The 288358-nt window shown below is 38.1% G+C and overlaps 6 protein-coding genes and 3 long non-coding RNA genes across 24 annotated transcripts in view; 4 read left to right on the top strand and 5 right to left on the bottom strand.

Annotated features, from left to right (window-relative positions):
* Positions 1-9406: 9406 nt before the first annotated feature.
* On the top strand, positions 9407-104599 carry ctnnbl1 (catenin, beta like 1). The gene is made up of 16 exons (XM_044120359.1): positions 9407-9586; positions 13244-13474; positions 43002-43108; positions 43248-43387; positions 45792-45889; positions 50956-51049; positions 56978-57069; positions 58668-58740; positions 59653-59711; positions 60422-60570; positions 65290-65471; positions 76946-77043; positions 78857-78937; positions 90518-90655; positions 92383-92455; positions 104106-104599. The coding sequence occupies exons 1-16, from the start codon at positions 9557-9559 to the stop codon at positions 104192-104194; spliced, it is 1734 nt and encodes a 577-aa protein (XP_043976294.1). The 5' UTR covers positions 9407-9556; the 3' UTR covers positions 104195-104599.
* Positions 104600-111608: 7009 nt separating this feature from the next.
* Positions 111609-173980, top strand: LOC122838092 (V-set and transmembrane domain-containing protein 2-like protein). 2 transcript variants are annotated; one of them, XM_044128481.1, is made up of 4 exons: positions 111609-112350; positions 169141-169307; positions 170208-170252; positions 171227-173980. In XM_044128481.1, the coding sequence occupies exons 1-4, from the start codon at positions 112233-112235 to the stop codon at positions 171656-171658; spliced, it is 762 nt and encodes a 253-aa protein (XP_043984416.1). In that variant the 5' UTR covers positions 111609-112232; the 3' UTR covers positions 171659-173980. The 2 variants fall into 2 exon arrangements, with proteins under 2 accessions (XP_043984416.1, XP_043984424.1); XM_044128489.1 differs by lacking the exon at positions 111609-112350 and adding an exon at positions 162727-165720.
* Positions 115426-117006, top strand: LOC122838108. The gene is made up of 3 exons (XR_006371825.1): positions 115426-115624; positions 115706-115786; positions 116262-117006. It is a non-coding gene; the product is annotated as an uncharacterized LOC122838108 (long non-coding RNA).
* On the bottom strand, positions 116279-123190 carry LOC122838123. The gene is made up of 2 exons (XR_006371829.1): positions 123148-123190; positions 116279-116318 (listed from the first exon to the last, which is right to left on the bottom strand). It is a non-coding gene; the product is annotated as an uncharacterized LOC122838123 (long non-coding RNA).
* On the bottom strand, positions 126227-132817 carry LOC122838115. 3 transcript variants are annotated; one of them, XR_006371827.1, is made up of 4 exons: positions 132783-132817; positions 130921-132459; positions 130812-130844; positions 126227-126505 (listed from the first exon to the last, which is right to left on the bottom strand). It is a non-coding gene; the product is annotated as an uncharacterized LOC122838115 (long non-coding RNA). The 3 variants fall into 3 exon arrangements; XR_006371826.1 differs by having other exon boundaries at positions 130812-132459; XR_006371828.1 differs by lacking the exon at positions 126227-126505 and having other exon boundaries at positions 130368-131222; positions 131655-132459.
* Positions 173981-175734: 1754 nt separating the features above from the next.
* On the bottom strand, positions 175735-193786 carry tti1 (TELO2 interacting protein 1). 3 transcript variants are annotated; one of them, XM_044128519.1, is made up of 15 exons: positions 193225-193351; positions 192850-192898; positions 190930-191672; positions 189650-189987; positions 189319-189574; positions 187028-187205; positions 186128-186423; positions 185439-185858; positions 185194-185353; positions 184211-184375; positions 183892-184037; positions 183157-183297; positions 182550-182754; positions 177418-177505; positions 175735-176206 (listed from the first exon to the last, which is right to left on the bottom strand). In XM_044128519.1, the coding sequence occupies exons 3-15, from the start codon at positions 191653-191655 to the stop codon at positions 176002-176004; spliced, it is 3324 nt and encodes a 1107-aa protein (XP_043984454.1). In that variant the 5' UTR covers positions 191656-191672; positions 192850-192898; positions 193225-193351; the 3' UTR covers positions 175735-176001. The 3 variants fall into 3 exon arrangements, with proteins under 3 accessions (XP_043984454.1, XP_043984473.1, XP_043984463.1); XM_044128538.1 differs by lacking the exons at positions 192850-192898; positions 193225-193351 and adding an exon at positions 193680-193786; XM_044128528.1 differs by lacking the exon at positions 192850-192898 and having other exon boundaries at positions 193225-193319.
* Positions 193520-199658, top strand: zgpat (zinc finger, CCCH-type with G patch domain). Its single transcript, XM_044128573.1, has 7 exons — positions 193520-193683; positions 195005-195660; positions 196246-196379; positions 196657-196821; positions 196919-197041; positions 198271-198673; positions 199278-199658. Exons 2-7 carry the CDS (start codon positions 195059-195061, stop codon positions 199414-199416), a joined length of 1566 nt encoding a protein of 521 aa, XP_043984508.1. The 5' UTR covers positions 193520-193683; positions 195005-195058; the 3' UTR covers positions 199417-199658.
* A 5095-nt stretch (positions 199659-204753) lies between these two features.
* On the bottom strand, positions 204754-231549 carry chrna4b (cholinergic receptor, nicotinic, alpha 4b). Of its 3 annotated transcripts, none has more exons than XR_006371845.1 (7): positions 227204-227455; positions 223307-223458; positions 220775-220819; positions 220588-220697; positions 217107-218535; positions 211803-211978; positions 204754-204793 (listed from the first exon to the last, which is right to left on the bottom strand). XR_006371845.1 is itself a non-coding variant. In XM_044128549.1 (7 exons), exons 2-7 carry the CDS (start codon positions 227253-227255, stop codon positions 211853-211855), a joined length of 1914 nt encoding a protein of 637 aa, XP_043984484.1. In that variant the 5' UTR covers positions 227256-227383; positions 231462-231549; the 3' UTR covers positions 208770-211852. The 3 variants fall into 3 exon arrangements, 2 of the variants coding, with proteins under 2 accessions (XP_043984484.1, XP_043984496.1); XM_044128549.1 differs by lacking the exon at positions 204754-204793 and adding an exon at positions 231462-231549 and having other exon boundaries at positions 208770-211978; positions 227204-227383; XM_044128561.1 differs by lacking the exons at positions 204754-204793; positions 223307-223458 and having other exon boundaries at positions 208770-211978.
* A 30569-nt stretch (positions 231550-262118) lies between these two features.
* The window catches only part of LOC122833513 (potassium voltage-gated channel subfamily KQT member 2-like), a 29715-nt gene continuing 3475 nt past the window's right edge, over positions 262119-288358 (bottom strand). The window contains exons 2-18 of one of the 9 annotated variants that reach the window (XM_044121144.1): positions 282795-282885; positions 281683-281809; positions 281330-281505; positions 279200-279325; positions 278847-278957; positions 278259-278354; positions 278067-278161; positions 277486-277545; positions 276918-276947; positions 273999-274168; positions 271158-271205; positions 270878-270895; positions 270005-270110; positions 266965-267096; positions 266413-266481; positions 265637-265730; positions 262119-264820 (exon numbers count right to left, since the gene is read on the bottom strand). In XM_044121144.1, coding sequence (XP_043977079.1) covers positions 263957-264820; positions 265637-265730; positions 266413-266481; positions 266965-267096; positions 270005-270110; positions 270878-270895; positions 271158-271205; positions 273999-274168; positions 276918-276947; positions 277486-277545; positions 278067-278161; positions 278259-278354; positions 278847-278957; positions 279200-279325; positions 281330-281505; positions 281683-281809; positions 282795-282885 — 2413 coding nt within the window. In that variant the 3' untranslated portion in view covers positions 262119-263956. Of the gene's footprint in view, positions 264821-265636; positions 265731-266412; positions 266482-266964; positions 267097-270004; positions 270111-270877; positions 270896-271157; positions 271206-273998; positions 274169-274270; positions 274475-274982; positions 275037-276917; positions 276948-277485; positions 277546-278066; positions 278162-278258; positions 278355-278846; positions 278958-279199; positions 279326-281329; positions 281506-281682; positions 281810-282794; positions 282886-288358 lie in introns of those variants that run through there. The other 8 variants (XM_044121161.1, XM_044121152.1, XM_044121180.1 and 5 more) reach the window with 8 other exon arrangements.

Genomic DNA, 288358 nt, shown 5'->3' on the forward strand with positions numbered 1-288358 from the left:
ACTCCCATTACACACCAGGAGCTGGTTGCCTTTAACCTTATTTGATTTGGGCGATCAGCTACAAACTGCAGGTGAAACTGCTGTGCAAGATATGCAGCCCGACCTGCTGTTGCCCATGGCGACAGTCGTCTTACAAACAAGTTGATATAGTCACAGAACTGATTATTGAGCTCGTTAATTACAGGATCCGTCTTTGTCTCGGCCCTGAAGATGTAACCCAGCCACTTTGTGTTGTGAAGGGGATAATAATCGCTCCTGGAGGCTCCTTAGCATTCATCTCGCATCCAGTTGGCTTCTTCATGTGATTCAGCAGCAGTACATTTACAGCTGATATTAAAATGCGACCGCAGTATACGCAATGAAATTGGATTTCTCTTCCCTTCACCTTAAATGCAGATTCTGTCCTTGGTGTCCTACAGGAACCTACAGTAAGCATTTAATTTCATTGGCTCATCCAGATACATCCTTTCTTATATGGCTGTTATAGTTTGGACAGTCGGTTGTCTAATCTTGATCAGAGATGGATGCTGCTTCTTAGGCAAAAGGATGTTGTCCATCTAAAACATACTAACCAACAGGACAGAAGTTCTTACACCTTTCAACTTCCAATTCTTTCTGCTGCTTCGTCTGAACTCTTTCCTTATCGGCAGGCGTTTTCAAAACGCTTACAGGAAATTTACAGATTTGAGGTTGTACAGCTCTGATCTTAAATTAGAAAAAAAAAAAAACATTCAGCAGAGCTAATCCCTCTATCGGATGTCTGATTAGTGTGGATGTGATTATGTGTGTGGAAACATGTGTTGTGGAAAGATAAAGAGAATCTCCCTGGGAGAGAGTGAATGCTGTTTTCTTCTGCAACATCTCTGAGAGAAAAACTTCAAGGACTGGATGGAGTGTAGTAGGAATAGAGGGTGGATTCATAAAGCAAATAATTGATTGAAATGTGTGATATGTTGTAATTCAAACATAAGTTTTAAGGCTCAAAGTTTGAGTACCTTTAAATGCAATAAATTAAAATGAAACTGAATGAAAACCTGTTAATAAAGCTTCTTTATTAACAGGTTAATAAATCCTTAAAGAAGCTGTTAATAAAGCTTCTTTATTAACAGGTTAATAAATCCTTAAATGTTAAATTTAAGGATTTATGTAACAATCCTGACCAGGAGCTGCTAATTTGAAATGTTAAATCACTCTGATTATGCATCAGAAAAGTGCAAAGATGCGATATTCTCACAGCATTTGGTTTGTCTCACTGTACTTAATGCTATTCTTCTCAGTTTCTGCTGTGACACTGATATAATCCCTGCTTTCCTCAGAAGGCCTTGCTGAAACCCAGGTTTTTCCTCATGCTGACAGAAACAGAGCTGCTAATCTGTTCATTATCTCATGGTAGAAACCACCTGCTGTCATGGTGAAAACCCCCACTATTTTTGTATCAGTTTCATGTTTTTTACTCATACATTTTCAATGCTTGCGTTAAGCTGCAGGGTGTTGCGGAGATGTGTTTGAATGCAACAACATGTACATGTTCAGTTGAGAATTAACCTAAAAAAACAGAAAATCACAAAACTTGGCCAAGGAATGAAAATTCAGCAATTCCTCATTATTGGGTAAGTTGAATTTCCTCCTCTTTGAAGGACAAATATTCTGAAAAAGTATTTGCCCCCTTTTAGATTTCTTTTGTTTTTGTGTTTTGTTTTGTTTTTGTTTTTTTTGTCAGATGTACGAGTCTAAAAGGGCAATTTTGTGTATTTTCCAGCCACATAGAATCATGTTTTATCATAATCAAGAAACTATTTTATCTTCAGTTTATAACAGTTTATGAAATGTTGTTTATAACAAATATGACTTCAAAGAAATTTGACTTTGTAATTTGATGCCAGAAATTGGGCCTCTGTCTCTTTAAGGAACTCCCGCTCTTTCAGAAGCTCTGCCTTCAGGAAGTCATCACAACATGTTTCCTCTACTAAACCTTTGACAATATTTCTAACATTGTTGCTCTGAGCAGCAGTTCCTATAATGAGCTCAGCAATTCCACCAGGTGTTTGTTAATTGCTGCTGGCTAGTCTGAAGGAGCTGAGTGGGGGAGGGCTGCTCAGTGAGGCGGAGCTCATAAAATTGAAACTGCAGCTTCGTAGAGGAGCTTCATCCTCAAAGGCGGAGCTAGATCCAACCAAGCATTTTGCTGTGATGAGTGGTTGCCATGGAGATTAAAGGATTTCTCAAACATACATGAAAGAATCAAAGCAACATGGAGTTCTAGAGAACAAAATATCACGTGTCGTATCTTTTTCAAACTGAACATATTCTTATTGTTCATCACTGCAATCTTAAATGAGCCTCAAAATGTCCCAGAAAAAAAAAAAGCAAAAACTAAATATTTACTTGCACAGAAAACAGAATGACAGATTTATGTTTTGCTAACTGGACTAGAAATAAAACCATAGATTTACATCAGATAGATTCTATAGGATCAAAACAGTAAGAGTAAAAACATAAGTTTTAATTCAACAATACAGAGTCTGCCTGGGATTTGTGTTCCTTTGGTATAAATCGGGCATCCTACTTCCAATACACAGGAAGCTGGACAGTGCAGATGAATTAATTTAATTCATTTTCATGCCTCTGAGGAGCTCCTAATCAGAGCAACACACTTTTGACAGCATTGACAGTTTTTGGGAGAGTTTTGTACCACATCTTGTCCTAAATGTTCTTTTCTATGCCTTTGTAGCAGAGAGTGATGCTGTGGTAGTGTGGGTGGGTTTAGTGTCTGATTTAACATGCATAGGACCCTCTGATTAGTTTCCCCTGGTTTGCTGTCACCCAGAGGCGTAGGCCACCACCGCAGCGCCCACAACCATCATATTCATGATGGAGATAAAATTAACATGTTTTCCCATCCTTTATCTCTGATTACCACTCCGCACCTCTTACCTTTCTGTTTTCCCTCCTTTCTCCTACCTCCTACCTCTACTCTATCCATAAACATTTTAACATATATTTTCAGTTTTCCCCTTTTTTCTTTGTTTGTTATGTATCCTTTCTATAAACACTCAAATATCTACCAGATATTGTTTGTTTTACCCATGCAAACAATCAAAACTAGAATTCTGAATAAGCAGTGTAGCAATATTTAATATTAATATAATAGTTCTAGTCCTTAAAAAAGCTGGAATAAACTTAGCATTGCTTTTGACTTGTCTAAGCCTTTGCTCTTCTAATATTTCAGTAATAGGGACAGACTCTGTGAGGTCACATAGGAATCGCCCTAAGAAATAGATTCTCACATTTGAAATTCGTTTGCTCTAATCTATTCTTTTCCCCTGGAGATAAGTAAGCCCACTTATCAAAGCTAACCAGGTAATGAAAATTTGAAATGTTTCAAAAAATGTTAGATTTTTTTTTCTCCATTAATATCTACCTGAAACCTGATATTTACATTCACTGTGTGAAAAGACAATACGTTTTTTCTCCCCATTGTCTGACTAATCTTTTTTTTAAAGTCAATTAAAATTACAGTTATTCCTCTTCACAAAGAGAAATAATAATTCAGGAGAGTTTTGTTTTCAGATATTTTGGGTATCCTTTCCCAAGGAAAGAATGGATTTCTGGAAATGTGGCCCATTTCTCTCCACAGAACTGGAGTAGCTGGATCAGGGTTGTAGCCCAGATCTTTTCACTTCTACAAACAAATTTTCCAAGGGGCTGAGTCCAAATCTTTGTGTTGGCCATTCCAAAACAATGCTTTAAAACCTTAACATTAATGGTTCTACCTCTCTTTCAGCTGATGCCGGTTCACTCTGACTATCATTAGCCAGCGTCTTCAAAGGTTTTTCACTTTTGTTATCCAAACATCATCCAAGAACCAGAAAATAATTTGCTTAGGCCTCTTGTCTTAAAGAGTAAGAAAATGACAATTGTTTCACATCATCTCCCACCATTTCTGTCAGTTTTCATAAAAAAATACAAAACAGCAACATTGCCATCCTGAATTTTAGGGGACAAGGGCTGTTCTCTTCTGAATGATCACAATCACACTTACCTTATGATTTAATGTAATCTGCACTCTCAGCTTCTGTGAAATTGAGCCATTTCAAAGCAAATGGTTTGTCATTTAGTGGGAATAGATCCTACAGTGTCAATCCTGTTTTATTCTTTTGGGAAATATTGTTGTGATTTCATTAGGCAGACATTTGCTTTTGAAAAAACTTTTGCTTCTTTAAGGAACTTGTTCAGCAATCTGTCAAATCAAAGCAGATTTGTGATAAATAGACATCCAGGCTTCAGCTGCTGGGTATTTATACGTATTGATCAAACAGGGCTTTATTTATGCTTGGATGTTAGCATAAAAAAATGATTCAGGAGATAATTAGCACTGGCACTTGGGGGCGGTGAATGTTGTAGATGTTGGCGTGTGTGTGTCAGCCGACATGTAGTCAACACACACGAGCAATCACTTATGTGACTTCAACAGCAGCTTTTAAAACAATAATAACTTAAATCGCAATAATAACTGATGATGTTTCCACATATTCATAGTGAACCAACTGAATTAAAATAAACAAGTTAAAGGCTTTTTTTTTCAAGCAGTTGATCTTTGGAGTTTTAAATTGTTACTTTTTAAACTTTCTGTGGTGGTTAGCTGCGCTGCAATGCTAGATAGTTTATAAATAAGAACAACATGTTTCAACACCCATGCAATCTATGGACCACCCAACAAAACACTGAAAAAATGATGCTTCATAGGCAACATTACTCGCACTTGACGGAGTTTGATGTATTTGGATGTACATGAAGACTGGTGGTTTAATTGCAACAAAATTATTTAAATTTACTAGTGAAAATGAACTTTGGAGTGACACTGAGTGAATTTTTTACAAAAAATCTTTGAATATGTTCTTCCACGGAAATGGCTGACTAAAGTTGACATTTTGTTGTTACATAGTTTACCTTCAAGTCATTATCTATTTCTTATAAACACATATGAAAACCGAAAAAAATACTTCAAATACTGATGATGCAAAAAACATAAAAGTATGAAAATAAAGTGAAGGCTTTAAAGCACAGTGGGACATCTCCCTTGCTCAAATGGGCCCCTGCTGACAGGCACAACACATTATTATTTCAAATTTTGTTCACTGAGAAACAAGAAAGTGTCACAGTAGAGGAAATATTTTGAAAAAAATAATAATAAAAAAATAGCCAAAAGTTGACAGGTGAATATCATCACTACTCCTCTTCAGAAGGAGAGAGATAAGACTAAAAACACCACATTACCACTTCCCAGTGGCTGACTAGACGGACGCTCAGTAAATCTACATTGGATTTAATGGAAATGACAGAGGGGAGTTTGGAAGTACTCAAACATGAGAGCAAAAGCAATCATGACAACATGCTGTAGTAACCCAGAAAATATATGGCTATTTTCAAAGGATAATACTGCAGCGCATTTTAAACCCAGCAACACTCTCAGGCAGAGAATGGCTCATCCAAAGGATAAAACACCCAAACAGGAGCTCAGCAGTGTGGCAATGTTTATCTCTACATTGGAGAAGCTGACCAGCAGCTACACAAACTGCTGGTCCAACACAGAAGAGCAAACTAAAATCGAGTCAAGAATCACCAGTTCATTTACATCTAAATGACAAATTAAGCTCATTTGATGGCAGCAATGTGCACATTTTGGAAAGTGAAGCTAAGTGGTGTGTGAGAGAAATAAAAGAATGCATTTACATTAAACATAAAAAAAAACAGCAATAAGGCAATGACATGGTCTCATGATTTCATCTTTCTAACACCTACTCACATTTTTTCACCTTTTATGTTACAGCCTTACTCCAAATTATAATAAATTAATCTTCCCCCTAAAACTTCCACATGAATAGCCCATTATGGAAATGTGAGGAAATAAAATTCTGCCTGTTTTGCAATTTTTAAAAATTGGAATACCAAAAAAAAACAAACTTATCTTCGCACTTTGTTGATGAAACACATCTTTGGATGACATCTTCTGAGAAACAAGCTGATAGGCCAGTCACTTATTCTGTATGGCATTAAATTGGAATGCTGTTAAAAAAGCAAAGAACATTGGAACTATATTTGTCCAGATATGTCATTTATTAAGCACATTTCTAGGGGTTTCATCTGTTTTCCCCAAAATATATTAAGTTTAGTTGTATCCGGTCCCATAGTGAAGTAAAAAAACTTTTCCAAGCATCTGTTGCATTCCAAAGTCTGTCATACTTCACTATCAGGAAGTCCACAAAGGTATAAACCAGGGGTTCCTAAAGTCGGTCCTCGAGGGCCGGCACCCTGCATGTTTTAGTTCTCTCCTTGGTTTAATGCACCTGGATCAAGTGATGGCTCATTAGAGCCCTAAGAAGAACACTGACATGCTGAAAAAGTTGTTGGTACTACCAGGGAAAGAACTAAAATGTGCAGGATGCCGGCCCTCAAGGGCCGACTTTGGGCACCTCTGGATAAACTGCTATGAAAAATATTATTCAGTGGGTTGAGAAGTTTTAAGTAGTAGGTTTTCAGTTTACATATAAGTTCTACTTAAATGTTTCATCTGCTCTTGTGCAAATTGAACTTTGCAAAAAGCTAAAATATTCCCCAAAAAAATCACTGTCAGTTTTAGGTGCAACCATAGTTCTGCTGCTTTCAGGATGCTTACTCCACACACATTTTCTCTTTTCGTTGCTCATCTTTTGCGCTTGTCTGCTTTCACATTCTGTTTCCCATAATGGAGTGCTTTTCCCTTTATGTGGTCAGACGTCAAGCTTCACTGCTTGCCAACGGCCTTCCTTTTGAATGTTGTTTCTATTGCTGTACCGTCACAGATCACTGGCCAAAGACTAGAATGGCACCAGAGGATTCTCCACTCATACATTTCCTGATGATGCTCATGAAAGGGTGATTTTCTGCTTGTCTGGAACAGTAAGACATCGGCATATATAAATTTCTACCGTCATGAACAGAGCAAAATTGAACCCATTGGACCAGGATTTAATGCTGGATGTATGTCATGTTTCTTTGGATAATTGACAAATTTTGTGATGACATTTAAAAAAAAACACTTTAATGCTAATTTTGAATTTCTACCCTTTGCAAATTTTCCAACTTCATAACCTGAAACTTTGTAGGTTTGACTTTGCACTCCATGTTATCAGGCTTGAATCAATGCTTAGTTCTTCTTTATAACGTGACAAAGCATTTTCCTACACTTAGATGGTAGCTTCACAACTCTTTGTATCTGAGAAGGTCAAAAAACCTTGGCTCATCCAAAGAAGATGCGGGTTTCAACAGCCTGCAATACCTCATGGTCCTTAGAAGAAATATTATCATTACTTTTGTTAATACTGTGTGAATTTTGAAATTAATTTATTTTATATGCATTATGACACTTAGAAAAATGATCATTTCAGCATGTACAAGGCGCTGTGGCATAGTTGGTCAAAGTGTAAACAGGAGATCTTTGGTTTAAATCCCAGTAGTGCCTTTGCTCCTTAACATGTATGGATAAAATCTTTAGAAAAGGGGCAGATCAGTAGAGGACATGAATCCTGGTCACTGTGCTGTTGGTTTTGTATTTCTAACCACCTACAATTTCATAACCTATTAGCCAGAAACGTTTTTGGTTTGAATTTGCAATACATCTTACCATGTTTGAGCCAGTACTGTAGGTTTCATCAAAATCACATCACAAGGCAATTTATAACAGAAAACCGGCAGCTAGACAAGAATCTGTCTCTGAGAGGGTCAAAACACCTGGCTTGTACCCAGAAGATCCTGGATTCTACAACCTGAAGTGTTTTAGAAGAAAGTTTACCATTGCTGCTTATATTCAATGACTGTTTGTTTTCCACTGGGAAACCCTCTCCCACAAAGCCCTAATGAGCTCCAAGAGGGAGTCATGCTAGTTTAGCTGGTAACTAACCCAAAACATACATTTCCAAACTGTTTCTAACCACAAAATGTCAGAATTGTACATGTTATATACTCAAATAAACAACTTCAGTCGCATAAATGAAGTATGGAACTTAATTTTATTACGTGTGAATCTAACAGAGGATTTAATCATGTTACTTTTTTTTATTACACAATTGATTGCTATTTATACAGAACAAACATACCAGATCAAAATCAAATACAAGAACATTATTTTCCCTGCCTATGTCACCCTTGATTTTAACTATGGTCAACTTTCTGTTTGAGTTGTGATGCTTTTGATTTGAAGGAACAATTTCCTGTTTAACTGTTAATGTAAATCCAGCTCTATAACAATCAAAATACAGGCCATAAGCAGTAAAACAGATAAGTCAAAGGCCCTGCTGAGACATGAACTCAGGATCTCCTGTTTGACCAACCAAGCCACAGTGCCTTACAGCATCCTTATCACGCTACATCCACAAACCTATGTATTTTATTTGGAAATAAACGCAAAGTTGTGCATCATTATAAAGTGAAGAAATCCATGGACTTGCATTTACCTGAATTACGTAAGCATGGCTTGACATATAGTCACACCTCCTTTTTCTTCTTTTTCTGAAGTTATTGGCAGCTTACAATCTTGGTGTGTTACTGCCATCAAGCAGACTGAGAGAAATCCACAAGTTTAACTCATCCTATCTCATAAATACCAATATATGATAATAAAAATAAAATTTAATTCTCTCAGCTAACTTTGTGTCCTTTAAATACTTCATGAGTGCTATAATTACACAATGTGACTGAGACTTTTCTAATATATTATGGTTACTGAAATGCCCATTACCCACTCCATTACATTATATAAAAGCATGTTCAACTCCTTCTATTTCTCCACAATGTGGACAAGCCCCTTATCGATGTGTCCCTATAACATTTAAACCACTATTTAGACTTGTGTGCCCATTCCTCAGCCTACTTCTCTTTACTTCCTCTTGCCTTCTTCATTATATTGTTAGGATATAATGATATAATACAATATATATATATATATGTGTGTCATTATATCATTATATAATGATATAATGATATATACTTCTTACAATTGCCTCTTTTTGTATTTATACCTTTGTCTCCCCTCTATGTTCCAGCTTTAACAATTGTTTTTATTTCTGTTCTCCTTGATGGGACCATAAGTTTAATTTCATCTGCCTTTACTGCTCCTCCAGTCAAGGCAAATGACTGGAGAAGACATGATAATTTCTGCTTCTTCATTACACTTGATTCATATGCCAGTTGAACTTATTTTTCTTTGTTGTTGTTTTAAATAAAATAACTAACTTCATCTAAAAGATCTTGACAACTTTCTGATTTTCCACTTTGAAAACTAGCTAAGCAAGACTTTGATTTTGAGATAGATCTTGCCTACCCTGGAACAACAAAAATGAAGCTTATTCGCAGCGTTTTACGGCATACAAAGCAGTTTACGACAAAATGTGAAGACGCAGTATCGCTTTACGGCAGGCATGTTTCAGTTGGTAGCTTGTTATTAGCTGGAAAGCTAGTGGTGTAGAATTTTAAATTTAAACGCGGTTATATTACGGTACAGGGACGCAATCAGGGAACAATGGATGTTGGAGAGCTTCTGAACTATCAGGTATTCACTCTTGTCTTTATAGCGGATAAATTTTTGTTTAGTGCCCATATCCACTTGAACTGTTTGCAGGTAACAGCTTTGCAGTAACAAACCAGAGAGCAGTCTACGGTTTAGAATCGTTATTTACGTCCTTTTTTTATATGTCATCTGTAAATGTCTATTATTAAAAGCCAAATCGGCCATGCATTAGTTTGATTGTTCCTAATCAAAATGAACGTTACCGTCAGCGTTTTAGCTTGGAAGATTTTGCTTTAATAAAGAGGTTCAAAAAAGTAGAAGTTTTCGCTCATTGTAACTTCAGACAACTTAGTTAGATCCACCTGACTATTTATCACCTCATGTTTTGTTCTGTAATGTCGACAAATATATATAATTGTATAAAGTGTTGACCCACTCCTAATATTTTATACTCTTTCTTCCAACTCTTTGGACTAATCTACACAGACTACTATTTGTATTAGTCTATACAGTAGTAGTAGTATACACTGCTACTTTGGAGTAGTCTATACGAACTTTGCGAACTTTAGTCTATACAGACTACTCCAAAGTAGTAGTCTGAGTGAGTTTCAAAGCAAACCTAGGCTGTTTCACGGTGTTTCTTTCTTCGCTTTGAGTTTGTATATGTGACCGATAAATAGATCAGAACACGAAGCCGAAATTGGTTTCCGATTGGGGAAATGACTATAGGGCGATTCGACTTAATTTTCACTACCTTCTGCTTCTTTAATCTACTCGAGTTAAAAAACTACAACACCTAGAGTCTTCAAACCTGGACTGGATTATTCTGCTCTAATAGCAGAATGTTTAAAACCAGGTTTGGGATTGTGGAACTTTTTTCTGATTTGTAAAGTGTCAATAAAGGACCATTTTTGCCCTTTTTAAATCTCGGTTACACTAGAATTGCTCTAATTTCATAACTACAAGAAGTAGAATATCCCTGTTAATTCATATCTCATTTGACATCATATTTATTGTTATGTTCTATAGTGTTGCAGTGTAACCAAGATTGAAAAAGACATTGGTTATTAATATAGGCCCAGTCTTACTTCTGGTGTCAATATGTAGAATAACCAACATTGGCCGGTAACATGTTACTTGCAGATATATTGTGGATCCCTAATGAAAATACTTTAGTAGCAAGAGAAACTGTGTTACAAAATGTTTGGCTTACAGGTACAAGATGGAAGTAAACTGAGGGAAAAAGTCAATGTGTTTTATAAATAAAACTGGAGGTTTCTCTCATAGTACTATTTTGTGACAAGCTGCTATTTCCTGCAGTTGTTCATAATAGTGTCTAATTAGTTGTCCACATATGGTTCAGTTTTTATGCTGAATGGGTTTTATTAGGTATTATTTATTATGGAAAAATTGGAGACAATATGCCAAACACTAGAATATGACTGAGAATCTGTGGGGGGAAATAAACATTAGGCCAGGGGTCACCAACCTTTTAGAGACTGGGAGCTACTTTACGGGTCCAGAGTAAGACGAAGGGCTACTTGTTTGATACAGGCATGAATATTCTTGGCTCAGCCTTTATAACAATAATACATATATGTATATATGATTACATGCTCCCTGATCATATTAATGTTAGGAGCTATTCACAATAGTTATCAGTAATAATTTACCATGGCAGCTATGGTTAATTGCTATTATGTGATCAGAAGTTCTTGGTTCAGATTTTTAAGTTTGATTCCCTTCTGGAGCTTTACTGTGTGATTCTAAATTTCCCACAAGTGACTGAGAGTATGGATTGTTGCAGCTGCAGCTGTATGCACTCAGATTTTCCTTTAAATAAAAAAAAGAAAAGTTATTGTATTTTTTTATCATTCAACCCTCTTTACTATTATCAAAATTGTGGAGAGAAGAAAAAGTTATTTTGTGCCAAAACATCTTGTATGTAGCAACATCAGTGTGAGTTTGTGGGGGTCAAAGGGCAGGCCAAAGCCTAAATCTTATTGGTCCGTTAACTTTTTCTGTCAGCTTTACAGTGTGCGCGGTTCTGGCGGGTCGCCGGTTTATTAGCTTTTTTTGTGGTTTTCCGAACTTAAAAGCTGATGGGTCACTTGTTGGCTGACACCAGCCAAAATAAAAATGTCCGACAGATCCGAAGATACAAAACTATCACTGCAGCTGACCCGCAAGAGCACAACTACCTCTCCAACACACATCATAAACCTAAACTACTAAAGTAGCGCACCTTTTTTTTTAACACAAATGATGCTAAATTATAAAAACATGGAAACGAAGCCTACCCGGTAGATCCACAGAAAGAGGAAGCAACAATGTTTGCTTAATTGGGGAACATTTCAACTAGATTAAATTGTTTAACCCACAGTCTTAGCGCAACGCTCAGGAAGAGCGGCAGATGTCAGTTAACGGGTGACCCATCGCTTCTTTGACGTTTCCCCAGTTCGGGGAAACGTCAAAGATGCTCATAAACAGGCGACCTGCCAGAACCGCATACGGTAAAAACTCCGCCGGGATACAAACCGCTCTTAGAACTATGGGCCATTCAAACTCTGCTCATTCATTTTTAGCTCACAGAAAAAGCGCCAAGCCGCCAAATATACAAAAGCAAATTGACCAATAAGATTTAAGCTTTGGCTTCCGCACCCCCACAGACTCAGACGTGATGATGTTTTGACACATAAGATCTAAAAATTTCAGAAATTATTCTTTTCTTTTTTTACTTCAAGGAAGATCTTAAGGTAGGCAGAGTGTGTGCAGCCGTACAGCTGCAGGCGCTGCTGCCCTCCGATAAAATCCTGCAGGCGTCTGTACAGTTCTGAACTTTAACCATAGAAAAGAGTTTTAGGCATAAATTTATCTTAAACATTTTTATAATTTACTTTTTAAAACAATCTAAGCATAAACAAATGTTATTAATTCAATGTAAAAACATTAAAATAAATCATTTCTTTGGCAGTGCTCCCTAATGACAATGGCTATTTTTAGAACTTGTTCTGCGGGCGACTGACAAGGTCCCCTCGGGCGACCGGGTGCTGACCCCTGCATTAGGCTGATGGCCTGGAGGTCTTCCAGTCTCAGAAGACTAGGACCTTGGCCTGTTGTAATAAATAATATTTCAATAATTCAGTTAATTGCTTGATGAATTAAAACAAACTCAATAATTTCCATGTGCCTGATTTATTGTTTTTGTCTTCTCTTTAACCAAAAATTGGATGACAATAAGTCTTCAGTCTGGTGCTTTGGTGTTAACTAGTCCTTTTTTTGAAGGCTGATTTTGTTGATAGAGACTTTATATTATTATTTAAATAATAATGATTATCATTTTACCTGTTGCTAATTTATTTTGGATATTTAAAATGTCTACCATGTATATTTATGGATCTTCCAGAATATGTTCTTGCATCACTATGTCATTACGTTACTAGAAAATGATCTCAGAACGACATTATTGTTTATCACAATAATTTCAGGGAAGATTTATCTTTCAGCAAGGAGCACTATCGGGTCATGCCTACTTTGAGCTTATTGTAAAAGTTAAATGGACAAAATACCAGTGGAGACACACAACAGACTTGTCTGCAGTAAGAAGTGTATAGTTGCCAACAATGGGATTCCAGTCAGAAAGAAACATCTTAGTAGCCTAAAATAATAGATTTAACTTTAAATGTTGTTCTCCTTCAGCCTGATAGAGGAGCCAAGCGCCCGAGGGGAGAGGATGGAGGAGCTGCAGGAGGAGACGACAACTCCAGAGGAGGGAAGCAGCAGAAAGGTGTGGGACCGAGGGAGGCAGCCAGGTTCAGGGAGGTGGGAGGAGGAGAGGGAGGAGCTGAAATGAAAGAAACCGAAGAGCCAACTGGAGACAGGAAGATGATCTTAGAGAAACTGATGGACCAGGATGGGGAAGAACCAGAGGTGAGCAAAATTACTATTTCAGTATTACAAATATTACCATTATTCAACAAAATTCATATGTAAAGCAAAGTGAAGCAACACATCTGTTGCAGTATGCATTTAATGCACCGGATATAAAAAATACGTTTTGTCATCATCAAACCTGTTAGCGTTAAGAAATAAATTTCCGATTAATAGGCGATTGATTGGTGCATCATTAGTTTTGAAATAGTCTCAACTAGGCCTGTCGCGATAAATGATAAATCCATTAATAGTACAATGAATTAAAACTATCGACGTCATTTTAATTATCGCCATTATTGTCTCTTCCGGCGTTTTTCTCTTTCTGTTGATGACACTGAATGAATGAAAAAAGGCTCAACTCCGCTGCTCTCCACTGACCCTCCTTTCCTCATTTCCTTAGTGTAATGTCCAGCGCACACTACACCATCTTAGAGCTGTCGGTCGATTGTCGGCCCATTTTCAAAACCTGAGAGATTTAGCCAACAGAAATCCTAGGTATAACGGTTCGGGTTCGATCATGCCGTGTGGAGTCCAACAATGTACACAAAATAATGGCTACAAGTTCAGTAAACTCTTTTTAAAACCAGGCATTAATCAATTCTTTACTACAATCTACCTGCAGTGCATGTGGCTCTAGTGTCAGCGTAACTCCTGACTGAATGAAAATCATTAGAACCTATTTATGTCACGTTAACAGCTGAAAAGTTACTGGGTTCATCAACTGCGTAGCAATTTCTCTCCAACTCCTCCCCTCGTCATTTTTAAATTCTTTGCACGAAATATTTTATAAACGTTAATGTTGTTTCCACATATCATCTCCAATGTCCGGTGGACTTTGGGTTGCGCCTTGTCAGCTGTTTGGGATTCCCCTTTGTAATTTTCCCTCAGAAAGCACGGAGGAGAATCCGCGATAAATAGAGAAGATGGGCACATCGACTACCTGATACAATAGTTCACACTACACTTTAGTTCACACCTACATTTTCCCCAATCAGAAAGCCGGATTCTCCTCCTGCTTTCTGAGGGGAAATTACAGAGGGGAATCCCAAACAGCTGACACGGCGCAAATCCAGCGGACATTGGAGATGATATGTGGAAACAACATTAACGGTTATAAAACATAAAACATTTCGTACAATGAATATAGAAATGATGAGGGGAGGAGTTGGAGCGAAATCGCTACGTTGATGAACCCAGTAACTTTTCAGCTGTTCTTCGTTAACGTGACATAAATAGGTTCTAATGATTTTCATTCAGTCAGGACGTTACGTTGACACTAGAGCCACATGCGTTGCGGGTAGATTGTAGTAAAGCCTTTTCGTAGGATTAATCGATATATCATTTATCGCGACAGGCCTAGTAGTCAGATGTGCCCATCTTCTCTATTTAAATCTAATGTTTACTGAAGGGCAGTATAGTATACAGACTTCATAATCTGCACTCTTTTGGTTGAATGCAGTATTTATTTACACTTTGGTGTTTTTATTCAAGTACATTTTTGCTAATGGAGACCGAGAATCCATTTTGTTTTTGGTTGTTTTGTTTGTCAGTTCCAGTGTTGGGTGTTCTTTTAAAATAAAATGTATCAATCTTTGGCAGGAAATCACAGTCATTATTATGTCATTTCCATTAAATCAGTGTATATCGTCTATCGCAATAGTCAATTAATTGCTCACCAAAATGTGCCATCATTACAGGCCTAGTGTCACCTTATTCTGTGTTATAAGGATCAGATTTTTGCATCAAACATTTAAGTTTTAGCTTCGAAAACTAAAATGAACTCATAATTTGGTGTAGAATACAGTAAATATCAGAGTCAGAGTGTATTATAATCTGAGTTTTTGCCACCAAACTATTGTAAACAAATGGAAAATCTCTAATAATTACCTTTTAACTTGAAGACCACACACGGAAAAGAAACTCCTCCATCTTGGTAAAAAATCAGAAGTAAACGGTGTTTATGAACGATGGCAGAATGTTTCCAGATGTTACGTGTGAACATAAACCTCCCAGCTGTTTGTACCGTATATAACCATCGCAGTTTGCCACTCTCTTGCAACACATCTTAGTTACGTTGCTGTAGGAAGCGATGAAGATTCATTGTATGTTCCCCCGCTTTAAGTAAATGCAGAAAAACATTGAACATCCGAGACACGATATTCACACCAGCTGTGAGAACAATAATGAGGCAACTGAATAGGACTGAATAATGCTCCAGAAAAATCACAAATCTCAGCTCCTAGAAAAGCAACTTGGGAGATTTTCTGTCAGTTTAGAAACAAAACACTCCAATAACTCTCAATTCAGATGATTTATTTACATGGTAAAAGTTAAACATCCATTGTTTATATTCTAAAAACTGTTTCTGCGATGCATTTTTAGATGGTGAATCTAGGCAAAAACTCTACTGTCACGCTAAACCAAAGACAAACTAAACATTTTTTACTGGCTGGTTTTTGCCCAGGTCTCCAACTGTAATTTGTACTCTTGGTTGCAAACATCATGTTTGACTATCACAGTCTTTACATTTTAATACATTAATAAAATCAACTAACTTTATTGCGCACTCATCAAAACCTTTTTTTTGAGTTGTTAAATCTGCAAAACGATAAGGTTTTTGCAACGTTTTTGCACAAATTTTTACTAACACAACCTCAGTATCTGTGACTCATTACCAGCATGAAGCTCAAAACGAGCACAAAGGCTGAAGCAGCTGGAAGTCAAGATAACTAGGAAGTCTGAGTCAACAAAACACATGAATACTTCTGTTACTTTAGCAGAATCATATGTTGTGTTTTAACTGCTAAATATCTTGTTTTCTATGACTGGATCCGCTTTTTTTCCTCTCTTTCTTCTTTGCTTACTTCTGGAAAAGTCAAATTTTAGTCAAAAGCTTAAACTGAGGTCAATCGGTGACCAAAAGTCCAACATATGTTTCATTTTCAGCTGCTGCGGTTCTTTTTCTCACTACTCTATGTCAAATAAACCAAACTCTTTGAAAAACCAGCTGGGTGACACAGTTGTGTCCAAACTTTTGGTCTGTACTATATATATATATATATATATATATATATATATATATATATATATATATATATATATAAATATGTAAGTATATGAACCAATTCCAGAGTTCTGTAGGCCGTCTCTCACGGTGAATAAAAGGTCATTTCCCTCTCTGCTCCAGCTATCCCCCAACCATTATGCTCCCATCAACCCCCAAAGTTTCTGTTTAGTGATTAAAAAATCCAGGGTGGCACCCATCTCAACATTCCCGATTCATACATGTTTAGAAAAGTTCTCCCGACTCGCTGAAATATATTAGGTTTTGGCGTCTCTTCTTCTGGGCTTTCTTCTATCTGTAGGACTTTCTTGTTTTTTTCCGCCACCCTGGATTTTAATCTGTCCTGCTTTATTTTAAGAGCTACAATTTCCTGATTTAGCTCTTCGTTTTGTCTTTCCAACCACTGTAGCTTTTCTGATGCGTCCTTCAAATTGCCTTCTCCATTTTGTTTTGTTGTCGCCAGTGTCCGTTCGAGTTTTGTATTTACTCTTACCAAGGTTCCATAATCACAACGTAATTGTATAATTATTGAATTCGCTTCTTCCAATCTCAAATTAAGTCTCTCAATTTGTTTCTTGTAATATTCATTCGAATTTATGAGGAGATTGTTTTCTACTTTCCAGCTAACCGTGTCGCTGTCTCTCCTGTTACTCAGGCGCTCAAGTTTTATCTTCAGTGCTTCCACAGTCTTCTGAAGCTGCTCATTGTCTTCCTCTAGCTTCCTGTGGCTGCTCTGTAAAACTGCTAATTTGTTAATCAAGAAATCTTTCTCTGCCATTTTTGAATTTGATCCTTAAACTGCAAATGATTTTCTCTGTGGAATCTGGGAATATAAAGACAGTCACCAGTGATGTCACAGACAGGATGAGTGACATCACTGTTTGACATCAAAGCCTCAAGGAGTCTGTTGTGTGAGGAGGGGGAGGGGTGGGTGGGGGGTGGTGGTGGTGGTGGAGGGGGAGGGGTTCATCAACTGCGTAGCAATTTCTCTCCAACTCCTCCCCTCGTCATTTCTGTATTCTTTGCACGAAATGTTTTATAAACATCAATGTTGTTTCCACATATCATCTCCAATGTCCGGTGGACTTCAGGTTGCACCGTGTCAGCTGTTTGGGATTCCCCTCTGTAATTTTCCCTCAGAAAGCACAGAGGAGAATCCGCGCTTTCTGATTGGCTACCTGTCACATTCAACAGGCTGCGTTAACGCTCCCAGTGGGGAAAACCCCTGATTTAGATCGGAGGGGCCACAACAATCTACCGTAACACACAACACACTACAGGATGATCACAAGCGACAATCTTAGAACGATCAAAGTTCTAAGATTGTTGTAAGGGGAAAATAAAGGTGTGAACTAACGTGTAGTGTGAACTATTGCATCAGGTAGTCGATGTGCCCATCTTCTCTATTTAAATCTAATGATTACTGAAGGGCAATATGGTAAACAGACTTCATAATCTGCACTCTTTTGGTTGAATGTAGTATTTATTTGTTTTTGGTTGTTTTGTTTATTTTATCAGTTCCTGTGTTGGTTGTTCTTTTGAAAATAAAGTGTATCTATCTTTGGCAGAAATCGCATGCATTATTACATCATATCCATTAAATCAGTGTACTGTACTATCGTGTATCACAATAGTTTTTTGAGACAATTAATCGTTCAGCAAAATTTACTATCGTGACAGGCCTAGTCTCAACCCTCTGGCATTTTCTTGATTTTCATCTTCTGTTTTTCTTCATCGCACCAACCACAGATATTGTGTGATTGTAAAAATTGTCCTGGTAAAATACAACAACTACTCATGATTCAGTACTTGTATGGCATAAACTGTGAAATCTTGAATGACTACTTTCTCAAGTCATTTCTCCAGCAGGCCAGTCACGATAACATATGCATCTTGCTTGGTGATAAATTGTCCCAATAATTATTGTGATAAATACTAATATTGTTTTAAGACCATTTTCCAGTAACACATTGATTATCACATAATAATGCCAGTTTTTGCTTTTTAAAAGAGCAATAAATTGTAATTTTGTAACCAGCAGTTAGCACTGGAACTGGAAGATATTTTAAATATCCAAAATAAAACATGACAACCAAAAACAATACATTCAAAATAATTAAAAACCATACCACACTGAAACCATAAATAAAATGGATTATGACGTCTCTGTAAATGTTCCCCTTAAAAAAATATTAATCATCAGAATGGATTTGATTGAACTCATTTTAATTGATCATGTGATTAAATGATTAATTGCTTATTGGCAGCCTTACTCTTCATTCTCACTCTGGTCCTATCTTTAGTTGTTGAAATAAAGCAATACTGCACAACAAAGCCTTTTAAAAGGTCAAAAAATTATTTTCAGGTGTGTTTTTTTTTTTCCCAAGTGAGATTTTTGGCTAATATTCATAGCATTATTCAAGTCCAAACCTCTAATTTCACACCTGTTTTTTGCACATATCCTGAAACTATTCTGTGATGTTCCGATGATATGAAGGAAAATGACTTCAGGTTCAAATACATTTTGCTGGGGTTTTCACTTGTAAGTTTAAAGATTAAATGTTTACTGGGGAATTTTAAATCTAAAAGCTGGTTCCTCTGTTCTTTAATCTTGCTGGATCAGCAGAAACTCAAACTGAGTCCTTAACCTTCTCAACATGAGTAAGTTAAAGTCAACACAATATTTAATGTGTCCTATTGAATAAATAGAATAGAATAGAATTCAATTTTATTGTCATTGCACTGTCACAAGTAGAAGCAACGGAATGTAGTTTGCATCTATCCAGAAGTGCTATACAGGATATAAATATTTATTTACAGGTTTACAAGACTAAATATAAATATAGGAGCTATATGCACAGATTATACAGATTATACAGAATATACAAGAATGTAAGGAAATGGATTATATATGTATTAGTAGGTTTATAATACAAGATAAATAATGGCAGATAAGATTTACAGATTACATATGTGTGTGAGGAAATCAGTAAATCAATAGTAGACATTGAAAAATCATTTGATGTCGCTTATTTGATAGTAAGTAATTGTTCTTACTGTCTCGGCTAAAAGTACATCAGAAAATCAACTGTTACTTCATTAAGTTCACCAGATAATAAAGATAATAAAGATGTTTCTGTCATTTGATTGAATTTGTGCATAAATTGTTTTTCTTCTTTTAAACAATTCATGATGGAGTTTAAAAATAAGTTATTGGGGCCTGCCCATAGCAATGCATAAGGAGAGCAGTGACTGACTTGCGAAGCAAGTCAGTCACTGCCTCCATGCATTGCATGGCAGGCACCTATTGTTCTACACCCAATAGAATGTCTCTTTATTATTATTGGGGCCTGCCCATAGCAATGCATAAGGAGAGCAGTGGCTGACTTGAAGCAAGTCAGTCACTACCTCCATGTTACATGGCAGGCACCTATTCTTCTACACCCCATAGAATGTCTCTTTATTATTATTGGGGCCTGCCCATAGCAATGCATAAGGAGAGCAGTGGCTGACTTGCGAAGCAAGTCAGTCACTGCCTCCATGCATTGCATGGCAGGCACCTATTGTTCTACACCCAATAGAATGTCTCTTTATTATTATTATTGGGGCCTGCCCATAGCAATGCATAAGGAGAGCAGTGACTGACTTGCGAAGCAAGTCAGTCACTGCCTCCATGCATTGCATGGCAGGCACCTATTGTTCTACACCCAATAGAATGTCTCTTTAAGTATTATTGGGGCCTGCCCATAGCAATGCATAAGGAGAGCAGTGACTGACTTGCGAAGCAAGTCAGTCACTGCCTCCATGCATTGCATGGCAGGCACCTATTGTTCTACACCCAATAGAACGCCTCTTTATTATTATTATTGGGGCCTGCCCATAGCAATGCATAAGGAGAGCAGTGACTGACTTGCGAAGCAAGTCAGTCACTGCCTCCATGCATTGCATGGCAGGCACCTATTGTTCTACACCCAATAGAATGTCTCTTTATTTATTGGGGCCTGCCCATAGCAATGCATAAGGAGAGCAGTGACTGACTTGCGAAGCAAGTCAGTCACTGCCTCCATGCATTGCATGGCAGGCACCTATTGTTCTACACCCAATAGAATGTCTCTTTATTTATTTGGGGCCTGCCCATAGCAAAGCATAAGGAGAGCAGTGACAGACTTGCAACAAGTCAGTCACTGCCTCCATGCATTGCATGGCAGGCACCTATTGTTCTACACCCAATAGAATGTCTCTTTATTATTATTATTCTTAACTTATTCTTCCGTCACCGTGAATGCGGTTTCGTGCCAAGTAGCCCACCCACAAAAGTGGTATCAAACGTGCTCGATCCCGGGAGGTGTGCTATTACTTATGGTGGGATTTGGAGTTTCCATGGCGACGTAAAAAGCAAAAAACGACCCCAAAATCACTAACGAGCTCACCAGGTGCAAGTCTCGTCGTCAAGGGGACGAGGCAACCAGTAAATCCTGAAAATACCCTATTTTTGAGGATTTTCTGTGTAAATCATAACTTTATGTAGAAACGCCATTCAAACTTCATTTTGTAGATACGTCCGTGATCTCTTTTAAAGTGAAGACAGCACGTCAATATGTATTATGGTTTGTCCACAACTTCTTTCTAAGCGACCCAAAGTTTTTGATTTTTGGAAAAATCAGAGTGTGAAGGCCGCTCCGCTAGAGTGAGAGTCAGAGCGACATTTTGACCCCAAATCATTTTTTAACTCGCCCTCACGCTCACAAATATTGCATGATTGGTATCAAACTTGGTCATGACATTGATACGCGTGCCTGCTCCGGTCAAATGTTTTCAAAATTATCTAAGCGCTTACAGTTTTCTCTCCAGGTGCTTCAGAGCAAAGTCATGCGCCAGGGTAGCAGACAGATCTCACTGATTCACTTCCATGTATTTCTGAAAATTTCAGACCTTGGCACACACTTTTTTGATCTCATCGCTGTTAATACTGTGAGTGAGGTAGAGATATGAATGGCGGGACTATGTGAGACGACAAATAGCCCTCTCATATGCTTCAAACGGTTTTCGAATATGTATTACGGTTCCCGAACGGGAAACAGTTTTTTGCAATGCTTTTTTTAGTCAAACTGGCTGGCTCAAACAGAGAATTGTCTCCCCCTGGATGTCTCACTCACAGCTGGCAGAGAGGATTATTTACCATGGCAACGGAACCCAGAGCAGGGAGAGCTGCTAAGGACTACAAATACGCATCACTGTAGTTCTAACTAGTAGTTCAGTTAAAACAGAGGAGGACTGAGCTGGCCTTTAGAACAACTTGCTGCTATGGGCTGTATATAACTCATTTAACCCTGTCACTGTTACACATGGGATGAGTCTAGCCCTTTGAAATGAAGCTTACTGAAAATTTCAAAATAAAAGCCCTTGAAAATTTTTACATCAGGTCATTGCTTTTTTGAGCGTTATATGACTGATTTAATCCAATGACTGTTACACATGGGATGACTTTGACCCTTTCAAATGAAGCTTTACAAAAAATTTCAAAATAAAAGCTTTGGCAATTTTTACATCATGTAATTGCTCTTTTTGGCTTTATGTGACTGGTTTATCCAAAGCACTCTTACACATTGGATTAGTGTGGGCATTTAATATGAAGCTTACTGCAAATTTCAAAATAAAAGCCTCAATATGCCCCTCTGGACAGTGCACCGCCGGAGGCGGTGCAGTGATATCATTCTGCATTATCTGTTTATCCCAGGTTAGGGAACTGCCTTGCGCAGCAAGGCAGTTCATTAGCATTAGCCTTTTAGCTTAAATAAGCTATTTTCTATTTTTCAGACTTATTAGCCATGTTTAGTATACTTAATGGAGTAAGTAAATGACAGTAAACATTCTAATGATACCCCACATGCTACTGAAAGTATTTATGCTTACATTAGCATATTTGCTCATTTTAGCTAATACACTTACTTTATCATACTGAATGTTGCATGTCCAGCTTACTTAACATTCTTGTGATTCTCCACATGCTATTGATTACATTGCAGCTTTCTTTAGCATTGATGCTAATTCTTAGCATCACAACGCTGGGTCCAAACCGACGGGCACACTTTGGCAGGCCCCAGTTAAATTTCTTCAGGAATTTTCTAGTTTATATATTATATTTTATTCTTCCGTTACCGTTAATGCGGCTCGTACCGCTGCGAGCCCACCCATAAAAGTGGTATCAAAACGTGCGGCTCGAACCCGGCATTGGAGCTATTACTTTTGGTGGGATTTGGAGTTACCATGGCGACGTAAAAAGCAAAAAACGACCCCAAAATCACTAACGAGCTCACCAGCTGCATCTCTCGTCGTCAAGGGGATGAGGCAACCAGTAAATCCTGAAAATACCCTATTTTTGAGGATTTTCTGTGTCGTCATAACTTTATGTAGAAACGCCATTCAAACTTCATTTTGTAGATATGTCCGTGATCTCTTTTAAAGTGAAGACAGCACGTCGATATGAATTATGGTTTGTCCACAACTTCTTTCTAAGCGACCCAAAGTTTTTGATTTTTGGAAAAATCAGAGTGTGAAGGCCGCTCCGCTAGAGTGAGAGTCAGAGCGACATTTTGACCCCAAATCATTTTTTAACTCGCCCTCACGCTCACAAATATTGCATGATTGGTATCAAACTTGGTCATGACATTGATACGCGTGCCTGCTCCGGTCAAATGTTTTCAAAAATTATCTAGCGCTTACAGTTTTCTCTCCAGGTGCTTCAGAGCAAAGTCATGCGCCAGGGTAGCAGACAGATCTCACTGATTCACTTCCATGTATTTCTGAAAAATTTCAGACCTTGGCACACACTTTTTTTATCTCATCGCTGTTAATACTGTGAGTGAGGTAGAGATATGAATGGCGGGACTATGTGAGACGACAAATAGCCCTCTCATATGCTTCAAACGGTTTTCGAATATGTATTACGGTTCCCGAACGGGAAACAGTTTTTTGCAATGCTTTTTTTAGTCAAACTGGCTGGCTCAAACAGAGAATTGTCTCCCCCTGGATGTCTCACTCACAGCTGGCAGAGAGGATTATTCACCATGGCAACGGAACCCAGAGCAGGGAGAGGTGCTGAGGACTACAAATACGCATCACTGTAATTCGAACTACTAGTTCAGTTAAAACAGAGGAGGACTGAGCTGGCCTTTAGAAAAACTTGCTGCTATGGGCTGTATATAACTAATTTAACCCTGTCACTGTTACACATGGGATGAGTTTGGCCCTTTGAAATGAAGCTTACTGAAAATTTCAAAATAAAAGCCCTTGAAAATTTTTACATCAGGTCATTGCTTTTTTGAGCATTATATGACTGATTTAATCCAATGACTGTTACACATGGGATGACTTTGACCCTTTCAAATGAAGCTTAACAAAAATTTCAAAATAAAAGCCTTGGGAATTTTTACATCATGCAATTGCTCTTTTTGGCTTTATGTGACTGGTTTATCCAAAGCACTCTTACACATTGGATTAGTGTGGGCATTTAATATGAAGCTTACTGCAAATTTCAAAATAAAAGCCTCAAAATGCCCCTCTGGACAGTGCACCGCCGGAGGCGGTGCAGTGATATCATTCTGCATTATCTGTTTATCCGAGGTTAGGGAACTGCCTTGCACAGCAAGGCAGTTGATTAGCATTAGCCTTTTAGCTTAAATAAGCTATTTTCTATTTTTCAGACTTATTAGCCATGTTTAGTATACTTAATGGAGTAAGTAAATGACAGTAAACATTCTAATGATACCCCACATGCTACTGAAAGTATTTATGCTTACATTAGCATATTTGCTCATTTTAGCTAATACACTTACTTTATCATACTGAATGTTGCATGTCCAGCTTACTTAACATTCTTGTGATTCTCCACATGCTATTGATTACATTGCAGCTTTCTTTAGCATTGATGCTAATTCTTAGCATCACAACGCTGGGTCCAAACCGACGGGCACACTTTGGCAGGCCCCAGTTAAATTTCTTCAGGAATTTTCTAGTATATTATATTTTATTCTTCCGTTACCGTTAATGCGGCTCGTGCTCGAGCCCACCCATAAAGTGGTATCAAAGCGTGCGCTCGAACCCGGCATTGGAGCTATTACTTTTGGTGGCATTTGGAGTTACCATGACGTAAAAAGCAAAACGACCCCAAAATCACTAACGAGCTCACCAGGTGCAAGTCTCTGCGTCAAAGGGGACGAGGCAACCAGTAAATCCTGAAAATACCCTATTTTTGAGGATTTTCTGTGTAAATCATAACCTTATGTAGAAACGCCATTCAAACTTCATTTTGTAGATACGTCCGTGATCTCTTTTAAAGTGAAGACAGCACGTCAATATGTATTATGGTTTGTCCACAACTTCTTTCTAAGCGACCCAAAGTTTTTGATTTTTGGAAAAATCAGAGTGTGAAGGCTGCTCCTCTAGAGTGAGAGTCAGAGCGACATTTTGACCCCAAATCATATTTTAACTCGCCCTCACGCTCACAAATATTGCATGATTGGTATCAAACTTGGTCATGACATTGATACGCGTGCCTGCTCCGGTCAAATGTTTTCAAAAATTATCTAGCGCTTACAGTTTTCAATCCAGGTGCTTCAGAGCAAAGTCATGCGCCAGGGTAGCAGACAGATCTCACTGATTCACTTCCATGTATTTCTGAAAAATTACAGACCTTGGCACACACTTTTTTTATCTCATCGCTGTTAATACTGTGAGTGAGGTAGAGATATGAATGGCGGGACTATGTGAGACGACAAATAGCCCTCTCATATGCTTCAAACGGTTTTCGAATATGTATTACGGTTCCCGAACGGAAACAGTTTTTGCAATGCTTTTTAGTCAAACTGGCTGGCTCAAACAGAGAATTGTCTCCCTGGATGTCTCACTCACAGCTGGCAGAGAGGATTATTTACCATGGCAACGGAACCCAGAGCAGGGAGAGCTGCTGAGGACTACAAATACGCATCACTGTAGTTCGAACTACTAGTTCAGTTAAAACAGAGGAGGACTGAGCTGGCCTTTAGAAAAACTTGCTGCTATGGGCTGTATATAACTCATTTAACCCTGTCACTGTTACACATGGGATGAGTCTAGCCCTTTGAAATGAAGCTTACTGAAAATTTCAAAATAAAAGCCCTTGAAAATTTTTACATCAGGTCATTGCTTTTTTGAGCGTTATATGACTGATTTAATCCAATGACTGTTACACATGGGATGACTTTGACCCTTTCAAATGAAGCTTAACAAAAATTTCAAAATAAAAGCCTTGGGAATTTTTACATCATGTAATTGCTCTTTTGGCTTTATGTGACTGGTTTATCCAAAGCACTCTTACACATTGGATTAGTGTGGGCATTTAATATGAAGCTTACTGCAAATTTCAAAATAAAAGCCTCAAAATTCCCTCTGGACAGTGCACGGGAGGCGGTGCAGTGATATCATTCTGCATTATCTGTTTATCCCAGGTTAGGGAACTGCCTTGCGCAGCAAGGCAGTTGATTAGCATTAGCCTTTTAGCTTAAATAAGCTATTTTCTATTTTTCAGACTTATTAGCCATGTTTAGTATACTTTATGGAGTAAGTAAATGACAGTAAACATTCTAATGATACCCCACATGCTACTGAAAGTATTTATGCTTACATTAGCATATTTGCTCATTTTAGCTAATACACTTACTTTATCATACTGAATGTTGCATGTCCAGCTTACTTAACATTCTTGTGATTCTCCACATGCTATTGATTACATTGCAGCTTTCTTTAGCATTGATGGTAATTCTTAGCATCAGAACGCTGGGTCCAAACCGACGGGCACACTTTGGCAGGCCCCAGTTAAATTTCTTCAGGAATTTTCTAGTTGGGGCCTGCCCATAGCAATGCATAAGGAGAGCAGTGACTGACTTGCGAAGCAAGTCAGTCACTACTCCATGCATGCATGGCAGGCACCTATTGTTCTACACCCAATAGAATGTTTCTTTATTCTTAACTTATTCATCCGCCTACGGAATGCGGCTGACCGCTGAGCCCACCCACAAAAGTGGTATCAAAGCGTGCGGCTCGTGCCGGGAGGTGCTATTACTTTTGGTGGGATTTGGAGTTACCATGGCGGCGTAAAAAAGCAAAAACGACCCCAAAATCACTAACGAGCTCACCAGGTGCAAGTCTCAAATGCGTCAAGGGACGAGGCAACCAGTAAATCCTGAAAATACCCTATTTTTGAGGATTTTCTGTGTAAATCATAACTTCATGTAGAAACGCCATTCAAACTTCATTTTGTAGATACGTCCGTGATCTCTTTTAAAGTGAAGACAGCACGTCAATATGTATTATGGTTTGTCCACAACTTCTTTCTAAGCGACCCAAAGTTTTTGATTTTTGGAAAAATCAGAGTGTGAAAGCCGCTCCGCTAGAGTGAGAGTCAGAGCGACATTTTGACCCCAAATCATTTTTTAACTCGCCCTCACGCTCACAAATATTGCATGATTGGTATCAAACTTGGTCATGACATTGATACGCGTGCCTGCTCCGGTCAAATGTTTTCAAAAATTATCTAGCGCTTACAGTTTTCTCTCCAGGTGCTTCAGAGCAAAGTCATGCGCCAGGGTAGCAGACAGATCTCACTGATTCACTTCCATGTATTTCTGATAAATTTCAGACCATGGCACACACTTTTTTTATCTCATCGCTGTTAATACTGTGAGTGAGGTAGAGATATGAATGGCGGGACTATGTGAGACGACAAATAGCCCTCTCATATGCTTCAAACGGTTTTCGAATATGTATTACGGTTCCCGAACGGGAAACAGTTGTTTGCAATGCTTTTTTTAGTCAAACTGGCTGGCTCAAACAGAGAATTGTCTCCCCCTGGATGTCTCACTCACAGCTGGCAGAGAGGATTATTTACCATGGCAACGGAACCCAGAGCAGGGAGAGCTGCTTAGGACTACAAATACGCATCACTGTAGTTCGAACTAGTAGTTCAGTTAAAACAGAGGAGGACTGAGCTGGCCTTTAGAACAACTTGCTGCTATGGGCTGTATATAACTCATTTAACCCTGTCACTGTTACACATGGGATGAGTCTAGCCCTTTGAAATGAAGCTTACTGAAAATTTCAAAATAAAAGCCCTTGAAATTTTTTTACATCAGGTCATTGCTTTTTTGAGCGTTATATGACTGATTTAATCCAATGACTGTTACACATGGGATGACTTTGACCCTTTCAAATGAAGCTTAACAAAAATTTCAAAATAAAAGCTTTGGCAATTTTTACATCATATATTTGCTCATTTTTGCTTGACGTGATTGGTTTATCCAAAGCACTCTTAGACACTGGATTAGTGTGGGCATTTAATATGAAGCTTACTGCAAATTTCAAAATAAAAGCCTCAATATGCCCCTCTGGACAGTGCACCGCCAGAGGCGGTGCAGTGATATCATTCTGCATTATCTGTTTATCCCAGGTTAGGGAACTGCCTTGCGCAGCAAGGCAGTTCATTAGCATTAGCCTTTTAGCTTAAACAAGCTATTTTCTATTTTTCAGAATTATTAGCCATGTTTAGTATACTTAATGGAGTAAGTAAATGACAGTAAACATTCTAATGATACCCCACATGCTACTGAAAGTATTTATGCTTACATTAGCATATTTGTTCATTTTAGCTAATACACTTACTTTATCATACTGAATGTTGCATGTCCAGCTTACTTAACATTCTTGTGATTCTCCACATGCTATTGATTACATTGCAGCTTTCTTTAGCATCGATGCTAATTCTTAGCATCAGAATGCTGGGTCCAAACCGACGGGCACACTTTGGCAGGCCCCAGTTAAATTTCTTCAGGAATTTTCTAGTTCTTAACTTATTCTTCCGTCACCGTGAATGCGGCTCGCTCATGAGCCCACCCACAAAAGTGGTATCAAAGCGCATGGCTCGATCCCGGAGGTGTGTGCTATTACTTATGGTGGGATTTGGAGTTTCCATGGCGACGTAAAAAGCAAAAAACGACCCCAAAATCACTAACGAGCTCACCAGCTGCATCTCTCGTCAGTCAAGGGGCGAGGCAACCAGTAAATCCTGAAAATACCCTATTTTTGAGGATTTTCTGTGTCATAACTTTATGTAGAAACGCCATTCAAACTTCATTTTGTAGATACGTCCGTGATCTCTTTTAAAGTGAAGACAGCACGTCAATATGAATTATGGTTTGTCCACAACTTCTTTCTAAGCGACCCAAAGTTTTTGATTTTTGGAAAAATCAGAGTGTGAAGGCAGCTCCTCTAGAGTGAGAGTCAGAGCGACAATTTGACCCCAAATCATTTTTTAACTCGCCCTCACGCTCACAAATATTGCATGATTGGTATCAAACTTGGTCATGACATTGATACGCGTGCCTGCTCCGGTCAAATGTTTTCATAAATTATCTAGCGCTTACAGTTGTCTCTCCAGGTGCTTCAGAGCAAAGTCATGCGCCTGTGTAGCAGACAGATCTCACTGATTCACTTCCATGTATTTCTGACAAATTTCAGACCTTGGCACACACTATTTTTATCTCATCGCTGTTAATACTGTGAGTGAGGTAGAGATATGAATGGCGGGACTATGTGAGACGACAAATAGCCCTCTCATATGCTACAAACGGTTTTCGAATATGTATTACGGTTCCCGAACGGGAAACAGTTTTTGCAATGCTTTTTAGTCAAACTGGCTGGCTCAAACAGAGAATTGTCTCCCTGGATGTCTCACTCACAGCTGGCAGAGAGGATTATTTACCATGGCAACGGAACCCAGAGCAGGGAGAGCTGCTGAGGACTACAACACGCATCACTGTAGTTCTAACTACTAGTTCAGTTAAAACAGAGGAGGACTGAGCTGGCCTTTAGAACAACTTGCTGCTATGGGCTGTAAATAACTCATTTAACCCTGTCACTGTTACACATGGGATGAGTTTGGCCCTTTGAAATTAAGCTTACTGAAAATTTCAAAATAAAAGCCCTTGAAAATTTTTACATCAGGTCATTGCTTTTTGAGCAGCGTTATGACTGATTTAATCAATAACTGTTACACATGGGATGACTTTGACCCTTTCAAATGAAGCTTAACAAAATTTCAAAATAAAAGCCTTGGGAATTTTTACATCATGTAATTGCTCTTTTTGGCTTTATGTGACTGGTTTATCCAAAGCACTCTTACACATTGGATTAGTGTGGGCATTTAATATGAAGCTTACTGCAAATTTCAAAATAAAAGCCTCAAAATGCCCCTCTGGACAGTGCACCGCCGGGGAGTACAGTGATATCATTCTGCATTATCTGTTTATCCGAGGTTGAGGAACTGCCTTGCGCAGCAAGGCAGTTCATTAACGATAACCTTTTAGCTTAAATAAGCTATTTTCTATTTTCAGACTTATTAGCCATGTTTAGTATACTTAATGGAGTAAGTAAATGACAGTAAACATTCTAATGATACCCCACATGCTACTGAAAGTATTTATGCTTACATTAGCATATTTGCTCATTTAGCTAATACACTTACTTTATCATACTGAATGTTGCATGTCAGCTTACTTAACATTCTTGTGATTCTCCACATGCTATTGATTACATTGCAGCTTTCTTTAGCATTGATGCTAATTCTTAGCATCAGAGCGCTGGGTCCAAACCGCGGGCACACTTTGGCAGGCCCCAGTTAAATTTCTTCAGGAATTTTCTAGTTGGGGCCTGCCCATATGTCATAAGGAGAGCAGTGACTGACTTGAAGCAAGTCAGTCACTACCTCCGATACATCTACCTATTGTTCTACACCCAATAGAATGTCCTTTATTATTCTTAGTTCTTCCGCATGCGGCTCACGCTCGAGCCCACCACAAAGTGGTATCAAAAGCGTGCGGCTCGATCCGGGAGCTATTACTTTTGGTGGGATTTGGAGTTACCATGGCGGCGTAAAAAGCAAAAAACGACCCCAAAATCACTAACGAGCTCACCAGGTGCAAGTCTAAAATGCGTCAAGGGGATGAGGCAACCAGTAAATCCTGAAAATACCCTATTTTGAGGATTTTCTGTGTAAATCATAACTTTATGTAGAAGCGCCATTCAAACTTCATTTTGTAGATCGTCCGTGATCTCTTTTAAAGTGAAGACAACGTCAATATGTATTATGGTTTGTCCACAACTTCTTTCTAAGCGACCCAAAGTTTTTGATTTTGGAAAAATCAGAGTGTGAAGGCAGCTCCGCTAGAGTGAGAGTCAGGCGACATTTTGACCCCAAATCATTTTTAACTTCGCCCTCACGCTCACAAATATTGCATGATTGGTATCAAACTTGGTCATGACATTGATCAGCGTGCCTGCTCCGGTCAAATGTTTTCAAAAATTATCTAAGCGCTTACAGTTTTCTCTCCAGGTGCTTCAGAGCAAAGTCATGCGCCAGGGTAGCAGACAGATCTCACTGATTCACTTCCATGTATTTCTGAAAAATTTCAGACCTTGGCACACACTTTTTTATCTCATAGCTGTTAATACTGTGAGTGAGGTAGAGATATGAATGGCGGGACTATGTGAGGCGACAAATAGCCCTCTCATATGCTTCAAGCGGTTTTTGAATATATTACGGTTCCCGAGCAGGAAACAGTTTTTGCAATGCTTTTTAGTCAAACTGGCTGGCTCAAACAGAGAATTGTCTCCCCCTGGATGTCTCACTCACAGCTGGCAGAGGATTATTTACCATGGCGGAACCCAGAGCAGGAGAGCTGCTGAGGACTACAAATCGCATCACTGTAGTTCTAACTACTAGTTCAGTTAAAACAGAGGAGGACTGAGCTGGCCTTTAGAAAAACTTGCTGCTATGGGCTGTATATAACTAATTTAACCCTGTCACTGTTACACATGGGATGAGTTTGGCCCTTTGAAATGAAGCTTACTGAAAATTTCAAAATAAAAGCCCTTGAAAATTTTACATCAGGTCATTGCTTTTTTGAAGCGTTATATGACTGATTTAATCCAATGACTGTTACACATGGGATGACTTTGACCCTTTCAAATGAAGCTTAACAAAAATTTCAAAATAAAAGCCTTGGGAATTTTTACATCATGTAATTGCTCTTTTTGGCTTTATGTGACTGGTTTATCCAAAAGCACTCTTACACATTGGATTAGTGTGGGCATTTAATATGAAGCTTACTGCAAATTTCAAAATAAAAGCCTCAAAATGCCCCTCTGGACAGTGCACGCCAGGCGGTGCAGTGATATCATTCTGCATTATCTGTTTATCGAGGTTAGGGAACTGCCTTGCGCAGCAAGCAGTTCATTAACTGATAACCTTTTAAAAATAAGCTATTTTCTATTTTCAGACTTATTAGCCATGTTTAGTATACTTAATGGAGTAAGTAAATGACAGTAAACATTCTAATGATACCCACATGCTACTGAAAGTATTTATGCTTACATTAGCATATTTGCTCATTTAGCTAATACACTTGACTTTATCATACTGAATGTTGCATGTCCAGCTTACTTAACATTCTTGTGATTCTCCATGCTATTGATTGATTACATTGCAGCTTTCTTTAGCATTGATGCTAATTCTTAGCATCCTGGCAGCTGAGTCCAAAACCGGGCACACTTTGGCAGGCCCCAGTTAAATTTCTTCAGGAATTTTCTTATTGGGGTTTGCCCATAATGCATAAGGAGAGTAGTGACTGACTTGCGCAAGTCAGTCACTGCCTCCATGCATTGCATGGCAGGCACCTATTGTTCTACACCCAATAGAATGTCTCTTTAAGTATTATTATTTATTATTCTTCCGTCACCCGAATGCGGCTCAGACTGGCCATGAGCCCACCCACAAAAGTGGTATCAAACGCGGCTCGATCCCGGAGGTGTGCTATTACTTCTGGTGGGATTTGGAGTTACCATGGCGACGTAAAAGCAAAAAACGACCCCAAAATCACTAACGAGCTCACCAGGTGAAATCTCGTCAAGGGGACGGCAACCTCTAAATCTTAAAATACCCTATTTTTGAGGATTTTCTGTGTCGCCATAACTTCATGTAGAAACGCCATTCAAACTTCATTTTGTAGATACGTCCGTGATCTCTTTTAAAGTGAAGACAGCACGTCAATATGTATTATGGTTTGTCCACAACTTCTTTCTAAGCGACCCAAAGTTTTGATTTTGGAAAAATCAGAGGTGAAGGTCGCCCGCTAGAGTGAGAGTCAGAGCGACATTTTGACCCCAAATCATTTTTTAACTCGCCTCACGCCACAAATATTGCATGATTGGTATCAAACTTGGTCATGACATTGATACGCTGCCTGCTCCGTCAAATGTTTTCAAAAATTATCTAGCGCTTACAGTTTTCTCCAGGTGCTTCAGAGCAAAGTCATGCCAGGGTAGCAGACAGATCTCACTGATTCACTTCCATGTATTTCTGAAAAATTACAGACCTTGGCACACACTTTTTTATCTCATCGCTGTTAATACTGTGAGTGAGGTAGAGATATGAATGGCGGGACTATGTGAGACGACAAATAGCCCTCTCATATGCTTCAAACGGTTTTCGAATATGTATTACGGTTCCTAACGGGAAACAGTTTTTGCAATGCTTTTTTAGTCAAACTGGCTGGCTCAAACAGAGAATTGTCTCCCCCTGGATGTCTCACTCACAGCTGGCAGAGAGGATTATTTACCATGGCAACGGAACACATGAGGCCAGAGCAGCTGATTTATGGGAGGACACTCTGGAATGAGCTGGCCTTTAGAACTACTTGTGTTTTGGGCATTTTATAACTGATTTTTACAAACCATTGTTACACACAGGATTAATGTGTCAATTTTAAATAAAGCTTAATGGAAATTTCCCAATAAAAGCCCCAATATCTCTGTCAGGTCAGTGCCTAGGTCTCTGCCTATATAATCTTTTCCTCTCAGGTTATGGCACTGGCTTGCAGCAAGCCAGTGCAATGGCATTAACCTTTGACCTAATGATAATAAATAGGACTATCAGAACACCATATCTGTAGTTCTAACTAACACTCAGTTAAAACAGAGCTTCCATTTAGAACTACTGGCTGTTTAGGCCAGTAAATAAGGAATTTAACCCAAACACTGTTAGGCATTGGATTAGTGTGAGCATTTAATATGAAGCTTATGTTTATATTTCAAAAGAAAAGCCTTCATATTGCCCTCAGGTTAATGCATCGCCTTAAGGGTATGAAATAAAATTATAATGCTTTATATTCTTCTCTCAGGTTAGAACTGCCTTGCGCAAGGCAGATCATTAAGACAAGACTTTTACCTTAAATAAACTATTAGCTATTTTACTTACTTATTAGTCATTTTAAATATACTGAATTGAGTAAATCAATTACAGAAAACATTCTAATGATACCCCACATGCTATTGGCAACACTTAGGTAAAGATATGTTTGGCCTGCTTTGATCAGAAAAACTAACTGCTTCAAACTATTAGGATTCCATCTCTCCCTGTGTTTCATTGTCATGACAGTTGAGCTGCTCTTTAGAACTACAAAGACTGAAGGTTAGAACTACAACATGGTGGAACTGTCAGTTACTACAGAGGAGGACTGAGCTGGCCTTTAGAACTACTTGTGTTTTGAGCATTATAGAAACGATTTAACACATTCACTGTTACACATGGGATGAGTTTGACCATTTCTTATGATGCTTACTGAAAATTTCAAAATAAAAGCCTTGGCAATTTTTACATCAAATATTTAGTAATTTTTGCTTGACGTGATTGGTTTATCCAAAGCACTCTTAGACACTGGATTAGTGTGGGCATTTAATATGAAGCTTACTGAAAATTTCAAAATAAAAGCCTCAATATGCCCCTCTGAATAGTGCACCGCCGCAGGCGGTGCAATGATATCATTCTGCATTATCTGGTTCTCTCAGGTTAGGGAGCTGCCTTGCGCAGCAAGGCAGTTCATTAGCATTAGCCATTTAGCTTAAATAAGCTATTACCTATTTTTCTTACTTATCTGCCATGTTTAGTATTCTGAAGGAATTAAGTAAATTACAGAGAACATTCTAATAATATCCCACATGCTACTGAGAGCATTCACGCTAACATTAGCATTTTTGCTCATTTTAGCTAATACACTTACTTTATCATACTGAATGGTGCATGTCCAGTTTACTGAACATTCTACTGATTCTATTGATTACATTGCAGCTTTTTTAGCATTGATGCAAATTTTTTAGCATCTGAATGCTGGGTCCAAACCGACGGGCACACTTTGGCAGGCCCCAGTTAAATTTCTTCAGGAATTTTCTAGTTATTCTTTAGTTCTTCTTCCGTCAACGAATGCGGCTCGCCGCTGAGCCCACCCACAAAAGTGGTATCAAAACGCATGCTCTCGATCCCGGAGGTGTTCTATTATTTTTGGTGGTATTTGTAGTTACCCTGCCGCCTTAAAAAGCAAAAAACGACCCCAAAATCACTAACGAGCTCACCAGGTGCAAGTCTCGTCGTCAAGGGGATGAGGCAAACCAGTAAATCCTGAAAATACCCTATTTTTGAGGATTTTCTGTGTCGTCATAACTTCATGTAGAAACGCCATTCAAACTTCATTTTGTAGATACGTCCGTAATCTCTTTTAAAGTGAAGACAGCACGTCAATATGTATTATGGTTTGTCCACAACTTCTTTCTAAGTTTACCCAAAGTTTTTGATTTTTGGAAAAATCAGAGGTGAAGGCCGCTCCGCTAGAGTGAGAGTCAGAGTGACATTTTGACCCCAAATCTTTTTTTAACTCGCCCTCACGCTCACAAATATTGCATGATTGGTATGAAACTTGGTCATGACATTGATACGCGTGCCTGCTCCGGTCAAATGTTTAAAAAAATTATCTAGCGCTTACAGTTTTCTCTCCAGGTGCTTCAGAGCAAAGTCATGCGCCAGGGTAGCAGACAGATCTCACTGATTCACTTCCATGTATTTCTGAAAAATTTCCGACCTTGGCACACACTTTTTTTATCTCATCGCTGTTAATACTGTGAGTGAGGTAGAGATATGAATGGCGGGACTATGTGAGACGACAAATAGCCCTCTCATATGCTTCAAACGGTTTTTGAATATGTATTACGGTTCCCGAACGGGAAACAGTTTTTTGCAATGCTTTTTTTAGTCAAACTGGCTGGCTCAAACAGAGAATTGTCTCCCCCTGGATGTCTCACTCACAGCTGGCAGAGAGGATTATTTACCATGGCAACGGAACCCAGAGCAGGGAGAGCTGCTGAAGACTACAAATACGCATCACTGTAGTTCGAACTACTAGTTCAGTTAAAACAGAGGAGGACTGAGCTGGCCTTTAGAAAAACTTGCTGCTATGGGCTGTATATAACTAATTTAACCCTGTCACTGTTACACATGGGATGAGTCTAGCCCTTTGAAATGAAGCTTACTGAAAATTTCAAAATAAAAGCCCTTGAAAATTTTTACATCAGGTTATTGCTTTTTTGAGCGTTATATGACTGATTTAATCCAATGTTACATGGGATAACTTTGACCCTTTCAAATGAAGCTTAACAAAAATTTCAAAATAAAAGCCTTGGGAATTTTTACATCATGTAATTGCTCTTTTTGGCTTTATGTGACTGGTTTATCCAAAGCACTCTTACACATTGGATTAGTGTGGGCATTTAATATGAAGCTTACTGCAAATTTCAAAATAAAAGCCTCAAAATGCCCCTCTGGACAGTGCACCGCCGGAGGCGGTGCAGTGTCTGCACAATTTCTGCACAAGGTGCAGTTTCTGCACAATTTTTTGTCTCATCACTGCAATTACTGTGAATGAGGTAAAAATATGAATTGCGGTACTATCGGAGAAGACAAATAGCCCTCTCATACGCTTCAAACGGTTTTCAAATATGTATTACGGTTCCTGAACGGCAAAGGTTTGTTAGTGCTTTTTCCATATTAATTGGCTGGGTGTCTCACAAAGATAGAATTTTTTTCCCCTCTTTCTGTCTCACACAGACATGACAGTTAGCAGCTGATCCATTACCATAGCAACGGAACACATGAGGCCAGAGCAGCTGATTTATGGGAGGACACTCTGGAATGAGCTGGCCTTTATAACTACTTGTGTTTTGGGCATTTTGTAACAGATTTTAACAAACCATTGTTACACAAAGTATTAGTGTGTAATTTTTAAATAAAGCTTAATGGACATTTCCCAATAAAATCCCCAATATCTCTGTCAGGTGAGTGCAGCTCTGCCTATATTATCTTTTCCTCTCAGGTTATGGCACTGGCTTGCGCAGCAAGCCAGTGCAATAACCTTTGACCTAATGATAATAAATAGGACTATCAGAACACCATATCTGTAGTTCTAACTAACACTCAGTTAAAACAGAGCTTCCATTTAGAACTACTGGCTGTTTAGGCCAGTAAATAAGGAATTTAACCCAAACACTGTTAGGCATTGGATTAGTGTGAGCATTTAATATGAAGCTTATGTTTATTTTTCAAAATAAAAGCCTTCATATTGCCCTCAGGTTAATGCATCGCCGTAAGGCGATGCAATAATATTAGAATGCTTTATATTCTTCTCTCAGGTTAGGGATCTGCCTTGCGCAGCAAGGCAGATCATTAAGATAAGACTTTTACCTTAAATAAACTATTAGCTATTTTTCTTACTTAGTCATTTTAAATATACTGAATGGAGTAAATCAATTACAGAAAACATTCTAATGATACCCCACATGCTATTGGCAACACTTAGGTAAAGATATGTTTGGCCTGCTTTGATCAGAAAAACTAACTGCTTAAAACTATTAGGATTCCATCTCTCCCTGTGTGTTTCATTCTCATGACAGTTGAGCTGCTCTTTAGAACTACAAAGACTGAAGGTTAGAACTACAACATGGTGGAACTGTCAGTTACAGAGGAGGACTGAGGTGGCCTTTAGAACTACTTGTGTTTTGAGCATTATAGAAACGATTCAACACAATCACTGTTACACATGGGATGAGTTTGGCCATTCCAATGAAGCTTAACACAAATTTCAAAATAAAAGCCTTGGCAATTTTTACATCATGTATTTGCTCTTTTTGGCTTTATGTGACTGGTTTATCCAAAGCACTCTTACACATTGTATTAGTGTGGGCATTTATAATGAATTTTTCTGCAAATTTCAAAATAAAAGCCTTAATATGATTTAGGGTCAGGGCACCGCCGCAGGCGGTGCAAAAATATGATTCTGCATTATCTGTTTCTCTCAGGTTAGGGAACTAAGGAACACAGACATGACAGTTAGCAGCTGATCCATTACCATAGCAACGGAACACATGAGGCCAGAGCAGCTGATTTATGGGAGGACACTCTGGAATGAGCTGGCCTTTATAACTACTTGTGTTTTGGGCATTTTATAACTGATTTTAACAAACCATTGTTACACACAGGATTAATGTGTAATTTTTAAATAAAGCTTAATGGAAATTTCCCAATAAAAGCCCCAATATCTCTGTCAGGAGTAGCAGCCGTGCAAGCGCTGCAAAAATCTCTGCCTATATTATCTTTTCCTCTCAGGTTATGGCACTGGCTTGCGCAGCAAGCCAGTGCAATGGCATTAACCTTTGACCTAATGATAATAAATAGGACTATCAGAACACCATATCTGTAGTTCTGACACTCAGTTAAAACAGAGCTTCCATTTAGAACTACTGGCTGTTTAGGCCAGTAAATAAGGAATTTAACCCAAACACTGTTGGATTAGTGTGGGCATTTAATATGAAGCTTATGTTTATATTTCAAAATAAAAGCCTTCATATTTCCCTCAGGTTAATGCATCGCCGTAAGGCGATGCAATAATATTAGAATGCTTTATATTCTTCTCTTAGGTTAGGGATCTGCCTTGCGCAGCAAGGCAGATCATTAAGATAAAACTTTTACCTTAAATAAACTATTAGCTATTTTACTTACTTATTAGTCATTTTAAATATACTGAATTGAGTAAGTCAATTACAGAAAACATTCTAATGATACCCCACATGCTATTGGCAACACTTAGGTAAAGATGTGTTTGGCCTGCTTTGATCAGAAAAACTAACTGCTTCAAACTATTAGGATTCCATCTCTCCCTGTATTTCATTCTCATGACAGTTGAGCTGCTCTTTAGAACTACAAAGACTGAAGGTTAGAACTACAACATGGTGGAACTGTCAGTTACTACAGAGGAGGACTGAGCTGGCCTTTAGAACTACTTGTGTTTTGAGCATTATAGAAACGATTTAACACATTCACTGTTACACATGGGATTAGTTTGACCATTTCTTATGATGCTTACTGAAAATTTCAAAATAAAAGCCTTGGCAATTTTTACATCATATATTTGCTCATTTTTGCTTGACGTGATTGGTTTATCCAAAGCACTCTTAGACACTGGATGAGTTTGACCATTTCTTATGATGCTTACTGAAAATTTCAAAATAAAAGCCTCAAAATGCCCCTCTGGACAGTGCACCGCCGCAGGCGGTTCAATGATATCATTCTGCATTATCTGGTTCTCTCAGGTTAGGGAGCTGCCTTGCGTAGCAAGGCAGTTCATTAGCATTAGCTTTTTAGCTTGAATAAGCTATTACCTATTTTTCTTACTTATCTGCCATGTTTAGTATACTGAAGGAATTAAGTAAATTACAGAGAACATTCTAATAATATCCCACATGCTACTGAGAGCATTCACGCCAACATTAGCATTTTTGCTCATTTTAGCTAATACACTTACTTTATCATACTGAATGGTGCATGTCCAGTTTACTTAACATTCTTGTGATTCTATTGATTACATTGCAGCTTTCTTTAGCATTGATGCTAATTCTTAGCATCAGAACGCTGGGTCCAAACCGACGGGCACACTTTGGCAGGCCCCAGTTAAATTTCTTCAGGAATTTTCTAGTATCTTTATTTATTTATTTTTCTTCCGCCACCGTTAATGCGGCTCGTACCGCTGCGAGCCCACCCACAAAAGTGGTATCAAAACGTGCGGCTCGATCCCGGGAGGGGAGCTATTACTTTTGGTGGGATTTGGAGTTACCATGGCGACGTAAAAAGCAAAAAACGACCCCAAAATCACTAACGAGCTCACCAGGTGCAAGTCTCGTCGTCAAGGGGACGAGGCAACCAGTAAATCCTGAAAATACCCTATTTTTGAGGATTTTCTGTGTCGTCATAACTTTATGTAGAAACGCCATTCAAACTTCATTTTGTAGATACGTCCGTGATCTCTTTTAAAGTGAAGACAGCACGTCAATATGTATTATGGTTTGTCCACAACTTCTTTCTAAGCGACCCAAAGTTTTTGATTTTTGGAAAAATCAGAGTGTGAAGGCCGCTCCGCTAGAGTGAGAGTCAGAGCGACATTTTGACCCCAAATCATTTTTTAACTCGCCCTCACGCTCACAAATATTGCATGATTGGTATCAAACTTGGTCATGACATTGATACGCGTGCCTGCTCCGGTCAAATGTTTTCAAAAATTATCTAGCGCTTACAGTTTTCTCTCCAGGTGCTTCAGAGCAAAGTCATGCGCCAGGGTAGCAGACAGATCTCACTGATTCACTTCCATGTATTTCTGAAAAATTTCAGACCTTGGCACACACTTTTTTTATCTCATCGCTGTTAATACTGTGAGTGAGGTAGAGATATGAATGGCGGGACTATGTGAGCGACAAATAGCCCTCTCATATGCTTCAAGCGGTTTTCGAATATGTATTACGGTTCCCGAGCACGGAAAGAGTTGTTTGCAATGCTTTTTTTAGTCAAACTGGCTGGCTCAAACAGAGAATGGTCTCCCCCTGGATGTCTCACTCACAGCTGGCAGAGGATTATTTACCATAGCAACGGAACCCAGAGCAGGGAGAGCTGCTTAGGACTACAAATACGCATCACTGTAGTTCGAACTAGTAGTTCAGTTAAAACAGAGGAGGACTGAGCTGGCCTTTAGAAAAACTTGCTGCTATGGGCTGTATATAACTAATTTAACCCTGTCACTGTTACACATGGGATGAGTCTAGCCCTTTGAAATGAAGCTTACTGAAAATTTCAAAATAAAAGCCCTTGAAAATTTTTACATCAGGTCATTGTTTTTTGAGCGTTATATGACTGATTTAATCCAATGACTGTTACACATGGGATGACTTTGACCCTTTCAAATGAAGCTTAACAAAAATTTCAAAATAAAAGCCTTATGTAATTGCTCTTTTTGGCTTTATGTGACTGGTTTATCCAAAGCACTCTTACACATTGGATTAGTGTGGGCATTTAATATGAAGCTTACTGCAAATTTCAAAATAAAAGCCTCAAAATGCCCCTCTGGACAGTGCACCGCCGGAGGCGGTGCAGTGATATCATTCTGCATTATCTGTTTATCCGAGGTTAGGGAACTGCCTTGCGCAGCAAGGCAGTTGATTAGCATTAGCCTTTTAGCTTAAATAAGCTATTTTCTATTTTTCAGACTTATTAGCCATGTTTAGTATACTTTATGGAGTAAGTAAATGACAGTAAACATTCTAATGATACCCCACATGCTACTGAAAGTATTTATGCTTACATTAGCATATTTGCTCATTTTAGCTAATGCACTTGCTTTATCATACTGAATGTTGCATGTCCAGCTTACTTAACATTCTTGTGATTCTCCACATGCTATTGATTACATTGCAGCTTTCTTTAGCATTGATGGTAATTCTTAGCATCAGAACGCTGGGTCCAAACCGACGGGCACACTTTGGCAGGCCCCAGTTAAATTTCTTCAGGAATTTTCTAGTTTAAACTAGAACTGTGGTTATTAAACTACATTATTCAGACATTGTCTATTCGTATTTTTTTAGCTGTACGTACTTCAACACAGGAGCTTGGCGGTTCCAGTACTTTGGATAATGTGTGTGTGTGTGTTTGGATAATGTGTGAATCATCTTACTCCATGCTTATAAGTTACATGACTCAATCAGATCCAAAACTCAACAGGAAAATAAGAATCCGATGCTGGTTTTTTCAGGTTTTCCTATTTGGAAAGAATTAAGAGTTGTGTAATTTTCTCCGTAGGTACACCTCAACTTGAGACAAAATGCAAAAATAATCCAGAAAATCACTTGGCATGATTTTTAAATAGTTGACTAGCATTTTATGTAGTGAAATAAGTATTTGATTGCCTAGCAACCAGCAAGAACCACAGTCCTGTTAGTCCAGCTTTAGGAAGCCTCTTCTATCTTCCACTCATTACCTGGAGCTGCACCTGTGTGAGATCATTACCTCACTTATTCCATACAATAAAATGTGTGATTTCTTTTTATTTTCTTCTTTTTTTTTGGAAGGGGGAATTATTATCATTTTTTTAGATTTTGTCTGTTACAGTTGAGGTGTACCTGCAGTGAGAATTGCAGACCTCTTCATTCTTTGTAAGTGGGGAAACTCAGCAGTGTATCAAATACTCCCCCACTGTATCTACCGGTACTTATTATTGGAGGTTTCCTACAGAGTCTGTAAAAAATATTGAATTCAAAGTATTTTCCTCAATCTCTAATAAATATGAAGAAGAAAATGTATTTTTAAACTTCTTTCTTTGCTGTATTTTGCTAGTTGGTGTGTCCGTCTGTCAGCTGACTTCTTTATCCACCTACTGTCAGTCCATTCTTCTTTACTGTTTGTTTATGTAATACCTGACCTCTTTACAAGTATCTGCTGTAAACTCTTAGTTCACTTTAGTATTTCTGACTTTTAAAATTGGTCAAAAATAGGCTGAGAGCTCTGGAAATATCTGCAGTTTACTCATGAAAAATGCATAGAAAGTTTGAGGTTTGGAGATATAACTGTTGTTTAATTTATCTATTTTATATAAAAAATTCTGTCTGTGTGAAGCCCTGAACAATACCGCTATTTTATTTGAAATACAATCCGACTTTTATAGCTTTATCCATGTATTAGTTTGTCTCGTTTTTCAGGTGAAACCTAAAAGTTACTGAAACAACCACAAGGAAAAGGAAACGGTTCAGCCAGGAGAGTTTCTGGTGTCACTGATGCCATCATCATGTGTAGGACATTTGAAAACTGCCACCTCTATAATTAGGTTCCTATAATCCCACTCTGCAGCCTTTTCAAAGATTCCCACTGTCAAGAGGTACTCAGAGCCAAGAGCTGCATTGTTCCATAATGTCAGCCGGTTGAAATGTCCTAACTGGTCATTATCTGCCCAGCAATTTATGGCTTTTAAGCCATCAGGAGGTTAAATGGATTCCCTTTTTCAGTGAAATATCCCCCAGATTGGGGGAAAAAAACCTGTGCTCCTCTCACATAATTAAGGTCACCCTGATGGACCCTTTGCTATTGCAACAGCTGCTTCAATAAAAGCCTTTTTTTTTCTTTCTCTCCATGGTCTTTTTTTCCATCTTTTCTTTCTCACTCCTGCACTAATCAAACAGGCAGAGCCGGTTGACGAGAGCTCAGTGAAGAAAATGATTCTGACCTTTGAGAAAAGGTCGTACAAAAACCAGGAGCTGAGGATAAAGTTTCCAGACAATCCAGAGAAGTAAGACCATCACCAAAGACGCATTTTGGTTCACTTCACTGTCAGACACTTTGTTTCTTTGCAAGTTAATGTGTAATATGATCTATTTGGACAGAATCAAAAGCGTCTGGCAGCACATTTTCCTTTTCTTTTTGATCAGGTTTATGGAGTCAGAGCTGGACCTGAACGACATCATCCAGGAAATGCATGTAATTGCGACAATGCCGGATCTCTACCACCTGCTGGTGGAGCTTAACGCTGTCCACTCGCTGCTGGGCCTCCTGAGCCATGAAAACACTGATATCCTTCTGAATAGCTATTGAAGAACACATCGGTGTTTATCGTCTTCCTCCCGGGTTGTTAAGCTCCATTGATTTCTGAAGAAAATTTGTCTGTCACAGTTACAGTCCCAGCTGTTATCTCTAAGCTTTGTACAAATCAGGATACAAGAGATTTACAGTATTTGCAATTTAATGAAATTCAACACATCATAATTAGGGCTACTGTTATTGATCTATTGACAGAATCTGGCAATTTTTCATGTAAGCACGTAAGCAAATTTTATACGAAACACATAGGAAAATACAGATAAAAATTTTTTTAAATAAAATAAACATGGCCAAAAATGCAATGACAGCATTCCTTTAGTGAATGCTTGATCATTTGTAGCAAGGGATGCATCCGCAACTAAAAAAATTAAACCAGACAAAGCATAAGAATGGAAGAAGCTATTTAAAAGAATGCTATATTTTATTTGATGTTTTCTGTTTGTTTAAAACAAGAGAGAGATGGCAGATAACAGGAAGGCTGAACAAAGTAAATCAGAGTTGTTCTGTTTTATCCTGTTGAGCTTTCAACCAGGTAATATTCTGGATTTGGAAATACTGGCAGCCTTTTGGAAAGTTCTTCATGCTAAAAATTCATATCAGAAAGAAAATACACATTGGGTTTGGTGGAACATCTTTCCTAAAATGCCAAAACTAGTTTAACATGTGACATCAAGTGATGTTCTCTTTTCTTAAAATAAAAACAATTAATGAATTGTAACACCAAAAAGCTTTGGGGGGGATAACCTTAATGTAATTCTTATTTCTTTTTGTTGAAGAGAGTAAAATCAATGCATCCCTAGTTTATGTAGTTATAAGATTTCTTATGCAGTCAAAGCATTACCAGGACAAACCTGTTTGTGAAGCAGAATTTGAGTGAAGCAGCTTCACTTTTGGCGAAAATCAAGACTAGCATACAATACAGGTGCAAACTCCTCATTCTAGCTGTCATGCAATGAAATGAAGGAGTGATGATTTCAGCTTGTGTTGCCGCTACCAGGCCTGAATACCAGGCAGCTGAAGCTAAAGTCATCCATATATGTGACACCGTCCAATCGACACCTAACGCCTGGCTAGAATATGATCTTGAAACAGAATAATAAGAACAAGTGGGTGTGTGGCTGTAAAGGAAAAGAGTCAAGACGCTGCTGTGGCCCAGTTCAAACCCAAACCAAAGACCAATTAAAATACTGATGGAGAAACCTTAATACATCAGAGATGTGATGAAGGAGTCAAACGTTCTTAAACACCTGAAAGACTTATAGAAGATGGACTCTTAAAGTTATTAGTTTGTAGATAAATAACCATGTAGTATTACTAGTGTTGCAAAATGCGTCTAATGGTAGTCTCCAGACATTTTTTTCTTTCTGAATTACTCGGAATCTCAAAATAAGTTGCAGTTGCAGTTTTGTCATTAATGGTTGAAAACATTTAACAAGAGAGACCAAAGGAAAAAAGAAAGAAACTGCACCACTTAAAGGGCATTAACATGTATTTCCAGACCATAAGCATAAAATAAATCCCAGTTTGCAACTGATTATCAGCAAAGAATAAATGACAGCAGCTGATAAACAGAAACGTAAACAAACAACAAAAAAAAAGAGTAATGCAGTATGGAGGCTAAAAGTAATAAAATATGCTGAGGAGCCAGAGCTCTAGCTTAGCAGCCATGTGGAAAATCCTCCGCCTTGTCATTGAAGACGGAGAATTAAACTTTTTCTCGGCTGCCGTTGTCACCATCGTCAGCTTCATCACCATAGCGATCCAAAACGTTCCTGTATTTTCTGTAGCATGGAAGAAATTTCTTTTATATTTTATTTTTTGGAAATATGCCACAACCCCAAGACGGAAAATTCAGCTACACAGATTGACTAAATATTTTTTGTTTTCCCCTAACCGCCACACGTGATTGGCTGTTTAACTATGTCTCTGGAAATCTTTAGTGTAGCGAGGAGAAATGATAGGGGTGTGCCTGGGGAAATGTGGAAATAATTCAGATCACACTCGGCACGCACTATTAAGGAAAACTGACATTAATAATACAATTTTGTTTCATATATATATATATATATGTAAAATAAGGCTATATATAAGTTCTAGAGGATTTTCCTCTCCATATCTCAGATTGGGGCATCGCTTTTTAACACTTCCTAAGCATTTCATTGTGTCAAGCAGGGATTTAGACCTGATCAATTGCTGCATTTATTGATTGACCATTTGAATCCTTTTGAAGTTTCCCAGATATGAAGCCTACATCGTTTCTCCTATTTGAAGGACAGCTTTAAATGTTAATTTCAGTGTAATCATTTTTATCTTCCCCATAAATGTAATGATGAAAATGTGCTGTAATAGTCTGTATTTTTCTAAACGTCAACCACATGTTGCCATAGCAGTGGTGGACCTGCTGCAAGAGCTGACGGATATCGACACGCTCCATGAGAGTGAGGAGGGAGCCGAAGTCCTCATTGACGCCCTGGTGAGTTCAAAATTGACATCAGTCTTTGTTATTGATTACTCGACTCTCAGTGGATCAATACTTAAGTTTCTGTGCTTTTGGATCCAAACTAGGCAGAGAAAAATGGATTACTTGGTCATCATTGGTTTATACAAAGAAGGACTTTTATTGGCTCTCATTGACATTAAAATGTTTTTTTTAGTTTCAACTTTTTGGTTCAAGTCTTAAGCTAGTTTTTATTTATAACTTTATGATGTTTTAATATGGCTCTAGTCTCTTTTTTTTTTTTTTTTTAACAATAAAGCAGTATTTTTAGCTCTTACTGCTTATTTTACTTCAGTCTTCTGTGAACGAAGCAGATACCCCCTTAATAAGAGCATCAATATTGTTGATATCCCATTATGTTTTCACACAAAGGTCAAACTGCAATAATGTTCAGTTCTACCTGTTAACGGAGGAAGGACGTGATGGGTGGCCCAGCAGCTTTTCATCTAATATTCTCTGTCTTGTTTGTTACTGCGGGGACTGACCCTTTATCTCTGTTGGCTCACAGGTCTGAGCTGTGAGGTTGAACACTTTTCTTTTGCAGGTATTATGTTAGCTCTGAGTTACTGGAGTTTGCAGACGCAGATGTAGGTCATTCTCTGACTTCAGTGTCTTCTTCTCTTTTGTAAAGCTTCTTGTAGCACCAGCACATGTTCTTTCTCTTTTTTTAAAATCAATACATGTCTGTGATGTGTAACTTTAAAAGAGTCTATGCTAATCTCAGTGATCCAGAAAAGATCTACATTGAAGAGTTATTTGACATTCTCTTTGAAAGCAGCTTTTATGTTCTTGTTACAGTCTAAAAATAAATACCATTGCCTTTCATGGTGGATGTGAAAATTATATTTTGACTAAGATTTTGATGTATGCAGGTGTGGATTCTAAAGCCAGTGTCACTCAGTTTGATATTTGCCTTGTCTTTGTCTTTTAGTTACTAACTTTTCAGCATAATTTCTCTGTGCATCTGATTTGCATTTGGAATATGATTTCCATCTGGGCAATACTGCCAAAGATTTTTTTTTCTTCTTTTTTTTTTTTTGCTACATGTCCAAAAACTTGACTTGAGTGTTGAAACCAAGGGGTGGAAATTTGCTCCCACCACTGAACAAATGCGGATAAAATTATGAAGTGGCGTGTAAATTTGAGCAACACACTGTGGCAGGTTGACAATTTGAACAGGAAAAAAAAGCTTCATTCAGTTTGAACTTCTGTCCAGGGTGCAATATGCATATTGTGTACAGTTAAATTTAAACAGTAATAATTTTGGAAAAGAAATATCCTTTTAGGATATCAAGTTATTTACCTTTAATAACATTAAGTTATTATAGGTAAATACAGTACAGTATTTACCTTTAATACGGTAAATACTTATTAATGGTACACTTTTAATAGTAAAAGTGTAGCCTTACGTACAGTAATGGTACACATTCTGCACTAAACAAATTTTTCGAAGATCATAAAATTATTATTATAGTTGCTCTAAGTTCTGGTGTTTGTACTGACATGTGACTGCTGCTTAAATGAGGGCACTTGGTCTATTGGTCATGTCATTATTTTCTGCTGACTTTCTGGTTGTCTATCAGAACCAGGGTTCTAATTCATTTGGGTTTTCCAATATAGTTTAGTTTTATTTTGTTGGGAGTTTTTGTCTAATTCTGTCGGTTTTAATGAGCTTTTAGTGTGTTTTTGCTAGCTTTTATTGGTCATTAGTTCGATATTGTTTAATTTGAGGTTTTATTAGTTACAATAGTAGTTTTAGTTTTAGATGTTATTATGTATATAAAAATTGGGTAATGAATACTTTACAGAAGATAACGTTGAGAAAAAAAATTATTCAGTTATTTTTTAACAGCCAGCTGACTGGTGTTTGTGTTTTCTCCCAACTTCTGTTGGGAGAAAACACTAGTGTTACTAGTTACAGACTAGTGTTAGCGTCGCCAGGAGGATTGTGGAGTCCATAATTTCCTGACAGTTGACTTAATCTGTCTGTGTGGACGGGATAAAATCAGTTTCACATTAGTTTGAAAGGCTACAAAATAAATTCATTAACATAAAAGAAAGGAAGTTATTTCTCTAATTTCTATGTTTTAGTTTGTTTTATAAATGCACAGTATAGTTCTAGTAGTTAGTTGTAGTTTTTCCCTACTTTCTATTTCTTTCAGTTAACAAAAATGTTTGCACAATTTCAGTTTTTATTTTGTTTTCTCTGTGCTGAATGTTTTGTTCAATTAACTAATCTTGATCGAACATAATAACTAATGATGAGACAGTAGATCAACATTTCTAGCTGAAAACATTTTGTGTGACTAAATTGGTTTCTTCATACCGTTGGGTGAGACAGGAGCTCAGTTTGCTTTGCCAGCCTCTCCAGGTGGAGGTATAATATAAATGCAGTCCATTTACTGCCCAACGGAGCGCCCACAACCTCACTGTTCTTTACAGCTTCTTTGAAGGGATGCTGTTTGAGGGCAGTGAGGTTGGTTGGTTGATTCCATTTGTCTCCTCTGTGCTGCTGTAGTGCCTACAGCTGCGATGTCTTTGCTGCCAGAAGGCCAGGTGTTGCCCTTGATAAGATAAATCAAAATGATTCAGGGCGGTCTCTGTGGCGTATAAATCTGCTTTGGCTGTCCATCTTCTTTCAGCTGTAATATTACTTTTATTCCACCTGCTGGCAATCCACAATCTTTGTTTGGTTATAAGTATCCAATCTCAACTTGACTGATATCACTCGCTTCCTGTCACAGCTGCCCTGAGAATGTCCAAATGTCCTCCTGCCAACCCCTCAACCTTAAAATGCAAAATCTTTGCTATTTAGCGATGCACTGAGATACAGCGGCTCTGTACTTTTCCTGTGTTTCTGGTGGTATTATCTTTTTGCGAACCACCTCTTGCCTAAACATGAACTGCCGCTATAGTAAGTAAGCGGTGTGTATATCAATACCACCTGGTGTACAGACACTGTGACTGTGGACAGCCAGTGCTCCCCTGACTTGGAGTATATGACTCTGAAATGCAGACCCTTCTATCTACTTAGAAAGTTCACTACAATAATGATCACTGTTGTTTACATTCCATCCTCTGCCAATGCAAGTATGGCTTTGAGTACACTGTATAACAGCATTAATAACCAATAGAGCTGCTATCCAGATGCAGTTTTCATTATTGCTGGAGATTTTAATCATGTCAACTTATAGGTAGTGCTCCCCAAATTCCATTAACATGTAAAGTGCGCTACCAGAGGACTCAGTACTTTGGATAAGATCTACTCTAATATCAAATTGGGTCATAGACCCAAACAGTTACCACATCTGATGCAGTCTGACCACATGTCACTGTTTTTGATATCTGCATATACCCCGCTGAGGAAATCTGATCATACCACCATAAGAACCATCATAAGCTGGCCTTTCTGCAGCTGAAGGATTGTTTTGAAAGAGCAAACTGGGACTTTTGAGAACATACAGACCTGGAATTAATGACTTACAGCGGTCTTTGTTACATCAAGACCTGGTCTGGGACGTAAACACAGCAGAACTGGTAAAGAAAGCGCAGCAGAGACTCCTGAGAGTCCTCAGGAGGAACAATATTTCTCACAAACCGCTGGTGTCCTTCCATCGATGCTCTATTGAAAGCATCATCTGCTATTGTCTCTGTGTGTGGTTCCCCAGCTGCACAGCAACACAGAGGATCTCTCTACAGAGAATCGTAAAATCTGTCTTGAAGACTGTCGAAAAACTCTGCCTTCTTTAGAAGAAGGCAGAGTTTTACCAGAGGAGTCTTTATTTTAAATTAAGGGGCATCCAAGAAAATTCATAAATAATTTTGAAATTACAGTCATACGAAATGAATAACAAATCAAACTTAATTCAGAATAATATTCTTTGCTACATTTACACTTTGTTCTATAGAAACAACTTGATTTTTCTTTTTGAAAGAGATCAATAATTAAATTTTTTATTTAGTTTTTTTTTTTTACATAAAAATAATTAGCAGAGCAGTCTACGTAATTAAAAACTAAAGTGTAACAAAGGAACAGACACTCGAGCAGATTGGTATTTAAGCAGAATTTAAGTGTGAATGCCATGATTTGTATTTTAAAAAGAGGACTGATAAACACTCACTTCCAAATATTGTAAATTGGAGCAGCAATTCAGTTACTGAGGTGCTAAACTAGACTTTAACCCAATCCGACCCGACGGATTAGCTCTAACCATAGGCCCCGAGCCCGAGGTAAGCCCAGTATATTATTTCATTTCCGATTTTACTGCTTTCGTGTTTTGACCATCGTTTAAGTAAGCGAGCTTCATCTTGTCGCTTGTTGGAATGGCAACGTGAGAAAAGGTCAAATCATCTGGAATGTGTGATTGATGGGAGTGGATGCAGTGCACTGTGGCTGCTACAGCCTGATTCACTTCTGCACCCTACTTTGTGTCTTTATTTCTTCAACAGGTTAAACTATCTAGTCCATTATTTACACTATGATAAATAGAGTAACTTTCTGTTAATTGTGCATTCTGTTTTGGTTTTCTCGGTGCTGAAAACAGTCTTATCATACACACAGAGGCCTGAACCCGATCTGGGCCATAAATCTAAACTCTATGCTGAACCTCCATTAAAGCCTGATGTGCCGCTTTCACACCATTCCCTCAAATACAAACGACTTCCACCTTTGTATTCACATGCAGCTGGAGCTGTTTTTTTTTTTTTTAGATCTATAATTCTTGGAAGAGTCGCCGTAACTTCTTAAACTAGAGATGTTCACAAAATAACACTTCTGTTTCAGATGTAAGTTATGAACGTGATGAGATCCATGAACCATTGAGCACACGAGAATAGTCTTTCCATCTGAGCAGAATATTTTGTCTAGCTATCGCAATAGCAGCATTCATGAAACTTTTCTAAATTATGCCTTTTTATATCTACACAGAAATAAGATTCTGGTTTATGACCTGTAAAAATTACATCTGCAAAATCTGTATTTAGATTTTTTTATTTCCTTTCTGTCATATTGCTGTTTTGCTGTAAAAACATTTTGTGTGCAGCTAGAGGGTCAGGTGGTGGCCTTGCTGGTGCAGAATATGGAGCGGCTTGATGAACAAGTGAAAGAAGAGGCTGATGGCATCTACAACACGCTTGGTAAGAAAACATTCTCCACTGTAAACAAGCAACTTTTGTCATCTTATAATGTAGCGACAAATGTAGAAATTGCTGCAATTCCCAATTCATTGTCTCCAGAGAGCAATTATTTCAGCAGCAGGACATCAGAAACAATCAGAAAAGCTTCAAGCATTTTTAAACATTGTGTTGTGTTCAGAACATTACAGAGTTTTGCAGTACATTGTCAATGTAAAGACATGAAAGTGCAACAAATACAGAAAACAAAACAAAAAAATCCTTAATTAAAAAGAGTTAAGACAATGAGTTAATAACAAGGATTTAATAAGTTATTGAAATATAGTTTAACAATACCATATCCCACAAGATTTCTACCATTGTTAATGTAAAGCGCTTTGCTTGGTCAGTGTGACTTGAACAGCGCTTTATGGAATATGTCCAAATTACTGACAAAATTCAAAACATTTTATTACATAAAGAATTTCTGAGCGACAGCAGCTTCAATAGCAAAACTAACGGGTTAGGATTCGCTTGGCATCCATCATATTATTCAGATTGGCTCTTATTTATCAGATGTGAGTGTGCCAATCTGAACATGAGTGTGGGATATGATGAAGTCCTGCAGTCTCTGTGTATCAAAGGGTATGTCAGTGTGGAACTCCAGCTTTACCTGAGATTTATTATCCCATACTAATGTAAAATACTGTTTAATAGCTTATATTTGCTGAACATGTTTACTGAGGTTCATGTTGGATTACTGATTTTTCTTTTCTTTATTTTTTTAGTTTACTTTAAAAATTACACAGACTGGTTGCACAAACATTGATAATGTTTTGAGCAGAATTGCAAAGATGAAAAATGTAACGCATTTTAACAGAGCTTGTCCAGTTGCTGCAGTGATTCTGTTTTATTCATCATAACATATTTTATTTACATTCTAGATGTTTTTCCTGTGTTCAGCCTACACTGTTTGACTCAGTATTTGAGCTCAGAATATATTTTGCACAGCACTGCAGTGGTGTACTCTCTCTCTCTCTTCCTGCACTACAGTTTTTGCACATTAGCTGGCCTTTTTGTTTCCATGGAGATTCTGTGTTGCCTTTTTGGGTTTTGCCTTGGTACTCCACCCTGCACTTGTTTGCTGTTTTCTTGTAAAATAAGAAATCTCCACACAGTAATAGTTATCTCTTTAAAATACTTGATAGCTCCTTGGACATTGTCATACTCCTGCATTGTTCCTTATGCTTAGCTATTGCCTTTCCTCAATCATCATCTTTTTAACCTTTTCTACTGAAATGAATTACATTTTGAAGTTTTAAATAATTGTAATTGATTTCATATGTGACATTCACATGAGAAGGATAAAAGCTGTTTAGATGATATGTGGTGATTTTAGATTTCAAACCTGAAAGGCAGATATATCTGTGAGAAATCTGGGGCATTCACTGCACCGCGCAAGTTCTGCAGTGACTCCAGTTTCTTTACTGAATAATGGATAAAAATAGCTTGCTTGAATATGCTGAACAATTGATAGGTCTGACCTTGTTTAATACAGAACCGCTAGAAAGAGTTGTGTCTTTAAGCAGGTGCCGTTTGAGGCTTGGGGAGAGGGCTGACAGGAAGCCCTCGTGGATTTCCTTTTCACTGTCACACAGCAGGGTTACACAAACCTGATTGGTATTCTTGAGGTTTAGCAGCATGTCCCCCTGCTGATAACTGGTCTAAACATTAAAAAACGTTTTTGCTTTCAAACGTTAGGGTTGGAAAAAGAGAATATTGTAAAAATATGATTGACTAAATGAACATTTGGAATTAGGACTTCACAGTTTCTCATTGTTGAAATCTCTCTCCACAATCCAGTGTGAGTTCCTGTCGGTCCTAAAAGGCAACATTCTTCTTACAACAAAGTCTAAGCCATGAAACTGAGAGAACTGCCTAAAGCTTGTAGGAATGTGTGGATATTTTGACCTAATTCTGATTCTCTCACCTGTTGATACCAATTTTACGTAATTGGTATTGATTATGTAAAATTAGGTGAATTGGGAGCCGTAACTAACAGGAACCAAAATAGGTTTTTGTCAGGGTGATATTTATATGTTCTCAGCACTGGAACCTTTGCTGCATGTCTTCCCTCCTTCTCTCTCTACACATTTACTGTTTAAATGTGTAGAGAGAGACACATTTAGACAGTAAATCTGCTGCAAGTGAAGGCCTCCTGTGCCAGATAAAAATTTGAAAAAAACCAAAGTCTTCCTGCAGTTAGTTGTCCTTTATTTCAGAGGCAGGGTCACACTGTATGTGTGAGCAGTCGGTGCAAAACTACCTTTTCTACTAATTTCAAACAACAAAAAGGTACTTGGATATGGTGTGTTCTTGGGGCTGGGCAATATAGTTTAAAATAAAAATATTTATTTTATATGTTTTTTCAAACCGCACTTGATTTCTGATTTGAATCATCTTTCTTTTGGTTTCTTCTGTAAAAAAAGACAATTACAAATGATAGAAAATATTTTTATAAAGTAGCTTTTATTTCAGTTGTCCCTTCTGTGAGTTGATGGATGGATGAAAGGATGCACGAATATTTGTAGTACGAGCAAGTATGAGTATATAGTTATAATATTGAAATAATAAATATATTATTATTTCAAAGTTCTTTTAATGAGAAAAATCTTTAAAATTTAAAAATTACTATTTCATTCTTGTATTACTCCGACTTTGTCATATGACTTTATTCTCGTATTACTACAAGAATAAATATAGGCTTTATTTTTATAAAGCCTATATTTTGTATTAAACTATATTTATTAGTGTTGACCTGAATCCAAAGTCCAAATTCATAAGAGTCGTAAAACATGTTTGTCAAACAAGATGGCGGCCCTGGGGATGCTGACATCAATCTGAACTATGAAAATCCAAGGAGTTCATCGAAGAAAATAGAAATCCAGATTTTCCAACAATTAAATCTCCCCAAAAATTTGATTAATCAGTAAAATTGGTGAAATCTGTCGCACAGATTATGTGATTTGTAACAAACTATTACGACAAGGATTTTAACAAATATGTAAAAAAACAAAAGTTATATACTGCAGCTTTAAGGAGGGATTACTGGTGATCTTTTAGTGACTGGTTGCTTTAAATGAAGAGTCTTGAATACGGACCAATCTAAGGACTGTAATTCTGCGTCCTGAGGTTCAGGTTTTGGAAAACCTGTGCAAATCCCTTAACAATAACTAAATTCAGATGACCAGTAGGGACAGTGTAGGACCTCGTGGTCAAATTAGCTGCTCTTTTCTCAATACTTCTGCAGTGTGTATTTTTCTTTAATCTCCTAAAAGACATTCATTTGGTTCATTCGATAGCATTAAAAGCGAGGACAGTAGGAGACTGTAAAAGTCCTGGCCTCTGCGTTTAGCCTCACATGGATCTGACTTTCTGCCCCTCAGCTGTTTTTGTGTTGAATGAGTCCGTTGAGATGATTTCTCTCTCTTTGTTGCCAGATTAAGGCCGTGTGTCAGAAGGGCTGTTTTGGTGTGTGTGTGTGTGTGTTTGTGGCATTCATCGTGGGAGCAACACTCGCTCATCCTCTGAAGTTGTGTGTATACGTATGTGTGTGTATAAAAGAGAGAGAGAGAGAGTTATCAAGGGAGCTCTCCAAGCTTGAATAAGCCTTTTGTCTGCCTTGGCTGCTTTCTGTTCTGGGCCTGCTTTCCTCCAGGATGCTGTCTGCTCTGTTTGAATCCCTGATAAAGGGCCTTGGTCTTCCTCCCTCTGCACCCCTGTGCTCTATCTTCTCCTCTGTTGTTATTTCTCCATCATTTCTCTATCATCTGCAGCCCATCTCTCCAGATGTTGCTGTTTTTTTCCCCCGTATTGCCAGGCTGCTCTTCACTCAGGTCTAGCATCCCTCTCTTTCTTATCTCTCATCTTTGACTTGTCCACCATCCTGTTTTCCTCCACTTTGCTCTTCTGTTCATTTCTTTCTTTGTTTTCTCCATTCTTCCATCGCCGTCTCTCTCTCTGTCTCTCTCTCTCCCAGCATCCATTTGGTCTGATGAAGGGATGAAATACAGAGACAGGCCTTTGGAAGCAAAGAATTATAAGATAATTTGGGGAAAAAGCACAGAGAGAAAAATCAGATTTGATGTAGATTAGTCACACCCGACTGATACCCGATCCGCTTAATAAGATCAGGTTTGATCTGGAATTTCAGATTGTGGTTTCCATCCATCAGTTCTCTGGAAGCCCTTTTTGTTAACAGGCTGCAGCCTGAACTGTGAACATCAGGTAAAAATATCTCACAGTGCACAAAAAACTATTTACACTTCTATTTCCAAACCAATCTCACGTGTGCTGTCTTTTTTTTTATTATTATCATTATTATTATTGTTTGTACTACAGCTGTCAACTTCAACACATGCCATTAATCTGAAAATTCTAAAGCATTACAGATTAATTGAACTACTTATTCCTGTGGAGGTTTACCTCATTCACAGCAGCTCGTTTTGGACTTGACACAAGAATCAATGAACAACAGCAGAAGATGAAATTTTTCTGCGACAGCAGAGGGCAACAAAAGTTGAGCATTTAAAACTTTCTTGTGTTGCCTTGCTAGCCCTGTGTGTACGTCTGCGTGTATGAACTCAAAGTTTCACATACAGGAATTACGCCGGCTAGATGAGGACAGCAGACTTTTGCCTCATCGATTAAATTCATAGGAAATGAACGAAGAGGGACATCTTTACATTAATTAATTTTTTTAATAAAATGGCTTCCTGAATATACAAACCTAGAAAACTGGGAATCTTCAGACATGTTTGGTTAAAGAGAATAAAACATTTTCTTAAACTTTTTTTGAAAATATGGCGTTTTTTTTAATATGGGCAGTTAACCAGGGCAGCATCAGAAAGGAGTGGGGCACTCAAGACCTAGAAAATAAAGTATATCTTGTCTCAGATGTCCCCTGAGCACATTTGCTTCTAGCTGTATGAATGTGTTGTGGTATAAGTTTCCCTAGCTACTGTTGAGTACTGAGAGATCACATCACCTGCTTTCTGCTACAAATAAAAACAAAACAAGCAAAAAAAATAAACAGATAATAGCTTGTGTTTTAATTGGTTGGAGTTTGACACAAGGCGGAGCTTTCCCAGTGCAACAACTACAAGTTAGGCATAGTGATTAATTGTGATTACTCACGGAGCCAGAGTGTGATTAATCTGATAAATTTTTTTTCAATTGATTGATAGCACTAATTTATATGAAATTTAAGTTTAAATCCCACTGTTTCACAGCATTAACAGTACAATTTAAACCTAAGTGTGTATTATAATGCCAAAGGTACTCACTCATACCTCCAGATTATTGAATTCATCCACAGCAACATGTGCAGAAAATTCAGCACTCTAAACTGTTTCTATAGACATTCCTGACACACGTCTGCAGAGTTCAGAGTAGAGCCGAAGCAATTAATTGTGATGAATCTGTTATTGAAATAATCAACTAATTTGGTAATAGATTATTAAACTTGAGCACTCAAACTCAAAAAGAAGACAATTTGGTGAAAGAACACACTCAGAGCAGAAATTAAGTCAAAACTGTGCATAAATGTATACATTTTGCATTTATGATAAAAAAAAAAATACTGTTGTATGTTTTACCCAAAACTCCTGAAGTGGCAGTTCTAGCTTCAGCTGGTTCAAATTCTGTAAAACAATCTCCTATTAAGTGCCCTTTGCTTTCCAGTTATTTAGTAGTTCTGATGATGGAAAGAGGAAATTTATCAGATTGGGTAAACACTCGGGATCAGAACCTTCTGGTTCTTAGATGCACTCACTGCTTCATTTCATCCAGATTTATCCTGAAAAAACTGTAAAGCCATTTTTTTGGCAGACATAATGCTCCATGACTTATGTATTTATTTATTTATTTAATTTTATTTTTCAATCTCTGCAGCTATTACTGAAAACATGGCAGAGTTCAGACCTGGGCTGTGCACTGAAGCTGCTCAGCAGGGACTCATGCAGTGGCTGCTGAAGAGAATCAAGGTAAGAACTTGATGCTCTCACACCACTCGACTGTTTGGACAGCCTACGTAGGAAAAACTTTCCCATCCAGTCTGTACTTTACTAAAATGTAGTAAGGTACCTTGTTTTATATTAGACATAGAGCTGCACTATCACTATGCAATACTAGTGTGCACCATTATCACAATGGGAATGTACTGCTTGACACAGGATTTGACAAGAGATAGCTCTCTGTGTATTGACTATGTATGATTCTAGCTGGCAGAAATGCCCATATCTGAGCTATAATTTTAGAAAAATGGAAGTTAATCAATATTTTCAGCAATAGCATCGTAATTTCATATTTTCCTGATATGATGTACACCCTTGCTTAGAAACTTACCTAACAAACATAGAACTTCATTGTAAATTCACTTTTCAGTTTGTTTTTATCTTTCAAATTTTTGATCATCATAAATTTCTTCTTCATTTGCTGCTTTTTAGCTTTTTTGTGCCTTTAGTCTGTATTTAGTTTTATATGATTGTTTGGCAGTCACTAGATGTAGGTGAAGACATCACTATGGTAACCATGAGAAGTGAAGATCCCTTATTTGAAGTAATTGATGTATTTGCATGAATAATGAAAATGCCATTGGTAAAATTAAAAGGAATTATTAAAACACAGTAACATTGTTCAGTTTATTTACATTATTACTTCAAGTGTACTGAGATATTTGCACTAGGAACTAAACCAGAATTACTTTTGTATTTTTACAGTGAAATGCAAAACTAAAGTTATGTGAATCTGCAGTACATAGTTTTCATTTTTTATGCAGACTAGTTATATTAGACTTTAATTAAAAATCAAATTCAAATCATGCAGATGGATTAAAGCTTAGTGGTTTTCTGTCTTCCTGCAAAATAAGGTTTCATTAGATAAATCTGATAAAAGATGATTTAAATCAGTCAGATGAGGTTTTAGTTGTTAAGCACCTCTGCCGGTGTGAACATTGGGCTGCATAATGATGATTTGGTTACTTTATAAAGCAAGTTTTATAACTATATTAAGATGTAATGAAATTTTTTGTCAGTTGTAGCTGTATATTCATCTCAAATTGCCTCTAATTCAGATATTGTGTTGATTCGAAGGTCATTAGTTTTTTCTCTTTTCACTCTGTTGGTTATTGTGATTGAAATAAATGAGTCTGTAGATTTATTTGGAAGCACTGTGGCTATGCTTCTTGTGACGACCTGTGAGGCAGCAGCGCTGCTTCAGGCTGCAAACTGCAGAGCTTCATGTGGACAATCTGGACAGTTTGGAGACCCAAGCCTCTCAGCTAGTCCACTAAATACATGTCCGTTTGTCTTGTTTGTCCCTTTCCCTTGTTTTCTTTTTTCCCTCTCCATGTCTTTTTCTCTTATTGTTGTTTTTTTTCTTTCTCTTTTTTAAATGTTCTTTTTCTGTTTCTTTTTATTTATTTATTTTTTTCTTTCAAACATTGAACTTTTTTTAATACTTTTTTCTTTCCCACTTCCTCTTTTTCTCATTCTTTTTTATCTTTCTCCCTTCTTTCTTCTCCCTCTTTCTCATTTTTTCTCTCTTTTTTCCTCTGTTCTCTCTCCTCTCTTCATCCCCCCAGGCTAAGATGCCGTTTGATGCTAACAAGCTGTACTGCAGTGAGATTCTGGCCATCTTGCTGCAGAATAATGACAGTAAGTTTTTGAACCTCTCAGAATTATTATTCTCTCTTATTATTTTCCTTATGCTGATGCATTCTCTGTCAGCATCCCTTTATTGTGTCATTTCCCTCCTTTCTTTTCCCCCTCATTACATGCTCCCATTATCACTCCTCCTATTTATATTCCTTTGATTTTTTTCCTCCCTTCCTTATAAATGTCATTTCCCTCCATTACTTTTTTTTTAATTTCACATTACCTTTCATGTTTTCCCCCATCTTTCTGGGTAGATTTGCTGTTGTTTTCTTCCTTTTCCATGGTTAATAAAATAATAAAATTCAGTAGAAGACAGCCACAGGATGATTGGGTTCCTAATCCATGTCGATCTGCATTTGGAGTCGCGTCCCCTTTTACACCAGCTTCCCTTTACCCTACTCCTGCTGTCTCAGTTATTAGCTGCCTTCTCTGCATTTCAGCATCCACTAAGAAAAATATCGACACAAAAAAAAAAAGAAAAAAAAGAAAAATCCTGAATAAATACCCGCTGTCTTTATTCAGTGGGTCTTTATTCCTGCTGAATAAAGACAGCGGGAATGTTCTTACCTGTCGTCTGAGCTAAGAACAAGGCAAATCATCCCATTTGTGACTCTTTGACTTCTTGAAATCCTAATTTGCATGTAATTATCATCTTTTGCTGCTACATGTGATTTAAAGGACAGTTGACAAAATGGAAATAGGAAATTAAAAATGTTTCGGCTTGCATTTTTGAATCAAGTCCATTGTTTTTTCTGTTTTTGAACAAACCTCTTTTGTTGTAAAAAAAACACCACTTTTTTGTTTTTTGTTTTGTAGTAAATAAAACTTTTTAAACTTATTTTAAACGGATTTTTTATCTTCAGCTGGATTTTGATCATAATCTTTCACTTTATTATTTTACTTATCCCTCAGCTACCAGAGAACTCCTGGGGGAAATGGATGGCATTGATGTATTACTGCAGCAGCTCTCTGTAAGATTTTTAGTAGTTTTTTCTTTGACCTTTGACCTTCAGTGTTGTTTTCCCTGGTTAGGCTTACTGTTGCTGGTCTTGTACTGTTGTACTGTGTCTAATCAACACATCAAACATATCAGTGTGTTTATGGAACATATTGCTGACTGATCAGTGTAAATCACTGCTTTGCAATAGGATTCATACACTTATATTGTAAAAAGGAATATAAAAAAAAAAGTACATGATCTGAAAAGTGTGACATGCAGATTTTATGTAGAGGGATTGAGTTAAAAGGGGCTCAGTACAAATTAGGGGTGGACGATAAATCAGCCCTGATTTGCTGAATTTTGGCTGATTGTCTAATTCTTAATTTGAAAAGGATTTTATCCACCAAGCCATCTTGTCTAACAATAGTCACTCCATTTCTGTCACTATATTTGGCAAATTTTCAGACAATAGAATCTGTATTGTTTCATAATTATGTCCTATATAAAACTACAGTGATTTCTTTTTCTTTTGTGAGTTTTATTATTATTATTATTACTTTTACCATTATTAGTATTATTATTATTATTATTAAGACATTTTGAATTGATTCTCAGCTTTTCTTTCTAAATGTGCCCAAATATCCTCCAATTATTATCAGAAGCATGTTAAGCATTTTAACTTTTGTTTCAAAATCAGGCCTGTGAACCCTTTAAAAGCCTTTTCTTTGGTTCGTCTCCCAGGTGTTTAAACGTCACAACCCAAACACAGCCGAGGAGCAGGAGATGATGGAAAACCTCTTTGATGCTCTCTGCTCCTGCCTCATGCTGTCCTCCAATAGAGATCGCTTCCTCAAAGGAGAAGGACTCCAGCTAATGAACCTCATGCTCAGGTAAGAGGAACACACCACCAGAACCTCAGAACCATCTAACATTTTCATGTTTGAACTTTGTGGCCGCATGTCCACAAAACTCTGATTTCTAATACTGCTCCTCTTCTGGCTTAATCTGGTAAAACGGTATCACACACTGATTAATGTTACATTTATTCATTCTCCATTTATTCTCTAGTAGAAGTAAAGCAACAGATAGGATGTTAATTTGTTTCACCTTTCCAACAGGAGAAACACATGTAGAAACTGATGCTTTAAACCATTTTTCAGATTTGTTATTGCTCCAAACACCATCTAGGAAGCTTCAGGTTTTCTATAGTCTGTGTATTAAATGAATACTTTTAAGGACTCTAGATCATTCCACTTTATCTTTGGGTTCAAAGATAAATAAGTTGAGATGCCATGCTCCAAAAGAAGAACAAAATGCTCTCTTCTGGACCTTTTGGTCCTTAAAAGCTCATTTCAGAGCTTTCCCCCCAGCTCTCTTGTTCTACTCTACTGCCTTGCTGCACTCTGCTAACTGTTGATTGATTGGATGAGAGTGGCAGAGCTGACCTTAAACAGTCATGCAGACTCACCACATGCTTTTATGAAACCTTCACAGCTTCTACACCTGAGCACTGATGATCACACACATTTAAGACGGGGGATCAATAACTCATTATGGCAGAATCAGCCCTATCTTTTAAAACTAGAACATAATCATTTTTGTTGGCTTGATAGAATTTAGCCAACAAAAATGGTCCAGCATTTACGGTTAATGTTGGACCTATCACTGTAATCAGTGACATGGGACAATGTGAGCTTCTTTGAATAATAACTTTAAAATTGTCAGTGTTATGGCATCATATTAACACAAAACTTTAAAACAAGAATTACAACCAAAGTCAGTCCCTTTAATTCAAGCAATATCACCTATTAAAATGTCAATGTTTCTCATCAATGTATTTGCTCTTATTTGAAGTATGAACAACTATTTTCTATTAAATGTAAAACAATTGCATGAGAAGTATTAGGCATAGAAGCTTATAAGGAGAAATATCACCTAGAATTTTAATAAATATAAATTTCTTATTAAAAGAAAATAGAACAGAGCAAGTGAATCAAATTTAACAAAAAAATGATTTCAGACTACCTACTGCTTGTGTAATTCAGATGGAACAGAAGCTTTTTTTAAATATAAATTGCTACAATTAAAACTTACCAAGTATTTGTTTAAATCTCAGGTGACATGAGGAAGACTATAATGTTCAACGTTGGACTTTTATGGCTTAATGGTTGTTTTGAGGAGACGTTTTAAGTTAAGCTTGGGTGTTGGATTTGTTGGAGTTAGTTTTGGTTTGGTTCAGCCATCTGGGCCAAACAAGCCAACTTTTAATATTAGGACATTAAAAACAGCACAACTTTTTAAGGCTTGTTTTGACTATTTGACAAGTTTCCCAGAACTTATTTTCTCAGAACATTTATTTACCACGGCTGCTTGATTTGTTTCTGCGGTCAAGTACAAAACAGTCAATGATTCTATCCATCCATCCATCCATTTTCTGTACACCCTTCGTCCTTAATGGGGTTGAGAGGGATGCTGGTGTCTATCTCCAGCTATGTTCCGGGCGAGAGGCAGGGTTCACCCTGGACAGGTCGCCAGTCTGTCGCAGCAGTCAATGATTCTTCGATGTAAAACTCTCTTCTAGTGATGAAACTATGTATCTTGCGTTGAGTTACTACAAATTTTGTGGAAATGTTGAACTGCAACAAATATTAAAGTAATTTTTGCTGATATGTATGCTGTGAAACTGTATAGTAATCCCTTTACAGTTGCAGGATGTCTTATTTTTTAAATATTCACTGATATTTAAAGAAAAAAGAATTAGCCACAAAATCTATTATTGAAATACTTGTGGGTGTACTTAATTAGTGCTTTGCAACTTAAAATTTTAATCAAGTTAATAGCAAGGTCTGTAATTAATAAATCATAATTATCTGTAATTAATTGGTAGATCAATATTTTTGGACAAAGTTCACTACTATCACATCAGATAACTCCTAAGTTACTGTTATTATATTGTCTCTATAGTCTGTATAAAAACATATTTGCCTCTCGTCATACTCACATGGCCAATAACTTTCATCAAATTCTTGCCTCCAAATAGTTATGTTATTTTATATTTTTTTATCTGGAGACTGAGTTGCCTTAGCGTCCATGTGGAAACATCATTCCCCTTGCCCACCCTAGCTGTCCATCATCTGCAGCGTGTCTGTCTGCAAAACCAGACACAACTGCCTGAAATATGTGTCCCTCCTCTGAGATAAACTCTGTCATCTGTCATTGGTGGAAATGGGTGGAAATGACACTCAGACAGACAGCTACATTTCCTTAGAGGAGGTGTAGGATAGAGATGTAAACAGACTAAAGAAAAGTTCTTTCTTCATTCCACCGCACGGCATTGATGCTGGAAATGGTTGAGTGTTTGTTCTGCAGGATATTTGTTTGCCTGATGTTGGTGTCGTGATGGGTTAATAAAAAGCACTGGACATAACCTTTAACACAAAAAAATAAATGTATAATAAGAAAGTGAGGTCAATGGGACACTTTGTAAGACCTCAAAATGATCAACACTTGGTATTTGCAAGGATTCTACTTAGTACTGAAAAATTTGCATGTGTGTAATTTTATTTAGTCTCAAATTTAGAAAACAGAAAAATGTTTGGCTTGGTTGAAACAACGCAATAAAAGTAACCTCTTAAGAAGCTTATTGAGTGTTTATATTTCAAAACGGAGCTGCATGAAGTGCATTTTGGATCCCTCACCAGACTTTGTTTCGACTGTTTCTCTTCTCCTTTCTATTATGGCCTGCCATCTTTATCTCTTTATCAACTGGCTCTGCTTAATGATGACCAGTGACGCTCTCTACAGGGTGGCAACCAAACTACAACACTGAAAGAAGTTCTAAGTTACATTATTATTCGATTGGAACAAAATTTATTCTAATAAAGAAATAATCAACTATATATTGTAAGCTGATTATTTGGTTGCATCCCTGAAATGAATTGAATTGTTTTCTTTTGAGATGTGTCTGTCAGAACCTCAACATCTTGGTTGAATGAATATGGTTTCTAAATCTTAATCTGCTGGGGGTGTGAATAGTTTTGAGATTACATGTAACTACTACAGTGCAGTTTTACACAGCAGTATATGTTAAGCTTCTACACTTTTGCATGTTTTTTCCTAGGTGTTTTATTCAAGATCGACAGCTCTCTTATTGGTTGCATTATATAAAAATCTATTGTTATGATTGAACTAGGCCTGTCACAATAAACGATAAATCAATTAATCATACAATAAATTAAAACTATTGACGTCATTTTAATTATCGGCTTTATCATCTCTTCCGGCCTTTTTCTCTTTCTGTTGATGACACTGAATGAAAAAAGGCTCAACTCCGATTCTCTCCACTGACCCTCCCTTCCTCATATCCTTAGTGTAATGTCCAGTTCACACTACACCATCTTAGAGCTGTCGGCTGATTGTTGGTCCATTTTCAAAACCTGAGAGTCCACACATTAGCCGACAGAAATCCTTGGTATAACGGTTCGATCAGGTTCGATCGTGCCATGTGGTGTCCAACAATGGACACAAAATAAGGGCTACAAGTCCAGTTAACTAATTTTAAAACCAGGCATTAATCAATGCTTTACTACAATTTACCTGCAATGCACGTGGCTCTAGTGTCAACTGAATGAAAATCATTAGAACCTATTTATGTCACGTTATCGAAGAACAGCTGAAAAGTTACCAGGTTCATCAACGTAGCGATTTCTCTCCAACTCCTCCCCTCCTCATTTCTATATTCTTTGCACGAAATGTTTTATAAACATCAATGTTGTTTCCACATATCATCTCCAATGTCCGCTGGACTTCGGGTTGCGCTGTGTCAGCTGTTTGGTTTTCCCCTCTGTAATTCACCCTCAGAAAGCACGGAGGAGAATCCGCGCTTTCTGATTGGCTACATGTCACATTCAACAGGCTGCGTTAACGCTCCCAGTGGGGAAAACCCCTGATTTAGGTCAGAGCGGCCACAACAAACTACCATTACACACAACACACTACAGGATGATCGGTTACAAAATCACAAGCGACAATCTTAGAACGACCAAAGTTCTAAGATTGTCTTAAGGGGAAAATGTTTGTGTGAACTAACGTGTAGTGTGAACTATTGCATCAGGTAGTGAGATGTGCCCATCTTCTCTATTTAAATCTAATGATTACTGAAGGGCAAAATAGTATACAGACTTAATAATCTGCACTCTTTTGGTTGAATGCAGTATTTACTCACTTTGGTGTTTTTATTCAAGTACATCTTTGTTAATAGAGACTGAGAATCCATTTTATTTTTGTTTTTGGTTGTTTTGTTTATTTTATCAGTTCCAATGTTAAGCATTCTTTTGAAAATAAAGTAGCTCTATCTTTGGCAGAAAATCCCATGCATTATTATGTCATTTCCATTAAATCAGTGTAAAACGGTCTTCAAACAAAATTATCATTTATCGCAATAATTTTTGAAACAATTAATCGCTCAGCAAAATTTGTTATTGTGACAGGCCTAGATTGAACCAAGAACACATGACTGGAGCTGATTTTTAAACTGTATACTTTCTACCAGTTCAGATTTACTTTAGAACTTGTACTAATATACCTTTTTGATACCATCTTCTCCACAGAGAGAAGAAAATGTCACGAACCAGTGCTCTGAAGGTTCTGGACCATGCTATGATTGGGCCCGAGGGAGCGGATAACTGCCATAAATTTGTGGATGTCCTGGGCTTGCGGACCATCTTTCCACTTTTTATGAAAACCCCAAAGAAGATGAAGAAAACCGGTACTTCAGAGAAAGAGCATGAAGGTCAGTCAGTAATTACAGAATGTGGCAGTACTAACATGATTTCTTTTACAAGGGCCGCAGCCGGCTGCAAAGCTGCAGCCAGCTGTGACCTCTTCAAACAGCATGACCCACTAGGTAAAATTGCGAAGGCTGCCATTTTTTTCTTTGGGTCATCTAGATTTCTGTGTATGACTGAGTTTGTATTTCTTCTCTTATGCAAGACTGTTTTCTGAGACATCAATAAAATAAGAGAAAAAAAAAACAAAACAAAAACTTTAAAAAGTGAGTCTCAAAAAGAGCAACGTGCCACTGAACAGGGTTTGTGAAGGTGCTTGAAATCCTTGAAAATGCTTGAATGTCCATTGGATATTTTCAACGTGTGAAAAGTGTTTGGTTTCTCTTTAAAGTCCTTAAAAATGACTGATATTCAAGCTACACCATTTTGTAATAAAGTGCAATCTAATACTTGAGTGAAAACCTAAATTTGGAGAACATTGTTTACAGTTGAAATCAGATATTTTTATACATATAATAAAAAGAGGCACATTTCTTTTCTCTTTTAGTTCTTCTCACTGTTTGAAGTTAAATCAGAATAAACTTATTGCTTTAGGTCTGTTAAAATAACCAAAATTCTTTCTATTTGTTAAATGACAGAAAATGTAGCGACAACATTACTTAGAGATTTTTTTTTTGCAACCTTGCTTGTATATTGTGTTTAAGCATTTATCTTAACACTATTTTTTTGGATTGTTTCAATGTAATGAACATTTATTATTCCTAATGGCTTATTGATCTGTGTAATTGAAATAAATGTTAGCTTATATTGTACATTAAACAACGTTATTGAAATTAGGGGATTTTCTTAGGTAAAATAGTCTTTTGTTCTCCAAACTTTCCATATTGGTGGTGTGGGAGAGACATTACAAAACATAACAGTTTTATTTTATTGTAGTTGACATTGTCCTTACTGTAGGGTGTATAAGACATAAGGCATTATCTCTTTTAGTTCTTTGCTATTGTTTCATCTTCAGAGTGTGGTGCTGGAATACTTTGAAAACTCAAAAACGCTTCAAAAGTGCTTGAATGTTACTGTGGGAAAAGTGAAGAAACCCTGAATAAAATTATTGGATTTTTAGGAGCTGCCCAGAAATCCTGTAACAGGTCCTAATTAGGTGCTCTAACCAGTCAATTGTGAAACATTTCATACAACCGCTGCAGTTTTCATCGCATCTCTTTCTGATATTTAAATGCAGTAACTAACAGTGAAAGCTCAAATAAACTCTGTCCAGTGCAGTCTAAGGAAGCTTGACTGCCTTTTATTTCCATTTAAATATGAAAGCACTCTGCGCTTTATCTAAATCTCCACAACCGCACTACTTCATCCATTCTGTCTTATGTTCTATCGCTTCTTATTTCACATAAAATTTTTATGTGTGTTCAAAATTAATCATGCATAAAATTTTAATGAGCTCAGATCTTGATCTCTGGTATTGAATCGCATATTTCATCAGTGGGGGACCCTGAAGCCGAATACTTTAATCTTTTTGATTTTAATACATTTCACTGTTTTAATGATAGCATATTTTCTGTTAGTTTTTCAATAAATGTTTAACCTGAAATGACAGTTAAAGTTACCATTCACCATATCTATAGTTTTGCAACCTCTACAGCACCTGCGTCAAACTCAAGACCCGGGGGCCAAATTTGGCCAGCCGCAGCTTTTTATGTGGCCCTTTAGACTCTAAATTACATTAGTAAGTCCTTCCAGTTTTTTACAAATTCCCAAACTTTTTCCGATTTTACTGCAAATTTACTGCAAAGGAGAAAGACTGCTGTACTCCAGGCATCGCACCAGTCATTTTGTTTTTGGTCCCCCAAAAACAATGAAAACCCAAGCATTATCATTAATCAATAAAATCCCCACGGGCCGAATTTGAAAATTGGATGTTATGCCGTTAATATCTGCATTCGTCAACAACTCAGAGGCGGAAGTGACAACTATGCGTAACGTAAATAATGTTCTGGCCGGAACACAGTAAACAAGATAAAGCTATACATTAATTTATCTGCATCTTCGCTTCTGCAATTTGATGTCCCACCCTTTTTCTGCAGCCACTCGCTTCATCATGCTTCGGTTGGCTCCTTCTTCCACCTGTCGGTTTGATGTCAGTCCAATCTCGACTGACTTTCCCGTCTGTGCTCCTGAACCTCTCATTTTGGAGTGAGAGATCGGAGGTGCAAACTAGAAGAAAATAAAAATAGGTAGAATCTTTTTCATCTTAGGGTTTTTATTTCATTTGGCTACATTCAAAACATAAAAGGCTTTCCCCTCTTTCTTGTCCGTGTTAATTAAGTTTCATCCATCTGGCAAGGCTTCTCAGCTCTGCAGAGGAAAACAAATTGTCTGCCTTTGTGTCACTTATCACCCAGAGACTCAATGAATTAACCTTTGAACCTGTTAAGTAGCAAGAGGAACAGTATGGAAGATAACCCTGCCTGGCAGTGAAAACCTTTTGCACCCCTGTCGTATGTGCTGAAGGCTCTGCCAAGGCAGCTGTTGGCAGGCAGGAGATTTGGAAATCCACCCACAGTGAAGTGCCCACATCCTCTGGAAGGCAAGCCCAAATACATTCTTAAGAACTGGTCAAAAATTACTTTAAATCCAGTGTATTAGTTGGCGCCATTTGTGAAGAAGGAATACATTTGTAGACCATGAAGGCACTGCAACAAAACAGTCACATTATTTCCATCTCGGCACTGCTTGAGTGTCATCTCCGGTTTGTAACAGATACAGACCAGATTCAAAAATAGTAATATCACTGTACTCTGATAAAATGTTTGTTAAATTAAATGATGACCTCCAACAATAAATACTTTTATCTGTAAATACTACCGTATATGGGATAAATTTATTCTAAACCAGTTAGAACCAGTCATATTGTGAAGCTTTCAATTTGTTTTTGAAAGCAAAACATGACCTTAGTTGTAATCTCAGTATCTCTAACAGTGTGGCGTGATTATTTAGTAAGGTTGTATCACTGTTCTAATAATTATGAGCACTTTAAGTATTCGTATTACTGGCTATTATTTTATGTTCTCTGCAATTAGCAATTTAACCAGTATAGGATTTTCCATCGCGTCTTTGCTGGTTTGTCAAAGTGCCATAAGTGTAATGAGATGCCTGTCAAAATGCAAATCATACTGAGTTAACCATCCCTCTCTATAAGCCTACTAATTGAAAATGTCATTAATCAAGGGGTTCTTCTGAATAACACAATAACACTGTAGATTAATTAACTGTTGTAAGCTTCTAACAAAAGTAATTAGTAGGCAGGGACCTCTAAGTCCTTCCCCCTTTAGTCTCGTCTTTCTTTCGTATCCATTTAATTACTCTGTATCTTAAACCTCAGTCCAAAGATTGATCCCTACACAGTCCTCTCTGAAATGGTCTCATTCCAAATGACCTGAGATCACCGGGACAGATTAGCATAAATGGAGCATAATTATAAAGAGAATGTATGTGGAAAGAAGAAGAAGAAAAAAAACTAAACAAGAAATTACATTCAGTGGCTCGTGAATATTCCTGTCACAATTCTGCTGCTTGTTTCTGGGGTCTGTGTTTATTGGTGTATGTACTTTGTCATTACCACTGAAATGAGATTGTGTGATGGAAATTGGTGCCAGCCGGTTGTAATATTTAGGCGGCTAATGATGCGAGCGAGTGTTCGAGGGAACAGAAGTAAACAACTAATTTACATGGCGAGGCACAATAGTCATAGTTCCATCTCCAACTCTGACTCGGAAAAGGGTTTATTTGTTTAGCCGTGTGCGTGTTCGCTGCTGCTGTTGGTGGGAAGTGAAGCCACAGAGTCCTTTGTGCTTGATGTTATTTAAATTCCACACAAACATGCTGCAAATGCCTGTTTTGTGACCTTTCTTTTTCTAATGAACACTATAAAATAAGTAATGAGTAAGGCATGCAGACTGACAGAGACCTGTTAGACACTGTGTCATATTTTAAAACTGTTGCAGTTCCTTTGAGTATTTGCATTGAAGGTGAAAGGAAAGGCCCTTCTAATGAAAACAGAATGTCTATTAAATTGGCTCGTTGTGCTGCTCCTGCAAATAAAAGCAAAGGTTGCAGGTACATCATGAGGTTATAACAGATATTAAAGAGGTTGTTTCTTTTATTTCTTCTCCTTTAAAAGGAGCAGTATTATGTAAAAATCTACTTTGTTGAGCTGTACATTATATTACAATGTTGTCCTGTCACCAAAAACATACCTAGACTGTTATTGATCCTTTCATGCATTTGTGAGAAATCCCATAATCTCCATGGCAACCATTCTGCTGGGCAAATCGCATGGTTGGACCTAGCCCCGCCTTTGAGGGCAAAGATCCTGAACTGTGGATCTCTGCAGCTCCTCATGAGTTACCTTGAGCCTCTTGGCTTCTTCTCTGACTAATGGTGTCATTGCCTGACATATTTGGTTTGCAGTTTGGCTACACCTTCTATTAGGAATAACTTGGATAGAATATTTTTATTTGCTAGAAGAAATGAAAACCAGGTTTCAGTTTCTTTCTACTTCAGTCGTCAAATAAATTCCACATTACCGTATTTTCCAGACTATAGAGTGCACCTCACTATAAGCTGCACCCACAAAGTTTAAAAAAAACAAACAAACTGGAAAGCTGCAATGGCTTATACATGTAGGTTGTACCTCCCTCAGAGAGAGGCAGAGATAAGCTGCTGGTATCTCCGCTGCTCTCAGTTTTCCACAAGGAAGCAGCAGAGGGCTGCGTCCTTCATAAATCTGCTATTAAGGACACAGTCCTGCGTCTCTAACGCCAAACCATGGATTTGTTCACGCCGAGCTTACGTGCAGCGGCTTTCGATCTGCACTGCCAGATAGCCTTCAACTTAAAAGCTGCATCATATAAACTTCTTCATGTTGTTTCCATGATGAGGGGGTATGAGTTTGAAGAAAGTTTTCCGTCTTGCCTGCTGCTAGCACGTGCTTGCGTGCTTGTTCTAAATGAAAACCAGCATTTTCTTCTTTGATTTCCAATTTTGACTTCCAATGATGTACTTCCTGCTAAAGAGCCCCCTGGTGGTTGAAGAAAAATCCACAGAAAAGCCACACCGGGCTACAAGCTGCATGGTTCAAAGCGTGGGAAAAAATACGGTACAATGAAGTTGTTGGTTGTAATGTCACAAAATACAAAAAGGTCAATGGGTATGAATATTTTTGGCTCGCTCTTTACATTGTTGGGTATTTTACTTCAGTAGGGAGACATAGTAATCTGAATTTAGTAATGAAAAATTAATCACGCAGTTCAATCAAAAACTAATGAAACGCATCTCTCACTTAATCGTTGCCTTCCAGGACTGATTGCCTTTTACCACAGATTCAGATCAGTAACATTCTACATGATGCAAATTTGATTGTAATCTTTGTTGACAAAGTTGTATCATGTAATCCTATTATAAGTTTGTTTAGAAGGAAGGCTTTGTTATTTGATGCATGTGTAAAGATGCATCTTAATACCATCTTGTTCAAGCTTAAAGCTTCCCTGCGGTGAGGATTCATCATGTTTCATCTCCATGAACGTGAATGAAATATGTTCCGGCATATTTATGTGTTCAGATTTGAAATGCCTAATATTCTGTGCAGAATAGTTGCAAGAAATGTATCCTTCAGTTGGAAACATGAGTTTATTAGCTCAAACTGTTTTATTATGAGCTATATGTAATGTACGGTTGGTTTTTGAAGTAGCACATTACTCAGGCTGCAATACATTTGCAATCTACTTTTTATTTCCTAAGAATATTTAAACTTCTAACACTAAGGGAATGTAAATCGTGTTAAGACGACTGAGGCGTTTTCATTTTTCCAATGTTTAAAGCTAATTGTGTTTGCAACTGTAGACCAGACTACAATATTTTCTTCTTTGAGGAATAGAATATTTATTTTCACTAGAGCTGTTCTATTGCCAGATATTACATCTTACTTATATCTATTAGTTGACAACAAATAACTGGGTTTGTCTCCTACAGCCGGAGCTCAGTGTCCAGATGTTATGCCTTAAAATGTCTGTTTTTTGTATTCCTCCAGTGTATTCATTGCTGGATTGCAGTGCAGAATGAGAGTGTGTGCATGCAAACTATAAGACTAAACTTGTTATAAATGCTGTTTCATGTTGAATAATAGTTCTGATTATTTGTTGGTGTTTGAAACTAACCTAGGAATCTGTTCACAACCATAAGCCTATTTTAGCAAAGTTTATAAAGTCCCACTGCAGTTTTCTGGTCAATCATAGATCTTTAAAAAGACTGACATTAAAATTCAGATTTAGACCAAAAAGTTGTTAAATATAACAACAAAGTCACTACGATGGCGGCAGTCGTGACCATGGTTAACCAGAGACGTGACGCGCTGAACGGGTCTGTCAGTTGGCCATTTTTCACTGCAGAGAGAAGGTGACAGTGGCTGATTTCCAGAACTTTGCTGAAATAAGATCAATGGTTAAGATCGGTTTCTCATCCAAAAATTGTCCGGTCACTAATCTTCCATAATTAAGGAAATCAGGGCCGACTTATCAGTGCATTCTTACAACTAGTGTATTGATCCACATTCCTGATCTACATTTGTGATCAATTAGCCATCTGGGAAGGAAATTTCCGTTCTCCATGAAAGCCCCCAAAGAGTCAAATAATTATTCACCCTAAATTAATGAGAATGTAGGTTGTGCCGTCATATTCACTTTCAGTTGTAAGCAAGCGGCATGTAGTTATTTTCTGGTTCCTAAATAATGTTTTCCTATATGAGAATCCTCTAACAGACTGCCAACATCTTATAGATTTTGTTCTTATCAATGATGCTTTGAAAGTCCAACAGAATAAAATAAAGAATTTATGTTGAAGCTGAAGCTAATTGTTGCTCCTCTGTAACGCTCCAGAGTTTAATCCTCACTTGGTGTCGTTAGTGTAATGGTCCAACACCACTTCCACTGCTCTAAATGTTTGCACACGACCTGTCTTGTATTTTCACCTTTTCAAAACTAAAATGTTTCTAAAGCACAGCATGCACCAGCTGCAGTTCTACAGCAAGCTCCACGTTTGTTAAAACTTTAAGCATCCTACCAAATCACGACACATCATGCACAAGGAGTAATGGGTGATTTTATTATTTAAGTTTCCACCTTGTGAAACAGGTTAAACAGCTAAACCAAAGGTAATAATCTGAGTGTGATTAATTCAAACTCAGTTTAGAAAAGTCCAATAGGAATCTATCCCGTGGTTTCATATTCTTGTGCATATTTTAAGTTTGTGCATGAAAAGGTTTGGATTGAACATTTAGGGGGGGAAAGCAACTATTTGGTGATCTGTTTTTACAGCAGTCTTTTTCACTTCTGCTGTTTTCAAACTGATAATTTCATTTAATAAATCTGAATTTTAGGCCAAGAGTGGGTTTTTTTTGTGCACTGAAGAAAAAAAAAGTTTTTCTTGCTTTATTGTATTACAATTAAAACACAAATCCCTCACAGTTTTATTGGTGACATATTTTATTAGTTTGACAAATTTATCAGGCCACAAAAAGTGTTTCCTCGACAGTATTGTAAGATCTATTTATTTATCAGTTGGGTAAGAAATTAGTATGTTGCCTTTGTGAACACTAAGTTGTGACTGAGTCACTTAATCTGTACTACTTTATTCACCTTGCTGTACCAAATCAGCTTCAACTACATTGCTTTTTTTATTACCACTTAATCCAAACCAATTTCAATATATTTTTTTGTTTAGTTTTGCCGTTTTTCTGGAAATCTTTAATTTGTTCTGCTTTGAAACAAGTGAGGACTCTTTCCTATTATAATTTATTGTGAAGCAGTATTTGACCTGCTGTCTTGCTTTAGATAGGTGAATAAGCCGTTTTATTCAACTTAGGTCTCCTCTTTGATGCCCACAACCCACTCATGCTTCCACTGCTTCACAAACCTCAGAGGAGCAGTTTCTGTGGAGTTTCCTGGTCTTTGGAGAGAACGTTCTGCAGCCAGCGATCGATAGCCCCCCTGAGCGGGGCATGGAGGTGCTGACATCAATTACCAGTTGGATCAAGTTGATAAAGTAGTGTCCTTTTGGAAATGGCAGCTGGCCTCCTTGTCTCTTTGTACAAGAAAGATCATGTTCTACAGTAAAATAAGGGGCCCTTTCACCAGGCTGACCTATTCACAACCAAATCACCTTTTTCCCATCTTGCTGTCAAAAAGATTCCTAAACAATGTCTGAGATGACCTTGAGATTGAAACTTTTTACCAGGGACCAGAATATAAACATCCATAGACTGTGCAATATTTAATAACGCTGCAATGCATAATAGTTTAATGGAAACTTTATTATGTAACTGGCGCCAAACCCTTGAGCTCATTCTGCAATACTTTTTACCGCATATGTAATAACATTACATTTATTACAAAATGCTGAGGTGATGCTTTTTTATGTGATAATGCGCCACATAGTATTATTATAATACTTCTGCTAACGATCATGTTGTAGGTCCTATGTGCATTTAAATTGAAACGTTGGTCAATAAAAGCCAAACTTTTAGTTATTTATGTACATTTTCAGACTCACAGATTCAAAAGGATTCGAGGATTTTAATACATTTTGCATCAATAATTACATAATGCAATTTTAATAATATTACATTTTAAAGCCCAGTTTTATTACATTATTTCATAATGTGCCGTTCCATAAAATATAAAGAAAATATGATTCAGTAACAGTTTTGAAACCAACATAAAGTGAAGCAATTTCAAGATTGGCTCCGTCGGTTTATGCATCATTTGAGCCTCTATCCCATCCATTATTTATACATGTTTTATCCTTGCAGGGTCATGGAGGGGCTGCTGCCTCTTTATCTACTATTTAATAAACTCAAAACAAAGTGCATCACATGACATTCTGTTGGCTGGTGCATTTATTAACCTATATGATGGGAATTCTTAGTTTCTAGTCTTGGATTTGCCAGTTTGGTCTGGAAATCTTATGTTTTTCAGTATATAAAGAGTACTGTCTGCGGTAGGTTTCCATCATTTGTTCAAGCTTCAAATCTGTTTATTTTTACCTAAGATAGTGGTACTATCCATCCATTTTCTTACAGATGTACCAGGCTAAAAGGCCTGTAAACATCTAACTATGCCTCAAGTTTAAGCATTCTTATTGTAAAAATCAAAATAGATGGAACTGCAAAATCTGTAAATGTCATTTTAATTTCCACCAAGTATCTTTGTTGGAATCAATTGATTACAAAAGTGTGACCTCTTCACACGTCGCTCAAATAGCAGACGTCTCAACATGTTGTGTTGAGTGATTTTTCTTAAAAATTATTTGATTCATTAAAAATTATCAATTAAAAATAAAACTGACTAAATTAAAGCTAAAAATATAGTGGAATGCACTGTATTTATTCTTGGATCAAACAATTTAAATGATAATTAGACATAATTTATGTTTTTTGGGGTTTTTTTCTAGTCTTGTCATCCACTCAGGATTTTGACACCTGAACCACATTGACCTGGTTTCACACACTGAAACACACACATTCCTAGACCGATGTGTAGGTACACACTAAACCATTGCAGCTGGAATCAAACCTGCAATTTTCCATTATTTCAGATGGTTGAATAATTTAAATAATAGAACATAAACAATAAAAATCTTTGATCTTGAGCTCATGTCTATTTATTTAATAATATAGCAGAAAAAAGACATTGAATTGAAAATACTACTTTCTTATTCTATATATTTGTCAATATAATTATAAATATGTGATTAAAATGCTATTAATTTCATATAATTAATTACAAACCCTGCAAGTAATTCATTATATTTTAGTTTATAGTAGAGATGCCTGATCCCATATTAATATCTGTATTGGTTCTGATATCGAAAAAAATTCCTGATCAGGCTTTGTGACAATATAACCTATTGATAAGTGCAGATCTATTCAGTTTGACTCTATGCTTTGTGCTGTGCCTGACGTCATGTCTTATTTATTTATTTTACATTATGTTTAGGTTTTCTTGTTGCTCTTCTGACCCTTATTCTGCTAGCTGCACTGACTGATCAAATTAAAGTTGTTTTTCCATGTTAGCTTGTGAAGCTGTTGGTATGTTCCAGTGAGTTTCACTGGTGCAGACTTATCAAATACATTAGTAATTCTTCTGTGTTTAAATTTTTTTCTTTTTTTAAAAGTCAGTTCAGCTGATTTTCTGTATCGGATCGATATCAGCCGATACTAAACTTCAAATATCGGTATCGGTGCTGAAAAAGTGGATTGATGGATTCCTAGTTTTCCAATTAAATATGCAAACCTACATTCTTTGGAGCTTAAACATCATCATTAGATTTTGGATAACTTATTTCACAAAACTGTAGGCTTTTGTCTGATAAATTTATTGCATATGTCCTAGTATGTGAGTTTTTCCTGATGTTTATTTCATGTTTTTACATTAGGTCTATGCTTTTAAATCCTCCTGACTGCTATGTTGTATATTGCTTGTGTGCACATTCTCCCCTGTTTCTACTCTCACTCTTACTCTTGATGGATCTTTGTATCTTCTGAAACTACTTATGACGGCAGGTGTTACAGTCTTTAGTTTTCTCAGCTCTCATGTCCTGTGAGTAAAGATGCTGTGGGTCACAGGAGGAATTGCACAAAGGAAGCCGACAGCAAACAAGACCCCTTTTTAAAATGCAGACCAGGATTGATTCATGCACTCCTGTTGCTTAGCAACAGCAAAGCCTCATTGAGAGAGAATATTGACCTCTTGTTGATAAAGTCCAATTACATCTTTCTGCCTTCGCTTTGTATATATCCAGAAATTTTTACAATGCCTCCCTAGTGTGTGCACCACATTTCCATTCAATATCTTGGAGAAATATTGTGCTATGATTGCCACCTGCTCCGGGAGCCGCTGACTAAAAGGAGATGTGAATATGATCCTTCGTGAGCATGAGTAACAGGGGGTTTCATTATGTTTGTGTTGCTAATTTAGTCAATTAACATGTCTGCAGATCTTCTGCGCCTTAAATGGCCCCAAAGCTGCCACAGGCATACTTCTATCACCGCAAGAAACATCATTCAGCCTCGGCCAAAACTGCTACACATGTTCCAGTAGGCTCCAAAATGAAAATTGATTTCCAAAATTTAATTTACATTTTCTTCTACTCTTGCTCCAAGCTAGTTCTGTGCTGTAATTTCAAATGATCAGATGCTAATCAGGTTGCTGTTTCTCAGTGCTTTAGCTTGTAATGTGCTTTATGTTTTTTATTTGGTCAGAATTGAAACATGTGTTGATTAAAGTTCAAGCACTTTTGTGTTGTGTGGTCATTTCTTTGTAATCTACTGTGTTTTTAGGTGTAATTAGCCTCCATACTTTGTTGGTGGAACTTGAGATGCTTGTTCTCAGCGTTACTTTTAACTCTTCCTCAGAACACGTCTGCTCCGTCATTGCTTCCATGCTGAGAAACCTCAAGTCTCAGCAGAGAACCAGACTCCTCAACAAGTTTACTGAAAACGACTGTGAAAAGGTAGGCTGTTCTCCCGTTTCTTTTGGCTTTTTTTGATTTATTTTGAAATATTTTCCATCCTTACTCCTTCTGTTTTTTTTTTTTTGGACTCAATTCTATTCATTGAAATTCAAACAAAGTTCTTATTTATTTTTGTTGCACTAAAAGCTTTAGTGAAATTTGTCTCTTTGCTCCATTCAACCATTTTATTGAGTTTGTCTCCTATGCAGATAGGCAGACCTGTCCAGGCTCTTTTTCTATTAAAATTTGATTCAGTTGAAAATGTACATCTGCATGTATACAAGTATGTGATTAAGTAATCAAATTCAGCTGAGTCAGGCAATGATTTGTGCATCATTTATGAAAATTACACATTTAATGTATTCTAGAATATATTGAAATGGTCTCAAAACAACAATATTATCGTTTATCACAATAACTTCTTGGATAATTTATTATGACAGGCTGGTGCCATGATAATATTGTTTGTCTATTCAAAAGTTTAGAGAAGTCCATTATTAAAAGTTTTATTGCATTTTAGGTTCAACATGGCTACTTTTGAGAGTAGCCATGTTGAAGCGGTCTGATCAGATTTGTTTATACCTCTAAAATGACATTGTTTGTCTATTCATACATGAAAGCTCAAAAACAAGCTTATTATTGTTAAAGGAAGCTTTATGTTTATTTCTATTATATGGAGCCACATTGACTCCCATTTAGATTGATCCTAAAAAGATGTTAAATTGAAACATTTATGTGGAAAAACTCATTTATTTTGGAGGGTTTTTTGGTATATGTATCAAGAACATTGAGTCTCAGTTTAACTAATGCGACAGCGCTCCTGACAATCTTTTGCACCTATAATCTGGTGCACATCGGCTGATGTAGCGAGGAGATTTTAAAAAATATTCTGTGGGGCGCTGTAGAGAAATTAGGCCACGCCCCTCAGCGACTGTTATGGTTTCCTGTTGGGGGTGGATAGGGATCGATCCTAGTGAGTTTGGTTGAGTTGGGCTCGAAACTGTGGAATTTAGAGCTCAAGGTATTGCAACGGCGTGACCTGTCACTTTGCTGCACCACCATGGCCACACCCTCCATTGAAAACTCTTGGGACTTTAAAGCAAGTGAGAACAACTTGTTACCTGTCATCCAACACAAAATCCTCTTGATTAGGTCAAGAGAGCCAGAGATGGAGCTTTCCAAGGAAATAATAATAAAACTTTTCAAATACAATAGGCCTTCACAGCACTTTCACTGCTCATGATAATAATCTTCCTCAGCCTAGATTGGAATGGAATGGAAAGACTTTCCTCCCTTCCAGTCTGAGACAGCTTGAGCATTTTGTTCATGAAAAGAAGACCATGGACTGAAATGCCATGTCAGTGGAAAGTCTAACTGGCAGTGACTCCAGCAACCATCAATTATCGTGACAACGATGAGTCAAAATTGTTATCGTAATAAGGACGTTTTCACAATAAATGCTAGAAGATGCTGTACCATACTAAGCTTAGCAATATTTTAAAAATAATAAACACATGATCGAACCAGAGATGTGACCATCTCAAGTAAGATCAGAGTCAAAACTAACTCTAAGGGCTCCTGATGAAAGACTTGGGAGAAGAACTAATAGTTTTCATTATTAGAGCTGCAAGGTTTAATTTTATCTTAATTTATTTGAGGAGACTTTTTAGCCAGCCAGCTTTTTACACAATCTAAGCACTTTTTTGTTTATAAGATAAGTATATTTTGTTTCGTCTTGTTTTCGCTCCTGTTCTTTGCTTCCTAATCTCACGTCACCATTCTTCCTTCCAACGCTTCCTCATTGTCTCTCCAGGTTGATCGACTGATGGAGTTGTATTTTAAATACCTGGAGGCTGTTCAACAGGCTGATAAGAGGATCGAAGGGGAGAAACATGTAAGAGCCATCTTTTATCCTCCCTCCTTACTGATCTAGTCTTTCTGTTGACTTTTGATGTTTTCATGTTGAATCTGTTGAAGTGACAGATTCACAAAATCTCTTTACTTAGAAGATTAAAGGAGAAGAATAAACCTGTCATTAGTTCCATGAAAACAAGTTCAGCGACTTTGTTTTAGCTGTTATTTGTAGTGTTTTATCAATTGTTTCCCTTATCACATTTTGAGGCATTACAACCTCAAACTTCATGTATTTTATTAGGATGTTTATGCAAAAAAGCCACATAAAGTTCTGCAAACTAAAAGGTTGGACAAATCATATCACCTGCAGATGTGTACAAAGAAGAAATAACCTGAGTTATTTTCCATGTTGCATCATCATTCATTGCTTATTGATTCAATTAAAGCTTCAGTAGTACATTATAGATGCAAACAATGTTGTGAAATTAAGTTGAAGTACATGTCATCTCCTTTTTAGCATTGTGGGGAAAAAAGACCAAAAACCATCTGAACATAATTTATATGACAATTTACAAAAGAATGAAACATTTCATAAGTGTCTGTGGAAATTGGACAGTTTGATGGAGGAAAAGTGTCCAGGTAGAGAATAGGAGTGCACAAAGTGTTAAAAGAGCTTCTTCTCTCCAGTAATGTAGAGAGACCCGAAGAAAGTCACAGAAACACTGTAAATACTGGAGGTGGTGGGTGAAATGTGGGGAAAAATAAATTAAAAGAAAATAAGTGATACAGTTAGAGTGAAAGGGGAACGGCGAAGTGGAAAGAGGCGTGGGTGAAGACAGATAAGTGAGAGATTCCTATCTAAAGATGACAGAAGATTAATTTCTCAGACAGACAGTGTGGTAAGATTGCCAAGAAAAGGCCAGACAGTTTGACATTCTACTCTCCTCCTCCTCCTCCGTTTTTTTCTTTCTGTTTTCTCTCTCCCCGTTTCCCTCTGTCGCACTCTCGCCTCCGCCTGTGGGATGGAGACAGAGGGGTTGTTCACGATAACCTGACGATAAGGAGCCGCGTCCGTGTGTGCTGCTATCTTTAAAACCACATTGCTATAAACCACTGCAGTTCACAGCCAGACACACACAAAGCAAAAAAAAAACAAAAAAAACAGAAACACATTTTTTATCGTTTCTGCTCCTTACGTCATTCCAAAAAATGACTTTGGATGTAATAGTCCTAATATTTTATTAATCTGATTCAGCTCAACAGCAGAGTGAAAAGCTGGTAAACTACTAGCACCAGAAGAATATGAAGATAGTAGACAGAGTAGAGTGTTTAATGGAGAAGGTGGAGCAGAGATGAAGAGGGGATGCTGACCTCCCTGTGGAGCCGCCAAACATTTCCAGTTTGTGTAGGCGGGTTGTTGTCCAATCTGACTTACATATGTAAACATGAAGTAAGAGATGATCCAAATTTACTTCCTCTGTTAATTCTGAAAAGAGCTGGTAGGTGTTATAAGCTTAATTTCCATTCACCATATAATTGAGCAATTTAACATTTTGAAAATAAATTCACTTAATGGAAATATGGCAGTTTCTGAAGAAATTATTATTATTTTTTTTATTAATATCAGGGTTTGTTTTTTTTCCGGCTGTATCAAAATTGATTTATTTCACTAAACTCCAATGAAAACACTTTTCTGGCTTCACTTGAGTTACACTATAAACAATTGTGTTTTACCACTGGTACAAACCACAAAGAAGACAACAGGAAGTAGCTAGAAGATGATGGCATGTCATTTTTAATGACTTATCAACTGAACGAAGTTTTTCAAGTGTGATTTTAATCATGTTTCTTTTTTTGTATACAGTACATATATTTATTCAGAATGCATGTCCGTACAAAATCTATATCCAGTGTACAATATTATTCTTTTTTTTTGGGAAAAAAAAACAAACCCACCCACCCCACCCACTCTCTCCATGTAGCTACATATGTAGTAATATTACATTTAGCACTACCCATACTTTTGAAAGGCCAGAGTTAAGAGAAAAGGATACAACAAAAATATTAGACCTATTTTAGTCATTTAGCAAAGCTTCAAATAAAGTTTAATCTTTAATCTCAGCTTTTATACTATTAATACTATTTTGCAAATTGTAAGTTATTCATCTCAAAGTGTGACCACGAGTTTAGGTTTTTGCATTGTCCTACTTTATCATTTAGCTTTATAAAGCATTAAAAAGTTAGTATTATATTGTGGTAAATTATTTAACGTGTCACAGAGAGATAACTGTTCCGCCCTGTCCGCCGGCCTCAGCAGAGTGCCACCATTTTTCTCTCTGATCCGCAGGGTGCAACATCTGCATGATGATATTTTAAGTTGGTGTGAACGAAAGCCCCCACCAAATGCCACTTTTTTTTTAAATAAGCTGATAAAGATGCCAACCCAGTTCTGTCCCGCGCCTCGGCCCGAATCGGCTGCCGTCAGCAGCAGTGCTTTATCTCTCTGCGCCCTGCCTTTTTGGTTTCCCCCTAGTTAAGCCTGTTTTTAAGAAGCGGTAAGCAAAATATATATACTGTATATATATATATATTTTACCTCTGCAACATATTATTCCCAGATTTCTCAGGAGGATAGCAGAGGAAAAGCTGCTGCTGCTCTTTCTGTGTGCCTTTAATAAGCTACTTATTTTAGTCCCACCTTGGTATCTCTCTTCCTCAACCCTCCCTTTATCCTTCTCATCCCCTTTACCTTCAAGTTACTTTCCCTTCTTGGAATAATGTTCCAGTCTTCCTCCTCCTCAATATTTCTTTTCTGTCACTTCTTCTAATATGCTCCTCTTCCACTTTGTTTCTTCTGTGACTTGTTCCTGTCGTTTTCCATACAAACTTTAATGTGTTTGATCTCCTCGTATATAAATCCTTCAGTTTTCTCTTTGTTGTCTTTTTATGCTGTTGGCCCCACTTTCCGCTGTCTTCACATTTCCCCCTCCTAACCTTTTCCTTTTTCTCTGTTTGTTGCTAACAATTCTTCTGAGATTGAGGAAACTCAGCAAAACGTGTTTCAGGCTGACCTCAATACTGTAAAAAGTGTGCTTTCCCGCTAGTTATTCACTCAGATTGTTGTTTAATGTTGAGCAAAATGGCCTAGATTAGGTTTGCTGATAGTTAGAAACAGAACAATCCTGTTTTTTGCACCCAGATGAGCTATTTATAGTTATTCTAAGAATAAATTGTCTCTGTTATTACCATGAAATCTTCTTTGAGTTGCAGCTATGATCTCCATCTTTCCTTCTGTTTTATAGCTTTGTTGTGGTTGTTCTTTCATTCATAAATGTTTTCAGTCTTTCCTGGTTTTAAAATCTTCTGCTCTTAAACCAGTCCATTCATTGTTTTGGGGTTTAATTTAATTTGCAGTGTTTAACTCTTAGGCTCAGTGTTTTGTCTTGTGCAAAAAAGAAATTGCATTTTTTACAACATGTAAATAAAAAATTCATCTTGTTTTAAACATTTTTGAACATTTTAAAAATAAAGACTATTACATTATTGCAAGAAAACAATAAAACTTTGTAAATATAATGATTTAGACAAGTTGAGCAAACCTGAAATATTCACATTTTTAATAAATGAGATCAATATTTTAGAGCCTCTTTACTATGGATTATGTAGTTTGCGAACAGTACTTGAATGCAGCATAATGCGCTGCTGCATGTGCTGCAGCTGGAAACTAAGCAAAAGTACCAACTTAACAGCAAGTTATTTGTCATTGAACAATCAAACTGACTAATCAGACCACTGGAAGCTTAGAAACAAAGAATGTTTCCCTGCTTAATGCTTAATTTCTTTTGATAAAGTTGAACCGAAGTCAGATTTGGGTGCACAAGCTTTGCAAATAAATCTGATTCTGACAGATTTTTTACTTCTTCAGTGCTTTGTGGTGTATTGATCCCTAAATCAGGACTCACCACTGTCCCACTCCCCTTGGGCTCAAGGTAGCTAAATTTAGAGAACTACTACTTGGTTTGTCTTATTTCTTATTAGAATATTGCAGCATGTTTAATAAAAGTTTTCATGCTTAAAAATAAGATGATGATGATGAATCTGCTTCAGTAAAAATGTTCAAACCTGAGTTTGTTTGATAAATTGGATTTGACATAGAGGTATGGACGGACAATGACCTGGGGGTCAATCTTTCAAACCAGAGAATAGGAAGGCAGAATTAGTCTTATGGCTGATTTATAACAAAATAATTTTTGTATTACTGAAATAAAATGTTTACAGGATGGTAACTACCACAACTGTGACGGATTGGGGATAGAGGCACTAACAAAAAAACAAGTGGCAGAGCAGATGATTTTATTGTGAGGTACCAGAATGGACAGGATTAGTAATGTGTAATTGGAGGAGGAGGTCAGGTTGATTATTGGAGATGGAGCTGAAGATGCAAGGCAGAGATAGTGTCAGTGTGTGCAGAGGATAGATTAGTCAAAAGATGGAGCTGAAAGAGGAAAACAGGAAGATCACGTAAGCAGTAGGGAAGGAGTGTTGTTCTGTGTTCATCCAGGCAGAATTAAAGTATAAACTGGTTTGCCATACACACGCAACAAAACGTGCATTTAAAGAATCCATCTAAAACCAACAACAACATGTTGCTGATTAGAATTTAGATTTATGGCCCGAACCCAAGTTGAAACTCAGGCCGAGTCGGGTCAGAATTATTAGCTTGATGGTCGAGTTCAGGTTTCTGTGGCATGTTTAATAAACCTGTAATACATACAGCACAGGAAAAACCTATCCAGAATTCACAAGACAAAGTAGTGTTAATTTACTACAAATAGGTGAGTAGAAAGGTTACCCTATTGAGGAAATGAAGAGATTACTGAAATTAATCAGACTGTAACAAGCACAGTACACTACAGTAATGAGATGGTACCAGTCACACATCCCACAGGATTTGACCTTGACTCACTCTGTGGTCACAACTAGCAACAAAATGGAAGACATTAAATGGAAGCTAAAAACAGAAGAAATTACACTCCTTACTTAGATGGTAGTGTAGAAATGAAAGTCAGCAGTAAATCATAATTGAAATAATAGTCGGGTTTTCTTTGGGCTTGGGCTCATAGTTACAGTTCAGTCAGGTCAGATCATGACACAATGCCTATGTGTTTGGACCAGGTCTGATTAATTTATGCCCTATCTAAACTGCTGATTAATGAGACTGTTTCTACTGTAAAACATGTTAATATCTGGACAGATTTTTATTTGAGTTCCTCCCCTCCCAGAATCCTGTTGTTTTTTGCTTTGCCCCACTTTGTGGAACAAACCGTAATTGATGTTCTCCCAAGAGAGCGAGGCTGTTCATTTTCTCTCTGTCGCAACAAGAAATCAGTATGTTGCCTCTGGGTCTCAGAGTTTCACTTATTTTCTCTAAACTTGACTTCAGCTTCATCCTGCATGCCACCGGTTCATAACAAGGCCATCCAGCTTCACTTTCCTGCGTTTGCTTAAGCCTTACAAAGACAATATATCTTACTCATGCTCACTCCCACAGTGTGTGGGTTTAGCAAAAAATGTTTACAGAAATCCCCATTTAAGCATCGCAACACAAAGAAATCTGAGGAATATAAACCAATAAATGTTGGTTGCTTACATGTCATGCACACCTGCACATATTCTAATAAATGGCTTAAAAAGTTACACACAGCCCACCATAAATCATACACACTCCATCCCACAAGCACAGCAGCAGAGTGCAGTTGAGTTACAGTAAAGGGACTGAGACTGAAAATCACTGCTTATTACTTTGTCTGTACTGTAGCAGGGCTGCAGGGCTCCCCCGAGGTTGCAGTAATTTACTTGTCCAATCCCTCTTTTCTACACGTTTTTCTTTCTCCGCTTCCTCTGTCCGGCGTCGGCCCCAGGGGCCGAGCCGACACATAAAAGATATTTGGCCACGGTGTCAGAACTCACGAGTTGACAAAACTCTGTGGCTTTAACGAGCGCGGCGACGTCAGCTCCCGTTTTAATATCCTACACATCTTCTTCCTCTTTGCTCATAATAATGAATATTTAATGCACTTGTCATCGCTCAAAGAAATCTCATCCGCACGGAGATTTTAAGGTCTGGCTCAAGTCGTCTTGTGTTGGACATCTTGTCTCCGTTCTATTAGAGCAAGGCTCCCTGGAGGACGCAGCAGTCACTTTGTCACGCTGTCTTGTTTGGAAATGTTTTTCCTACATTTCTTTCTTGGAACAGTAGGAACAAAGCAGAGGACTGCTCTGTTACCCTTCTCGGGGGGTGTGAAGGTTTTGCATAAACCAGCCAGAGCGACGTTGAAGAATTCCAAAATATTGTCTTAATTTATTACAAAAAAGTTCAAAAATGATAAATTGGTCCCAAACTGAGGTCAACATAACAAAGTATAACTCAGGTGGTAACACAACGAACTCAAGCACAAACTGACCTCCCAAACAAGATATGAGGGGAACTTAAATAGTGGCTGATTAAACACACACTCCCTTGTGTGTTTAATTACAAGGGAGTAATTAAACACACAACAACCAAACAAATACTGGCCAGAATATTACTAAATCTGTAAATTAAATAAATATCAGAATTGAACTAACTTTAAAAAAGAAGAAACATTAAATAAATGGTAAAAATAAACTGTAAACCAAATTTTCCCTTCCCCTGGCGAACAAATGGAACGGCCTGCTGAGGAAGTTTGACAGCCATGTATGGATATCCGTCAGCTGGAGCTCATCTGTGTAATTTTCAGGAGCAAGTCCAGAGGAAACTGGTAACTCAAAAGGAAGAAATTAATTTGTTGTCTTTATCAAAAAATACAAAGAACTGACAAATAAAGTTAACTAAATGTGTGCACGCCAAATAGTTAACTAAAAAGTTAGACTAATGAAAACAATTTTAAAGATAAAAATTTAACTAATCACTAATTAATATTTAAAATAATATTAAGGAAGAACTGAATACCATTACCATTACTGTCTCGGTGTGACAGTAGGGACAGCTGTCACAGGGGGGCAGCTGTTTCTGTGGTAACCCAGTGTGTTAGATTCAGAAACATCGGCTCCTGCCAGCCTCTCTTATGAGCGTTTTGGGTCACAGTTTAATTCCTGGTTGTCAGTCCGACACATAAAATGAGATGTTCCATCCTTCTGTGTATTTTTGTGGTGTTTTATCTGATAGACCAAGCCAAAGCAGAAAAGTGGAGCTAAAATGGGTCATGGTTTTCACATTTTTACAGAAACGATAAGTGCGGCACGCATTTGTATTCAGCTCCTTGACTTGTGGCAAACAGGACTTATGGGTTTTTTCACCGTGGTTTTTTTTGTCACCATTCTTTCATAAAGGCTGGAATTTGAGTGTCCAATTATGTTTTAATTAGACTCTCCTACCTGAATTTTGGCTTCTGGAGACGTTTGGTTGCACTGGATTTTAAGGGTTACTTTTCTCAAAGTTAAACAGTATATATTTGTACATTTCACAATGTGCTTCTTTCTATTGGTCCTTTTGATAAAATCCCAATAAAATATATGGCAAATGTAGTTTAAAAAAAGCATTGGATACTTTTGTTAGGTTAAGCTTGTATCTGCTGCACATAAGGCACACACAGCTAAGCGCTTGACAGAATCCCATTGGCGGCGTTGGGGATCTTGCCGTTTTCCTTCATTCTGCAGCTCGGACTCCTTTTGTCCAGACAGCTGCTCTTACTAAAGCCTCAGTAGGCCTTCTAATTGCCATCAAATCTGTGCTTTTCAATCCTTCACCATGTCATCTTATCATTTCTGGCATATCATCCATGCTTCACACACCTATCAGCTGAACAATTATTCACACTGATGATTGGCTATTTTAAGATGTGTCCCATTGGCCGAATCATTTACAGCATCGACTGCTGATGGTATCGTGAAGCCGGGGAACAAAAAGCTCATTTGGAGGTTCAGTCAATGACGGAGCTCCGGCAGAAACATTTTATAAAAAATTTTAGCAAATACTAGAACTGTTGCAATAAGCAATAAATCAATTCATTAATTAATTAAAACAAGTTCAACAGTTTCCATTTGTGGGATTTATCTTTTTATCTCTTTTCTCTCTTTCTACCAAAACTGGATGACAAAAGTCTTCAATCTGGTGTTTTGGTCTCAATTACTCCTCGTTTTGAAGGACAATGTAGTTTAGAAAGACTTCATAATTCAGTTTATTTGTTGTTTCTGTTTTGATTGTTTATTTTGGATATTTTAAGTGTCTTCCAGTTCCAGTGATAAATATATGTTAGTATTTAAACTTTATTGATCTGTGAGAATGTTGCATTATTATTCCTTCACCAATGTGTTAATAGTCTGGGAAAAAAAACAGTATTATCATTTATTGCAATAATCAGAGGCAGTTTATCATCTAGCAGTTTTCTTAATGTGACAGGCCTACTTAATATGTTTTCATTGCTTTCAGGGCAGATACTTTTTCTAAATAAAAAAAAAACATGTTTTCCAGTTGATTTTAGAAGTTATCCCTGTGGTGTGTGTAACCTCTGTCTGGAAAAAATGAGAGATTTTTAGGAGTAAATTAGAACAAAATATGATAAAGAAAACATAAGTTTCTTAAAATATTTTTTTTCCATTTTATTTAATTAAATTTCCATTAATTTAATGGAAATTAATGGAAATTTCCATTAATTTCCATTATGATTGATGTTATGATAACATCAATCATAACATTGATGTTATGTTCTTAATACAATGTCCATTTGTTTGCAGCTGAGAGTGAAATAAAAATGGAAGCAGGTTAAATTATTCAAAGTGATTATCAGAAAATGCATCCATTCATGTAGATTTTCTTTCTGAGAAATGCTGAAAGAAACTGACCAGAGCATGTGTTTGTGTCTGGTCTGTCCATCTCTCTCTGTGATTACATGGATGCATTATTCCTTAACTGCTTTTAAATCAGTGTTACAGTTTTACAATTTTGCCACAAACTACTGAGATGGACTTGAGAGTTTCTAATGAATGGGAAAAGAAAGCAATTTTATGTACATGTGGCATTAATTTATTTTGTGTGCATCCTTATCAGGCAACCAGGCACAGATGTGAAACTATTTTACAAAGCGATATCGGTGCTCTTTGTCATAACACAGAGCTCAAGGCCACTGCTGTACCCAGAGGAAGTAAAACAAGATAAATGTCTTTCATTTATTGGCCTTATTAACAGTTTTTGCTATAATTGTTTCCATTGTTTTGCTAATAATTAAAAGAAGCTGACACAAAATTTTTATTTTGCGAAGTTGTTCAGAGTGGGTTAGTTAGAATAAAATGATTCAGAAAATTTTTTTTAAAAAAACAAACCCCACAAAATATGCATCTCCCAAATATGCATCTGAGTGTTCCACTCAGAGTTTTACTGTTTCTATTATCGTCCTCTCAAAGATCATAATGTTCTGGATTATACAGTATGTCACAGCGACGCACAATCCACATTTTTCTCTTTTGATACCGATGTCTGAGGTTTAATACCAGTCATTACCAGTCCAATACAGAAAATCAGTAAAATTGACTTCAAATGCTTCTTTTTTAAAAGTTATGCGATAACTCTGCACCAGTACAACTCACTGAAATAAATCTCTAACTTCACAAGCTATTGGGAAAAAACACCAGGATCGATACAGATATTGATATCGATATTGGATCAGTGCGTCTCAGTAACCCATGAGAAAAGAAGAACCACAAAGAATGGATGAAAGGATCTTTTTTCTCCAGAATATCATTGCAGTTTTTGTACCAGAACATCTCCATTGTGAAAACATGAGATCTGATTAAGAATGAATTCATTATTTATTAAGGAGTCCTCTGATGTTTTTGATTATGTTTAGTGGCATCATTGTAATTATAATTCTAAACATCATGGGCTATGGAGATACTTCTTTGAGAACTGGCATTTTAATTGCATGATCTTTGTTTACTCTAAGAACACACTTAAAAAGAATAAAAGAAAAAAGGAGATTGTTTTGGTTTGATTCATACTCTGACATAATTCACAAGATTAAGAAAGATCCTTAATAAGGACCAATCTGTGGAATCACACTGATTTAAATCTACAATTGTTCAAATTATTGATGACATATGATGAAAAATATTATTTGTTTTGTAGGTTTTACACACACGATAATTGCATTTTTGTCAGCAGTTTTACACCTCATAGTCTTCTAAGTCTTGGCTAGCATTCTTTTATAAAAGAGATATTTAATCTCAAATAGATCTTCCTCGAGAAATACATGTTAACAATAATAAAAATCTTGCACTTAAGTTTGGAAAATAAAAAGTGAAATACTTGTATGTTTTTTACTGGACAGCAAGTTCTGCCTTGTAGTACTAAAGTGCTAATTCTTTCTGTATTACTTTATACTGGCACTGAAAATGACTGGAAATTCAATTTTTAAATCTACTGCATAAAATGTGTTTTTGCTCTGTGCTGCATGAATAACCAAAAGGCAATGATCATCATCATGATGATAATCATCATAACACTCTGCATTCACATGTACTCAGGCATCTAAAATTTAAACACTCATTGAGATGTGTTTTTGTTGTAATTAATCAAAATTAAATTCCTAATTTAAGCAAGTTTATATTTGAGGATTGAGAATTTTTATTTGTTCTGGTACTTTTTCTAAATAATGAACTTACCCGTGTATTATTATGCAGGGTTTCCCACATCATTTCCAGCAGGCTAGACACAGTTTGTTTATTTTAAATAAGCTTTTTAAACACCAGTGACAATAAAGATGGATCAAGCTAGGTTTATAGTTGACTCATTGAACTGTGGGGGTCTGCACCAGTTGCATCGTCCCTTCTCCTCCCCACTGGCTTTACGCGCTGTTATTTCCAAATGATGATGCCTCATTATGCACCTCCAAATTTTTGTAACTATTAACACAAAACCCTCATTTAATGAGGTACTTCTCAGTAAAACGCAGGTAAAAATGTTGTTAAATAACTAATAGAGGAGTTTCAGAAAGAGCAGGAGCTTCTTAAAGAGACAGAAACCCAATTCCAAGCCATAAATTGAATGAAGACACAAGTCTCTTCAGTGATATTTTATTACTTAAAATTTTTATAACTGAAGGTAACGCAGTTGGTTGGATGTGCTGTGAAAGGATTCTGTGTGTCTGGAAAACCCACGCTTTAGCCGTCTGACAGCTGGTGTTTCATTCCAGCAGGTCTCAGCCTCTCCATTCTCAGATTTACTTTTTAGTCTCTAATGATGATTAATGTGAACTGCACGCTTATTGGCAGCATTGTGCTATTGGCATACTGACAGCACTGTTGAGATGAATAACTATGCAAGGATGCCGATACACGTTAGTCAGGTCCTTTTTTTTGGTATTTTTCTGTGAAATCTATTGATTCTGCATCTGTTAAACTGTGAAAAATGGATTTGTGGAAAAGGCTTGTAAACCACATCTAAATTACTCCAGATTTGTCTTTTTGCTAAAACGTCCCATCACCAAATGAACAGCAAATGGAGATTTATTAACAGCTTTTTGAAAGGAAAAAAAACAACAAATCTCCACCATGATGTGTGTTGTTGTACCGGCTGCGTTTGCAGGAGATGGTCCGTCGGGGGGAGATCCTGGACGACATCATGGAGGATGAGTTCTACCTTCGCCGTCTAGATGCTGGACTGTTTGTTCTGCAGCTGCTGTGCTATATTATGGTGGAGATCAGCAGCTCAGGGGTCTCACAGGTACACACACACACACACGCACACACACACACACACACTATCTGGCTTTTTAAATGAGTTTTCTCACTAATCAATTATCATTAAGGCTTTCGATCACGCGGCCTGTGGAAGCGGACAGCCATCAGATTGTTTGTATGGTTGTTTTACTCAATTAGCTCACACATCTCACACCTAATCAGGGCTAACTGAATTCGTTGATGGCTACTTTTGTTTATGAAACTTTCTTTTTATGTTGATCCTGTTCATTTTACGCTTTTCAAAGTAAAGCAAAAATCATTAAGTTCTTTAATTCTTCTTTATTAGACCAACAGTTGGTCTGATATTGACCAAGCCTCTGTATTTTTATTAGTTCTATTGATCAGTTGGTGTGTGTCATTGAAGTGAAATTGAAGAAGCAGTTCTGCTCACTTTGTGTCAGGAGATGCAAATCACACCGATCCAGCATATTTCACACATTCAAAAAGCTAGTACACATTGCTTAAATATTTAGATTTTTATTTTAAAGGGGGCCGATTATGCAGAATTTATTTTTAGCCTTAGTGTATTCTTCCATTTGAGTCTCTACTGCTTATAAAAACACCTCAGCGCTTCAAATAAATATCCTGCTGTTTTTTAGCAATAAGTTGATGTTTATTGGTGTCTGAAAATTCTGAAAGTTTCAAAAGTTTCCCTATTGTTGAGTGCTGTTGCCTAGCAACCCCAGCTGCACTACTTACTGCACTTTACAACGTGAAAGACAAATGTTTTGTGGTTGACTTGTCATCTAGAAACCACTTGAGGTATACTTATTGGTTGTGCAGGAGGTTCCACTTCTGCTTTTCAAAGATGTACAGTTGTATAGTTGCACATCTGTTTGCAGCTATTTTCAGGGGGAAGTGTGAGCAGTGAGTTGGGGGTGGGGTGGCCAGCACTAGCTTATTTGGATTTAAAGTGACAGGAGGCCCTAAAATGGCTCAATCTGAAAGGAGTTCAAAATAGGCAGAACTGAGCAAACTGAAATCTATTTATCTAAGAATGATTTTATGCAAAAAGAAAAATCATTCCTATATTGCCTAAATCTAAGAATGATGTCTTAAATTTCTAAGACATCTAATGTTCAACACAAAAATTGTATTGAACATGTATTGTATAGCACATAGACCTATCCTAATCTGTTCAAGGAACAAGATTCTGGTCCATTGGAACAATTAATAGCTGAAATGAGAACTTAAAATATGTTTAATAAAAAATACTGACTGAATACTGATTGTCAGCTGGATTAATATTATATAATTAACACAAAAATGTAAGGACATTTGTGATTGGTCAGTTGTTTCCTTACTGTAACTGTGCTTTTAAAACTAAAGCCTGTAAGCAAAATGCAGAATGTCAGGGACATTTTATAGCTGAATATTTTTATAAAAACTAAACAACCAGTATTTCTATATTACCAGTATTGCATGTCAATACGTTAATGTTTTGATATGGTTTCTGAAGGTTTCCAGTAAGGGAGATGCTCCGCCTCACCAGATATTGAAAGTGGGAGTGTGAGCAACACTGGCTTTTATGCTAACAGGTAGTCATTGAAGGCACTGAATAATAAACAGACACACCAGGAAGTTTCTGTTAATTTTTTTGTGCCAAGCGAGCTGCGAAAGCTAAAGCAGCTTAACTTAGAAAACAGACGAATTTTTTTTTTTTAAATTAATAGAAACAGTGATCTTGTTTTTGTTTTTTCTTTCTTCTAGCTGCAGCAGCGGGTTCATCAGATTCTTAATATAAGAGGAGGTTCGGTCAAAGTAGTCCGCCACATCATGAGAGGTGAGTACAGCTCAGTGTCTGCTAACAAGTTCTGGAAGGGGTTTCACAGTGTCTCTTTCACTATTTCAGTGATTTAATTCTGTTTTCACTCTGTTTTCTAAAGTCACTCAAACACATAGAGCAGGGGTCACCAACACGGTGCCCGTGGGCACCCGGTCGCCCAAGGGGACCTTGTCAGTCGCCCGCGGAGCAAGTTCGAAAAATAGCCATTGTCATTTAGGAGCACTGCCAAAGAAATTATTTAATTTAATGTTTTTATATTGAATTAATAACATTTGTTTATATTTAGATTTTTTAAAAGTAAAATACAAAAAATGTTTAAGATAAATTGCTTTATGCATTAAACTCTTTTCTATGGTTAAAGTTCAAAACTGCACAGACGCCTGCAGGATATTATCGGAGGGCAGGAGCGCCTGCAGCTGTACAGCTGCACACACTCTGCCTACCTTAAGATTTTCCATAAAGTAAAAAAAGAAAAGTATAATTTCCAAAATTTTTATTACCGAACCCTCTTTACAATTAACAAAATTGTGGAGAAAAAAAAGATCTTGTGTGTTAAAACATCTTGTATGTAGCGCACGTCTGAGTCTGTGGGGGTCGCACACCAAAGCCTAAATTTTATTGGTCAATTTGCTTTTGTTTATTTGGCAGCTTGGCGCTTTTTCTGTAAGCTAAAAATGAATGAGCAGAGTTTGAATGGCCCATAGTTCTAAGAGCGGTTTGGATCCCGGCGGAGCTTTTTACCGTGTGCGGTTCTGGCAGATCGCCTGTTTATGAGCTTCTTTGACGTTTCCCAAACTGGAGAGCCAATGGGTCACCCGGTAGCTGACATCTGCCGCTCTTCCTGAGCATCGCACTAAGACTGTGGGTTAAACAATTTAATCTAGTCGAAACGTTCCCCAATTAAGCAAACATTGTTGCTTCACATTCTCCTCCTTTGGACGTCTGACATCACCTGAACCTGGGAATCATCATCCTCCTCTTTCCGTGGATCTACCGGGTAGGCTTCGCGTCCATGTTTTTATAATTTAGCATCATTTGTGTAAAAAAAAAAAGATGTGCTGATTTAGTGGTTTAGGTTTGTGCAGCTTTTGTGCGACGCGCACATAATGCACGTTGGAGAGGTGGTTGTGCTCTTGCAGGTCAGGTGCAGCAATAGTTTTGTACATACCTTCCGATCTGTCGGGCCTTTTGACCCGTCAGCTTTTAAGTTTGTGAATCCACAAAAAAAGCTAGTAAACCGGTGACACACCAAAACCGCGCAGTGTAAAAAGCTCAGGCGGGATCTTTGAACAATGGGAGATTCAAACTCCATTAATTCATTTTCAGCTCACAGAAAAAACAAATTGACCAATAAGATTTAGGATTTGGTGTGCCCTTTGACCCCCACAGACTCGCACTGATGTGCTGCTTACAAGATGTTTTGGCACAAAAGAACTTATTCTTCTCTCCACAATTTTGTTAATAGTAAAGAGGGTTGGATAATAAAAAATACAATAACTTTTCTTTTTTTTATTTAAAGGAAAATCTCAGTGCATACAGCTGCAACAATCCATACCCTCAGTCACTTGTGGGCAATTTAGAATCACACAGTAAAGCTCCAGAAGGGAATCAAACTTAAAAATCTGAACTAAGAACTTCTGATCACATAATAGCAATTAACCATAGCTGCCATGGTCAGTTCAGCTGTTTTTCTGTAGTAGCAGGTACTGATAACTGTTGTCAGTAGTTCCTAACATTAATATGATCAGGCAGCATGTAATCATATATATATACGTATATATACTATTGTTATAAAGGCCGAGCCAAGAAAATTTATGTCTGTATCAAACATGTAGCCCTTCGTGTTAATTTGTATCCGTGAAGTAGTTCCCAGTCTCAAAAAGGTTGGTGACCCCTGACATAGAGATGCTTCCAATGCAGTATTTTTCTCAGTGATGATCACACTGTCTCTAAGTGGGGTTCCTCACCCCTTCACCCTTTTAAGATTTCCTTCCTTTAGCATTAAATTATGTAAAATTATGGTGTCATGGAAACTTCTGGATGTTTGCTGATTAGCCGCAGAACAATGTTAGTCTATTTCCTTTCTTCGCACTGATAACCAATAATATCAACATCTATAATTGCTTTATTTCAGGGCTGTGGGTACCAATTACTTTAGTAATCAACTATTCTGATGATTAATCAAATAACTGATTAATCAAATAGTTGATTAATCAAGAAATTGGTTTGATTAATCCATTACTTGATTACTTCTTTAATCAAATAAGTGATTCTCAGATGAAAACTCTTGTATACAGATATACAAATAAAATGAAAATAAACACATAGTTCAAGTCATTTATAAGAACATTTAATGCCTAAAATCCAATAAAAACAAGCCTTTAATGTATGTTTGATTATTTGTAGCAAAGGATGAATTTTTAACATGATGTGAAAAGCTCATGAGCTTTTCTGCTTGACTTAACATCAATACTGTGTAGAACTGATCTATTGACTATCATTTTTGATTAACTAATCTCTAATTGGGCCATAAAAGGTGTCTAATAAAATTGTTCATTATTTGATCCAGCCAAAACACATCAGGTTCTGGTTTGGACAGCTTTATGGACAAAGAAGGTTTGTTATCTTAAGTCCAAAATGTTTATAATGTTAAATTTTGACTTATTTCAGCTCTGATTGTGGTGTTCTTTCGGGATATTGACTTTTTTGCCTCTATACTCAATTTAATGATTAATACATTAGTTGATGATAATCTTAACAATCTGTATAATCAAATAATCATCTAATAAACATCTGATTAGATGTTTCAGCCCTAAAATTCATGCCATACTTTTTAAAGAATGAAAATAAGTTCCTAGGGTGCTGTATACATTTTTATACTCAGATGTTCATCGTAGCCATGCAGTACACGTCTTGTGTGTGAATAGAAACCTCACAGATGGAGTGTATCACTGAGGCAGTTCTGAAGTGCCTACAGTATATAAGGTACAGATGGAAAAATAAAAATGTAATGCTAGTAAACACAGTAAAATACATCCAGGCTGGAGCGCTTATTGGTTTTTATCCACATTGCCGGCATTCAGATGATAAAACTTCACACTCAGACACTTCCTGGCATATATATTTGCACTGCAGTGTAATCACTGGCTCTGTGGGAGAGTGAAACAGACGGCTTTCTGCTTTAAGATTCCCCGTCCTGCCATATTCGGTTTGTGTTTGCGTTTGAAAAGATGTAGTAGCAGGTGTATTGTTTTTGTCCCCACGCGACATCCATCCTTCCTGTTTAATCGCCGGGTACAGCTTGAGGACAACGCTCCGCTCACACACACCCTCCGGCTTTTGCGGCGTGTAAACGCAGTAGATGGAGTCATCCGTCACACTCGCCAGCGAGCGTGGCGCCTCTCCAGTCCTCAGAGCGCCGCCGTGTTTGTGCACACACACAGGAAACCTGTTGTCGTCGATTCAGTGTTCATCTGCATATTTGCATACACTTGTGCCTGGCTTGTCCACACAATGTTTTCACTTGGGTGTCTAAATGGATTTTCATTATATTAATTACATGTTTATATTTTCACTCCTGACCTTTTTTTCAGTGTAGATATTTCATTCAGTTGGCGTTTACCATTGAAACGAGGGATTGGCCCAATATCAAGAAATTATGATGTCATTCTAATCTTTCCGATGTCATAAAGAATATCGCTGATGACATGTTCAGTTGTGCAGGTATTTTATTTTATTTCTGATGCATCCATCAGATATTAATATCTGTGCTGATATTGAAAGAAGTTCTAGATCTGATATTGTTGACAATGTGCCCGATCCATAAGGACAGATCTATTAGTCTAATTCTGTCCTTTGTTCTCTGAGTGATGTCATGCTTTATTTATTTTACATTATATTTAGAATTCCTAATTGCTATTTTTGAACCATTTTACAAAGGTAGTCAACCTATTGTTTTTGTCAATTTGTTTCTTATTTATTTTGGTTGTTCTACTCCTAATCACACTGACTGATCAAATTAAAGTTGTTTTTACATGTTAGCTTATAAAGCTAATGGTTTATTTCAGTGTACTGTACTAGCGCAGAGTATCAAGTATGGTTGTAAGTCAGTTTTCTATTTGTGTGTCCTAAAACACACTTAAAAAGAAACATTTTAAGTCAGTTCAGCTGTTTTTCTGTATCAGATATCGGTACTAAACCTTAGATATCGGTATCAGATGTGAAAAAGGTGAATCTGTCTGTGCATCTATACCAGCTGAGAACCAGAGCATCTGATTGTTTGAATATATTTCTGCTTTTCCAGCTCGCAGTGTGAATTCTCAGCCTTTTCAGAAGGCCAACGTGCGCAGACTTTTCCCATTTCAAGTGACCTACCTGGTCAACTGGAAATTGCAGGAAAAGGTTAAGCACATGCAGAGTGTGCCACCACCCGAGCCGATTTGACCCTTAATGCCTTCAGCTTACCAAATTTAAAGCTGCACCACAGGAAGAAGACGGCTCAGCTCCAGGTGATGGCGTGAAACCCGACTGTGGCTTTTTATATCATATGAGACTCAATTTCACTGAGTTTCTTCTTCTGAGGATGAGAATAACATCTTGTGAGGTTGGGCTTTAATGGCACAACATAATGAAGGCAGTTCATCTCACACATCACTTATGCTGAAGTTCAGAGTCTGAGCTGAGCTTTTGACAGGAAGGTGCCAGAAACTTGTTGCATGTGATTCTTTTCACCCTGCAGAGCTTCACAGTTTCTTACAACTGAGTTGCTTAAAGTTTTTCCTTTCTATTTATCAGTCTTCTTTTATCGTCATTGTGTAGAGATGGTGACCACAGTTTATGACTTCATAGCTCATAGTACTCAACACTCTCCCGCGCCATCGTCTCTAGTTACTGTCCCTGCTGTAGCTGTGTTGGTGCAGCTTCATTCTTGCATGTCTGTGTTTTGAATGACTTGTGTTGCTCCTCCTGCAGCTGCAGTCAAAGCCCCCGTACCGCGCCCCCTTCCTGGAAGTGATCCCGCTAGTGTTCGTGGCGGATCAGTCCTAGTCACTGACCTGAGTAATGGCAACGCTCAGCGCTGCATTGTCCTCAGCCGTGTTGCCGTGGTGACAGCAGGGAGAGGGCAGCGGCGCATCAAAGAAAAGCCTTGGCGGAAAGTTGAAGAGTCGTAGAGTCTCTGACCTTCCTGTGCATCTGGCTGACTGCAGAGCCTTTCATAGACACAGAGACAGAGAAACAGGTTCACAGTGACAGGCGGGCACCTGCAAGATGCTGTGGATCCTCAAGATTTTATCGACTCTCTTCTTCTGTCCCTAGCTGCATTTAGGGCTCAGTCAGCCTTAAAGTTCAGCCATTTTTAGGCTGGTGTTGCATGTTCATGGGATCAAATCCTTACAGAAGAGAATTAGGGCCACTGAAAAAAAAACAGAAAAACTAATTCTGACTGATTCTAAGTCTGTCAAATCTACGTCAAAATCCAAATCAATAACAAATTCCTCAGGTGTACGTTAATTATGTTTTTGGCATTCAACAGCCAAAACCAAGACTAAAACCCACCTATTTAGAGATGCCTTTAAAACACAATTAATGGAACATTGACCAACACATATGACGTGTATTGATGGTTGCACTCGATAAAATGTCATGTTTGTTTTTAAATTGGTGACCCTATGAGTTTTTGGGAACATTTTGTTTGTGTGGCACTTTGAACTGCGTTGTTGTTAAAAACGTTAAAAAATGTTTTCCATAAGTTAAAAATAAAAAGCACTCCGACACAAGTCTATTTATTTCTAATACTAATGTATAATTATGGATATTTATAACCCTTACATCGATGGTGACGCTTATGTGAACAAGACCAGCATTACTCTAAGCCAGCCTACACTGGAAGAAATTTAATACAAGAATCATTAACAAAACATGTTCATATTAATCAAAATGTGATTGATATTAAAAAGTAATCACATAACTATTTCTTCAGGATATGTAAACCTGATTTATTTTTTCCAGTAACCCTTTAGTCCAACCCTTCAGGACTGTTCATTTAAGTACTGCTGCCTCCACATTCATCAGTTAGTTTTGATGATGGTGGCAGGTCATAATTTAATTCTCCTCTGGACAGACCTCCGTCTTCTGGCGTTGGTGGCTGTCACTGTTTGCCTTCTGACCTGTGAACTTCTCACGAAGCCCATCACATTCCCAGCAGCTCTGCTTCCTGTTTTTTTTCCCCTTTGCTGCTTTTTTAAAGGTTATCCTTGAAATTAAAATCTCCAATAACTCCAATTGGAGCCTGACTCTTTAAATGTCATTTTACTGCCTATGTGGGAGACAAATGTATGCATAAAAAGAAAAAAGTATGTTTTTTGCCCTATTTTAGACATACAGAATAGTGATATTCTGCTAGTAGAGCTGCTTCCTTCTTGTCGACAATAATGATGAGCAGTCGCCAGTGATTGAATTGGTCTGAGTTCTACAGGTTAAGATAACAGTTTTACAGTTTGGTTTGATTAAATTTTATTCACAGTTATGGAAAAATGTTTAGGAAGTGACAGAAATGTTTGTTGTGACTTTTTTTATATGGTCACTTGGTATAGTGACAGATTTGTATCAGTTTTGAAATGTTTATTAGCAACTTTGTCCAATTCATTGAAAAGTCCTAGCTGTCATTTTAGTCACATATGCTGGATTAAATCCTGACTGATATTCATACCTGTTAGTATGGTAGACTCTGTTCGGTTGGGGACCAAAATTGCAACATTTGATCCATTTTCAGCTGCTGTGGTTTTCTTTCACACTGCATTGTGGAAAGGAACCAAATTGTTTGAAAAACTGTTCCCCTCCTTGCCTGCAGGGGCGCTGCACGAAGAGCCTCTAAATGAAACAACCTGAAAACCTCAGAAGAAGACACTGAGTTCAACTTCCTTCTTCATGAAATGTAAAAAAAATAGAGTGGCTCCAGATTTTAGAGGTTGTAAGATTTCTCTGTTGTGAAATATTGCATGAACCATTTCTGCCATTAGTGCTAGACATGTCCATTTGTTTTGGTTGTATTTACTCAGAATGCTCTGCGATATAGTCCTCTTACTGCTTTTGGAGCAGTCTCCAGTTCACTTACATCAACACGTTCTTCTGAACCGCACTAAAGTTCATTTCAAACTAATCCTAGACCAAGGTTCTCAGGTGAACCAGAGTTCGCTGTTTCGGTTCGAATCAGAGTTTGGTTGCGTATTCACATGTACCGGACTTCATAGGTAAATGGACCGGAGTTTGATCAAAGCGTACTGAACAGGGCTGGTTTGGGAGCAGGTCATTTTGGGAGGTAACCACAGGTTTTCTAAGGACTTTTCTGACCCGCACCTCTACAGATTACAGACACTTATCGTTGCCATTTTACATTTTCACACAATGCTCCCTTATGACCAAGTTGCTTCTAGGTTATCGGACGACATTTCGATTCCATACTTTATTTGTGTCAGAGTTTGGGGGCAGAACTTTGACTAAGTCCTTTCTATGTGTATCATTCAGGATGTTCAGTGTTGATGCAGTTTGACACAACTCGACTTTTCTCCCTTGTCCAAATGATCAAAAGTGGGATTCATCAGAGGAAATCAATTGAACCAATCTCGTGCTGTCCATTCCTGTAGTTCCTGCAGAATTTCTCTTTGCCTAAAAATGTTCACCTCACTCACCATGCTGATGCTCAGCTTTTGTTGCGTCCAATACAGTGAGTTCTGTGTCAGTAGCAGCAAAATTAACTGAAAACTTTCTGGATTGGGACGTCTTGGTATTCGTTAGACGTTTTGGGATGTTGCGGGTCTTTGGAGTAGGACTGTTGTAAATAAATATTTTAGTAATCGAGTAATCTATTGATTATTCTTATGATTAATCAAGTAATTGGATAGAAAAAAAAGATGAAATGTTGGTAAATCTGGCATAACACCAGTTTTACTATTGGATATCAATATCAGTCCAATTTTTCATTTTTGAGCGTCCCTAGCGGTTACTTTTTTGTAGTTTACTAACCTGTAATAATAATAGCTCACTTTCTAAGTTAACCAGAAGAAAAGTTAGACAAAAATCTGAAATTATATTCAATTTCATAATAAAGAGGCGGGCTCACAAATACACTTAGAAAAATGTCTATGCTCCAGCCTTTAGTTTATGTATTCATCTTCAGTCAATTTAATAGATGAACTCTCACCTTGCCCCATAGCTGTCAAACTTTGGGTTTGAGAACACTGGAAATGTCGCCTGGAGTGGGGGCATGGAGGGGTGGAGGGCAGGCGAACGAACGAACGTAAGGTGGGGGTGGACAGGAGGAAATAGACCAGAGGACAGACGATATTTACGGCACCTTCATTCGTCACAGTCAGAAACTCATTTATCAGCCATGTACCGCCACACTGCTTTCCGCCACACGTTTGTTCAGACCGGGATGAGATGAAATTTATTGTATCGTTCGTCCGTAAAGCCACACTTACACAGTAACCATCAACTACTCAGCCGCCCGCCGTTTTCAGTCTATCTGCTTACCTGTATAAATATTCCTGCAGCGCTCTTCCCACCGTTCGCTCTGAACCAGCAGCTCCCAGAGGAGAAAGACTGCTGTACTCCAGGCATCGCGCCAGTCATTTTAAGGATGCCTACTGGTCCCCCAAAAATTATGAAAACCCAAGCATTATTAATCAATAAAATCCCCACCGGCCAAACTTGAAAATTGGACCTTACACCACTAACACTTCACTTTCATCAATAACTCAAAGGCGGAAGTCAGAGCTACACGCAGCGCAAGTACTGGTCCAGCCAGAACACGATGCGTTAAATAATTAAACATAATTTAACGTAGCTTTGAGGCAGGTAAATTTTCCTTGAGGAATTTCAATAATCGAGGTACTCGAATCACTTGAGGAATTGTTTCACCCCTACTTTGGAGCAACTGAATCTTACACCTTAAGATCCTCAATGATCCAGAAGGTGTCCTTTTCAATCACCCTTGTGAGTTCAGCTGGACTTTCTGAAATGATTACACTGAAAAGAAGTTAGCCAGTCATTTATTTCATGGCCAAAACTGCAGTTTAAATAGTTTCTTGTCGGTCGATCTGATCGATAAAGAGATTAACCACTAGATCTATGTCCTCAACCTGATCTATGGTCACCAACTCTGGGTAGTGACCAAGCAAACGAGATCACTGGTAGAAAAGTGAATTTCCTCCACCATTGAAATAGTCTGAAATGCAGTTACTGCAGTGAATATTTCATGCCGCTTTCCTTAATATATAAAAAAAAAAAACAGTATTATTTGTTCCCAATATCTGGAAAGTCTTTTCTTAGTCCCATTTCATCTGCCATTATCTTTTATTTACAGCCTTACAATGTGAAAAAGCATCTCTGCCTGCAAGGCAAAAAAAAAAGCAGAAAATGACAGCCGTTCCTCGTTCTCCTAAACCCTGCTGGCTTTAGTCAGGAAAGCTCCCTTTATTCTATTGTCTCTGCAGTGTCTCCCAGAGAAAAACAGTTTTTTTCTTCTTCTTCCATGTCTCTGTCTCTGGGTTTAATGTGTAATCCCTCCTTCAGAGGCAGAGCGGATGCGCGGATTCCACCGGGGCTGCGGCAGCTGCAACTTCCTCTTTCTGCACATTAGACTCACAAATCGACCGTCGAGCGGTCTCAAAGGCCTTGTGTGGGAGGCAGAAACACAAAATGAAGAAAACAGTGGAAATGTTCAGCAGCACTGCAGAATATAGCAGGACCTGTTTCTGGGTTTTAGAATGACAGTCAGGATGTGGTTATGCTGAGGTAAGGTATGCTAACAGGGAAGAAGGTTCAGACGCAGAACAATAAACAGACAAAATATTCACAGAAAGCTGCTATGTATTACTTTTGCTCCTTTTCTTAGTGTCACAAAATATGAAAGTGCTTAAATTACCCAAATTAAAGCTACAAGAACTGATCTACCTGTGTTAAAAATACAAATTTGTCTTTATTTGAAGATAATTTGGGATGTCAAATAGAGGAATTGCCTTGGAAACCCCCCGGTGGTCAGTTCAAGTTTGCTTTCAAGCACAGTCCGGAATTAATTTGTTCAAAGTCAGTGGCAGAGGGACAAAACAAACACAAGATCACAAATTGAAAAACACTTTTTTTGTACCTCTATATCAATTTTTCAATTAATCAGCTGTTTGAAAACTGACTGATTTATAGTGCATGACCTTGATTCTTCTTTGTATTCCGTCTGTGAAATAAGATATTAAGTCAACTGGTTATTTTTATCCATTCATTTCTGCTGTATTCCAAACTATTTGCTGTTTGTCATATTGATAAGTTGTCATATATTTCAAATTTGATCACCTAATTATTTTAATTGGTTAAACAAAATGACTTTTTTATTTTTAGAAATGCTTTATTATTTAGTATTTTAGTTTACTGTCCAATTTCTCATTGATTGTTTTCTCAAAACAAAATCTAAGCAAAGGCTTTACACTTTAAAACATAAATTTCCTTTGTAGACCTGAAGTCTCACTTGGAAATGACCTTAGAGCTTTCCATGATCCATTAGCACTAATCCAACAAATGTGATCTAATTGCTTTTTTCAACTAGTAGCTTCTTCAGCAGTGACCTGTTGAGGCTTTGTGTGAATGGACATCTGCTAGGTCATCAGCTGATTTATTTATTTGTTTATTCTTTAAGAATGTATTTTTAATTGATAAAATTGGTGTTTGTAGTATAAAGTTTCCAAAAAACTAATTAGTGGCTTTGATTATCTTTGAGCCTCATTGCATTTTAATTCTACAATCTGAGTTGTACTTTCTGAGGTTACTGACCAAAATATTGAATATTTTCATAATATTAAACATTTTTGGAATGTACTTTGTAAATGGTAGGACTTTATGTCATCACATTCAGACATGGAATAAAATTAGACATAATATGACATCACAGACAGAGTTATAGTTATACAGTATGACGCTGAATTTCACACCATTAGACACTAATCAGAATGGAAACACGTCTAAAGCAACACTCATACTATAAAGTATAACACTGAATTCCTCACCCTTCATCCCGTTACACATACACTATTCATAAAAAAAATACATTAAAAGTGACACACACTTCAGAATCATGACAGGATTTGATGTTCCACAAAATCTCCTTCAGTTCATCGTGTTTTGTTCAATATGGTGTTGCACATGAGAAGAGAGGAAACTGGGCTATGTGTCTTCATTATGTTGGAGTTGATTATATTGGTGTAACTCAGAAAGTTACAGGAATGAAAAGTCCAAACAGTATTTGTTTTTTACTTGGTTATTGAAGAAAGGTGAAGAATTTCTTTAGTTTTTTTATATAAACATTTTATTATCAAATCGTAACCCGATTTATCCGCTGTTCAACTCTGATTTCTTAGAACGTTAAAAAAATAAAAGCCTCCTTGTGTTTTACAATCAAGTCACGACAGATCTGTCTGCAGAAGTCTAACCTCAAAGTCTGGGGTCTTCATATTTTTAAAATCCTGGCCGTTCTTCAGCGTGGCGCGCAGAGCGGGTCCGTTGGTTTTTCTGGTCTTAGAGATGTTCTGATTAAAAGTCAACCAGCAGAGCCTGTGCTGTCAAACCAACTAATCCCTGGGTTTTCTTTGGTCTTTTGCAGAGTACGCAGAGAGCATCGGAGATGGAAAGAGTGACGAGTTCAAAGAGGCAGAGAGGAAGAGGATCGTGGACCTAGCAGACAACTTTTAGTCTTTTATTCCTCATAAAGTCACAGAAATCCTTCACCACAACCGAAACAGTTTTATTCCAGTTGAAACTTTACTGAAACCAAAATACAAACTTCAAATAATAATAATAATAATAATAAAAATACTGGTTTGTTTTGATAATGTAGAGAAATGAAGTACCTTAAGACTCCCTCTGTATTCTTACATGAATCATTTACTTCCACTGTCCAGGTAAGGCAAACCCAGTCCATCCGCTCTAGTAAATAATAATTTAAAGGTTTATTCGGTTAAATTGGTTTGCTGGAACAGAAATCCAGCAGGAGATTGCAACAGATAAATTAAATCCCATTTAACCTGCTCTGCTCTGTGTGTTTTGGAATTTAGCTGTAAACTATTTTCTAATAAAACATTTTGGTATTAAACCCCCTGCCTCGTTTTGTGCAGCTTGTTTCGTTAATGTCACGGTTTACAGACTGAGACGTGCGTGGCGTCCTGATGGCGGTCTGCTGCGCGCACCAATCTCATTACACCCTCACCCCTCCCCTGTTGATTACTGTTGCACAGGAAGTGGCAGCTTGAGAATCCTCTCCGAAATCCAACCTGCTTGTGCTGATTTTTTATTATTTTTTATTCCCCCCCCTCCCCCAAGAACCCACAGATGGATCTCAGCAGTGGAGGTGTTACAGTACAGCTGCATTCAAACAAATCCAGTTATTTTCTCCATTTTATGTACCAGATTCTATTAGATCAGTCCTATTTTTATGCTTTGAAACAAAAAAAGAAAACAAAAAACATTTTAATTAGTTTTTCATTAGAAATCAATAGAATCAGAATAATTATATAGATGTGACTCACTTGTTTTACCATTTATTTTTAGTGCCAGAAAGATTGTAAAAGGCATTTTACTAAATATATAAAGATGAGATTTGATTTGATTTGATCAGAGTGCAGAGTGCTGCTGCTTCCCTGCTGACACAAATAAGCAGCCAATGCTGCAGCTCCTCATCTGATGCTTGACTTCCTGACCCGGCACAGCAGAGAAAGGCTCATTACCACAACCGGAAAGGAGGATCTGGATGGAATAGTTCATCTCTGTAGACGCTAAGCTTTTCACATAACACTGTAATAACAGGAGATTTTAAAGGCATTGGATTTTTTTGTTTTTGTGTTTGTCATAAAGGCAAAACAAGACCAAAGATGTTAATATTTATCCCCATTTGGATGCAAATACCTGCACTGAAAGTGGGAGAGTTCAGGTTTCTGCTCTCTTAATGTATAGAGTTTCCTTTTCTCAGTTTTCTAAAGTTATTGGCTGTCCTGTTTGCAAATTAAAAATGATTCTTTCATGCATGTTTGAGAAATACTTTATTCTCCATGCCAACCATTCAGCTGTGGAGAACGCATGAGTGGACCTAACTTCGCCTTTAAGGATGAAGCTCTCCCCTGACTCCCCCACTCAGCTCCTTCAGACTAGCCAGCAGCAGTTAGCAAACAGCTGGTGGAACTGCTGAGCTCATTATAGGAGCTGCTGCTCAGTAAAATGATAAAAACGTTGCTAAAGGGTTTATAGAGGAGTCATGTTGTAATGAAACAGAGGCCCAATTTACAGGCATTAAATTACAAAGTCAAATTTCTTTTAAGTCATATTTTATATATACTGAAGAAGACAAAGTTGCTTGATTGTACTGTAAAATGATACTATGTGTCTGGAAAACACAGACAGGCCCTTTAAAATAATTTCTCATGTTCTGTGTTGCCTCTGACCAAAAATAACTCAGTTTGTGCCTTCCACAGTAACACCGTTCACATTGAAGAGTGTTGTTATGCCACATCAGTGGGTCTCGGTTACAGCGCTTTGACTGATCTGAAAGCTTTGCCAACACACGGTCAAACTGATTTCACCCGCTGATTTCTTGGTGCGTCTCTTAAGAAATCCAATTCTTTCAAAAAATAATCTTAAAAATCCCTTCTTGTTTTAGTGGACATAGTTTTGCTAGAATCATTTCACCCCTCAGATTGGAACATAGCTATGTTTCATTTTCTCGCTTATCGAAGAGTTGGTTCCCCTTCATGTTCCCTGAACAGCTGCGGACTGGATAAGGCCTCGGAAATGTTACCTCAGGACGAAGGTGATCGGTCCAGGCAAATTTTGAGCGACCTGTCGTTTCAGAGGACGAGCCGGTGTGAAACCAGACAGACTGACCCCAGCAGCATAACGGAGCAGATGCCCTCACTGTGGGAGGTAATGGTTCAGGAAGTTGCCCTAAGTTGACCATTCAAAGCCTCATTTTGTGGCTCTTTACACTAAACTTCTTAAAACTGTAGTGAAACCAAACCTTTTTTTATGCCTCATCTGTATTAAGCGTTCATTTAGCATGATGTCCTCTGCAGACCATAATTCCTGGCAGGAAGCGGTGGAGCTGGGAGGAACAGAGGGCGACCCATCGACAGATGTCACATCTGCTTCCTCTCCTAAGTGTCTTCAGCAACTCTAATATCGCTCAGTAACAAGATGTGAGAGTGACGGGGGGGCAGCTGCGTACCGTATCAGCGGCGGAGGCGCGGCCCTGCACATCTCTTATCAGTGATTATGACTGCAGCGTGTTTAACAGCGGTCGTACAGCAATTTCACAGCCGAGGGGAAGGGGAATAATTGTATTTTCCAAATGACTGAGTGCAAACAGTGCACCACTGTGCTGCTGGGCTCGTCTCTCTGGTCGGGACGAGGAGACAGTGTGTTAGAGCTGCTGGTGAGGACAGGGAGGGTGTACAAATCAGAGGTTTGGGTTTTGCAGAATCTGAAGTTCAGCTTTTTCAATTTTTCTTCTGTATTTCACGCATCTATAGACCCACAAAGTTGTTAGAAGTTGTTAAAAAAGCCTTCAAATAATTATTTTTTATTGTACAATCACAATCTACCTCTGAAAAAAACTTTTGTCTTGAGTAGATTTATTTACTCATCAATTAATGAGTAAATAAAACTCATATCTGTTTAAAGTAATTTATAGTGTCATCATATTTAACGTCAACTAAATGCTCGCGACTTATAATCGCAATTATAATAATGAGTAAATAAATCATTATTTACTCATTATTCAGTGAGTACATAAAACCCATGTTAAAGCTGTAGTATAGAACATGTTTGTTAAAACTTTCACCATGTCCTGACCGTTCATTAGGAGACAGATAATCTGTGAAAACATTAATGTCTTCGAAATCCTCCCTGCTGTTACTGCCTTCTGAAGAGATGCATCGTCCAACCAAAAACAACCAATCATTGGTGAAGAAACAACTCACTATTACCGGAAAACCATTGAGCCACCATCACCAGTGGTCATGCTAACTTTGCTTAGCACTGGTATCAAAATAAAGTTTTGATATCAGTTTAAGTGATAAAACTGTAAGCGTGAAATTTCTTAAACTGCTGGAGCTTTTCAGAAAAAAATAAATCTATTTGGATTTTTATTGAATTAAAGGGTAAGCATGAAACAGCAGCCCATTGCATTTTTTTCCCACAGATTATCTGCCATATATTCTTACAAAATAGTGAGTTTTAACAAACATGTAAAAAAAAAAAAAAAAAAAAAAAGACATTTCTTTTAAAAAATTATTTGGTGTATCTTTAAAGTGGACTTCTTTTAAGTTGGAGAAGATTTCAACATGGCGACGCCCATAAGCATAAAACACAATACTTTATTCTGAATATAGTTTTAAGCTTTAAATTCAATAAACTTAAACCATGTTTAATTTCTTCAGTTTAGAGTTGCAGGTACTTTGTGTGACATTAATTTTAGACTTCTGTGTTTTGTTTGTGTTTATTTATGTTAAACATAAACTTCTACTGTTAATGTGAGGTGACCATTTCGAAACGTCACAGGGTTAAAAACACTGATGGGATTCAATGTCCCCAAATCTGAACCAACTTTACTCTCATCATGTGAGCTGACGAATGTTAATTTTTATGCTACTGCAAAAGGGAGAATTACAGGGGGCTATGAACTGTGTCACAGGGAATCTAATAAAAAAAACCCCTCTTAATATGTTTTTTCTCCTTATTTCATTGCAGTTTTATTGTATTGTACTTATTTGCAGCTAAATCTCACTGAGACAAAATAAGGTCTCATTTCTGAGAGCAATCCTGTTTAAGATAGGCATACAAAGCAAATATAATGTAATTAAATGTTGCATTTTGCAAAGTAAGGTTGTTTTGAAGCTGCAACAGTGAATTTGTTTTACCAACATAGTACACATCTGTGTAATTAACACCTATGATCTTGATTCAGGTGTTTTGCCACTTTTTTTCTTAATAAAATGCATAAATAAACATTGAAGGATGAAGCTAAGGATGCTGAATATTGGTTCCTTAGATGTAAATGAACAGCCTTAGTATTAGACTAATTTGTGTTTATTGCTGATTAGCAACTTAAGTGTTAATAAGATCAAATTATAAAACAGCTTAAAAGAAAACATCTGTCGTCCTGTATAAACATGTTTTACGTGAAGTTAGAGTAGCATTGATCTATAACCAAATAATGGAATATTAGATTATTTGTTAGTTTATTTTTAGCTCTAAAGTCCTTTTCAGGAGTTTTCTCTTCCCTGAAACCAAAACAGCAGAGTTCAAGCTCTGACAAACTTAATTTCTTCCAGCCATGATTGCATCCTAAAATTAATTTAAACACACAGACATAGTAAATGATGATCAGCCTGGAGCAGCTGTTGGTAGCTGCTGCACAGCTGTCCAGCTGCAGAGCTCAGCTGCTGCAGACTCGCTCTGGCTCTGCTGGAGTGACGCATCCGTCTCCACTGATTGTCCTGGAGAACGCGGCTCTAATGACCACTGCAGGGGCAAATGAACCATCATTTGTTAATCATCTTGAAATAGAAGGATAACTATCATATGCCGGTCATTTGTTCTTTCCGTTCTGCATCCTTTCGCTTCGTTTCCAAGAGGAGAAACCATTTCTGATTATGAAAATCAATGGGATTTTGAGTGGTGATGGTTTCACATTTTGATTTTAGTTCTCTCTGTACTTCCTGTATTAAACTGGAGGATGTCTTGGGAATGTCAGACTTCAGCAAACTTCTGAAATTGTATGTTTTTTTGTTTTTTACAGAGCTACTGTAACTGTGATGGACCGAGTTGAGAAACAGGAGGAGTCACAGGCAATATTACAAAAATTTTTGTTTTTTATTTAATTTTAACCCAAAGATTTATAAATGACACAATATCATCTGAGATCATAAAAGAAACAAAACTGAACTTGAGCAAAAATGCAAACAAACAAAGAAATTACACACAGGGGTTTATATACTGGCTGATCAGACCAATTAAGACACCACATGGATAACTAAACAAAATACAATTACTAACAAACAGTACAGCTAGTTCGACTAAACACCCAAAAATGAAATCAAAAATGTTAGACTCTAAATGCAAATATTTACTTAAATACAAAAACGTATCTAAACAAAGAAAATACACTGCCAGCAGGAACTAGTGATGGAGTCCAATCATTTATGCCTGCTGACCCCTGGTCCATCTTCTGTCTGGCAACTCCATGTCAGGTAAGGTAAGTACTGGCAAGAAACAAGAGGTAATCTTAAGCAAACAAAATAAACTTTAAGTTTATATAAATACATATGCTAACTAAATGTGTGTGTAACAAATAGAACAAATGCATCCAAATCAACTAATGCTTTATTGAAGCAAAGGTGTTGTGTGTATTAAAAGAGAAATTGTGCATAAAAAGAGTTAGCGACTTTAGAATGTGGCCATGGGTTTGGCCATCACAGGACCCAAACACTCCACACACAGAAGGCTGATCCTGAATTGTTTGGCGCCAACACAGACAGAGTCATTTTAACTCAGTTAAATATGCAGAGAGCAACAGCTTACAGTTGGAACCAGCGACATTTGGACAACGCCTCACTTGGAGTTGATTGTTTACTGCAACATGCTCGCAACATGGAGGAAATGTTTACCTGTTTGTTGAAACCTCCTAGAAGACAGAAAGCTCTGAACTGCTTCTGATAATTCACCAGGCATGGATGGAGAGACGGGTCTGTCTGCAGTTTTCTGTATTGATCAAATTTCACTTTGAATTTTTTTCCCTTTTTTCTCTTCAACCTCGTCATCAATAAGGTGGTGAATCAGAGTGATTGGATGATGTCAGGCTGCCTCCATCGTTCTCCCACAGATTGATCTTTCCTTTGTCTGCAAAAAGGCTCTCCATAACCAGAGTCTTTACAGATTGTTTTAATTAGACAAAGGCTCGAGAAGAGTTTGCATATTGTTATCTCAATGCTTTTGCTTTCATTAATCTACACTTGGCTCTTAGCTGTGTAAAGGTTTCCTTCAACATTCATCCTGTTCATTTGCAGCATGAAATAAGTCCTGAGAGCTTTTTCTGTTATATTTTACACCCATCATGAGAATTGGGAATGGATCTCATACCGCTGGAAAATATTTATTCTCTCTTTAAATCATTCACATTTGGTTTGGTGCCAAACATCTGCAACTGCTGGTGATCCAGACTAGCTAGCTGATTTACAGGTGTGTGTGTGTGTGTGCATGTGTGTGGGGGTGTCTAAACAGGATGTGCCAGACTATGGTTGTTGCACCACCGAGACCTAAATGTTAAGTTAATAAACTGTGAATATTCTTGCCTCTTCAAACTTTTAGCATTTGTCAGTAAAGACATGAATCAATATTCAATAGCAAGATATGCAAACCTTATGCTCTGCTGCTCAACACATAGATGTGTTTTGTCACAAATATGGCATTCAATACTGGTTGTGACAGAAGTTGTTTCTTAAATTAAATCCTACGTTTCTCAGAGTCACCTGGTCTGATTTTCAGCACCAAGGACAGAGAAACATCCTGATGAGTTTACAAGAAAAGTAAGCAGTCTTGTAACCCTTGTTCTGCACCAGGCTACAGCTTCTTTCCAATGTCAGTGAGCAGGTTAGTTAGCACGCCAGTGACGACGGATAAACAGTTTTTCTTTAAGGGTAAATTGTTTCTCCGAAGCAGCGATTAGCACAATGAGCATCAGCATGAACATGAGATTGATAGAGAGCGCTAAGACCCTCCCCTTTGCTCTCAATGCCAGGAGAAGGGTTGTTTCTGAATGTTATTCCTATGACTTGTAATATTAGCACTGAGAGGAGGAGCTCCATCTTTTCAAATTATTTGTCTCATAGCAAAATGTTACAATTTGGTGACAGTTTTAACAAATATAAAAAAAAAAAAAAATTTTGTCATAAAAGTTAGATACTGCAGGCTATCTTTAACAGCAATAAAATAAGCAAGTCTGTTTGTCAACAAACAAATGTATATTTGTTTTTTGGCAACTCTGACCACTCCCAGTTAAGACTTATAAGGCGGACTTCAACATGGCTGCTCCTGGCATCAAATGACACAAGTGAGAGTTACAGTGCGACACGTAGCTCCTGCATCACTAAGCTGAACAAAATTAAAATGGTTTTGGATTAATGCCTGAAATTATGTTTGTTAGAGGTACGTACGAACAATGTTTATGGGCTTCGCCATGTTGAAACCGCGATTTCCCCAACTATGTTAACTACCACGCCGGTTTGACGTCGAACACTTTCCGAATTACGAGATACCTGGAACGCAATAATAACTTTTTATTAATCAAAACATAATAAAGTAATAAAGTGGAATCCTTTCTTTCTCATAAAAGCACATCCCCAAAATAAAAGATTAAGTTTCAAACTAAAGAATATCCCTCCTCTCATAATTGATAATCCCCGCTGCAAGCCGCGGCACTTCCCGTATAGGGAGAGGTCTCCCTCCGCCGCATGTAGAACCGACAGGACAGAGGCAGTGAGTCAGTTTAGTCGGGCAGCTGGCAGAGAACATCACGCAGACTTTTTTCGTTTCTCTTCATTCTCCCAGCACTGCTCAGAAGGAACCGATCACTTGGAATTAAAAAGATAAATAAACAAAACATAAAAGAAAAAAAAATCTGCGCCAAGCACTCTACCCAATGTGAAGAGAAAAAAGGCTGAAAAGAAGAGAAAACAGCGGAGAAATGGGAGCGTTCAGGCTGCTGCTGGGGAGTTTACATTACCTGGGACTCTATCTGCAACTTGGTGGCTCCACAAGACAGGCTGGACACCGAGACCTGGAGAACCGCATCTCTGGGAATGGTATGTGTTACATCTCTCTCCCCACTCTTTCCCTGTGAGAGCAGAGAGGAAAGACTGGCACAGGTACTGCCATCTGCTCACCGGCGGAGGAGGCAGACAAAGAGCACAGGCTTCAAAGGTTGCTGCTGATTACATCCAACTGATGCAAATGAGTGTTTTTCTGTCTCTATTACTGAAACTAAAAGGAAATGTTTTATATCATGCATACAGGAAGTAAGTTTTTATTCATTAAAATTTTTTTTACGGAGGGACTGCAGCAACCTGTAAGTCCCAGCGGATTTCACCCTCCTGAGGTTTGTTCTTGTTGTCCATCCTGATGCAGTTGGCATGGACATGATTTGTTTTCTCCTTCCTGTCCTATCAGTGGCTGATGGACTGATGTTATAATATTCTGTATTAGTGCTTCCACAGAAATCTGTATCCTGTTCTAATCTGCCTCCTTCTCCCCAGCCAGGAGCTTTTCCTAAATGGCCTCTGGTGTTGTTCTTGGACACAGCGGAGAGGCAGGCCGAGTAAATGTACAAACCCTCTGGCTTCTCTTTGCTTCAGGGTGGCAACGAGGGCAAGTTTCAAACTGACACAAATGTAAAAATGGAGATAAGTTTTAGTGTGTAAGTAAGTAGCAGGAGGGGGAGTGAATTTGTGGAATAGGACGATGATGCACAACGGGGAGCTTTAAGTTGGTTTATATGATTAACTGTAAAAATTATATTGTATTTAATGAAAATCATACCAACCAGATGTTATTTTTTCATGTCATTAAAAGAACTTAAAACAGCAGAGGAAGAGATCTTCTGGAACAGCAGGAAGTTGATTTTATTTATTTTTAGGAAAGATTGAAAGTGGAATAAGAGCTTAATAAACTCAAACATTTCAAATCTCCAGTAGGAATGTTTCTGCAGATTTTCCTAAAAATGTTTGACTCTACACACACAGCGGCAGTAAACTGTCGTCATGCTGTTGCTGACCTTTGCTAACGCTAGCTTGTTTTCATTTTGATGAGATAATTTGATAATTCCAGTTTTGTAAATTGTTTCAATTTCTGTGTGAAGATAAAGTTAACAGAAAAATTTAATGTAGCGCTTTGCTTTGACGTCATACAATCTGATGACTGGTGTTTCAGCTGCTTTCTGCAGGCCTAGAATTGCAAATATGTTTCACTACAAGATCCATCTGGTAAAATCACTCAACTAATGGAGGCCGGCCTAATAGGCCACATGTATCATTTGTTATTAAATTTTAAAGCCTATCTTTATTATTATTTGTTGCCCAATAAAATACTGTAATTACTTTATTATCCAGCTCTACCAGAGCCCACCATTTGTTGTATTAATTCATTATTTTAACACTGTACAGCATTCTGCTCAGGTTTATAGTGGCTTTTAGTGCTTTATAAATACAGTGTATGGTATCGGCTGTTGGGGCAGCAGCATCAGAACCAGGGATGAAGAAGGCTGGTTCTGTTCTTTATTGATGCAAAGAAGAATTCTTCACTAAATCAATAAAGTTATGGCCAACCCTGACCATCCTCTACATGAGACTGTTTTGGAAAAACTGTCTTCTGTCAGAGGCTTCTTTAGATTTGCTGTAATACAGACAGCTACAGGAGATCATTCCTGCCAACAGCCATCACCATCTACAATAACTCTGAAGAATCTGAATTAAGGACTTAGAAGAACATTTAATTCCCCTTTGGGATCAATAGTATTTTTTTATTTGAACTGAATTGAATGTATTATTAATACATTCAGACTATCTTCCAACATTGTTTCCCTTCCTAAAACCAGCTGGGCTCAAAAAGTGAACAAGTAAGCTAGTATGTTTCCCAGTTTGCTCAGCTGGAGAGGAAATGATCCAGTTACCTTAAACTGGGAGCTGAAGTATTCTTACAGTTGTCTTCTTTTGGACGTCCTGCCTTCGTTCTGATGTTTCCTGTCTGTTCATCAGGCTTTTCAGCTTATTGCAGCAGACATTAAAAGGCTTTGAACATCATCTTTATCTCCATAAATCTGATGGTCACTCTGTACATTTCAGCGTCAGTCTGACAGAACAAAGTCTGACCAAATCCTTGATGATCCCAGCATTCTTTACATCTTTCCTTCTTCCCAGTGATGAATTGTTTCTTGATTTCTCTTTCTTTCACTTTTAAAAAATGGAGTATTCATAATGCTGCTTGTACGTGGATCCATATGAATAATATCTCGCAGCATGTCGTTGCATCTGTGACATAAAGGATTTGCGTCTGTGGTGTTTTTTTTTTCTTCAAGCTGAATGATGTGTTTGTCTGTGTGAGGAGATATTTTAGAGCCTTGTGGGGGATTTTTATGGAAATGAGCTGGTGCGTCTACACTTGTTTTTGTATTGTCCTCGGGGCAGAAAGCAAGAAAAGTGGAGGGCAACAAGAGATTTTAAACTCAAGTGCTTCACCAGATTCCTGTAGTGTAATTCCCAATTCTTAATTGAAACAGTAAATGGCCTTGTGCTGCATTAATTAACAAAGAATGGAGCACTTTAGTGTTGTGTCGAATTAAGGCAAATCTGATTTTCTGATGGATTCTGCTTAAATAACTTGCAGAGTGGAGATGATAAGACAGATGCTCAAGAAATCATGTAACACCTTTATTATTTGCAGAAGAATTGTTCTGTATTTTTTCTTTCTGTTATGAGAAGAATCCAACCTGTGGGTGATCTCACTCTGACTCACATCGCCCTCATGAATTTAAGGGCTTTGCTGAGAAATGGGGAAGCTCTTGTCTGCTTTTCTAAAGCTGTGTTGCAATTCTGGCCAGTCTTGCTTGTTTCCAAGTCCCTGAGGGTCATAATTAATCTTCCTCTTTCTTCACTGTCACTCCACCAGCTGGAGCAGAAATCAGCAAAGGACTAACAAAAAGAAAAGAAATAAGATAAAAAGAATATCAATTAGAAATTCTTGGTGTGAGTTTCCAATCTACATCTGCTCTGGCGCTGTTTTACTCATTGATACTTTTCAATTAACTCCTAATTAGGAGCAAGTGAGGCGATTATTCCAGCCAATCAATTGCTTTAAGTATTCAGTGAAGGGTAAATGAGCCATTTGTAACCTGCAATTAGTAATGGACTTTTATTTTTGCGGGCCCACTTCCTGTTTGCCCCAAACTCCGCTAGCTTATTTAAAGCCACGCCTCCAGCGCGCAGTTTAAAGATCCTCACCTGTTTCCACTGTGGCTGTGGCTTGTTGTTGGCGTCTTCTTCACGGAGTCATCAAAATCTTTAAGCCCACTGATTTGATTGCCTGGTGAGTTTATTATCTGAAAGCAGTGTTGCTTTTACATGTGAAACTTTGGTTTGATTGCTCATTGGAGCGTTGTTTTATTAGAATTATTGGCGGTGTTACCTGGATGTCGCCGGGGTTCTGGCACAGCTGATTGTGGCTGGGCGTGCCCACTCTCTTGATAAGGTAATCTGTTGCTGAATTTTGTGTATGTTCTGACACATTTATATTGATGCTGAGGCAATGAAGTTTAAAATAAAATTTATCAGAACAGAATGTAGCTACACTTAAATATGATATTGCGCAATAAACTTAGGTATTTACTTATTTTTTTCTTTCTCTCACTCTGCTTGAGTATTTGAGAAGTAATTTATTATTTTCCTTGATTGATATTTTGGAAGTGCACTTTGATTTTGACTTTGACTTTGACTTTAACTTTGAATTGATTAACTTGAATTATGATTGATATTTTTTGTTTTACTTTATTTAAATTATGGTTAATTTAACCTAATTATTGAAATGTTTGTCTAATTATTAGAAATCTAATTGTTACATTTAATTTGCACAAACTAAACGCTTAAATTGAATTATTTTTTTTGTATTATGTTTGTACATAATTGTTATTTTGATAAAATACTTAATGGATTTTCTGACCTTTTAGGTCGGGTTTTTTTTTTCCGGTTGGATCAGATCCTCATCAGGATTTGAAGATGGCGAGCTAAGGAAAAGAACTCTGAACTTAATGATTTTGCAATTAATTTATTCTGGGTCAATTGTCTTGTCTCATTGTGTTGTTGTAATTGTTGTTTTATTCAAATCACTTAATATATATTCACCAAAACTAAAAACACTGCCTCCTGTTTTCTCCACACCTCGGGCTCCTAAAAGAACACTCTTCTGATGCTGCTTTAGTAGCCGCAGTTAGCTGCCTAGCCCATAACTGTTACATTGTTGGCGAGCTAGCCAGGAGCCTGATACTGTGAATGTTTTGGTGGATGTGTTTTGTGGTTTGTATTGAAATATGGATTTCTTTGACCAAATTGGTATCAATGTTGCAAATTCTGTCATCATTAGTGGTGTAACGAACACTCAAGCAGATGATGAGATCATCAATTATTTACGTGGTTATGGTGGAATTAAGGTTTTTACTGTTACTGCACGTGAGAATCCATTTTATAAAAACCTGGCCGTTGAATTCAGTAATTCTGCAGATTTGGAAAAGCTAAAATCGCTTTTGCCATACGTTTATCCATCTCAGGTTACAGAAGATGTTATATTTGTTGTTAAATTACTTTCAAGAGAGTGCCCTGCCACAGCCACAGTGGACACAACCTTACCTCCCGATTACCTTCATGAACTGAAACGTATTTCCCAGCAGAGTGGACAATCATTTGATGATGTTTTGAAAGGAGTTTTGAACAAATAAGTGCTCATTTAGGAATAGCAGCTAGTGGAGGGAAGCCTGATAAAGATGATGAAGGGGATGATGAGGAGGAGGATATTGTTGAAGTACTTAACACTGAAAGAGAGTCTAGTCAGACTCCGCCACCTACTCTTCCCTCAAATCAATCAGATCAGTCCACCACCTACCAGCAAGGACCACAAACTCAACCAAATCCAACTACAAATGTGGGGCCGAGAATTTTCCTTTCGGGGAATGATCTGAATCCTTCTGAGGTCCAAAGGGTTGTTGTGGAACACATTGTGCGCAGAGATGATGTAAATCTTCAACCTCTGTCTTCATTCAGACTACGTACCTTTTCAGGAAGACTTCCAAAACCTCAGCATGAGGCAGATTATGAATCCTGGAGGTCTCAAATAGAACTTTTAAATGCAGATCCAAGTCTTGCACCCTTACATGTTACAAGGCGCATTTTGGAAGGTTTACTCCCTCCAGCTGCTGACCTAGTGAAGGGTTTGGGGCCTGATGCCCTGCCTGCCACATTTTTGCAGGTACTCGATTCTGCATATGCTACTGTTGAGGATGGAGAAGAATTGTTTGCAAAAATTTAAACACACTTCAGGACCATGGAGCGACCTTCTTCTTATCTGCAGAGACTCCAATTGGCTCTCAGCACAGTGGTGAAGCGTGGTGGGATTCCAGCCACTGAAATGGACAAATATTTGTTAAAACAATTTTGTAGAGGTTGCTGGGATAATAGTATGATAAACAAACTGCGACTAGAAAAGAAAAAAGATCAACCACCTCCCTTCTCAGAGCTTTTATTAACACTTAGAACAGAAGAAGATAGGCAGTTGGCAAAAGAGATGCTAATGAAAAAACATATTCCATCAGTCAAGCATCGTGTCAATGTACAAGCTCACACTACTAGTGCATGTTCATGTGGCCATCCATCAGACTCGGTGCTATTGAAGACTTGAGAAGCAAATGCTGAAGCTGCAGAGTCAAATGTCAGCTTTGCTGTCTAAGGACTCTAATTCTGTTAAACCAGAAAATCAGCTGAAAAAACAGAAACTAAAATCTGGCCAAACTAGTAGTAGGCCAAAGCCCTGGTTCTGCTTTAAGTGTGGACAGGATGGTCACATTGCTCCCAACTGTTCCAGTCAGCCAAATTCCAGCTTGGTTGAAGAAAAACGTCGCCAGCTTAAACACAAACAGCAGTCCTGGGAGAAAAGTAAATCATCAAACTAGAAGCAGTTCTTACTGAGGGACAAGTGGGAGCTGCAACCAATGAATGTCCCCCCATTCAAGACTCATCTTCTTATTTTCCATTACCTAAAGGGTTAGTGGGCACAAGGAGTACTGGCGAGGTGAAGATTAAAGGGATCAATTTTCATTGCCTCTTAGACACAGGTTCCCAAGTCACCACAATTTCACATTCCTTCTATAACACCCATCTATCGGATCATAAAATAAAACCCATAAATGATCTTTTGGAGGTAGAAGGTGCAAATGGTCAGAGGGTGCCTTATATTGGATATGTGGAACTCTGTTTGACATTTCCCTCTGAGTTCACAGGAGAAGAGATGGACATAAACACCTTGGCCTTGGTTGTTCCAGACCTGCGATCATCTCAACCCCCTGTTCTGATTGGCACAAATACCTTGGATGTTGTGTATAACCAGTGCTGTCAGTCACAGTCTGAGTTCCATCCTGTGCCTTTTGGATATAGAGCAGTGCATAAAATTTTGGAGATAAGGCACAAACTAACAACTGATGACTATCATGGCATTCTAAAAATGCAGTCATCTATCCCCCAGGTTGTTCCTGCTCAGAGAACTGCTGTGTTGGATGCTCTTCTTATATGCCCATTACTGCAAGGTGAAAAAGAAGTAATTATTCAGCATCCAACCTCCTTTTCTCTACCTGGTGGTTTAATGGTAAAGTCTAGCCTTTTTGATTTACCTCCTGTACAGCCTGCTTCTCTGCCAGTGGTGATCACTAATGAATCTGACCATGACATTGTGATACCAGCTAGAGCCGCCATCGCTGAAGTCAGTACAATCCAAACTGTACTTTATAAAGAACAAAGTGTGCATCAACCTTCTCATAGTTCAGAGCTAAATCCAACTAAGTTGAACTATAATTTTGGAGACTCTCCGCTCTCAACTGAATGGAAGCAACGTATAACAATCATGCTCGACAGTATGTCAGATGTTTTTTCAAAGCATGATCTTGATTTTGGTCGTACAGATAAGGTCAAGCATGAGATCAAGCTGTCGGATCCCACTGCTTTTAAACAGCGACCAAGACCCATTCGCCCCCTAGATGTGGATGCTGTACGTAAACACATTCAAGAACTGTTGCAGTCTGGTGTTATACGTGAATCCAACTCACCTTTTGCTTCCCCCATAGTTGTAGTGCGGAAGAAAAATGGTGCTGTCTTGCTCTGTATTGATTACAGGAAGTTGAATGCACAGACCATCAGGGATGCATATGCTTTGCCAAAGCTGGAGGACACATTTTCAGCACTGTCTGGCTCAACATGGTTCTCCACTTTGGATTTAAAATCTGGTTACTACCAAATTGAGATGAATGAATCAGACAAAAATAAAACTGCATTTGTCTGTCCACTTGGATTTTATGAATTTAACCGCATGCCTCAAGGTGTAACCAATGCTCCTAGCACCTTTCAACGCCTCATGGAGCGGTGCATGGGAGACATGAATTTAAAAGAAGTGCTTGTTTTCATTGACGATTTAATAGTGTTTGCACCAACTCTAGAGGAGCACGAATTCCGGTTGAAGAAAGTTCTTCAACGCTTGAGAGAATTTGGATTGAAGCTGTCAGTTGAAAAGTGTGTTTTCTTTCAGACATCTGTTCGCTACCTTGGACATGTAGTTTCAAGGGACGGAGTGGAGACGGATCCAGACAAGATTTCCACATTAACATCTTGGCCAGTTCCTCAGAATTTAAAAGAGCTCAGATCATTCCTTGGTTTCGCAGGGTATTATCGCCGGTTTGTGGAAGGGTTCTCATCAGTGGTCAAACCTCTCAACGAGTTAACAGCTGGATATCCACCCTGTCGGAAAAATTCAAAACAGATGAAGTCGCAACATTACCTTGACCCCAAAGAACCATTTGCTTCTCGTTGGACAACTGCTTGCCAGCAGGCCTTTGAAGAAGTAATCCAGAAGCTTAGTACAGCACCAGTTCTTGCATTTGCAGACCCAGGTAAACCCTACATATTACACACAGATGCTAGCTCTACTGGCCTTGGTGCAGTCTTGTACCAAGAACATGATGGGCGGAACAGGGTGATTGCATATGCTAGCAGAGGTCTGTCCCGCAGTGAAAGTCGATATCCTGCCCATAAACTTGAGTTTTTAGCCCTCAAATGGGCAGTGACGGAAAAATTCTATGACTACCTGTATGGATCTGATTTCACTGTGGTTACCGATAGCAACCCATTGACATATCTGCTAACTTCTGCTAAATTGGATGCTACAAGCTATAGATGGCTTTCTGCTCTTTCAACTTTTACTTTTAAGATCATTTATCGGGCTGGCAGGTTAAATGCAGATGCTGATGGTCTGTCTCGTCGACCTCATGCTGAACAGGTGGCTGATCCTTTATCCGTTAAGGAGAAAGAAAGAATATTGAAGTTTACTGAACAACATCTGGAACATCCATCCTGTATTTCCATTGACCAGCACTCAGTCCAAGCAATATGTGACAGACAACTGGTGTACAGCTCACCCAACCTGGACCAGGTTGTTGCTCTTTGCAAACCCTCTCCATTAACACTGACAGTTTACCAGACAGTTTTGTTAATGATGTACAGTTCTCTTCACTTGTTGTGCCATCTTTCTCTGAAGGTGAAATTGCTGATAAACAAAGAGCCGATCCAGTCATTCAGCACATCATCGCTCAAATGGAACGAGGGGAAAACCCACCGCCATTTCTGAGGGAACAGCTCCCCGATCTGCCACTACTTCTGCGAGAGCTTACACGCTTGGAGCTCCATAATAATGTTCTCGTCAGGAGAAGGAATATTGGAGGTGAGCTTACTTACCAACTTGTACTTCCAGAGGAATGGCGGGCTGAGGTCCTCAACCAGCTGCATGACCAGATGGGCCATTTGGGCACAGAAAGAACTCTGGACCTCATCAGATCACGGTTCTTCTGGCCACGAATGGCAAGTGATGTTTGTAGCAAACTCAAGAACTGTGAAAGATGCATTCGAAGAAAAGCACAACCTGAGAAAGCTGCACCACTTGTCAATATTAAAACTTCAAGACCACTCGAACTTGTCTGCATGGACTTTCTTTCAATAGAACCAGACCGGAGCAACACAAAAAATATTCTAGTGATAACCGATCATTTCACAAAATATGCTGTTGCAGTGCCAACCCCAAACCAAAGAGCTAAAACTGTAGCAAAAGTGTTATGGGAGAATTTTCTTGTCCATTATGGAATGCCAGAGCGTCTCCATAGTGACCAAGGGACTGATTTTGAATCACACACAATCAAAGAGCTCTGTCAGATCACAGGAATCAAAAAGATTAGGACCACACCTTATCATCCCCGTGGAAATCCTGTGGAGCGATTCAACCGAACCCTTTTAAACATGTTGGGTACTCTGCAAGAAGAAGATAAAATTCACTGGAAAGATTTTGTGAAGCCATTGGTACACGCTACAACTGTACCGAAATGATGTCACTGGATACTCCCCATATGAACTGATGTTTGGTCGGCAACCCCGCCTTCCTGTTGACTTAGCTTTTGGACTGCCTGTGTCTGAAACACCATCTACATCTCATTCACAGTATGTTGAAAAGCTCAAGTCACACCTCAAAGAAAGTTATAAAATTGCAACTGAAAACTCTGAGAAAGTCATGTGGAAGAACAAACTCAGATTTGACAAGCAAGTCACAGCTGCAGAACTCTCAGTTGGAGATAGAGTTCTGGTTAGAAACGTAAACCACGAGGCAAGCACAAGCTCGCAGACCGGTGGGAATCAGACGCGTGTATATTATTCAGAAGAAAGCCGGCACTCTTCCAGTATACACCGTTAAACCAGAAGGCAAAGATCGTCCCATCAGGACTCTCCACCGTGATCTGCTGTTGCCTTGTGGCTACCTGTCCCCAGCCTCTAAACCAGAACAGAGGAAGAAAACAGCGATTGCACCCGTGACTTCAGAAAATGTAGATCTTTTAGACCCTGAAAATGAAGAACTGTTCTTACCTGATTTATCTGATTACTCCAGCTCCTATGTCACCAGAGTTACAACTGAGGTTGACTTACCTGCTCCTGCATCTACCATCGCTCCTATACCTGTGGATTCGCCTGGCCAGCATCCCCAGAGCTCTTTAGAAGAGAAGGTTGGTGAGGAAAAGGAAGTGGAGTCTGGACCTGAACCTATTGCTGAACTCGACCTGGAACGAACGGCTGAAGATGAAACAGATTCTGCTGACTCAGAGCCTCTTGGGGACAACTCCTCCTCTCAATCAGGACCTGTCTCTCCTCACCCAGAATCTGCATCCTATCCAGGACAATCCAGCATGTTAAGTGATTCTTCTGCTGTAAAACTCTCCAGCCCAGATCCTGAACCATCTGTCAGACGCTCTACCAGAACACGTCACCCACCAACTCGTCTGCAGTATTCAACACTTGGGCATCCACTTCTGCAGAGCATCCAAACCCTGTTTCAAGGACTCAGTACAGTCTTTACATCTGCTCTGGAACTGGATGAGACCTCTGTGACCTCTACATCATGTGACAGTGTGGTGTGTCACCAGCCGGTTGCATGTACGAGGCCGCACATGAGTTTAGGGGGGGAACCTGTAACCTGCAATTAGTAATGGACTTTTATTTTTGCGGGCCCACTTCCTGTTTGCCCCAAACTCCGCTAGCTTATTTAAAGCCACGCCTCCAGCGCGCAGTTTAAAGATCCTCACCTGTTTCCACTGTGGCTGTGGCTTGTTGTTGGCGTCTTCTTCACGGAGTCATCAAAATCTTTAAGCCCACTGATTTGATTGCCTGGTGAGTTTATTATCTGAAAGCAGTGTTGCTTTTACATGTGAAACTTTGGTTTGATTGCTCATTGGAGCGTTGTTTTATTAGAATTATTGGCGGTGTTACCTGGATGTCGCCGGGGTTCTGGCACAGCTGATTGTGGCTGGGCCACTCTCTTGATAAGGTAATCTGTTGCTGAATTTTGTGTATGTTCTGACACATTTATATTGATGCTGAGGCAATGAAGTTTAAAATAAAATTTATCAGAACAGAATGTAGCTACACTTAAATATGATATTGCGCAATAAACTTAGGTATTTACTTATTTTTTTTCTTTCCCTCACTCTGCTTGAGTATTTGAGAAGTAATTTATTATTTTCCTTGATTGATATTTTGGAAGTGCACTTTGACTTTGACTTTGACTTTGACTTTAACTTTGAATTGATTAACTTGAATTATGATTGATATTTTTTGTTTTACTTTATTTAAATTATGGTTAATTTAACCTAATTATTGAAATGTTTGTTTAATTATTAGAAATCTAATTGTTACGTTTAATTTGTACAAACTAAATGCTTAAATTTAATTATTTTTTTTGTATTATGTTTGTACATAATTGTTATTTTGATAAAATACTTAATGGATTTTCTGACCTTTTAGGTCGGGTTTTTTTTTTCCGGTTGGATCAGATCCTCATCAGGATTTGAAGATGGCGAGCTAAGGAAAAGAACTCTGAACTTAATGATTTTGCAATTAATTTATTCTGGGTCAATTGTCTTGTCTCATTGTGTTGTTGTAATTGTTGTTTTATTCAAATCACTTAATATATATTCACCAAAACTAAAAACACTGCCTCCTGTTTTCTCCACACCTCGGGCTCCTAAAAGAACACTCTTCTGATGCTGCTTTAGTAGCCGCAGTTAGCTGCCTAGCCCATAACTGTTACACATTTTACCAGCAGAAAGCCCAAAGTTTGTAAGAAAAAAACTAAAAACTACAACCACATCTACTATTCCTGGTAAAGGACAGAAAATAACACAGAAAAATGTTGAAAAAAATTCAACCTTAAATTTACTTCATAAAAAACATTAAGAAATCATTGTTTTAAACAGAACCACCTGTGCCAAAAATAAGGGGCAAAACTGGAGCACATTTTTGCATTGGTTTCAACATTTTTATCTGTCCATGATTTCCTGTTTTTCCCGAAACATAAATATGTAATACAAGGCCTGTTACTAGTCTCCAAAAAAGGACAGATGGGGGGCATAATATTCAATTAGAAAATATGCTTGTTGTTCTCCATAACTCAGAAAATGGCGATGATAAAGAATTTCCACCAAAGGTTTTCAGTCAAACCATATCATTTAATTCAGATTGTCTCCAGTGATCAGAGTCTTTCTGTAACCCGGTCTCAGAGTGAAACATCTAGGGCTGTTTACAACTCCACAGGTATGAAAGCGAACATGGCAGCATGTTAGGATTTGAAACAATGGCAGATTGCACTGTGCTGCGTTGTGCTACTTTACATGTTCAGTTTAATACAACATCTTTTACAGAATATATGTTACATTAGCATTTGGCTCAGTGGAGACGAATTCCTGTTTTCTAAATGAGGTGGAAGCTAAAAGTCAAAATCATATGCTCATTTCATACTAAAATTACAGCGCCATCCATTGGCCTGGCATGACAACTACAGCTGGCTCAGGGTGTCTTCTAAACATGGAGCTTTTCTCCAACTGACATCTAAAAACACCATCAGTTTCCAGACAGCAGTCTTGTGAAAAAGTAGCCTTGACCTGCAGAGATCTGCACTCAGAATGTTATAGCCAATCAAATCCCAACATGCAGAATGAGCGAGATGGTGAGGGTGACAAACAAGTCTGCAAAGGTCACTGCTGAAATCGCAAATGCAGTTGTAATTTTAAGGAACTTTTATGAGCCGCCATATTTATCGAACACTTTGGGCAGTGAGGATGTTTTGTGAAACACAAACATTAAAAAAGTTATTATTTAAATGCATGTCAGTACACAGCAGTGATGAATTATCTGTCTTTGCTTTGGAACGGCTTCCAATCTGAAAAGATAATAATTGAAGAGAATAAATAGATTATGATTTATTTCTGCATGGAGTTTGCATATTCTCCATGTGCATGTGTTGGTCTTTGTCTTTCCTTCCACAATCCAAAATCCTGACTGTTGGTTAATTGCTCTCTCCTCCAATGATGGATGTCCAGTTTATCCTGGATATCCATCATTGGAGGACTTAACAAATCTGAAAAACAAAATCTCACATAATGTTCATAGCAGTTTTCTTAAACACTTTAGTACACATCTTACTGTAGCATTATTGAAGGTTCTGTTAATCAATTTCTATCACAAATTTCTCAAACATATATTGAAAAAAGACATTACTGCCAAATAAACCAAAGCCTGAGTTTTATATCCTCGCCTTCTTTTGATCCCCATCACCAGAAAAACCAGCAGCGCCCCAGCTCCCGGGTTGGATTGGATTTGAACCATTTTTTATAATTTACTCATTCAGCGAATCCTTACTGACTGCCTCAGCCGCTTTAAAGGCTTCAAGCATGGCTGCTCCTTCACACTGTAGCGCTATTTGAGAGGGCTTGAGTAGATGGATGTCTGAGTTTAAATCTGGCACAGATACAGCTACAGTCTGCTGTGGTTAAGCTCATTCTAAGCCCCATCTCTATCCACTTAAAAACTGGTGTGCAATCTGGAGAAGGCAGGGGGAGACAATTAAACAGAACCACGAGGCAGTAGGATAATCCTCCTATTAGACTATTAAATATTTAACAATGGCCAATGCAGGATTGCTGTCAGACTGGCAGATGAAGCAGCTTGTGGAGTTTACTCGTGTCTTCTGCTGAATTAAACACCAAATGTGGCTGTCTGCTGCTCTTCTCCTCCCACTCGCTTACAGTTCATCGTGTGTGATGGTGGGCGATGTGCTGACATGACAGTGGGCTTCTGTACATTATCACATCAATGCTTCCACCAGGAGCTACAGCCATGGAAAACTCAAAAAGGAACACCGTCCGAAACATATTTGATGATGAACAATGATTCAAACAGCATAAGGAAATTTTTAAAATCAAAACAATCAGATTTATTTATGAAGCAGCGTTGTATATAGCAAAGGATTACAGTAGCAGAAATGAACAGAAACAAACACAAAGATTAAAACTGGGGCAGGATACCAATAAAATGACTCAGTTTAGGAAGAAAGTCAAAGTAGAAATGTGACTTTAAATGAGATTTAAACAGTTATTACTGAATGCTGCCTGATTTATAGAGGCAAACTATACTACTGGAACTGTAAAAAGTCCCACTGGTTTGGTGACCTCAGTGAAAAATAAACTCCGGCCGCGCCACGCCATCTCTCTTCATCACTGTAGATGTAAATACTCATGCTCATCCGGGTGACGTCCAACATGGAAGAGCACAGCCATGTTCTTTGATTCAGCTAAACAAAACAAACAACAAAAAATTACTCTAAATTTAACATATTACAGTTCCAGAATTACAGCAGCTACAGCCTTCTTTCACCTGAATACTTTATTTTCGTCAACACTTTCACCACTGATAGATTATGAAATACACATATTTTCATCCACCCTACACTAAGCTAATCAGTGGCTGTTGGTAGCTTTTATTGTGTTTAGCATACCACTACAAAAAATACACAAACTATATTGCATACAGTTTTTAGCTATTTTCTTAAATTAGACTGGTTTGTTCAGAGCTTGTATTTGAAGAGTCTTTGTGATATAGAATTGAAGTAACTTATCAGTATGTTGATTTATGATAAGACTTCTAAGAAAGCGCCAGTTCTACTGAACAGAACATATGACTGTGTGGGTTTTTATGTAGTAAATCTAAAAGAGCAAATGCCTGAAGCTATGAGGGTGATGTGTTCAATGTTAACCCACATTAGCACGTAGCCACTTAAGCTAGAATCAAACTCAGTATTTCTCTGCCTTGTGACGCTACAGTTTAGGGTAAAAAGGTGATTCAGTTCAATTCAAAAATACTTTTATCCCAAAAGGAAATGAACTCTTATCATCCAAGTACCTAAAGATGTGGATCTATTTATTTTATCCTAAGATGATTTTAGACATTTTAGCATGAATGTCTAAAGTAACATCTGTTGTTTTACTTATAACCAAGGAAGAATTGTTACTTGTAGTTTTGATTAACTGAGTTTTCAAACACAAAAGAGTTTAACGTATTTTAGCAACTTAATTTTGCCTTTAAAAAGTGCTTTAACTGCATTAAACATCCATTAGTGATTTATTAGGGCAATAACCATTAGTTGAGTTAGAATAAATGAAGTGAGACAACATGTGTGTTTTGCTTGATTATTGGCCAGCTGCTTATTTTCCACTGGCAAAGAAGTAGCTGCAAAAAAAAGTTTACCCTAAAATTATTGTTCACTTTTTAATCCCATTCCTCATAAGAAAATTATCACCATGTTTTGAATACTTGTGAGAAAACTCATTATTTGCCTAAAGAAGAATATAATTTAAAGTTTTATTCAAACTCCTGAGGTGTTTGTGATAAAAATCTTATTGCATCCTCAATTAGAAGCCGATAGCAATTCCACATTCCACATTACAAAGTCAATAAAACCGCATTTTCTAAATGGTGTTTCCAATTTGAGCGCCAGTCTAAATGTCTTTCAGTGATTTACTCCATCTGTCCTGCTCTGACTGACTCTTGGCGTCCGTAAATAGAGGAAGAAGGTGACTGTCAGAGCAGACAGGAAGGATGCGTTGGGAGAGAGGGACAGGATGACAGGTTTAGAGCTTGTTGGCGCTCAGCGGTAGGTAGAGCCGATGTATTTAGGTCCTGACCTCACTATATACTCCTCACTGAGAAGACAAGTGCTGGAGGGCAGCCTGTGATAAACGGCGCTAGGGAAGGAAATTATTAAAGTAGCTGCTTCTTTTCTTCTCCACAAACAGCCTGGTTGTCTCTGGACTTAAGAGTCAAGCTTTTCCACATCTGCTGCTTTTTGTTTGCATATGCTTCTTTCAATAAGAGTGCACTTAAACTTGGGGGCCTCTGCATCTCAGATTTGAGAGAAATCAAGCAACATTTTTGTTACTATTCTTACATTCTAAGTATTGCAATATACTCTTTTCATTCATGCATATTTTAACAGGATTGTTTCTAACAGGGATGCACCGATCCACTTTTTTCACTTCCAATATTGATACCAATGTCTGAAGTTAAATATTGGCCAATACAGAAAATCAGCTGAACTCACTTATAATGTTTCTTAGCGTAGTCAAAAAACAACACAAGTTTAATTTGTTCAGTCAGTGCATTTAGGAGCAGAACAGCCAATGTAAAAATAAATAGTAAACAAGCTGAAACTAGCAAAATGATAGGTTGACTATGTGTGGTTAAAAAAATATAATGAGGAATTTTAAATATAATGTAAAATACATAATAAAGAGCACAAAGCATAGAACTAGACTGAATAGATCTGGCCTTATGGATTGAGAAAACTGTCACCGATATCTGATCCAGAATTTTTTTTCAGAATATCAGACATTAATATCAGATCTGTACATTTCTATTTTCTTAGTAAAAAAAAGCAGAAAATTATATTCTGTTAGTTGAACATGATAAAAGTGTTCTTTAATTAAGACTGCTATCATTCTATGAAACTATAACTATAAATATAAACTATAAATAGTTTGATATTTTTTATGAACCAATATATATGAAGCAGTTTATATTTATATTTATGTGAAGCAGTAAATTTTTGTAATTATCTGGCTCAGATGAACATATTCTATTTATATATTACAGAAGTATAATATATGTTATGTTATCTTGTAAATTTGCACTGTATAATCTCACTTCTTCTTATTTTTAATTAGATTTTACATTATGCGAATCTGCATGCTTTTTTCGGTCATTTTGCTGCTGGTAACTGAAATTTTGCACTAAAGGATATTTGTGGAGAATGGAAAACAAAATATTGGTTATTACCAGTATAACTGACTCGTAGTGAATGCTTGGATCTACTCAATCATTAATCAAAGTCAGAAGTCTTTCACTGTTAATTTAAGGCTTGAAAGCATAAAAATGTGTAATCAGCTAACCTGAAGGCACCTGAACATCTGATGTCCTATAAACTGGTTTCTATAAATGGCTGCTCTTCTAACTTCACTAATAAGATTGTAAAGAAAAAGATTTTTCTTGAAAGAGAAATACAAATATCCTACACATGTGATTCTACAATCTAAGACATCCAGTGTGTTTTATCCCTCTGGGATTCATATAAATAGATAAATGATCCTGACTCACTAAACACTGCACTGTCATTTTAATGTTGCACCAACAGTACATGCCAAGACTACAGATTCACTTTCTGCTCTCTAAAACTCAGCACTCATCATCTACAATTTTTATTTTTTTAATTATTATTTTCATTAAAATATGGAAATGCAACAGCAGTCTTTCACCACTCTGACTTTAATAGCATGTAGTATTATATCAATCTGGCTGATTTGTTTGTAAATCACTTTGATTTTCTTGGAAATATGAATAATTTAGTCTCTTGCAAAACTGTCATAGTACAAGTAGTTATTTAAGTTGTTTTTGCTGGCCAGGAGTGTCCAGTCTTTAAGAGCTCCATGTTTTAGTGTGTAAAGGTTCAGCTGAAGCGTGATAGTGAAACATCTCTTTGATTGAGATAAATATTTGGGACACTGATAGCTTTGTGACAGACAAGTCAAAATAGTGCATCATTGTGAAATAGAGAGGAATCTGACATATGGTTTTCAGTTTTTTACAAATAAAAATCTGAAAAAAGTCTTTCTCTATTTGCAAAATACTATATGGAGTTTGTGGAGAGTTATCCTTTCTCTGTTAGGTTCTTGATGTATGAGGTTGAAGAAGAGTCAGTGAGTTGAACTCATGAATTCCATTTATTAACACTAAAATAAGCTAGTCCATTTGTTCATGCTATCCTTATGGGCTAAGAGAGCAAAATGACATCAAACAACAGTTTGTAATTCCCTTTGTTAGCCTCTATCTAAACTACGCTCTAAAGATGAGGTTCCCTAGTGTGTCATTTCCTTTAGCGTTAGCTTTGCCCGCGTGTTCTATATTTGTGCATGTGTATACGAGCATGCTAAAAGAGATAGAGGAAAAGACATAATTATTTATTCTCAACAAGTAAAGAGAGGATTGTACCAGCAGGTACACAGAAGCTAGTCAGCCGTACGGCACTGAAATGACCCAATTTTTTTTTGGACTCTTGAGTAAACTTTACGGAATAAAGTAGCTTTCTTGAAATGAAAGCTACACTGAAATGAAAGTTACAACTTATATCATTACTGAATGTGTTACATTTCACACAGAAAAACAAGGATCATATGATCACCTTCCAAACATTTTATCCATTCTCTAACATTTGGCCATGACACATATAATGCACCAGTTCAACACTAAGAAGCTCACCACAGTTTTCCTAGCCTAGCCACATTAACATTAACAAGGCTGTTAAAGTTAATTTACTTTTGGAGGCGTGGCCAACACGGATTGAACTCAGTTCACTTCCTGCACTGCCGTCACTAAAACAACAGGCAGACTACAATTCTAAAATAGCTCAGCTATTCATCGCCATTGTTCAGAATTTCTACTTTAGCTTGCTGATTGGCTCGGTTAAAAAATTACCAGAACTGCATAGGAAGGCAATGGCCAGACTAAATATGCATATAAAGACATATTAAAGAATGCATTTCCTTCACCTCTGATTGTCCTTCCAGCCCTGTTTTTGCAGCCTGTTGGGACATTATATGAGAAGACAATTCACTCTGACTATTTCTGAAACAATGCCGACCATTTATCAGTCTGCACCTGCATAGAAACATGGCAGCAGGTCGCGTGTTGTACTCATTGCTTGACAATGTGGACTCAGACCTTTTGTGTCCTCCATCATTCTTAGCTCTTCCTCCATCTCTTGCCTGTCACCTAATAAAACTGAACCCGTCAGAAAGCCTTTTCAGAACCGGCACAAACAAGCTGCAGGGTCAGCTGGCAGTCAAGGACTCTTCCTCTGTCTTTCTGCAGAAGTGCCGTCTGTTGCTTTCGTCCTTCGCTTTTTTTGTTTCAAAGCACTCCAGTGTCTCGCCGGGGTTGGTGTACATAGATGTGTGTTTCTGTGGGGGAGTTGGACACACGTTAAAAGGAAAAAATGATTGCGGGTAGCTTTCAGCATATTGGTGCAAAGCTGCACTTTCTCTTTAGTGTCCTTCAAGAGCTGAAACCCATCTCTGGGATTCATCATCAGACTTGGGGATGCGTGTGTAGGCATGTGTGTGTGTGCGTGTGTGTGTGTGTGTGTGTGAGAGAGAGAGAGAGAGAGTGAAAAGTGATGCAGGCAGCTTTGTGGCAGAGGATCCAAACTCTTTGTATTCTGTTAGTAAAGTCTATTCTTGCATGGGTGCGCTTTGAGAGTGGTGTGTATGCATGCTTTAAGAAGATATAAAATAGGATACAGTGTTCCCTCTGTAACACTCAGCTTGATGATGGTGGGGGGAGTGTTTGGCCATGAACACTTGTATGGTGCTTATCTTCTATTAGACACTTACTGCCAATGTTGCCATCAAAGTGGAAGGGCACTCTCGTAAACAGTCAGACTCAGAAAGAAAGGGAGACACCACACGCTTTTCCCGGGGAGACTCTTGGCAGAAATCATCTGTTGGCACCCTCACTGAGGGTGAAAAGAGGAGGAGGAGGTGGAAGGAGACGGGTAAAGAGGGGAATGTGATGCATTCATGGTCCACGATCAGTCACTTCCTGCCTCAAGAGTATTGGAGGCTCTTACAAGAGCTCTTCAGCTTCCAGCAGGCTGCTGCGTTATTTTGTGAAGTTCCATTGTTCTCATGAAAGTAGACATGGGTAGTGTTGGATTTGGAGTGAAAAATAACGTACACTTTAATGTGGTACGTCCTGGACCGGTCGCCATGTTGCAACCAAGAGACCAACCATCATGCACTCACCAACTCACTCTTAACAGGGATTAGTTAATCAATTAAGACCAATTAAGCCATCATGCATGTTTTTGGAGACTGGGAGGAAGTATCTAGAGAAACACCAGGCTTGTTTAGGGAGAACATTTAAACTCCATTCAGAAAGCCATCAGGTTGGGATTCAAACCCAAGAAGTTCCTGGGCACCAAATATGCTTAGACAGCGTGTATTTATAAATATAGTCGTAGATTTATTCACTTCAAGAAAACATTTTTGTTTTTTGTGAACTATTTGAAATGTAAGGGTATTCACATTTCAAATAAATGGCTCTGGTACCAATCAGTTGTTGGTCTTCCCTAAGTTAGAAACAGTCCCAGCTTGGCCGATCCAATGGAAATTCTCTGGCTCTGCAACTTTACGTTACCTGCACAAAAACGTAAAGCGAACACCAAAAAATGTAGTTATAGTTATTATTAAAGGTTCTTTGCCAATAAGTATTTACTTATTAGCCAAGTAAATACTGTTTTGCTCCTTGTAAAATAAATGTGGGCAGCCATCCAAGCTTGTTTGTTAGCTACTTAATTAGCCAGATTAGTTGTCTGGCAACCAACTTGCAATAGGTTTGTGATAAACTTAGATATTGACAATTACACAGTAAGCAAACCAGCTACAACATCCTCCTTAACATACATAATAGCTTTCAACATGCTACTTAGCTGTTTCTCAGCCTTTTTGGTGAAAACATACCAGTTTAGCTGTGGGGTCCATAACCTGGCCTGTAGCCTGTAACCTAGCAACAGAGCTGGATAAATTCTGATTGGATGAAATTTGGATTAATTCTCCTCTCTACCCAGCATTTTGTTTTAATGGCTTTATTTCTTTTGAAAATAATTAAATAAAAATGTAAGACATACATACAAAGCTTTTGTGTTCATTATTATTAATCAATTTCAAATAATATGACCATTTGCCCCTGCTTTACAGCCCTGCTACATGAAGTAGATGTTAGGTCATTCTAACACAGCTACTCGCCTCGATGACCTCAAGCTATCAAAGATGTAAAGCCCATTGTTCTAAAAGAAGTGGCTTTCATGTCAGTCCTTTGAAATCAAAACTTCACGCAATCAGAGACAAAATGACTGCAGATTGCTTTAATGTGTTTGTTTCCTGCTACGCCTTTCATACGCCACATATCAGAAAAGCATTTACATTTTGATGATTTTCCTAAGAGCTGTTTTAAGTGAAGCTCAGAAAGGTTACATTGTGTATTCAGCTCCTAGTTTGTCAGGCTTTTGGTATGTATGCTGTTTCCTCCCACCCCTTCCCTTCAATTTTATTGATGTCATTGGCCTAGTCAAAGTCAAGACCGCAGCGTGATTGAAATGCTCTGATGGGGCCTGGAGGAAGCTGCATTACTCAACATTAAAACTCAACAAGCTGAAGAAATGCTGCAATGAAGATTTTGGTCTTCCAGGATTCCATTTGACAAGAGTGTTTTATTTTAATGCTTTTTGCTAAACCACCTTGTTGAAAAGTCTTCATGTCTTTAAACCTTCACAAAACAGAACTGACCATCCCCTCTATGTGACGGTGACTCAAACACAACAAAGCGGCTAACATTTTCAGGTAACACTTTATTTGAAGAGGTATGCATACAGCTGACATGACATTGTAATAAACATGACATAACAGCTATTATGAACATGAATGAGTCTTCTTGAATGTTTATGACTGTTATCATGAAGTGTCATTTGGCAAATAATGACATTTTTAATGCAAAGTTGCTTTAAAAGTTGCATTAAAAGCCCACTAAAATTGCCAACTTTGATTCATTTGGTAAATAATTACACTTTCAATACAAAGTTGGAACTTTTAATGGACTTTTAAAGCAACTTTGCATTACAAATTTTCCAAATGACACTTCATGACAAAAGTCATAGACATTCATAAAGACTCCTTCATGTTCATGACAGGTGTTATGTCATATTTCTGACAGTGTCATGTCAGTCTTACTACTGAATGAAGTGGGTCATATGTCTTTACTGTGTGTCAAAATTACCAGTCAATAAATGTTATAGATGAAATTATTGTAACTGTCATAGCCAATAGCTGTGTTTCTATTACAAATGTGAACAAAATGTTTTGATATTCTGTTGATGTTGAAAAGACACAATTTTGCAATTGCCATGTTTCCATTAAAAGAGAAATACAATTAAAATCACGCACGAATCAGTTTGTTCACACAGTAAGGCATTAAAATCACACCACCATCTTCCGACCTCTTCCTCTACTTCCTCTTTTTCTCCAGTGGAAACATCCAGCTGTTCATCATGACTCGTGTGATGTGAAGAAAATGTTTCCATTGCAGTTTTATTAAACGTACTACTTTCTATACAGCTGAAAAATCATCTCATGCTGGCGCAAAACGTTTTTATTGCTAAAAGTGAGTTTTTTCAAAATTGCAGCATTTCCATTAAAGCTTTACATCATATCATGATGTTATCTCTCAACAAAAAACTTACTTTAAGTGTTACTTTGACTCTTTGATGCATGTTTGAGAAATCTTTTATTCTCCATGGCAACCATTCATTAAAAAATGCCTGGGAGGACCTAGCTCCGCCTTCAAAGATGAAGCTTGTCTGAGCTGCAGTTTCTAAGCTTTAGAGCTTCTGCCTCTCAGAACAGCTCCTCCCCCACTCAGCTCCTTCAGCAATAGCAAACACCTGGTGGAACTGCTGAGCTCATTATAGGAGCTGCTGCTCAGAGTAATGCTGGGAAAAATGTTGAAGGGTTAATAGAGGAGCCATGTTGTGATGACTTCCTGAAGGTGGAGCTTCAGAAAGAGCAAGAGTTTCTAAAGAGACAGAGAACCAATTTCAAGTCATTATGATAACAAAAATGTTATCATACTTGATAACATTTTGATGACTTAAAGTGATTTTATTACTATGACATGGCACTATCTACCAGGACACATAATAATGGCATTTAAGCAAACTTATTTTTGTAATTGTAATTTGCTCTATTGTATGTTCAAAGGAAATGAGGCCATTATTATTTTATCAGCTGTGAGAATGATTGTTGCGTTTCTGCTTCAATCTTTAGCAATTAGATCTTGTACCATTTTTTTGTGTAAATATGATGGAACTGTGGTATTTTCATGTAAATAATATGCTGTTAAAATCTTAGAAACTTATGGATGTGTATTAAGTTTTATTGAACACTGGTGGTTTTAACCCTTTATTTTAACATGTTCTAACAATTGGCTCCTCTACAGTGCTTTTAAGTTATTATGTTAACTAAGGTATTTAAATAAATGTGTTAAATTGCATTAATATTTCTATACTCATAAAAAAAATTTTCACATCTGGACTTGTGGAAAGGCTCACGGTTTGAAGCTCTGCATTTAATAATGTGCACATAATCCAAAGAGTCAATATGAAACAAAACAAAGAGTGGAGAAAAAAAAGCCCTTTCTCTGCCTCTGCACACACAAGCACACACACGCCCACGCATCCGTACATAGCAACAGCATGCTCAATAATGTGTGCTGCCTCTGGCCGTTTTCAGACAGGGTTATCCATTATAGCATTTCTGCAGTGACCAGGCCTAATTACAGCATGGAGGAGAGCCTCTCTCCTGCACAGTGGACCTGTGTGCACTTGTGTCCGACTGGAGCTTATGAATGACTTTACTGCTAGTGGTTGGTTTTATAATTACCAAAATATGAGCCAAATGAGCGAGCATACATAGCTTTAAGTGTTTTTTTTTTCTTCTTTATTTTGGATTGCTCGCACACATGCACACAAACATTAGTACAGAGAGACTCTTGAGTCCAATCATTCTCCTTCCCTCCTTTATTCAGCTGCCAGAGATTCGCATATTCTGTCTTTCATGTCCAACTAATAGGCTCTTGGCCGCCTTTGAGGCCCTGCATGGTATTTACAAAAGGCTGCTGCGTTGGACAGCTTGATACCTGTGGGCAGGGTAAAATGGAGCATACAAAGACACACACTGATGGCACTAGGCTGGAAAAGCAGCATGGAGGTAAAGCTGGTTCCTAAGTGGGATTTCTAATGCTTGCTTAGATTTTCTGATGATGTTTGCCATCTTGACAGATTTCCAGTTTTTCACTTTTTGCAAACACCTACCCTGATGAAAACTGACATTGGTTCACTACATTTGCTTTGTTGAGTCAATAGCTTGCTAGCCAGTTAGCATTAATTATCAATGCTGTCCCCATTGTTGGAGTCAGGAAAGTGTTGTACAACTCTCATTAATTTAACATGTTCTGCAGGTTATGAAATAGAGGTGAATGATGAGTTATTATTATATTATTTAAAACAGTATATTATAGCCATTGTAGATAGAAAAAAATAAACAAGAGAAGATTTCCACCAAAACCGTGGAAATTTTGATATTAATCTGAAACATTTTTTAGAAAAAACTTGCCATCTGAAAAAGTTTCAAAAGTCAAACGTTTTTAGATTAATGAGTTTTTTTATCAAACATTTTGCTTTTGGAGCTCAGAAATTTTATTTATTTTTATTTTTTCTAGAAAACGTCTGAAGTTTTATCTAAAAAAAATTTTATATAATGGCTCTAATACGCTGTCATATCTAAGCTCTACTAAAGATACAATTTTAACTGGTTTAAATGGTTACCATGATTCAACAACTGAATCATTTTAACTGTATAGCTTTAAAATACTAATAAAAGTATATTCAGGCACTAGCCTAAATTACCATAACATTTTCCAGAGAGAAACTGCCATTAGCAGAAGTTAGCTTCTAGTTTGATCTATTCAGCCTTCAGAATGTCCTGAAAAACTGTGATTTAACACTTCAAATGGTGCAAAATTTCTGGCTCTTTTTCACATACAGCTAGCTTAGTTTTGATATTGATGTCCTTTATGAATCATATAATTTATCAAATAAATATTCTTTGATGATTTGAAACAAATATGTGTGAAAATAAAAAATCTAACCCAGAAAAATGTTTAAGTGTAATACCTTTCATAGCACCACTCTGATATTTTCATACAGTGGATTCACAGAACCACAAAACAAAAAAAGGATCCTAAAGCTGTGAAGTGTTGGGATATTTTGTGTCTCTGAGGCGTACTTAGCTGTCCCTCAGGTGAACTTCCACCTGCATCTGGCCAAGTCGCGCTGAGTGGCAATGCGTGGCCAGAGAGGACTCGGTTTTGGAGCTCCATTGCCCTGAACATGACACACTATCACTAATGAGCACATGGTGCATAACCAGTCCAATTGACACCAGAGTGAAGCTTTAGCCATGAAACTGTTTAGTGCTGCAGCTATAACCTTCGACAGGGGATTACTGATGAGAATATGTTGCATATCTGCTTTTGAGTGGAGGGGACGGCTGTGGCCGCAGCCGATGAGTGTAAGCGCTCCGTTCCTCGTCTCCTCTCCCAAGACTTTCCCTTTGCCTGCTGTGGAGGTCATTTGCTTTATATCCACTGTATCCTCGTTAGACATCTTATGGATCTCAAAATGCTTTATGACAGTTAGGACAGTTTCTTTTGCAAACTGTTATTACAATAAATGGTGTTAATATGAAATTTCTTCAAAACATTTTTGCATATGATTATTAACTCCAATACTAACCATTTCAATCAATATTTGTGGAATGATGTTATTTTTATTTCCACAAATAAAGGATCAATAATAACAACTTACCCATTTACTCATTTGGACATAAAAAATGGAATGTACATATTTTTATGTTCACTGAAAAAAACCTACAATCAAAAAAGACAATAATTTCCTTGAAATTGATCCTTTGTACATTTTTTCATATTACATTTTGATTTTTTTTTTTTCAATGGGTGATCTTTATAATTGAACTTGAGACATGTATACCATTCAAGGTCAAATTGACCCGTTGATTAAAATCAAGACAAATGACTCATGCAGAGAGTATTTATGTTTTCCTCCACTTCTGCTGAGTGTCCACTCAGGGTGGATGCAGTTTTCCCACGAGAACAGAAAAGGTTCCCGTCAAAAGTTGTATGAACAAACTGCTTTCTCGCAGTTTCCTAGTGAAGTAAAGAGAATAGTGAGAAAGTGGGCTTGTGTGCGTGCACATGTGCATGTATGTGTGTAGTATGTTGTGTGTTGGGGAATAGGGGGGTGAAATATGGTTCATAGCTGCAAGAAAACATAGAATTGGAAGTTGTCTTTAAATTTTTTGACCTTCAACTTGACTGTAATATGTAGACAAAACACATGCACTCCCATGCACCTCCAGGACCCTGCAGAGGGTGTAGAGCTGGTCCAGTGTTCCACGACCAGGACGAAAACCACACTGCTCTTCCTGAATCCGAGGTTCGACAATCCAACGGACCCTCCTCTCCAGAACCCCCCGAATATTTATATTCTACATATAAATTGAAAATTTATTCATTTTACACTTTTGCAACCCCCCCTGTGTCTACATTTTACATATTAGCAATTTATGACATACCAAATGTAAATACTTTGACTGGCCCTATACTCGTCCAGATTTCCAGGTGATCCGGAATCCTGAGTCCTCTCTTGTTCTGTCCTTTCCTCAGTTGCCCATGTTTACTCTGAGGTTTAGGTCTGGGGACTGAAGAAAGTTGGCGTTTTTTCTGATGAAACATTCCTGTTCAAGGTCTACTTGAAAGACAACTCATTTCAAGAGTCCTGCTAGACTCCATATGATTATGTTTTCAGAATGTCCTGCTACTTTAGAGTTAATGATGCTCTATAACTTTGGAAGAGCAACAGGCCCAGAACCTCACACATCCTCCACCATACCTAACAGTGGAACTCGGGTGATGTTCTTCCGCCAACCTTTGAGAAATTAGTGTTATTTTGTTCCAGATTTATTTCTTGACATGTTTTCTTAATCCTTTAACAATGTTTTCTTAATCCTTAACAATGTTTTTACCAACGCTATACTGAGTAGTGGCCCCTTAATAAGCTCAGAAGTTCCACCAGGTGTTTGCTAATTGCTGCTGGCTAGTCTGAAGAAGCTGAGGGCTGATCTGTGAGGCAAAAGATTGGAGGCTTAGAAACTGCAGCTCAGAGGAGGAGCTGCGTCTCAAAGGTGGAGCTAGGTCCACCCAGGCGTTTTGCACTACTGAATGGTTGCCACGGAGATAAAAGGATTTATCAAACATGCATAAAAGAATCAAACAATTATAACATGAAGTAAAGCTCAAAGAAAGTAGATTTTATATAAAACTGCCCCTTTAAGGGTTACAGTAAACGTGGAGGACTCTGTATTAATTTCTGAGGTGGAAGTCATCAGAATTATCCAGGTGTGTCAGTATCACAATGATCACTGTCTCATTAGGTTAAAAAGACACGTTTAAAGAGCTCATTTGAAATTGCCACTCTTCCTGAGTCAAATGTTATCGTGCTTGTAACGCTGAGCTACTGATAAGCCTCCGCGTTTCTCCGTTGTCCTGAGATGTGCTGTTCGTGGAGCTCATTAGCCAGACCCAAACTGTAGTCTCAGGAAGACAAATGCCACAAATGAAATCTGCTCCAAAACGCCGCCGTTGCAAATAGATTACAACAGAGGAGTTGTATTCCCACCGTCAGCTGTGATTAGCGCCGCTGAGACACCATTCAGTCTGTTTTTAGAGGGAGAGGTTGCTGCGCGACAGCTCGCGTCTCCGAGGAGGCTTGATGTGTCGTGTTTCTATTAGATGTGACACTTTTCCGCGGCTGTTATTCTTTTTTTAATCTGCTGTGTGAAAGTCACGCTCTCGCTTTGTTTATTTTATTTGTCTTCTCCTTGTCTTTTTGGGGTTGGGTGTCACACTTCTCACACCCTCCTCTTTTCTCTCTTCCTCTTCTCTCTGTTTTTCTTTCTGTACATGTTAATGTGGTGGAAGTGTCACTGATGTGCCAAGACATTTTGGAAGATAAAGCACTGATGCAGCAGAGCAGGCATCTGCCTCTCAAGACATTTTTTTTATTTTATTTTTAAACTATCTTATTAATGATATTTAATTTCAAATGTTGGTCAGGTGCTGGAAAGTAGGCTATAGTAATATTTCACTAACATATCTTTTGGGAATGTGGGGAAAGTTACATTTGTATTATTAATGGAAAAACCGGTAGAGTATTGAGACTGCCCTCCTCCTTATGGTTTGTGCAAACTTGGCAAAATATTATTTTAAATCAATGCTCTGAAATACTAACATTTCGCTCTGTATTGTTTATGGTTAGCTTTGCTATCAGGGCCCAGTAATAAACTGTGAAGCTGAAAGACGGCGGTGACCCTCCGTGTTCACAGCCACAAATCCTTTGTCTGTCCACCTACTTCAACACATCACATTGATTTTTCTATAACACACAAAACACTGGGAACATTTCTCTTTTTTTATCTTCACCAGAACTACTACAATCAAATCTCCGACAAGATGTTAGTGTGATTCAGATGTTGATCAGTTTCTCCACCTTTCCAGTTCACACAGTCAAAACCAGTTGGTCAGAACAAACATCATGTAGTTGGATCTGGTCCAGGGCAGTGAACAGAGCTGGCAGGTGTCCAGTCCTGCTGCTGCTGGAGGCATTTTCACACTCCTGATATGAGAGCTCCAACTGTGCCTGTTGTGTTGGACCCTTTAAAAAACAGGCCTGCTAAACTGAGGAAAGCTACCAAACAGAAAGTACAACTTGGAGGTCGACTGCTGTGGGTTTTCAGTGTTGGATGGAACGACTCAGCATTTTGCTCTCTTTTTGGGTTTGACACAAACTGCTGTGAAGTACAGACTGAGGATGTCTCTTCCTCCTTCAGTGTGATTGATGATCATGTGACTCATGTGATCCCAAAAAAGTGTTTCCATTACAGTTCTGAGAAATACATCTACCTGAATACGGCTGAAGAACCGACTCATCCCAACAATAAAACTTTTTATCAAAGAACCAGGGGCATTGCTGCAGGGGGAGCTGGCAGGGCAGTGGCCCCGGCCAGGCCTAGAGGGCCCAGAGGGCCCAGAGGGGAGACAGAAAAGTATTTCAGAGATCCAGGCCTTTATCACACTGGAGAAGGCAGGCCGTCTCTACATGAGGGTTATGTAGGTCGCCAGGTCGCCCAGTCAGGGTTGACTTATGGTTCCTAAAAACTTTACAAGACCAACTGATTTTAGTGATGTAATTATAGGTTAATATATTTCATTATGTTGATGTAATAATTAGGGCCTTTAGCCTGACAACAGATTCAGACTGTTCGGAGATTTTTTTTTTTTTTGTCCGTACAGTTAATACCTTATGACCTCAACAAGCTGTTTTTGTTCATAGCTTCTATAAATATTATAACATAATAAGCAACTGTTTAACTGTAGTTTATTCTTGGACTGTTTTCAGATTTACAGGGCGATTTAAAAAAAGGTGCCAATACAGCCTATAACAGTAAAAGAAAATTAAATGTAGATTAATAGGATTTTATTTGGTGAGGGGCTGATATCCACTATAATGATCTCATAATAACATTAATATAGGTTTAATGCTTTAAACGTCCGCAGAACTTTTTCCCTGACCGTCAGTTTTCTGTAAACACATTTATATCTTTACAATTGATTTGAGAGTCAGAAATCCATGTGCTGAATCTACCAAGCAATGAATTTTTCTTTTAATTATTAAACCACTTTTATTTCCTTGAAATCTTTTACATTTTTGGTCCGTCTTCTGGAGACTTTGTTTCCCTGAGAAAAAACAATATTACCACTGGGAGCTACAGCCCCACTTATTTTATCACCTGTTAGATCATAAAATAAATAACTCTCACAAACAAATGCTTTGAGTTAGATTGCATTGTTTAATAATAATCTTCCTAATCCACAGTTTGTCACAGAGAAAAGGGCTAAATCATTTTCATCGTATTCAAGGCAACATTAGAGCAATCAGACGTGATTATTTACTAGCAAAGCTGCTGATTATTCCAGGTCCAAATAATCACCACAGTGAAGAAGGTATTGTTGCTAAACAGTGAAGTTAATGAAGGACTTAGTTGCTGCAGACAGTTTATCTGTATTATATACTTCAGCAGCAAGACAGTCCAAACTACACCATGAAAACATAACCACCAATCAATTATGAAACAACCAATAAACATTTTGTCAAATGTTACCATCAAAATCATCAAACAAATGCACATCAATATAAACCAGTATGTTCATAAATATTCCACTTACTGCTCAACAAAGACAACTCTATCCAGGTGGGGTTTGATTTAAAGGATCTCAGTGTTTCAGCATCTTTGCAGTTTTCTGGAAGTTTGTTCCAGATTCATGGTTCATTTCAAACAGTAATTTGGATATTTAAAGCTTAAAGGGGCAGTGTCAGGGGTTTTCCAGGTACATAGAATCATTTTTTTGCATAATCATGTAACTATGTTACTTTTAAGTGTTATAGCAATTTTATATCAAATATGACTTAAAAGAAATTTGACTTTGTGATTTAAAACCTTGAAATTGGGCCTCTGTCTCTTTAAGAAACTCCTGGTCTTTCTGAAACTCTTTAATTCATCATCCCACCAAGGCTCCTCTATTAACCCTTCAACAATTTTGCCAGTGTTTCACTGAGCTCCTATAAACTCATTAACTAATTCATCCTGGCTAGTCTGAAGGAGCTGATTGTGGGTGTAGCAGGGGGAGGAGCTGCTGTCTGAGACAGAAGCCTGAAAACTGCAGCTCAGAGGAGGAAATGCGCCTCAAAGGCGGGGCTAGGTCCACCAAAACGTTTTCCACAGCTCAATGCTTGCCATGGAGATTGAAGGATTTATCAAACACAATGAAAAGATCAAATCAAAACTCTAGGTGGGCTTTTGATGAGGAAATAACATTTTAACATGAATTAAAGCTCAAAAAGTTTTTTTTACATAACACTGCCCTTTAAAAAGTCACAAAGCAAGTTCAGCAAAACAACGTATGAGACCTGCTTCTCCTAAGAGTATTTCCAGATCTCATCTTGTCCCCTGAATGCTGCTCATGTCTCTGTGTTTGATTACATTCATTCTGTGATGAGGCTAAGCGGCAGTCTGTCCTATAATCTCTGTCATTCATCAACGTCAGCCTTAATAGAAGCAGAGAAGAAACGGGGAGTGAGGAGCCCCATGGACAAACCTCCTGTGGGTTTATATCTCAGGGTGTATGTGCGCGCATGCGCGTGCCTGCGTGTGTGTGTGCAATAAAAGCTGCTCAGACTGCAGGCTTCCTTTAAACAAGCTTATTCTGAGTTAGGATAAGTGTGTGCAGGAATATTTGGTTTTGGGTTAAGATTGTGCGGACAGGTGTGTTTGAGTGTGTGTTTGTGCTTCCAATAAGCTGGTTCGCTCATTTATCCATGCTGTCAGTGGGCCCCATGAGAGCCTCGCTTGCACAACAGCAACCTGCAGGGAAGAGAGGGATGAGGAAGAGAGGAATAGGAGGAGGTGTGATGTGAGTGGAAGAGAATCTCCGCTCTCTGCCAGACTCTGAGGCTCGGTTCCAGCTGTCCAGCTGTCTACCTCCACCCTCCACCTCCACCCCCTCCTCTCCCTGTTGCTGCCTTTATGCCTTCAGTGTTGAACACAAAGACTCTCCCAAGCTTTGGATTCTAACAGTGCAGCCATAATGGGGGGCATTTGGCTGCAGCTCTGCGTAAGGTGGGAAAAGAGTGCCTTTGGTCACACTGAGCAGAGCATCTGTCATTTTGTGTGCCAAAAGAAGTTTCTCTTTTCCTCCTGATCGATTCTAAATGTTTGCATGAATAGACGTCGGGAATCCATGCAGCTCTAAAGAGCTTCCATACGATCCTCTGAGGCAACTGAACGACAAAAAGTAGTGCTTAAGTGAGGAGCTGTGTCAAATGTATTTGGGTTCAAACGATTAATCGTGATTAATCGATTATTAAAATAACTATCAACTAGATATAGATCAAAAAAGTCAATTTGCTGGAGAATATAGAGCAGTAGTTATATATAAATACATTTTGCATTTTAAACAAAAAAAAAAATTAATTCTTTGTAAACATTTTCTTGCCAGAGACACTAAAATGACAGAAGTTTTAACTTCACCTGGTTAAAAACTCCTTTCAAGAACCTGATTTAACATTTTAGTTAAAACAAGAAATAAACAGATTAACTCTCCTCTGTATTTCTATTATCGTTTGCTACAGATGATCAAGTGTAAAAGGTTTTTTAAAAAGTTATTTTAAAAAAGAAATTGAATCATTTGTTTACATGTAATTTTTATTGTATTTCTAATATTGTACAAAAGGTTTTAGTTACATGAAAAATCTGCAGAATTCTTTATTTGATTAATCGATTAATCATCAGAATGATCAGTAACTTAAAATAATGAACTGGAGCTCTAAAAGCTTTTTTTATGTATGTTTTCTCACAACTAAAACTAACTCTGAAAAGTGTGGAGTGCAATTGTGTGGTCAGCATCTCTCAAGTGGTCAACATGCAGCTCCGGAATGAAGGCTGCCATACTCCAAGCATTACTCCAGTCAATTTAACAATGATTATTAGTCGACCAAACAACAATAAAAACCCAGAAAATTTGACGTTATGCTGCCAACACTTAGCAACAATGCATACGTGGAAGTGAGAGCGCTGACCACCATAAATAATGATACGACCGGAACTTGGTGCGCTAAATAATAAAACCTAATTTAAAGAAGCTTCAGGGCAGATAAAGTTTCCTCAAGGTATTTTAACAATCAAGGTACTCGATTTGAATGGTTTTTGAATGGTCTAGTCAAAGTCTAGACCTACATCCACTGAAGAAGCCGTAAAAATGCTTGAAAATCACTATTCATCCAATCTGATGGAGTTTGATCTTTTTTGAAAAGATGTTTTGGTAAAATTTCAGTCTTAGACGTATAAAACTATATTGGACAAATGCTGAAAAACTTCCAGCTCTAATTATATTTATTCAGGTTTTGTCTCTTTTCTACCTGTTAACTTTAATGCACCATTTTCTGTTGGTGCGTTATTTTATTGGCAGTAAATCCCAATAAAATACAGCAATGTTTGTGGCTGTAGTGTTAAAAAAAAAAGAACAAATGTGGTACTTTTGTAAAATCCTTTATTAATAATACATAAAAATAAAAGAGTGCGCAGCATGAAAAGGACTCTTCCCTTTTTATCTGGTTGCCTGGTATCTGTGCTGGAATATGTTTTATTTTATTGATATGCAATAATACACAGTTATGTTTTGCTTCAAATGGTTGCCAGTGCGAAGAAGAAGCGCTACAGGTGGTTTCGTCTTCCTCAGTCCAGCAGGTTGGAGCTGCTGATCGGTCCTGTATACAGAAACACGCCGGCGTTCTGCCAGCCTGGCACCGCTCAGCTGTCTGCTGCTTTTCTAGCTTTTCCTAACCAGACATTGATGGATGTGCGGGCAGCGGTCTCGACGAAGGCTCTGTAGAACCGGATAAGCAGCTCTGCAGGCTCCTGACTTTCTCTGCTGTAACTTTTAGAGGATCGGGTCAGTCAGCTCAAGTCGCCCATGTCAGGACGGGAAGGGTTGGAGGTTCTGGACACCCAGCATCTATGCTTCTTAAGGTCCAGCGACCTCTGCTGGACTTCTCCTCCAGTGCAAATGTGTGAACAAATAAAACTGAAAGCTTACCGGGAATGAAACGATTTATCAGATATGTCCAAACTTTTGGTCTGTACTGTACATATTTACATTTCAGATAAAGAAAAAAGACTTATTTGTCTGTAAATCTGTTTTACCCAAAACTCCTCAGGTGGCAAAGATTTACCTTCACCTGGTTCAAATTCTACATGAAGAAATAATCTCATATGTGGCAGGAGGTTCTGCCTAATATGAGTCCAGTTATTAATTTGTTTATCCAAAATGAATGGACAGATTGACCATAGTCTGTATCAGTGTGAATTATGACAGAAAGAGCTGAACTTTCCACAGGTTGATTTTAGACGTTTGTGTTTTTTAGTTGCATCCTTTGCTGCAAATGATCAAGCGTTCACTAAAGAAAAGTTGCATTTTAAGCAATATTTTTTTTCTTATTTAAAATGAACTTGAATTATTTATGCGCATTATTTACTGTATTCCTAACATTGCATGAAAAAGGTGGTGTAAAACTGATTATTTCATCCAATTAATCGATTAATAGGCAGAATATTTAATGACTGAGTTGCTGCACTGCACTCTGCTGAAAAAATAAACTGCAGCAACATTAATGTTGCAGAAACATAAAAGCAGTTCAGAAAAGCTCAGCTGAAGCATGGCTGGTGAAGCTGCTCCTCAGGGAACAAAAAAAGGATAAAACTTTAATTTGTCTTTGTAGTTGCATTCTATCTTCTCTTTTATTTTCTCCTGGCAGCTTCTTGCTCTGTAATTTGCCCACTTTAAACTCCTGAGTTTACTCTTCCTTTGTTCGTGATTTAATCTTGTCATATGTTTGCTTGTGTGTGTCTGCTTGTTGAAGATTAGCACATGTTTGCTGAACCAGCTGTCTGGAGGCCAACAGGCAGGAAGTGATTTTCTGTTGTAACTTACAGCATGGAAAAGAGGCCGTAACGTCCAGGCACTGGTACAAACCGAATGCAATCTGTAGTTTAGTACAAATTTAGTAGCCTACAAGTTTTGCACTTTTTGTTAATTAAAATGTTGCACTCTGGTCATGCTGTGGTGGTGCAGGGGTTAAGCACAACCCACATAAGGAGGCCTGCGACGTGGTCGTTGCAGGTTTGATTCCCGGCCTTGTGACCTTTTCTCCATGTCTTCCCCCTTCTCTCATTACCCACTTTCCTGTCAATTCACTATCAAATAAAGACCACTAGAGTCAAAAAACAGTTTTTAAAATTTCGTATTCCAATTAAAACATGGAAGTGTTTCTCTATCTCGTCCTTCGGGCCCACCAGGGGACTCCTACCTTCACTTTAAACCTGGGGCCAGTTTTATCTGGTGCAGCTGTCAGCTCCTATCGGCCCGCTGTGTCTGCGCTGCAGCGGATACTCCTGGGTCCTTTAGAGAGGCTGGCAAGATTAGATACAGGGAGCTGATATCTGCAGTCTCTTTCCCAGCTTGTTCCCGCTGTGTGACCCAGGAGGATCGGCTGGTGGAGGCGATTCATTTTGCCGCCACTCTCTTTGCTGTTTTCCTTTTATTCTTTGAAGCTGCACTGCATAGCATGCTAAAAACCAAAAGAAGACCCTGCTTTGCTTCGCAGTATGAACCCATTTTCTTTTCCGACCCACACAAAGGAAAAGGATTGCGTTGCTGCTTAGCATTCTGTGCCGGCTCCTGAAACATGCTGTTCCTCGATACAGTGGCTTTCTCCGGGCGTCTATAGATTCACCTTGGAGACGACTCTATTGATTGTTTTTGTCTCTGGGGTGAGCCTCGTCTCATCACCGTGACTGATCACTCCACAACCGGTTTTAATTGTTGTGTTTTTGTCCACTGTAAAAGTGGAAGCAGGAAAATGAAGGCTTCAGGGAGAAGCTGGTGGAGAGATGAAACTGCTGAGTACAGAGCAGCTGAGATCAAGGAGGCGAGAAACAAGTCAACATGCAGCAGAGAGGAGAGCAATGTGCATGTTTAATCAAAACAGGCCAGGCAGCAACAACGTGTCCATGTATTTTAATGACATTTTAATCAAATATTTTAATATTTGTTACCTAGGGAACGAGCAACCTGGCTGACAACTTTGTTAATTTCCTGGCAGTAATGAATTGCACTGACAAAAAGCCCTTTGCACCAAAAGGATGAATTCTGTCAGTGTGTGTGAACTTGTAGTGGATTGTTTTGATAAGCTGTGCTGTGGATCAACTTTAGCTTCCATCTGCTGGATCACCAGAGCAGATTGTGACGAGTGGCCCTGAATTACAGTAAAGATGGATAGAAAGGGCCACAGTTGCAATAAATCATTATCTACCTTATTAATTTGCTCTGGTCTGTAGGGTCGCTGACTGTATGATAACCACAGCATAGAAAACATGATACATTCTGGGTGTTTTAATCAGGATTACTAGAAGAATCAACTCAGCTCTCTGCCCATGATATCCTGGATATTTTTCTTGACAAAGACAGATATTTTTCCCCAACCAGTGTTTCTGCCTCGGTGCTGCTGTTGGTTCAGAATCTGTTGTAATGTCCTGACAACCTGTCAGGTAAGATGTGCTCAGGTTTGTTTCTACAGATGCATCTCACTGGACACATGAAGCCACACTCTTCAACAAACTCACATCTTGCTTCTCCTTGCAATATTTTCATGTATTTTGTCAAGGTACTAGGCTAATGTTAGCTTGTGTACTTATGGATATGAAATGACTTGATCATTTGGCTTGTTAGATATTTCAGTGTTTCCTGTGTGTGGAGCTTGCAGCTTAAACTTGTTCTGCTTGGTAAACTGGTTGGTTTCCCCCAGCGGATCACTCACAACCAGCACGTCATAATACTGCACCACTTTTTAAGACTATAGCTAGAGTCTAAGTGCTGTCAATAACACATAATTATTCATATTTTAAATTTCCTGTCAACTTTTAACATTTTGAACACATTTTTGGCTGTTGGTGGGCAGCTGTAGCTTCCACTTGGGAAATCCCTGCAAATTTACATTTTACATTTCTTGGAACATTATAAAAATGTCAGTTTTACTCTGCTCAGCTTTAGATGCACAGCTGGGAAACTTTGAGCACAGCGCACGTCACATGACAACAACACCAACCGTGTAATTTTAATTTAAATGCCTTGATAGGAATAAACCAGATTCATTAGATCCTCAAAATAATATCAAATCTTAGGTTCATGGCTCAAGTAGTTCAACATCAACTCACAGACAAAATAACAACAGCTGTTGGAAGTTAATCATAGATGCCGATCATTTAAAAAACCAATTCTTATGATTGGATCAGAACATCCCTCAACGTTTTGAACTAGCTGCATAATAATAATAATAATAATAATAATAATAATAATAATAATAATAATAATAATAATAATAATAATAATAATAATAATAATAATAATGCTTTTTCCATTTGTTTTCCTTTTTGTTTTTATAATCACCAAAATGATCCAATCCTGTTTTTTGTTCTCTGGTATCCACACATCAGTTACTTTTAATGTTATTGATATTAGGAAAAATAGGAACAAATTAAACAAGTTAAAAAAAATAGACCTGCAAGGTTTTGCGCTCCTTTTTATTATTTTATTTTGTTTCGCGATCATAGATGGCTTTACCTGATGACCAGCTATTGGAGATGAACGCATTGTTCTTTATCCCTTTGAGGAAACACATAAATGTTGTAGTTTGAAGAAAAATCTTCTTCTAAACCAACTGAGGCTCATCGCTTTACAAAACGCTCTGCTCCACATCAGAAATTGTAGTTTCACATTCCTGCTGGTTAGTTAGAAACTCTGCTGAATCAGTGAGCAGTTCAGGATGTGACAGGAACTGCAGCAGGCGGCTCATAAACATGGAGGCATTCACGCACGGCTGTTTAAACCTGCATGTCATCCATCTCTGTTTTCTGCCTAGTTAGCTCGGCTCCTGCTACACTGACCACTCACACCCTGCGGGGCGTTTTCATCATAAAAACCATGAGACACCTCACAACGATGCGTCCTCTTCAAATGGCTGCTGCATGCCAGAGCGCTGCATGTTCTACATGAATGTTGGAGGTAAAAGGAGGATTTAGATTTTCTATATTTCATTGTCAGTGTATTACACCCCAAAGGGAAGGACCACAGTTTTATGGTGTGACAATGTTGTAGAACAATTCAGACTTGACACAAAAAGAAAATATCACCAAACTGCACTTATTTAAAAACAGAGAAGAGGCAGTTATTCCTACTGTGGCTCTATCAGGGTAGATTAACTTAGTGGTTTTCATTCCGGTTGTGATTTCTATTTTTTTTTCTCCACTTTTTTTCAAAATTTAAAAAAGAAATTACAAGTGACAGAAAATATATTCAAAAAGCTGCTTTAATGTCAATCATCTCTCCTGTTAGTTGTATGACGGAGGATTCCTACTCCCAGACCACGAGAATTTTGGGTTTAATTACGAGATTATTGTCATAATATAGGCAAAATAAAGACACAGTTTTACCAGAACAACATCTTAAAGTCACAATAAAAAAGTGGTTTTAATGAGGAAAAAGATTTGATAGTTATCTCAATTTGACACGAGATTCTTTTTTCAAACTTCACATATTCATTTGCTTCATTGTTTCACAGTCAGCTATTGATAATATCTTGATATGTGTAAAAGTTTTTCCTTATCTGTAAACTTTATACTAAAGTATAACTTCACAAGATGTCCAACATTCCTCATTCATTTCTTAAATTCCAGATATTCCAAAAATTATACCATCCAAAACCAAACGTGATTAATCAATAAAATCAATTTATCACCCAGCTCTAGGTTAGAGTGTAAATATCTCTAAATTTTAATGTGTTTGGACACCAAATATGTCCAAAGTTGCCTCTTAGTATTTTAATCCATGAGGTGAAAACACTGATCAATTGAATGTTTTTTTAAGTGACTGAGCTTAGCAGCAGGTAGGGGAGGGGCAGAACTTCATGATGCTGCTGAATAGGAAAACAATGTTTTTCACAGCGTTATGAAAAGAATCCAATCTGCTAACTAACTTGTTTTTCTTATTCCAAGCAGCAGACATTGTGAATTCCAGCGGCTTCTTTCTACTCTGCATTCATTTCTAATTTCTCATTAGCAAGTCTTAAAAAACATTTTCCATGGAGACCAAACAGTCCTGTGGATTTTGCTGGCTCAGGCTGGTTTTATCTTTTGCTCGGCTCAAAGCTTCCGTCAGGTTGTGTGTGGCTGACGGCAGCTGTTTACCACTGATCTGTTCAAGCTCATTATCAGAGCACGAAGCTTGTTACGAAGCCATGTGAGAGACTCGTTACTCGCTAATTATTCTTCTGGAGATGATCCGCAAATTTGGACAGAAATGAAATGTGTGACACCCACAGGAACAGGAAGCTGATCAGGGTGCTGTGGGAGACTTGAGGGCTCACACTTCAGACCACGTCTTCAGATTTAAGATTTCTCTAATGACATTTCAAAGGTTTTACATTCATTTAAGAAAAAATGTTTTTAATCTGTGAAGTCAGGACTCATAATAACTAATTTAGCTGGACAATAAATTGTCCCAGAAGTTATTGTGATAAACGTTTTGAGAGCATTTTAAACTGGTCATGCCATAATAATGCAAGATCATTTAACACTGTGAATGGGAGACCTTTTAAATATCCAAAATAAATGAACAAAAGAACAAACAAAATGAATCGTAAAGTGTCTGTAAACCAAATTGTGATAGTTGTGTCCAAAACACCAAACTGAAAACTTTTATCATCCAGTTTATGGTAGAAAAAGAGAAAAGAAAAAAAACAATAAATCATGCAAATGGAAATGATTGAGCTCATTTTAATTTATTGTGTTATTAATTAATTTATTAATTATTGTGACAGGCCTCCTCATTATCATCTACCAGATCTGTGTTTGTGTAAACTGTAGTGAAATCATTTTACCTCTCAGTGTCATATCAAAATGTAGACATGCCATAAAACAAAATAAGCCTGTGATAAAATAAAATGTCTGAAAAATGGTGAAACTTTGGAGGGTGACAAAACAATCTGCCCCAGAGTAAAAATCCAGTAAGTCAAACCGAGGTGAAAGCCGAAACAAATGTCAAAGTTCATAAATGTACAACAACCAGAAGCTATATGAATAACACATATAGCTTAGTTTGAAGAGTTAGAGGAATACATTTCATCTGAAGTGCTGAAATCAGCGCATGTATTTTCTTGATGCCTCTTCCTCTGCTGTTTGTTAAAAAGAAATGGATCAAAACATTTTGATTGAGATTTTAGTTGGGAAGGATTGTTTTTCCAGAACATAAAATGAGATCATTTGGATTCAATTATTAACAGAGTAAATATTCAGCTTTTTACTCTAAATATAAGTTGGTAATAGTTCGTAATCCTTAGATTAAATCCTGGGCTGCTCTTCTAATTTCTACTAGAATAAAAATGCCTCAAGTGGTTTTAATCCCAAACTACCGTTTTTCTTTAAGGCCATTGTTATTCCTCTGATTGCTACTCCCACCTTTTTTTCTTTTTTTTTTTTTTTTGATGTAGCAGTAGTTGCTAAGTGATGATGTAGTAATAATTTCTTGTGTGGAGCTGGCGACTCTGACGTGTGGAAGCAGAAAAAGAGGACTTGTCCTTGGTGTTCTGCTTGGACCCCGCAGCTCTGGAAGCCATGTTCTCATTTAACCTTTTCTATCTGAATAGAAGGAAAAACATAGTTCGACCTGTGCTGTGGGAAGGCCAGCCAGCAGCTGGGATCTGGGCCAAAACAGCAGCAGCTTCAGTTTAAAAAGAAAGGTAAACATACACCTGTTCACCTGCAAGCATATCTCAATGTCAGCTTTATTATAGAGACCTAAAACATAAATATTAAACATGTAAACATTAAAATCCACAGCATTAGAAGAGAACTTTTCATGTAAACTAGCTGCAGAATCTTTGAAGATCATTGGAGGAAAGTGATGGGAATATTTTACGTCATGAAAAAGACACTCAAGAAAAGACACAAAACTAGAATAATTACACTGTAACCGCAGCAACAAAAGGCAGCTTCATATTCTAAGCTGTATGAACCTGAGGCGCCACTCCATATCAGCAAACATAAAGTCACTAATTCACAGTAAAAGCTGATGCATTCAATATTAGAAGTTAACTAGAGTGAAAAATCAACTGATTTTTAAAATATTTTTTCAGTTTTGATCCATCTGACAGAAAGCCAATAAATGTTTAATTAATGCTGTCTGGAATGTGGAAGTTGTTACTGAGAGAACCAGACTTTTTTCAGTAAAGTGAAATGAAGTTAGGGGAATCCCAGAGGAGAGAGGAAACAGCATTTTCTACATGTTGTCGAATCAAATTATTTTGTATTTTATCTAAAAAAAAGAAACTCTTTTCTCATTGTTGACACTACCGTCGTTAAACGGCCGGTAAGTGACAGTAAACCAACACAGACTTCAGTTATATTTGTTCTGTGTACATCTCCACCCATAACAGGAAACAGAAAGTCAACAAGAATGTCAACAATAAGATTCAACACTTTGTGTGATGTCACATCTGCTCCAAATATAAATATTTAATGATCATGCTGGAATAAATGATTTCCAGTGCAGAAAAACTTCTTAACGTCGTTAGCAAAGTGGAAATAAGAATCAGCTGACATTGATGTGTTCAGGTCAAGGCTTTACTCATAACACATAATGGAAATGAGACATAAATTCATATTAGTGCATCTCAAGGAAAACAAAACAATAAGAAGACATTCATAATTAGGTCTGTGAAAATACTCAATTAATCAAATAATTAATTAACTGCATGATAAATTAAAATGAGTGCAATAATTTCCATTTGCATTTATTGTTTTTCCACTATTCTCTATTTATACCAAAAACTGAGTGATAATTTCAAGTTTCAATCTGCTGCTTTAATTTCAACTAAATCCTTTTTTGAAAGACAATTTTGATTACAGAGTCTTCATAATTATAACTTCTTGTGTTTCTGATCCCTGAGGAGAAACGTTTTTATTTCATCTACGCCTTCAGGAAGCTGTACAGTGTTGACTGTCAGAGAGATTTTCCATTTATAACTTCTTACTTCTAGATTTTTCAGATTGTAATTCTTCCCTTTCCTGGTTATGTTTCGCTTTGGTTGTAGAGTCCCGTTCTGCTTCACTAAACTTCACTGTTTTTTCTTATTGATCATTCAGCATTTCAGAAGAAGCTTCAAAGCAATTTTGATTGTTGGAGACCTCTGGTAAATTATCCCCCTGGATGTTGTCTGGTTCAGGCCAGGTGAGACATTGTACTGTTTTCTCCTGGTCATTTAGTGCCTCATCATCTTGTTTTCCTGACACAGAACTATCACGCTTTTCAACAACTTTAGTGGAATATTCTGCACTCTTGCAAATTGATGTTGCTTGGAAATTTTCTTCTGGGGTCTTGACGTCCTTTCACTGAATCGGTTGTGTCTTCTCAGGTTGATGCACAGCCTCCAGTGTTTTAGAGGTGGATTCTTTTTCGGTCTCCAGTGAAATGTTTTCTGGAGAAATCTTTTGGGCCTAGCTCATACATCCAATTTCCAAATGATATAATTTCCTATGTTGTAATTCTCCCATATTACTGGTGTTTTCTTAAATGGCTGTTTCATCCCGGTCACATTTTCCTGAGGTTTAGAAGTGGATTCTTTTTCGGTCAACAGTGAAGCATCTCACTTGTCAGTATTATCGTATAAATTGAATCGGTTGGTATGAGGTGTAGTTGCTCCTGCCGTGGGGCTGGATACCACACAGAAACCGACCAGAAAACACTTAGGAGTTTTTATCGGCTCGTGTGTGGTCTCTGAAATTTGAAAATCAGCCAACAGTTCTAAGATTGTGCCGTGTGAACCACATTTAATGTCACAAAATTTTAAATACCTCTGAACCCTGAATTCTCAGATAAGCTGAAAAGGAGGTGTCATGAATATAGAGCAGGAGCACAGAGAAGGAGGAAATTTAAACCATTCCTTTCATTATTCTGAATGGGTAGAATGAGATTTTTAACAAACAATTTGAATGAACTTCAAGTGCTAACATTAGCTCTTAAAAGAAGGGATTTTAGAAAACAGTACCAGAATATTAGAATTACAAAGTTATAAAAACTCATGGTAAAGTGTTGATAGTCATGATCACATTTGAACATGCCTATTGGACAGGTGTCTCATTCAGCAAATACAACAAAGATTCATTTTTAATGCCCGTTCACTTTGACCTGTTGTCATAATTATCAGAGTCGGCTACAAATGTCCTGATTAGGGATACTGCAGAAACTCAGGAGGAAATTGGCAAGAAAGCCAAATTTGTGTTTGTGTGTGCATGTGCAGGCGTGAACGTGTGTGTGTGGTTGCATCAGTGTCGTTCACCTCGGTTTCGGGTGCAGTTTGTAAGAACATCAAAGCCAGTGGAAAATCTAACACTACAGGCAATTAAAAAGGATTGTTTTGTGAAAAATTTAAAGCTCCTATTTAAAGCGTAGCATGGTGCACTACTTAGTTCCTCTTGTTTTCCATTGTTGGGAATATTTGTTACACTTTTGTAGCAAAAGCAGTTAATAATAATTGGTCTTCAAAAAATAACTTCATGGATTTGTTGAGCTGTTTTATCTTTTTATGATTCTCTAAATGAATTCAGCAGAACACATGCACTTATTCTCATCAGCTGTCATATAATAGTATTTTAGCATATTCTACTTGGTTTCCCATTGCCAAGTAGTTTATCTCCAGTCCTTCATCATAACAGACTGATGAGACAGTCTCTGCTGTGGATTTAAGTTGGTGGTTTCAGGCTCTCTTTTGATAGAAACTCTCTGCATGATTCAGTTTTCTCCCATAAAAACAGACCAACAGCTAGATGATTACTGTCCTCTCTTTCAGGTATGATTTATTTATTTTTCTTTAGCCTGTTCCGTCCCTTTAACTAAAAATTAGAATGTTTATGCCTGTAACTTGGTGTCAGTTCATTGCTGGACTGAAATCTGTTGGATCATTCTGCTACAGCTTGATGCTTAACTAAGCTTGATGTCTGTCATCCTCCATTGTGCTTATTGGATCTTCTGTTCCAAGCAGTTTGCAGCCACTTTGTTTGAAGTAATTAGTTACTTTATCTAATTGCTAAAGTCTTTTTCCTCCATTTCAAGGTTTTATGACTAATTGAAGCCAACTTTATTTCTACTGTGTTCTATAAAATCCACAAAACCTTCAGGTTGGTCCAGCAGTAGAAAATAATTTCAGTGTTTTCATTATTCCCTGCAGTCGTATAAACTTCTCAGTTTGACCTTTTCAAGCTGCATAGAAAACTTCCTCTCTCCTTTTTTGAGATGATAGTATTTTTTAAAGTTAGATCTCTTTCTACTCTGTGTGTGTAGATAATTAGGGATGGGGAGTAAAATGAAAGTTCAAGTATGCTGAAGTAAGACTACACCACTTATCATGGCTGTAATTACCATATTGAGTTTATAATAGAAATAAAGGATCAGTGTTGCCCCTTCAGCTATCTACTGCCTCACACATTGTCCTCCGCCTCCCCTCCTCCACACACACACACACACACGCCACCACACGCACGCTCGCGCACTCACACAGAGCCTAATTTAATCCTTTTTCCATTGTGCCCATATATTAGTATTTCACGTAACACACAAAGCCTTGCTCTATTTAATACATGGTCATTACTTCAGTTTCTTCTCTTCTTCTGTCCTCTCTGAGGTTCGAACACCTAACTGGTTTTAGAGCCTTCCACTGGTTACTCTGGGATGGTGATAATGCTTCAGAGTGACCAATGACTGCAGCTGTTTCATAGCGTCAGCTTTGACCCTGTGACTGTTAGATTTGGGCGTTAATAGGAGACGCTGAGGGCAGATAGAGCAGAGTGAAAAGGAAACCCAGGGATTTGCAGAGAAGCCATGGATAATTCAATTAAACAGACTTTAATAATGTGTTGTACTGTACATCCCTGAAACAGAGCTCATCTATTCTACTGTTAGAATAAATCTGAGGAACAGTACCGAGTGCAAAACTGAGTTTTTCTTTCAACAAATGGCCAATTTTGGTCTTCAGCCAACAATTAATTGATCACAAAATTAGTTGACGGTTATTTCAATAATCAATTAATCATGGTTAATTCAGCATCCCAGGTCTGGATTTATGATTTTTACAAAATCCTGGATGACAAACATCTCTTACAAAACTTTGCACAAATATTCACACCCATGGAACACTCTTTATGTTTGTCACATTTTATTCACAAATCTTAATTTATAGCCATTATGGGTTGAAAGGGGTTATTGCCAGAGCTACAAGTCAATAGTTTAGATGCTTGTTTTAGAATGGCCCAAAGTCTGGATGTAAATCCAACTGAGAATCTGTGGTAAAACCTGAAAATTGCTGTCCATCATTATATTCTGTATCACTTACAGCTGTACATCAATCGATTTTTCATAATTTTTAATTGCAAAAAGGTTTGAACAGCATAACTTTTTTTTTCTTCCAGTTCACAATTATACTACTACTTTTTGTTCTTTTATCCCCAAATACCAATAAAATACATTGAATTTTGATACTTTAATGTGGATGAAGTCCAAATGGTATTCACACTTCAGCAAAACACAGTGAGTCATGATAGATAGACTCAAGATGACCAACAAAATGTTACCTGTTGATTGTGTTGCGTTCCTTGCAGGTCTGTGGAGAAAAATATCATTGTTTAGTATCATTTCAGAGGTTCTGCGTTTCACCCAGCAGTTTCTATGTCAGTGCTTTGAATATTCTCCACCAAAGGTGCTGGAGGCATTGTTTCTGGCTCTGTAATGTCAAATCAATAGCTGGTGTGTTTCAGGTGTCACAAATGAAAAATACAAGCAGATTTGATCAATGTACAGGGGGGATGACTGTAGGCTTGTACTGTTCTTGTAATACAAGACAGATCCATAATGCAGGTTCACAGGGTGACATTAGCCCATGAATCAAGAGGAAAATCAGCACTCTGTTGGCACAGGACTGACACATTACAACGACTGAGAATCAAAGGGTCAAAGGTTAAGAAACCATCAAAACTGCCAAAAATGTCACGTTGGAGTTGTTTAATAATTAAAAACACAGTTAGCGTGTCGCTCTTCTCTCCGAACTGATCAGGAGACAACAGGATAGAAACATGATGTCATGAAGAGGGTAAGAAGAAAACATTTTGACAGCTGAGACAAACGAGACAAAGCTTTCTATCAAGTACAGTTTGAGTTTAATGTGTTCAGTGTAAATATTAGGCAGAGATGTGTGTACCTGAATAGAAAGGCATTTTTTGGTCATATTTAAATGGAAGTTTTTTAAAGTACCTTTTGGTAAGTGCAGGGCTTTTCTAATCCAGTGCTATAAAATGCGCTGGATTAGATCAGATTTTGCACTGATTACAGTTTTCTGGCTGATCACCAATATTTAAAAAGCCAATTCTGTTTTTAAAGCAGATACCAATTTTATTTTGTCTGAAATGTTGCTAAATATAGCATCAAAGTTGCTAAGCTGGTAACAGTGTTTTGATTATTATTGCTCACACAAGTAAAAGGGGTCAGTGGCCGATTTTCAGACTGTTGCAGACGTGGATTTGATTGGTAAGTAAGATTTGTTTCTTGATTACCAATAAGTAAGAAACATCTGTCGGTCAATTTCAAGTCAGCCAAAATTAAGGAAGTCAAATCCGATTTATCGACTATTCAGTATGCCTCATTACATATGTTTAATATACGGTTTTTATCATAAAAATATCAGATTATAGTCTCTACTTCGTAGAACATGATGAATAAATGATCTGAGGATGATAACCATGCCTGTTACCATCTAACAAGCTTGGTTACCACTGGAGACAGGTAAGCATCTGTCAAGAAAATCCGAGATCATCCCACTTCCCCATGCTGGAGATTTTAGTTTAACAGTAAAAATAAATAAAGTTATCTTTAAAATTAATTACTCAAGTAAAATCTAGACCCAACATTAGACTTAAATGTCAATAAAATCAATTTGGTTGTGTGTGTTGTTTCTGTCTCCTGCAAACTTTGCTTTAATTCTACTTTTTTCTATTTAATCATAAGAAATCATAGTCAAGACAGAGAGAGTCATGAAACAGGAAAAGCAGTTTCCTGGAAAAAGAGGAAGTAAGTTTCCAGCCTGCAGATTTATAAAAATAGTTCAGACTATTACTTAGCATGAAAGTTTTAAAGAAAGAAATCTAAAGATTGTGAGTAATTGGATAAGATTCAAAGTAAAATACTTATATTAATATTGGTTTACTTGTAATAATACTTACACTTACACTTACATTAGTGGGAACTCTTACAAGTAAAACAAGTAACTGTAACTTTGATATCAAATAATAAGAATCATGGATTATTCTTGGTTTCTTTACAGAAAACATTTGTAATAACTCACATTAAGATTATAATAAGAGTAACTGATAAATTATGGTTATCATAACATTATAAAAGAATGATAAATCAGAGAAGTAAAAGAAGTTATAAATGTGATTTTTACTCTGAACTTGAAATGTTATAAATGTGATTTTTACTCTGAACTTGAAATGGTGTCAAAGGTGTAACTGCAATTAAAGATCACTGATGTGTTGGAGGTAGATTGTAGGTGAAAGGTTAAGGGAGAAAGAGGAACTAACAGGAGAGCAGAGATGGTCAACACCTTATTTGGAAACAGGTTGTTGAGCAAAAGTGGGGTGTGGGTGCGACTTTAGCAACTCTCGGTGCGAAGATGTGAGTTTGGAGGATGCAGTTGCTCCTTTTCTCGGAAAAGGAGTTGTGTCCCTCGTGCCTGGGTCAAAGTGACCCAGGTCACAAGTGTCACAGGTGCATTATTTGCAACCTTCAACAGTAACCAGGGCGAAGGCCTGAGCTAAGAGTTGGGGCCTGGTTGCGCAGTCATGAGGATGTGCTTACAGATGTTCTTTTTCTATAAAAATGCCTAGGAGACTGCTACAGCTTTGTGTGTTGATTAATAGTGATTGCTTAATGTGTAATCTCTGTATTTTAGTATGTTTTCTGTAACGATGAACCAAAATCAAATAATCTAATGTAATGAATTGATGTTTTATATAAAACAAACTTTATTGATTAAAGTTAATTATATGGATAAGAGTATAGAATCAAAGAGAAGGAAGGCTGAGGTGGGTGCAAACTGCAAATGTCAGAACATGAGAGTGGGTTTAGTTGTGCAACTGCCAGGTCACAAGTATGCCTGCCACTTGAGAAAGTTTCCAACAGTCGCAGGTGTCAAAAGCACGTTATCTCGCAACAGGGTCAATATGACCCAAGTCACGAATGTCACCAGAGTGGTGTGCAATCTCCCACAACGGTTGGGGCCTGATTGTAGAGGCGGGCAAACGCAAGCAGCACCCCTGCTCTCTCTCTCTCTATCTGGGGTACATGCCCACAAGTGCAGAAACGTATAAAAATGTGAGACCGAGGTGATACGATGTTCTTCGTCCCCGGCGCTGAGACTCTACACAAGTGTGGTAAGAAGACCAGCAGAGGACTACGCCCTGGAACCAAGAAAAGCGCCTCACAAGGAGGACAACGGAGCTCCTCACGCCGGACCAAAGGGCGAGATCCACCGACCCAATCTCTTGGTTCCTCATTGGATTTCCAAACTCTGCACTCTACCCAGCGATCTCAAAACCACATCGCAACAGACTTGGGGAACTGATCAAAAGTCAAAGTATTGACTAAGGGCTGTTCGGCTGGATGAAGCAGACAGTTCATTTTGTTTCGGTTCCAAAGAGGATTTATGATTCAAAGTCAAAGACTCTGACCAAGGACTACAAGGACTCCTGTTGCCAAGATCCGATACCATCGATGGGTATGAGTTGTGCCACACCCCAAAGCCTTATTTGATAGATAGATGACAGTGTAGGGAGGTTGTTAGGTAAAGGTTGAATTGATCTAAACTATATTGATTTTCTTTGTATGGTAATCACAAGTAAATTCTGTATGCCTGTCATTTTCCCTGCTAAAGCTTGCTTAATAAATACATATATCTTAAAAATTCTGATTAGGTTGTGGACATTGAAATTAATTGAGTCATTTGAATTAAAGTTCTTCTATTTATAGTAAAATCAGTATACATGATTCTAGTAATGTGGTGGCTTCAGACTTTCCTTTGGTGAGAGTAAAATAATGACCCTGTGATTTGAATCCTAGTCACTAAATATTATCTAGCCGTTACCAAGTGCACGTTACAATTTTAGAAAGGGAACTACCGTTAACAGAAGTGGTTATTGGAACTATGCGGCTGTGAGGGCTACTCGGTTGATTGTTCCTTAACTGGGAAGGGTCATAACTTCTGGACAGAAGGTAGTCAGAGCTAGACGAATCCCTTTCGCCACCAGTTTAAATAGATTATCTCTTATAGATCTTGTTCAGGGTAAGACCCAGGTCTTAGAGATTCTCCGGACCTGTTAGACAGAGAACTGGTTCAGTAGTCAGCCCGAGGAGTTGTGAGGAGAGGGCGGGGCTGGCTATTGCGCAGTAACAAACATGGCGTCCCTGGGTGGGCCCAAGTCCAACGGAGTAGGAGGGCCCCAGGTACTAAGTCAGTAAAAACAGATGTGTGATTCTGAATAGCTCACTTAGTGGCTAGCTCTTAGGGAGAGGAGCTAGTGGTGACTGGCAGGGCCGTCAGTCACAACCCTTGCAGTAACTGTATAGCATACAGGTGAGGGAAAGCTTCTACTGAGGATACCTGACCAGATCCAGACAGTGAAGCCAGTAGCCAACCCGGTCTAGACCCATCCCTGCTCGATAACGTTAAGAGAGGCTTTGGGGGATAGACAACTCGAAGACAAAGAACAAGAATGGATACTAAAAAAGAAGATGGATACGCGAGAGCTGAATCGAAGCAAGGAATTCCACAAGAAAGTGGCTCCGGCCACGAAGAAGAGGAACAAAGTGGAGGAGGGGAGCAGTCTAAGCTCTCCAGGTCCCAACTACAGAGAACTCCAATGAAGTTACTGCTGCTCAGTGATGGATTCGGCACCTGGACAGAGCCAAAGCAGCGCATGTTCTTCAATCATCACTACTTCTACAAGAAGGAGAAGAAGGAGCGGGAACCAGCATCAGCCCCAGCTGCGAGAGAGGATTCTGACGTCGCTGAGGCTCCATCCCGTTTCCCGAGCAGGACAGGGACCCCCGGCAGAGAGCTGGGATCGGCGGACATGGACCTCATCGACTTGACTGCGGATGAGGACGAACGACCATCTCGACCGGATCCGTCATCGGCCCAAGGAAGTCCTCGACCGACACGTCTGGAGGAAGCGGGTGCAGCACTCCAGCAGATGGTTGAGGAGGGAGAGCTGGAAAAGGCTGCGATCGACTGGTCGTTGCGGAGAGCCCAGCGGTCCGAGTTTCGCCCGACGCTTCACAGCACGGAGAGGAAACCATCAGCGCCGACACGACATCAGGATGAGAGCAGCTCAGACGACGCAGGGGACAACACGGACGAGGAGCATCAGCGGCGCTGCGCATGAGGGAGCTCATTGGCGTGGGAATGAAGAAGTGGGACAGAACTCCCAAAGGTCGGGAGGTCCCAGAAGAGTGGACTGTTATGTCCACGGCGGAAGATTGTCTTTGTCGATACCGAGAAGTGGGACAGTACTCCCAAAGGTTGGGAGGTCCCAGAAGAGTACGTGGACGAGGTTGTGCGCAGTGTGCATGAGGCCCTAGGACATGCAGGCGTGCGATCTACCCGTAGGGAGCTGGAGGAGCAAGAGCTTTGGATCCCAGTGAAAAAGGTCCAACGCGTGCTGAGGGACTGCGAAGTGTGTAGTCAATACAACGCAGGTCGCCGAGGGCAGCGGTTGGAGGGATTGACCATCAAGAGCACAGTCCCCTGGGGCTCAGTCTGCATGGATGTTGCGGGCCCCATGGGGAAAACAGGAAAAAGAGGTGAGAAATACCTCTTGGTTCTGATGGACTCAGTAACAGTGACAGCTGCTAGAAGAGCAGGTCTTCCCCTGCAGAGGAACTCCGTTCACGTCACAGAAAGCAGGGAGGCGAAGACACTTCTCCTTTTGCCCAGAGAAGGAAAAGGAAGTTGCAGCTCAAAGTGTCATTGGAAACAGGGCAGAGAGTCAAGATCGGCCTACAGCCACGGTGATGAAGCTGAGGTTCAACGCCCAAGATTTTGTAAAGTAAGTACTGAACTGCAACACAGTACTACAGATGAAGAAAGGGATCTAAGGAGTCGAGCAGCTCACTCCAGTTCCTAACTAAAGAGAAACAGAAGCCGGTGAAATGGCCAGTGAATCATGTAATACTCCACCCTATCTCGGACTGGCCACCGTGGGGGGGGTGGTTGTAATTAGAAGAACAACTTCAAGGCTTTGGACTGGGAGGGCCGTGAAGAAATTGGACTATGCTAAAGAAGAACTCCTGTCACAAACTGATGGATTAAACTGGAAAAGGGGCTGAAGTCGTGAGGAAGAAGTGGCGTCATAGAAAATCACTAAGATCAACCCTGTAACAAAGCATTGAAGTCAGACCCAACACCTAGAAGGATCTGGCAACTGTTTCGTCCTGATATCTAGAGCACCTGTCCTGGATATTCAGCACTGTAAGTTTGGCAGTTTTTTTTTTTTTTTTTTTTTTTTTTTTAAATTGGACGATTCCTGATGCCTCCAACAACTCCAGTACCCCTTAAAGACCACAGCTACGGAAAAGGATCACGATTACGAGGAAAGCGTCATGCTGCTTATTTTTTTGCTTTGCTCTGCTGAATGTTCGAGATTTTTTTTTGAGGCCTTCTTCCTTCCCACATCCTGAAGAAACGACAGTTCATCCAGCGAAGGTTCCTGTGGAAGAATCAGAGCGATCCAAGTTCTCTTCAACATTCATCACCTAATGGGGGAAATTAAAACTCCAAGGAGGGGGTGTCAAGAGAGGTGGAGTTTTGATGACTACACTGAGCCCTTTGTGACAACTGAGGATGAAGAATCTGCAACTTCACATCCCAGAAGAACCTCTTCTCTTTCCAGACGATGACGACGCAGAACTGCAGGAGGGTGATGGACTCCCAGCATGGGAAAGGTCTGACCTCGTGGAGGGGGTGTCAAGAAAATCCGAGATCATCCCACTTCCCCATGCTGGAGATTTTAGTTTAACAGTAAAAATAAATAAAGTTATCTTTAAAATTAATTACTCAAGTAAAATCTAGACCCAACATTAGACTTAAATGTCAATAAAATCAATTTGGTTGTGTGTGTTGTTTCTGTCTCCTGCAAACTTTGCTTTAATTCTACTTTTTTCTATTTAATCATAAGAAATCATAGTCAAGACAGAGAGTCATGAAACAGGAAAAGCAGTTTCCTGGAAAAAGAGGAAGTAAGTTTCCAGCCTGCAGATTTATAAAAATAGTTCAGACTATTACTTAGCATGAAAGTTTTAAAGAAAGAAATCTAAAGATTGTGAGTAATTGGATAAGATTCAAAGTAAAATACTTATATTAATATTGGTTTACTTGTAATAATACTTACACTTACACTTACATTAGTGGGAACTCTTACAAGTAAAACAAGTAACTGTAACTTTGATATCAAATAATAAGAATCATGGATTATTCTTGGTTTCTTTACAGAAAACATTTGTAATAACTCACATTAAGATTATAATAAGAGTAACTGATAAATTATGGTTATCATAACATTATAAAAGAATGATAAATCAGAGAAGTAAAAGAAGTTATAAATGTGATTTTTACTCTGAACTTGAAATGTTATAAATGTGATTTTTACTCTGAACTTGAAATGGTGTCAAAGGTGTAACTGCAATTAAAGATCACTGATGTGTTGGAGGTAGATTGTAGGTGAAAGGTTAAGGAGAAAGAGGAACTAACAGGAGAGCAGAGATGGTCAACACCTTATTTGGAAACAGGTTGTTGAGCAAAAGTGGGGTGTGGGTGCGACTTTAGCAACTCTCGGTGCGAAGATGTGAGTTTGGAGGATGCAGTTGCTCCTTTTCTCGAAAGGAGTTGTGTCCCACGTGCCTGGGTCAAAGTGACCCAGGTCACAAGTGTCACAGGTGCATTATTTGCAACCTTCAACAGTAACCAGGGCGAAGGCCTGAGCTAAGAGTTGGGGCCTGGTTGCGCAGTCATGAGGATGTGCTTACAGATGTTCTTTTTCTATAAAAATGCCTAGGAGACTGCTACAGCTTTGTGTGTTGATTAATAGTGATTGCTTAATGTGTAATCTCTGTATTTTAGTATGTTTTCTGTAACGATGAACCAAAATCAAATAATCTAATGTAATGAATTGATGTTTTATATAAAACAAACTTTATTGATTAAAGTTAATTATATGGATAAGAGTATAGAATCAAAGAAAGAGAAGGAAGGCTGAGGTGGGTGCAAACTGCAAATGTCAGAACATGAGAGTGGGTTTAGTTGTGCAACTGCCAGGTCACAAGTATGCCTGCCACTTGAGAAAGTTTCCAACAGTCGCAGGTGTCAAAAGCACGTTATCTCGCAACAGGGTCAATATGACCCAAGTCACGAATGTCACCAGAGTGGTGTGCAATCTCCCACAACGGTTGGGGCCTGATTGTAGAGGCGGACAAACGCAAGCAGCACCCCTGCTCTCTCTCTCTATCTGGGGTACATGCCCACAAGTGCAGAAACGATAAAAATGTGAGACCGAGGTGATACGATGTTCTTCTTCCCGCGCTGAGACTCTACACAAGTGTGGTAAGAAGACCAGCAGAGGACTACGCCCTGGAACCAAGAAAAGCGCCTCACAAGGAGGACAACGGAGCTCCTCACGCCGGACCAAAGGGCGAGATCCACCGACCCAATCTCTTGGTTCCTCATTGGATTTCCAAACTCTGCACTCGACCCAACGATCTCAAAACCACATCGCAACAGACTTGGGGAACTGAACAAAAGTCACAGGATCGACTAAGGGCTGTTCGGCTGGATGAAGCAGACAGTTCATTTTGTTTCGGTTCCAAAGAGGATTTATGATTCAAAGTCAAAGACTCTGACCAAGGACTACAAGGACTCCTGTTGCCAAGATCCGATACCATCGATGGGTATGAGTTGTGCCACACCCCAAAGCCTTATTTGATAGATAGATGACAGTGTAGGGAGGTTGTTAGGTAAAGGTTGAATTGATCTAAACTATATTGATTTTCTTTGTATGGTAATCACAAGTAAATTCTGTATGCCTGTCATTTTCCCTGCTAAAGCTTGCTTAATAAATACATATATCTTATAAATTCTGATTAGGTTGTGGACATTGAAATTAATTGAGTCATTTGAATTAAAGTTCTTCTATTTATAGTAAATTCAGTATACATGATTCTAGTAATGTGGTGGCTTCAGACTTTCCTTTGGTGAGAGTAAAATAATGACCCTGTGATTTGAATCCTAGTCACTAAATATTATCTAGCCGTTACCAAGTGCACGTTACAATTTTAGAAAGGGAACTACCGTTAACAGAAGTGGTTATTGGAACTATGCGGCTGTGAGGGCTACTCGGTTGATTGTTCCTTAACTGGGAAGGGTCATAACTTCTGGACAGAAGGTAGTCAGAGCTAGACGAATCCCTTTCGCCACCAGTTTAAATAGATTATCTCTTATAGATCTTGTTCAGGGTAAGACCCAGGTCTTAGAGATTCTCCGGACCTGTTAGACAGAGAACTGGTTCAGTAGTCAGTCCGAGGAGTTGTGAGGAGAGGGCGGGGCTGGCTATTGCGCAGTAACAAACACATCCAATGACCTTCACAGATTTTTTAGTTCAAGTGTTAGATCGGATCCATCACTAAATATGAGCTTTTTATCGTTGCGGATGTTCAGTCCAGTTCATCTATAAATGCACACTTAAAAACACATAAACTGGACCAAAGTAGAAGATGCAGGTTGAATCAATCAATAGATAAAATTGATTGGAGAAAATTAAAACTACTAAAAATTCATCAAAAAAAGTGAAATTCCAATTCAATAAAAAGTATTCTAACTAATTTGTTTTTCAACACAAATAAAATCAAATACCAATGAAGTTATATGGGTAGTCATTACTGATTTTTGTTTTTCTTTTTTGACAGCAGTAATCATGTTAGTTTGGTGGAAGTGTGTCTGCTGTTTAGATTACAACAATTTTTTTGCTTTGACATCATCTCAAGAGTTTGATAGACACTTTAATGGAACTTTAACATTTTAAGCTCAGTTTAATTATTCAAAGGGAGAAACAGACAGCACCCAGAATGGCTCCTTGAGGAACTCCACATGTGCAGCTGAAGAATGTCAATTACCTGAAATTAAAATCCTTTTTCTGTCTGCTGTGACCCAAACAGAACTTTTTTCCATGTTTTCTTAAAAATGTGAAAGGAAATGTTTTGATCTGGTCTCAGTTGTGAAAGTTTATTCCTGACTCAGCAGTTTCAAAAAAGCCCATTGGAAACTTCTACAGTTCTGGAATATTCTAGAATCACAGAGAAAAAATTTTTACATTTACGGTACTTTGAAGTTGGCATTTGCGTTTTAAAAGCTGGCGCTCGCTTTTGTTCTTTTCCATATAAGATGGTAAGATAGCGGGTAACCTTTTATTTTAAAACTTGCTTAACGAGAATTCCTACAGCTCAGGGACAATTAACATTTCCATGGGGGTCTGCTGGTTGCATTCCTGCCAATCAGACGTGGAGTGTGGCCCAGATCCTCTGAGTGATGACATTTGATGCTGGACTCGGCGCCCTTTCTTCACTGCTCAGCGTGAGGAACTGTTAGAGTCTGAAAGGGTAGCCTGAAAACCTTCACTCAAATCATTCTCCGTTTTATTTCTAAAATTTTCATCTAAGATTAGGATATCTCACATAGAATCTTTGTGATCATATTTCGTTTTACATACTAAACTCTTTTAGTTGTAAAATAAATGCAAAGATCTTTAAAGCTTCATTATAGTTTGCTTGGCTGCACTCCAGTTTCCACTTTGCATAAGAAAAATCCAAGTATCAATTATAACAATAATGTTGGTGCATGAAGGAGACATTCATTTAGTTAACGATGAGTCATTAGTCTCAGGAGTTTAGTGCTGTTTAACTGCTTCACACTCTCCAAGTATCATATAATTGGTTTTATTATTTCTAGTAATTCTTTTATTTAATAATCATACATGCATCAGTGAAACATGTAAGCGTCTCATTAGTATAAGGTCTGGTTTATCATGGTTAATGTGTTTTTCATTGGGTTCTGTACAGTTGGGCCTCCTACACTCAGAAACCGGTCAGTAAATAATGCTTTGGTTCTAATGGCTAGAGGGAAATAACTTGAAACTTACACACTACTTTTACACTGATTTTTTTATGTTTGTAAACATTTTAATCTTTGCTGAAATCTTTGCTGAAAATGTGTTCAGTTTCTAATCAAAGACTCCTTTCAAATTAAAACTGATCAAATTAGAACATTTCAACTGATGTTTTTATTGTTATCACAAATTTAAAAAGTGTAAAAGTTGTGCTACAATGCTTTATGAGATATATTTGCATAGATTTTTTACACATTTGGACTTTATCATTAATTTGTTTCTCCTTTAATCTGTACCTTTGTATTTATGAGAATATGTTCTGGAATATTTAAGGGCTATAATATTTTTAACAAAGATTAGTGAAACTATTGCTATATTAATAGTGAAAGGCTTGCTTTGTATCAGCACATAGGCCATTGCAGCATAATGTGTAAGATTTTTTAAAATTGGTTTGACATGAATTAAACTAATTTTGAGTTTCAACTTTTAGTTGAAAAATCATTTCAAAGAGCTTTACATCATATAGTCACTAAATGGTCTGAACTTATCTAGCGCTTTTCCAGTCATTTTTACCACTCAAAGCGCTTTAAAGTGTGTGTGCGAATGGGTCACATTCACACTCACAAACACACACACATACACCAATACGCAGATCGGTAGGCAATTTGGGGTTAAGTGCCTTGCCCAGAAGCACACCGACATGTGTCAGGAGGAAGCTGGAATCGAACCTACAACCTTCTGATTCCAAGATGACGACTCTACCATACAGCCACAGTCGCCCCACTAATTATGAAACAACTAATAAACATTACATTTTATCAAATGCCATCATCAAAATCATGAATACACATCAGTTACTGTATATTGATCAATATATTGATTAATGTTCCAGTTATTATGAAATAAAGGCAACTAAGTGTTTTAGCTGTTGTGCAGTTTTTGGGAGTTTGTTCCGGATTTGTGGTGCACAGAAGCTGGAGATCTGATTTGTCTGAAGGTCAATATGGCAACAAGTCTGGTTGTTCAGGTTGTTCTTTTATATGAGAAGTTGTATTTTTTATAGAGTTCAATTTAGATAAAATCAGTAACAAAGATATGCATTTATATTTTATTTACCTTGGCCTAACCCTGACCCACTAAGATTCTTCTTCCTCTCTGGACTGAATCCATTCATAATGACACTGTCCATATCTGCTCTCTGTGTTCCCAGCCATGTTTACTGAGGTTCCCCATGACATGACTGCCCAGAGAGGCCAGGATGTGGAGATGGCCTGTTCCTTCAGAGGAGCAGGAACGCCGTCCTACTCACTGGAGATCCAGTGGTGGTACATCAGGAACCACCTGGAGTGGACGGACCAGCAGCCCTGGACTAATGAGGTACAAGAACTCTGACTGATCTGTGCTCTTTACTGCAAAAAACACAACACCAAGTAATTTTGGTCTAGTTTCTAGTTCAAATGGCTAAGCCTGCTTAAAATAAGACAAAACTAATTCATAAATAATATTTCAGCAAGATATAGGAATTTGTTTAATTCCTTAATATTGAAAAAGCGTGAAGTAAATACATCAGGCTGATTATCCACTGGCTGATTATTTCACTGATAACATGAGAAAAATGTCATAATGACTGGCAGCTGTTTGCACCACATTATGAATCTATGTTTCACTCTTTAAGTTTTAAATGTATTATAGTAAAGTACCAGTCAAAACCTTATTCCACGGTGAGCTTTTTTTTTTTTTTTTGGTACCTTTCAGTCAAATTTTTATTGATTGCTTATCTGAAAAGTATGCAGTAAATATAGAAATAATTTCTATAAAAAAACTGCAAAAGTCACAGATTTTTGTTGGGCATTTGTCCTGTCGGGTTGCTTAACTCCAGGTTCAAACGCAGACACTCAAAACAAAAGAAAGTGTGTGTTACATTTGAAAAGCCCACTGAGTTTCAAACCAGGACAATAAAACAAATCTTTAATAAACATAATCACAGGAAAACATAAACAGCTCAGCACAGCAGCTTTTCAAACATAAGCGCAGCATATTCTGACAGGGTCAGGCACACAATCTGAGCTAAAGATTATTTCAGCTCAGGGTAATATTATGATGAAGGGCTTGTCAGTGGAATCTCCATATGTTTGAAAAAAATATAGATTTATGAAATTAATCACATAATTGTCCAACTAAACAGGAGGTTCACTCCTTCAGTTGCTAATATCAAATATCTGTAATCTGTTAAAATTTAAACCTGTTGATTCTCTGACGGTCTTCTGTTTTTCCAAGGTGTCTCCTGAGGAGGAAACGCCAAAGGATGCTACAAAGATCAGTGTGAGTCAGAGCGCTTCCTGAGCAGGTCATGGTGTCTGTCTTTGTGTTACACACAATGTGTGTTATCACAGTTTTTCAGTTCCATGTGGCTCACAGTGCAGCCGATGCTCCAGATCGCACACTGACACTCAATCCTGATGTGTGTGTAGAATCACCGTATCACCAGTGTCAGCACGTCGCTGTGAAGCGTGATTCTTGTTCAATGTATAAAACAGATCTGTATAAGTAAAGACACAAACATGTTCACAAACACAGGGACCGCTGCTGAACACACACACACACACACACACACGCACACACGCACACACGCACACCCACAACCACGCCTACAGGTGGCGTAAGGAGAACAGAGGTATGTGATAAATGGGAGTCGTATTTATGTCCTAATGATGTCCACAGACTCATCCTCTCTGAGTGAGAAGCAGCTCCACTCCGTCTCTCTGGGAGTGATGAACTCAGGGAAAAAGACGCTGTGGAGTGTTTTCACTATATGTGGAGGATTTCAGCCCCAAAGCCATCCTGAAGCTTTTTTGTTGAACCGTCTTTGTTTTATCTTCTGATCTTACATATTTATGTAAGATCAGAAGATAAAATTCTTTATATTCTATAAAGAATGAAGAGAAAAGATGTGAAACATAGGCTAACATCCATGAGAAAGATCTGATGAGTAATCACTATCCAACATAAATTATCAAAAGAAGAAAAGTTTCCGTTTCTGTTTGTGGGGTAAAGCTTTGGAGCAGTCTGAATGTCCAAATATGAAACGGTTCAAATCCTGACACAAAAACATGGTTGTTAATAGATATTAGACTAAAATTATTATTATCAAATCATTATATGTAAAAAAATAAATAAATTAGCTTCTCCCACTGCTAACATAATAAAAAAACAATGCCACTACTAATATGAAGTGATAATATTAGCAATAATAAATTGAACAGCATCATGATAAATCCTTCTTCTGTCGTTGCCAGGTTGTGAAGGTCGTGGGCAGCAACATCTCCCACAAGCTCCGCCTCTCCCGGGTCAAAACGTCTGATGAAGGCACCTATGAATGCCGTGTAATCGACTTCAGCGACGAGGCCGGCGCCCGCCGCCACCGCGTCAGAGCCTACCTGCAGGTGGTGCCAGAGAGCGCTGCCGCCGGCCCCGAGCGCGACGCCAACTTTGACGCCGGGGACGACACCAAGGTGGGGGCAGCGTTCGTTGATGCAGAGCCACACGGCGGTGGCCATCTCCAGAACCATGGGCCCCACCTGGAGCACGACAAGCGGCCCCAAGCGGCCCCCCACCACGGCCACAGCCACGGCGGCGGGCCGCAGCACAACGCTGCCAGGGAGCTGAAGAGGAGCGGCACGGACAATAACCACAGTGATTGCTCCAATGAGCCAAGCTGCACTCTGTAAAGCCAGAGGTCACAGAACCAGATGTTTGGTCACAGAAAGCAGCTTCCCTCTCACACAGAGCAGGCCTGAAGAAATCTAGAATCCATAGAAACATCTAATATGGCTTGTAAAGAGTGCAAGGCGTGAACTGTGAGGGGGGAGTGATTCCTATTTATGTTGATTTTGTGCAGAAGTCTAGATGAACTGGTTCCTGTGTGTAAACTGCCTGTAAAGCAGGGGGGCGGGGTAGATCTAGGCAGCTTTACTGTTTCTGATATCAGCATCCACAACTAGATAACCTACTAAAAAAAGAAAAGACAAAAGACTTTAGTCTGTCTATTAATCAGTAAATAATATGTTGCTTGTACTCGAGATCCTGTAAATGACATGATCACTGCCTTACTGTCGCTCCATCGCCCAGACAAACAGAAAGTGGAATATTTCCTCACTGGTTCAATTCCAAGTGCTTTTATTCACACAGTCCTCTGAAGTCCAACGTAAAAAACCTGATGATTTCTTTTTGGTCTCAGCTTCAGCTCTTGAGTTGTTATTTTACTGTGTTTGTGTTCATGAATGTTAATGATCTAGACGCTGCACACACTCATTATAGTAATGAACTTTCTGTCTGATCCAGGACAGATCCTGAATAGTTCACAGAGAATGGGGAGATTTCAATAAATAATATTAATAATAACACATTACAGATGGTATTTTCCCAACAATCGCTTTACAGTTCAGAAAATAGAAATTTTTCTCCCCACCTTCTGCTGAAGGTCCAAACAAATTAAACTGTTTCACATATTTTTTTTTAAGTCAGGAGAGGATTCAACCTTAAACACTAAATTGATCAATATAAATATGCCTCTAATTATTGACAGGAAATATAAAACCAGATTGTGATCTCACTGTAATGTATAACCTTGCAAAAGGTATCTCTTGAAATTATCATATTGAAACCACAAATTTTAGTGCATTTTATTTTATTTGGTATTTTATATCAAACACAAAGTGCAAAACAACTGTTACATAGTTTTCAGGTTGTTGTTTTATTTTTTTTGGAAAATCTGAAAAGTGTTCATTTTTAAAGGAAATGCACTGCACAAAGACAAAATCTTATCAAGTATTTTTAATCTAGTTTATATTATTTCTTAAACTGCTGATAAAATTTATCAGCAGTTTTGTTGGTTTATCACAAAATCCCTGTAAAACATGAGGTTTGTGGCTAAAACCAGAAAAAATGTGGGAAACTGTAAGGCTTTTGCACAGCGGCACAGTTTTATGCGGTAAATAATTTCTCTCCCAGCTTGGTTCTCTCACCCAGTGCTCATTGAGAATATTTTTAAAAAAGCCTCAATCCTCTGCAAGCCTCTAATCCACTCTGTACATAAAACTGTATATTACAAAAGTCAAAGTAAGTGCATGTTTAGTAATTTTCTTAAAAAAATCTTTTTCAATCAACATACGCAAAGGAATTTTGTCACATATGAGTTGTATTTATTTATTTATGTATTTTTTGTAAAGGACTCAGTGTATGTTTTGTTTCTTTATTTATTGAAGTCTTGTCAGTTTGATATTTTTAAAAGCCATCCTTGTTGCGTTCCTGCTCTCCTAAAGTGCTGTACAGACAGAAGAATGAGGTTTTCTTCATAGCTGCTCAGAAAGGGGTTTTCCTCCCTGACAAATCTTAGTACTCTCACCATTTCTGAAGCTTCTGGATGTGGAGCGCTGGCAAGCACAGACCGCTGCAACTCTGGTGTAGCCTCAGAAAAGCAATGCTTACTTGGAAATATTTCATTTTGATGGATCTACTAAAGCTGCAGTATGGACCTTTTATTAAAAATTGTTTGTTTTTTTACATATTTGTTGAAACTGTCACTATGTCATGACAGATAATTTGTGAAAAAGTTGAGTTTATCTTTTCCTGCAGAAATACAGTTATTATGGTAGATAAATAAGTTTTTGGGACGGTAAGTTATTTCTCTGCCATTAGCACATTAGGCAGTGTGTACACACGCAAGATTGACAGCAAGATTGACCCTCCTTCTGACTGATAGGAGTGATGCATTTCTGGAGACAGTAATAGTAGCTCAGGGAAGAGGTGGATTACCTGTCTGATATTACACTGTCCAGGACATAGTAGTTGCATTTCCATTACAAATGTGAACAAAACTTTGTCAATATTCAACTAAGGTCAAAGAGACACAATTCCAAAATTACGTTGTTTCCATTAAAAAAGCGCAATTAAAATCACGTGATAAGTCATTAATGATAAGTCATGTGCCGTGCCATCATCCTCTCACCGTGTCCTGTTTTCTTCTTTGTCATTTCCACCTGTAGTAAAACCCGGTTGTTGATCATCTGACTCATGTGAAGTGGAAAACAAAGTGTTCCCATTGCAGATTTACAGAATACTTTGATTTTGATCCAGTCATAAAACCACCTCATGCTTAGGTCAAAATCTTATCAAAAAATGTGCTTGTTTCTATTAAGTGAATTTATTTTCGTAATTCCAATTTGCAATGGTCAATGAAAATATGTTTTTTAACAAATATGTAAAAAACATATTTGTGTTCAAGTTTCCTACTTCAGCTTTGAGGCGCAGGATGTTAATGTGCTAGAAAACCCCTTGGGAAATGAAAAAGAGAAATGTACGAAAACACTAAAACTGTTTCTGCTTTTTAAAATCTTCTTTTTCTCTCCAAGGCCAAAGGCAATCTTATCTCTGCTGTATCGACTGAAAGCAACAGCAGCAGTTCTGCTCCTGAGGGCAGTTGCTCTGTTTGCAGACAGAACAACGGATTTAATGAACCACCGTTCGGTTTTCAAACTTTGGTTTGATGTTTCATCAAAAAACAAAAAAATGTATCTCTGTTGAGGACAGGAGGTAACATGTACATTTCTTCTCGAATGTTTGGTTTCACGCTAAGTGTATGCCTTTATCAAATGAAATAAATTGTATATGAAACCAGAATAAATTGGCTCTGGTTATTTCCGTGAAAAACCGACTGACCCTCGTGAATTCCAATCAAGACTTTTTTCCTCTCTCTCTTCTTCGTCACCTCTGGTTTTGCTTTCAGCTCTCTGCATGTGTCTGTTTCCGCACTGTAAGGAGAAACGGCGTTAAGCTGTTGACTGTGTGTAATGGGGACTGCCAAGCATGCCCCTCCCTCTGCAGCTGATGACTGATGGTGCTATTGTCAGCAATGGCAGCAGGATAAATAGCAACAGCACAGGAGGAGATAAAGAGGCGCCATGCCGTGTTCGCTAGCATTAAAGCCGGGGCCAGCTAAATACAAAACATGTGACCATCTTGTCCCCAACACAAACACACGCACACACATCAGACACTGCACATATACACCAATTACAGAACAGGGCAGCTTTCAGGGCTCACCTCACTGAGGGGATGTGATAACAGAGGTGACTTCCTGTTTTCTTCGTTTACACATGACCCTTTGACCCCTGCCGGATTTCAGTATCATGATGTTCACGTTACACAATGTTGTCCTGAACAGGATGGAGCTCAGCTGTTCTCTGTGTATTCAGCTGAAGGAAAAAGGCCTTTTGTACCTAAAACCAGCAGCTGGAAATAATTTCAGACAGCTCTGAGAACAGCCAACAACTTCAACAATCACTTTTATCTGCAGTAAAACAGTTTAGTCTTCTGTTTGATAGTCTTGGCCATAAGTTAATACTTCTGTATTAAAAAATTTTTTTTTTTAAAAACAAGTCTTATGAAACACAATTTTTTGGTGAAAGAGAATGTAGGGTTTTTTCATTAATTAAAATTAAGGTGTTTTTTTTAAATATTATTATTTAATTCCAGATATGAATTAACTTTTTCATGATATTCTGACTTATTGAAAAACTCCTAAAACACAAACACAGATTTATTGAATTTAAGAGAAATCAGACTCAGTATCAGCAAATGTATTTTCCTTATTAACTTGGACATGTAGAAAATACAAAATAATCCTGATAGATTTAATACGTTAAAAAGAGGTAAATATAGAACTTTAAGATTTATAATGAGATGCATACCTGAAAGATACATCTCTAAACCAAGAAATAGACCCACAGTTTCAATTGTATGTGGATGAATTGTTCATTTATTCAAAACAAGCAGGACCATTTAGAAATGACGTGAAAATGAACATTTTATTTTCATGTCCAACTGTCCGTCAGACAGTTGAAAAATCAGAGGGAGTCGAAAGAGCGGCCAGCTTTGTTTCTGGTTAGGACGTTAACGTAGAAGTTATGGTGTTTTTATTTAACACCATGATGTTGAACATAAACTCACATATAAAAACATATCAGGTTCTTTTTTTTTTCCCAGTTCATTGAATGTTTGTCGTCAGAGCTGGTTACATGTCTGAGTCGGAGGCAAACTCCTCCCTCAGCAGCTTCAGCACGTTGTCTGAGTACTCGTCTCTGGGCCGGCCCGTCCCGCCCAGCTGCAGGGGTTGGAGGTCAGGGTGGGGGGGCGACATGTAGGATGAAGGGCAGTGGATCTGGTTCAGCGTAAACCAGAAGCTGTCCGGATCCAGCTGGATTAAGTGACGGAAAACGCTGTGAAGGAGAGACGGAGACATTCTGTTTAATGTGGCGCTAATGTTGATTCTGCAGCTCACATGTTGAACAGCATTGAGACAAACAGTTGTTTCATAAGTCACTGTAGGTCTTATGATGGCGTTACTGATGGGATCAGTTAGGTCACAAAAGGCTTCATATCTTCTCTCTAGAAAACAGACGGTAACGACTAAAATTATTTATTTTTGCTTGGTCTACATAAAACAAAAGTTAAAAGAAAAGAAATATTGTAATATGTGCTGCATTTCTGTGAACATGAGAGCGTTTCAAAACAAAAATAAATGCAGAAATGAGAAAAGCTATTGTTTAACATTAATAAATGTACATCTGGTGGAGATCTCACAGAGACAAAATAAAGGTTTTAATTTAACCAAAATAATGGTGTAGATTTAATTTAGTTGACTGAAAACAGTTCAGCTATTTCAGTTTCATCAAAATACTTGATGGAGGCTGGTCACAATAACAGATTTTGCTGGATGATAAATTGTCCCAGAAATCTCATAAACAATGATATTGTTGCTTATAGAAAGATTAGGTATTATAATGGTAATGGCATAATGTTTTTAGAACACATTCTAAAAGATCCATAAACTTTAAATTCTAACAAACATTTAACACTGGAACTGGAAGACATTTAAAATGTCCAAAACAACAGAAACAACAAATAAAATGAATTATGTAGTTTCTGTAAATGAAATTATCCTTCAGAGAATGATGTAGTTGAGACCAAAACACCAGACTGAAGATTTTTATCATCCAGTTTTTCAAAGAGAAATATAATAAATCATGCAAATGGAAATTATTGAACTTGTTTTAAGTTATCATGTGATTCATTGATTTATTGCGACAGGCTTGTATTTATGTATGTTCTTTATAAAAGTATTAGTGAAGCATTGATCAGAGCTTTAGGGCCAACATCCGACAGTGAAAGTGTCTTTAGCATCTTATGTCAAAAATTAGCATGGTTAGCGCAGCTAGCATTTTTAAAACAGTAGTTTCCAGGTGAACTTTCCAGACAATGTATAACCTTTATTATAAAGACCATTAAGTCATCAGGTTTTAACTTTGAAAGTATTGTTTTAATTGGTGCTTTTATTTTGCCATATTTTCCTCAGGAATAACAGCGCTAAAGTTAAATACAGCACATACATTCCTGCAGAATCAACTTCCCTCCTCCATGCAGGTCTCACCTCAGACAGGCCTCCTGCAGCCTGATTGGCTGCCTGCAGCTCAGGTAGGGCAGACAGGCTTCAGAGACAACATCAAGGTCCACCTCGCCTGCAAAACCAAACACAGACATGATTTATACCAACAACTGAACACCAAACAGAACATCCCAATCATGACGACTGCAAGGTTTTTCCAAAGCTCTGATCAAACCTCCATTCCCAGAGTGTTGGTGAAACATGGCAGGAGTAGCTCCAGCCTGGACTTTACCTTTCCTCTCTCCTAACGAGGTCAGGAAAGACCACTGAGGTGGTGAGGAAAAATCTCCCTCAGGTTGAATTTCACACATACACCTTTCCACATTTAAGGAAAAGTGTCTATTTCCCTTCTTTCCTTTCCTACATCTTAATTTCTTCTTTTTTTGCACTTTGATGTAGTCAGATGCACCTGCCTTCATGCCTTACCTGCCTTCATTCCCTCATCTGTCATTTCGCAGTATTTGTCATAACGTTGCCAGCTTCTGCTGTCTCTCTCTCTCCACTTCACTTTCTGACCACTCTTTCATCGCCTTTCCCCCTCCATTTGTCTTTCTCTCCCTTTCCTTTTCCATCCTTCCCAGCAGACATTTACCAATTCCCTAAGCTGCAAACTGGGCTGCCTTTCAAGCCTAATTTCAAAACATGTCTGTCTCCTTCTCTGCTTACTCTGTTTACCAATTCAGCCCACACTTGGCTGGCACATGCCTACTCGATGTGAGTCGAGAATAAAAGCAGCAGCGCACATTTCAGAGTTAAATGGGATTATTTAGCAATCGCTTTTATCCCCTTTCTTCTCTCCTTTTGCACTCAGCCTGTAGTCTTTCACTGAATCAAGGCTGAAGATGGTGAGCAGCACTAAAAAAGGCTGGCTGCTGTTAGAGGGTGAGGAAATGCAGCTGAAAGTTGAGCCCGGTTGGGATGTATCATTGGCTTCAGTCAATCAGTGGTTCTGTCTTTCCCTCACTGTGACTAAGGCTTGGTAATTGGCTTGCTGCGAGTGTCCCAGAGGTAAGCAGCAGCCAAATCGGTATTCACACGAGTGAGGCTGCAGCCGTTGACTGTTTGTCTTCTGTTCTTTCACATTCTCTTCATCTCTGACACTAAATCTCTTTCCTTCTGACAGAACAGGGGAACAGAATTAAGTTCTAGGCAGGAAAGCCAAGCAGGAGAAGCATGGCCCTTTCTTTCCTCAGGCTGATAAGACAGATGTTTACATGGTTCCAGTTAAATGAGGTTTACAATGATCTCCAATGGGTGTGTAAGAGGCTGAGTTTCCATCGTAAGGCTCTGGAGCATAACGCCGCTTTTTATTTAACTTGATGGAATGAACCGAGGTTCTGGGAACCCCACTACATTTACTAATTGATGTTCTCAGTGGTCAGAGTCACTAGCTACAACTAAAACTAGTAATCAGGCCCAAATCATGGAGTAGTGATCAGACCTGACCATTCTGAGATACATAGATTTTTACAAAGTCGGTCTTCTAGCACCTGGACAGCTTTCCAGGCTTAAAGGACGAATGTCAGAGCAAGATCAAGAGAAACTGAATCACTGAACGGCTTACAAATACAATACATTAAAGATCTGCTGTTGTTGTATCAGCCTTTCAGACCAATCAGTACTTTTAGTTTTGGTTCTGCTCTGAATCAGAACCAGAACCAGAACCAGAACCAAACATGGAGAAGCAGCATTCAGCTTCTATGCACCAGAAATCTGGAACAAACTTCCAGAAAACTGAAAAACAGATGAAACACTGAGTTCTACAAACCCAGCTGGTTAGAGAAGCCTTTGATTAACAGTGAGTGGAACAGTGATCAATATATTTGGTCAGTGTATTTGCTTGATGATTTTGATGATGGTATTTTATAAAATGTAATGTTTATTGCTTGTTTCATAATTAGTTACTGTATGTTTTTTGGTGTAAAGCACTTTGAGCTGCCTTGTTGCTGAAATGTGTTGTAGTACAAATCAACTTGACTTGGCCTTTAACCCTACAATAACGGTAAAGGTAAGTAGTTTCTGCAATACAGTTACAATGTTCATCAACTATTAATGATATTTAACACTGTGTATGACTGGTTTATGTGGATACAAGATGTCTGTCAAGTAGCACTACATTTTATACTTGAAGCAGCCATATTGGATTTCTGGGTCAGAATTTGGGGCAACTGGTAGACCTTGTTAATGGATTAATATTCATGAAGCCTATATGTCAATAAATAGGATAGTTCATCCATTCTTCTGTCCATTTAACAATTTCAGTTTATTTAATGGTTTCCATCTATATAATGTTTTCCTTCCAGTGAACATTTTCCATCCATTTGTTTTTCTCTCCTTTCATCTCTATTTTTTCCATATTGCTGTTTTTGATTGCTTTCAAGCAGCTGCCAACTCCACATTTTCAAAAAAGTAGGCCTAAGCAGTGGCCCTCATGGTCAAAGCGACACTTTTTGTTTGCAGAAGTGCTAACCATATCAAAACATGTAAAATATGAAATGAAAGCAAATATTGCCTTCGACTACCAGCTCTGCCTCACTGCTGTTGGGATGTTTTATCTCCAAACTGAATGAGTCCTGTTTCAAAGCTAAACAGGACATGGTATCTAGCATGGGCTTCAAACAGCAGCCTATCAGAACAAAGACAGGGAAGGTGGTGCATGTTTTCTATGTTGATTTACCATCTTATTGGTTCAAGGAGAAATTTGTGATTTAAAGAAGCTGAATGGCAGAGGACGTTTTGGGATCAGGAAAATACAGTTCAGAAAAGGTTTGTAAGACAATATTATGAGGCAAAAGGGAAAAAAAATGAAGCTATATTAGAAAAAGCTTAATTTGTTCAGAACAAAAATCAGAGGGAAAAATCTACAATTTAAATAAAACAAATTTGATTTCCATTGCAGACCTCAACACTGCTAAATCTAATACCAGCTGACAAGACAGTGTTGACACTCTGTGACACGCTGTGTACCAGGCTGCTAACTCCTCATTTGTCAGTGATGGGTTTCAGACGGAGGGTGCGACACTCCTAATATCACCATCACCCGCTTCACTTCTCCGCTGTGAAGAGGAGCAGGCCAGAAAATCCACACTCAGCTTCAAACCTCCATTCTCCCTTTAAGCCAGGGGTGTCCAGAGTGGGTCCTCGAGGGCCGGCATCCTGCATGTTTTCGTTCTCTCCCTGGTAGTACCAACAACCTTTTCAGCATGTCAATGTTCTTCTTATGCCTGCTAACGAGCCATCATTTAATCCAGGTGCATTAAACCAGGGAGAGAACTAAAACATGCAGGATGCCGGCCCTCGAGGGCCGACTTTGGGCACTCCTGCTATAAGCATTTCCACACTGCACAAAATCATTACCACAAACTTTCCAGGGATCTATATGAAGAAGTTCTGGATTGTGACTGAAAATGTTTATGCAACTCATTTCTTTGAATTTTGATGATTGTGGCTTACAGCTTATAGAAATCTAAAGTTCAGTGTTTCAGAAAATGTGTAATATTTCAGAAACTCAAACTTAATCAGCTAAGACTGGAGATGACTGTCCACACTGCCAAAGTGGGGACAAGTGACAAGCTGGTCCAATGACCATGGCGTTCTTGTTCTTGATTGGCCAGCAAACTACCAAACTCTCCTGACTTTGACCCAGCTGAAAATCTCTGGGCTGCTGTCCACAAGAAGACAATAAGCATCAGACCCAACAAGCCAGCTGACCTGTATGCAGCTACCAAAGCAACCTTGGTTTCCACCACACCTCAGCTGAACCAGAGGGTGATTGCATCCGGGCCACGGCGCACTGATGCACTAATTATGTAAGTACATTGTGCACAGAAATGAAAATACTTTTCAGCAGCCTAAAATTTCTTTTCAAAATATCTTTTTTAATTGATCTGATCTAATAACCAAGTTTTCTGAGACACTGAATTTTGATTTTCCATTGTCTGTAAGCCATAATCATCAGAATTACAAGAAATAAATGCTTGAAATGTAATGTAATGAATCTAATTAATATAACTTTCTGAAATGAGGACATAACATACTTAATTTTTTCATAATATTTGAACTTTTTAAAGACATAGGAGTATGCACAACTTTGAAATAATAACTGAAAATAATAAAATGTGTGGTTGTAATGTGACAAAATGTAGAAAATTTCAAGACTTATGAATACTGTTGCAACATAAACATTTAAAGTATATTTCTAAAGCTGGTAATTATGCATAGATGAAAATTCAGCTGATACTTACAAAACTGGCAACTTTTACTGCATATTTTGAGTTTATATGCTCAAAGTAGGTCTTAAATTCTGTAAAGAAAATAAATGCATCACCAGATGTATAAGTTAAATAGTCCTACTTCCTGGTTTGCTGATTGCACATTAAGCAGCGTTGCTTACTGTACTGCTGTGTAATAGAGCTTGCGAGCGGGCGTTACTGCGTGAGCAGCTAAGGACTCGCTGGCTTCCTGTTGGCTCAGCTGGCTGGGCTTTGAATCTTCAAAGTCATCTTTAAAATATGCTGAACCCAAACGCTTCTGCTGCCTCCAGGCTTTTTCACTGATGATTTTCCATTATGCTTTATGCATGAGAGCAAATTGAATTTATAATTACATTTTTTAAATAAAACGACATACCAATCTAGAAATAGGAAGGGATGCTGACTCTGATCGAAAGCACACTAGCGGTCCTGATTGTATGAACTCATGTGGACATTTCTACCCAAGTAAAAACTAAATCATAGATTTAGGTAGTAAATATTAGCATAGAAACAGAAAGAAGGACATGTTAGGCTGTAATTGTTAGTGATATACAACACTGCCACGTGGTGGTACAAGAATACAACTACACAGTGTACAATAATGTGTTAAATCTAATTACATTAATAAACAAATAAGGAAAATTGCCTCATAAAACGTATTGATATTTTTACTTATTAAAGCTGAATATAACACTCAGATAGTAGGAGATCTCCATCAGTCTTCATAAATATCTCACAATTTTTAATTTCACAAATCAGGCAATTATTTGAAGGTCTTAGACAACCAAAATAAAATCATGCAGGCCTAAAGAGGTCAAATGTCAGTCATGCGCTATCTTTGCAGGTGTGTCTGGTTTCTCTTACCCAGATCCAGTCTCTGACACAGTGACCCCAGGCCCTGCAGCACAGCCAGCTGCAGCTTATAGGCCAGAGTGTGTGTGTAGACCGGGCCGGCCTTGGCGCTGATTGGAGCCTGCCGCGCCAGTGAGGAGCTCAGCTTGGGTAGCACCTCTTTAGAAACCCTCCTTCGCAGGAAGTCACCGCAGGTTTCAGCCAGCGTACACAACACCTAATTGTGGAGAAATTAAGTTCAAATCAATTTAAAAATGAATAAAAAAATAACTAGAAAAGGCTATGTGAAAACAGGTGCTACCTCTAGAAACATGATAGTTATTAAGGGTAACCACAAAGCTTCAGGGTTTCTGCAGGTTTAACCAACTCAAATGTAAGACTTTATAACAACCTGATGGATGAACTTTAAGATTTGTGCCACAACAGAAATGTACAGACAAAAATTACATATTTTATATAGTAATGCCAAGCTCCAAAATTATCCACACTTTGTCCTTGTTATGTGTAAAATTTACATTGAGATTTCTCTTCTGATATGCTTTTGACAGCATTTTGTTCCAATGTTTAAAAGGACTGTCAAACAACCATAACTCTGAGTAAAGCTAAGATGTAAACCAACCCTGAAGGCTCTGAGGACTGCTAACGGGTCATCAGCTGTGAGTCTCTGAAGCAGAGCTGGCCAGCAGCGATGAGCCATGGGCAGCAACTCGTCTTCCCTCTCACTCAGCACGTACACACACAGCTCCAGCACATCCAGAACCTTTTGAAGGAGGACACAGTAAACAACAGTCAGAAATATTATGACCACATATAGGTGTGGTTTATCCCTGAATACTAGATTTAAGAGACCAAAAACGTTTGACCTTATTTGACATCTTATTTTGATTTCATTCTATAAAGTAGGAGAGTGTTCATTAAAGTCTGCTGAGGAAAAGTGAGCAAACTACATATACAAAAATTAAATAGGGCTGCTAGTGTCAAAATTAATGTATTTAAGGCCAACTGTAATACTGATCACATGGGTTAATGCCAGCTGAAGTTATAAAGATGTAATAAGTGGACATGTCCAGCTCATTAAGTGAGCTGGACAGGTCCTGTTGGTCTACTCACCATGGTAGCATTTAGTACAAAGAGTGATTTCTACCTTCATTTGAGAAGGTAGAAATCACCATTTACCTTCATTTACTTTTTCTAATCAAGAGAAATCTAAATCTACAGGGTGTTGCTGGAGATTGTATATGATATAATAACAAAAGGCAGTGCATGTTAAGTCGAAGGAAACTGATAAATGGTTAAATTTTGCAGGATGGTAGCTCTGGAGGATTGGACGTTTCCTCCATGGCTAACCCATCACCTTGAGCCGGAGTCTGAGGCTGGGGTCAGACAGCAGGTGGATGTAGCGCTCCATGACGTCTTTAGTGATATTGAGGTGTGGTGGGAGTTGTGCCTTCACGTCAGGTCCATCATCAGCTTTCTCACACTCTGCAGGAGGCGGCACCTCTGGAAGGACAGTTAGCTTTAGCTGTAATTAGCTTCCTGGTTGAGTCCTGCCTCTTTAACCTAAATTCATTTATATAAACCACATGTCAAACTCAAAGCTCTGTCTTGCTATAACGTTTTATGAATAGAACCTTAACGTTGTCAGTTTGTTCTTGGTAATGCCTAAATATTACCAAGGTCCTCCGTCTCATCCGCTTCGATCCCAACGCCCTCTGCCAACTCCTTCTGCTTTTGGTAATCCAACAGGAACTGGCAGATGTCAAAATCTTCCAGTACAGCAGAAATCCTAGAGCTGGGAGGCTTACTGGTCCTACAGCATGACGGAGGGAACCAGCTGGCTAAAAGGCAAAAAATAAAATTACTATTAATTCAACAACAGATTATTTATCCACAAAATGACAACTAAGAAATAGTCTGCATGGCACAGAACAGCAGAAGTGGGTAAAATATGGACTGTTTGAGTCAAATAAATAAATCATACATAAATGAATTGGATTAATTGTGATGAATTTTTTATTGAAATAATCTTCAACTAATTTAATAATAGAATAATTGGTAACTAAAGAGCCTCTAAACAAGGCAATTTTTAAAAGAACACAGTTAGAGCAATAGTTAAGCCAAAACTATACATAAAACATGATCATTTTCATTTAAGATAAAAAAATATAAATAAACCCTTTTTGTAAATCTGTTCTACCCACAACTCGTCAAGCTGCAGTTCTAGTTTCACCTGGTTCAAACAAATCTCCTATTAAGCACATTTTGCAATACATTTATTAAATGGTTAAACCAAAAAACAGTCAACAGATCAACCATACACTGTGTGGAGGTTTAAGCCTGGAAGTATTGTTAGAAGTATGTTTTAGCTGCATCCTTTGCTACAAATGATCAAGTGTTCACTAAATGAATATGTATTTTAGGCACCATTTAAAAAAGAAATTTAATTATTTGTTTATTTGCATTTTTTTATATATTTCCAATATTGAACAAAAAGGCTTAAATGAAAATTCTGCATTCTACTTATTACTGAACCCATACTGAAGTGTTTAAAGCAATGTTGTAACGAATCGTGAACTGAAAGTGAATTGAATTGTGAAGTTCTAAATTTATTAAGCAATACAGGCAAGTGTTATGTAATCAGCTCGTATCTTCTTACCCACTGCCTTCATGAGTGCGTGCAGCACAGAGCCAAACAGAGCGGGTGACTGGTCATAGGTGAGATCTAGAGCCATCAGAACATCCTGTACGATGTCCTCAACCAGAGGCAACAGGCTGCAGTCAGAGTGAGCCAGCATCACCGTTAATACCCGCGGAGCCTGGTCGGTCGGATGGGAAAATGACGTCACAAGGTTAGAAACGGCTGAACTGATGCTTGATAATTGTACTCCTCTGAATCTGTACCTGTGGGTGTTGACCAAGCCTCTGCAGGTTCACTGAGATGTCGTTGAGCAAGTAGTCCGAGTTGTCTCTGATCATCTCCTTCAGGGAGGCATAACCACAGGCCGTGCCGACAATCGTCATGGCACCCAGTGCCGCCTGGCTAACTAGCAGCGACTCATCGCCGGCCTTCTCCAGAAGCGGATAGAGCGCTGTCATCAGCAGCGGGCGGAAGTCAAGCTGCAGCGTCTGGGCGAAGTGGGCCACGCCCTCCAGCTGGATGCACAGCTGCCAGATGTTGCTGTTCAGCTGGTGGATGGCAGATGTAGGCGGTGGGATCAAAGGGCAGGCAGATGAAGAAGGAACTGCTTGATGAAAAGGATTTGAGGTGTTTCTGATGATATCACCGCAGGAAATGAACTGGAGACTGAAAGGACCCAGCAGCTGAAAACAATGACAAGTTGGCCTGTGACAATGAATAATGCTGGACAATACATAGTTTTTCTCCAGTACTATCAGTGTTCACATTCAGCTTGAAGTTCCTCTGGTCAGTAAGTATTGTAAGTGAAGTGCTGAAAAATACTCTGAAAACTTTGGTTCACTCCATCCTTCTTACTTTCCTTTCTTGTAGCTGAATAAGAAACTAACTGCGTAAAAAACAGCATTTAGAAACAGCTGATCTTGTTATCAGTTTTCTTTGCTGGAAGCCTTACCTGCTGATCCTGACGGTCTAAGTCCGTCTCCTCGCTCACAGTCTTCAGGTGCCAGTTGTTCAGGCTGGTGTATTCCTCCATAATAGACACCACCACAGCTTTCAGGTCCTCCTTGGAGGCAGAGGGAGCCGGGCAGTCCCCACCGTCCAAACAGCTTGCCGGCGATGCCACTGAGACGCCGGCGGCACCACCCACCAGCTCGTTTAAGACCATGGCGGCCTGCTTCCTGTACGCACAGGACTGCCGATACAAGTCCAACAGGTGGTCGGTGAGAAGGTAGATGTTGCCGTAGTAACCTGTAAAATGAAAAAGTAGATGAAGAATACCTAAAAAAATGTCAGAACTGTGGTAAATTGTTGCAAAGTGTGTCTTTGTGGCTTTTGTTTAAGGTATTTCATTTATTATTGACATTTCTTCTTCATCAGATAGAAACAAGAATTATACGAAGGAACCAGAAGTTACTGTGGAGTTTATCTAATTTATATGGGTCTAAAATACACCTACGGGCTAAAATAAGTTTTATTTAAGCTTTGCTAGTTTTCGCTGACAGTGCTGCATACATAAAGCAGGACTTAATCTTTTAATCTGGTCCTAAAACGTCGAGGCCTCCTGGCTTCATATTAGTGATCAAAACTGATTACATTTATCTGTTTCTGTTGTTTGATGGCCTCGATTAAATTGATCAACACTCACTGTTCTACTGAGTGAACACTCAGTAGGTAAATAACACAGTGAAGAAAGTCGTAGTAATACAAGAATAAAATCGTAATATGACTTTATGCTCGTATTATTTCAACATTATTCTTGTATTCTTACTGTTGTAGTATTATGACTTTATTCTTGATTACTTTATTCTCGTATTATATATATTTTTTATATTACTCTCTTGGATAATAGTACCTAATGTTCGGCAGATTTCCATGAGCACGCAGTAGATCTTGTCGTCAGTGAAGAACAGGAAGTGCTTCCTCTGAGTGTGAGCGCTGTCGGAGTGGTGTGAGCCGGAGCTGCTCTCTATGGGATCAGTGGAGCTCCGCTCCTCCACGATACGAACATCCATCACATCCAGCTCCAGCACCTGCACACACACTTTAACAATCATTTAGGATAAACTGAGATTTTGCCAGGAAAAGACCAAAAAGTCCATAGGAGCTCATGTAATGACCAATTTTATTTGGCCTATTCCAAAACCTTAATTTTGGTTTATTAAGATGGTGAACTCAAAGCAGAACAACCATGCAGAAACCTTATAAAAAAATATATCTAATTTTGTCTCATGAATCCATAAAATAACGTTCCTAAAAGTTTTGTAGCTCATCAGGATTTTGTTGAGAAATGTAAGTTGTGTTTGTTTTCGGCCAGCAGTCACTTCCACCTTGGAACTGGAGGTCATTTTGGTCCAGCGCCTTTCTTATTGAGCTTAATCATGAACACTAACCTTAACTGAGGCAAGTGAGGCCAGCAGAGTTCAGCAGTTGTTCTGGGTTGTTTGTGAACTGTCAACTCAAGCTGATGTATGAAAAAACCAGGCAGGTTCTGTTTAACTAATTTCTCAGGTATTAAAACACAGTTTTGGTTCAGACTCACTGATTTTTGCCCTTGTGAGAAGGGCAAATCAATTTGCACCCAGTGCCTGGTTGGTTTGAATAGTCTTTCCTCTTAATAAATTAAATCATCATTTGGAAATGGCTTTTTGTGTTTGTTTACAATAAGCATTTATTTGATGGTGTGAAGCATTTAAAATTGAGAGAAAATGGTGAAGGTTTTTTAAAACTTTGCTCATTTATTTTTTCAACAAGTTTGCTTTATTTCCATCTGCATTCATTCAAAAATAAACAAAAATAGAAATGAGACATGGACTTCAAATGCAATATAGAAATAGAAAAAATTGAGATTACGTGGCTTTCACCATCTCATTGTTCTGATGATGTTAGTTATACACAGGGCCTTTTAAATTTTTATCCACATATAGATTTGGACCATTCTGTCTTTAAATAGAAGAAATTTGAGTGTTGAGTCCTTTATTAAAGCTTGAGAGGAGAGCACCACCTTGTGGCAAATCCTCCCAAATAAATGCATCTTCCTCCAATTCATCCCCTCATACTTATAAATTTATTAACATGCAATAGGGCTACGGAAAAATCTTCCGCCTCAATTTCAGTCCAAATGATCACAGAAACAATCCATTCAACAACAACAACAAACACAATTATTATCAAAATTAATTAAACGCTTTCCATTTTGGACATTTAGGCTATTCTTATTTTATTGTTCCAATGCAATAAATGCAACATGTTTCTAAAACTAAATTAGTAATCATTAAATAATCAGGCTTCTTTCAATACTTATTTTTTTCTATAATTGAGTAAACTTGAAAAGTTGATTAAAAAGACCAAATCCGATGCAACTGAGAGGGGATAAAAACAAAATGGAATGTTCTATAATGTAAAATAAAATTTCAGGAAATGTAACTCAAAAGCAAAGAAACAACATGAACACAGACCGACCCAAGTTACTGATTGATATTTTCATTACAACTACATGCAGGAAACAGATTTTAAGCAAAACATGTAAAACATTTAGCATAAATAAAATTCTTCAAAAGTTCAGTGAGGAAAAACAGTTAATAGTCCTACTACAACTAGATTTAAGACCTGTGATTAGCATATTTAAGGCTAATTTACATTCTGTCTTATTTATTTTAAGGCCTGAATTTTAGGTACATGACTCTAAGGCTTTTTAAGGATACGGAGACACCCAGGACTGGAGTGGAAAGACTTGAGACTTATTTGTGACTTGCAAATCAACAACTTGGTCTGACCAATTAGAAAATGGACTGTGAGAGAAAGAGGGAGATGTGCGCCAAAGGTCTTAGGGCAGGGGCCCCCAAAGTCGGTCCTCGAGGGCCGGCATCCTGCACGTTTTAGTTCTCTCCCTGGTAGCACCAACAACTTTTCCAGCATGTCAGTGTTTTTCTTAGGCCTTTTAATGAGCCAACATTGGATCCAGGTGCGTTAAACCAGGGAGAGAACTAAAACATGCAGAATACTGGCCCTCGAGGACCGACTTTGGGCCCCCCTGCCTTGGGGTATGGGAAATGAATCAAGACTTCCCCCTTGCACCACCTCCACTTATAACATCTTTATAACTTCAATTCTGAAGAGTATCAAAATATTAAACCACATTGTTACCTGCATTAACGCTTTAGAGATCCTGTCCAGGTGTACAGCAGAGTTTAACACCACAGAGACAAGTGGTCCCAGGACTTTCAGGTAACCAAGCAACACGTTGAGGACAAACAGCTTCTTCTGGTCGTCTGCAGACCTCATCAGCCGGGGGAGGGAGGTGGCTAACGAGTGGAGGTTCTCAGACAGGATGTCAGTCAGGTTCTTACTGCTAGTGGCGCTCTGACTCCTCTGGGATGCGTCTCTGAGAGCAACCTCACACCTGAACAAGAAGACATCGGGCTCCAGTCGGGCCACTCTCATTCTTTTTCCACTCAGTAAAAAAACAAAAACAAACCTCTGTCTGACTCTGGGGTCCTCGTCGTTGATCGCTCCTACCAGAGCTTCCAGCAGTGGACCCAGGCACTCTTTCAGTGATTGACCGCACGCTGTCAGCAGACGGTCAGCCAGCTCCACTGTCTCCAGCCTCACCCTCCAGTGCTGGTGGGTGGAGCAGCAGGAGATGATCCTCCTCAGCAGCACACACAGCTTCCCCGCTGTCGCCTTCACCCAGTCCGCCGTCCGCTGAACCATCAGCTGGCCGATCCTCCCCAGCTCCTGCGACACGATGCTGCAGGACTCACTCTGCTGCAGCTGGGCATCCTCCATGACCAGAACCACACACCCAGACCACACCTGGACCAGAGCAGGAATTTTATTTTCCTACGGTGTAAACGGTATTCATGACCCTTAAACAATTCACAGTTTGTTTTACTATTTTTTTGCACATTATTATTATGATTTGTGAGCAACGCAAAGTAGTACATGGGAATATCAGATTACTTGATTAATCATCAATAACTGATTAGTAAAATAACTGTTAGCTGCAGCGCTACTATGTGTTAGTCTATGTCATGAAATCCAAGTAAAATAGCCAATCAGAATGAAGTTTGCACTGTAACATGATATAATGTGAATGAGGTTTAGAGCTGTAACTAATCATTATTTTAGGAATTACTTATTCTATCGACTATTCTGACAATTATAGAAATGAAAAAAATGAACGCATTCTCCAGGTTTTTATTAAACCACCTACAGCTTTTTATACAATATTAGAAAGACAAAAGAAAAGGAACCAATAGTTCCAATTTTTAAATAAAAAATTAAACGTTGTATTGCCTAAAATCCAATAACATGTCATTCTTTTAGCAAATGCTTAATCATTTGCAGCAAAGATGCATCTGCAAATAGAACATGTAATTGATCAGAAAAAAGAATCTTTGAATGTTTTTAGGAATTTGAATCTATGTCACTTTAGGAATTCTGGATAAAACTGATTCACAGATAAAGAAGATTTTTCATCAAAGATGAAATATGTATATATGTATCTTTCAGAATTTTTTTTACTCCTTATTTTGCAGTTACCGATTACTAAATTAGTTGATGATTATTTCACTAATCAATTAATTGCGATTCATTCGATTAATTGTTTCTGCACTAATACAGTTGAGCAGGGATCAATAATTTTGCAAAGCACTGTACACCAGTGCTTTGCAAAATAAAGCATAAACTCAGCTCATCATGCTAAAAATATGAAAGAGATTTATGTTATTTTGAAGAAGACTGAAGTGTTTTTACCTTGATGGCCCTGACAGTAACAGCATGGCCTTGCCTCAGATCTCCAGTGATGATCCTCGCTGCAGCCGAAGTGACCCCAGGCAAGAAGGAAGCCATGGTGCTGCCTACTGAACATCGCTCATCCCACGATGGTGTAACATGCTCCTGGTTGCAGTCGCAATGCAGAATCAAAGACTGGAGGCACTTCAAGGCCGCCGTCTGAATCTCTCTGGATTTGTCTTTCTCTCCTAAAGCCAACAGCAGCGACACGGTAGCACCCAGTCCGGGCAGCATCGAGGGTTCGTACAGTCTGAACACTATGTCGCCATAAGCCGCGTGGAGCAAAGCATCCAGGCACTGCAGCACGGCGGATTTCAGCTCCTCTGATGTACCTGCGGGTTGGCCCGGGTCCGTGGGGGAGCAGAGGCAGACACAGAGCTCAGAAAAGACGTCACGCAACATGTCCCAGCTCTGGACACAAGTCCTCTCCAGAACGTAGCTCATTGCCTCGGCCACAGACTGCACCAGCTTTTCTTTCTTCTGCCCCGGGACTTTGAGGATGAAGCGCAAGGGGAAGAGGACATACTCTTGCAGCTGCTGCAGTGAGGCATCGTGGATGTCTTTCAGCTGCTCGCTCAGTGACTCCACATTGGTCACAGAGGGTTCCTTGGTGAGCAGAACGCAGGCTGGGCGCAGGTAAGCGAAGGCAATCTTCGGATCATTAATCTGAGGCATGGCTGGAGGCATCACAGCAAGGGCCACTTCTGTAAGAGAACACAGGGAGCTGATGTAACACATTCAGTACAGTTCACTTTAATGAATGTGTTCTTCAGGTTAACGTCTCACTGATACTATAAAATCACATATATAATTTAAAAAGATGAACTACTGTGCTTTCATAAAAGCTTTTAATAATAAATATTTCTCACAAACTACTATAAACTCCCTTGTTCCTTGTGCTGTTTTCATCAAAACATCGATGCCATCTTGTGATGTAATGAGAGCAAGTCAAACCAAATTTTTAATACACAGAAGTGGAGGAAGCGATTAATCTGCTGTTTTGGAGGAAGAAGGCAATTGGAGTGAAGAAGAATAGAAAGCTGGTTCTACCGAAGGACTGCAAAACATTTATTTGAACCATATAGTTTATAAAGAGAGAATGACTTCAACGTTACTTGAGAGGAAGAGTCAGACGGAAGGGTTGGATCTGGACATCTGTCCAATGGTAGTAAACAGATCTATGTATATGATGATTACTCATCTTTAATTCTGGTTTAATTCCAATAATCCAAATATTTTAAAGTAACTGGTTCAAGTTCTGCGCATGGCATTCAGTAATCAGCATTCCTATTTTTCCAATTTACAAACTTGACTTTGATTTTTCGATTTCTGATAACGGTATAATATTAGAAGTAGATGATAGATTCTTGCTATATTCTTGTACAGTATGGAGGAATTATCAGTCGACGTGACGCTGCGTGTTTACTCTACTTGCTGCCTGCAGAAAGAAAGCAAGCGTATATTATTAGAACAACAAAGTTAGTTTCGAAAGTCAATCATTTTTTACTTTTCAAACTGAAAAATGTACATGTTTTTTCTAGAAAATTTCTGGAAAAAGCATTTTTTTTATGTTCCATCTATAATGGCCCAATCACGCCGTCGTACATCCATCCTCTTTACCTACTGAGAATACAGGCATTGATGCTGACGGTACTGAGTGCGTTAGCTTATATTTTTCTCTGCTCTTAAATTTTAACTGGGTTTAAACAAAAAAAACTTGGTAAATTTGGTTATATTCTTATACTGCATGATCTACTATCAAAATAAACGCTTTAAAAAACTAATAAAATAGTGTCAGTAAAATGTGATGTCGCACCTCAGTGAATAAACAAGGCTAACAGTTTCAATACTAAAGAGACACAGTGGAAAATAACAACCTACCTTCATGCCAGCAACAGTAAGGTCTTGTTGTTGAGACGTCACTGAGAAACTACAGCAGTAAATAAATAAAAAAATAAAGAAAACATCTTGACCCGACAAAGTTACCGCTGTACTCAATGAAGTTTCCGTCATTATTCTGCGTCAGTGACGCACATTTGTGACGGTAGGTAATAATTTCCGGTCCTTTTCAGAATTAGATTATTCCACTACAAACATACATATAAAAAAGAAAAGTGTCTTTACTAACTCTTTATTACTTCTATGTTACAAACTACTACAACAGAATATGCTAGAAAAATGTATGCAGTATACATTATTAGAATATAATTACATTTAAAAATGTATTTAAAAACAGATTTCTGATTGTTGATTTACCTTATGGTTTCATTTAGATTTGAGCATAAAGTAACTCATTTCCAACCAGCCATCCATTGACTTCCACTTACAGGTTCAGGAAGAACCACAGTCTCCCTGGACGGATGCTCCATCTACTCTAATGACTGCTAGAGTTCTATTTCATTTTTAAATTAAAGAGCTTCAATAATAAATCTCACATTTGAAATAGAACAAGCCCGTGTGCCAATTGTTTAAACGCAGTTAGCTCAGCTTTTACCTTTTCGATGGCTGTAACTGTCTAGGGAACGCGAAGGCTTAGTGTTATTGTGAAAGAACAGCTGTTTGAACGGAAGTTCAGCCTTTGCTCATTTTTCCTAAGATGACGCCGGTCTGTCCTGTCTAGAGCTTTTTTGTCTGGTTGTGTGTTTATTAAAACAACCACCATGTTACTTTTACCGGAGCCAGAGCTGATGACAGAGAAGCCGACTACTTACTGAGGTAATGAATGAATAAATGGGCCTTTGTGGCCAGTATTGGCCCAGTCTAACCGGTAACACGGCTAGCAGCTAAAACAACAGTTTAAGTTAACAGTTTAATTAAGAAACAACGGTTTCTTAATTGTTTCTCAATTGTTAAGAAACAATTGGTTCAGTTAAGACTGAAACCAATTGTTTCAGTCTTAACTGAAACAATTGGTTTCAGTTAAGACTGAAACCAATTGTTTCAGTCTTAGCTGAAACAATTGGTTTCAGTTAAGACTGAAACCAATTGAGATGTTGTTTTAGCTGCTAGCCGTCTACAACAGTAAAAAGATCTGTTCATAAGATGCTCCAACCATCTGAAGTCTTTAAAAGAAATGAAGTGGATAAAAGTGTTTAACCCGTCCATCTGTCCTTCCATTAAGTCTGCACATCATTCCATTTATCCCTTCACCCACCCACCCACCCATCCATCCTTCCAAGGATGGATGGGTGGGTCCATACTGCCCGTCCTTGGACGGGCAGTATGGACTTAGAACTTAATCACTATATTTTGTTGCACAATTGCGATAACGAGACAAATGAAAAACTATTTATTACATCTTTTTAAGGGTATAGCAGTCATAGCTCCACAAATACAGCTATCGAAAACGCTTCCATTTTAAACAAGCTTCTTGAGGACGCTACTTAAGTGATTTATATACAATATACAACTTCACACAGTAACTATAATCATATTTTCAAATGCACTGATATTGAGGGAATAGTTGAGAAAACAGTAAAAATAATAACATTTCCAATAATGTCAGTTTTGTTTTTTAGCAACATTAATGTAAATGTCAAGACAAATCAAAATTCTTATAAGAAATATTCCCGATATATGATAAACGATAAGCTGCACAGTGGCGCAGTTGGTAGCACTGTTGCCTTGCAGCAAGAAGGTCCTGGGTACGATTCCCGACCCCAGGGTCTTTCTGCATGGAGTTAGCATGTTCTCCCTTTGCATGCGTGGGTTCTCCGGCTTCCTCCCACAGTCCAAAAACATGACTGTCAGGTTAATTGGTCTCTCTAAATAGGTGTGAGTGTGTGTGTGTGTGAATGGTTGTTTGTCCTGCCTGTTTCTGTGTTGCCCTGTGACAGACTGGTGACCTGTCCTGGGTATAACCCGCCTCTCGCCCGGAATGTAGCTAGAGAGGCACCAGCAACCCTCCTGACCCCATTAGGGACAAGGGTGAACAGAAAATGGATGGATGGATGATAAACGATATAATAAATACACACCCTAAATCCTTTTCGTGATCCTGTCTAAATTATCTCTAAACCTCCATCCTTTTCTGCAGTCGGCGCAGTTTGATGCTGACCTCTCCTGCCCCTCCCGGTGCCAAGCTGTCGGCATGGATGAAGCGACCCTGGAGGCCGCCATCGCCGCCTACGGCGTTCAGCTGCAGCAGGTGGAGATGGCCCTGTCTGCGAGCCTGGATCCCAGCCAGCAGCCGGACCTGCTCAAACTGAAGGAGGACCTCTGCCAACTGATAGAGCTCACAGAGGCCAGCTTGATGTCTGTCAAAAAGAGCCAGCTGCTGGCCAGCTTGGAGGACAGTAACGAGCCGAATGGGAACACCTGCGAGGTGGCAGCCGACACCACCAGGGTCGACGGGAACCTGAACACAGAGTTCGCCGCTTTTTACTCGGAACTGGGAGAGTGTTCAGGCAGCGGCTCTGACTCCAGAGAGAAGGATGAGGAAGGCAGAGAGGGAGACGGAGAAGAGGAGGAAGACGAAGAGGGAGAGGACGCGCTTAGCGGGACCAAGGTGAGAGCCCCCTACAGGACGTCCTGGGGGACTCTGGAGTACCACAACGCCATGGTGGTCGGGGCAGAGCAGCCGGACGGAGAGGAGGCGCAGGTCCGAGTGTTTTTCGTCTACCCCACCCAGAAATCCATGAAGCCATGTCCCTTCTACCTGGAGGACAAATGTCGCTTTCAGGAGAACTGCAGGTAAAACCTTTAGTGACCCGTTTTAAAGTGAATTTTATGTGAACAAATTTTCTTAATTCTCCCATTCTGAATAAAATTGGACTTCTGAAACTCAGAAATTTTAAAAAATTTTTCTAGAAAATTTCCGACATTAATCTCAAAATCACTGAGTCTTTTGTAGCAAATTTTCATCTTTTCAAACTTTGAAGTCTCCATGTTTTATTTCTTAAAATATTTTTAGATTTATCTAAAAATTTCTGAGTTTTTTGGCCACAAATTGCATTTTTTTTTCTATCTAAAATGGCCGTAATAGCTATCAAACTATTCATCCCTTTTAATTTACCATAGGCCTTGTACTGGACACAGCCTCTGGGACAAGATTAGACCAAAAATATTTGATTTGCCTAAAATTAAGACCAAAGTTATTCCATCCCTGGGCATCTCTGAAAGAAAAATAAAAAGAATTATAAAAAGATTACTTTAATCTGCTTGTAGATAAATGCTGTCTGACTCTCTGTCCCCATTCCACCTTGTTCCCTAAGTATGAGTTTGATCAGTGGATTAGTTTTTCTATAACCTCCATTTCTCCGGTGTTTTCTGATGAAGGTTTTCCCATGGGGAGGTGGTGTACGTGTCCGAGCTCCGGGAGTTCTTGGACTGTGACCTCAGTAACCTTGAAGAAGGTTCTGCCTGCTTGGCTCGACATGAGGACGGCATCTGGTACCCGGCCAGGATAAAAGGTAATTCTGAGTTGTTGATACATAATAAAAAAACGAAAAAAAAAAACTCTTGACTCTTGGACTCCTTTGAGACGCTTTGTTCTTTTAAATCCTGAAGCTGCACTGGGATTTGTGTTTTTCAATATTTCTACACAGTGACACTTGATTAACTAGTGATGATGTCAAGTTCAACAGATTCTCAAAGTTAGTCCTTTGGGCACCCCTGTTGTTTTATAAAAGTTATGTATCACATAGACCATGTTATCTCATTGATTTGTAACGTTTTCTCTCCTGTCAGAAATAGACGGTGGTTTCTTCACGGTAAAGTTTGACTCACTGCTGATGAAAGATGTCGTTGTTGAGGCCGATGGGGTCATCCCGCCCCTCAGGGAAGACGACCCGCTCTCCTCTGACCCTGATTCAGATGACGCTGCAGATGCAGATGCAGTAGGATATGCAAAAGGTTTAGAAATGTCAATAATGTGTAGACCAAATATACAATTTAAATTGTACCTGTCACTGTTTGCTTCAACCTTTCCTTTTCTGTTATTTTTCATCAGTTCTCGACTCTGCCACAGAATCCTCTGAAGCAGTGAGCAGTGTTAACTTTGGGGGCTGGGAGGCTCATACCAGAGGCATTGGATCCAAACTAATGCTCAAAATGGGCTACGAGTTTGGAAAAGGTAAGAAAGACTAACACATTCCAACCAGAAGACTCATTAATTGAAATGTATGTATTTCTGTTCTATAAATCTGAACATGTCAGAACGCTGACAGGATTATTATTACATATATGCGTTTTTCCAAAATTAATATCAATTGAGTGTAATTTGCTTAAATTTAATTTGTAGTAAACATTTTGCAGCTCATTGAAGTTGTACTTTTGTGTGACTTGATTCAAAGTTTTTCTGTAGACCTGAGGGGAATGTTCCGGCATGTGGCTAAGATCCCAGAAACAAAAGATTCATCAATGCAGATGTATAGCGATGTATAGACTTCATCTGCAAGTAGCTTTGATCCATTTATAAGGCTTATTAAATGAAAAGTCCTTCAGGCACAGCCTAAAAAAATAAAATTAAACATACTTGAAAGTAAAATTCTATCTTGGTGCCAATTAAACTAACGTCAATCTGTAGCTGAACAATAAAAGGAAAAACATTTGAAAGGGACTTTCTGTTCTATTCTTGGGTTCAGACCCAAGAACAGAACATCACTATCTAGAATCCTTGAGTTGAATTCTACAGTTGCTTAAGGTGGCGGCTTGTTGGAGTAGATGTGTTAATTCAGATTTGTTCTGTTGTTAAAGAGCTGTTGTGGTTGTTGTTGTAGCCAGACCACTCAGGTCTTCTGAGTGGTCTTGGAGAAACAGCATTTAGCAGCATTCAGCTTCTATACACCACAAATCTGGAAATAAACTCCAGAAAACTGTAAAACTGCAGAAACATTTCAGCAGTTTTTATTCTAAACAAAATAAAAACAGTTTAGAGTTGCTTTTGGTTTGTAGTTAGTGAAACACTGATCAACATATTTGATGTGTATTTGCTTGATGATTTTGATGATGAGATTTGATAAATGATTTCTTTATTATGACTTTTATGGTGGCTTGTTGCTGAAATGTGTTACACAGTTAACTTGACTTGATTTAATTTGGACTATGCAAACACATTGGTGTAAACCAGATCCATTGTGTTTAAGCCATATTGTACATATGCAAAGCAGCAACTTTTAATTGAGGAAACAGAAATAGAAGTTACTAGAATCTTTTATCAACTTCATATAGAAAAGTTGAAATATTAATAAAAAATATTAACAGATTATTTAATTATTTCAAAGTTGTGCCAGTGCTGATTTTTTTAAAAACACACACACACACACAGAAACAAATTTTTCAGAGCTTGTTTTGCCTCCCCAGGCCTAGGGAAGCTGCAGGAGGGTCGGGTGGAGCCAGTGATGGCCGTGGTGCTGCCCAAGGGAAATTCTCTGGATGAGTGTGCCAAGCTGACACAGAGGAATACCCACAGCAAAGCTGCTCAGGATGGCGCCCAAACCAGCCGGACAAAGCGCAGCAGAAAGCCGAAAGTCTCCGCCGGAGGGCGCCGTACCATCTTTGATTTTTTAAACCACAAGTTGGGAGATAAGAGCTCAGATCCTGCTGCTGCTGGGGCAGCGGGAGCGACCGGGGTGGAGGCTTACCGAGCCGGAAAAAGCACCAAAAGGAGCCTGAATGTGAAGCTCTTCCAGGCCGCAGAGAGGGTGGCTCAGACCGAGAGGGAGATCCAGAAACTGAGCGAGTCCCTTGGCAGACAGATGGGCAGGTACTGAGCCACCCTGAACATAGAGTCACTAATTGCTCCTGTAAAAGCTGGAAACTATAAGAACCTTGCCCTATTTAAGTTACTGTCACTGTATTCAGTGACAGTAGCAGTCAAACGTGTTTATGCTTCTGAATTTAATAGAAAACAACTCAGAAATTTTTTGATTAAATTCAGAAATTTTCTAGAAAAAAAACTTTCAGTAGTTTCAAAAGTCAAAAATGTTCAACTTCTGAAATCTTTCTTTTCTAGATGAAAGTTTTCAGGGTATTTTTCATAAAAACCTCTGAAATTAATCTCATCATTTTTGAGTTTGTTGGCGGAAATCCACTCCTGTTTTTTCCCTATTTGCAACGGCCCTAATCTACCATCTTATTATTTGCCAGTTGTTTGGGAAATGACCAAAATGTTCCATTATATGTCAGAAAAAGCTTTGAAACAAGTAGAAGTAATAAATTCATATCCCCCAAACTAGAACCGTGGGAATAATCTGAATTGTAACTGAGGTGGGAGCATCTTGTGAAGAAACAGTGCTGCTAAAACCCACCTGACTTGTCATCTCCCCTGTCCGCCTTCTCACCTATTTGTTGTTTGTGTTTGTCCAAAGGGATTCATTCAGAGTGAAGCAGCTAGAAGAGAAGCTGTCAGTGGCCCGCCACCTGCTGGCCCAACAGAAAGCACACGAGCTGTCCATCCAGAGGGAGCACAAGAAGGCAGACACACACAAGAAGATGACAGAGTTCTAACTACACAGACAGAGGGAGGCGCTGCTGGCCTCTAATTAACTCATACTCACTGCTTATTGTCACTTCTCTGCCTTGTTTCTTCTTCTTTTTTCTTGTTTTTTAAGGGATTCCTTCTGGATGATTTGCTACCGGCATCACGGCTTTTAGCTGTCAGTGTAGTTCTTTTTTTAGTTGTTGTTTATTGTGGATGGTTTCTGAAAATTTAACAGTGTTGTTAAAAATAAATTTTTAGTTGTCATGAACGACTTGTTTTGTTTTTTTGGTTCTGATACCACAGCTGAACATTTGCCTCACATTTTGTGACGTCACAACAACAAAGTTCATAAAATAGTGTTTAATTCTGGAAAGAAAAGAATACTTGGGTTTAAATACTTCAGTAATTGTGGTATGGAAATGTATTTGGCATCCTCACAGCATGATGCTGTCACTGCCATGTTTTAACATATAAATTGTGCGTCTAGGTGCTGGGTCTCCAACCTTTACAACCCATCGAGCCGTTTTTACCCTCAGTTTAGTTACAAAAGCATTTAAGAGCCACATGCGCTTAAGAAAATAGAGCAAATAATTTCTGATAAATGTCTATAATAGGAAATGTGTAGTCATATTTAAATAACCACTATTTCACTTAAACTTTTACAAAATGAAGATAGTGGGAACTAATATAAAAAAATGGAGTTTTCAATATAATGACAAAAAAGTCAACACAGGTATTATTAGCATTCTGTTGTGTGAATTCAATGTAATTATTTCATAAAAAGATAAAAACAGATAAGATCTGCTGTTATATCTAAAGTGAAGGAGCTTCTGAAAGAGACAGGTCCGATTTCAAGGTGTCTAATTTCTTTTATATCCAATGTTGTTATTACTCTATTGTGCTATAAAATCCCTGTAAAATACATGTTATTGCCCCTTTAAGGTAATCACTGCTGTTTTTGTGCTATCAGAGTAAAAGGGGATGAAAACTTTAACAGATTTCTATTAGCATTAATTTTCTTTCACTTCACAGTGTACTACTTAGTGCCTAATTGAACCCCTAAACACTACATTGAAATATTCAGTTAGAACAGGAAAAAGTATTGGGTTCTTTAAGGTGAATGTTTTTGCAACATACTAAAATATTCATCTGTATTTTAGTGCTTTCTACCACTTCTCTGAGATGGGTTCTGACTGGAGGCTGCTGTGGACTTTGTGCCATTTTCTGAGTATTACAGAGTTTTTACTATTCCATAGCCAGGAGTATGCATCGTTTTAAAGCAATGCCCAGACGTCATACAGCACACATGGCATTTGTGAAGCTACAATAACCTCCCTGTTTAATAATAAATCTGGGCAGCAGCTTGGCACACTGTCTCCAGGCAGGTTGGCTGCTGAATTTCTCCTCCCCCTCTAAAAAGGCTTAACACTGCTGTTGCAGATCAAATATTCATTTTCTTAAATATTTATTTTTGCTCCATTTTCAGAATTTAAATATAAAGTTTATGCCACAGGACGATTTTTTTTTAAGGAATTGTTTACGGCGCTGGTGGGCTTTATTTAACAGTAATTCAGCATGAAGGGACCACAGATCTCCCCGCGACGCCACGCGTTTTTCGTGCGGCGCACTGGTTAGCACGGGACATTGTATACGGAGGTTACAGATCTCGACGTGGTGCTGCCGAAATCGACTCGAATCGAATCGAAAGACTTTTGCTGCATGTCTTTCCCACCTTCATGTCAGATTATTGCTGCATAAAGCCCAAAACATCAAGAGCCATCACCAATAGAGCCTTGTTCCACCTCATTCCTCTCCAATTTTTTGTTCTTAAAATCTTACTTATAAAAGCTAAATTCAATTTTGTCCGGAAGAATGTTAGAGCCTTCAAATTAAACATTAATTCATCAAAGAAAAAAAAAAATCCTCTGAAGTTTTAGTAGCACTACTTCAATTTTTTTTTTCCAAGTAAAACTAAAAAAGTAGCTGTCCAAGAAATTACTAGAAATTATTCAAATGTAAAGAAGTAAATGTTAGAAAGAGACTGTAGTAAAGGTTGAATTATCACTACTGGTTTAATATTTAGCAATGATGGCTTCAACTGACAAAAGTATAAAATTAAGTTAATTCTGTTATTCTTATGAATACCAGAATTCTTTAATATATTTTTAAAAATATTTGTATGTGAGAAAAAACTCAAATAATGACAAATTTTAGTACATTTATAACTAAAACTTGTCTTTGTTTTCTTCCAAGACATATTAACTGTGTTTCCATTAACCATAAAATTGCACAACTTGAAATTACAATAAATAAATTTATTTAATAGAAACATGGCAAGTACACATGGTTTTCTGTAAGAAGTTGTGTTAGGATTAAGATGAGATGATTTTTCAGAATGGATTTAACAGCAAAACTGCAATGAAAACACTTTTTTCGCATCACACGAGCCACGTGATCAACGTAGGACGTTACTTCTGCCGAAAATTGCACAGAAAACGACAGGAAGTGGTAGCAGGATGATGTGTTTTCAGACAATGTGCAGCTGGCTCCACCAGATCTCTCACAGGATCACAGTTCATAAAAAGTTGTGTAATTCCAACATGCTGAATTCATAGTTCTTGTGTAAAATTAGTGACTACAGTTCCCCCAAAAGGCCTCATACATAGCCACTACCAAATGGGAGGTGCTTATCGCTCTAAAGCCTGAACAAGAGGCTGACATCTTCTCTGATTGGCTGACAGATGATAAGCACTAGCGCCACCACACTGTAAAATGTAAAAGTAAAGTGTACTCAAAAAGAAAAGTGACCTGAACTCATTCCAGCTTACTCTGTTGACTATACTAACTTAAACTTAGCAAAGACAACTTTCTACTGAGGCAAGTAATCAAACTCATCAGCACCAAGTAACCCGAACTTGGAGTTATGAGTGAGCAAAACACATCTGCATAACCAGCAAAAAACTCGGCATCATTCGGCAGCTCTCGTTGAACGCACATGCGCATTGGACACTGACGAGTGACGACGTGTTTGAAAGAAGCTCCAAACTGTCAACAATACGGCGGTTGCTGCAGCTAAGTTTTGTCACGGTAAGTCCCACTGTTTTTAGCAAACTTATATTCGTTATCTCGGCCGTATAATTCATCCGTAAGTCCAGGTTTTGAGGTTAACTTTATGTGTAATGATTTAGCGATGCCTGGGACTAACGTTAGTCGAAAATATCATGTTTATTTAGTGGCAACAAGATGGAGCGGCAGTGCAAAAAAGCTATCCGGGGCGCAAAACAAAAAAAGGAAAAGGGATAAGGATAAAGATGTTGGCGGGTTAAAAAAGCCGCTGTACTGTTATAGAAGGCTTATGATGAGTAGACTGCCATAGGTGGGACAGCTGTAAACTGTAGGAGAAGCAGCCGTGATGAAGAAGTGTAGGGTCACCAGATTTGGGTTTCTGAAAAGGAGGACACTTCTTTTTTTGTTGGCGGGGGGGTAGAATCGGCGGACACACATGCGCCAACGGGGGGTGGAGATGGGGGGGGGCGGGGGGGAACATGTGTGTACATGTGCTACCGATTTCTTTGCCATACAAAGAAACCTGGAATGGAGTAGTGGAACGGAGTGGCAATGTAATCACAATGCACTGTAAGCTATGTAATGTGTTTTGAGGCAGTTGACCAAAATCCCGGACGATTTTTAAATTCCCCCCGGACATTTTTTTAGGTCTGAAAAGTAGGACATGTCCGGGAAAAAGAGGACGTCTGGTCACCCTAAAGAAGTGTTATGTTGATATGTAATTGTGGTGTTGCTTCTATTGTTGTTAGGACTGCGAAGACCCAGACGTGTCTCACACCCCCATTGGGATCCTGACCATCATTCCTGAGGACAGGCAGGCCTCCACTGACTCACTGCACCTCCAGTCTTCAAGTACTGCCATCATTTTGGAAGGAAGTCTTGTCATGAATGATCTTGGGAATCTTCCACATGCCATGTGCTCTTTGGACTTATTTATTCTCTGAATTTGGAGTACCCTCAACAACTGAAGTACACCTTTGACTTCATCCAAAGGGTGCTTCTCTCACTTGGACATAAATCCCTAAAACCAAAAATACAATCACTCAAAAATCTTCTGATGCAATGAGTGAATGTGATGTGACATTATGGATCAACGTTGATACCTTTACCCTTATTGGAAAAGTGATTTTTATTTCTTGTTTGATTCTTTTTTTGTTGGAGAGAGCATCATTGCACTTGCAGACTACTAAATGGTTTTATGTTAATGAGGAGAAACATTACTTCACTTCACTACTTCATTATTTACTTTATCAATGTTATGATAAATGTTAGGCTCTAGTATTGAGAATTTAGTTTTTGTTTCACACCAGTCAACAAAGACATTTAAGCAGGGATTCTCAAAGTTTTAAAGACTGAGGGCCATTTGAAGGATTCAATATTAGATTGAAGGCTACCCTAGAAAAAAGTCGTGTCATTTTTTCCTAAAAAGTCTATGGAAAACTTTGTTTCCAGGTTAGTGTGTATGTAACCACACTTGAGAACCTTGTATTTAAGGTAAACTTGTTTAATTATTAAACATTTTTTCCCATTCAAACTGTTGTCTGTTGGCTCTTCGTTCCAATAACTTAACACTTTTGGTTCATCTTACTTGAACATATCAAGGCAATCGGTTTCCTGATATTTTGCAAGTAATGTGAACGTTTAAACGTGTAAGTATAACTTATTTTTATGAGTACTGCTTAATTGACATAACTCACAATTTGAAGTAGTCATAATTGACATTTTATAGTCAACTTTACTAATGATTTTGAGTTAACGGCACTCAAGTTTACTGCCATTGCATGAGTTGTCTGAATGAATATTTTACAGTTAACCCAATTAATGATTTTGAGTTAACGGCACTCAGGTTTACTGCCTTTATCTGAGTGGTCTAAACATAGTTATTTTTAGCTACTTTACTTGAAGATTTTGAGGCAATCGGTTTCCTAACTTTTTTTAAGTAAAGTGAACTTATTACTTTTTACAGTGCATGGCTAATTTCTGAATATATCTCATTTAAGTGTTTACATCCATGCTGTCATGATTGTTAAAGTCTTATTGCGAGAACAAGCTTATTCACATGTGATTTTCATTTCACATCTTATTTAATGAAAACACCATAATTCAGAAACTCTGTTTTTTCAGCATTAGTAGAATACCGACAAAGATCTGCACACATTTGTTGAAATGCAGATGGTAATACAATAAAAGTTTTGTGTTTTGTGGACTTTTTGTTGCCTCTATTTACATCCAGGGGGTGAGATTTTCACAATCTTCACTGAGGAGTTCCAGCATTGCCCCCCTGCTAAGACCTCTTGCCACTCCCTTCCCTCAAGGTAAATAGTTCTACATCAGCCCCTGCAAAAAAAGTTAGAGAATCAGAAATGATTTCTTCCCAACAGACTAACTTGACTAAAGTTCAGGGATAGCCTGAGACCATGAAGGACAGTTACCGGAGAAACTAATGGCCGTCAGCAAATCTGAACAGTCACAATAGCCCTGCAGGGGGAGAGATAACGCCAAACTTTATGTTAAAGTTAGGGCGACCTCGAAGAGATACAGTTTTAGTTGAGTGGATGGAGCCGAGCGTTTGCGGTCTGTTTCTGATGAGTGGCAGCACATTGGCTGCTGGTGACCAGAGGGGATCACTTGGAATTTGCTGATTGTGGGAGAAAATGGCCAAATGCACCATGTGTGTGGATTTAATGGGATCCCTGGAGGGTCCGAGCTTCATGCCTTCCTCATTTATGAGCCTCAAGGTTTGCAGGGAAAGGAAGGGGTAACAGATTTACACTTTCCTATCCCCTGTCATCTGTATGCACCATGCAGCTCCTTCAGACATCTGTCAGCTGACCTATTAGGGAAGTTTTTGCAGTTAATCGGCGCTCATCACGGCCAGCATTATGAGATTAAGGAGGCGTGATGGGGGAATTGATTCCTTGGGCCGTGGCTTCCTAAAATAATGCTGCCCAAATAAGGGCAGATTAATAAGCCGGCCCTTATTTGGGCCTTATTTTGGGCCTATTATAAGGCTGCAGGGTTTGGTCTGTGACTGTGTAGGCTGAGTATCTTTGTTGTACATTTAATTGACATGGGTCGCCTCAAAAATTCAATTGTCTGTGAAACATTTTTTCTTCCTTTTTGCTAAAACATTGGTAAACTAAGCAGCCAATTTTTTAGCATTCACTGCCTTACAAAAGCATTAATATCCATTACATTTTTTCATATTTTGTCACATGCAACCACAAACTCCACCATACTTTAGCGTGATGTCATTATGGTACTGATTAACATCAGCTTAGTCCATTTAGTTTGTTAAATTTGTATCAAAATGAGCTAAAATGCTACTTTAAGTTAAAATGTAAGCATTTGCATGAGTACTATCACTAACGTGATATATTTCCTTTACTGTACTCATTGTTTTTGAGTTGGTTTTTTTTTATTTCTGATTTTACAAAACAATAAGCAACATACATAGACATTCAAGTCATACTTGAAACAGTACTTTGGAGAATAAGCACAAACCAATAAATGGCAAAACAAGAACCAAAAATAAATCAATAAACCTAATTGCTAGGTTTATTGGAAAACCTAGCAATTAGGTTTATTGAATGTCAAAGACTTAACATGGTCCAGAAATGGTGACCAAATTCTTGAGAATGTGATTCCAGAGCCTTTGAGAGTATGCCTAATTTTTTACAGTCTCATAAATGAAAGGGCGTCTTTTATCCAATGAGAGTGTGTGGGTGGGAGAGGATTCGTCCAATGCATCAGTATAATACGTCTAGCCAGTAGTGTGAGGAAGGCCACAAGGTCGGCATGATGGGGTGACGGTACCTGGTTTTTGGGGAGGACCCCAAATAAAGCAATGAGTGGAGAAGGCTGTACTGTGGCCGAGGTGATTACAGAAAGTGAGTCAAAAACAGATTTCCAAAATTGAGATAAGGAGGAACAGGTACAAAACATATGGCTGACAGTGGCTGGACCCAAACCACACTTCACTTGGACCAGTGTACTCTATGGACGACTTTACACTGAATAATTCTGTGTCGGGCATAAATTGAGGAGGTGTGAATGCGTTCTAGAATAGTTTGCCACATTTCATTGTCAATCTCTATGTTAAGCTCATCAGACCAAGTAGTCTGAAGATGGCTAGGCCCAGGAGACAGATTGGACATTAAGAGATTGTATATTTTTGATATTACACCCTATTGGAAAACCTGGGACACGATGACAAATAAAGTCTCTAACTTGTAGAAATCTAAAAAAGTGGACAGCAGGTAAGTTAAAATTTGAAGATAATTGAGCAAATGAGGCAAAAGTACCATCTCAGTATAGATCTTTCACAGAAAAATGGCTTTTCCACATTAAAAGTCTTATCAATGAGCAAAGGTAGAATTAGAGGGTTGTAATTTAGTGGCGATAAAAGAGGTATTCTCTGGATCCCAAAATGTTGCATAATCTGAGCCCATATTCTGAGGTAGTTCTGAATAATTATATTGTTACTGTAAGTAATAGGAGAAGTTGCAGGACGGAGGCATAAAACAGAGTACAAGGAAACAGAGCTACATGAAGCCTCCTCTATTGGTAACCATTTGGGAGTCTGACAGCTCACATTGCACCAGAATAACATTGTACGAATATTAACAGACCAATAATAGCATAAGAAATTTGGCGTGGCAAGCCCTCCCATTTCCTTACTTTTCTGCAGGATACTCTTTCGTATTCTAGGAGGTTTTTTGTTCCATATGAAGTGAAAAACTGAAGCATTGAGTGTCTTAAAAAATGTTTTGGGATAAATACTGGTAAACACTGAAAAAGGTACAAGAATTTTGGCAAAACATTCATCTTGATACAGCTGATCCTGCCTGCTAAAGAAAGTGGCAGCATGGACCAGCACTGTAAGTCCTGAGTCAGCTGGTCAAGTAAGGGAGTAGAATTAGCTTTAAAAAGTTGTGAATAATTCTTAGTTACATGAATTCCTAAGTACTTAAATGCTTGCAGCGAGATCTTGAATGGTAAACTAGTGAGTGGATAGGTTGAAGCTGCATCATTAATTGGAAATAATTCTACTGTACTCATTGTTGTATGCAAACAGCCCGGTATCGGCTATAATTAGCAAAAGTAATAAAGTAAAACCTGTGAACTCTTGTCTTCACATCTCTTCATGCTTGTTGTGTTTAGGTCAATGTTCTCCTGGGGCCCAAGGTCAGAAATCTGACCTTACATCGCTTTCTTCAGTCATCCTGAAAGGTGAGCCGTCAGCGCTCCCTCCGGTTCCGGATTCTTTCCTCTCTTTACATGTTCTGCAGCGATTTTGACCTATCCCTTTAATGCCCGTAATTTTTCAGACAAATACCTTTGATTTATACTCAAACACAATTATCACACAGAATTTTGAATGTGTATTAATATTCCAACATGCTTTTATTTTTTATTGTTAGTGCTGTACCTAACCTCTTCCTAAAAACAACTTTCAAAAATGTGTTGCCAGAGGGGTGATATGATGACACAGGGGTAAAGCTTGACTCACGTATGGAGGCTTTAGTTCTCGTGGCGGTAGTCGCAGGTTCGATTCCTGGCCTGGTGACATCTCTCATTACCCTCTTTCCTGTCAGACTACTTTCAAATAAAGGCCTCTAGAGCAAAAAAAAAAAAGTTTTGCAGGAATCCTGGAGTCCCCTGTCCCCTCTATTTGACTGGAGAGATGAGGAATTGGAGAACCTTGATGTGTTGGGCTTGATCCTTTTTGATCTTTATCGGGGCCACCATTCTCCAGAGAACACTCTGAAAGTCAGTGATTTTCCACCCATGGATCCTAAACTATATGGCAACATCTCAGTAAAAACAGAGTCATGCTGACTGCAATCTGGATCAGGAGTCAAATGTTCTTCACGTTTGTAAATACAAACTGTTTTACTTCAATACTTTGTATATTCAGATTAGTGAGTACCAAAAACTCTGCAGTTGAAGTCTTCAATCTCAAACCCAGTGCGAGCACCAGGAGACGTTTTAAGTACAAGCGTTATAAGTTTTGAGAAAAAAGACATGAAGTCCTGCTTTCAAAATGAAAATTTAAATTTCTTAAAGTCTCCTGTTCAGTATGAGAATCATTCATTCAAACAGTTGACTCAAGGTTTAAGCAGCCATGACAGAAGCAGCCTGTTAGTGTCTCTTTCTGATCCTGACTGTACGTTCAGTGCATACGCCCACAGATAATGCTCTGCACAGAGAAATAATTGTTCAGGAAACAGCTTGTAGGATTATCATGTTGGTCTTCGTGGGCCGAATCTCTAATTACTGGGTTTGGTCGATAAATAAATTAAAATGTCTGTCCATGTCCAAATTAATTCCAGACCCCAAAAGCACATGATCTTCATAGGTCATAACTGAAATTAGCATTGAAGGCAAGTTCTTTATCTAGGTAAATTTAATAACATGACATTTTAGCTGTAATTAATAGCATGGTGACCTTGCATAGCATTTCTCTTACGGAAGCTGATGAAAAACATCTTTATGGATCTCCATCTTCTTATTTAATTTACCTCTTTATATTTTATTCTAAATGTGAAATCAGAGGTTTAAAAAAAGGTATTTGGTATCATTTTTGCCAAGAGCCATTCTCAATAAAAAATGTCTGGATGGGATATTGGAAGGGTGAAAAATGAGCTTCCATTAACAGGTTAATTTAAACATTATAGAGGAGATGGAGTTTATCAAGCTCTTAGGTTACAGAAAAATCCATCCTACGTCCCACTACCAGCTGTTTTCTAATGTTTTCTCTGTAGATCACAAAGCTAGGGCTTTGAACAAGGTTTGAGTAACTGTGGGCAGTTACTCAAACTTTGTTCAATGCGCTGTGTTTTTATAGAGATAAATTACCATTTTGTACCTGCTGTGAAATCTGTATAATGATCAATGGTAGCTGCTCTGCTGAGCCAGTGGAAATACAATAGTTTGTTGGTTCGGGTCAGAATCGAGGTCGTAGCGTTGGGTGTAACATTACACACTTTTTAATCCAATTTGAGGTTTTCTCCAGGCAGCACGGCCAGACGCTGATGTATGGGAACCAATTTAATATGAAGACGTGTTAATTAAAGCCCAGTGGGCCGCTTTACCCATGTGAAGCAGACTGAGTAGAAAAGTGTGTGTCATGGTAAGTTCATCTACCTGCCACCACTTTGACATTCTGCAGTTATATTAAGTGGACCGAGTCAGCATAATTTGACATATGATTAGCAATTTGAGGGAATCCAACAGCTTGTACATAAATAGCAGCTCTATCCAGACTTTCTGCTTTTCCACTCGTGATAATAGGCTGTAGCAAGATTTGAACAAGATATGAAATGAAAATTAGGGAAAATACCTTGAAAGTGTTTCAGTTCCAGGTGAAACTTCTGCTTCATTCACCTGTTTAGAAGCTGCTTTCACACAACAAGAGTCCACTTTGTCTTGACCCTGTCATGTCTGTTTCAGTCCTCCTGTCATTAGGTTTTGAACCGTGTGCTTTTCCATAAACATTTACATCCCATAGGAGAAAATGTCTCTATTCTCTTTTTGTATCAGTTTTTTTCTTTTTTAGAACCTAAAAATATAAATAACATGGTGGATTTTTTAAAATACATTTTTTTCTATTGTTAAATTATCTTTCCAAATTAAATTATCTATAGTTTTATTTAGTTTGACAGAGTGCAAAAATTACTTTTCATTCATAAATATAAAGGTACAATTTTCCCTGGTTGAAGTCTAAAATTCTGGTATTTGAAAATCATTTGGTACCGGACTTTTTAACAGTATTTTAAAATCACAAAATACTGTCTGGGTAGAATTTTAATTCTTTTGTCTCACAAATTCAAACTATCTCTAATCATGCATTTCTAACTATCTATCCTTTACTTTTTAACGCTGTCTGTTCTCACTCTGCAGTCTTTCACCTCCCATATACTTCCTGCTCCAACACTTCAGCAAGTACTCCAGGAAGACTTTGTCCATAAAGCTGTCAGAAACATACAGAATATGAACACTTTCAGCCTGCCAGACTTATTCGCAGATACTTTTGTTTAGTTTAAGTTCAGCCATAGTTTGATTGCAAGTCAGTGTTCTCAGTCAGTATGGATTGAATCCTAAATGTGTTGGCACTTTTAAATATTTTAAAAGCAAACACAGGTGGAAATAAGGTGTATGTTAGACTGTATACTGTTCATAAAAACATATGTTCTCAATACTCCCTCAAAACTTTGTACTATCAGAATTCATAGCCTTAATTAAACATTTTAAACTTTAATCAAAGTGGTAACTCTGTGTGTGAAGCTTCATAGCATTTCAAACATGAACACAAATGTAGATAGAGAATGAAGTCTTGGTATAGATTCTCAATTGGATTTTGGGTTTGGGCCAAAAAGTTTAAATTGTCTCCTCTGACATGTTTTCCTGTGTTTCACATATGCTATTTGAACAGTATGGATTGATGTTGAGCTGAACTGGGGAACATAGAAAGGTTTTGCTAAATTGCTGCTTGTTTGATTATGTGCACTCTTTCCTTTTTCCTGCAACAATATCAGTGCACATACATACAGAGATATGTGCACTGATATTATTGCATGTCAGTGCAATGATATATTTTTGGCAGATTTTTATTTATTTGCATATTACTGGATACCTGTTGCTTGGTGTGTTGCATAATTTTTGCATACTGCACAACGTGTGTGTTGTTCAGATATAGTAGACGTCTATTGAAGGCTCTGACTGAAACCTCACGGCACACCACCGTGTCCATATGTATACTCATCAAGGAAAATACTAAAAGTGTATGTGTTTATCTGTCCATACAGCCATTATTGAAAGGACAGAATGCTTAAGAAGTCTGACAGAACCGACACAATTCAACATTTAACAGCAGGTTACTCACATTTACCTAAATCAAATAAAATATCCGGCCTAAGGAAAATCTCAGACAAATTTTCACAGAAACATTACTTTATGGATATCTCATGAATATTTCATGACATGAGTTCATTGTCAGCTCTGTTTCACCCAGAGACTGTAATTTTGGCAGTCTCCACCTCATATTGTCCTATTATTAGCAATCTGGATGTTAAGTCTTCTGGTGTATCAGGATTCAGCTTTTGACGTTTTATCACAGCATGACAGTTTGAGCTGTGCAGCTCAGAGTCAGAATGGAGTGGCGTTGAAGTGTATTTTTGTTGTTGACCTTTTGCCCTCATAAAGAATGTATGTGCCCACAGGGATCAGTGACAGATATTCCATCTTGTTCCTCAGTGGGTAACCATTTGATTACAAAGGATAAGAGCAAAGACTGTGACCAAACCAGAAAGAAAAAGGATTCATAATAAACCTTTTTTCTTACAACATGTGACAAGCCCGTCGTCTTGTCAGCTCTCATATTCCTCAAAGCTGCTAGATCATCCCAGCCAGCCAGGGAGGGAGGAAGAGTCCCACAGATCCCAGAATACACACCAGTACAAACATCCAGAGGAATATCCTGTCAATGACCATTGCCACATACTTCCAGTCCTCCTTCACCTAGCAGAAAGGACAAAAAGAAAAACAAAAAGATATTTCAAATTTCACACCATACCACTTTTCTGTTTAGCAGTTGAGAGATTTCCTCTTTGATTGATCTGTCTTGAATGGATGATGGTGTTTTTCAGCAAGAGGCTACTTCCTTCTATATGTCACTCAATCTTCGCCATGAAATATTCACAGTCAAATTATAGATGTCCTGCTGTTTTATGACTGGGGTCCTCTGGCTGCAGATTTTAGATGTGCCAAAGGTGCAAAACCCTGGAACTGATCCTCCTTGTGTGGATCAGTTCTCCAGAGGCTTGCTAATGACCTAATTATTCTATTCAGGTGTGGTGCAGCAGAGGCACATCTAAACGTTGCAAGACACCGCCCCTTCAGGACTGGAGTTTGATACCCCTGCTGTAGTTCACTGTAATGTAGTATTTCTGCCTTATCCACTGTCAGGTCTGATTTCCAGTTCTACTGAGTGGGAAGCAGCCTATCACCGCTACATTATCAGTTGTGTTTCCATATAGATGTACACAAACAACACAACATCCAAAATACACAACTTCGCAATTGCTGTGTTTCCATTACATAAGAAACGCAATTAAAATCATGTCAATACGTTTGTTCACACGTTACGTCATTAAAATACACGCCTCCCGCCATCCTCCAACCACTTCCTGTCGTCTTCTTTGTGGTTTGCAACAATGGCAACATCCAATTGCTGATCATGAGACTTGAGTGATGCAAAAAAGTTTTTCCATTGCAGTTTTGCAAAATAAACCAATGTTGATATAGCAAAAAACACGTTTTTTTCAAAATGGACAGTTTCCATTAAGCTGATTTATTTTTGAAATGTCAAATTGCACAATTTTATGGTCAATGGAAATGCAGCTGCTGCATCCTAACCCTAACTACTGTGTGTAGACATACATTCCAATAAAAAGTTGTGTTTTAATTCTTCCATTTCCAATTCTTTACAAATTATATTGCTAAATTTGTACTTTTCTGGACACTTTAAAAATGTTATCCACAGTGCTGTGAAAACGTATAGAGATTGTTGTTTATTTGAATTTTGCAATTTTGAAATATTTTATGAAAAACTAATTTGTATAGACGAAGATAACCATAAAATACAAAAAAAAAACCTTTTAGCATGAAGGTTCCATTTTTAAGGAAAAAAGCTTTTCAAACTAACCCATCTCTGTGTGAAGAAATACTTTAACCTCTAAACCTGAAAACTAAAATTGGCGTCAAGCATTTGTGATAACAGCAACTGGTTTATTTAAATCATTGTGGTGAAGTTTAGACCCACTTTTTTGGAGTTATATTTTAACTCAGCATCACTGTAGATGTTTTAAGTATGAGTTAAAACATCTACAGTGTTTTAACTGTAGATGTCAGTGACAGATATTCCATCTTGTTCCTCATATTGAAGTGACATGGTTCAATACCATGTCACTTCATCTTAATTAGATTAAAGATTAGACTTTAAGTCGAGACTTCAATCTTCAAGTGTGTTTGAGCAGGAATGATGGTTAGACCTTCTCCTTCAGGACGTTTAGAGAGCTACATTTATGGTTCCATCAACAACAGCAGGTCATTAATTATAAAATAAAGCTAACTGGCTTTAATCAGAGACTTCTCTACTTCAGGGTCTGTACTGACTACTGATAACCAGAGTTGGATGGGATCTTGAAACATTATAAGTAGACAATATTTCCCAGGAGAGTCTGTCTCTCTAAGAGCTTTGTAATAGCTGTCATGGGACTTTGTTAGGTAATGTAAGTATATGTTACTCCTTCAGATATGAAGGCGAGAGATTCAAGTTCCACTCCTGTTGTGTCTGTCTGGTACTTTAAAGGGAGTAGTTCTTGAGTCGGCCTCTTCTGTTGATGATGTTAGCTAAAAACTTGTCATTGAAGAAACCTCCGTCACTTTCAAATAATTTATCTGGCAACATATTGAGTACATAGTAGGAAAAGGAAAGAGTGACAAAGAGACAGATAAAATACAGGACAGTGAGAACAATGCTAATTTAGGTAACAGTGAGCTGCTAATGGCTCTAACATTAGCATCTGCTTTGTAGCTAGCTAAATTAAATGTTAATATTTAAGGATTTTGGTCTGTTTTGCACCTGATCATCCTATGTATAACATGTAAAATAACATGTAAAAACATCTAAAAGGCTTTTTAACGCTTGTTATATTGCAAATATGTTAGTATTAGACAAGCATAAAAGTTGTGATATATGTATGTACCAGAACATTGTACACTGATTACAGATTCTTCTGATGTATTGCCTTGTGTCATGAGCTGGATGTTCATTTACAACCCAACTGATAACTCCTCCATGAAACTCAAGCCAAAAAGGTAAACTAAAGGTAAACTTTTAAGCAGCAATGAAGTCTGAATGAAAATTTAATTTTTCTGTAAAATGATCCTTATTTTTGTCATTACTGCTTCCAAATGAAGTTCTTCTTTGGTTTGATTTAGAAAATGAAAGTACTTACCAAAGTATCCAATATCCTAAATCTGGGATCGGTTTTAGTGAGTTTTTATGAGTTGTTCTTTCCTATAATCTAAGTTTTGAGTTTGAATGTCTTCAAAATTAAGACCAAAGTTCAAATAGCTTCATAAATTATGAAGATGTCAACAGTGAGTGTGGGCCAATAAGACTTGGAAGTGCTGAGAAAAAGTAATCTTGGCATGAATTTAGATGTGAGGCTTTCCATTAATATTATAAAGGAGGATGGGAGATAACTATCAAGAACCAATAATTAAAAGTAAACGGAAAAGCAGCTTAATAAATCTGGATGGAGTGCAGGTGTCTATGCATTTATGTTAATACGGTGTTAGCTAATTAAAGTTTTGTAGATGTCATATTAGAAAAGGCCACACTAAAAAACATACGGAAACAGTCTATCCAGGAGCCTGATTCATTTTCCTTGTCGCTCATTGGCTGTAACCCCAAGATTGGAGATGAGGAAGAATGTGGATGTTAGCTTCTGTGATAAAGCTAAAAACAGTTTCCACTGTGTGTTAAGGTTTATTTGTTGCTTGAACTAAATAAATGTTGAGTCATAAGTGTTCTTAGAGGAGGTCTTCAGTATATTCAGGCTATTGTGGTCCCTAACCACTACAGATACCCGCCATATTGAGGCTGACCTACAGAAAATGATTGGGACAAATTATCTGCTGCAGTAAGAAAGGAGAACTTTGGAGGAAAACTAGAAAAGATGCCCTATCCAGAATGTCATTGGTTATGAAATGAAACTGCACTTTAACACTGCCGTTTTCAAGTCTAAACATGACCTTGATTTTATTAACTTTAATAAAGTATCTCCTGATGCCTACACATAAATGAAATGGATCCAGATGAGGAGAAAAGAAATCCTGAATGAGACATGCCTAGTAAAAATGAAATCTCTTCCTTATGCTTTGGTTCAAAGCACAGCACTAGCTTTTTGTAATAGTGCGTTTACACACAGCAGGAAACATGGATTATGGAAATTGCAGAGTTGTATTTCATATGCTGAAGAAATGATTTTGAAGATGTATATAATGGACATTTTTGTAGCATCAGAAAAGAGACACAGACAAGATATTTCAGCAGCAAACAGCGGCTTGTCTTTAAATTCTGTTGAAAATCTCTCAGTTGGTTTACAAGCAGATGGAGGCAGATGTCTTTCACTTTACATTGCAGAGGACATCCTTCTACCTTTCTCAGATCACAGTGTACTCAGACATATCTCATCTCTAATGTGGAAGGCAGTGAGAGTAACCTTTCACTGTAAACTCACATTTAGGATGTTTGAAGGAGAAAGAAACAGAAAGCTTGTCTTTAAAAGAGAACACTTAATGTCCTCAGTCTAATTTATTTACTGGAGTTCATAGTGTCCAACATTTTTCCGCATATTTTGCTTCCAAAAAAGACAGATTTTGGTAATCTTTTGAAGTGCTCACTATAATAAGTTTCTAAAGGGTTCTTAGGGCCTTTCTTGCTTATTGGGTATTGTTGGATCCGTTCCACTTCCTGTGTGGGGAATATGAGCTCTTCCCCTCCAGTAGAAGGTACAAATTCCAAAAACTAAATTGAACTGTTTTAAATACTCTTTTATACTCATCTCCGTAAACATTTTGAATCAAAGTTTTAAACAGATGATAGGTTGCTGGGAGGTTAGCAGTACTTCGGGTTGGGTTGTTTTTAAACTGTGGTGTATGTCATTCAGATTTCTAGCTATGTATATGATGTGCACATTGATTTATTGTGTGTTTGAGCAGCTACTATATATATATATATATATATATATATATATATATATATATATATATATATATACACCCTGGACTACATGTCAAATTTCCTCTAGGGGACAATAAGTCTGTTCTATTCTCTCCCATTTCCAATCCACTGACCATTTTCAATTGAATGTTTATTTTGTTTGTTAAGCCACTTCACTTTGACATATGAGCCTGTAGATATAAAATAAGTGTTAAGTTGACATAAAACAGCATCTTGGACAAAGAGCCAATTTCTAATGGGATCTTTAACCATTTGTTCTATAGCAGCTTGCCACAAGGACAAATTTTGTTCCCATTTCTTCAGCTAAATCTATAGAAAATTTACCAACAAGTGAATTTCTTAAGGGCAATCAGCTGAAAACTTGGCATAGAGCAGATGGCTATCTCAGGCCCTGAGTTGTGGCTTTGCTGGATTTTTTTTCCCTCTGTTTTCTAATGAAAGACTTAAAGATGTTGTTTGTCTGAGGAAGAGAATTTTGTTAGGCCACACACGTTTTTGTTTGCCCTTTGCCTTTCAGCTTTCACAAATTACTTTCCACAAATTACTTTCCACATGCCATGATCAGAACCACATTGAAAAGATTACAAACAAGCCTGGCTCTTTGGGATAAAAGGAAAAATGACCCATGGTTTAACACTTTTTGACAGAACTATTTCTATGTGAAATCTAGTCTGGTCACAGTTTGTTTACTTGATGCATAACTATAAGGTGGGGAACTTATTTTCTCTACCTTAACTATAAGCTAAAGTTACCTGCTCTTTGTGCTTCTAACTGCTTGTTTTATCACCAAGGTTCTTTGAGTTTCCAAAAAAAACGTAAATTCTTACAACTTACTGAAAAGTCTGCATCCTCTGCTTTGAGATGGTCTGCGATGTACTGAACTCCCTCTATGGCTCGTTGCATAGCTGGAGAAATTGCTGGAATAGGAGTATCTTGTTGGGTGCTTGCTTCTTTGGTTGGCAATCTTGTTGGGGATTTGGCCAAGTGCTCTTTAGAGACCATTTCTTTCAGCTGCCTTGGAGACCCCAGTAAGCCATCATCATGCAGACAGCAGTACTGGAAACTCTGTGAGCGGCAGAGATGCTCAGATGTCAGTGGAGCCTGATCGTGCTGGTTGCACATTTGCTCTGCGCTTTGGGAATGGCCGTTGAGGGACAGAGAACTTGGCTGCTCACTGGACAAGTTGTGAAGTGAGCCCAGAGGCAAAGTCGGAGGCAAAGACAACTGAGAGGCGCACATGATCGCAGAGTTGTGTCCACGTAGGGAATGCTTCTCTGTGAGGACCGAGTATTTGGCGGAGGCTGATCTGTGGAAGATATTGGTGCTGAGTGGATGGTTGTTACAGTGGTCTTCTCGGGAGGAAGAAGGTGGAGAAGGTGAGCAAACAAGAATTCTCGGACTGTCAGTTGGGGTTTTTGGGAGCATGTTGTCTGTCTGCGTCATCTGTCTCAGCTCCGTATCCAGACCAATCCAAAAAGCCTGCGAGTTGTTTGCTGTGGAATTCACAGTCGGGCGGTGCATCATCTCAATGAGCTTCTTGCAGTGCTGCTTCGCTGTTCCCGGCGGACGTTTCATGAAGAGGACTCGAGGAACCAAGTCCAAGAAAACTCTACGCACCCAATGAGGCATACCATGAGTTTTGGGTGACCGGTGATGCACATTCAACACAAACACTGTGATTACGATGGAGAGTGTGACAAATACCATAGTGAACAGCAGGTATTCACCAATAAGGGGGATCACCAGTGACGTGGACGGGATAATCTCTGTGATTAGCAAGAGAAACACGGTTAGGGACAGGAGAACCGAAATACATAAGGTGATCTTCTCCCCACACTGGGATGGCAAATAAAAGACCAGAACAGTCAAACAGGAGATGAGCAGACAGGGTATGATCAGGTTGATGGTGTAGAACAAGGGAAGCCTCCGAATGATGAAGTAGTAAGTGATGTCTGCGTAGATCTCTGTACAACACTCGTACTTTTTCGTGTTGTACTTGCCCACTGCATTGACAATGACCCACTCGCCGCTCTCCCAGTAGTCCATCTGGTCCACATCGCTGGCCATGCTGATCAGGTCGATCTTGGCTCGGTCGTAGGTCCAGGAGCCAAACTTCATCTTGCAGCTCTGCTGGTCGAAGGGAAAAAATGTGACGTCTATGCTGCACGACGACTTGTAAATGGCTGGAGGCGTCCACTTTATTTGACCATCATAGAACAGGTGAGCTTTCGTGAGGTGAGTCACTGCAAAGTCGCCGTCTGCACTGAAAAAGAGAGGGGCATAAGGAAAAGATGTTTGCGTCTCTGCTATGATGATAAAAACATTTTGTGTGTTGTGCTGACTGTCTGGAACATTTGGTCAAAGTGCATTTTGGATTGATTGAGGTTTTACCAATTCTCAACCACATCTCTACTGGATTAAAAAAAAAAGTATAATGGAAATAGCGACATTGTTACATCTGAAATTTCATACAATAGGTCCAAATAACGGCAAAATTATTTATTTGTTTTTATTAACTTAAATAGGATTTGATTGTGAATACAAATTTATCAGTGTTGAAGAAACAACACAATACGATATTTGATGATAGTAATTAAATTATTAATGCATATGACAAAATATAATAAAACTACTAAATTAGATATTGGTTTTAAATTTGTGTTGTTTGATAAGTATGCACAAAAAAATCTAATCTAAAAAAAAAAAAATAAGTTATCAGTAAATAATTCATAAATGATGTTTTGATGCCAGTTTTGATGACAGAGCTTTGATCTGGCAGAGCAGCAGCTGATCAACTCTCCTTTCTTTAATTATCTCCTTTTAGTTTATTTGGCTAATGTGGACACTAAAGCTTTCATTTCATGGCAGCTTTGCCATCAAACACCTGAGCACCACACACACCCCATCATCTGAGTCATCTGAAGAATACATCTGTCAAAGGTTGAAAGCAACAGCTCATCCTACATAACAGCATTTTATAGTATGAAAAACAAAAAAAATATGTTGTTGGTCTCCTCCCACCACTTCCTGTTATCTTCTTCTTGGTTTATCCCATAGGTAACATCTGGTTATTGAACATGTGACTCGCACAGGTAAGTGCAGCTAAATTACAGCACTCGTGAAAAAAACAAACACTCAGAGCCAGAGGGAAGTTCTTAACGCTGTCAATTATGCTCATGTATACGCTGCTTAATGTGAAATGACTTACTTTTTCAATAAAACTGTTTATTTGTTGTTATTTGTTGCCATGCTAACTAGCATTAGACTTTAGCTCAAAGACCCGCCTCCTGCTCTGATTGGTTGGTTCTGATTAGCACTGGGAGAAGGCAGAAGATCTTGATATTTTTCACAAATTATCTGTCACAACATATTGACAGTTTTAGCAAATATGTTAATATATTTTGAATTTGGTTGAATAGGTGTTTGGTTTGTCCTGACTGACACATCCCTATTGCTTTATAAAACTAAAATAAGGATTTAAATATTATGAAGAAAATCTTCTAAATGGCTGCACAGTGGCGCAGTTGGTAGAGCTGTTGCCTTGCAGCAAGAAGGTCCTGGGTTCGATTCCCGGCCGGGGATCTTTCTGCGTGGAGTTTGCATGTTCTCCCTGTGCATGCGTGGGTTCTCTCCGGGTTCTCCGGCTTCCTCCCACAGTCCAAAAACATGACTGTCAGGTTAATTGGTTTCTCCAAATTCTCCCTAGGTGTGATTGTGTGTGTGAGTGTGTGAATGGTTGTTTGTCTTGTATGTCTTTGTGTTGCCCTGCGACAGACTGGCGACCTGTCCAGGGTGAACCCCGCCTCTCGCCCGGGACGCAGCTGGAGATAGGCACCAGCAACCCTCCCGACCCCATTAGGGAAGAAGGGTGTAAAGAAAATGGATGGATGGATGGATCTTCTAAATGTTTACCCTTCTGTTTCAATTGAAACTACAGTTATGTGTAAAAAACAATGTGTTTTTGTTCCTGGAGTAGTTTTTTAAAATTAGTTAACCTCCCTGATTTTGAAGCAAATGGACCCGTTTCACCGCAGACACCATATCTGTTGCTGCCATCTTAGACACAGCCAATTACAGTTCATCCCTCACTCCTAACAGTGCATTACTTTCAAAGCTTTTTCATTAAAGTTGACCTGGTTCGTATTCATTTCCACCAAATTACTTCGTGAAATGGGCAAAAGACAAGGAAAGAAATCCACTATGTTTTCCATCTGTTTGGAGTTAAGTCATCAAAATCTGGAAGTGGCTTGATGCATGATTTTGAAAATGGTGACAGAGAAGTGGTTCTAAGTTATCTGCTGAAACTGATCCAAACTTGTTGTAGAGGACAATATCAGGTCTCCAGATGATCTCTGACGGGATGCGTATTGACGTGACGTTTTCGTATTCCTCCGGGTTCCAACGGAGTTTGTAGTCGTTCCATTCCTGGAAAAAAACCTCTGTTATGTTCATGCATTGCAGTTTTATGTCAGCATTTATCTGGTTCTCTCATAATCTCTTACTTGCTTAACCCACACATTTGTAGTCATCATTTGGTTCTTCTCATCCTTTGAATAGAAAGAAAAGTAGTTATTGCAGCTTGAACTTCCTTCATACATAAATACATCAGTAGTTCCAGAGGTTCATTGTGTAACACACAAAGAAAATAAAAATATCAGCTTCCTGCAGAAGCGCCCTGCTACTTTTCTGGCAAGCTGTTTTCCTCCAGCTCTTCCCCAGCAGCCTATAAGACATGGCAGTCAGCGAATACACTCCATAGGAAAAGACAACTTCAGCTGGAGTTGACACTCACAACCAGGCATTTGGAGCAAGGGCTGTCAGCTAACCGAATGTCATAAAAAGAGGAAATTTTTCCCTAAAGCAAGGGAATGTATAAGGTCCTTTAAGCAAACTGTGCGGATATATATAACTGCTTTATGCATATATGAAAAAAAAGCACATTTTGGACACTGTGAATGAAGAAATTTGGCAAGACATAATGTGACTATATATCTGTTTGGATGACAGCTGTGAATATTTACAGCATGTGTTAGCTTTATCTGGCAACTGGATTTAATTTTGTGGAAACTAATAGAATCTCCTTTGTTGTGGTTTAATTTCCGCTGATAAGTGATCTGTCTCAAAACGTGTTTTACTTTCTCGATGACGGTTTGTGCTGGCTGTAATGAGTCTGGATAAATAGAAGGATTGCAACTAAAAAGACACATTAATGCTGCAAAGGAACATAATGGCAAACTATAAGCCCCCCAAGCGCCCCATGCTGTGTGATTTACTATGGAAGCTAATCTATTAATTAGCTATGGAGCTTTCAAATGTGTGTTACCAGTACAATTTAGCCAATATAGAAATATATGCCAATGATAAAAACGTACTGCAGATGCTACAGTATGCAATTGTTTATCAATGTTTATACATGCCAGCAGAGGTGGAAAGAGTAAATAATGTAGGCTACTCAAGTAAAACTACAGTTATTTTTGATAAAAAAAATTTTTAAGAAATTCTGTACTTAGTACCTCATTAAATTTTTACTTTAGTTGCTTTATGATGAGCAAAACAAAGTTCCGCTCATCACAAAAGAAATGAGAACATATTGTTCTCAAACTGTATTTATTTAAATGAGCACATTTATAAATAAAAAAACAACACAAAATATTATGTGTATTTTTAATGGACATTAATTTCCAATATATTATGTCAGCTGCTGTTTGTTACTCCTATTTAATAGTTTAAATAACCGACTACAAACTAAGCCTGATTTTTTGTTTTCAGTTTTAATCAGTACAAATTATCATAACAAGTATCTGATAAAATTGAGTTACATTTGTTGTTAAAATATCAAACTTTATATTGTATGATAAATCTGTTGCCTTTCTCATACTTAGAGTTAAATTGATGTCTTAAGTACAGCAAGATGTTTTCTTTTTCTCAGAAGTGAACTTGAAATAAACTTGATGGGTTTTTGTTATTCCCATCGATGCAAAACCATGAGATCAAATCAAATCAAATAAAATTTTATTTGTATAGCACATTTCAGCAGCAAGGCATTCCAAAGTGCTTTACATCATATCAAACACAGAAACACAATGCAACATAGAATCAACAATCAAAACACGAAAATGAGTCAAGTTCCATCAATAAATTTGTAATTGATTACGTTTCAAATAAAATCCTAAACAGGTGAGTTTTTAATCGAGTTTGCATCCATAAAAGGTTTACCGGTTACACTCCTACTGTGTTATATAGAGCAAAATACCTATTGCTACAATCATGCTCACAATCACACAGTTTAAAACGATGTAAACAGCCTTTTAATGGGCTTCCGGCACCAGGCGCCGTACACCTCTTTCAATTTCGAGCAGGGACTCACGGATTTTTGTGCAATTCTATGGAACGTGTTAGTGTCTAGAATTTGCAGGGTTTCCGTTATGTGACCCTCAGTCACTTGCCATTTCTCATTGCTGTGCAGATCTTATTTCAAAAAAATTTCAAATGTAACAGAGTAACTTTACTCAAAACAAATTCAAGTTAAAGTAAAAGTTTCAGTTTTGTAAACAACTTAAAGGACAAATTAGACAAATTGTAATTACATCAATAAATGTAAATGTAACTTATTACTTTCCACCCTGTATGACAGAAAATATAATTTTTCCACACTGGGAAGTGCTTCTACTTTCTCAATAATCCATATAGGTAGCCCATAGAATAGTTAAATATTAATGTTTTTATTTGTTTTGGTTTGCACTATGAGTCTCTGATACCCAGAATGCCCTGTTCTGTGGGTGAAAGCCCTCATGCTTGGATACTTTAGCTTCAAGGAGGAGCATCATCCATGGAGATTGAAGGGTTTCTCAAACATGCATGAGGGAATCAAAGAATCACTCTAGGTTTGTTTTTGATGCTGGAATAACATTCTAAACTAATGGAAAACTCAGAAAAGTTGATTTTACATAAAACTTCCTCTTTAACTGTTTTGAAAATGTAGAGTCAGAAAGCTGTCCAAAAGAACTGTAACACAGCTGCTTTGTATCACTCACCACATCAATTAGCTGAGCAATAGACAAGCCGAAGTGGACCAGCACCGTGTCTGAAGTGTTTTGCACAGGCCGAGAGAGCTTATTGTAATGGGCAAACAGATTCTGAAGAAGCCTCTCTTCAGCATGGGCACGAGGTCCAACTTGGGAGTACACTGAAGGAAAAGAAGAAGACGTTAAAAATCAATAGAGAAAGCTTTGACTTTCTTATGTGCATGTACAAATTTCCTGCAAGGAGTTTCTGTTTTCATATTCATGCTTGAAATAGACTAATCTCGCATTGATTCACATGCATATTGCTTTTCCTTTACAACACATTCATCCTCTGTGAATTTAGCTGATGCGGCTCTGCTGAAGTACACAAACTGTAATATGGAGGGAGGGTGACCTCTATTATACAGGTGGCCTGTGGTTACATGAGACAGTATCTGGGAGAGGAGACAAAGGGAGGCAGGCAGGAGAAGCAAAAGTGGACAGATGAGTGTTCCAGTCAAAAAGCTCCTCTTCCCCTTCTATTCCATTTTTATTGGCAGTTATTTGATGTTTTTTTTCCGGTCTCTGATATTTCATTATGTTTGCTCAAAATACATTTTTTACTGTCTCATCTTTCCTTATTTGAACTCATTGTGCAAAAATATTAATTCTACCAGAGCTCATGGAGATTTTTCTGTCTCTAACAGTTAGCTTAGTGACCTAAAGGAACAGGAAGGAAAACCTTCAGAAAGTATTCACACCTTTTAATTTTTCCTACATTTTGTTGTATTAAATATGTATCCCACATAAATCAGAGTATTATTTTTCTTGGAGAGCTACATACAGTTCCCTTGCGAAAATAAACCTTTACAATTTTCTAAGTTAAAAACTTGTGAATTCAGTGTTTTTAAACATTCAGGCATGGCAGGTGTTTTTTATTGTTTTGTTTGCAATTTTGTAGTTAATGTAAATGCAACTAGTGTTTCTCTGTTAGCTATTCTTAGGAGCGTGGGACAGAGAAGCAGTTCATATGATATGCTCATCTGTTCCACCAGGTGTTTGCTAACTGCACACAGGTTTGTTTTGGCAACAATATAACAAAATGTTGATTTTACATAATTACACCCTTGCTTCTGTTAAAGAAAAATAAACTTTGATCCATTTTAAACAAAACAGGAGGTGGAATTTTTTTTACTTGAAACAGTTAGGGGGTGTGAATACTTTTAGGATGTAGTTTAGCAGGTGTGTTTGAATGTCATGAATGAAGATGTTTGTATTAATCGTGTTTCCAGACTGGTGATACAGGTGTTGCCATCACTGTGCCTCGCTCACATCTGCTGCCCACTCAGTCAAAACTGATGGACTGTCCTTAGGCTGGCTGAAGACTGTCTTCCACCATTTTGAAAGGATTTGGATCAATACCTTATTAAACTGATAAGTCTTTTTACCCACGCCCCTCCACCACAACCCAACCCTTCAACCCAACGATTACTGTTTGAACCTGAGTCTGTTTGACAAGTCCAGACACCTGATAACCTTGAAATGTTTGTACATGTTCTGATGGAAAACTGATGTTTATTTATTTATTTTTTCTTACGCATGCCAGGTCAAAGACATGTGGGCTGATGTATTTATTAAAGAAGTGATGTCCCAGATGACTCCAAAGCTAATGGAATTGAATGGGAGCGCTCCTGCCCTGACAGTGTATGTGGGACTGATCAAGATTTGTTTGCTGTGACATTCTGTAAATCTGTGCTCTTCCTGATCACTGTGGCACCAGCAGAAAACAGGACATAACACTTCTAAGCTGGACAAATGCATATGTATGTATATATATATATATATATATATATATATATATATATATATATATATATATATATATATATATATATGTATGTATATATATATAATATTGCTCCAGCAATAGTGGTTTGACCTAATTTATTTAAAAACCCAAATTGTAAAAAACACATTTTGTGTTCTTAAGGTTGTGCTTTTGTCAGAGATTATGAATCATATTGGGAGTTCAGCCTTCAGCGCCCTGAATTCTTACTCTCTTAATGAATCGCTGGACTGTAAAAAGATGACTTGGATTAGAAGAAGATTGAAAGAAGGATTGAATTTTATTTTTCAGAAAGACAAGTCCCTCTGCTGTCTTGTTGATACATATTAATATTCTTTCTACAGTTAACTAGGGACAATATTACATAGACAACATTGGTATTCACTGGGGTAACCCACAAGTACATAAAAACCTTGAATACTTGAAAACCTCTCTAAAAACGCTTTTAATAGTCTATTTTATTGGTTCAAACACCAAATATACCTTAATAGACATTACTACACAGTGGAAACCATTTTAGGGCTAACATCTACAGTTACCTTTACTTCCACTCTTAGCGCTACATTTAATCAGCACAAAGAAAACAAATGCTGGTCCTGGATTGGCTGCTTTCAAACGCCAGCATCAAGTAACGCTATGTTCAGGTGTTTCAGTTTCCCACGTTACATTTTCTCTTGAATATTTTGATTAGAACTACAAAAAAAATTACAAAAATATGGGTTTTTGAAGAATTAATGGGAGTGAGATTCAGAGGAAAAATCATCACACAGATGAATCCATGAATACTGAATCGTTTAATAGGGAGCGGTCCGCAGAATATTTACGAAAGGTTGACCGGTCCGCTATACTAAAAAGGTTGGGGACCACTGGTCTAAATTAAATAAGTATATTTTGTTAGTAATAAGAGTATGATCCCAAGCACTATGAGATAGTGATAAAATAACAAAGTGATGCAATACGATTCAATGCTAAAACACAGTGAAATGATTTAACACAATGCGATGTATGTTATGATCATTGAGTGTTTTTATTTTGGTTTTCTATTTTTTATATTTGGATCACTTCTGAATTCATTTAAAAGGTCCTGTGTTTTAGTTCATCCTCTGTCAGTGTTAGTGTATTTCCCTCTTGGTTTGTAGTTTCCTGTCTGCCTGTCTCAGTATCGTATAGTACTATAGTAATTAGTATCAGTGTCTCTTCTCCGAGCTGTTCCACATTTCTCTGATTAGCTCACCTGGATCCAGGTAAAAGTCCACTATTTCCTCATTATGTAAGCTAAAAAACATGACAATATAATTCTGATATAATTCTGGTACAGTGTGATATAAAGCTATCTACTGTAGTTATTTAAAGCAATGCAATACAATACAGTATTTAATATGATATAATATAAAATAAATGTTTGTTATTACTTGACATACAATCTGGTTCAGTGTGATACACGATATGATACAAAGTGATATGTGATACAATACTGCATGATGTAACTCCCTGACACAATACGATATATGATTTGATACCATATATGTTATATGACTGTATATAATTTGACGCAATAAAGCAATTTTACATGATATAGCACAAAAATAATGTAATGACATATATAATAATCCAATACAGTGATTTATATACATACAGAACAATATGATAGTACGTAATGTGATGTAATCTGAAGTATGATCTAATATAATGTGATAAAATGCATAACTATGCATTAATATGATACAATTTGATACTTTGTGATGTGGCAATGAAATATGATACAACGAGATATGATGTCATGCAATATGATATGGTGTAGTGTGATTATTATATGTAAGAAAACAGGATGTGATAACTGGGATGCAATAAAATACATAACGGCATATTTTGTACTATGTGATATCAAAATAAAACAACAAAACAGAGAGCCATACTATTATATGTTACGTGATGCCATACAAAGATTAATTGTTAAGCTCCTTTCTCTCTGCCTCTCTTTTTGTTTGTTTGTTTTTCTGTCCAGTTAATATTTTTGGACAGTAATCTACATTACCAGAGGAAATCAGGAATGATACAGCTGAGGAAATTAAATAGCTTACCTCTTGGAGTTGCAGCAATGAAAACCAAGCACAGACAGGTCTGTAGTTCCATTGTGGCTCCAGCAGTTTCCAGCTGTGTCCCTGAACTTTCCTCTTAACTTCTTCTGGATTTCAGACCTGGTGGTCGCTCATCCTGGAGGCTTAAACAGCTTAAAACTCTGTCAGCTCTCCTCAGAGCAGCTTCAACAGCCAGAGAGACAGAGAGAAATCATAATCATGTCAGTGTGTGAGTGTCCAGTTATCCTCTGTCCATCGCTGCAGCTGCTTGTTGTTTATATATATATATATATATATATATATATATATATATATATATATATATATATATATATATATATATATATTTACAGCTGATCAAATGACCAGAGTCATGGAAAGTAGCCTCTCTGAAGCTAACTCTGAAAAGTCTCTCCTCATTCTTCTGGAGTCCTTCATCCAAGAGTAGCTCATCCTTCTCCTCCCTTTCTACATCATTCCCTCCCTCACTTCTCATCTCTCCGCCTCCTCACTTTGTCCCCCTCCCCCTGTCGCTCTCTCTCTCTCAGAGAAAAACACACCTTCTCGATCCATCCCTTGCCTTCTCTTTCCCTTCTCTTTTTTTGCCTCTCCTTTGCTTTTTTTCTATCCAGTGGCTGTGAAGGTGAGAAAAACCAAACTGAGATCCCTAATGAAGATATACAGCATACATGAGTGCTGTGCAGTGTTTTCTGTGAGGACTGTTACAGTATGTGTGCAGCTTGCTACCTGTCAAGGTCCAGTGTGGTAAAGAGAAAAAAAAAAGTGAAAGTGAGTCATAGCACATCTGTGCTATTCAGGTTCTTCTCTATTTTGATTCCCAGAAGTAAATCTCCTCCCAGTCCTCCTCCACCTTAACCCCAACCTGACCCTCACCTGCTGCCAGTTTTACTACCATGCTGGTCTCAATGGGGGTGTATTATGTAAAATCAACTTTTGAGTTTTACATCATATTATAATCTTATTCCTCATCATAGCAAGACAAACAAACAAAAAATATCCCATGGCAACCTGGTTGTTAAAGGGCAGTATTATGTGTTTTCCAGGCGTGAACCATTTATAGCATAATTGCGTAAATATATTACCTTCATTTGTTCTAAATATGAGGATCCAAGGAACTGATAGTGGGAGTTGTTGGGGAGGAGAACTCTGTGGAGCAGAGGCAGAAGCCTCTACTTTTCTGAGCTGAAAACTGCTCAGATGAGGAGCTTTATTCTCAAAGGCAGCACGAGGTCCTACCAGGCATTTTACACGACTAAATGGTTGCCATGGACATTAAAGGATTTCTCAAAGGTGCATAAAAGAATCAAAGCAACACTCTGATGAGGGAATAACATTATAACACAATCAAAAGCTTATAAAAGTTAATTTTACATAATATTGTTCCTTTAAAGGGTTAACAGAGGAAATATGTTGTGTTTCCTGTCACTTTAAGAGCAGAAGCTTCTTAAAGCGACAGAGGCCAAATTTCAAGGCACTAAATGAATCCAATTTCTTTTTAAGTCATATTTGATGTTTGTAGCATTTTTATAATAACTGAAGGTAACATAGTTACATGATTGAGCTTTAAAATGTCACTGTGTGGCTGGAAAACACAAAACACTGCCCCTTTAAAAAACTGATTTGTCTTTCTTTTTGCACGTCAGCAGAGTTTAGCACCAAGGTTGGCCATCTCTTTGCTGTAGAACATGTTTACTTTTATTGCATTTTTCTTTCTAATGTTCCCTCAGGTATAGGAGCAGGACATGTTTTGATGTTGCAAAGGAAACAGGAAACCTTGACTCCTCAGTCGTGAAGATGGCTTTTTGAGCAATTGCGTTTCCAACTACATGATTAAGAGAAACAAAGGAGTTCTGGGAGGAGAGTTTTCTTGCTGTTGTAGGTTTTTTTTTGTCTGATCCGTTCAATGCACTGCGTGCCCACGGAGTGAAGTGCACTCCACAGTGCAGTGCACACATTGATTACTTAATTAAAGTCTTATTTTCTCTGGCGATAACTGACTAAACAAAATAGAGGCTTTTTTTGTGCAGATATGTTTTCTTCATCTGAGATGATTGCTGTTTATTCAGCTGAGAGTCTTGCAGGAATTTGTAAGTAGGACAGCAGAGGGGCTAGATGAGGAAATCTCACTCTAGCTGTAAGGCCAGGGTGCACAAATAGGCCGACCAGCCTGTTGGTTGACACGTTAGTTTATCTTCCACCCACATGTCGGCACACACATACAAACGCTCAGATGAGAAGATCCATCTGTGCTACAATTCTAAAAATGAGGATGTCACCGACAGCGGGTCACTTTGTTCAGCAGCTGCCTTAATAATTCAACCTGAACTGATATCAGAAAAACCTTTACTGATCCCACACTTTTTCAAAAAAATTTTCATACTCTGCATGTGTTAAAAAAAATCTCTGGGAAGTAGTTGGCAGCTTGCATCATTTGGATTTACTGCTGGAATGAAATAAAGCTCTGAGGTTTCAATAAAAAACAAACAAAAAAAAAACATACTTCTTAGAACAAATCTACAAAATTTAAAATTGCATCCTCCTGTGTCTTCCTGGCAGCAGCCAGTCACTGCATGTTGGCATTTTGGATCATTTCACTTGGCTACATTTATTGCAAGACCTTCAATCTCCCCAAATCCAAACCACTGTTTGTTTGTTTTTTTCAGAAACTGTACAGAGCAGATTAACAAAGAAGATTAAACTCTTCTGAACTTTACATCATGTTATAATAGTATTACCTCATCAGAAACAGACTTGCAGTGCTGCCTTGATTCTTTCATGTTCAATCACCATGGCAACATTCAGCTGCACAAAAAGCAATTTGATCTTTCAAAAATAAATGAAAAATGTTGATTTAAAAAATAAAAAGTTTTTTTTATACGTTTTGAATGAAGTGAGTTATATTTGCTTTGTTGTTTTTAGGCAGCATCAATCTTTGTTTATTTACCAAAACTGCAATGGAAACATTTTCACATCACAGGAGTCACATGATCAACAACCGGATGTTGCTGTGGATGCAAAACATGAAGAAAAAGACTATGGGAAGTAGTTGGCAGAACATGGTGCAGTATATTTTCACTAAGTTATTCATGTGTGATTTTAACAGTTTCCTATTTAATGGAAACACCACAATTGCAGAATTGTGTTTTGTTTTATATTAGTTGAACATTGATAAAGTTTTTGAGTTAATGCAGTTAGTGATATGAATTTTTCTGGGTCAGCACCTGCAGACATTCACCACCAGCTCCGTGGTCCTATAGCAGAGTGGATCACAAAAAAATGACGGAAAATGACAGTTTTCTCAACTGCATGTTAAAAATTGTAAATATGTTCCACACAGGAGTGAACTCTGATCTTTAGATCAGAGTTCTATGCTCTATGAGTTTCACCAAACATTCAAAAAAGGATCAGCTAAATCAAGCAGAAAGTGGATTAACTTTAAGAATTCAGAAATGAGTAAATCTTCATTGGTGCTGAAGCAGCTTCTGCAATATATAATATGAGATTAAGTAAAGCTTTCCAAAAAATCAATAACCATATATATCATGATAGACGTGACAAATATCAATAGAAAATACGTCTGATAGAATATTCAATAATTTTACTGATCCACAACTGCACGGCATTCTGGGGGATGTGTGCAGAGAAAAGGTTTAGCTGCTATATTGGTGGCATTAACCAACTCACTCAGGCATTGGTTGCCAAGCAACAAGAAGCAACAGTTTAAAACTGTTTAAAATTGTGCCTCATAACCACTTCAAAATAAAAGATAGCAATGTGGAGTGAAAAATGGATAAAACAGGAGAGATTATGTCATAGTTTAGGAGTATTTCAGATATTTAAAACAAAAAACACATCAGTAATTATCAATGTCTACTGATATGATATGCTTATATCGTCAGCCATATCACCCAGCCCTAAGTTTACATGTTTATATCCAAAACAACACATTTTTGTTTGTTAATGAAATGCGATGAGTCCAGCTGGAGTTCACACATTGAAGTTTGTGATTGACAAAAATTAAAGGAATGTGAATATCTTTTACATTAAGCTCAAACTTCTTTAAATCATATGGAGAAAAAAGAAGATTAAATATTTTAAATCTAAAATGAGATTCAGTTGAATACTATGCATTGCAATAATCTCAGTAGCAGGTGAAAACAGACATAATCATCCAGTCAGGAGTCACTGGGGGATTGAATCATATGTGAGGAAAGCAGCGTTTCTGAAGTGTGTGAAGTACCTGGTGTATTGATCGGATCAGAGTGATTCAGCTGCAGCCACTCTGGAGAGGAGAACTCTCTGAAACAGCCCCGGGTTCTGGGTTCACCCGTCCAGCTCTCACTCTGCAACCTCAAGTTTTACAATGATTCACACACACACACACACCTGGATCCATCCAATGCATATGTAAACACAGTACCCACCGGGTTGCCAAGATCAGCTGTCAGTCACAGCAGCTGAAAACATGAGTCACGCTCCACTGTTTCTGTGCTGTTTGCCTAGAATAAAAGGACTTTACTGTCTGCCTTAAAGGGATACCAACTGAAGTTTTAAATATTAACCACACAGTTCTTATATTTTTTTCTGCCATGTTTACTTGAAGACCAGAGTTGTTTTTTACACAACGTTTCCCAGCAGTGTGGATGCTGCAGCCACTAGAGGTAGCTCAGGTTGGAAGTGGACCATGAGGCTGCAGGGCTGAGGAGAGCTGGCTAGTGCACCATTCAGGGGCAAAGGCCATCTGCTCACCAGGTAAACATGCTTTGGATCCAATGTCCAACAGTCAAGATTTTTCTGAAAAAAAACAGCCATTTTTAAAACAGGGAGTATTTCAACAACTAGAAATGAATACTCTGTTGAAGTTAAAGTTAATGTTAATTTAATTCTGTATTACATCTTCATTCTCTGTTTCCTAAAGTTCTTCAAATCTATCAGATTCTGAGAACATCAGACTCTGGGATGTTTCAATAGAGCCAGGCGATATGGATTAAATTTCATAAAAATATTATGTGTTAATATTGTGATAATGATAAACATAATAAGAACTTTTTATTGCTTTTTTATGAAACTGTTTGGCAGTGACGCTGTGTTGGAGATTCGGTGCTGCTGTCAGCTTCCTGCCAGCCTTCCAGACTCGTTACAGTCTTATCTTTTCATCAGTTTTGGAGAAACATTCTGTTTTTACCTCGTTGCCCTAGCAACATATCTCACCAGCTGTTGGTGACTGCCATGATGTATATATAATAAAGGTGTTTGGATTCAGTTTTGTGTTCTGAGGGAGTGTTCTTTCTATAGAGGATCTCCAACAATCGGAGCAGTCGGTCATCGCTCAAGTTGATGGTCCCACTTGTTGGTCAGAATCAAGCCTCAAGTTCGCTGATAATTACTTTTCCACAGAGGAGTAGGTTGGTTAGGAAAACTCTTTCTCCCTTAATCACTTGAAAATTGTTTTTTGTGTTTACATTTGTTATTGTTGTCTGATATTAAAACATGTTGGATGTTTTCAGTGAACTTAAAAAGGCAAGAACAAAAAATATTTGTAAAGCTGCAAAATATGTAATTACAGCGCTTTGTAAGAGAAACTGCTGGGTGAACACTGTTTTCATATTGTCCTTCTATCAGTGTTTGTCAATTAAAATGTATTTGGAGACATTCATTTTATTTAACTCCTGGTGAGGAGCAGTACTAAAAAAAATGCTTTTTAATAAAATTTAAAAGTTTGAACTTTCAAACTGACATTGTGAAAAAAGTTTTTCTTAATCTTTTACAAATGAAAAATTAGTCTGACTGACATTCAGGTTATTTGAATAGAAACTGGAAAGCACAGAAAATCCAAAGTCCCTCTTATACAGTAGTTTAACATAATTTCAGTCTGATTCTGTAGAGACATTATGAGCAGAGAGCGTCTAAGTTGACAGATTGTCTTTCATTGTGGATACAGAGAGAACAGCTTGAACTTCAACAACAGTAAAATCGCAGCCAAATGAAGGTCTACAGTTTAATACAGCATTTCTGAGATTAGAGTTTTCAGGAAGAAAATCTTTTAAAATAAAAATTTCAAAAACATCTGTTCCAATGAAGTCATCTTTAAAAAAAATCCTCGCTTTTACTTATGATAGTAAAATACTTTTAAACTACATACAAGCATAAATATTATGTTAAAAAGCTATCAAAAGCATTCATAACATTTAAAAACAGCAGTTTAACGTAAGCTCAAGGTAAGCTAAAGATTACAGAAGTGAACCTGCTGTAAAAATGGTGGCCTGAAAACACTACGAGACTTTAATTGGTTTTCCTGCGATTAAACCGTGTCCATGTAAGGCTGAGTAAATTCCACCCGAGATTTTAGCTAATGCAGCCACAGACATTTACTCTGTGGTGTTTAATTAGCTTTTAATTAATCTACACAACAGAATGCTCCTATGAATGCAACATTATGTGGTAAATCGTTTGATTTCACACTCTCTGCACAATGAGACTCGTCATAAGTGAAAACAAAGGAGTCATTTAAACGAGAAAACTGACAGCCCGAGTTTTCACGTGTTCAGGTTTTATTGTGGCCCAGAGGGAGGAAGAATGAATCTGCCAGAAATTTAATACTGCTCTTCCTGACTTCCATCTGCATCGCAGTGAGTATGTAAACACCTGGGACACACCAAATGTACAAGTGGGAAGTAAGAACCAGCCATTAAGTGTGCTACTATTGTTTTTCCCTAAGAGGCAGGTTCAGCTACCTCAGTGGAAGAACAACAGTGATGATTAAATTTGAACTCTGAGTAATTTAGTCCCAAGTAACAACCCACGCAAACACTGATTCTTTGATTCTTTATTTCTGCATATTTGACTATAAAATAACATAAATATAGAAGCTTAATTATGATTAAAGAAAGTGATCTGCTCTTGTGTAAAAACAATAGTTGAACATTTCTATTGTTTCAGTTAATTAATTTATTTAAAAAGGAACAAAGTAAAAAAAAAACATTAACAAAAGTTGCTTTACATCATATTTAGCTTTAAAGGGGCAGTATCATGTGCTTTCCAAGCACATAGTGCCATTTCATAGTACAATCAGGTAACTATGTTACCTTTAGTTGTTACATAGATGCTCTATATATCAATTGTTTTAAAATAAATTTTATTTCCTGATTTAACACCCTGAAATTTGGCCTCTGTCGCTTTAAAAACTCTTATTCTTTCTGAAGCTCCGCCTTCAGGAAGTCATTCCTATATGGCTCCTCTATTGACCCTCTATTGACAACGATTTTATCAATCAATCTATCAGTTTAAGCACCCTTCATACTAAAAGCAGCTCAAAGTGCTGTACAGAACAATAAAACAAGCCCACAACAGCAAACAGTTACCCACCCCAACCCCACATGGAAAAACACACAATGGCATGGAAAATGCACAGACTAAGCAGAAATGATTCAGTTCAGAAAATACAGTGTTACTCTGAGCAGCAGCTCCTATAATGAGATCAGCAGTTCCATCAGGTGTTTTCTAATTGCTGCTGGCTAATCTGAAGGAAACTCATTAGCTTGGAAATTACAGCTCATAGGAGGAGTTTTGTCCTTGAAGGAGGGGCTATGTCCAACCAGGCATTTGCACAGCTGAATGGTTGCCATGGATATTGAAGGACTTCTCAAACATGCATGAAAGAATCAAAGCAACATTCCAGGTTTGTTTCTGATTATGGAATATCATTATAACATGATGTAAAGCTCAAAAAAGTTAATTTTGCATGATCCTGCCCCTTTAAGCTATTATTTTGGTTGTCAGTCATTGTCACTAAAAAGAGACAGTAAAGCACAAAGGAAAGTCATTTGAATTTATTTCCTCCACAGATTTACACCAAGAAAAGGGTTACATGTTTATGAGTCATCGAAAGAGAAGATTTTCTATGAATAAAAGGCTCAAAAATGGTTTTTGTCTGATCATTTGTATTTGGTGAATAAATGGTCTTCATGCAGATGCAGGTTGTGTATTAAAATTCCCAGGATGCCTCCATACAGATCAAAAACTCAGCCAGTTTTAGTTCCATTAGGGACAGACAGGTTCATCACAAAAATCTGTAAACAACAAGTCCTGACGCACTAACCAACCCTCACCTCCACTTTGATTATATATGGTAACTGGATCCATGTTCCTCTTTTCTAATATTTTCTTTTATGGTTCATAGAATTTATGTTTGGGAAGCTGGACTCTTAAATCTCTCTTTTATGATGTTACGCAAACCAAAACTACACTTCTGATTCTGTTCACACAAGAAATGATAAATATTTCCTTCATGTGTCACCTCTGTGGTTTAACTGAAAAATATGAAATGTCTGGGGGAAGTGTTGCTTGGAGAATATTGTTGTGTGTGGGGGAGTGTGGTGTGAAGTCCCAGGAAATGTTTCAGGTCCATCAGTTTGAAAAGACTTGAGAAGCCTGAGAAACAAATGTGCTAATGATGGAGAAACAACTTATTGCTACAAGAAAAGTATTTATCCACCATCATTGGTCGCTATGCTAACTAGCCTTAGCATTCAGCAGTATACACAAGGGTAACTGACAGTGCTGAGACCCTCCTCATGGGTCTGACTGAAGTTTATTTCTGTAGTATGGGACACAGAGAGAAGGAGAACGAATTTTATCACAGATCATCTGTCTCAAACTACAACAGGATGGTTTTAAATAATACATAAGAAACCTTTTTTATTTTTATTTTCTAATATAAAAGTTACATACCCCAGCTTTAAAACACCTTAACTTGCAATGGAATGCCAGCGTGCCTATTTTCCCTTGTATTATCCAGGGGTGAGAGTTAAGCAGTTTTAAGGAAGTAAATGGCAAATCCATCCATCCATCCATCCATCCATCCATCCATCCACCAATCCATCCACCCATCCATCCATCCAGTAGGACTGAACCACCGCAGACAAATACCTGATTTTACTTTGGCCGATATCTATTACACTGATTGATTTCCCATCCAGTTGATTATTGGGATGACTCTGAAAACATTACTTCCAGCTCCAGTCACACTGTATCTCCTCTCTGTCATCATTTTTCTGTTGAGCACAAATTAGAAGTTCAGAAGGATTGCTGCAAACGGTCGACAGAGCCGAATTAATGAGACGCCTACAAAATGTCAAGAGAGTCAGAGGAAATCTCCAAGGTGCATTGTGTTGGTGATGTCTGTGTCTGTGTGTGTGTATGCATGTGTGTGGGAAGTGGGGTGGGGTCAGAGTAATTTGTCTTGGACCGTGTTGGTCCCAGGCGTCCAACACGGTGACACCAGGATCTTGAACGTCTTTGAAAGCCTTGAGTTCGTAGTGAGACGCTCGCTCATTCATCACCAGCCGACGTGACGGCCTGACGCCGTTCGCCCTGCCGGGTGAATTTCACTAACCTTTGGCCACCTGGATTCCTGGGCCCTCTTTTATGTCTGGCGGCATTTTCTGGATGACATGGTTGTTTCTTTGCTTTGAATTCCTGAAGCTGTGATCTGAAACAACAATGTTTTCACGTCAGGTAGTATTTCATGTTGACATCCTCTCAGCTCAGCCTTATTTATTAGCAAAGCTGCTTTAAAACCTGAACCGTGGCTGTGCTTTTATTAACCCCAAAACCTTCTGACAATTTAAAAAAAACATTCTGCTGAATTGCTAATTTGAAAAACTAAGTAATCTTATGATTTAACTAGTCAGTAGCTAATACTTGAACTCAAGAAGTTATTAGATCCAATTTTTAGCAGCAATAATTCTCCATATGATTTTATTAGCCTCATCTTTGTGGATGTGAAGCATATCTTCATAACATTACTTCATTTCTTCAGACGTTGATTTATCCACAGATCTCTAAAAGCTGCAGTATTTCATAACAACTTGATGGCTGGACTTTCACTAGGCCATCCCAACACCCTGATTCATCTCTTCTTCAGCCATTATGTTGTAAATTTGCTGCTGTGTGTCGGATTGTTATGCAGCTGATGATCCTGTAGGCCAGTTTCGCCTATCGGACAGATGGACTCATGTTTTACTGTCAGATGCTTTGATATAAATAGGAGTTCATTAGTGATTCAGTAACTGTGAGGCGTAAAAATCCTGCAGAACCAGAAGCATCATCCGGCCACCATCTGTATCTGTGATTTGGTTTTTTCTATGCGGCCCATTCTCAGGAGGAATTTCCAAGAATGTTCACTGCTGTGAAGGTTGGCAGCAGTCCTAAATGTTAGACACTAAATGATATCAGTGTGGCTGCAGAATGAGAGAAAACAGTCTTATGACTCTTCACAGAATGGCAGAAACTATTCAAGTCAAGTTTATTTATACAGCACATTACAGCAACAAGTATGAAAACATACAGCAACCAATTATGAAACAATCATAAAACATGAAACAAACATTAAACATTACATTTTGTCAAATGCCGTCACCAAAACCACCAAGCACATACACACAAAATATACATATTCCTTATGTTCCATTTATTATCCATCAAAATCAGCTTTAACCAGTTGGGCTTTTAGTCAGGATTTAAAACAGTGTTTTGGCTGTCTTGCAGTTTTCTGGACGTTTGTTCCAGATTTGTGGTACATAGAAGCTGATTGCTGCTTCTCTATGTTTGGTTCTGGTTCTCCTGCAGTAATCAATACGACTAAAGATAAACATGAATGAGTTACTCTGATACTGATACATTAGTCCTCTGATCCTGGAAATGTTCTTCAGATGATAGAAGGCTGGCTTTGGAACCATCTTTATGAGACTCTGAAGGTCCAGATTTTGGGCCTGGTCTTGTGTTGTGATTCTACATTGTTCCTTTTTAGGTCAAAATATGATGACTTCAGATTTGTTGCTGTTCAACTGGAGAAGCAGTTATTTCTCTAAAGTATTGCAGATCTGCTTCCAGACGTGTCCACTGTCAACATATGACAGCTGCTGCTCTCCCTCTGTAGCCCTGTCTCAGCAGTAGGGTGTACTTTGTTTTTCTACATGATTTCATTGGCAGCACTTGGAACCGTTTTTTTCCTAGAACTATAAATGAGGTCGTTATTTGAGTATATATTAAACTTCTGTTTGCAGGTACTGCTGTTTATTCTGAAGATGGATCAGCCGCTCTATGTTCACTGCTGTGGGTTTTTTTTTGTGTCTTGTCGACCTGCAGACATGAACAGACAGGAACACAGTTTCAAATCATGTCAGGAAGTGGCCACAGAAGAAAAAAGGTGAAAAAGTCTCCATCAGGGCTGTGTGACAGGAATGTTACCCAAAACCCAAATTCATTCAGTTTGACCAGAGCCATCAGAGTAACGAGGCTGCTGTGTGTCATCTGCAGCATTTTCCTTTTTTTCTGAGCTCCTGCAGCCTGGTCTCAAGAGACCATGTATGCAATGCTGAGATATGCCATATTATAAGAAAATTGCTTTGAAAGTGCCTAACATGTTTTTTCTTTTAATTATGACTTTAACACACTAGATTTAAGAAGGGTCAACTCTGTATATACGAGAGTTGTCCTGGGTTTAACATTAAATGTTAAAGCTGTTTTGCTCAGCAATTTACACTTCATTACTTCTACTAAGAATGTGAACTGCTTTGAAAAAAACAAAAACTTATGTAAATAAGTTTAAAAGCTAAAGTGATGTTTTATTAAATAATTTGTGAAAACTTTATACTAATAAAATGTCGTTTGAATCAAAGTGTAAATGTGATTTAATGATTTTTTACCTGTAAATCTGAAGAACTTGTTTCTGTCAAATTTTTCTGTGCAGGAAAAGATTCAGTGAAACTTAGAATTTTTTTTTTTATATATATATATGCCAGCAATTTCAAAACTGAAAATGTAAACTCATAACCTGCTGATGGTCAGATTATGAACTGAGTTCTGCCTCCTGCTGGTCTCTGGCTAAATTCATCTAAATCCACCTTCACAATATCTGAAGTTCAGATTGTTATCTCTGTGTTGGACATGAACTCTGCTTCACAGCAGCCCTAACTTTACAGCGAGGAAACAGAGCTCATTTACAGTCGGGAGACTTCATAAAATCTCACTATGTCTGAAATGTTTTCTGTTTTAGTTTGCTGAGTTGGTTTCTTATTATCTGCAGGAATAAGACATGCTGAGGAAGCACATGTCAAACCTCCCACCCAGAGAGACAGAAGCACATGATCACTCAGGAATGGAGTCTAAATGAAGGCTTGTTTGTTTTTTCACCTTCTGTGTCAATTTGTGTGATACGGGGCCCACTGGGGGACATAGAGGAAATGTTTTCTATCGTTCTTTTATGTATTTAGTAGTCAGTTTATGCAAAATCTTGAATACTGAAAGTCTTTTTCCTACAATACAAGGTTTTTGTAAAGTTTTCCATTTAGGAATTCTGTGTTATCAAGTTGGTGACTTATCTAAAGTTTTATATCTTTGCTTTTTGGATGAACACACCAAAATTATGAGTAAAATGCCAGAGCAAAACAGATCAAACATGGGCTTTCCGTCCTTACCCTGAAACAGAAACATGACAGAAACTTTCTATAAGAAGGAAAGAAAGAAGCAATACATCCAAACTATTTGGATTACTTTTTACTACTTTGGTTTGTGTGTGAATGGTTATGTGCAATATCATATTACATAAAGAAACATAAACACACAGTTAGAGCTGAAGTATGCAACTTTTACAAAAATATGTTTTTCCATATTTGTTTAAACAGCATAATTTGAAACAGATAATCCGTGAAAGAATCAAGCTCCTTCTTTTCTATTACAGTCTGTAAAAATGCTCCACTCCCGGTATTCAGTAAATCTTTGCTACTCATAAATCCATCCTTGTAGTAATGCGCATATCGATGCTTACTCTGTAGATTTCTTCTAAATACATCCTACCTGTGGAAGTCTTGTTTAATGTGTTTTATTTCATTGAAGATAAGCTTTATTCAATTTATTTTATACATGGCTTTCATTAAGCTCATTAAGCTGCTGTATTGATTCATGTTTTTAGTTTAGATGACAGGTAACTTGTAAATATATTTATGAATGGCTTTAGTTTGCAATGTCATTACAACTATGAACAAGTTATTGTTTGGGGGTTAATCAGGACTAAATACAATGTTTTGTGAGCTATTTTATCCCTATATTTTAGCATTTTTTTGTTTAATAACACTTTTTTATTAAACTATGCAAAATAGAACATGTTGGTGGGATTGAAGCTGTGTAGTATATATTAAGTATATCTAGTAATTTCAGGGGCACAGTGACCTGCACAGTACGGTGGACACATTGTGGCTGTGCTGCATTTGATAAAGTCTGTCATACAACAGATTAATACGCAAAAGAGTGTTGCAGTGATCTGTATTTGTAGATGATTGTGTTTAATTTAATTCCAATAAAACCCTGTTTCCCCTGTCTGATACTGTTTTATTCTTACATACACCTCTGTATTTAAAATATTTTTAAAAGGTAGTATATTCTAATAAAAGGATTAGTGCATAAATTTATTCAGCTGAAGGAAGTGATCTTGTGGTTTTGTCATCTATATAAAATGCTCCAGTGCTAAGCTTAGCATAACTCCTAAGCTTCCACTTCAGTCCCGTCACTCAAATAATGTTATCCAATATGTATAACATTAACACAACCCGCTATACCTTTCAGTCTGTAAACATGACGGCAGCAGTTTTGGACGCGCAGGACCTATAGAGAGACTTAGCTTATCTATTCGTGCTACAGCAGGAAAATCTGACGAAGTGGCACCAATAGTCAGAACACGGGTCATAAATAACCTATCAGAGCCTGGAGCGCTTCTTAACGCTGTCAATCATCCTCCTGTATGCTGCTCTAGGTGGCAATGATGGATAAACAACTTCATGTGACGGGAAAAACATTTATCAGCCGTTATTGGTGGCTGTGCTTACTAGCTTTGGCATTTGTGGCAGGCTATGTGGTTGTGAGCCAGCTGTAGATTAGCAAATATTAGCTAGACTCTCCTGCTAGCTCTTATTGGTTGTTTCTGACTCAGTGATGATTCAGTTAACTGGGGAAAGGCAGATCAGCTCAGGTTTTTCACAGATTATTTGTCTTATATTGTACTGACATATTGATCATTTTACAAAAAAATAATTTTTTAAATAATAGTTACATACTGCAGCTTTAATATATTGATTTTAAACCAGTATTTTGCACCAAACAGTTAAGAATGTAGAAACACATTTTTCACTGAGGCTCCTTAAAGGTGAACATAGTCCAACTTTAAATCGACATTTGTTACTAACCATGCACAGAATAGACCAGAGCGTAGTCTCAAACTTATTGCTAGGTAATGCAAAAGAAAAACAATCCCCCATGCTTCCTTAAGGATTCTGTATAGTTCTTGACAGTATAAGCAAATATTTCAGTGGTAAAAAGTTTAGTTCATGTGAACGTCTTGCTCTTTGTTCTTGTAAAGTTTTTATTAGACTTAGTTTCATCTGCTCAGAGGGATGACCTGATGCAAGTAAATTTATGGTTTGCTTAAAACTTCATCCACAGTCTTGTCTACAGAAACATCAATACCAACCCGGTCAACAATAAATTCATAATCAAACTTGGAATTGTCTACAATTGCCAGTTGAAGCAACAATAAACATAATGAAGTCAGGCTCCATAAAATTAGAATGGAAAGGCGACTGACTGCAGTCAGCAACAACTCCTCACCTACTGGGAGGAAGATATTTTTATTGCCCAGATAATTTTTTCAGTGTCAACAGCCTGGAGGCTTTTGTGCTCTTCCATATCCACTTCATTCATCTGTTGATTGAAGTGATACAAGAACAACAAAGCAGGCACTCTAATCATTGGCAGTATAACTCTGGAACGCAGTCTCACCCCATAACGTTAAATTACTGAAAGATGTAAGTCGCACATCAAAGTGAGATATCTGTCTAAAAATACTTTGAAGAAGAAACACAGATGGCAAACTGTACTGGTGACTCATTCAGGAACAATGTCTGTTGGATCTCTGCCTTCTCACAAATAACTTCCTCAGATATAACCGAGGTGACACTTGGGTACATGGAGTGTGTGCTGAGCTTTGCCAGCCTGTGTACTCATTATGTTGCCTTTCTGCCTCCTGTGTCAACTTTATGTTTTCATTCCATTTTTATTGTTTATCTTTTTTTCTGGAAAACAGTCTCATTTTGTTGCTCAAAATCCACCTAATGTCATCTTATAGGTGATCAAGGGAGGAAGAAAATTGGTGTGTGCGTGTGTGCGTGCGTGGGTGTGTGTGTGTGCATGTGGAGGCGTGCAGGTAGGTATGTCGGTATGAGTCCATCTGTGTCTTCTTGATCTGCTTTTCAGCTGTATCCATGGTGCAGCAGCTGACAGAGTCACTCACTGTCATTGCTGCTAATGGTAAAGCCTCCACAAAGCTGCTTCTGCTGAACATAGATCTCTAGAAATTGAGCATGTAGAAAAAATATTCATATTATTTGTAAGTTTCCTGACAATTAATGAACTTCAATGTATTTTTATTTTTTTCTGCTTTACATCATGTTAAATTATTTTACCCTCATCAGAAAACAAAGTGTTGCTTTGATTATTTCATGCTTGTTTGAGAAATCCTGTTATCTCCATGGCAACCGTTTAAGGTGCCTAAAAGCTTGGTCTCACTGAGCGTTGCCTTTTCCACAAAGCTCCTCCTTGGAGCTCCAGTTTCCAGGCTCCTGCCTCACAGATCATCCCCACTCAGCTCCTTCAAATTATCCAGCAGCAATAAGTAAACACCTGGTGGAACTGCTGAGCTCATTATAGGAGCTGCTTCTCAGAGCAACGCTGGTAAAAATGTGGCTGTAGTGATGAGGTGGGGAAGAAGGAAGGTAAGTAAAAGCAGGTGTTTCTTAAAGATAAAGAGGCCCCATTTCAAGGGATTAAATTTCAAAGCCAAATTTCTTTTGAGTCATATTTGATAGATATATACTTATATAGCACTTATCCAGCATGTAGCACAATCAAGTACTTACTTGATTGTGCTACATGCTGGAAAACACATGGTACTGCCCCTTTAAGCAGTAAATGGCAAAGTAGGAAAGAACTGTGAAATATAAAGATTAATTTTAATTAAAAATTTTTAGAAGCATTTTTTTTGCAGCTACAACTGTGACTCTATGTACTTGGTAACTGCTGAAGGCAACTAGATGCACTGTGTTTTATTTTTATTTATTAATCACTTCCATTTTTATTTTATTTTTCTAAAATATATTGAAGTTTGTGTTTGTGGCATCCAAGTTCACAGAGTAGAAATTCTGTTAGGATGCTGCACCTGCTAATGCAGCAGCTGCAAAGCTGACTGAACTCTTAATTTGAAAAATGGTATTTCACCACGACTTTTAATTACCTCAATTGGTTCAGGTGGTAATGAATACATATACAGGAAAGTTTAAGTTTCTGAAAAGTAAGAAGAGAGAGGCGAGTTGGAAAGTTCAACAGTAGCAGCTTGAGCAGACCAGAATATGGTGCACAATACTCAAAAGATGTTTTTTCTTCTGTTTTCTGTTGAGTTGCTTGCGATTGCTTTTTCCACCAAGCCATGACAGCTGCACACTGACTCATATGTGCAGTTTTGACAGTGGGGATTTGCAGAAAAGAAGACTTTGTGTAATGAAGAAGTTTCTGAACACAAGGCAGAATAATAGAAGGTGAAGATTATCTCAGAGAGACTTCCCAGCAGACTCAAACACATGGAGCCAAACGGAGCAGAGATTTGAAAGTAAATCTCAACGTGCTTACACAGGCAGAAATTTGGTCCACAAGTTGTCAGATGTGGTCATGAAAACAGCAGCAAAGATGTCCCGATACCAATACTTATATCAGTTAAATATAAGTTATTTGATGATCCTCTGAAATAAAAAAAGAGGAAAAAGAAAAAAAAAACAGAAGTAGAACGGAGATGATGTGAGGGAGAGAAATCATCTGCAGTTTAGAGATATTTTGAGGAAGACAAAGAAGAGATTAAACAAACAGATAAGTTTAGGTCAGACCTAAACAATCTAATAAGTACCAACTGGATAACTATTCTGTATTGGTACTGGGAATCAACATGTACCTAAACTGAAGAAGTCATATTCAGTCTGGGTTTGGGTCACCAATACCAGACTTTTATTTGTTTCTTTCCAAATAAACTTCTTCACAGGAATAACCTTCATTCACTTCATGAACCTTCTGAAATGACAAGGAGTTGTAATAAATGATTCAACAGCAGCTTTTTCTCCTTAACTTTCCAACAAACCTTTGGCTTGAGGAAAAAAATGCAGAAGCTTCATTAGTTAGATGCATTTTAACGAAGCCCTCATAGGCACGACTTGTAATTTTTAATTCCAAGCAGTAAAGCAGGAAATGTCTGCCTTAGAAACACCTTCTCCACATTCTGGCTTCATTTCTGTATAATAAATTCTTCCTGACAGCTTTTTATAAGTTATGTTGTTGATTAGTATCACCTGCATTTATATCATTCTGGGGCATAAAATGTTTCTAATTAAGAAATGTTTATATTTAATATGGGAATAAGGAGAATTGTTACCCACAACAGTAACTCAACAACAAACTTTGAGAAAATATATTAAAATAAGTCATAAATCACAATAAATTAGGAAAATCTCAAAGGGGGTTTTGACAGTAATATGAACAGAAGCCCAGCAGAGGATTTTATTCTGAGGAAAATCTGTGAAGCTCATAAGAAGGTGAGTAATAACATACCCTCTGCTGCAACCAGCATCAAAGTTATATTTATTAAACAGTATCAAAAAAGTTATGATTAACATTCATTTCAATGGGAAAGATTCAAGACATTTTCATATTAACATTAAAGACAATATTATAGAAAACAATGTTTTTAACATTTACTCCTCCATTTACCTCCTCCATGATTTCCCCACTCAGCTCCTCCAGTCTAGTGGGAGCAGCAATTAGCAAAGAATTAGCAAACACATTGTACAAACTATTTCTCAGGTCGGTACTCCAAACAGTTAAACAGCATAAGAGAGCATGAGAAGCATGGACCTTACCAGAGGGGCCGCTTTTCATTGGCTGATGCTCATTCTACGTGGTCACGTGGGTGGCCGTCTCACAAACACTAGCTTCTCGTTAGCTAAGTACAGCATAATAGCAGTTCTGATACAACTTCTACACCTTGAAGCCTGTCTGCTACACAGTCTTACGTTAGCTAAACAGATCAATATGCAACGTGTACTGTATCTGACACACACTAAAGATTTTATTTTAGCAGAAAAGGCTTTGGACTAAATTGTTACTCGTGTTAGCCACTCTAGCACAAAGTACAGCTGGTCAATCAACCATCGCTGTGTTCAGGGAAGCGCTGATTAATAATCCAGAAATAAATATCAAGCCTGGAAACTTGATATCGTAACGGACTGGATGTTATGTTTTTAACGTAATCTTTGCTCGTCTTGCGGGGCGCAGGCGGTTGATACGGTAACAAGTGTGCTTAAACCACAAAGAGAGACAGACTAAAAAGGTGCGAATGGTTTTGAGTTGATCACCTGTTCGGGTTATTTTACCTTTGTTTACATTTGCTGTGGCTCATTACAGCCGCTGTAGTTTCTAAACGTTGGACTAATTACCCTGTTTGTTTATGATTATACGTCATTCATAACAAACATCAAATAGAACAAATAGATTTCATAAAATTTTAACAAACAAATGGCTTCTTTACCGTAACAGAGCTCTTTGGTTCCTCTTATCAGTCTGTAGCTTCTCATATTGAGGTCATCAAACCAAATTTCAGATCTATCGTAACTGACTGACTGACACCTGCTGGCCTCAGGTTTGCAACCAGCTTGTGACTGAGAAACCAGTAACCTCCTCCCAGATGATGACATGAACTTGTTATTTCCTCTGTCCATTGTAGTAGCTGATATATTGTGAAAATCCGGTAGAAATGATGCACTAATGGAGTCATGTTTACATAGAAACAATGCGCTACGAGGCTTTGCTTGTGAGACTTGCGGTCACGTGGGTCGGTTGTGGGCGGAGCTTGGTAAGGTCCATTGTGATGATGTGCTGAAGCGTCTGAAAGAGTCGCAGCCTCTCAAAGAGACAGAGTCCCAATTCAAGGCAGCAAAATATAAAGTTTTCTTCAGGTTTCATATACACATTTTTTAAAAACTGAAGATAACTTGGTAACTTGATAAAATGGCCCTGAGTGGCTGAAAATTATGATACTGCCCCTTTAAGACAAGAAGAGTTGGTATTTTTATTTTACATTTAAAATGATTCTATTGAGGGCTGCACAGCTGTTCAACCTTACAAAGCCCGGTTGAACGGCTGCTATATTTCAAACATGAAAATGAGCAGAGTCCATTTTCATGGACTCTGCTCATGGACATGTTAGCTCCCTAACGGACATGTTAGGGAGCTAACATGTCCGTTTCGGTTCATCTGTCCATCTTGTCAAGAAAATCCGAGATCATCCCACTTCCCCATGCTGGAGATTTTAGTTTAACAGTAAAAATAAATAAAGTTATCTTTAAAATTAATTACTCAAGTAAAATCTAGACCCAACATTAGACTTAAATGTCAATACAATCAATCTGGTTGTGTGTTGTTTCTGTCTCCTGCAAACTTTGCTTTAATTCTACTTTTTTCTATTTAATCATAAGAAATCATAGTCAAGACAGAGAGAGTCATGAAACAGGAAAAGCAGTTTCCTGGAAAAAGAGGAAGTAAGTTTCCAGCCTGCAGATTTATAAAAATAGTTCAGACTATTACTTATCTCAAAGCATGAAAGTTTTAAAGAATGAATTCTAAAGATTGTGAGTAATTGGATAAGATTCAAAGTAAAATACTTATATTAATATTGGTTTACTTGTAATAATACTTACACTTACACTTACATTAGTGGGTACTCTTACAGGTAAAACAAGTAACTGTAACTTTGATATCAAATAATAAGAATCATGGATTATTCTTGGTTTCTTTACAGAAAACATTTGTAATAACTCACATTAAGATTATAATAAGAGTAACTGATAAATTATGGTTATCATAACATTATAAATGAATGATAAATCAGAGAAGTAAAAGAAGTTATAAATGTGATTTTTACTCTGAACTTGAAATGGTGTAAAAGGTGTAACTGCAATTAAAGATCACTGATGTATTGGAGGTGGATAGTAGGTGAAAGGTTAAGGGAAAAAGGGGAACTAACAGGAGAGCAGAGATGGTCAACACCTTATTTGGAAACAGGAGAGCAGAGATGGTCAACGCCTTATTTGGAAACAGGTTGTTAAGCAACCTGAGACATTAGCACAGACATCAGGACACAATGTCTCTAAGACAGTGATGGAGATGAGATCATCTGTCCAAGCAGGTAGCCAATGAAATAAGCACAGCAACAGTGCTAGCCAATGCAAATGAACCAAAAGGGTGGATGAACCCTATAAAAGGTGGGTGCAAAAGAGGAAACTTTGGTTGGATCCTCCAGGCAGCTTCGAGTCAAGATCGAGATGGACAAAGAACTCTGCAGCTGAAGAAGAGCCGGGGCCACAGAGCCGAAGACTGTCCTGTTCATGGGGACCAACCCGTCTGCCCCGCAACATGTGGCTTCAAATCGCACTTCTCTCATCAGCTGGGTTCAGACCCCAAAGACGAAGATGAAGACCAAGGTAAAGGCAAAGACAAAGACAAAGACAAAGAACAAAGACAAAGAAGAAGAACTGATGCCTTCCTTTCTGCCAGCACCCAAGTCCTGTGTGACCTCACCATCCATGAGGAGAAGAAAGCTCATCAGACCTACAGAGATCCCTGCCTTCATCAACCAACATCCTCCTCCTGCTGCAACACCTCCTTCATCATCAGGCCAGGTCTGGGGTTCGAAAAGCCAAACTGTCCGTCTCTCTCAAAGGTTCCCTTTTTAGTTCTCAGTGTCAGCATTAGGGAAAGATAGACTAGATGATTGATTTTTCTTATTTGATTATTTCTGCTACTGAATTAAGCTGTACTGACCCTTGCAAAATTGCCTTACTAATAAAATATTTAGCATAAAGAAAATCTAAAAGATGTTGTGGACATTCAATTAATGAGTCACCTTAAAGTTCTTTGATGGTTGTAAAATAGCTATGATGTTCGATTCTGGAGAGGAAGAGGTGGAAAATGTTTATTGGTTCCTGATAGCCCAAATTTAAAACATCATCCTTGGGACTCGCCCGAGTCACTAAAACCTACCTGGTTCAGTAACAAGAGCAAATTGTAATAAAAGAGAACGAGCGACCGTTAACAGGTGTGCTCTGTGAAACTAGTTGGCTGCAGGCTGCTCAGTCTGGCTAATTCACAGGGGGAAGAAGGGTGGGACACCTGGATGGAGGTCGTCAGAAACCAGGCGAATCGTTTCTCGATGCCAGCTTAAACAGAGTTTACTTCAGTTCTGGACAGGGTAAATCTCAGCAGATTTAGGAAACTCGATTAACCCGTTAGATGGAGAGCTGGTAGCACATCTCCCCTCTCAGAAGAGGAAGTAGAGAGTGAGGAAGTAGAGAGAGAAGGAGGGGGGGGGGGATGTGGCGCAATAACAATCTGTAGCACGTTTCTCCCACGCTTTGTACAAAGAAGCAGTGGCAGATACTTGTGACATCATTAGCGGTATCGCTAATGATGTCACAAGTATCTGCGAGAAGATACTCTAGTATTAGAGTATCTTAAAGAGCCACTACACAATTACGGCTGTTATAATAAGAAGCTAGAAACTTGGAAAGTCCCATTAGGAGCAGCTTTATGAGGTAATTAGGCTCATCTGTCTCTGAATGAATTAATGTAAACTATTAAGAAGAGATTAATATGTATTTTTGATCAACAAAACTTTCCACTGCTTTATTGGAATATTTTGCAGACGTCCCTGAACAAAGCTGCAGCTCTGCGTTTAGAAATCAAGATTCAAATAATTTCTCTGTTTTTGTCAAATATTTGCTCACACAACTCTTTGTTGCTCTGTAGCTCTGGAAACATTTCAGCTCTGTTTTTCTGTTTTTGACTTCTAAGATTTCAGATTTGTGTGAAATATTTATATTGTTGTGTAGATTGGTCCAATAGAAAAAGAAGAAGGACAGGTAACTCTCTGTGAAGGTTTGGTTCATGGATAAAATCCTCCTGCTGCTCAGCGATCAGCCTGAATGTCTGTCCTTCAGTCAAGGAACTCAGAGTTAGAGCGCATTCATCAACGAGTCATCTTCAGTCCAGCATATGATTTATTCGGCCTCAGTTATAAATAAGTAAATAGCGTCCAGAATAACTTAGTCATCTGGGACCGTGTCACAAAAACAGAAACAAAACAGCTTCGCAAGCATGATTTATACAGATGAGATCATTCTCCTTGTTCATGCTCAGGGTGGAGATGGTAAGTTAGTTATGATTAGAAAATGAAGCTTCAGCCATTAAACTCATTCTTTCTCTCTCGTCCACTAACTGTTACACATCTGTTACACTTCAATACATGTTTTCTGTCAGCAAACATGGGACACAAGGTGAGACCTCTGTAACCTTATTGGTTCAAATCAGAGTTCTTAAATGCATTCCCACCTTCCTAAACAAACCAGAGTTCAAACCAGAATTTGATTAGATTGGACTAAACAGGGCTGGTCCACTAGAGTGTAAAATGTCTAACTGGCCTCAGAGGAGGGTCAGACTTAAAGTGATTAATGATCTCCATGCTATGAACCACAATGACAAGCTAACCTGACCTGGATCTGAGAAAAGCCTGAACGGCCCATCCTCTCCACTAAACCATGTGAAGCTCCTGCAGTTAAGCTGAGCTCAGACTGGTAAACCAAAAGGAAACCATGACAGTCCACGACATGCAGGAAGATGTGAAGTAGTTCATTCCCAGTTCAGGGACTGTAATCACATTTACTAAACTTTAGGAACAAAATCCACATCACTACCTGCAGTCATGAGATTTTTCTATCTATCTTATTTAAATAAAATTGTGAAAAACTGTATGAGTTTTTCAGTTGAAATGGTGGAAAGCAGGAGCAGAGTGGTTCTTCTGACTGGACGTCCCGGGTGGAACCAAAACCACCAGAGGATCCAGCCTCCAGGAAACCGCCAGAGACTTTCTGCTGCTCTCACAAAACAAAGGGAATCATTTTGTTTTCCTCTGTGAATTTCTGCTATTCTCGTCTTTTCTGTTTGTTTGTTTGCAAATTGTTAGCATTGGTAAGGTTCATGTTGATATCTGTTTTTTGATTAGGAAGTTTTCCTTGGGGTTGACCTTGTGCGACCAAACCTGTAATAATGACAGCCACTGTGGATCTTAATTCACACAGACTTTTTTATTACAGTACTCTTGTGTTTTACTTTACATACATAATGCTTTATAGTTTTAGTGGTAGGATGAATTAGTTTTGGAAATCCGACAAACTAAACTTTAACGTTCCTCGTTGCATCCCATTGTAAAACTGATCAAATGAAATTGAAAAGATAAGATTTCCAGCAAATTAAATAAATGAAAACATCACCTGAACCAAAGCATGCCAGGGGAAAAAGGCACCACCTTTTGAATTCTGTCCTTTGATAAACCTATTATTATAAGTCTTTCATAATGCATGTGGATTACCCAGTTTAAAGAGCTTTAATTAAATGGGGAATAGCAGAGTGCGTTAAGTGGCTAATCCTGCTCCCCTGGTGTTAAGGTTATCACCTTCGGTCTGGTGGCTGTCTGCGCTGCACCTCCACCTTCCTTTAACACCAAAACGATTACATAATAAGTTTGTGCCACGCTTTCTGAAAAAGTTTTTTCTTTTTTTTCTGATTGGTCTATTTTTAGCCTTGCTGATGGAGACTGTGATGCTTTTAATTCAGAGTGCTGCCCAGCCACAGCTCCAGGTCTTTACACCTCCTAATTAATTTGTTGAGTATTGGGCACTCATGCTGTCAGGCTCTTATCCAGTAGCACTTTTAATTTAATGGAAGTAGTTTCAGCAGTGTTCATATTAAAGGGACAGCTGTTTTTTTTTTTTTTTTTTAGTAATCTCTATGAGGTGCCAAATCCTTGCTTAAGGTATTATTTTGCATTTGAGTACAAAAATGATTATTTAGTACTAAAGGTTTGAGAATATTGTGAGAAATTATTTAAAAAAATTAAGCCTATAAGAAAAGAAAATTCTGTCCAAAATCATGAAAATTGAGAGAACATGAACTTTACTATAATTACAGATTAAAAAGTGCAGCTAAAGGTCTATAAAAACACCATCTGATATTTGACAAACAACCAACAGACATACAGATCCACAGACCGCAGAATTGTGTTCTTGTTGCTGCATTAGAACCAAACGCTGCTCATAAACTGGATTTATGATCCATCATCAAAGCTTTAACAGCCATAATGCAATTATTTCACTATTGGATTTATAGATCTCCACAGCAATCAACTTGCGAGATATAGATCCACAACACCAGATATTCCCAACAGGAACGGAAGTCAGGACAGGAGTCTGTTGGTGAAGATGTCTCATGGCTGCTAACAGCTTGTTTTCACAATATTTGTTTCAATATTTCAGAAATATTGGTAAGAAATAGATGGAAACAATATAGAATAGATATAAATTTTAAGATGTGAATATGTTGCGCATTTTCATGTCAGGTTGGTGGATCACAACCAGTTTATAAATGTAAAGAGAAGAAACAGAACAGAATAGGGACATTTTTAAAACTATATTTTAATATCAAGAAATCTAGTTTTAATCTTTTAATCAAAAGAAGGCCTGGGCGATATGGACTTAAAGTTTTATTACAATTTTTTGTTATTATTTTGATAATGATCAATATGATGATAAGAACTATTTTTTACATTTGTCTCAGGAAACTGTCTGTTTGAACTGCACAAACCTCTCAGCGCTGCAGCGTCAGATACCATAAGACATTTATTTAAAAGGAGTTAGAACAAAAACAAAAGCATCATCTGAACAGAACTAGTACTCCAGAAACATAAACAGATGTTAACAGACGGACGGACAGATAGACAGATAACATCTATTTAAATTTGATGTGCTTTCTGAAGATCTCTGACCAGACAACAAAACACAACAAACATGTTATACTATAATTTAATTTCAGTACGGGAAAAATACAGTATTGTGAAATTGTTATAAGTTGACTAAAATAAGATGTATAACATAAAATGAATACAGGGAGATACATAAACAGTTCTTGTTCATAATGGAAAAGCAATAATAGTTCTAAGTAATGATAACTGACTATTCAGGCTATTATGGCTTAAATATCATAGCACCGATCACTGATCACTGATCATTGATCACTGATCATTGATCACTGATCACTGATCACTGATCATTGATCACTGATCATTGATCACTGATCACTGATCACTGATCACTGATCATTGATCACTGATCATTGATCACTGATCACTGATCATTGATCACTGATCATTGATCACTGATCACTGATCACTGATCATTGATGTAATTAATACACTATGTTGAATATTTGCTGTATCACATTGGTTGATGTGCTGTAAAAACAAAAGGTATTTGAAACAGATGTGCCTAATAAAGTGGCCTGAGCTTATGTATTACTGATTGTCCAACATTTGGGTTGATCACTTGGTGGTCTTTGAAAGCAAGGTGCAGTAAAACAATTAATTTAATTTCTTTTCATTTCTAAAACAACTTCACCAGACAAAATAGGAAAAATAAAAGTTTAAGTTTTTTTTTAATCTGTTGGCATCAAGGAAACAAAAAGTGAGTCAGAAGAAATTTCTAAAACTTATTAAAGTAATAATTAAAACTTTGAAAGTTATTTGAAAACCATTACCTTCAAAAAAGGTTTTTAAAAAGCAAGTCTCAAATGTTTAAAGACATTTTATTTCAGACTTTTGGTAGTTGTCTAAATTAAAGGTAAGCGTTAGCGCTCTCCCAAATGTGCAATTCAGTGACAACTTTCAGAACAATATGTGAATAAATAATGAAGTCACTTTACTATATGAATATAGACAAATATCTTTTTTTCTGAAATTAATTTTTTTCTCCCTGAAGGAGAAAAAGAAAAAGATTCATGTTTCAAGACTACAGCAGAAGCAGGACAAACTGCAGACGGAGTCACTGAGCCAAACCACTGAGGATCTTTGGCAAGGAAAGACACTGTATTGCAAATGAAACCAGAATTAATGTATGACATAATCAAAGAAATGATCTTATAAACTATCGTAGAATGCAGCAATATTTTAACAAAGATGTGTGTATTCCCCCACAGGGCACAGTAAACAATCTAAATACTTTTTGTTTTCTTTGCATTTTTTTGTCCACATCAATCATTTTTGAAAGGCAGCAGGTCTGATTTCTCTGAAGCAGACACCAGCTGGGATAATAATTACAGAGGTGAATACGTCTCTGTAGGAGGAGAGGGAGAAACTGAATGGGATATTAAAGATAGATGAGCTATAATTGTTCTTACAAAGCTACCTCTGAATCCCCATTGTGTTCTTCCCCAACACCCACAGCAGCACCGCTGGATTCTACTCAGAAATATAGTTTATGAATTTATATATGAGATTTTTGTTATGACTAAAGTTACATTACTTAACCTTCCAGCAATATTTAACTTGAAGTTTATTACATCTAAACTGATTTGAAGTTACTAAAGAGCAACCAGAAAACTATATATTATAAATAAATCATAATCAATCTTGTTATATTCTATCATACATGTAAGTATTCCAAAACTTACAATTGAAAACACAGTGGATCATTGCCAAAATGGCTAAAATGACACATTAACAGATCAGGTGCACATGATAAGAACATATTTTTAAAATACCAGAAGGGCAAGTTTCTTTCAAATATTCATATTTTCAGTTTTTACAATAACTCTAAAAATTTCCCATTTAATTACAATTCATGTTCTTTATGACTACCTTAAGTCTTTAGGACAGTTTGTTTGTATTTATTAGGTAAGTATTTGCTGATTGTGAGCCAAGCTCTTGGACCTGCTCCACTATAATCAGTTCAGACCTTGAACTGTTGAGGGACATGATGATGAAAAACAAACCAATGCAGTTCTGTTTATTCTAGTGTTAAATGATGCTGAATGATTAATTCACCTTGTTTAGACAGCGTATAAGATAGATGAGTATGTAATCTATGTACATCAATTACTGTAGATTTAGAAATGAGACCAGTTCCTCACACAATAAATGAGTGGCAAGACCTCTGAAAGAGCAGAATATTTAACACCCAACAAAGTTAAGAGTGAAAACAAAATGTCCTTGAGTGGATTCTGCTCCAACACAAACTTCCTGGGCAGATTCCTCTTCCACAGCGTTCTTAAAGCTGCAGTAACTTTTATATAAAATGTCAACATGTCGTCACAGTAATCTGGGAAACAGAAAATCTGGGAAAAGATTGATTTCCTTCATCTTTTCTGAAGGACCGGCAGGAGGCAGAGTCTTAGTGCTGTCAATCTTCTCATGTACATGCTGCTAAATGTGCTAGTAGCACAGAAACAACTCACCGTTCCAAGAGAACTGTTTATCCACCATCACTGGTGGCTATGCTAACTAAACTTAGTGTTCAGCCAGGCGCTGCTGATAGGGAGAAGCTATAGCCTATCAGAGAGCAAGAGGCATGATTGACAGCACTAAGACTCCTGACTCTGATTGGTTTTTTCAGGTTTGCACTGGAAGAAGGCTGAGGAACTTGATTTTTTTCACAGATTATTTGATTCATACAGTCACAACATGGTTTCAACAAATAGGCAAACAAATATTTTACATAATATTTACAGGGATGCTCAAGCAAAATGTTTGGGGCTCTGGTTTAGGAGTTCTTGCAGCTGAATTCATAATCTGAGCAGAACTTTTTTCTGTAGGTTTTCTGCAGCATCAGCTCTACAGAGACACCAGTAGCTCTGAAATATTCTGCACAGAAAGAACTGTGCAGAAAAAACAGAGTTTTGGCAGAGTTGTGTACAAATCTCAGTTCAGTGCTGTGTCACTGTTTAGTTTTTGTTTTTTTATTACAGCGTTGGGATTTTTAATAACTTCTTGTTTGTTAAAGTTTGCTCAGTGCAGTTCCTGAATTCTTTTTATAAATTTTTTTCATCTTGTTTATGAAATGTGCCTGTCATAATGTTTTGCAGGAGATCACTCAGACTTTCCTGCAGATGTTCTGGTTTTTCCTGACAGCAGCTGCCTCTCTACATCAGATCGACTCTCTGAAAGCTTCCTGACTGAAAGCAGAGAATTTGACCCAGCTGCAACCTCTAAATGCAATCTTACTGATGTCACAGTCACACTTTAACAGACATTGGGTTGGAAAAGTTTTATGACTTAAATTTGTCCATTTTAATGTGTTCATATCTTTTTTCCTTGAGCTTCATCTCTTATGCCCTGAGTTGCACCCTTTCACATCTTCTTTATTCGCGTTTTCTCATTTTTTTCTTGGAAACTGCTAACTTGTTCTTTTACCTTCATCTTCCCGTTTACATGGGACAGAGGCATTAAAACCTCTTCGCCCTCCATAAAGCCTTTATTTTTTCCTTTGAGCTCACAATGTCTTGAAATGAACCTAAACCACAGATACTGTTTCACTTTGAAAGCGCAGCAGCTTAGATTAAATTTGTGAAATATGCTAATTATGCTTTTTTACATCATCTCTTCCTTTTCACGATTTCAGTCCAAGGCACCAAAGACCTTTTAGTTTCAGCCAAGCTGTTAACGTAAGATGGCAAATTGTTGAGGCAATAAAGAGGAAATCAATAAATATTTTCTACCTGAGTTGAAAAAAGAATGAAACCCAGAGTCACATTCACACTTAAAATTTTCTGGTTGCCTTTTCTGCATGAGTTTTTATTGTCCCTCTGTCAAAAACAACAAAGAGCAAAGCAATCAGCCTCCTGATGTCTCTTCACTCATCCTTTTCAAAAAGAGAAAACATCTGTGAACATCACCTTTAAAGTTTTACCAGAGATTCTCCACCGGGTTCAAGATCTACACTTTGACAGGGCCATTTTGATTGATCAATATGTTTAGATTTAAATCATTCTATTTAACCTCCAGCTGAATTTATAGTGAGATTACTTATAAAAACTAAATTAAAACCATACATGCTTTTCCTTCTACATCAGTTATACACTACTAAATAGGAGATCATAAAATATATTATAGGTATTGTTGTTGGTGGAGGAAACATTAGACATTTGAAATGTCAACTTCAGGAAATAGCTGAAAAACTATTGTCAGAATTTGTTGTCAGGCAGAGGAAATAGTCCCTCTCATATTTTATTAGAGCCATTTTATGTTTTATTGCTCACCTTCTCTGTGGTCTTTCTACAAGCTTCCTGAATGTCACAATGTTCATTTTTGTTGAGAGTTGCATTGTTTCATTGCTGGGATTTTTGAATTATTCAAAGGAGAGTCAAACTCTGTTTAAAGTCATCCCATTTTTTCTCAATGATATTATTTTGTGACATAAGCCCTGTTTAAAAATAAAGTATCTCTCTTTTTTATCCACTGCTTCCCAGTTTCAAGCAGTTTTCCTTCCCTTGCCCTCTTGGGGCGTCCAGCCATGTTTTGTCTGTGCCGCCTATCTTCATTCCAGCAGTCATTGAGTGAAAAACTCACTAATATGGACAATCTAACATTTCAAAAATAAATTTGATAATGGAAACACACCAACTTTGAAAAAACATTCCAGTTTCTATGATGAGGTGGTTCATTGGTTTATTTTTGCATAACTGCAATGGAAACATTTTTCTTTGTTGTTTCGTTTGATCACTGAAGGCCTGTATGAAACTAACTACATGGAGTGTGTTATTTCACTTTTCACTGTGAAGCATCAGCAGGGTTGCACACCTTGTTGCCAATGGAAACAGAGTTTGAGGTGGATATCATCACTTCATCTTAAAGCCGCTAGTTAAACTGCATGAGAGGTTAAGTTACAATTGTCTCAACAGAACAAGAATCTAAATTGTTCACAGAATATAGCAGGAAACATGAATTTACATAAGCAACTCTTTTGTCCATCAGGTGGCCAAGAAAATCATCACAGTATGTGAGACTTGTTGTAAATAACCAAGATCATCTTTACTAAAATAAATTCAGTTTAGCTTGACTTGGTTTTCTCAGATGGTTTTGGACTTTACGTTTTGGATTCATAGTTTAGGTTCTGTAATGTTCAATAATGTTTCTTACCAGTCTTCACACATGTTCAAACAGACAAAAAACATTTAGGCTGTGTTCATACTGCAGTCCCAATTCAGATTTTTTTTTTTTTACATAATGTGACCCGTATCTGATATTTTCATGACAGTCTGAATAACACAAGTCGAGTTCTTTTCAAATGAGACCCAGGCCACTTGGATGAATGATACATATCGATGAGAGACAGCAGGCTCAAATCCTGCTGTATCCGACTGAAATGTGACCTAATGTCCAGGTCGCATTCATCCGACCTGAGTGCCCCTGATACTCGACTAATGTCACTATTCTGTGTCCTGATACGCACAAGCGGGAAGAAAAACAATCATTTCGGACTAAAATGAGGATTAAGATGATAATATGCTGCTCCAAACTTTAAATGTAAGCTAGCCACCATTAGCTTCCAAATTTACTTCTGCAACCTGCAGCGAAATTTCGTTCTGTATACACCCTGTGCATGCAAAATGTTAATAAAGTCAGCCTAAAGTTTAAAGTCTAAAGTCACTTCTTTTTATGGCGGTTGGGAGAACACTGAGAACACTGAAGTTATTGCGCCCTTTACTGCGCATGCGGGACACTTTCAGGTCATTCGCCCTTTCACAATGCAGAACACATATAAGTTGCATTTATTTGGAAATGAGAACTGCCACAGCAAAAAAAATCCGATTTGACAAAAAATTGTAATTGGGTCACTTCAAGCTGCAGCATGAACGCTGCCTAATTCTCCTCATGCGTCTCTTTCTGAGAAACATAAGAAACATCTTGGCTGGACGTCTTTGCTTTGAGTTGAATTATGTTGCGTTCTCCAGCGCCTATAACTATAAACTGAACAAATTATTTCCCAGACGTTTGAAATGCAGCATATGTAGCAAGTCACATACAGTTGAAACATGAAGCTAAATTTTGTGTTCATTCTGAATAGCTAACATTGCATAAGTCTGCAAATAACATGCAAAGATCTAACAGGTACTGAGAGGCAGAGTCAAAGTAAAGAACTTCAAGAAACAGATTCCGTTCCAAAGAAATGATATGAATCCCAAAGGACAACAGCTGGTTTCAGCTAGTAGGAACAGTTACTGCTGTCATTTATACACTGGAGCTAATTCAAGTAACAGGGGCAGGTGTGATAAGAGGAGCTGGGTCAGCTCACTGGCAAAGGGCAGAAAAGTCTATTTGCGGTAGATACTTACTGAAGATTATAAAATAAAAAGCAGCTATAAACAAGAGAGAAGACTGAGGAGGGAAATGTCAGTAACAGCTAGCAGTTTCTTCTGTTGAACACTGGGCCACATAATAGCTAAAACTGAAAATAAAAGCAGCAAAGATCAGAGACTAAAAGACTTAGAAAAGGGAAATGTCTCGATTTGTGTGGCATAGCTGTAGAGCCAGTATTTGAAAGGAAGGAAAAAATACATTTGTCTTTATTGCTGTCAAAGCATTTGTTACTCTGCTTGCTGTGTTTATATGTAATGTGTGCTGATGTTACATGTAAAAGGATAAACCTGAAAGTGATTTTCATAAAAATAATTTAAACTGTTGTATGGTTTGTCAATGCTGATGTGTAAAAGGTACTAAAAAAAACAAACCCTAAATGATCATAAATCACAGCAATAATGAACGTAAATAGGCAACCTACATGACTCTTCAGTTTTCCTCACAAACAGCCAGTCAGTGACTCTGCAGTCCAAACTTATGGATGAAGTTGATTTTTCCAGTCTCTCTATGCGTCAATAAAATAATGGTGTTTTCTCTCTGACCCGGTAAGCTGCTGGGCCGAGCTGGTTCTGATAAAAGCTTTGAAGATCAGCCAGCATGAGTGTTTTTTAAATACTGTTGATACACAACTGGAATATTTTTATTCTTCCAGAATCTTTTTCTCTTTTAGCTCTACAACTGAGGAGAAATATTTATAGTAGTATAAATCACTTTATAAAAGCTGTGTTTCCTATATGTCACAGAGTAATTCTACGTGCATGAATTCATGTTTATTATTTACAGCTTCATATACAGTTCCTATTCCTCTGTAGTCACATATCAGTAAAGCATTACAGATTACTTCTTGTCTCCTCCAGAGGCGTTTTTCTGAAATGCAGCCACTGTGTAATGGCTGTAATTGAGATTTATGCTGGCAGATATTATTTCCAGCACTAATGACTGTGCCGGCCCTGATGCTGAGAGGGAAGGAAGGTCAGTTGTCTGGGTTTGCCCTCCATGGACACTGAAGACTTATTGGTGAGTTTTTCCAACACCATTCAGAAATTCAGAAAGTGTTTACATGGAAACTAGCAGAGCTGAGAACAAACACCAGTGAAATCAAGGACATCCAGTTATTTCCTCCACTCGTCTGGAAAAGCAGATTGTTTTTTAATATTAAAGCTCTCGGTTTGATCTGAGCTAATATGGTTTTGCAATATTTTTCGTCTCTGAAGTGAAAGACTAAAAGGTGGTAATGGGAGAACAAATTGGCTTTTTAAAAAAACAACAGGAAAAAACACAGTTTGTATCAACATGCATCCTGTCAGTCTGTTTCCACTGGATATTTGTCAGACTTCTGTTAGAGTCAGGGCCGTAACAGTTTCATTGATTGCTTATCCTTCACATCCATCAGAAAGGCCTCAGTCTTCTATTGCTGCATAACAACACTGATTTAACACACGAGCACACACACACACGCTGACACACACACACATCTTTCAAAGAAAAGTTGCACAAACATATACAGATAGCTGAAGGTTTATCTATGCTGGAGCTGGATATAAAATTCTTCTTGCATTGATAAGCATGTAGGTTATCATAAACAAATCTATTTTCAGTCAGAGGCCTGGTATTGTGCAGCAATAGGTGGGGGTAGGGAATTATTATGTTATTTAGTACAGTCACAGATCACCCTTTTCAACTCTTTCTGTGGCGTCTGATTAAAACATTTGGAACCATGTAGTATTTATGACAGGGATCATTTATCATGGCATCTTTTAAACCATTAGTGTTGATTCCTGAACCTGTTCTTGTCAGGATTGTTTAAAAGAAAAACACCTTCCTGGTGTTGTTTTGTTTTCAATAAGATACATTAATGTTTATATGCACAGTTTTTCCATTAGTGGACGGTGATCAAACCATCTGCAGAGATGACAGGATGAACTTTTCGTGTCCTTCAGTTTGTACAGATGAACAGATCAATGGATCTGTTCATCTGGCCATTTATGAACCAGATGAACAGACTCAGCTGATTGGCTGAGGATGAGCGTCAAGCATGAAAATGTCTCACTCCACTTTCTCCTGATTATTTTACAAAATCTGTCAGGTGGCAGTGGCACATAAATTCTGTTTTATTGATGAAAGCATAAAACATAATGTTTCCTCCAAGAAACCAGACCATGAATCAGCTATTCTTAGAAATTATTATTTTAAATTGTATTTTCAGTCCAGAGTGTGGTTGTTTGAAAAGCATGTTTTGTCAGTTAAGCTTACAAAAATGATCCTGGCCTTGAATCTTTTATCATTTTTACCTACAATAGTAATAGAAATCAAAAAACCTTTAGGGCTTTTATGTAATATGGAAGGAAAATGATGCAGCGTATTCAAAACTTTAACAAATAAACTGTTAAAATGGTGGGCACACCTTTAAGCTCAACACATCCAGACACTGACTCAATTGTCTTCTTTAATTGCTCAAACTTGTTCAGATTAGATGGAGATCATTTGTGAACATCAGTTTATAAAACAAATTTGCAATTACTTTGAGGTCTTGACTTGAACTAGGCCATTCTAATATTTCAATATGCATCGATGTAACGGTTCCATTGCAGCCTCTGGTTGTATGTCTAGGGCTGGAAGGTCAAGCTCCACATCAGTCTCAGCTCCTCCACCGACTCCTGACAGGTTTTGGTCCAGATTTAAGGGATCAGATTCTCACTACTGAGCTGTGAGTCTCTGCAGCTGATCCAGAGCTCTGCTTGCTGCTTCGATTAATGGAGGTTTATGTTTACAGTTTGTGTCGGACTGGAAGATGGACTGAACGGTTTGTGGGATTTTAAGTTGAGCATAATTTTCCTTCCACTTCATAGTTAGTGCGAGTCACAATAATATTTATTAATTAATTAATCTGATTTTCAAAAACACCTTTTAATCGATTGACAGCACTACATAAAATATACTGAAGTTTGTAATGTGACTAAATGTGGAGAAAGTTCAAATGCGAATGCAAGCATCTGAACCAGTCTGAAATGAACTGGTTGGACCAGTCAATGAACCTGGTCCAACCAATGAACCAGTCAAGCAGAAAAAAAGAACTGAACTGAGAAGAGATGATTATTTTTGTCTCCACCAGAGCATTACTGTATCATTAATTAAATCTGTGAAAATAGAGAGAAAAATTTTATTTTAGTTCCAGCAAGCTAATTCCCAGAGTTGCGTATCGTAGGCAATGAACGGAAGAACTGATCCAGACCACTAAGGTGGGTTATTTCATATTGTGTTTATCTGCTGTGTGCAAGCAGTCTGTAGAATGACTCAACAAGAGGTTTTAAAATACTGCCAGAGTCCGGCTCCTTGGCAGCAAAATATGTTATTCGTGGTTAAACTTTTTGCTCTGCAGGTACCATTCGAAGTTATGTTCTCTGTCGCCATCTAGTGAAATATTTCCGCTATTGCACCATGGAAACGTCCTCGTGAACAGGCATTAATCGTTCAAATATTTAAAGCAGAAGCAATAAAACTCAAACTTTTCAGTAATGTACAAATTTTTATTCTTGAAGAAGATGATGGTGTAGCAGTTACATAGTGTTGAACTTGAACCTGTTCTCTGACCTCCAAAACCTTTTAGATTTAACCCATTTGCTTTTAAAAAAAACATGCCTGTAGGTCTTTTTTTTTTTTTTTTTTGGTAAAATGTGGATTTTGTACTAACAGTCTCTAATAAATGATATTTCTTGATATGATTTTCATGTTAGAGTATTAATGTTAAAATGTTGGTGGTTGGTTACAACGAATAGGAGCTGTTCATGACGGAAATTATTAAATGCTACATGTTAGAACTGAACTGAAATGAAAATGTTTAATCTGTTCTTTAAATCAGACTGACTGAAGATCAACTGTCACCTCTTTTACAAAACATTTAAAAAAAGAAATAATTGATTTATTTATAAAATGGAGCCGGTTGAAAATAAGGCTTTGAGTGTTTAAAGACGGTTCTCATTTGCCCTGTTTGCTTCTTTATTGCATTTCCTTTTTTGCAGAACCAAAGTAGCAAAAGAAAATCTACTGGAAAAATCAATGCAGTTCAGGATAAACACCATCATGTCTGAGTAAAGTTACACAATCCAACTGTATTTGTTGTGAAACCCAGAAAAATCTACAAGCTGCATCAAACTCAGCCCTTTTTTTTGTTTATATTTAACATTTCACTCAAGTCTGCCCAAAAATGTTGTGTTGGTTTTTGAATTTTGCAAGCTCAGGCAGCATTTGCATGATTGGAAATCAACCAAAGCCTTTTAGGAGCATTAAAAACACTTGAAACCACTCGTGCATGCATATCATGTTTTACTTCATGTTTTATGCACCCCATTGTCTCTGCAAAACAGGAAATAATGTAGTTGAGGTGACTTTTTTGCTGCTGCTGCTTTGGTTTATAGTCTACCTAACAGTCCTAAAATCAACCATTTAACATGCCATGCAGAAGGTACTCTGCTTTATCGCTGTGCAAATATTGGTATTACTTCAAGGGGAGTTGCTTCTTTCTCTTTTTCTTTTTACTGCAGGCTGAATTAACCATGTTGTAAGCAAGCATATTTGTTTTTACTCTGCAAGAATCAAACCATTTACCATAGCAACAGGTTTGGCATCATAATACCTCAAGTCATTCAAAGATATAGAGGTTTACAGGACGTTATGCTAACAACTTTGCATTACACAAACTCTCAGTATTTTTTTCAAATGCAAAATGTTTTAACATAAAAAGTGGTTTTATGAACTTTTAAAAAACTTTGACAATCTAAATTATATTCAGATATCAGCAGAATGCAAAAGTTATATATTTCACTCTTTACCTAATAAAATGTTCATCAATTCCACTTGAAGTTCATAAGGAAGACTTTTTAGAGAGGATAGAGGAAGATGTTGGAATAATCTCCAACTATCAAGTTAAAGCACTAATGGAAATCTAAAATTCCAAATCCAGTACTGGTGGCAGTTCTGTATTTGTACTGCCAGTACAGTTGAGCAGTATTTTTGCCAAATATCGGTGTTGTTATTGATGGGGCCTCAAAGTTTATACAATATTTTAAGTTCCACAAAATATATGAAGCAACTGTCAGTGATCAGTGCTAGTGAAATGTGTGATTATTAACAGAAAAAGTGAGAAAAAATGACCTCTGATTTTTCGAAGGTTATCTGACTAACACTTGTAGCAATATAACCTTTGTCATAATGCACAGCCTCTTATGTGAATCCACTCAGAATTGTCTAAAACATCATCATAGTGGATTGTAAGCCGGTTGGACAGGAGGTCTGATGATCTCGTCTTGGCACTGATGTGTCACCTCCAGGTGGGGCAGAGTAAGTCCTCTGGCCTACTTCAATCCCAGCCAGCCCCTCTCACCACAGGACGCCTCGCCAGTGAAGGACAGTGGTGACGGAGCGTACAGGTCTGAGTCAGTATCCGACTCCCCTTCGGCTATGAACGGTCGGACCCTGGCACAGATTGAGAGTCCGCCTTCAGCTTCAGCTGCTGCACTGCCTCCTCCTACTCCTGAACCCGCAAAGAAAGACGGCCCAAAGAAGTCCTCTTTCGCCTGAGAGATGCTGAACCCGCTGAAGGAGCGCTCCAGCTCCTCGTGGTCAACAGACGGGATGGAGAGGGAGGTGTCGCTCTCCACGACAGTGGCATCGTGCTGACACCTTTGCCTCCTGTGGCGTCGCCTGCCCTGAGAGCTGCTCTCCCTTCCGCTCCCACACGCACCCGAGGACAACCTGTCATGTGTCGGTGCGGGTGGCGGAGGCAGGCGGAAGACGGTGGGCGACTGGTCGCCGGCGGCTAAGATGGGCGAAGGGGTGTTGGCCATGCTGCTGCCCCAGGCAGGCTGGCTGAGGGGGTGCTGCAGCTGGTGCTGCCAGGAAGTGGAGGGGCGGCTGTTGCTTCCAGATGGAGTGCCAAGCGACCGTGCCACGGACTGACCGAGTAAAGGATCCTTCTTTTCCAGAGACCTATCAGAACTGGAGACGTCTGCCACGGCGGAACACATCTTGGCTTTCTTTTCCACCTTGGTCGCCTCGTCTTCGTCCTTCTCTTCCTTGGTCTCCTCCGGGCTGTGGTAAGGCGGTGCTGGGTACGGCTCCTTGGAGTTAAAAAAGGCCTCTGTTTCTGAGTGAGTGATGCCCATACGCTGAACATACACATTGACCAGGAAATCAAGTTTCCTGTCCATGCAGAAAACCTACAGGAAGAAGAAAAAAATAATACAAATATTACAAATCAGATTTAGAACTAGGTAACCAACAAACCTTTGTCATAATGCACAGCCTTTATGGCACATTGCCTCCTTCTCAAGGGGGAAATGTGCCATACTCTAAAATGGCACATTGTCAAGTTCCCATATTACCTTCAGTTACAAAAATGCTGTAAATATCAAAAATTACTTATATTTGACTTTATAATTTCACACCTGGAAATTGGGCCTCTGTCTCTTTAAGAAGCTCCTGCTCTATCTGACATTCGCCTTAACCATGTCATCACAGCAACATTCTTTCATAAGGTGTTAACATTTTTACCAGTGTTTTATGGAGAACTAGCTCATATGATGAGATCAGCAGAGCAGTTCCACCAGGTGTCTGCTGATTGCTGCTGCCGCTAGTCTGGAGGAGCCGAGTGGGGCAAGAGGAAGCTTCGGTGAAGCTCCAAGGAGGAGAAGCTCTGGGTAAAAGGGCGGTGCTTTGTAGGAACTAGCGTTTAGGCAACCCTGGATGGTTGCTATGGGAGATTCAAGCATTTCTCAAACATGGACTCCAGGTATGCTTTTAATGAGGGAATAAAATTATGATATAAAGCTCAGAAGAGTCAACTTTACATAATACTGCCTCTTTAAAATTATAAATACTGAAAATCTTTTTAGACATGTCACACAATCCGCTGGACTTAGTGATGTTTATTGGCATTACATAACAAAATGTGGGGAAATTTAAATGGTATGAATACTTTCATAATGAACTGTGTAGATGGTCTCTGAATTGGTGGACATTTGGGACACGCCCACCTGTTTCTCCACTTTGACAAGTCGTCCCATCATGCTCTGGTCCTCCATCCCCTCTCCATCCACTTTGGAGCCTTTACCAACGATCTGGTCAACTCTAGGGTTTCAAAAAAATGTTTAATCAGATGGGATAAAACAAATATTTCAGCCAGAAAACTTCAGAAGTTTACCATTAAAAATGTTAAAAATGCAAAGATGTGCATAAATCTGACATGAGAAAATGAGAAAAGAATTTCATCTTCAAGCTCCATGTAAATGACTGCGTTTTAAAAAGCTTTCAATGAAATTTGTGGATCCATGCATTATGAGACAAAGTGTGAACAAAGCTTGCAAGACATTCAGTTTGAGGCCAGAATGCATCACTGGGCATGCCTCTGTGGTGGTGGTCATGCTTCATTTCCATTGCATCCTATGGGGGGAATCTCTTCATCTGTCTCTCCGTTGGGAGAACAAGCATCTAGCACTTCAAACCCCTGTTGAGTGAGGCCATTGGCTGTGGCTCATTAAGATATGTAAGTATTGGTTTAAACTAATCCTCCTCTTATTGGTAGCAGGTTGTAAAAGAGTATAATATAACAAAGAAAACTGTACATTTGACCTTATAAAGCTGCAAATTTGTTATTCTGGTAATATAATGAGACAAATCAAGAGGCTGAAGCTCAAAAGGGGTTCATCAGTCAAAATGACAATGCAGCACGTAACTGCTCCAATATTTGAGCTATGGCACACAGAGAGTAAATGCTGATAAATGGTCTAAAGGTGCAGTCTATTAACCTAACCTAGGACCTTCAGTGGACTTCTTATGGCGCGGTGTTGTTGGGGGAGGGGGCCCCACAATCATATCTATCCTGGCAAGGCACACAGAGACGATATGAGTGCAATGCAAAGTGAAGCAATGTGTGAATCACATTAGCTATGAAGAACAAGTTTTAATATATTCCTCTTTCTCTCACTCACACACACACACGCCCACTCACAGACACACAGCGAGTCTGACTTGCTGCATGGATGAAGTGTATGCATTTCACTGCTGGAATATATTTTTTGTGGATGTTAGACCTTCGGAGCGTCAGGAATTTGAGGAGGCTGATAAAACTGATACAAAACAAAAAGACGACAATGTTACACTGGATACTTTTGTGAAGGAGTGAACTGTACTATGGTGCTGGATAAAAGCTGCAGATATAGATCTGAAAACAGCATATGTAGAGCACAAATGAAACAGGCAGGTCAATGGCGCGTGTTTATCACAACATGTGTGTATCCAGTGTGAAGTCCAGATTTCAACCGTGTTCACACCAAGCAGCCCACAGAGTAAAACATGTACTTGCCTGGACTGCAGATTCTTAATGCGACACAGCATGTCCAGGTGACCTGCAGAGTACTGCTCAATCACATCCATCACATCATAAGGTCGCAGACTCTCCTTGAACCTCCTCTTTGACACCAGGAACTTCATGACGCTGTGGGGGATGACACCTTATTTTCACAAACCACGTGAATTTATTTGCTATTCAAAATATCAATGCATTTAAAGTGATGAGCTTTAAAGGTGTGATTGAACTTTTGCTTGTGTTTGGACTGAAAGAAGTCATTTATTTCAAACATAAGAAAAACTAATCAGAGCAGAGACCACCAGGTTCAGACTTTGGTTTTAGATGGACAGGAGTGAACAGGGAGGGACATCAGGCCTCCCGGTTCTACCAATGTCTAGTATTTAAGGCCAGGACTCTAATATGTTTATATGTATCAATTAATAACATAGATCTCAACACGTCCATCCATCCATCCATCCATCCATCTTCTTCCGCTTATCCGGGGTCGGGTCACGGGGGTAGCAGTTTAAGAAGGGAAAGCCGAAAGACATAGTCCCTCCAGCGTGTCCTGGGTCTTCCCCGGGGCCTCCTCCCGGTGGGACATGCCCAGAACACCTCACCAGGGAGGCGTCCAGGAGGCATCCTGACCAGATGCCCGACCCACCTCAACTGGCTCCTCTCGACATGAAGGAGCAGCAGCTCTACTCTGAGTCCCTCCCGGATGACTGAGCTTCTCACCCTATCTCTAAGGAAGAGCCCAGACACCCTACGGAGAAAATTCATTTCGGCCACTTGTATCCAGAATCTCGTTCTTTCGTTCATGCCCCGAAGCTTATGACCAAAGATGAGGGTGGGGACGTAGATCGACCAGTAAATCGAGAGCTTTGCTTCTTGGCTCAGCTCTCTCTTCACCACGACGGACCAGTACAGTGCCCGCTTGACGGCAGACACTGCACCAATCCACCTGTCGATCTCCCGCTCCTTTCTTCCCTCATTTGTGAACAAGATCCCAAGATACTTGAACACCTCCACTTGGGGCAGGACACCCCCCCTGACCCGGAGAAGGCACTCTACCCTTTTCTGGCTCAAGACCATGGCTTCGGATTTGGAGGCACTGATCCTCATCCCAGCCGCTTCACACTCGGCTGCAAACCGCTCCAGCGAGAGCTGCAGATCATGACCTGATGAAGCCAAAAGGACCACATCATCCGCAAAAAGCAGAGATGTGATCCTAAGGCCACCAAAACGGATCCCCTCAACACCTTGCCTGCGTCTAGACATTTTGTCCATAAAAGTAATGAAAATAATCGGTGACAAAGGGCAGCCCTGGCGGAGTCCAACTCTCACCGGAAACGAGCCCGACTTAATGCCGGCAATGCAGACCAGACTCTGACACCGGTCATACAGGGGCCTGACAGCCTGTATCAAAGGGCCCGGTACCCCATACCCCCGGAGAACTCCCCACAGGGCTCCCCGAGGGACACGGTCGAACACCTTCTCCAAGTCCACAAAACACATGTGGACTGGTTGGGCGAACTCCCATGCACTCTCCAGGACCCTCCTCAGGGTGTAGAGCTGGTCCAGTGTTCCACGACCAGGACGAAAACCACACTGCTCGTCCTGAATCCGAGGTTCAACAATCCGACAGACCCTCCTCTCCAGAACCCCCAAATAGACCTTGCCAGGGAGGCTTAAGAGTGTGATCCCCCTGTAATTGGAGCACACCCTCCGGCCCCCCTTTTTGAACAGGTGGACCACCACCCCAGTCTGCCAATCCAGGGGAACTCCACCGATGTTCATGCGATATTGCAGAGTCGCGTTAGCCAACACAACCCTACAACATCCAGAGCCTTAAGGAACTCCGGGCGGATCTCATCCAACCCCGGGGCCCTGCCCCCAAGGAGCTTTTTGACCACCTCGGCGACCTCGACCTCAGAGATTGGAGAGCCCAACCCAGAGTCCCCAGACTCAGCTTCCACAAAGGAAGGCATGTTGGTGGGATTGAGGAGGTCTTCAAAGTACTCTGCCCACCAGCCCACAACATCCCAAGTTGAGGTCAGCAGCACACCATCCCCACTAAAGACAGTGTTGGTGCTGTACTGCTTCCCCCTCCTGAGACGCCAGATGGTGAACCAGAATCGCCTCGAAGCCATACGGAAGTCTTTCTCCATGGCCTCTCCAAACTCCTCCCACGCCCGTGTTTTTGCCTCAGCAACCATCCAGGCCGCATTCCGCTTCGCCCGCCGGTACCCATCAGCTGCTTCCGGAGTCCCACAGGCCAAAAAGGCCCGATAGGACTCCTTCTTCAGCTGACGGCATCCCTCACCGAAGGTGTCCACCAACAAGTCCGAGGGTTGCTGCCACGACAGGCACCGACAACCTTGCGGTGACAGCTCCGATAGGCAGCCTCGACAATGGAGGCACGGAACACGGTCCACTCAGACTTGTATTCGCTTGTTTCTAGTATGCCCGTAAATCTGTCACACAAGAGACATCCGCAGAAATGGAAAACAAAGCCGCTATGCTTGCCTCACTGAGGTTCATTTTTGCTTTAAAAGACAATCTGATGAAACTCTGTAGAAGACTGTTACTGTGTACGAGTTCTGCTAAAAGAAGCTGGCCTACAAAACTATTCAAGCATAAAATACTCAATGATAAACATGTTGAAGCAGCACAAACGTTCCCAGGACTAATGTCAGCATCAACAGCACAGATTTCTAAAGAAGTACTTTTTCAAAGAAGTTACATGAATGATCACAGTTCCTGATATCTGAATGGGTATAACAGAACTAATTTGATGGCTAAATAACCTAAATATAACAGATTAAAAACAATAAATATCTATGTCTATTTATTCAATAAAGTAAAAACATTGCTTACTTTGTCAATATATGGTTTTTGACTAAAATGCAATTAATTGCTGATTAATGAATTACAGATCCTGCCATTAACTCAATAAAAATGTTTTAATCTAATCCCATCACAACTATTATTAGCCTGTTTTGTTAGCATTAGTAAAAAGTCTAAATAAAATGCTAAGAAAAGAGATCCTTACCAAATAGCCCTAATAGTAACTTTGAGTCCTGGAGGTAATTCCTGGGTGAAAAACTCACAGTGGCAGCTCTTATCATCACCAATTTCCTCTCCAGGGAGGCTCGCCTCTGGAAAGCAAAGACAAACAGAGGGAATATTTTTACCTTTTCTCGCATGTGGATTACGAGCAACAGAAGCAAAGCGTGGCTCTTGCTTTTATCCTTACAGGTTACACTTTGGTATTAAGCCAGTTAGCCTACTGTAAATGCAATGAGCGAGCTTTGAGGAGAAAGGATTGTGTGGAGCAGAATTGAAGGATAGAGCTGGAGTGATAAAGGAAGCTACTGAGACCTTTAATGACAAGTACTCTCTTCCCGCCACCAATTATTGGATTAGCACAGTCAGCATCGGATTTCACATGTTTGACTTAGCCACTGGAATAAGCTGAACATGCTAAAGGTGTCATAAAGGTGTCAAGACCTAACTGCAGAAATAAGTTGAAACTTTTGTGGTGAAAATGGGGTCTTTTTCATGCAAAATAAAGCAGGATGTTTGACTATAACATGTGTGAGTTTGTCTTAATGCTTGACTTGAACCCGCTGTTAGCTTAGTCTCCGTTTGCTCGGGGGGAAACAAGCTTCATAATTGTGTTTTTCAATATTGAGTAGAGGTATTAAAATCATACCATGCTCTCAGATATACTCATGCTTTACAGCCTCCAGTGAAAACAAGGAGAAAATAAATATAATAGAAAATTATAAAGGGGTTCATGTCAAGTCAACAAATTTCAGCATGCAGTTTTCTCAGAAAGGGTTAAAGTTAAATTTTTTCTTGTTTTTTTATATATAGTTTCTCTGTAGAAGCCAACCAATAAAAAATACTTCCAATATCTTACTTATTAAACCTTCAATTGCTGCAAAGAGAAAAAGAGGAGAGACATGAGGGGAAAAGATTTGTTATGGATTCTATAGTTGGATGACAATGATAGACAAATCTATTGTAAACATGGATGCATGTGGATCCACTAAATAGTTTCTGATTCAGGTTTAAATGGCCTCTTCTGTCTTATGGCGACCAACTGGTTGGTATAAATTTACAAAACATTGCACACTAAAGATATTTACAGATTAAATCAGAGGTAAAAACTCAAGCCATGTCATGGTGACTTGTCTAACCTGGAGAACTCTTCAGTCCAAAGTCTTCATCCTGCATTTCAATCAGCACTTTAACAAGTCATGAGGTGAAAGAAGAAAACATACAGCTGATGAGAGTTGGTTTAAACTGTTCAAAAGAAAACGTAAAGAGATGATGAAGAAACTTTCTAGACTTGTGTCCTGGATGATGCATGGATGTAAAGTGTAGCAAAGAGCCATTTTAGTCTTTAACCTGGAAAACATTTTTCTGAAGCTGTGAATTTTGAAAAATTATAGACCATCATATTATGATTAATATTTCATGTCTAATTTAAAGAAAGATGACTATTTCTAATGGGGTTTCAGATCTAAACATACAGAATAATCTTATCCATTAGTTGTGTCCACAGCTTCCTAGTTTGAACTGGTAAAACGTTAACGCTGATGTGGCTGAACTCTCAGGGCGGAAAGGCCAGTGGGGTGGCATGAGTGCTCAAGTGAAAAAATTAAATACATTAAAATGACAAATTTTCTCAATAGTTTTTCTGCATGTCCATTCAATAGTTTTACAATGTAACATATACTAGTAGTGATGTAAAAAACCATAAGTATTCATGTTTTAACATGCCAGTTTAGTAAGACTTTGGTATACTTCTATCAAGAAAAATAAATGTGTGAGTTATTATTATTATTATTATTATTATTATTATTATTATTATTATTATTATTATTATTATTATTATTATTATTATTATTATTATTATTATTATTATTATTATTATTCAGTCATTAATAAATAATAACTTTTTATTTCAAAAATAATAATACAGTTCTATTATGTTCAAGAAAAGACAAAAAAGTTTTATTTTTTTCCACCTAAGTTAACAAATTATGCAATAATAGAACAACGTGAAGAAGGTCAATATTAATGTTTAGAAAGTTTTTAATGACAACGTGCACATTTCTCAGAATATACTAATTTAGATCAGTTTGGAGTTGATGTTTAAACAGCAGGCTCCTCTGGGCACGCTGCCTTGCATGTTTTAGACATTTCTCTGCTCCTGATTCAGCCTGTTAATCTGAATCTACTGATGAATCTGCCATCAGTCGATTCTGGAAAGCTGAAGCAGAGAAACGTCAAACAGAGGAGGTCAGGTCCAGTGGACCTGCTGCCATGCTGCTACTTTTAGAAACATTTCTTCTACCTGAATCAAATGAATGGCTCATTACCATGCCTCTGTCTTTGGCCTTATTAAGGTAATAATAACTTAATAATGTTTCACACATAACTGTTTTTGTTGTTACTGTATGTCATTGGTTATAAGAAAATGACAGAAAAAAAATCAGTTGGTAAGAAAACAAATGCATTTTATTGAATGTTGCATTCAATATTTACTGAAAATGAAGACAAGGATGTAGTTTGCAGATTTATGACAAAATAATATTTGTTCCATTATGGATTTTCAAAGCAGACATTTCACCAAAACCAAGAAAACTGTTAAAACTGGGCTTTTCATTTATAGTTATTTATATATAATATTTGTCCAAAGCTGTGGAGGCGCCAAAGAGCCACATGAGGTCTGGAGCCAGCGTTGTCAACCTTCAAGAACGATGAAATGAACCCACAACAATAACGGGCAGACTCTCATTACGTTCCTTGGCTTCCTTCACGGTTTTGGAGAGCAGAACAAGTCACTGCTCAGGAATATTCTTCTTCTTAAGTGACATACCTCACTTTTTGAAAAGGACTAAAAAGCGAATCTTACTCTGTTATGAAAACACTGAAACAGTGACGGCCACAGCATTGAACCAGAAGTTCAGTTTAGTTGCTGTTTTTGATTTGAACTCTGAACTTGAGCCATTTTAGAAGATCTTTCATCTGGATAAGAAGGACTTTTATTTTTTATCTCACTCATATGCTTGGCTAGACTGAAATAAATTCTTATTGGACTGAACAGGATAAAACGGTCATGCTATGCATTTATTTTCCTCAAAGAAATAGATTATATTTTATATTCAATAATTGGATCCAACCCTCTAAGTTTTGAACAACACATGAAGTCTAAGTGACCTGTTGTTTGTATTTGCTTTGATAATTCTCACAGGTTTGCCACTCTGCTGTAGACGTTTTGATCTCTTTGGCCATTTCCAGTTCTTGTGAACACACGTTATTTCCAGCCACTGCATTTTGTTCTGTCTGCCTCTGTGTGCTAAAATGCGCAATACCCCCAGAAGCATTAGAGACTGCTCCAAATAATTGAATTGAAATGGTGAAATTCCAAGGGCATGCATTTAAAATAAAACACCCAGGCATTGCTACAAACATTTGGTAAAGAATGGCTCGTGATCAGGATTTCAGTGTACTTCAAAGCGGTTCCAGAATCCAGACATTTCATCACTAACTACAATCCAAAGGGCAGTGATGTTTTAGAGTGCACACTCCAGCTGCACTATAAAACAACAAAAGATGACCTGTGAAGAGACAAATCACACCTCTCTCTCCTTAGTAATTTTGAGCCTGGGTGAACCAGTTGTCAGGTAAACAACACAACCCTGAATGCAATGTGTCAAGTGCAACATTAGGTGCAGAGAGGAACATAATGAGGGGCTATTTTCAGAGGTTGGGTTGGCCAATTGGTTCCATTACAATGAACAATTTTAACGTTTCATCATTAAAACTGTCATTTTAGACAGTTTCATGACTGTCTAAACCAAACAGACCATATATTTTGTAAACCTACAGTTTATTGTCTCATAATGACATGAGATCGGTCACAGATAAAAAGTACCAATAAACTTTTGTCCCCTGATCTAAATAAAAATCATATCTTCATCTCAGCTGCACTCTTTGTTATTCAGTTTTACTGCATTTTGTTTTCTTACCATCTGAGTTTTGGCGAGAGGCGCCACCCCGGACTCTGCTCCAGCTCTTGGTGCCTTTGCTCGGGCTGGCTTCAGTGCCGTCTTCTGCCCCTGGAGAGGAGGCTTTCCCCTTAATCACGGGGGCTTTGGAAGGACTGGTAAACATCTTGTCCTTCAGACTGGCTTTCTGACTACACAGAGCAAGTAACAAGAAGGAATATTCAATGAACGTGACTGATTTATTGCTGTACATCATGCCCAAATAAAATCACTATATAAAATGTATTTGTCTTTGTTTTTTTGTTTTTTTTGCAAAACCTTTGATAAATTAGCACTTGCGATAATTTTTCTTACCTCAGAAGAAACTCAAAAAGGCCAAAGTCCTACAGCAGAAGGAGCCATGTCCACATACGAGCATAGTGGAGCATTGAGTGGGTCAGGCAAGAAAGCTACAAGCGGGCATGCATGTGAAGCAAAGTTGCAGCTGTGGTCTCACTCTACGCAAAACAAAACAAAAAAGTGAACACAAATCATGCAAAAAATAAAAATAAATCACCCTGATACTGTATGCTCTGTCAGATACTCTTGAGCTGATAGACACTCAGCAGTGTACAGCTGCCTGCTGAACAGAGTTTCACAAGGGCTGATCTGGCAAAAAAAAGGCAGCAAGCAAATTAACTGCATAAAGACATTACTAAACAAAACCATAAATCAACAGTGGCAGGGACCTAAACACGGGTGGAATATCTGCATGTTCTCTGAGGGGGGAAAAAAACACGTGAAAGGTTGAGGGAGAGTAGCTTTTGGTTCTTATGTACAGATCGCTGACAGAACTTCTACATCCTAATCATCATCTAGTCCAATCTTGACTTAAAAAACATGTGTACTCATCAATGAGCCATCTCGGTTTAGCTTTAGTTCAATGAAAAAAGGAAACAAGGTGGGGAATGAAAGAAACACAAGAACTTGCAGTGCAGCTTGTTAGTATCTGTGCAGCAACTATACCTAAGAGTTCTTGGGCAGCACCCACAAAGTCTGTCTTTGTGTGCATTTTCACTACTGGAGTGGTGGGCAGTAGAGGAGACACAAAAAGATACAACAGCAGTGGAGACAGTCACAAAAACACCAGAGTGTGCCATAATATGATGCCAGTAACACTTTACTATAACCACAGTGTGAAATTCAATTAAATTTACTATCCTTTTTGAAATGGTTTTCATTATGCTTCTTTTTAAATTACATTCCAGTATTCAACAAAATTGGAAATATCTAACTAAGGGGTTAGCTATGATAAAGTGTTACTACATTGTCAATTATTTCACATGTTTTCTTGACCAAAAACAGTGATGTACAGTTCAAGCACAGCTCTTAAAATGATCCAAAGAAATAGCGCTGAGGCAATGCTGGATGCTGGAGGAGTGGGGTCAAAGAACAGCTTCTTTGTGAATATTTAGGGTGGCGAGGTGCCCCTCTTATGTGAGACTGAAAAACAGTTTAAGACCTTCTCATACAATTTTACAAATGATCAACATTTTTTACCTATCAGAAACAACACAGCAGGACGACACTTACAAAAGGGAATTTATTGAGGGGTGTCAGATTATAGAGGACTACATAAATATACATGACACATGTTCTGGTCTTTGTTTGCTAATTTTTTTTTTTTTAATGAAGTGTTTTGCACCCACTCATAAAGGGAAATGATGAACTGTATTCACATGAAGAAGATGAGATTTTAGCGATATTGTTAAATTCCCAACAACGATCAGACGATCAGAGATTTCAGAAACCAACCAACTCTATTTTACATAATCTGTATTCATTGTGGAATATTTTGTCCTCAGGTTCTGACTATTTAAAACTGAAGTTACCGGGAATTTACCTCTTGATTAAGAATCTCTTTTTCAAGGGAGAGCATAGCAAAGTAGATTTTTAGTTTAGCTTTAAGTTAAAAATAAAATGCCAACTGCAGTGTTGTTAGAAGCTAGTCTGTAACCATAATAGAGCTCAAAAATCATTTGTATCTTGTCTTTCGCTGGTTTTATTTTATCAAGATCCAAAAGTTTGAAGTTGTGGGAACTTCTTCTGTGTTTTGGTAACCAATTCTTGTGAACTAGCTAAGAAGCTAGCTGACAGCAGCCAGAGGTTTTTACTAGTCGACTCTGCCTAAGAACTGAGGCAAGCACGGTCGCAATCTCATTGTAATCTGTTGATGACAATGACAAATAAATCTTATCTTATCTTATCTTATCTTATCTTATCTTATCTTATCTTATCTTATCTTATCTTATCTTATCTTATCTTATCTTATCTTATCTTATCTTATCTTATCTTATCTTATCTTATCTTATCTTATCTTATCTTATCTTATCTTATCTGCTTCCTCTCTTCAAAATAAGTCGAAAACATGTAGCTTCAACAAGGTGCCAAGCAGACAGCAATGACAGCTGTATCCGCAGCCCAATATAAGGAGCTCAGTATTATTTTGAAATAAGAAACAGATAAAAATTTATTACCAGTGATGCCATTTGTCTGTAACTGACAACACAACTTCAGCAGTAGCAGATGAAGACATTGCCAAATGGCAACACTATTAGACAAATTTTTCTCAGACTTTCCTTGCCTTGCCTTGCTTACCCATCCTCCATACACAAAGTCTCACTGAGAGTTTGTCGGGATCTGGTCACCCTGCGAATATCTCGTAAAGCTGTGAGAGGCCAGAGTGAGCTGATCTTTGAGCGAGAGAGCAAATGCAGCAAGACGATTCTTGAAGAAGCACTTATTGCTCAGCCACGATCATGTCCGACACACACACACACACACGGATATATTTCGCACACTCTCCCCCAAGAAGAGTGCCTCAGCAGCATCTAAGAGCCAAATTGAAGTGAAGCCAAAGGAAGGTGAAAGAGGAGAATATAAAGGAATCATTTCACAGACCTGGGTGAGGTTTCTGCCTGAGAATCTTTCCTGTAAGGAGAAAAAAGGCACAAACTATCAGCTGCAGCTTCTCTGCTTTAGTAAATACTTGATCAGCATCGCTCCGTGATGTTAGGGTGGAGATTCTTTAGAACTACAAATGAAAAAACAAATGAAGAGGACATAAATTATTGGACCAGGAAATTTTAATCTCCCGCAGTAACAGCACATGTGGATCTGCAAGAATTTTTTTTAAATTAGAAAACATCTTTGTTTACAAATAAAAAGAAAAAACGAAACGTGAAATAAAGTGTGCCAGGAGTACAACATTCATATCTGTTTACAGCATTTTGGTTTGTATTCATGGAAAAAGTGAATAAGTATAGTCTGATGTAGATAACCAAAACTATTTAAAAAAATAATAAATAAATGGGTGATGATGACAGAAATTTGCATTTGTAAACATAAAATTCACCAAATATCATAATTAGATTAATTGCTAGTCATCCAGATGCATTCAAATTCATGCGTTTTTCTCACAGCCCAGAAACATGACTGGCAGGTTAACATACATTAATTGTATTCCTACCTGAATGACTTTCCCTTCAGATTCCTCAGCAGGTCCAGTTGATTTAGCGGTGGGATGATTCTGGGAACACAGAAATAAGATTGTGTCATTCTTTGAAGATGGTTTAACCAATTTAAAATGGCTAAAGCTTGCCTTCAGGGTCCTTTCAAGCTTATCACATCAAATCTGGCGTCTAACCGTCACCCTTTCACCTCAAATTACGATTTAAGGTGAGAAGCAGCACGAGATATTTCCAATACACTTTGAAACTCATAAATCTGTTGTGTGAAAGTGAAGCTTAATGCTTTTTTTTTTTTTTTTGCTGAGTCATTGCAGCACTGGACATCGAATTAATTTCTCAAAGTGGCTGCAGGGAGAATCATCTTTTAAAATGTCTTTCAGACAGATATCTCTGCCAAGGCTCTGCTGGGTGAACAGATAGCCACACCTGATCCCACAGAAAGACTCTGGATGGGAAAAGGATAGTTTGCGTTCCACCGTGCTTACAGCACCAATAATGGTAACAGAATATGATACAGTAAAACAATAGGATTTTCAGAAAACGCTGAGTAAGCAAGCTGCGCTTGTAAGCCATGTCTTACCTGTACATGGGAACAGCGACAGTCTGCTCGTAAAAATCCCAAGTGCACAGAAGATCTGTACGGGAGAGGTTAGTGGCATAAAACCTCCAGGCAGCCTGAAGTGAAACAGTTTTACTTTAGCGTACAACCGAAAGCAGAAAACACAGAATTTGATCTGCATATGTTGTGATGACGTTTTTCTTTGACAGATACCTGGATGAAGCCTGCTGCAGGGTTACGCCGCTTCTCAAAGTGTTTCTGCCTGTGCTGCTCCTGAACTTTGAGGGCGAAGCCAGAGCCCAGGATGCCCTTATTAGAAAAAGATAGAGTTTAATCTGAAAGAGGAAGTACGTTACACCCTGAAATAATCAGCTGTTCTCCTCAAAAACATGTCAGACTTCAGTACCTAGTAAATTTAGTCACACAATCTTCCTCAGTGTAATGAATCTAAATGAATTGGTTTTCTAAAGGTCCAAAGGTTTGAGAAGTAACACTAGTCAAGAAAATGGGTCTATGTTGATAAAAAAAAAACTAATAAAATATAACTGAATACTAAAAATATTGAACTACTGGACTGAAATGAGTAAACTGTAGGTTTCACCCTAACCCTGCCCTTGCCCCATTTTGCTCTATAATAACTCTGGGGGAAAAATTAACCTTAATGAAAGCACATCCAGAGAAATGCCCTTGACAGAACTAGATCTGCGGTCTTTAATGAAGGCATAAAGCAGCAGCATCACATCAACAGGAACTCAGTCAGCATTTGGGTTTAAAGCTTTCCCCACAAACCAACACACTCACAGCAGGAAGGGCAAAGAAAGCCACGCCTATCATGCTGAATGCAGCTCCCAGCAAGCGTCCATTCCATGTTTTGGGAACTTTATCACCGTAACCGATGGTAGTGAGTGTGATCTAACAGAAAAAAGTAGAAATAAATTATAAAAATACAAAAATATCAATCTACCGTAATTCAAGTGTATTGATCAAGAGATCTCTTTGTAAAACATCATTCCCATTTCTTCTGTTTCAAAACATTTCTTTTCAGTTCCAATTTCTTTGGTTAAAACTTTTTTCAGTTTCAATTTTTTTTTCTTTTGAACAAACGTCTTTGCCCCATTTTGCGCTATAATAACAGCACAGTTATTCTGCCTTACCAGTCCCCACCACAGAGCATCAGCATACGTCTCAAACTCCTCATTGGACTCTTTTTCCACAGAATAGACCAAGAAGGAAGCCAGGATGAGGCACAGAAAACCAATATACCAGGCTGTGATCAGCTCCTGCAGGGGAAAACAGTACGGTGAGCATCAGGAGACATAAGGCAATAAAGTGGCATCAAGACAGGAGGCTACAGTCGACTGGTAAAACAATCAGCACATAATAATATTGGACACAATGATGTGAGCCCAAAGCCCTAAGTGGTGTTTCATAAATGTATTTATTTCCCTTGGTCACACACATCCAGCTTCAACTTGTCGCCTCCCATAGAAATAGCAGCAGCGCCTGTTAGTTCAAGACACCATCTGGTTTGAAAGTACATTAAATGCATTTCCTTTCCAGAGCAGAACTTTGTGTATCAGAGAGGACACAAATAAATGCAGCGGCTTTTCACTGTAAGAAAGTAAGAAAGGTTAAAAACTCAAAAGAAGTTCCAGTTACCAAGAGAAAAAGATTGTAAGATAAATTGCAGATTTCTTCACCAGATGTAAATGCTCACACACAAGCTGAGCGTTTTCTTGCTGGATGTCGGAAAACCAGATGGATTTATTGTTTTCCAAATACAAGCTGATAAATTATGTTTATTTCCATTTTATGAGTTTAAAAACACTAAAAGAACATCACTATAAAACCAAATCTGCTGTTTTAAAATGATGATATAATTTAACTGCTAAACAATGTGAGCAAAAATATTTCATTAAAGAAATATTTAAATAATTCTCAGTAAAAACTAGGTGTTATCCCAATATAGTGCCGCCACTGTTTCACAGTTCTTTATTTGGGAATTCACGAACAAGTTTCTGTAAAAGGTGACTCCAAATTGTTTGGAGAAAACTTGCATATTCATAGTTGTTTTTGTAAAGTTTAAGAAAATACAGTTTAGGAAACTGAAATATCTCAGTGCAATGCTGCTATTGGCTGGTATTTACCACGCAGCCAATCTATTAATTTCCTTGGAGACAGATTGGCTGAACCTCAAAGAGAGGACAGCAGGTGTTATCCCAATATCTGTCTGTGCTAGCGCTAATGTATGTTACGGTATATTTGGTGTTTGAACCATTAAACACCAAATTACTTGATTACTTGAAGGTGTCTCAAGCAATCACGGGTTAGTTATCACAGGCATTTAGTTTAGTCCATAACTCCTCTTAATACCAACTGCCATCTTTATGTTGAGAAAATAAAACCAGTATTACAGTAAAATCAGACAGAAATCCCAATACGACATGGTTCTAAGGAAACAGACTCCAACAAAGGTTTAGTTACCTGAGCCACTATTTCCAGACAACGGGTTCATTGAACAAACTTTTTCTCAACATGATGACATAAATAAGTTGATGAATATCTGGAGAAACGATGCCTTATCTTCAAAAACCCAAAACTATATTTGAAGAACATTCTTTGCTCAGCTTCTTTTGACTTCAATACAAAGTACATAAAAACAAACCCTGGCACTTACACTTACAGCTGCAGTATGTAACGTCTGTAAAAAAAAAATATATATATATATATATTTTTTTTTTTTACTTATTTGTTGAAACTGTCACCATGTCATGACAGTTTGTTACTCTGTAAAAAAAAAAAAAAGAAGAAAATAAATTCAAGCTCCTCAGCCTTCTCCCAGTGCTCACTGATCAAACAACCAATCAGAGCCAGAAGGTGGGTCTTAGCGCTGTTAATCACAATCTCATGTGGCTGCTCATCTCCCCTCCCCTTAGCCTCTTGCTCTCTGCTAGGCTGCAGCTAGCATAGTCTGTTGTGAATGCTAAGGGTAGTTAGCATGACCAGTGATGACAGTGGATAAAGAGTTGTTTCTCCACCTTTAGGACATTGAGCAGCAAGTGCATGAGCATGATTGACAGCGCTAAGACCCTCCACCTGGATCTGGTTGTTTTTGGTGTATTTCTTCAGACTGCAATAGCAGCTCAGGGAGGTAGTGGAGGAGATTTATGTTTTCACATATTACCTGTCTCATGACAAACTGTCAGGAGATGGTGACAGTTTTAACAAATATGTAAAAAAACATCTTATAAAGTTACGTACTGCAACTTTAACGCCTAGCTCACCTTGCTGTGGGCATAAACAACAGATCCAAGGAGCTTCCAGGTGCCTCCACGGCGGTCCATCCGAAGCATACGCAGGATCTGCAGGAATCTCAGACTCCTGATGGCTGAGGTGGCAAAGACATTCCCCTGAGATCCGGCTGCCAGCACCGACACTGAGGCGATCAGCACCATCATGTCTGAGGAGACAACCACAAGATGATATCTGTGTATAATAATTAATCCTCTTCTATAAAACAAAAGACTACTGTGATCATTCTTCAAGGATTCATTGCGAGGAACATCAAAATAAAAAAACAAAAAGTTTGAGTTATGTTCAGGGTAAAATAATCGGCAAAACAAACTTGTTTCCTCACCTATGACACAGAAAGGCTTTCTGGCAAATTTTAACCTCCCCCTCCATCCTCTGTAGCGACAGCAGCATCCAGCGGCCCATATCCGCACAATGTACTCAACTCCAAAAACCACAATGGTCACAATCTCCTGCAAAGCAAATGAAAACCAAGGAACAGCAGAAAGTCTGTGATGTGAATATGAAGATGACAAGAGAAATTAGCTTGTCTATCAGACTGCTGTTGAGTTTAATGCTGAATCAATTATTAAGTAATTAACAAAAGATCAGGAACAGTCTGAATTTATTTGCAATTTCTTAAGAAGTGTTAAGGAGGACTGTTTCCCAGGCTTATAAAATACAGAAATGTTTCATTTTAAAGAGGATTTATTAAGCAAAATTCCCATTTTGCATGTTTTTATATTTTAATTTTGGTCTCAACTGCTTCTAAAAACAGACCAAGAGCATTTAAAAAAAACCATCAAGTCTTTTTTAACAATAAGTTAATGTTTTTAATGTCTGGAAAATGAGCTGTTTCAAAAACCTCCAAATTGTTGAGTCACACTGTGCTGTTAACTAGCAACCCCAGCCATAACAACCCAAGGGGAGCTCCAGCATGTTTGGTCAGCTGGTTTTACTGTTGTGTTCAATGGCTGCTGGAAAAGACAAATGTTCTGTAGTAGGTGTACCATCCACAATCTACTTACTGCACTTGTTGGTTGTGCAGGAGGCTCCACTTAACCTTTTCAAAGATGTACAATTGAGCTCAAAATAGGCAGAACTGAGCAGAGTAACATCTCCATATCTAAGAATGATTTTGTGTAAAAAGAAAAAATGTCTTGGGCTGGCTTATAGACATATGTATACATACATGTTCATATATGTATACCTGTTCAATGGAAGCATAGTAGGTCACCTTTAATTAGTTTTATGGTAAGACTTTACATCCATGATAAAGGTCTTATTCTTATTAAGGTTTCCTGCTGAGTGTCCATGAGATCAGATGACATAAGTTGTCATTCTATAATAGAGAAGAGACTCAGAAGTGAGGTAGGTGAGCAGCCTTTTACAGTATTTACAGCAGTTAGACTTTGAAAGTTTCTGTAGCTAGGGGTCACAACACAAAGTGGCACATACCAAGATGTACAAAGCGTTTTCTGAGTTGTCTTTATATTCTCTGATGGTGGCAAACACTGACAGGATAAGGCAGGAAAAGACCAAGAAGAAGCTGCAAAAGATGTCAGAGAGAGGACTTTGTTAATTAGTTAGTTAAACCACAGGAAGCACGACAAGCTTCAACAAGGCGGCTAAAGGGATTTTCTACAAAACCTCATCAGAAACCCATCAGATTAGCATGTACAAGAAAATATTAGCAATTTTTTTTCAAACTTTCTACCAAGAGATACAACACAAATTTCTAGATGAAATTCCAGCATCAAATCTTTACTGTTTTCAGTGAATGGTTTCTATTTTATAAATTAAACTCTAGGAGAGGCTTTGATGATCATGTTTGAAAGGTTTGTTGAAAATCCAGTAAGTCACTGGTGTAGAATGAGAAACAGTTTTGAGTTCTGTACTCCGCATGACTCCAAAAGTAGTGTATTCCTCATAAGGCTGGATTATTGTGCCATTAGTATGGAAGAGTTTATTTTTGTCTTACACTTTCTGATATGAAACCTTTAGCTTTGTTCTCTGCAAATATCTCCACTGATCAAATCAACTTAAAATGTTGCCTGATAGCCTAGTTTTTGAGATGGTATTATATTCATGTGAACAGTTCTAATAGCAACAATGTAGTTAGATATGCTGTCACTATTAGTCTGTTAGTAAAGAGTTAGTAAACCTCTAAGCTTTTGGTGGTAATAAAGGTTCTTATGGCCGTTCATTAAAACATTAAGGTTAAAATAGGCACCATGCATCTTCTGTAATAATAAAGGCAGAATATACAAAAATATAAAAGTACATTTAATTTATCAAACTTTATCCAGTCTATGTTAAGCTTTTCTTTAAACTTTAGCTCTTTTCTCACTTTTTTCAGTGCGTTCCATGACATCATGTCAACCAGGGTGAGCTTAAAAAATTGAAAATAAATAAACATTTATCTACATTATATGAACAGAATCTGAAATATATGAAACGGGAAAGTTTCAGCAAAGATATAAGACTGGACCTTTGAGGTGAAATCACCTGATTATCTACTGTTCACAAAGCTTTTATTTCCTTATTTTTGCTAAATAATAATAATAATAATAATAATAATAATAATAATAATAATAATAATAATAATAATAATAATAATAATAATAATAAAATAAGGAAGTATACTATTACTAGAGAATGTCTGTCAAACTGTGTCATTCAAGGTATTCTTATAAATTCAGCTAAAGAAATGGGCACAGTAAGCTTGGAAAGAAACACACTTTGTGGTGTTAAATTGACTGAATTGGCTGCTGTTTATTCTCTGAATCCCTTGAGTTGTCTGCTGGTCCTGACTTTTTGTTTTGCTATCTGGAAACACAGCTTTACATTTCCAGTACTCAGACTTGTCACTATGACTTCCCTAAACACAAACACTGCTTTGTAGAGTGATATCACTGCTGTCAGACTGCTCAGCCTTGCACTTTGTGATACTGTAAATACATTTGATACTCATTATCTGAGTATCTATGATGTCACCAGGCAGACATTTCACAAAGTCAGCAGAAAAGTCAACATTCAGTTCATGAAACACAAAAAATGCAACTGGTCACAGAAAGTAAGGCATTATGAAATGCAGCAGAAGACGCAGCTGGCTGCAGGATGAAAATCATTCCTACCTCGACTTTGCCATTTTAATCAGCAGCTGCTAAAGAGGAGAGTGGAGAGGGACAGAACCTGCCTCCAGCTCCTCCACACACCGACTATCCATCAGGCTACTGTCAGCTGAGCACGGCTCCAAAAGATTGGAGTCATCATTAAGTGGAAAGCAGAGTCAAATCAAAGTCCTGAAAAAAGATTTGAAGTGAACTAGAAAGATACACTTTGATATTTCCCTGTTGAATTTGTAGCTACAGCTAGCTCTGCTTCACATAGCACTAGGACCAGGAAAAAAGTTAGCCTGGCTTCTAGCACATAAAAAGCTTTTAATGTGTTAAAGTTTATACACTTTATGTGTTTCCATTACAGTACTTAAGTTACTTATTTATTTAGCTTCGATTGCATCATTTTATGGAAGCCTGTTTCCGCCACCCTGTTAAAAAAATAAAAAATAAATTTCTCAAAATAATGGGATACTATCTAATTATAATGAGATAGTATCACTGTTTTATAAAATAATGAGATAATAGTATCTCATTATCTCATTATAATGGGATACTGTAATGAGATAGTATCCCATTATAATGAGATAATTTATTTTATTTTTTTAACAAAATGGCGGAAATGGGCTTCCATAGAAAAGGGCTTCTATAGAAAAGGGCTTCCACATATCTTCGGATGTGAATGTTAGCATTAGCACAGGATGCTAGCTCAGCTGGAAGATTTAGCATTTCAGCTCCACGGAAACTTGAGCAAGCAAGGCCAAAAAATGTTACAATAATGTATCTTAAGTAATCAATTTTATTTTTAAAACATGTTATTTAAGAACATGTTTTTGGAAATGTGTCATCAGTATAATAAGAATAATGTAGTAAAGATTTTAATCCGTACAGAAAATTCCAACATTTTATGGGTTTTTATAGTTTCTGAATTGTCAATGTGAGTGAAGAGTGCTGAAGAGGATGAGCTGGTGTTGAAAATGAATTGCTGAATAAAAATCTCATTAACATTAATGTCATTACAAGTTGAGTTTCACTTAAGAAACAGTAAATCCTAAGCCAACATTTCACATTATTTTTCAAACAAAAATGAACTTTAACATAAAAACACTTCATTCTTCCATCCAGCTAAAAAATGCTGCAATAAATATGAACGTTCACTTGTTGTCCGGACCTCAGGAATGTGACGGTAGATCGGTCAGGGTGAAGGGTTGCTGTTGTTGCTGAACAATTTGCTTTTCCTTCTGGGTTGCACTTGGAGAAAGATCGATCTGTGGCGCTCAGCACAATGACGCCAAACGGCCTTATCACTAAATTTAGACTGCAACAAACCCAGCAGAACTACATGGAGAAGGTTTCCACTGACCACAAACAGAAACATGCAGCAGCAGCATGTGGTCAACTGATGACTCTCTGAGGGATTATTTCTGTATAAATGAGACAGCAGTGATAACACAGAAATGATTCAATAATACCAGCTACTGACTGGTTTTATCTGTTAAAGGAAAATTAATTCCTTTTAAAGCATGGGTGGAAATCCCATGGGGGATAGGGGGGTTTGTATCCCCCCAATCTTAGAAAAGTCTAGAATTGTCCCCTCAACCACCCAACTTTAGTACTGAGAAAATACAAATTTTGTGGAATTTTTCAAAAATAAAATGATTAGATAATATAATAATCATTATTTTGTTAGAACCGGTAGAGCAGCAGGACTTCATCCCAGTCAAGGCTAGAGCTCCTCAGCCGACCTCTGAACTGTGAAACAGACACTAAGTCAAATCCTCAGCCTTTGGAAGCCAACATCTGTCTCATGTTTGCCCTTGCCTTTATTTCTTTCCTCAGGTCTTCTTCAGATCACCAGCTCAGCAAAACGTAGAACTGGATCACGTCCTCAATCTGCCTCCCAGATTCACTAAACACAACGTGACTCTGCTGCCACTGATTAATCACTAACTGCAGTTTCAGTTCACCTCCTCCTTACCGTCTGTTTCCATAATGTTCTTCAGCTGAGCTCTGATAATTTGGTTTTGCTGAAGCTTCTCTCCCACTCAGCAATCAGGAAGGATATCAGAGCAGGAAAATGAACTGGACAGATTTCAGATGCGAATATAGTCTTCAGATTTTTATGAATGGAATTTTTTTCAGTAGACAAAGAAAAGATTAAGGACAAGATTTTGATTCAGATTAAATTTTCTGACGGTGGATCGGTTTGTTTTCTCCTAAATAGGTTCTAATGAAGTGAAAATATCCAGATGAAGTCATTTCCAGAGGAGAATCTGAGGAGAATTAGAATCCAGATTCTACTAAACTATAACTTTAACTATAACAGATAATCTCATAACCCTCCATGTGTCGACTGACAGTCCTGAGTGGAATCCAGACCCACAGCTTTGGAATCAACTGCAACACCAAAGATTTAATAGATTATCTACTCCAGTGTGCAAAGATGTTATATACAACCCATCCATCCATTTTCTGTTCACCCTTGTCCCTAATGGGGTCGGGAGGGTTGCTGGTGTCTATCTCCAGCTACGTTCCGGGCGAGAGGCGGGGTTCACCCTGGACAGGTCACCAGTCTGTCGCAGAACTTCTTATTTAGTTGATTAAATTTAGTTTTTTGCACAAAAATTTACAAAAAAAAAGAGTTAAGTACACTCACTCACTGGACCAATAATCTGACAGTCAAAGTTTAAAGGGAAACACGTCTACCCATGAGATATGGTGGTTAGTTGTCTTGTCTTTGGATGGGCTACTGAAACGAACTTCATTGAGCTTCTGTATGATGACAAGATCCTACCAATAAAACCTGATTCTGATTCTGACATTGAGGACGCCTCTATGTAATACACATCATCACCCGCAGGAGACGGGGCTTGACTGAGGAATGAGAAATATCTACCAAAATGGTTCCCGCATAGCCAAAAAACCCAAATACACTAACTTATCCATAACTCTTGAAGCAGTTGGATTTTAAAATGTTTTTTGTTTTTTTTCCCACACCCAGATTTATTGATTTTTCCAACAGTTTTTAGAACATTCTGGAGATTTGAGGTTTTATCCTGATTATGTTGAAGACGTTTGGTTTCAGGTTAAAAAACATTTTTTCAGTGCTTTTTCCTTTAGCATCTGATCTAAAATACATCAGTTCTGTTTCAGATTATGTGACACTATAAAAGCATTCTATGATTAAGTAGTTTACAAAAATAAAATACAAAATAAATTTAATAAACCTTTGTTAAATTGTTGCTTAAAAACAACATTTGATTTCAATTTCACAGCTGCCCAAGCAACTGAATTCTAGAAGCAAATTTGTACATTTCAGAGGGGGAAAGTCACTAGATGTCTCAGAAAACACAAGTATTTTTCAGTATCTACTGTAGAAATGAATAAAAATAAATTCCACTTTTTTCAGACTGCGTAAAAATATTCTTAAAGAACTCCTGTTCTAACTTCCTATGGCAGCTAGCTTAGCTGCAGTGCTACCATTAGTTTGTACATAAGCTGACAACAAGTTATTATTAACGGTGCTACAGCTCTGCTTATCAAACAAAACCTAACATTTGCTGCTGCTGCTGCTTGAAAAGTCAGTGTTACATCCTGGCAGACAAAAAGGGGCTGGCTCTAAGAAAAGAAGACAAAACACAGCAAAACAAGAAAAAAAAACTACAGACATATAAAGCAACAAGAATGGAGTTTGTACCAAACTAATGCTCCACATACTGGGACGTCACAGACTTTAAAATGAGAAAACAAATCCCATTCATAGCTGTGATTTAGTTTGGCAACAGCTTTTTCTTTTACATCCAAGGGAAAAGAAGGAAGAAGGCTGGAAAAGACGTGACTGATGTCTCCACACGATAGCTTTATAAATCATCAGGGCTGAAGCAACGAGTCGGAAGATTAAAT

The sequence above is a fragment of the Gambusia affinis genome, linkage group LG01 (genome assembly GCF_019740435.1).
Source record: "Gambusia affinis linkage group LG01, SWU_Gaff_1.0, whole genome shotgun sequence".
NCBI lineage: Eukaryota > Metazoa > Chordata > Actinopteri > Cyprinodontiformes > Poeciliidae > Gambusia > Gambusia affinis.

What these genes read in the sequence shown, in the direction of transcription:
- chrna4b (XM_044128549.1), bottom strand. Translation starts at nt 227,255, where the DNA reads ATGGAACTACAGACCTGTCTGTGCTTGGTTTTCATTGCTGCAACTCCA. An exon ending in CAAATGTGTGGGTTAAGCAA is followed by an intron (nt 220,698 to 220,774) that starts GTAAGAGATTAT and finishes GTTTTTTTCCAG; the next exon opens with GAATGGAACGACTACAAACT. An exon ending in GATATTGTCCTCTACAACAA is followed by an intron (nt 218,536 to 220,587) that starts GTTTGGATCAGT and finishes TCTCTTTTTCAG; the next exon opens with TGCAGACGGCGACTTTGCAG.
- zgpat (XM_044128573.1), top strand. Translation starts at nt 195,059, where the DNA reads ATGGATGAAGCGACCCTGGAGGCCGCCATCGCCGCCTACGGCGTTCAG. An exon ending in TGCAGTAGGATATGCAAAAG is followed by an intron (nt 196,822 to 196,918) that starts GTTTAGAAATGT and finishes ATTTTTCATCAG; the next exon opens with TTCTCGACTCTGCCACAGAA. An exon ending in GGGCTACGAGTTTGGAAAAG is followed by an intron (nt 197,042 to 198,270) that starts GTAAGAAAGACT and finishes TTGCCTCCCCAG; the next exon opens with GCCTAGGGAAGCTGCAGGAG.
- LOC122838092 (XM_044128481.1), top strand. Translation starts at nt 112,233, where the DNA reads ATGGGAGCGTTCAGGCTGCTGCTGGGGAGTTTACATTACCTGGGACTC. An exon ending in AGCAGCCCTGGACTAATGAG is followed by an intron (nt 169,308 to 170,207) that starts GTACAAGAACTC and finishes TGTTTTTCCAAG; the next exon opens with GTGTCTCCTGAGGAGGAAAC. An exon ending in AGGATGCTACAAAGATCAGT is followed by an intron (nt 170,253 to 171,226) that starts GTGAGTCAGAGC and finishes TGTCGTTGCCAG; the next exon opens with GTTGTGAAGGTCGTGGGCAG.
- tti1 (XM_044128538.1), bottom strand. Translation starts at nt 191,655, where the DNA reads ATGCCTCCAGCCATGCCTCAGATTAATGATCCGAAGATTGCCTTCGCT. An exon ending in CGCACTCATGAAGGCAGTGG is followed by an intron (nt 184,376 to 185,193) that starts GTAAGAAGATAC and finishes TTTGCCTTTTAG; the next exon opens with CCAGCTGGTTCCCTCCGTCA. An exon ending in CTGCAGGAGGCCTGTCTGAG is followed by an intron (nt 176,207 to 177,417) that starts GTGAGACCTGCA and finishes TCTCCTTCACAG; the next exon opens with CGTTTTCCGTCACTTAATCC.
- ctnnbl1 (XM_044120359.1), top strand. Translation starts at nt 9,557, where the DNA reads ATGGATGTTGGAGAGCTTCTGAACTATCAG. An exon ending in AGGATGGGGAAGAACCAGAG is followed by an intron (nt 13,475 to 43,001) that starts GTGAGCAAAATT and finishes CTAATCAAACAG; the next exon opens with GCAGAGCCGGTTGACGAGAG. An exon ending in CCTGAGCCATGAAAACACTG is followed by an intron (nt 43,388 to 45,791) that starts ATATCCTTCTGA and finishes AACGTCAACCAC; the next exon opens with ATGTTGCCATAGCAGTGGTG.